The sequence below is a fragment of the Zootermopsis nevadensis genome, unplaced genomic scaffold (genome assembly GCF_977971745.1).
Source record: "Zootermopsis nevadensis isolate Lab colony 2312 unplaced genomic scaffold, Znev_1.0 Znev_ptg000012l, whole genome shotgun sequence".
Lineage (NCBI taxonomy): Eukaryota > Metazoa > Arthropoda > Insecta > Blattodea > Termopsidae > Zootermopsis > Zootermopsis nevadensis.
In genome coordinates, this window is record NW_028259144.1 from 6536704 (window position 1) to 6770242 (window position 233539).

Here is a 233539-nt window from a genome sequence, read left to right on the forward strand (position 1 = left end):
TGTTCCTATATACATTACATTTTTCATTGTATAACTTCAGGTTTTGGGGATGAGCGTCAAATGTTGAAAATAATCCTGTTGGCAAACACTGAATTTGCCATCTGCAGGGTGAATTTATAATGGGAAATCATTTTGGCGACCGTATAATAGGGCACAAAGTAGGTGGATTGCCCAGTATTTTTCATTGCTGCTACAACACAAAACCATTAAAATTGAAGATAAAATATCTAACATCTCAATATGCTTGAGTATATTTTCAGGGAGCCATTTAAAGAAAACAGATTACACTTTATATGAAGGCAAATATGGTAATTTAATAAATAACTCAGTTCATATTTTCAAAGAAAGAGTTTTATTCTCTTATTCGAATGTGAACAAGGCATTCAATGTCTTGCACAGCTTACTTACTTACTAAGTCTGTACAGGGATGTACAATGTTAAAAGGGTTTTGGGTAGAGTCGTTTCTATAAATTATAATGCCTCTCAAAACTGTCAAAGAAAACATAATCAAGACAGCAGGTATTAACAATTAAAAATCTGAGCTCATTACCTCACGTTTAATCACAACAATTAAAACTCTACATCAGAAAGAAGAATAAAAGACTAGGAGAACATTACTTTTGTTACTTACTAAGTTTTTGATATGAGTTGTCGAGATTTCTTTATTTTCTTTAAAATTAATTGATATTATATTATTTCACTGGTAAGTATTCTTATCAGAACCTTGTAGTACGAGACCCTTATTCGTATTTGTAGTAGGAGACGATCGATGACTGGCGATGCAACTGCCGTAGTTACCAAAGCCTCTTGTAGGACTCTCAACAACAGACTGACCCACGTTATTTGAAGCAATCGCTCTGCCTTCTTTCCTACTGCAGTTCTCCTTGGGGTTTGCGGATGAGAGTGAACTAGAGCTGACCCCGGAGTCACTAGACTTTTCGCTAAGACAGCAACCACTTCGTCCAACGCCCATCACATTGCCACTCTCACAACCGAGTCCTAGATCACTGCTGCCACCTACCACATATTTCACCACGGTCAATTTGGCGTTTGTCTCGCAAGGATCCTCTGAAATTATCACTGTCCCACTATCAGCTCCAGCACTAGGAGACGGCGATGATGCAACTTGGGGCAAAACGTCTGTCGCGGAGGCGTTCGTTGCGACGGCACTGAATGTATTGGACGGCGAACGTTTCTTACCAGGAGAATCGAGGACTTGTTGCTTACTGTTGCATCTCAGACTTCCAACAGGGGATGAAGTCAACGGACTTCCTGCCTTGCGACACGACTCCACAGTCACAAGCTTGCCTCGCGCTACTACGTACGAATCCGTTTTGAACTCGGCACCAAAACTGCCAGTGCAAGTCCTTATTGGGGAAGAAGAGGAAATGGAAGTAGAAACTGAGGAAGCGCTAATTAAACTTCTCCCACCACCCTTGATACCTGTAAAATCACCTGAAGGTAAATGAGTGATGGAAGACGCTGACGTACCGGAAGAAGTGACAGGTATATTGGGAAGGAAGCTCTGTTGTTGAGGAAGAGGGGATTTGAGAACCATACCTTGTTTACTTGAGTCCACATCAGACAATACGCCCTGCAGCTTGCTGCTGCCCCCTCTGTACTGCAACTCGCTACCCTCCGCAGTTCCCACCCCTACACCACCACCATTTCCACTTGAACACTGATGAAGCAGAGGATGTTGCAGTGGTGTGATTAAACCAGAATCTAAATTATTAGGAATTTCTCTGTTACTACGCGTCCTCAAGGTGCAACCTCCTTGTGGCCTCAGCAAACTCACACATCCTTCTTTCACCTGATCCCTACCGTCTTTACCGCACTTGGAAGAAGAGCTCCGACAGGACTTGTGGTGATGGTGGTGCTGGAGGGTGGAGCCCGTAGGAACAGGCTTCTTGTGATGATGGTGGTGGTGATGTGAATGTAGACGCTCCTTCGTGTCAGCGGTGGCTGAATCGTAGCAACCGGAGTCACGAGGGAACTGGAGCCGTTGAAAGGAAGACTTGGAAACATCCAGTGGATGCTGTTTCTGCTGCAAGGCTGAACACTCGGAGTGTTGGCTAACAGATCCAGCATCCTCATCTGCACTGCTAGATGCTGGTCCATCACCATCCGTGTCCTCTGGACTGTCTGGTGCTGTAAAGTCCACAACAGTAACAATGTAGTAGTAGAGGAAAACAACGAAATCTCATGCCTCAGGAGTGGTGACAGAGGATTTTGTTGCATTGGTGAAACACAGACTTAAAGTGTAGTAACAGGAGAAAAACTTGTTCCAGTGCCATCTTCGACCCACCACAATGTCTACACAAAACATCATGGAACTGAACACAGGATTCTCTGATAAGATGTCAACATTTAACTAGTGGAACAATGGTACAGTCTTATTCTCTTAAAATTTACAGAGAAGTTAAGAAGCTAAGAACTTTAAAACTTGTTAGAAATAAGTTTCAATTCATTTCACTCCCAACTGAATTTCAACAGGTCTTTTCTACCAACTGAAATAAACATGGGCAAGAGGTGAAAAGGGTGAGGTATGTACTAGTGGCATCCATTCCACGCTTCAACCAAATACTTTATACACAAAATCTGTGAAGCTGATTGACTCATAAGGGCACACGACAGCAGATGTGCAAAACCCCGGACAGTACTCCCTCTTACCTAAACATTTACATTATTGACAATTTACAGGAATGCATAAAACAAAATAATATAAAACGACCATCACAGAAAACTTTGGCCATTCAAAGCTGTCATTTCTTAAAAAAGTTTTCATAATGCTATTTGCAATCTCAGAGTTACGTACAGTCATAATCATGTAGCAGCTGAACAGCTGTAAGTATCTTGGCTCTATGTTCAGGATTGCTGATACCCAAGTAATCCAAATCCTCTCCTTCCAGATCCTCAAACAGCTCCAAGTCTTCATATCCATTGAGGACAAACACAGAGATGTGCTCCTGAAAGACATTTTTATATTACTAGAAAAATGTCACTGACCATCAATTAATTAAATGTTTAATACAAAACAAATGTCTCAATAAACAATAAGCAGACTGAAACATAGCTTGGAAAAAATTTGTAATCATTAATGGGAACATTTCGCATTATGTTTTTAACTTCACATTACTTTTGTTTAATACATGAAAATTAAATACTCATTCGAATTATATTTTTCTTGTTTATGTGCACACGACATACACATAAATATACACAAGTAAATGTTTTTACGCATAATCCGAAAACTTCGATATGCCACGTCACATATTATTGTTTAAAAAACTGCTACTGGGGCGCGTTTTGTAACCTCAGTAGCATACAACTGGAAACTGCAGATGTACAGACATGTAAACAAAAACAAATGAAAATTTACCGACCTCCAAGTTCATCCTCTGAAGCAATTCCTCCACAGAATGGGGCCTGCCTCTAGCACCAGAACCGCAGTGTCTCCCGCTATACTTCCCGCCCGAACGCTGGCGTACTCCGGTCACTCGTTGGCACATCTTATCACTCAGCAGTTCAACATTGATGAATTTAAAGTTTCCAATTCGGTTGTGCAGAACTCCTCTCCACAGCCCACTTGCATTCTTTGACACCACATCAATTATATCTCCTTTCTGAAACCATAACAAAACTTCATCATTTTCATTCCTATTCTATAAACACAAAGGAATATTCTAAATTATGCATAAATTTCAAAATTCACTCATTCGTTCTTGTGACAATTTTGAAGTCACTTATTTATGATTTATTTAATGATACCAGTAGCTCGAAGTATACGACAGCAAAGTTGATGATACATAACTGGCAACATTCCTTTCATGTATGTTCGTAAATCACATTTCACTGGTAGCCATAGCAAACCGGAAATGAATCACTGAATGCTTCATCTGGCATCTGCTGCCATCTGGCGAAAACACCATATATCCTTTACTTTGAAGCACTCTTTTTTAATATTTTAAAATTTCTGAAATCGGGGTGCACCTTACATTTGATGGCATCTAAGAATCGATATAGTGTCTTTTTTACTGGAAACCTGTTACTAAATCAAGGATGCATCTTACATCTAAAGCAGCCCATCCACGTACGAGTCTGGCTTGCGAGTCCGGCTTGGCTCGGGTTCCATCGGGCCAGACTCGTCTGTGGGTGGGGTGTCACGAGCCGAGTCTGCTATGCATGTGTGGTGAAATATATCCGAGCCCGGCTCATGAATCAAGCTCGCTGAGCCAGACTCGCAAGTCAGACTCGTACATGGATCACTCGCTTAATGATATCTTAAAATAGAGGACATTCAGTAATTCAGGCTCCTTTAAACATAAAAACTATGCGGATATACAGTTGGGTGTTCAAATCCCAAGCTCGTGTATATTAAAGGTTAATATTCCATACACATAAGCAAACATAACTTAGTTTTTAAAGTGGCTGACTATGAGAGGAATGACTGGGGTCTAATTCTTGGCAAGAGTCAGACTTCTCTCTTTGCTACATCAAACCTGGCATTGCGATTTGTCTGTCCTCCCACCCAAATGAGTATCGAGGGAGTCCCATATACTCCCATGACGTGGAACTATTCACAAGACACGACATACCAACTTCTTCCTTTCATTTCATTACAAACACACATCATCAGAACATACTGCAACAATGAAACAATATCTTCGATAAATCCACGTTAAAGCTCTACGCAACATCACACAGAACACGAGACGTGCGCATTCACTTAAATACGAGAAACTTTCATTGCTTTAATTTTTTATGCTGATGTACTTACTGCAAAGAATTTTTTCTCACCTTGAATTTAAGAGCATCCTTATCATATGGACTTGGCGTGTAGTCAACAATGGCCCGGGCTTTTCCAATAATTGGACCTACAATTGTAGTGGGAACAGGAACGGTAACAGGACTTGAGTCGCGGTCTTCTGCAGATAAGGAACTGTGGTTACTTCCAGCTGTAGGAACAAGAGCCTGAGTGCCTTAAAACAAAAAGGAAACATTAAATTGATACATGTTCTTGGAAATTTTCCATCGTCTACTGGTTAAAATTAAACATCTTCCGGAAGACAGCTCTACTTCTGTCACCAGGTAAAAGCATAAAACCTCATCTGTTGGGTCCACTGGATCCAGGAATTTAGATTAGCTTCATCTGACGGCCCTGATGATGAAAGCATAAACAGCTTAAAATAACTGAGTAAAGAGATTACAATAATAGGGATGTAAATGGTAGAAAAGTTGGCTGTTAGTCTTCGCCTACCATCCGTACTCTATGCATCACAATACGGAACATATGAATTCACTCTTTCAAGGTCAAATACAGCCAGTGTCTGCAAAACAGTGACGTAACACAGCAAACTTACCGACGGAGGAATCCACAGTCTGAATAACTCTGTCACAGACGAATTTGCCTTACAAAACCTAATGAAAACAGTATGGATACTCACTAGACCCAGAGCCACTAGGCAAACTCTCAACAGAGCTAGCCGAAGGCAATACTTCGCCTCTTCGTTCACTGCCGTCTGCCAGAGATGGAGCCGGTGCGGGTGGAGTAGGATTTGGTCCGGATGCACGCAACTGACATATCTTCTTCTGGACATCTTGCCTCAACCCACGCATACGACCCACTAGTGACACACCGGTTCTACAACCACCAGACTCGCCAGCCTGCAAGATCAACAACTCTTCAAAATAAAAGTGGTTTAACCACTACATCTGTAAGGTTTTTTGTCTGCCAGACTTCAGACAGCAAGATATCATACATATTTTGCAATTCCAATAAACAAAATCAAATTTGGTCCAAACATATCATCTTATTCACCTGTCCCCAAGTTCATGATTCCAAACGTAAAACTATCACTGACTTTCGTACTGGCAAGAATCCCATTTTATACATCACTATGGCTACATTAAAGGTAAAATTCCCTTGACGCTTATTAAGTTCAGCGTCGTGAAGAGACACTGGGGAAGGGAGGTATAGCTCCATTCAATCTTAATCTCAGCATCAGATGAGGTGAATGAATGGTCATCGTCATCTCTCATCTGCTTTACACCTGGGATACAATTTCCTTTTAGAATGTCTCTCACTCTTCGAGACTTACGCCGTGTGTTGTGTTGGGCTGTTTAATTGATTCAAAATCCTCCTGATCTTCATAGTCGGAACTCTGACTCGGTGACAGACCTTCCTCACTTGCACTACTCCGGCTCTGCAACACAAGAGGAACATGGCGGCTCTGAGCGCAACAGAAACAATTTCCAATATACTGTTATTTGTAACAGTAATGAAGACGTGGAAAGTTAAACTGCTAGAAACAACACAGAAATAGTTAATTTGTATAATTTTTACGTTCTGTAACCTACGTAAACCATTTAGGAATATCTAAAATTCACTGTTACAGAAAAACAGACTATCCCTATTATTATGAAGTCAAGAATTACGTCATCTTTTATCAGAACCTTGCAAATATTTACCGTGTATGCTACTAGTTTTCGGAACGGTCGTCCTTTGCCTCCGTGTGCTGACAGATACGCGGGTGATGAGATGCAGTGTCCTTCCAGTTGTTCTGATTTGCTTGTGTCAATTGACATGGTGGACAGACGCGATCCTAGAAGAAAAAGAGACAAAACAATGAATTCCACAGACAGGTTAAGAAGCACATGAACTGAAGTCTCAATTCACTTAGACATGAATTGAAAATTAAGTGGAAATGAGATCTTGATATTCCAATACACATATTAATGTAGCTATGAGGCACACAAAGTGACTATTTCTCCATGTTCATGACTAATTGTGGCCCTTCACAGAATTTTTTATATTTGTGTCACATTTAAAATTCAAATTATTTTATTTATATTTTTATTTGTTAATTGCACAAAGCGCTTGAAATTATCACATAATGGAGGATGGGTCCACATGTCTCTGGAATGATACGGATTTTAATGAAATTTGGTATTGACAATGTGAATATGGTCTGTTTGTAAGGGATTACCTGATAATTCTCCTGGGAACACTGTGGAAATCCAAAGAAACCCACAAAATAATGTCTGATTTACCAGTTATGATCTTAACATCATTCTTTCCAAACAAAGGACATGTTACCATGAGCTAACGTGCTCGGTATCACTTTTCACGCTAAAATCTAGCTAATTTTCACTTGACTGGACTTCAGAGACCAAGAAGAAAAACTGCTTTGAGGTCCAGCGTAAAGAAGAGAATTTTTCTAAGAAGACGCTCCAGTTTGAATTTTAAAAAAATTAAATAATTACATAGCGACCATCACAGTATTTGATATGTCTTAGCTCAGTAGTCCTGGGAGACCGACAATTGTGTAAAATCATTTTTAGTACGTGCGACATCAATGTCCAAGACCGTCTGCAGCCTACGTCAAAAATTTCACACAATTTCAGCTAGAGTTTCTTCACTGATGCTGATCATTGCCACTGAAATTTTTTGTTGCAGTTTTTAAGAAGTGTACGGATTATCTTTGTAAACTGTAGCGTATTCTCTCAAACACAGCGAAGTTTGCTATGTAGTTAGGTAACTGTGCAACTGAAACATCTTTTTAGAAAGATTCTGTGCGTTCAACCTTCTACATACACGACGTAGCTCAACTGTCAATTAATCTTATTCTCATTTAAAGATTTTTCTGAATTATGTTTTATTCCAACAGACCTATACTCTGGACATCCGAGCTTGCATAGTCTCCACTTTCCCTGTCACCTTGTGCATCTCTCATGTGTGGTCCGCTTCCGCCACCCAGCGGAATGATGGTTGCAGGGTATGGACCAGACTGGGGCACGAGGAGACCCCTGCGAGCAGAACCTCGAGGTGTAAGAGAGGACCCTCTTGTTATTCCAATTCCGTGGGCGTGGTGAAGCCAGGCTCCCGACCCGTTAATCGAAGGGTCTCGTGGGATGGAGATGTCGCCGGCTGTCCGAAGAGAAATCACTCCCTCACCCCGAGGCTCTGTCCTCAAGTCCAAAGTGAAGCAAACCCTAAGTTAAAACAGAAAGTAAAAAAGTGAGAATTCAGGTTCTCATGGCAACGGGCATGAAGTGGGCTGTCCTCTGGGTTGTTGCACTTTGTAGTCTTGTAGAGAGAGAAAGTACGGATTGTTTTGATTCGTCTAACTAGGCTTAGTGATGTGAAAACAAACACAATCCATAAGTGTATTACAGATACTCCATTTATAATGGATTATTGCATACACTTCGATCCAGAAACTTACTGAATAACATTTTGTATACATCCTTGAATCTCTATAATATTTCTTCATTTACCCTACATTAAGCAGTATGTGCTAGACATAATTATTTTCAATCTCATCTGAGGGTAAACTGAAAATTCTGCCCAACAGATGGTCCCATACCCCAGGCAGAATGGTCAAATACCATACCTGGATGCGTAAGACATAATGCAGATATAATCGCTGTTACGTGTTGGCTAAGATTAAGTATCCTGTGTGTATACATTTGTAAGTTTTAAATAAATGTTAGCATCTACATAACCAAAATAACATTCAAGAACTGACACATAAAACAAACCTGCCATTCTGAATGGAGCTTATTGGAACTGGGTGACCTGCGTTGGTGCCCATCAAGAAGTCTTCGGGATCACTTTCGTACGGGGGTTCATCATACCAATGGGGTCCAATGCCAGAACAGCGGGCATCGTCATCATACATGTACGTGTCATCTGCAGGCAATAAGTACACTGCTATTGGTTAATTTATTATCATTTATCTACTGCATACACAGACTGCATGATGTCCTAAGGTAGTATTTGTTTGGTTTTTAATGTTGGCAAAACATTTTGGATATCCATAGGTCGCTGGTTCATATCTGGCCCGGAGGACCAAAATGTTCCTTGAATGGGTGTATGTCCAAATACAGTGGACTATCGCTTTATTAACTTTAACTTCAAACTTCGTACAGAAATTTCAGCGACCTTTCTTGACGAAAACACAAAGCGGAAGGAAGCTAAGGTTAAACTTTTGCCAACATTAAGAACCGAATAATAAATTGGAAAGAATGTAGAGGTTACTATAATGTATTTTAAGGTACAGTACTATCCCAGGATTTTCCAGAAAGGACTCGAGATAAATCATGGGGAACCATCAGGGGAGTTGACTCTGGGCTGAGATTTGAACCTGGACTTCCATACGCACCTTCCGAAAGGTGGAATGATGCAACAATAAAATAAATAATCTTCCTGTCATAAATGTTACTTTAGTGTAACTTTGATCCTTATTTTTCATCTGAATATATATATCATCAACTTTGACCCATACGATAACGAAAGTAATAATCCTTACAGAGGTACGAAAATAATTGTGTAAATTTGTAGAAATGGAGTTCAGTACTCACCCCCAGACAAAGCTGTCCTTAGTCCTTCTCTTCCAATCTGTAACAACCCTTGTCGAATATCACGCAATATCTAGGAAGAGGTAAAATTTATTTATAATGAATGGCAGTACTACAGAAAGTCATGAAATTCAGAGTTTTTGTAATTGCAACACGATGAACTGAAAGCCCTCATTACTTTTAGCAGAACTACGCAGTAGCCCGTCTACATTAATCACAGGAAGTTACGCGAGAGGTTTTGAACCTTGGCATTTCTGTTCCATATCTTGGCAATAAAAAGATCTAGAGAAATAACCTCAAAAACTATTAAAACATAAAATATTATAGATATATCCAGTTCTCCTAAATTTTCTACATACAGAGTAAGGCATTGTCCTCATTTCCATATGTTAAATGCATCATTAGTTATTTTCAGTATTTTATCTCCTTTACAAATAGAAATTTGCACCACATAAGACGTCTAACTTATACTTCATAGTAATTATTTGCACACACAATATAAAATAGTGAATCACAGTCATTAGTTTTGTCCATGTTAATATTAATTTTACTATTGAACTGTTCATCTGTAGGTGAAATATAATTCATAACCAATAAAAACATTCTTACTCAGTTTTCGAGAATGAATGGCATCCATACCTAACCTCATTCCTGTCAATTAGATATTCTTCTTAAATCAAAGTTGGAACTATACATACCACCTACTTTAAAATTCAATAATTCTGCATTTTGCACACAGATTTTATGTATGGATTTTACATAATAATCAGAATAATAGCAAATTTTTACAAACTGATCTTTGTAATGAAGACCTATCGTGTTTTCTTTGAGAAAGGAACTGAACACTTAAACATTATTTAAATCATCTTCGCTTTCAAAGGGTTAATGAACTTTAGCTCTACCCTTTTCCTTCAAAGTTACAATATCACAATTAAAATGTATTATATTCCACTATTTAAATTTACGCCATTTTTGTATCTTTGTGATTAGACAATTCAGGATGCCTTTCCGATAGGACACACAGACGAAGACGTAAAGTAAACGTAATGACGCATCAAGGAGGTAAAAAAGAGATACAAGTCGAGAATAATTTCGACCAGAGCGAAGATCAAGGGAGGAATTCTGTTGGAAGAAAACGAGCAGAAATATATGTTGAGATTTTTTCTTTTCCTGTATCGTCTCAGTCTTCCGAGAGTATCGAAAATCTAATCGAAAGGAATGACAAATATCACGACATTGCGCTGCCGAAAACCCGTATCTTTTTAGACGATAATGGACGAGGGGAGACGAAATAAGGCAAAATAATACGTTCACGCTTTTTTTGCACTGCAGCGTCTGAGAATGTCAAAGTAGCAGAATTCCTTCCTCAAAGACCTAAAACAAGAATTACTACTAACTTGTGGCTGTTAATTTCCTGCTTCAGTTATGCACATCATTATCCATGGACCACAGACCTTGTTGAGAAGCTAACAGTAGGCCATCTGGTCAATAAATTACCAGTCTTGTCTAAAACCCGACTGTTAATAGCCGTGTTCCCACTGTGCCTAGGTTTTAAAAAAAAGTGCTTCCCTTCATGCTTTCCGACTAAAATGTTGCGTGCATTTCTTGTTTCTCCCATGAATGCTACACATGTCCCCTCTTAAATTTAATCGCCCTAATAATATATGGAGAGGACTACATATTATTCATTTGTATTTTTGTAAAGTATTACCGTTACATGTTTGATTCAGCAACAGACAACAGTTATCGCGTGCATGGGAAAACGTAAATATTTAAAAAGGCTACATGTTTCGACACCTAGAATGTCATCATGGGACCTTACTTCTTTCATTAGATGCAATTTACAAACTTTACGTGTCATTAAACAGAAATATTTTTACACACTTGTAGTACTGATATTAATACTGCGTGAAAGATAAGATTCTAAAATTAATTTAACGAAAGTACAAGTCTGAAATTATATTGTTTATAAAAACATTTCGTGGTGTTGCGTGATGCCTCACTGTCCCGTCAGTGCCAAGTGTAATAATTTATCGTCAATAGTCGCATTCTGTTCAGAAATTTCATTGTGGGAGGTGAATAATATTTACATAATACACTATTATTTTTTATACCATTCAAATACATTAACGCGCAATCGTCATTTGTTTCAATGTTTTCTTGGAATGCGTCACTTCACTTAGCAGCTATGGTCTTTTGATTTTTTTTTAAAAAAACCCTGCCCGTCTTCTAATGAATATTATTAACAAATTTTCCAGATCAGCTAAATAACTACTCCAGACGGCCTTGTTCCACTTAGTTGTGAACTAATCTTTTTCACATTTCCCGTTTGCAACTGACGTGACGGATTTTTTAAACAGGAGCTGCTAACATCAATGAGGTTTAATTTTCATTGTGGGGTGAAGCCCTCTGGTGACGTTCAGCGCCATGGCTGCTGTTTGTGGCCTCGGGGTGGAGGAATATGGTGGCATTCCCAAAGGAGCTATAAAAACCACTGGTGAGGTGACACTAAAACTTTTATTGTGAGACCCTAAGCGAAGAATGTTGCTATCTCCCTCTGTCTCCCTACACAATGTCCCCTCACGGTGAATCCCCCGAAAGCTGCAGAGTCACGAATACACGCTGAAGGTTGCATTTCACTCCACTGAAGTATCTTCTCGCGGAGAAAGTTAACCTGCTCTGCGATGGTGGTAATATATTTTATTTCCTGGTAAGATCTGCATACCAAGTACAAATTCTATCTACGTCAAATTATCTGACATAACCTCAAATTTAGCACGCACTGTTTACTTATATACAATATTCAAACACAATTTTTGAGCCTGTGTCTTACACATACCAAATTTCGCATGTGATTAGTTTGTTTTAAAATCAAAGCAAAAGGTGAATATCCATCATCACGGCGATTATGTAGTCATCAAGTACCAGATTACACGACAATGAAATCCAGAAGACAGAAGAGACCTGAACTTTTCACGTTTTAGTACTGGTATTTGAAAGTAAAAGATATAAAAGTCGCAAATAATGTATTTAGAAAATCTGATTATACGTTTAAATTCTTGAAACTAGGTATTTTTCAGTGCCTTGTGATAAGCAAGTAGCTACTAAACAGGGACCTTTAAAATAGCAATTTTAATTTCTAATTATTTTCTGAACACGTAAACAGCAGGTAGGAGTTTCTGCAGTATAACATAAAGTCTTTACTTTTTCTTCCATCAAGCATTTTCTGAACTTATAAGGTCATCCATAAATGATGTAACACTTGGAGTGATAAGAAACTCTTGGAAGGGGCGGAAGGGGTATTGAGGGGAGGAGAGACGCGTCACTCTGTCACGAACTTTCATTAATAGTACGCTTTCGTCTAAAATGACGTCACGTTGGCAAAACCGGATCAGGACCAGGATTTTATTATACCTCTCCCTCGTCTAATCTGGTAACTTTTACTTTTCTCGGTCTTCTATATCTGAATTGTGTTTTCATGTGGAGATTTTCCGAGCAAACTTGTTACAACGTTTTTTGATCTATAAGCGTACGTCTAAGGCTGATTTTTTCTTTTATTTTGACAATTCAACTGTTACCGCAACATGTTATTACATTTATCTGAATATAAAGCATGAATATCTTCCCACAAATAAATCAAACAAAAAAATTGCATCATAATCACGCAACTCAATACTGTCTGGTACTTTAATCGTAAATGTTTAACACCATTCCGAATCATGAAAGAACTTTACAAGCCCTGACGACGAATTGGGAGAATGGACCTACAGCTCCACGTATTCTTAACCTCGACAAAAGAAGGAGATGATTGGTCAATCATTTAGTCCCACGCTTCAACAGCTTTACAGCCACATAGAAGACAGCAAGTCCCATTTGCCACATTCAGCTTCCAGTAATGCTGACCACTGAAAACCATTTACAAACACACATGCGTTGAGATGGTTATTATCGTTTCGGTGGCATTTACTGCTTCCGTCTTCAGGGCATAAACTGTACTTCTACATGGTTTCTACTGAACCAATACGAACCAAAATAAAATTTCAGTAGTGTCGAATATGATACACAGAAGTTACTTTATACAAAAGATTCTTCAATACGCAGAAGGAAATTTCCCTACTGTAAGGTTGGTGTTCTGGAGAAGAAGACAAGGTATTCTGACTTCCCTAATAAACTCATTACTTGGTAGACAGTGTGATCACACGAACAATAAAAAGTAATTTATCCTTCATGGTGTTCGTTTCAAATACAAAAGTATGCAGTTACGCAGGGGTCTTGGAGGTCTGGTAGTAAAAGAACCTTACTCATAGGCTCAGCACTGCGTGGTTTATGATTATTTGCGTACGGGGAATTAAATGGGAGAAGATCCAGGAGAGAAGAACAGAGGGATGAAGAAAGATATGGTGTGAGAGGTCAACATCTTTGGGGTACGACTGACCCCACGCCCCATAAAACAGTTTATATGGTCTGTGTCTGGGGATGCCGGAGCGCTGAGGGATCAGAAAAAAAGAAGAGATAATCAAAACTACGATAGAAATAAACGGACATGGGGGCACAGAAACCTCAGAAAATTACTTCCTTATGTTAAACAGAAAGCAAATACCAAGCTGTATATTAAATTTCTTGCTACGTACAGACTTAGTGAACGCTAACATCACAAGGAGGGTGTCAGCTTTTAAGAATCTTATCTCACGTGGCCTAGAACTCCACAAAATTTAGGAGTCAACTTCTTTTGTCATGGGTTTTTAACCAGGGCTAATTAAAATTAAAGCTGTCCCACTGTACGTCATGTTCGCGCTTGGGGGGAGAGGTGGTATAGCTCCTACTCATTCTTAACCTCGACAGTATGTGGTGGTGAGTGGTCAGCGTCACGTCCTGGTAATAAGTAAATCAAAAATGCCACTAGAAATCTACTCAGTTCGATACAAGAACAGCTTTACCGTATAACATGCTATTTATTATTTAAATAATACTAGCGAATTCAGTCCGTACCTCAAAGAAAACACATTTCCATGACAACGTTCAACTGGTTAAAGCTGTTTAACGAAACAATCCCTGTTTGAAGTGAGAAGCACACGGAACCCATCAAAATGACGAGTTCCTATGTTAAAAGCAGGTTGGAAATATAGCTACTACTGGGCTTTAGAGGGCTAATGATTAGTTAGCACACTGCATTACCTACCTCTTCGTGTTCCTTGTGAAATCTCTCTCGTTTCTTTAGCACTTCCTGGACTTTAAGCTGAAACAAACAAACAAACAAAGCAATGATAGGTTAACATCATTTCAGCCCCCTTTAATTAGATTGCAGAAGATTACTACGGGCTGAGAGATCCATCACATGGCACGACCTATAAATTTTAGCTCTGGAAAGCAAACGCCCAGCTTTGCCAAACGTTACAAAGTTTCGCAGCAGCTGTACAGTACTGAGAATACAATCTAAAACAGCTCAAATCTTGTCTACATGTCAAAACACCCTGAAAAGATAACAAAAAATTAATTCCCTCAATAAACACAGCGATCTCTCTCAGTTCTCTGGTGGAGGAAGGTACGTAATGTTTATGTTTTTAAGCTGGTATTATGGATACTTAGTATAATGAGTACAGACATTACTCATGTCTTAGTTTGTTAAAACATAGGAGTCATTAATGCACTGTATAATAAGGTTATAGCCACGGTGGTCTAGCGGTTAGAACGCTGGCCTTGTAATCCTGGGGTCTCGGGTTCGATTCCCGGCGGTGCCCGAATTTATAACTTGTGTTGGGCAAGGCCGTGGTCTAGGCAACACGGAGTTTTCCTCCGGGGGCTTCCCCGGTTTCTCCGTGGCATCCCAACAATTACTCCATTCACACACAGAAGAAGGCAATGGCAAACCGCTTCTGGATCATCTGCCAAGAACGTATATGAACAGGTCCCAGTCCGAGAAAAGGATGGAAGGATCCTGTTCATATGGACCTGTCGTCAGACAGAACACTAAATAAATAAATAAATAATAAGGTTGCTCTTGGCTTTGGTTGTGTAACTGATTTTAAGGCTAGGTTTACGTTACGTAAAGGGTTTTCTGTTATCCTGAAATGGGAAAGTCGAGGCAAAATTCCCTTACTTGTGTTTGTACGGTCTAACTTGTATTATGGATAAAACACACACTTGTTATTTTTGGCATTCAGTTGTTCTGGTAATGTTACACCAAGAACCCCTTGAACAGGGGTTGCTAAGAGACGCATTGACGCCATGAATTTGTACCTTTATCAAGTCTGAAAAGGGTAAAAACATCTGTAACGGTAGAGAAAAAAGTCCTGGCTGAAAACATCAGTCTCAGGTTTCAGTTCTGCTTTACGTGAACGTTCTGTTTGTAATTTATGACTTCGTTTTATTGATAAATAATATTTTATTATATTCACGTGGTTCACTTATTGAGGTAAAATGCGTTTTGAATAAATAGTACAATTCTTATTTCCTAAAATTATGACATCATCCACACGCAAAGTTAGAATAACAGCTGTCATGGAGATCCTACGTACAAATCGCAAAAAACTACACATGCAGTATCAGATTTCAAACAAACGCAAATCCCAAGCAGAAAATCGAGTGTGTTCTTCGTTCAATCAGATTGAGTTACCATGGGGAGCCAACAGAATACTTGGAAAATAGGCGTACTTTCACCAAAGATACGGCAATCGAAAGTCAAAATAGATTTCGTCTTTCATTAGACAGATTAACAGTTTCTACGAAGACGCGGCTAGAAATTAAAGTCGTTTAACAAAAACAAATGGAAATCCCTTACGTAAAACCGAGTGTCCCCTTCAAGCAACTGGTTTTATTACACATCTGCAACACAGATTCAGACAAACAAAGAAGAATCTACTCAACTAAACAACTGCAAGACAAAATAAGACTGTTCATCTTTCATCAGTATAGAAAAAATAAGAATAAACAGATAACAAAGCAATTAAATATAAAACACGCGATGCAAAATATAAGTTTCCTGTTCAGTCACCCAGAATAACACGGCATCCATAAATATGAGATACAGTTTTATGTAAAATTATTACGATATTACATCTACGGTTTACGAATGTACCGAAGTATCACAGATACGTCACGTATCCCGTGCTTACGTTGGTCTGGGCCAATTTGACCATTGAGTGGAAAAAAAAGGATGTGTAGATGAAATCGCTACCCGCTGGAATGTTCAGGACGACATAAAACAGGATTAATAACGGAATTTTCCCTCTTCTATCACAGAACAGCGTCCCTTTTCAGTGTATTGAATACAAGCCCTTACTAGTCTCGACAACATCCGAGAACAACGGCTTTTGTCAAGGGACTGCTAGAAAGGGAAGCATGGAGCTGGTGGAAAAGAGAATAGTAAATCGACAACGCTATCAAATGCGAGCCAATAAGCTGAATATTTATGCGCATGCGCAGTAAACCATAGATTTTCACTCGTATAACAGCACATCATTTGATCATTTCTCAACTACAGCTACTAAAAAAGTGAATCTTTCATTGTATTACCCCAGACACTACCTGACACTGACCACTGAAATCAGACACAGTCGTAAGTCAAAAGACTGTGCAGGAACACGCTGTTATGTTATGACGTACTAAGACGACATTCCGGGACCCACAAAAAGTTCAGGGCAGGTCTGGATACGGTAATGACAGTTTTGCGAAAGCGTTGTGGTGATTCCCCCATAATTACATTTCATAAATGAAACAGTTAACAGAGTATCAGAGTTATTTTCAAGATGCTGAAATTCCCTGATCTGGTCAAGACGTTACCCATGCTGTACGGTAACACGAGGGACACTAACGCGTCTATAATTCCGCCAAAAGGCCCTGTCCTGAAACATTTCAATTCAGTCCACACTTTATCATTCAGCGAAGAAGTAAATATGGAACCCTTTCTCACCCTGTGGATGGTTTCTTCGAAGTTGTTACCCGTACCGCCATTCATTTGCATAAATCGAATATGGTCGTAGTCCCTCGGATCGACTACAGATGGCAGCATGCTCTCCGCCATACTATCTGGCGTTCCAACCTGCAACATAAAATTACCCAGACGAAAACCTTAATAACATGCAATTCGTGGTCGGTCAGCTCACAGAAAGTAAGAATAAATGACACAGTGTTCTGTTGCATTAAAGCGTCATGAAATTTACATGTATTATCAAGTCGCCCAGAAACAGGTGTCAAACAGGTGGCGCCGAAGTGCTGAATGAGAACTCAATTTACACTAACTCCTGACAAAAGCTTTTTGTCATCGATGCCACGTAGAAACGACCTAATATATCGATACATTTCGGTTGGGGCACATTAATCGATATGACTACCAGCATGTCTCCATGACTGCATAAGCTTAGTAAAATGTGTCTAAAATGGAAACATCTTTCCTCTGGTCCCTGAAACATAAAGCAAAAACCGATTTAAACAGTTTACAGACCTGTACACAGCATATTTCTAGAAAGCTATCTCATGTTTAAGAAATGTATTTTCGTCAAAAAGTATAAATTTATTACCAGTATTTGAGGAAAATACATAGCTTTAATGCGTACACGTTAAATAACGGCAAGAAATATCACTGAATATATTTCTTTCTGTTCCGTCTTACATTTATCTTCGTCAGACGCAGAAGTCTTACAGTGCAAAGTAACATTTTAAATGTAAAGTAAAGAAACTTCTTTAACCTAATTATAAAATGTAACAATAATATATCACACAGCTTTTCCTCCACTGACTAGACTATGCATATATCATGAAGAAACTTGAACGAACTTCGCCAGTTAGCTTGTTTAGTAGCGCCGCGCTTCGGGATATTGTAGAACTATCAATTAGAAGTTATTATAACACTGCTGACACCTGTATCGTCTTCCAATAAACCGAGGTATTTCTGCAGTTTATAAGCAACAAATTGTGTGAGACCACTTTCGACGCTACAAAGCGCTAATGGTTCAACACGAAATTAAAAATGGCATGCCATTCGATACTTTCGCTTTAAATAAAACAGGTTATTATGCGTTATTAGCACGAAATACTGAACACATAATGGAGAGCCATATCTGTTTATCCATCCATTGTCATGTTCAGCCATTTTACCGGATTTACAGTGGAATCAAAACCAACTTTCAGTTCTTCATTTTTTCAAGCTGAAGAAAGCAAATGAGAGTGCTCAGTCTTTTGTTTCATATTTTTGGATGGTGTTAGAACACTGTCGTGCGAATGTTTGACAGAGACGACCGTCAGCGGAAGTGACTAAAAAGTTCAAGGTCACACATTTCGCTCTCCAAAAACCTGCACGACTTTTGGTCCCTTAAGGACGGAGACTGATACGCAGGTTCACCAACTACAAACGCTAAAGTTTTAATTGCATTTCTACTGTTTCTTACTGCAGTACCACTAAAATAAGCAACCATAAATTCTTTTTTTTGTAGTTCATGAAAATATAACTTGTTTTAGAGATGAGAAAGAACTTTTTCCATTACGTTCCAGTCTTTTCAGCAAAAATTCCAAAAAAACAAACAAACACAGATTTTGGTTTAAAAGTGCATTCAAATATTTATCTTTAATCTTCAGGATGCGTGACTTTTGGAACGTATTGTACTTTTATACAAATCAAAGGAATCTGAAGTTTCCACGGCGGTGAGTCCGAAGATGGCTGTCTTCTGGGTTGTAGCACCCTGATGATGGCGGCGGCAAGGACCTCTGAAACGTTGGTAAACTTCTACCAGACTACATGGCGCTACAACCCAGAAAACAGCAATCTTCGAAAACAAAAGTGGGATGTAACACGATGATATTCGGAAGTTGAGACATTTCCAAAACAAGCTATTTCTAACCTTCCAATTATGGTGGATGCACTAACAGACGCCAGTATACTGCGTATAGGCTAGAAGGTTTAATAATACTCGAACTATTAAGGTAATGGGTTTGTTATCAGCGTTCAAACGTCTGTCAGTAAGCAATTAACAAAGTTAACTCAGCATTGTCTAACAAAACACTGTAATTATAGAGGAATACCGATGTTTTTGTGGTGACAAGTTCTAAGTTATCAACAAGAAGTCTTTACTCAATTTAAATGGGTAATCGTTTATTCTGTTTCGTAGGTTCGCCCGTAGAGGCAGCACTTAAAACTCTCGTTTTAAGTGCGCCAGTCGCTCAGTCAAGTTCTTTACGACTGTCTCTCGCCTAGATCTTGGATTTACCCAATGAGACATCTGCGTCTCCTCCCCCCAACGTTCATCTAATTTTCTGTTCGTGCTCTCTCTTCAGTAGTCAATGCTATTAGCAAGGAGTTTCAAAATCTGTACGCACATCATAGGGACAAAAACTAATTTTACCTCTTTAGAACGTTATATTTTAACAACAATTTTTTATTCCTTTGAAGAAAGACATTTTGTCAGATTCCACGAGTATGAGAAGATTGTCTTCTGGAAAGAAAAGAGACCTATGCGTAGATAAACCGAAAGATATGTTAATATGAGAATTGGTCTTTAAGAAATAGCGTGTTTACATGCGGGACGGATTCATCCGCCTCGGGACAGGGTCAGCCAGTTGGCTTTTGTGAGCACGGTAATGGACCGTATGATTTCATAAATATCAAACTGTTTTAACCAACTAAACGAATAATAGTTTCTCCAAATCTTCTCTGTACCATGGAGTTAATTCGTATAAAATTTCGTTTAAAATATACACGTCATTATATTCTAAAAATTTAAATAGACACAAATATCGATTTGATCAAAATTTAAGAAAATACGGAACACTAATTTGCGTTATGGCAAGTGTTCTGAATTCGGACACCATCGTCTTGTACGTGGTTAAAAATGCTTCGTAGGAACCTGCTGCACCCATCTTCAGTTAGGAGGCAAAAAGTTTACCGGAATGTCGGTTAGGATAATACTACATGGCGTCAAAATTCAGAAGACTACAACCCAACGTATCACAGCCGTAGAAACCTTAAATTGTACACAAACTGACTAAATAACGTGGCATCAGCTGATTAGTTTTTAAATCAGAGAATTTGGTCATACAACAAAGGAGGTACGTCACAGCGTAAAGAATGCACTTGTAAAATATGCGTAAACCTGAGTCGACGTCCCCAATGTTATTGGCATTAAGCAGGGTTGAGACACAACACGACGGGACGGCTTACAAGACGTTCCGACGGACCATAAGGAGCTAATTCCACAACTTAAGTCAGCAGACCGTAAGCAGTAGACGATCTCGTGTTTTACTTAGCTCCTGCTACTAAGATTTATCCAAGACAGCCCTCCCACACCTTTAACCCCACCAGTTCATTTGACTTTCTCAAAGCAAAAGCGGTATAAGTAAGATCTTCACTTTTTGCCTGCAAAAGTATTCACGGAATATTCCAAATATTAAAGCCGATTACTCTATTAAGATGGCGAAGACAAAGTGATACTGCATGCTACATGTATTATGGGCTGTACCTTCCAATGAACCATATATACGTAGTCAAATTTATGCCCTGGGAAATATGATAAGGAATTGCCCTTAAGAAAGTTGGATTTTCTGTTCGTATGACGAATGACAAAAACTTAGAACGCCATAGCCAGTTAAAAGTTTCGATTTACAGGGGCGTCCTGTTGACGGAACTTCATCCCTCGAACTATGAAAACCATCTAGAAGCATGTAACTTTACGCTGGTATAAAACAATGTTACGGTTACACATACCCCTTTAGTTAACACCAATATGTGCACCATTAAAAGGTGAAAATGGTAGAATAGACCAATTTCATTACGTTACTGGAACACCTTACTACTCCTTTAATTTCAGGAAGGCGTTCCTTTTCAGCAGAAAAATAAAAATGAACAATATCGCGGATAAAACTGTGATAATGTGTGGCACAGTAGTTACCTGCATAGTGGTAATTAAATCCAATGCGTTTTATTATGACCAAGGATTAAAATAACCCTAAAATTTTACTTTTGTGTACGAGTAAATAGTTTCTGCAGATATTAACAACATAGATGCAGGCTGTAGGCGTGGGGCTTAATGTTCCCGCTACCTTCATCAATTTATACGTTCTTACAGTACCACGCTGTATTCATTGTGTATAAGACACATATAAAATAAAAGGCATATTTACAGCGTCCTTAAGGATTTTATCTTAGTTAACTTACCACCAATTTATTTGCCAACTTCCTCGAAGGACAGCAAATCTTACGAAAATATGGGACTGACCAAAAGCACACGTAACATTTCTATTTATAGAGACTTTAACGAGATGATATAAAATGGATTTAAACCTTTCATGTTCCTTTCAAAATTAATACACTATAATGATCTCTCATATAAAATTTATTTAAACTGCTATAATTCTCACACAAAAAGGCGTCAATGTCATTTTCACTTCAGAAGTTCGCAGCAAGGTAGGACCTCGGAGCCGGTCTGGATTCGAGGGGAAAAAATAAACATCTGTCCCTGCTGGGAATCGAACACCGGTCGTCCAGCTCGAAGCCTAGTCATTATAATCACCGAGTTAGTCGTAGAGAATTTAAAAAATACGAACGTTCGGCACTACGAAAGACAGGAGCAGACACACAAGTAAAACCTTGCATGAGTAAATATGCATGATTTAATAAATTTCTTTTGCATTAAAAGAGAAAACTATTGTAAAGTATTTTTTATTTTATTTTAGACGTCTGATACATCTGACGTAAACCTCTGCATCACTAGGTCATGACGACATAGCTCCTTCTTCCAATCTAAAGTTGAAGAAGTACACTCAGAGAGACGCAAATTTTTAATTCACTTCCAGGGGTGAGAATTTGGTTGTTAATAGCTTAATTAACAAGGACCCTCGTTTAAAATATGCATAAAACTTATCAAGCTACACATTTTAAAAATCCTGTTACGCCCTGTCCTGTCCTTTCCTTTCTCGGTCTTCTTAGTCCATTTTCCATTATATGACCTTACACACTTCGTCTCGAGCATTGTTCTTCACCTGTCATGTCCACACTGGATCTCTTACACTCCCAACTTCCTTTCGCCATCCTTCTGACTTCATATTACTTACACGCGGCATCGCTCCACAACTTAATTAACCAAAGTCAGCTTTAATTGAAACCAGTCCTGAGATAACATCTGCACTACATTTACTACACTCAGTAATAAAAATATACGCCTCCTTAAATTTAACATATTTCATCTCCCGTTTATTACAGAACGAAACACTGTAATATTTGTTTGCGAATTAATTTATCTGCTAAAAACAGACTCTTGTAGACCGAATTACAGTAGTATAACATACGTAGGCGTTCCATTAAATTGGATGTCAAAATCTAAATGCACGTTCTTGGAAACTACAAAGAGGAATTAATTTCCTGTGGTATCATTACAAAATAAATCAGCTTGTTTAGTCGGTTTACGTCAACCACAGCAGAAGAACTGCTGTCTGTTCTGTTACATCTGCGTATGTTACCTTCAAAGAGAAATAGTTTGAGGTGAATTTTCAAGACGTTACTCAATTTTCCCTCATAACATTGGCAGTCCTGGTTCACAGTTACGAAGTCTACGTTGAACTTTCGTCCTGATTTTTTCGTGGTTTTCCTCAACCCGCATCAATAAGCACGACCAAAACGCTTTCTTTCCAAGTATTGTTCGCAAAGTATCTGATCTGTTATTTACTGTACATAAACATATTTATTCAAAAACGTTCAATTTCCTGCGATTTGGAACAAAGTCTTCCGAATCTTTGCTGCGTCGAACATCTGTAATGTGTTCACTATATTATGTCTTAAAACACCATCTTGTGTGATCGGGTGAAGCATATGTCATAAAACGGTAATCTATAACAAGGAAAGTAGCATAGAAACGGAGTGTCAACAACCTAACTCAGTTCAACTACAAAATTCCAACAAAGAATACTTTTAATATTAAAACTGGCATTGCAACTTCCATCCAACTCGTTTGTACTTGATTACATTTTCCCTAATCTTAAACACTTTAATTACAATATAATTTAATTTATCTAACAATCTGTACACTTCAATCAATTCATGTAATGACAAGCCGATCCCTACTGGGATTATATTAATCACAACAATTAAATAAAATTATAAAAATCCATTGTATATGCAACATAAATATCAATTATTAATTATGCACTAATATTTGTATTAAACAGTACAGAAGCCAGAATATGATATATTGTCCAAAAATGTCGCTGTAATTATTGGATAAACAGATATAATACCAATTTAATTGCTGTGTAGACGGTTGAACGTAATTATTTATAAATATGTTACGTTGTTACATGATTTGAAACTTAATTTACATAGATCACAAATGCTGTATGTAGCAGTACACATTTATTTAACGATGGTACACGGCGGTTTATTCAAACCATTTTTATGTTCGCGTTCTGAGTTAACTTTGTCCTTTCCCTGATATTTCAGTACAAATATTCAAACTTAGACCAAAGAAACTTATTACAGCCTTTAACTTTGGCTGTAATGTTATGAAACCATATTTATTTGCAGATGACAGCCTTCTGGGACACTGCACCGTGTAAAATCTAGCAGCTGACAGACGCTTCGGCGGTGCGTACTGCCTCCATCATCATGGCTATAATGAAGGTAGTACATACCTTTAAAAAGTTAGTCAAATTCTACGAGACTACAAGGTGCAATATTCCAGAATTCTTTCATCACACTGCCAGTTACTATCGTAACCGCAGCGTCTGTTTATTCAAAAACATCTTTTACAAAACTTTTTCACAGTCGCCTGGATCATTCACATCACCGACATAATCGAAAAATGAAAGTGTCCTACCGCCTGGAATTTCAAACTTCGACAACCCGTCCAACTGCTACGTCAGAATAGTCACGTCATAGCACGGGGCTTCAAATGATACCAGTGAAATGTTAAGGTTATGGACTCAAGTCTAAACCACTTGAAGTAAAACAAATGCGTCTGTACCTCCCTTCACTAATCGATACCCTTGGAGCAGAACAGAGCTGTAATTATTGAGCCATAATCTAACATATATAAAGGCAAAAACACCAGTGCATTTTATTTACACTTTAGAAGCAATATTATATTTGCGTATCCGATAAAAATATAATATTAAGATGGAGAATGAATTCGACTGGAGTATGAAACAGTTCATTGGCAGAATTTTGTGAAGACGATTAAGAATTATTCAGTTCGAATAAAAGCAATTAACTTCCATGGATAATGGTTGTTTGGTTAAGATTTCTGACCCATTCTGAGCACGGACACGTCAGGGTAGGAAAAGCACTACAATTTTATTACTTAAGACTTTATTTGTGAATCTTAGATAAATAAAATGAGACAGTAGAGACTGCATTCAACTGATTCAGAAGAAGTCCAATGCAAACAGGAGGTCCGTGAATACGATAATATGTTTGGATAACATAAAAGTAGGGAAATCGTTTTCCGAGTGAGAAAGTATAAACCCTTCTAGTGAGACTGTGCTGGTTTGGATTTCATTTAGTTTATATGTTAAGAGGTAAAACGTTCAGAATGGAGTTGAAACAGTGATCTATCTACCCATCGATGAAAATGTTAAGTTCATAATAAGACTTAAGCCTTCGCATATAACATTTCAAACTACCCGATCTGTTCATATTGGGCTACATAGAAAGATTGGCTGACATTTCATGATCTGTTTGTTTACAGTTAAAGTAAAATAAACACGTTATATATATATATCACAGAAATTATAGCAAAACTGATGCTTGCAATAATAACACTGCGTAATTCAAACGAGACGTATGGACAATATTTAGCCAGGTACGGATGTTTGGCTCTATTCAATATCGTTTTTTTTTAAAAAAATACATCGCGTGATACAGGGAAAATGAAAGACTTTTCTATTTTAGTGATTTTTAAAATCATGACTTAAATGTTAGAAGCAGCATAACTAATATGGGTTCTGACATAAACTTTACTTTACAATGAGAGGGAAAACGTAAGAGAGATGATGACAATTATAAAAGAAACTTAATAATTTGTAGTCTTTACCACGCCTACAAGCCCCAGCTGATTTGCACCTTCTTAAAAGACACGCGTAATTCAAAGAGCTAATGACAGCGACATTAAATAATACATAAAAGTATATAAATACTTCATTGGATAGGCTGAATGTCCTACAGAACCGGGCTAAATGCGATGACGGAGGAAAAGAACCCATGGACAAAGATGGAATCAAACTCCGGTCATCACTTACTGACTTAATGAACTATCACGTATCATAATGGACAAAGTCGAACAATTTTTTTTAATGAATATGCGAGTTCTCCTCCTTATAAAATAAAAGGTGTCGCGAGATAAATTTTGTTAGAACGTGTAGCCTACAAAATCATTCAAATACAAAAAGTTATTAGCAGCTTCCACAAGGCAGACTACACGAAGCCAGCGCCGACTAATATTCTGTTGAAATGAGAATATTTCAACAAAAAGAGCGCTGGGCACAGTGTTATATAAAGGCTTTGATTTCAAAACTTTTTTAATAAGGCTTGTTAATGAAGCTATTATATCTTCGTAATTAGACGACACGACTTCAGTTATCCACGAGACACTGTGCCTTCAAGGGCATAACTAGCAGATAAGGTCTTTAACAAAACACTCACTTCAATCACAACTCGTCTCTTACTTCCGTAAGATAGGCAAAATTACAAGTTTTACTTCTCGAGGAATCTGCAGTCCTAATTGGAACTCCAGGGGAGTTTAAGAAACATTCTTCAAGAAACCTTCCCTATAAGGCGTACATGAATCTTGGTAGTATCTTTTGCGAAATTAATGTCTAGAAACTGAATACAAACTTTGTTAACGAAGGAAATAATAAAACAAGGTTAACGAAACTGATTGTGATAAATGTGTACAAATACGTACGAAGCCCGAAGAGCTTATCATCAAACGCTACGCGTTTCTCTTCTTTTTATAAACACTTTAATTGGCTTTCATCTGGGCAATCAATTAAAGGAATAAAATTAAATTACTAAAACTTCATATTCGTCGTTGCAGCCCAATCTAAGCATTTTCCTGCACAAATTTCTGCCAGATTTTAAAAACATTTTACGAAATTTAGAATGAATCTTTGGGCGAGTGTTCAACCCTTCGCAAGGCCTCTGTCTACACCGAAGATCACTAAAATGGGTAGAAGTGAACATACATCACTGTCTGGAGTGGGATTCAATACCACAATCCCAGTGTTCGATCAGCAAAATCTTACGTGTCTGACCGAGCGGTCACTGTGAATACGAACGTGAATTATTGAAAAATTTCTCATAACAGTCTCGGAATATTAATCCACATCACTAATAATAAAATATGTACCCTACTATTACGTGTAACCACAGTAAAAAAACGTTACACTTCAGTGATGTTGGACACTGTATAGTGAAAAATGACAAATGTTAGTTCGAAGTACGCTGCGCCATAGCCCAAACGGCCAAACAGCGACTTCTCCCTGTGGATAAAATCCCGAGTAACTTCAAGTATGATTCAGAGTGAAGAAAGTGACACTGAAATATGTTTTTATCTCAGATTTTCGATTTTACCCTTGCTAATTATTCCCATTTTACGTCATAACGCACTTGATACATAGTCGTTAAATCAAGATCTAATAAATGAAGAAGGTCATATAACTGACGCCAAGAAAGTCGCTTATACAATAAAGGGTAATTTTATACACCTACAGCCAACCAAAAGCCCGCTAGAATGGAAGATAAAGGCCTTCCTTCTAGTAGAATACCACCCCAGAAAATGGCCTGCCTTCTTGTAAGGCACGCAGTTACTGTATGCAAATTAAAAGCCATTTTCCAACACCACACTTTCCTGACACTGCTAGCTCTAGTAATTTATAGTGAGCATATATAATACAAGATGAGTTGCCGCTTGCTATGTACTGTGTACCATGTGCAGCCCGTCGGGATAAGGGCGCATAAAACAGCATCCTCGATACAGAATGTATTCTCCTTCGTCCCCGAACGAAATTCAACGAAACAAGGTAAACACTTCGCTCACGAGCTAATGAATCGGAAAAGACGCGAAGTCGCCCACTCAATCAATGAATCCAGGGTAAATACAGGGCCAGTTCGCTTCACGCTTTGTTTTGGTGTGCATTTTGTAAAAGATTGCGCTGTGTTTTTTAAATAATTTTGTTATTACACTCTACCAGTTTGGCTGATTCAGGAATTAAATCGTTGATTTACAATATTTTGGTAATTATTCGATCGTCCAGTGAACGTAACCTTCAATTATAATATTACGCTTGTATAAAATGGCGACTCGGTTCACGAACTGTCTCTAGAAACGTGTTCGACTTTGTTTAGAAGCTTTCGGAGAGCGAGTTCACGTTCCGAAGACGAGACAAACTTCATTATAAAAGTTCGTATGAGTAAAATTTCGTAATGCAAACCCATGTAAACCACTGACTGTAATAGTTCTCTACTTTTTTTAAATTCTATGCCTTATTCAACACCTTCATTTCTGAACAAGACTGTACTCACTGTTAACAATGCTATTACAAAGTCTGTGTACACAATCAAACCCGCAATTGGCTCTTAGTCGGTTAATGCACAGTAGGCATTGCAGTTGGGCCGTATTTTCATACCAATCGCTTGAAATAAGACAGGCTTAAGAGACTTCAATGGGTTGTACAGCACAGCTTCAAATACAAAATTCAAAGGCACCGCACATTCCCCCACGTACGTGCGTAAATAAATACTGTATTAGGGAAATGTCTACTCGTTCATTTCCTGAGGTCACCTGGGTACAGATGTACTAGCCCCCAATTTAGACTCCGCCGCCATTATGAACTGCTGTCGAATTATACAGAAGCCTCAATGCAGACCGCAATGGAAAAAGAAATTCTGCGTATGGTCTAAGGAATCATCAACGGTCATTGTAAGTGATGACAGCTATGTGTAATAAACGGTGGTAGTCGTCGTTACAATATGGAATAGCAATGCTAAAGACCAGCCTTCAGATGTTTCCTCAAACTACAGCGACCTCTACTGATCACAGAGACGAAATAAAAACCTATTAGAACTCAGTACGGTTTCGAGTTTTCAAGGCGGTGAGTCCGAAGATGGCCGGCCGTCTTATATTAGAACTAGCGCCAATGTTTACTGGTTCTAGGGCAGTCCAGGATCGTTTGTATTCCACGTGCCCTGTGCAACATCGGAGCTGATAAATACGAAGGGTCTCTACAAAGAAAAGACGAAGCCGAAAGAATGAAGTAGGATAAGAGAAGTCTGTGAAGAAACGGAGCGTGGGAGGTTAGGACAAGTGTCCTCAAAAGCGATCGAACTTCAATTTCATTTCAAGACGAACCAAAGTCCTGACGCTGCTGCGTCATCACAAAAATAAAACCCTCGTAACTCACTCTCATTTTCATTGTGTGTCTTATCTTGCAATATCTAACATTCTTGCCGAAGTTCATGCATGACAGAGGATGACAAATACGTATTGACACCAAGAGATAACGAAATTAAATAAAACTTTCTCTTTTTAGATACGTAACGTCACAAAATGGATTTAAAAAATGTTTAAATGTTCATGGCGATGGTTACTTCAGAGATAAAGGCACACTGACATCTGACAGTAACAGAGGGAATTATCACTTACTCAGAAATTCGATTTATTGCAACCTATAGAAAAACGCAGTACGTCTGATATTTTTCTGAAGTTATTTTTCATTACTGTTCTGTAACGTAGAACGTATCGTGGACGGATGAAAGGGATGGGACAGGCATAAAAAATAAAGAAATTAATAAACGGAATAAATGACCGAAATGGTTGAAAGAAAGAAGGAAGATACAAAATATATCATTCCTCGGTGAATTTCAATAACAATTATGGTAATGGTAAAACGAAATTCGGCAGAAGCGCTATAATCATCCAGCTTCTAAACGGGACCATAAAAACTATGATACTCTATAAATGATCTCTCCCCCCCCCCCCCCCCCCCCCACCTGGACCTCTCATTAAACTTATCGACCAAGAGGTATTGTACTAGTCAATTTATTTAAAAATTTCTGCAGGTCTATCCGCTCTACAAAGATACTGTCTCAAAACTGGTATCGACCAACACATTTCTACATCCTATTCTTGAGACGTGGCCCCTCTAATCAGAAGTTAGCTCTGTCCTCCGAGAAACAGCATTTGGCCGACAGTCACACGCAACTTTCCAGAACAATATAATCGCATCTGAAGATGACAGTAGGAACAACCCCCGAAATGTCTAGCATATCAAACTAGGCCTACCACAGACATTCGGAAATGTGGAACACGATTATGATACGCGTTTCGTAGGTACAAATATCAACCGCAAAGAATTATAGTACGTGAAATCCAAACACCATGCTACTATTTATTATTTATTTTTTTAGTGTTCTGTCTGACGACAGGTCCATATGAACAGGATCCTTCCATCCTTTTCTCGGACTGGGACTTGTTCATATATGTTTTTTAGGCAGATGATCCAGAAGTGGTTTGCCATTGCCTTCTTCTGTGTGTGAATGGAGTAATTGTTGGGATGCCACGGAGAAACCAGGGAAGCCCCCGGAGGAAAACTCCGTGTTGCCTAGAAGACGGCCTTGCCCAACACAAGTTATAAATTCGGGCACCGCCGGGAATCGAACCCGAGACCCCCAGGATTACAAGGCCAGCGTTCTAACCGCTAGACCACCGTGGCTATGGACCATGCTACTAGCATGTATCAAATGCCTCGTATTATAAAAAAGGTTCAAAACTTACTGCTATTTGCAGAACACAAGATTCATACGACATATAAGACAGATGTTTCAACTTTAAAACCTCAAAACATGTCTACAATACAATATTAATTCTCCGAGGAAGTTCCAGAGATGATTAAAAATAATTAAATTATTATTCGCTTATAAACGAGAAACTTTGAAATTAAAATACTACGAAAACATGATTTTGGTAATACATCGGATAATTATAATTTATCAGTTTTACAAGAAACTTGCACTACATCGCTAATTGTATTTGTGGGAGGAAAAGTTGGCTAGAAATAAATCGATATGTTACTTTCTATTCTAGTGTCAGATTCAAGATTTAAAACAGAAATCCCTGCTGAACATATTCCTGAAGCGACCTGCTGTTAATGTCAGAAATTAAATAATGCAATTATTATTTACAGAACAGTTCCATTTTCTCCGACTCGACATTAAAAACACAAAAATATTGTATCGACAATTTGATTTTAAATATATCAAACAGAGTTAAAAGCCGATTGAAATTAAACAAATGTGAATTCTTTCGTATCTTCACCCTTACCCCCTCTGTCCTTCAATTTATCCTTTTAGTATCTTCCTCTCCAACCACCACTCCTCGTATTCTATTCCCGCCCATTTGAACACAGAAAAAAAAATAACAGCTGTGATTTCCTAACGAAGATTTCAGTTTCTTCCTAAGGCAATAAGACGATACGTTTCTATCCTGTGATGTCTGCACTGCGTCAACGTAAAGACCCGTTTCTGTAGCATCCCAGTCAGCAGTTCGCCAGGAAGCGTACGATTTTGACGCAAGAAAAATAAACAGTATTAATCTTGTCGTCCCTGGATATAATCCGTTCTTGCGTACAGAAACACAGTTCCCTAACTATGTGTAATTTACACCAACACACGGTAATTTATGGATTGGAGGGTGCAAAAGTAACGGTGGGAGGGGAATAAGGGGAAGTTTTAAAAAAAAGGAGAGTTGCGTATGTGGGGTGGGGGTAACTAATTTCAACTCCACATACATTCATCGCCTCTGGTAGTTGAGCAACTTCAAAACCACACTTATGCCACTTAAACGTAATGCATTTTCTGTAATTTTCCCGTTCCTTGATGGTCCTTTCCTAACCATCTTCACCCCCTCTTACTGCATCCTCCCACGATTTACCATACGTTTATATATTTTTTTACAGTTCTTTCTTACATATTACCGTTTTCAAAAATTGTAACTTTGCCATTTCATGACAAATCATAGCTTCGGCTCTCTAAATACAGACTGCTACAAAAATATATACACATACAAGGTTTAATATTCCTTAATATGTGTATATATTTTTTTGGGGGGGGCCTGTATATCGCAGCAATTTCAAGAGCATGCACAATAGTTTTTGCACTACACTGCTCATATGGGGGAATACAGTACAGTAGGTTACAAAAATAAATCAACATGTTAACCGATACATTCTTAATTATATTCACAGCAACAGACAAATCTTCATTCCAATCAATTCACCAATCAACTTCATGCTGTAGAGTTTCATGTGTAGATTACGACTCTCCAGAAATATAAATTTCGTTACTCAACTATTCATAACCATTTTAGTATTATCCCCCGATGATTCCATGTGCCTCTTTTCACAAGAATTTCAAACAAAATTCTGTATAAATTTTACTTTCTCCATTTTGTTTTTCACTTCACATATGATTAATATTATTAACTACAAACTGTGAGAAAAAATATTACGTATTTCGTAAAACAGACATACCGTTTATAACTGTGAGTTTTAAGCATAAATTATTACAACCGTTGTCATAGTAACGCTGTTAAGGGATTTCATGTCTTACCTTTAGCAAAGTCTCCTAATCGTGGCTAACAACTTCCACGACCTAATTTCCTTTTGTACATGTAATACTTTGTAGTTATTACTGTCACACGTTGAAGTTCGTTAGTTTATTTATTGGTAAAAATGGAAACCTACCGACACTGGTCCGATTACTAATTTAATTTAATTTTTAAATAAAAGGACAGTTGCCCGCAAGCCCTATTACTGTTTATTAATAAACTATTTTATTATATCATTACTTATTACCTGATAAGTAAAGAGATTATAAACCTAAGCTCTAAGTTCCTAAAATGCTCAGATCCCTCTACTTCATCACTCGGGTGAAATATCTGACGACAAATTATGAAGATTTTGTTTCGTTCAACACTACGTTGGACGGAATTCTACATTTGTTCAGAGTCGCGAGTGTTACTGTATTAAAATATTCTTGACTGACACTCGACAAACAGTGTAAATTATTGCAGCATGAATAATTTTAGAGGGAATGCGAAGTGGTTTGCATAACAGAACGCAAACCCACATCCAGCCGGGCACATAAATGTTAAACATTAATTCCCTCTTCGTGACAAAGTTCCTATACTAACTTTTAAAAAAGCTCAGATAACGTACGGAAACACATCATTATCGATTGTGGTCTCCTGTCTTGTGACGCACTGTGTTACTGTATGTGGTCACCGTTTCGGAGGAACATACCGACTCTATTTTCAGAGTTCATGTGAGTCGGGATTGAATATTGAAAATGGTGGCTGAGGAGTTACGAAAGTGTAGAATATTCCAAGGGCCCTAAAAGGGGCCGAGTTCGACCGAGCACAATGCGTTGAAAATCGTGCCGAGGGCAACTAGGAACAGTGAAGACAAAAACAAACATCTTTACCTTCCTGAAAACTTCAAATTCCAGATGGGCCAGAGAACTAAGTATACACAGTACGTTGTAAATTGCTACACCAATCACAACCGCTATGGCGTCTCTCCTGAAACAGTTATCCCATTTTGTACCCCAAACACTCATGGTAGTAAATTTTGTTTAAAGTGAGTAATCACCTTCCAATTTTGCAATATTCACGTATTTCCAATATCGAACCATACACCCCAGACATACACAGTAATATAATACGCATTGATCATAACACAAACCACCAATGACAATGCACCGAGGGGGGAGGGGCTAAACTGAAAGAGTGACAACCTTTTATGATTTTTAAACGAACGACCGGCCATTTTGTAATCATATTAATCAGATAGGCGGCGTGATACTGTTGGTGATGAATTATGAACTACTTGGCACATTTTAAATCACTACTTTAAAAGTTATCCCAAAGGGCATTAATTAAATAGGAAACAATGGCTGATACTGGACAGCTAATATATATATCGCTTTATAATCGATATTTCATCTCTGATTATTTAATTGTTTGGAACCAGCCAATTATACGCTGTCCTAACATACAGGAAGATACTTTACCAACTTACTCAATAGAAAATACTCTCTCCTGAGAGCCCATGGTCGATCAGTTTAACAATAAATTCCCTATATTTTACGGAATCCGAACTTTCATCACAGTGAGATTTGATATTTTCACAGTGGCGATAATGATGTACTTTAACCCTGAAGATAAAGCCAGTAATTTTCCCCGAGACACTGGCATTTATCGACGAGTCTACGTGGCGCCAAAACCCCAAAAGAAAATTTTCAACACCGTTTTCAAAAGACCTTGTCGCTGCTCAAAAACAAATGCAGACCCCAGCCTAACATCCGATTTCTTTCGGACTCATCACATTATCCTCACATCAACGTCTAGGTCTAGCAAGTGCTCTCTTTCATTAATGTTTTCTGAAGAAATTTTTATGTACAACTTCTCAACTATCACACACGTGTTTTCCTTACTGAAACATGCCTTAAATCTTAAACTGGAAAATCAAAACAATTACAAATTTTATTTTTACCTATCTGGAGCGCCTCAAAATAAATTTACTTTCTAAATCGAGAGTGAAGAAATGTAAAATTGTCACTGGCAGTTGTTAAGTACCACGCCATGAAGAAGTATAGTGGTGTAGAGGTATAGCTAAATTTTTTTATCATCACTGCGAAACTAGACGGAGGTGACCCGAGAAATCCATTTTTTTACTTTAACGTGCCAACTCAACAGCTACAGGAGTCAACTGAAGGATCAGCAGAAGAAGATAAAATCGACACAAAGAACATAAAACAAAATTAATACATACAATCGATCTTTACACTGTCGTATCGAGAAAATGTCGTCAAAGAAGACAACGTTTTTTGCCAAAAATGTCCAAAAAAAATCTGTGTCATTTGCAGAAATGACGCACCTAACAGAAGGCCTATGTCTTCATGCACTGTTCACCATGAAATTAGAAAATGCTCTAATTTGCCTTGTGGGCACACGAACATGATGCAATGGAAATTTATTTTGGCGTTGAAAAAATTAATAAGGAATAATAATAAATATACCGAAACTTTTCAAACATAGATTCGTTCCCTTTTAACAAAAATGACTTCGTGTACTTTTCAAAACAGCCAGGCCAATTTGCGTGTTTTTTAAAATCAATTATTCGTCCCAAACTGATGAGGGCTGTTCAGCACTGAATATGCTACATAATTCACGGTTTCACCTGCCCATCAGTTCCATTCAACAGCACGTCAGGGCATAAACAAACAACATTCTACTCATCAACAGAAGGAAAACATATTTGATAAATTAGCGAGACCAATTAAGTGTGTAGTATTGACTTGTGACAAGGAGGAATCACTTATTCAGGGGATCAACGGCTATACACTCCTACCACAACCGGACATGCTACAAACCAGAGCATACACGTCAGTGGTACTACCATTGGTTCACAGCGACACTCCGTTATCAATTCGCAAACAGCCCATAAGGATAATTCAGTCCTCTGAGTGGCATTTCAATCTAATCGGATACACGTATAACATGTTAAGTCTGAAATGCAGACGCGATTAAATACGAAATAAAATCCAGTACAGTGTACACAGTAAGTACAATGTGTCTACAAAAACTTCACTTTGCCAATCGCCAAGTTACGTTATGATAGGATAGGATAGGATAGGGTAGGGTAGGGTAGGGTAGGGTAGGGTAGGGTAGGGTAGGGTAGGTTAGGTTAGGTTAGGTTAGGTTGATGTTAGGTTAGGTTACCTTAACTGCTTGAGTTGTAAGATTATTGTGAGATGGAATTATCCTAACACAACGTAACCTAATGTACGGTAATGTAACTTAACGAAACCTAGCGGTTAGAACGCTGGCCTTGTAATCCTGGTGTCTCGGGTTCGATTCCCGGTGGTGCCCGAATTTATAACTTGTGTTGGGTAAGGCCGTGGTCTAGGCAACACGGAGTTTTCCTCCGGGGGCTTCCCCGGTTTCTCCGTGGCATCCCAACAATTACTCCATTCACACACAGAAGAAGGCAATGGCAAACCACTTCTGGATCATCTGCCAAGAACGTATATGAACAGGTCCCAGTCCGAGGAAAGGATGGAAGGATCCTGTTCATATGGACCTGTCGTCAGACAGAACACTAAATAAATAAATAAAAATAACTAGATATTATAGTAAATAACGCAATTACACATAAACACAGAGCTGCTACAACAATCACACAAGATTATAATAATTTCTGCAGAACAAAAGCAGATCAAATTGGTGTCGGAGACACCATTTATAAACATTAAAAGGCTTGAAGTGGTCGAGTCCATATATGAACAGACTGTACTGTAAGTAATGACACTGCTACCACATCAATGTTTCATCCGTCCGTTGTAAATGTTGTGCACCCGGGCGGCAGAAATGGAGTGAACTGCATCAAGATCACCATAGCGCTAAAACGCTCCAAGTTACATAGCTTATGAGTTTCTAATGCGAGCATTTAATCAAGCTAATCGTTCAGGACCAGTTTATAAAAATGATGCGAAGTTTAAATAGAGTCTTCAGCAAAGCGAAGCGTTCATCTTAACCGTGTTACCCCGGCTAACACAAACAAAACCGAAAAATAAAAAAAGTTTTGTTTCCTGTGGTTCAGTGGTGCTCCATGATAAACTGAACATAGCAGAACCGATTACGTAAAGTGTATCGTTAGCCAGCTACAGCCAGGCAGGCGTCGTTACGCTCGTCAGGAGCGTAAAGCTTCTGTTAGCTGGCTAACAATGCAAGACTCGGAGATGGTTAACGTTGCATTTTACCTCATCTGTTCTGCAGTGTTCCGTTGTATAATTGGGTACCATTAAACCACTTCTTATTCTTCGTTTTTCAACAAATCTCCACGTATTACCCTTCAGGTACCTAGTTCCAAGACTAGTATAAACCAACAAGCAGAAAGTGAACAGTTAACAACATTCAAATAACGAAGTCTGGTCCAACATTCAACTATCGATATCTCATAAATGTCAAATACGATACCAAATATCAGAGTTATGGGACTATTTATCATGAACTACAAACACGCTGACAAATCTACAGGCCTCACAAAAATAAAGAATATTTTACCGACTGGATATTACCTAATTAGTAGGTATGAACATTATATGTTAAAACATTTGGGGACAGACACTGATTTTCCAAATCAATGACGAGGTCGCAGCCTGCTTTGTAAAACAAATGCGCCTGCTATAAATCATCGGCAGGGACCACTGGGTAATCATTTCGCCCTTAAGATGGATACAATAAGGATCTCCGAAACACTTGAGATACACCCTATATCTACAATGTACAATAATTTAGAAGCATGTCAACGTGTTAGCCAATATAGTACCACTAGAATATAGCAACAGAAAAAGTACTTGCAAATCTATAAAAAGGCCTATAAAACATATAGTCTATAAATTTCTATTTAAATTTTCTATGAACGTATAAAACTACTTATAAACGTCTATAAACATATTTTTTAATATATACAACATAGTAAGGATTACATTTTAATTAATTTATTGTTTGACTTGTCAGTAGTGAATAACTATTCAGTTATGTCTGCCACAAAAACCCATAATCGACCCAAACAAACATGCACAGAACAATGTTCGTGTTGAGCTAAACTGTAAAACATGGCGAAGTATAAATAACGTTCGTGCAGTTCTGCCGTTGTACTAGAATAACTTCTCATTTAGCACTTCACAAGTGAATGTCTGGTGTCAGAACTTCAGAATCCACAACTGTCTCCAAGATATTTATTCTATTATACGCGCCAACATATCTCGAGCGTTGCTTTCCTTAACACTCGGTGTGTTCGGCCGCGTAAAGGTCCCTTTACGTGCAAGGCGAGTGAGTTATTCTGCTATTCTTTTCGGTTATCTCTTGTGTCCACTGCCTATTCCACCCATCACTGCGAAAAACGACATCAAGTCGGAGGGGGGATCCCCCCTTCATGCCGTGGCCGTTACAATCACGTCAATTTTTTTTTTTAAATTCGCGTGCTGGTTTATTGGGAGTGCAAAACGCTGCATCTGGGCATATAGGAATAAGATATATCTAATCCCACGACAGAAGTGCGGGGGGGAGGGGATATAGGCATACGACACGAAGCACAATGGTCAAGACCGATATGAAATAAGGCTTATACATCACATGGACTGTATGAATTATTGCGATCAGAACAATATAGCAGGTCGTTATTTATTGGATCTGTACAGTTTCAAACGAAAATATTCTGGTGTCTGAGCTAACGAATCGACAAAACGCTGCAAACTGATATTCTAGAAATATGACAAATTCAATTACACTATACGACAATGCTACAACACCAACACTGTGTTCATTTAAAGGTAATTTATCCACTGAATATAGTATGTAGACTCAAATGACATAATTTTCTGGGCAGTGACCCCCGCGTAAACCCGTAGATGGCCGTTTATGAAGAACATACCGTCTCTATCTTCAGAGATGACAGTGGCACATTATCATATTCACGTCAAAAGTGTGTTCTGAAATTGCTGCGTTCTGATAACAGTTTCATCCTTGGATACATATATGAATACAATTAGTTTACATACTTCGGATTCATATCACAAAGCCATAGTCGTGGTCACATGTTCCAGGTGATGAACTCAAGTTTAATTGGACGAGGGTACTACAACTCTTCAGTTATTGCATCGAATCTACTTCCTATACCCTCATGATTCACGTGAAAAGTTGTGAAATTGGTTCAATAGTGGCATAAGTGTGTATTCAGTCATATAAACTATTCATAACACATAAATATGGCAGTCAGGGGCCCTGAGACGAAAACCAACTTCAGCACTGGATGGAGGTTTAATCAGATACAGCTTTAACTAAGCTAGTTTACTTCCTCTACGAATTTAATAATTAAATTTCGAATTATAATATTTATGTCAAATTAAGGCAAATTTAAGCTCCTAAGAGAAATAGCTACAGGCTTGGAGTAGCTACATAACAGTTAGGAGCAAAAGCGACATAGGTCAGATACTTGACTGAGTTATTTCTTGAACGTTTATTACTGAGAATTGTAAGTAGAAACGAAAATAATGTTGTACACTGATTTACGATGTTCATTGCTTTTCTGTGAAATAAAGCACAACACTAAAACTCGTAAATCGATGGCTCATTATTTTAAAATTAGTGTTACGTTCCTGAGTGAGCATTTTCCAAGAATAAACTGTAATTTATTTCCTTTTACTTAAAATTAAACAAGCTTATAATAACACTGAAATGGTACATACAAATATATAAATATGGTACTGGAACTGTAAATAAACATTACACTTAAATTTATAAGTATTAATTCTGAAATTAACTTAAATGAATCAAATTTATACTAAAACAAGTATGAACAAAATATAACTAAGTCCAGTACAGGTTACACGAAGACCCAGTTCGACTGTAGCAAACTTAAACACTCACGGTACTGAAACGGGCAGACTGGAATCGAAACTTGCATACGAATTAATCACACAGAATCATACGTAATGATGACCACGGGTCAAGTCTTTAGCCCCGCTTGGAGTTACCTGGAGCGGAAAACCTGTTAATACCACATGGGCCATGTACCGCTACAAATTTCGCTGGAATCTGAATTCCAGGAGGTTACATGGAACCACCCAAGGTGAAGTAACCTGCAGCATATAACGTATCTCCAAAGCGCATTATTGTCCTCAATTGCAGTGAAATGCACTCCCCCCCCCCGGGATGCCAGTGTTTAATTGATTCAATTCACACAGTGGTTACAAAATCACATCATGAACTAAGCTTCCCGGAAAGAAACGCTACAATAATATATAATATAAATATATAAATAGCAGTCGTATAATGTACAATCTCGGCTTTATGGGGTTAACCGCGTCTATTGTTAAAGATTTTTCAACGTTTCGGCGAATATTTATGTTGCCATCTACAGGAAGAATGTCTGTGGGAATGTGTAGGTCCCTAAAATATTCTGGCAGGGGGAGTTGAGTGACGTCACTGGGTAAGAAGAGTTGCGTGTTACCAAAAGATAACAGACCGCGTGGTTCGGGAAAGGCGATGAAAATGTTAATCATCTACGATTCAACTGACGCGTCTGTAATGCCAGGAACACTGAGGTTATGACTTCGGCTAGTATGGACGGAGATTCATGTGTAGAGTCTGAATATCGCGGGACACCACTTTACACACACAAAAGATAATGAGAAGACTGTACGGTACGTTCTTGCCCGTCCACTGAGCAGTCCTGTCCTCAGAAACTGGTGCTGAGAAATTTATATCTCGTAATTACACAAGATGGAATCCGAGAATTGTCGAGAACACGCAAACGGGCATAAACGAACCGGTTCATTAACCAAGTGGTATCTTGGGCAACGACACTTCTCATTACAATTCATCACCAACTCATCTGCTGCGATAAATCAAACAATAATGACTCTCTAAAAAAAATGGTAACACGTCATTTCTACTTTACTGGGGCACAGAGGTGAAAATACAAAAATTACAACCAAAACATAATTCCTACCTCACTGTCTGTATCTCATATTATCCATAACTCAGCAAAACAATCATTTCAGCGTTAAGTTGAGGTGTTTATTGTTTGATCACAGATCTACAGCTTTTGGACGAAAACCATTAAACCTGATCTTTTTTTCAAGTTTCTTCGGCTGTAAACCCGAAAATAATCTTCGTCAAACTTCATCTATTTACTTTCAGGCAAGTGGTCGACATTAAACGAGTAGATAAATCTAACCCAGTAGCATTTCCTACACAGCGACACACAAGTAGGTCATTTGTTTTCACGACTTAAATCGTTCGAAGTCTCGTAAAAGTTGAAAATAAGACCAAAGTTGTGTTGACATTTGTAGTCAAAATTTCTCCGCACAAACCAAATCCATTCGCCAATTTATGGCAGACCAGTTGTAAAATACTCTAAATAAGAAAATGAAAGAGGCCACTTAAGATTCCGCTTAATGCTTGTCTTAACACATCGAAAACACTACAGCTTAGCATCACAACTCTAAATTAAATTAACTATTCTTCATAAAGATGACATTTTAATGTCTTCTGACTCACACATGTCTAAAAGAATACTCATTCAACCAGTGAAAATAAGTGATATTCCGGACAGCTCCGTGACTGGTACAGGCTGAAGAACTAAGTTCGATTCAAAGCAGAGGTATAATTATTATCCTCGTCACCGCGTCCTTACAGGCTCTGTGGGTGTCCTAGCTTCCTATCCAGCGCAAATAATGTACGACTCTGTTAATGAACATTACTTACCCTGCCTGTCTGCGGTCCCCTGGCGTTTGACCGCGTGTGTCTGGGGGAGCTTCCCAAGTGCTTCTCCTTGCGATGTCCCGTCTTCAGGCCTCTTAGGAAACGCGAGAAACTGGTTTTCTTCTTGTTCGTCTGCTGACCTCCACTTTGCTCTGAAACATTGAAAAACCCTGTCATAGTTTGTTTAAAATGTGGGTTATTTAACAAAGTTTAATGAAATTTGAGGTATCAATGCCTTAATGTCTCAAAACATTTGTAGTATCGCGTTCAAATGTGTATGGTGGCCAATGGCTTCCACTATAAGCACTTAATGTGACGGGATGCAGTTTCAAGAGGATTGAAATACGTACATAACCTAAACTTTCTGATTATCGCTGATTAAAAGTGAAACTAATAATAAATACGTATATATGAACACAAAAAAAAAGAACCCACAAAAGAAATAACTAGAACATTAGGAAATAATGGCTCAACAACGAATCCCTCTTTATCAGCATAAACTAAAGAGTAGAACATTTCAGATAGGTCCAATGAAAATATTACATCTATATTATCGATACAAGTCGAGAGGTTGATCCTTAATATTGGAAACGATAATAACCTTGGTCAGGATATCCGTTTCCTTGCATATCCTTCCCAGTTCATTACACATTCAATCTACCATTTGACGTATACAGTCTAAGACGCTCATAACGTCGTTAAATAAATCATAAATGACAACCCCAAGAATCAAACCCAGTAACTCTTTGGTATGAAGTACGAGGTAATAACCGCACTGAGATTTTCAGTACCTCAAATAAGACTATTCAAAATAGTTCGTCTAAATTTCGGCTAAAAAATATACAGATAAGCCAGTCTTTTCGGATAAAAATAAAAAGCAATTCACATATCTTTGTGAACAACCTCCTACTCTACAGGGAATAAAAACGTCTGAGAAAATCCTTTGTGTTCTGCAGGAAAGACACAGACACCAAGGTACGTACCGCATTCACCAGTATGAAGTAGCACTATAGACCCTTGCATAATTTGCCTGCCACAAAGTTCTCTGTGGGAGGCGTACATTACGTCCTTATTATACTGGAGTATACAAACAAAGGTTTTCACTTAATCGCCAATGCAGCAAGTAATACCATTTGCACAGAACCAGGGGTATTATGTCACCCTCTGCCGCGTCTACATCACGTCTAAATGTTCACTTACATATAGTACCTTCATTTTACACCTGACTGACAAGATACTTACAATATTTTACTCTGTTGCACCAACTCAAGACAAAACCTACATGGAATATTAAAAAAACACACACAACATTCATATGCATAGATTAATCCAGTGTATTTAACGACGCTGTTATCTGAAGGTCTGAAACTTAAGTGACCTTGAAATAAAGAATGGAGCCTAAATGAAGGAAATTAAACAATATGGAAGGAAGAGGTAGCTGACCTGCTTAAAGCAGTTAATAAAACCACTAAATATATTAAAGCAACCGGACACCGAGTACAAATTCTAATCTCGAGCAGGGCATATGTCTACCTTCAAAGTACTGATTTCTTTTCGGCCAGAAAATAAATACAACATTCGCATGTAAGCACAAAATTGGCAATAAAATGACAATTCAATCACATTCCGAGTAAGCGAGTTTAGAGGAAGAAGAGTGAAAGAAAAATAATTCTAGCCCTCAAGGGTATCGGAATTTTTTCAACTGGTAAGCTTCAGAAGTTAGAAAATCTTGAAAAGAAGTCTCATGGTTCGGCGGTAAAAGAAAAGCCAGTCCAAATCAGCTTACGACTCAGTGGCTGATAAAATCTCTACTTACATCGTATTATTCGAATTTCAAAGACGTCTACAAAGGGGGAATGTAGAAATTTCCAATTGGGCGACTGAAAATTATGATAAGAGAAATCTGTATGTGAAACGGTTCTACAGAGAGATCACTTTGTAGTTAAAATTAATTTCGTTTCTCTTGTGGACGTATAAAAGACGTGCGTCAGACATACAAATGGTCGCATCTTCCGTCCAAAACTTTTGATTACCAGTCTGAAATAATCCTACACACGATAAAGAAACAAGTTCCTTTCTACATCTAACAGATCCTCAGGGCAGAATTTGTCACTATTACTGCTGCGATGTGGAGAGTGTCTGTAAAACTGCGGTCGCTAAAGAGCCTTTAGTCTATCCCCCAGAAATGTTAGTGAATACAAAACAGAGGTGGAATGATACTGGCAGGAAAATATCAAATAAATAGGAGAAAAACATGTCCCGGCAAAACTTTGTCCACCACAGTAAGGATTCAATAACAAAATTGATTAACTCCGATGTACGATCAAGGACAATGCCTTCCTTAGTCATCAACATGTAAAACTGGGTTTATAACGATGGTCCCACTGGAAGTAACAGTCCATCAGACCTCTGAACCGATGGTAAACTTCTACCAGACTACACGGCGCTGCAACCTAGAAGACAACCATCTAGATCTGCATCACTATCTTAACTGTTCATGTTGAATGGAGTTAACATGAGGAGCTTATACAGACGTGGAGGGGGGAGGCCTTGGCAGGACAAATATGTTGCTAAGTACTTTCTTAATGAGAAACTAGACAATAGGTCCATTGTCAAGACAGCACTGCGCGTCCCCACTTTATGGATGGAGGAGGTCGTCTCCATATATGAAGGGCAGTTATGAATATATTGAATAAGCAGTTGCGGACAGCCAAAAAGGGGCATTACTTCAGGTCGGGGGTTTAAAAGGAACGCTAACAGCTTATCAACGTCAAACACAGCATGCTATGGAATGTAACAGAGGGTATCGGACACGGAATGAATGATTCTTTGAACATGAGATTTTGAACTAAGGAAATAGGATGGAAGTGTATGGCAGTTGGTCTTTGTGAGAAATCTTCACACCCTTCATTTTCTGCGGAGATGAACCAAGTACATGCTCTGCTGACTGTGTAACATTTACCCAACCGGTCACATTCTGCCGTTACCGACTATAATCCTTCAAAATGTACTATCCCATTACCCAATCCTATTCCAGCTTCGATTCAAAATGTGAAAAAGAATCAGTGTTCCATGACATACACATACTGAACACTCGAGAACCTCATTATACGTAAAATTTGTGAAAACGTTGCAGATTGTATCCAACTTCTTACTTTGAAACAACGCAGAAGTCTGCATTTACCGAGATCTTTGCTCGTTCATGGGAATAACTAGAAACCACCACACAAAAAATATGTAAAAGCAAGCACAGTTTTTCACAGAAAATCTAATTTAATTTGATGTGGAGAATAAATTTTAGAAGTAAAAAGAATCTGTTTCTGCTTCACGTCCTGAAGCAAAACAAGTTAGGACATTTACTCACAGCGTAAACCTCGAGTGTCCACAAAGATCTGACCTTTGAAAAACGGCGCCCGTGAAGTTTGAATCCCAAAGTTGCTACCTGTTTAGTTACGGATTCCGTCATCGGGGATTCCCAAACCAGTTACTGTCGCTCGCAGGAACACATGACACAACACGTTCATGTTCTAAAACCATAATAAGGAGTATAGAAAGAGACCACTTGGAAGATAAAGACGTCGATGGAATAATAACATCTAATACTCATCAATAATATAGGGAGGGGAATATTATAAATAAATTTTGTACGTGTAATTTAGGTCATACATGGTAAATATACTGTGTAATATTTCGTACCAAGAAGCAGGCTGCAATGCCAATGTTAAAACATAAAAATTCCCGAATCCTTTGGGAATACGATATGAACATTTAATACTGTAAGCCTATATATATGTATGTTCATAACAAATGAATATCGTATATCGTGCGATATTTTGGATGTGAACATTTTTATTTACAGACATGCAATCACACCGAGCTCCAAGCAGTATTGCACATATACTGCCTCCTTCACAAACACCAAACACGCAACACACAGGTTCAATACGATCAACGGCTCGACGTTTATTAGAGTTTACAGCTTCCACGTGACACCATTTGAAATAACGATTAATATTTTACAAAATAAAACAACTAAACAGACATTTATTATCGATACATAAAAATGGCCATATTGTATAACAGATAAGTGTCTACTGTTTATGTTAGTTGATGATCATCAGAATGATCACGATTAATAATAACGCTACTAACATTATATCATATTACTGTATGATACATTGGACGTTTCGGAGGTACACTGTTCCCATCTTCAAGAGATTGGTAATAACATCTATATCAGTAAAATGGCAACCAGTCACCTGGAGACAGAGTGCATGTGTGTACACGAACATTTTCACCACCTTGGTGTGCAATTACTAACAGGACAACACAACACAGTTAGAAGAAATATATCCATGACCTAAGCGGGATTCGAACCCATGATCTCACTCGGCCGAGACACTTGATACGGAACAGAGAAAATCGATAAAAAGCACCTCAGCTGAGTCGATAAATCATCCAATATTCGATCAGGTTAATTATCCACAGCCACTTCGCCTCAAAGAGCCATTAGTTTTCGGACATGGAACCATTGGGCCTGACAGGAGTCACGGAACACCACAGCTGAACGTCCTGAGAGACATCGATTTTGCTTGCCGTCTGCAATGAACCGAACTCAAACATCAGTCATGAAGTAACAGAGTTAAAACGGAAACGAGCGTGCTACTTGTTGCGCGGGTTGCGTGACCAACAGGAGAAACCAACCTGGGAATTTCAAATGGATAAAAACAACACTTTGCAGAGATTTGGGCTTCGGAGATCAGCAGCGTCGATCGCTGGGAGATATCCAACGTTTCGTCAAGATTTTACGTTGCCATCTTCAAGGTCAATATGTATCGGATGGAAGCCTTATACAGAACAGGTGATTGTCTTCTCTGGGACTCATCGCCCTGATGATGAAGGCAGTAAGGACCTCCGAAACGTTCTTAAATTTCTACCAGACTACATGGCGCTACAACTCAGAAGACAGAGATCTTTGAACTCACCGCCAGGAGAACCTCAAATCCTACTTAATATTTTCTGATTATAATTATTAAAAATTAAATTTCCGATGGCACAATTCTCCGTCTTTTTGCAATATTTAATACACTAAAACTCTACAAATAAACCACATTTTTCTGAAATAAAATAAATTACCACTAATCATTTAGGTCAGACGCCTTCTAGACAGTTCATAATCAACACCCACAAAAATATTAAACCACCGAAAGTAACTAACTGATCATTTCTCATTTTTCTCGAACGTTCCAAAGTGTCGACAGATATTCTATATACACTACACACAAGAAGGCAGTAAAGAATATACAAATGTCGGTCGGAAGTCATAACAATTTAGCTCAATTTGTCAGAAGTGGTAACGAGTGACAGGTTGGCTTTGTTTCAAGCTATGCGTCACTACAGATGCAATCTGGACGACAGATGGCCCTCTGAACTGCGAAGTAAAACGCACAAGGGGTGCATAACTCAGGTCGATAGGCCAGGAGTAACTAAGTTGTTTATTTAAAGGTAGCAACGGAAAAGTTATTACAGACATAAATGTTGTGTCCAGTGCTTTGAGCTCTTTATACCTCGTATTTCAGGTGAAGCACCACACTCGAAGGGCAAAGGGTAAAACAAATGAGCTCCATTTATAAATGCCCCTTTAAATATCACATATGAATTACGAGTTAGCGCTCGCTGGTCATCTTCAGAACATCCGTGTCTCCGTTTAATAGCGATACATAAAACACTAGACTCAACTGATTTTGACTAAAATTGATACTAACCTACAGTAATAAGTGCCAAATACAGGAATATAGTAGTTGAACAGCCTACAGCAGCCGTCAATAAAATGCTTGCTTCATGGACGTTCCCCTTACCACGCGGTTCCAGCCACGCTACGCTGCGAGATTTGAGCTGTCTTCACTCGCCTGGGCGTCTTGCAACGTTGTACGATTTTGCTATGATCATGAATCATGCAATTCGATGACGGCTACTATGAATACGAAGTATCAGCAATAAACATTGACCAATGTACTCAACTGACAATCATCATTGAATCATAACCAATTTTGCTGGAAGACGAAAGATCCAAAAACAAATTGGTTTTTACACGCCTAATTATCTTATTATAATTCAGGGGTGGGTAAATTAAGGCCGTGAAAGAAGTCAGTCCGGTCCGTGACGTTGTGTGGTAACTATTTGCACCATCTACTGATAATAAGTAATGGTGTCTTTTGTATGAGTCTCAACATAAAGAAAAATTATTTAGTTTAATAACAAAAACTAGTCGATCTTTGTGACGGAGAAGTGTGGTGTTTTCTTTGCAGTACGGACTAATTCTTTAATATTATTTAGACGAACTTCTACTTCGAAGGGTTACATAACATTTCACTAATAAATGTAAAATCTAGCTTTCGGTCGAAATGATTCATTCAACTTACTCAATATACTACCATATTTAGATGTGCTTTAGGTTCAACGGTCACAAACACGACATCTGAACTTGAAAATACCTTTTTTGTATACGCATAGTTACACCACAAACGTACAGCATTTATAGTCAGACTGGAAGTAATGGGATCAATAATGAACAATGTTAGCAATGGTTTTATACGCTGGTTGGTATTTGTTTTCTGTGGCGATTTCCACAAATATTAGTCAACTTCATTAAATCTGCATACAGCAATTCATCCCACAACCAACACATCACCGTACATTTATGCCAATGGGCCGTACACTCTGGTGGAATAAAATTGCACAAGCCACAATTTACTCATATATTTTCATACAAAGTTTGTTCCAGCAACATTAAACAAAACACTTGTTTACATTTACACTAGAAATGTTCTTTACATCTGATACAACACCATTATGTCTCTACAGTATTTGAGATAAAGAATGTTCTTATCTACGGTGGTTGTTGAAACTGGCCTATCTACACAAAAATTCTCCTCAAAACTCTCCAACTTCAAATTTAAATCGAATTATACTTTCCCGAGTCAATTCATACGTACGGTGAAAAATGATCACACGCTACGTCACTCCAACTGTACATGAGCTAACCTTTCTCTTCGTTAACCACGGTTTAGCATTCACATGGAGGGGCCATGAAAAAAATACTAAAATTCTCACCTCAGATAGCTGATCAATGTCCGATATTTAAACACTGGTCATCCAGAATATATACAATACATCTCAAAGGAAAATCTTACAAACGCAAATGATATTCCAGTAAGTTTAGCCTACCGGAATCTAGTGTCTGAAAGGGCTGCCGATAAACACACACGATAGTTTGTTTTAAATCATCCCTTCTGGCAAAAGGAAACAGGTATTGGGGGGGGTGTAACCACTCGCTTCAGAACAAGCCCTTCGCTCAACATCCTTGGCTACTCAACGGCTTCAGGATTTTTATTATTATTTTGCTGAATCTTTGTTATCATGAAGACAGCCGTAAGAAATGATAGAATAGCCTGCCACCTGCTGAATTTAAATTAAATTAAATTAAATGCCTCTCTTGACCTTAAAGAACTGAAATGTGTAATGATAAGCGATGTGATGATAGATTTGTCCAAGAAATTGTATTCTTACAAAGTCTGTTCGCTGTCACGTGTTTTTGTATAAACTCTGTGAGACGATTGGCGGCATATATGAAACTCGAAGTACAACTTGTTGAAATGAATTATTTCCTACCAACATGATAACTTAAGAACAATATAGGGGTTCACATATTTCATCCCCCGTTACAGAGGAAAGCGGTTGTAATGTCTTTATTAAGAGGCAATGGCGTGACATAAACGCGCTTTTCGTGAAAACTGTGATAATTATTTGGAGTGCATGGAGCGACAAGTCTGTGTTTGCTTTCTGCAACACAATCACTTTTGGGTGGGGACCACTGCAGTGAATAACAGCAGCCATGATAGATGGAAGTTCGTCACGACATCGTGTCTGACGACCTCTAATATACTCGTCAATTCCAAGCTTCAATTAGCACTTAGAATGAGCGCCAAATTAGTGCAATTTACTTGAAATGGTCAAATCGGTCATGCATACGGGAGACAGGAGATATTTTCAATTCTAAAGGGTTTTGACGACGGTAGATTACACTTAAAATTATTCATTGTCTGGACATTTACCATTGTCTATTCTTTAAAATACACGACGTTTCGGAGGTTGGTTCTGTATCCGTCTTCAGGTGAGAGGTATCTACTTTGTTGGGTCCCGTAGATAGAGCTAGTCTCTGTCACTGTTCACCACAGCGCCTCAATTGCATTTCTTGCTATCAGAGTCGTAACCGTCAGAACTTAATTTCAGGTTTCCGTATCCCACGAACAGCACATTCGTCCATTCAAGTGAGACGGAGATTGGGCACTATATAACGAGGACATTATAGTGTGAAACTTCATGATTTAACAGATTCATCAATGTTCTTAGTACAGTGAAACTAGTAAGTTAAGGTAGGATTTACAAGAAATCGAGGATTGAGTATAATCATGCAGGCCTACGGCACAGAGCTTTAAATTTCTATTACTGAAGAAAATTTAAAAAAATAATACTTTTTAGGATATATAATATATATATAATTTGTTCCCAATATAATATTTTGTTTGCGTCACGGTTCCCCATCGAAGTTACATGCATACGATCGAATACAGGCACAATACAATTGTGCGTCTACCTTTCATTATAAAATAAAGTAGTCTAAAATATTGCTGAACCAATGTTTGAGGAAATATACAAAGCTCGAAGTGAGTTTCGTTGGAAGTAGCGGACCGGTACTAAAATTAAATTCAAATTAGCAAAAAAAATCACTCTTAGTACTTTGGTTGATTCGTGAAAACGACGGGTAGAATATTAATTATTCAGCGTTTGATTAAGGTCACAGAACTCGCTGCTCAAAACACAGATCCCGTAATGAAAGAGCTGTATGTGTTTATTTATAACTATAACCTAACAAATTATTTGATTTTGCCATGGTAGCCTTTTTTTTAAAAAAAAGTCCCAGTGCGGTAGGAAAAACAAGAGTCAAAGGTAAATTCTAGTAAACTACACATACATAAACCCCCCCCCCCTCAGAAGTTGTTTCTCACACGCTCTTTGCATTAAACACATCGGAAAGCATATTAAATAAACGTTGTACGTCTTAATAATACACACATTTTATGAAACAATATTTTATTCGGAAAGCATTTTTGAAGGAAATCATATATATAACGTAAAGTATTCATTATGCACCACACCATAAAAACGTGACGGGGCTGCAGTCTTGATCATGAACAGTCAGCCTCACGCGCAGTCCGTCTTACCTAGGGAGAAGAACACCCAATACTGACCGGGTAGGAATAAATTTGAGCCCCAGAGTCGGTCTGCATGCGGTTACTGAGATAAATCCCACTGCCCCCGCAGGGAATCGAAACCAGACCGTCCATTCCGGAGTACAGTGACTGTTATGGATGAACTACACGTATCCTGAGATTTGCATAGAATCAGAGTTATTTAATTGAATAAGCCTAAAACGTTTAATGCAAACCTACAACAGTTTAGGATATTAAAATGTTAATATTTCTTTATCCACCTTATATGCATTTGTGTCGTTGGTTACTTCACGGCATTTATGCAACTACTGAGGTTATTTATAAAGTAAGATTAATTATTATTATTTAGTGTTCTGTCTGACGACAGGTCCATATGAACAGGATCCTTCCATCCTTTTCTCGGACTGGGACCTGTTCATATACGTTCTTGGCAGATGATCCAGAAGTGGTTTGCCATTGCCTTCTTCTGTGTGTGAATGGAGTAATTGTTGGGATGCCACGGAGAAACCGGGGAAGCCCCCGGAGGAAAACTCCGTGTTGCCTAGACCACGGCCTTGCCCAACACAAGTTATAAATTCGGGCACCGCCGGGAATCGAACCCGAGACACCAGGATTACAAGGCCAGCGTTCTAATTTAATATACGGTTTATTTTACGACACCTTCAACAGCTAGCGAACATCGTAGAAAATGGGATGAATTAAAAAGCGACATAAAATGAAGCGGTTGTGGTTTGATTTAAGATTATCGAAAATTGTATGGAAGGACAGAGGAAAAACATGAAAAATATGTAAGGATAACCGGCCTTTAGGCCTAGATTTAAACCCGACATCTACCAAATACGACGCAAAGGTGCGACGTTCAATGTATGACGTCACATGACAGCACACAACAAAGCTTGAAAGATCCCTCGACTTATTGAGCTTACAACTGTCAGAGTTGTCGAATATTTCCACTGCTTTAGGAATTCATGCTTCGGGACATTTAATTTTTGTTGTTGATGGAACATTGTAACTATATGATGTCTGGGAACACAGGACCACACAAGGAGTGCTATTGGCAAACGGCCTCTAATTACAATCTAATTAAATATCGTAGCATTCGCTTGCGGCATTATTGACAAGCGTTCTTTCTGGCAACCGCCCACAAAACCTAGAAATCAGTACAAAACGAACTGCTAAACGCAGCTGTGTATATGTCATCAGTGATAGCAACTGGCAGAAACACAGAACAACTATGTTCTGTAACAGCAGTAATTAAAATAAATTATAAATATACTCTATTTACTTAAACGAAACATACAAGTACTTTACACATGCTATAAAAATTAAATTTTTTTTTTACAGAAATACGTTCTGTAAGCAAATATGGGAACACAAATATTCATCTTGCATTAATTTCCTTTTCAACACGTGCTTGATTTTGTTCTGAAGATTTCGGATGAGTGATTTGAAGTTCGGATGACGAGCCAAGCGCAAGGTATGCGATTCAATATAAAAGTTCGTATGGGCGAAAAATTTCGTAACGTAAAGCGAGGACAGACTATAATTCATCGGATCACTGGTTTCCGAGGAGCGTTCAGCTGCGCTGTACCCAAATTACAAATTGATTAGGCCAGTCCGGATTCCTTCACACAAAATACAGTTTACGGCTGGCCAACGTTTTCTGCTCTCCTATGCGCAGTTCATTAACAAGAACTTCGGGGAGGGGATATGGGGGGGGGGGGACCCCCGAGCTGTACTTGCCTACGAACCTCTGCTAGCTAACTCGATAGTTACTAGAATTTATGTGCAATATATGCCCCCCTCCCACAGTTCCACAATACGCTATGCTCCCTCGGAATATACAGTGAAATGGATTCACATCCAAAGTGCTGAATCAAGTTGATTGTAAAAATAACAAAGTCGGGTACAATGAGTGACTTGCATGTTGGAAAGGAACTATCCTCATTATCCAACACACAGAAAAGAAACATGAAAATTTAGAAGTCAGTTGATTCAACATGAACACAATCTATAACTTCAGAAACGTTTAATAGACTTAATTCTAATTACTTAACAACTCCATGGAGCAAAGTCCTTGTTACGAATCCATGTGAAATGATGAATACACACGAGATCAAACACAGGCGATATTGTTTTTACGCTCAGATGAAGCGTCCATAAACGTTGAAGCAATTTCGAGCACTCCTTGTAAGATAATAAAATTTGCTTACTAGGATCGTACAATTTTGTGTTTTCATACGTTAGAATCCGCCAAACACACGAGGACCAAAGTCGACCATAAGAGTTAAGTTAAAATGGAAGAAATATTTTAGAGAAGATCGTAAGGATTTTCTACGTTACTGCAAAATATGGCAAGCGCTTGTGGGACACTCTGTATAATTAAATTAACTGCGGTCCAGTAACGAAGGGCGAAATAGGAACAAAGAAAAGGAATTGAAGGAGAGGAAAAGACAGCGGATGAATGAAAAGAGAGCGAAAGAAGGGAGAGAGAAATAATAAAAGAAATATAATTAAATAGTGGTGAAATAATGACGGAAGTAAAAAGTAGGTAAATGAGAAAGGACGAAGGAAATATAAAAAAAGAAAAGAGAATGATATAAAAACAAGACACGAAGGAAAGAGAGGGAATGAGAAAGAGGGAAAGAGAAAGATAAACATTTGCTAAACCGCAGAGCGTTGTGCCCAGTTTTATAGTTCAGCAACTGTACACAGTCGCACGTGTCGCAAACCATGTCTTTAAAATTTATAAAACCGTAATTGTACCAGAGTTTGTACTGAAAAGGGAGAAACAGCGAGAAGGAATTTAAGAAAATGTCGTTTCTGCGTTTGCATTATTTGCCTGCGGCCAGTTGTGCACGTGATCTAGAGCCAAAATTTTACGTCAGGGCCATAAAAGTAAAATTAAACCAAATTAACGTACAATTAAGTTACAATCATATAAAAATACAGTATAATGCTGCGGGAAAACTTCTGTCTCACTATGGAAGTTTTATTGATATTAACTTTCAAAGTAACGAAACAAAAGGCATTTGTACCATTGAAACCCAGACTACATTAGACCACGTACAAATCGGACTACCATATCATCTCAGAACCGAACCCCAGACTCTTTTCTCCAGGTCAGATCCTAAAATTTTCTCAGTCAGCTGTGTAATTAATTTCCGCTGCCATACATAGACATAAACATTTAAAGAAAATATGGTTTCATATATTTCTCCCAGAAAAAAGTGAAGCCGTTTCCTTCAACATTTTTATTTTCATTCATTTACTTACTTACTGTCTACAAATCTTCATTTTTCATTGTTCAGTCATTTATTTCAATTCGTAATTTTTATCGGTCTTTCGAAGTGTTTCGAACAGGCGTCTTACGTCTTACGCACGGGCATAATTATTAACATTTATTTTAAGCTGTAAAGCATGTGCGTCCCTCAAACATCTATCAATCTGTCGGTAAATTATTCAGCGTCGTTTAATCAATCAGCCAACCAGCCAACCGGAAAATCAATCAGCTGTTTAGTGTTTCTGTCATTGGGTCTTTGAGTCACTAATAATACGGACAAGCAACTCTGGTACAATATCTGAGGTAAGTAGAAGAAAAATGAACAGTTTCTCTGTGACTGAAGTTCGTATACACAGAAAAGAGGAAATTAAAGACTTAACTCGGTCCGTGAGGTGAATTTACCACTCACAGCTGCTTCACTTCACATCACGTTCAAATTCCACTTGTTTTCTAAGAGAAGTTCTGGGAACAACATACAATGTCTCCTTTTCAGTAAACACTTCCTGCTATTCACAGATGGCCGCGGATATTACAGAGAAATTACATTACTTAGAGATGTATCACCGTGTTAAATTTCCGGTTACATAGATTTTCAGTATATAAAACTTTCCAGACGCAAAACTCAAAAGTTCAAACCGTGTACGGTCAGCAGAAAACATAAAATTTTCTCTACGTTCAAGGCGAAATGAGATGGGGTAAACCTGGAGGAACAAGTTATTAAATCGTTTTAGAGTTCCTGTTCTCTTTGACCTGGCAGAAGTTTTTTAGTGCCCTATGAAACAACATGAAAAGTTTCTAACACCGGATAGCAATATTTAATTTTAAACTCGGCGATTCCCATTCAAAGTTATTTGTACGTGCAAGCAGAAGGCACATACTGGATGGGAATATTTCTGTTCAACATTCAAAATAAAAATATGTAAAAATTTCAGGCTAACCAGAAGTAAGGAATTAACATTCATGTACTTACCATTAGGCGGAAATTCATAGAAGTAAGCGGACCTTGGACTAAGACAGCTGAAACAGAATAAAAAAAACTGTCAACATTTTATTAGACTTAAAATAATGATATTGTGAGTCTGTTCTATGGAACCAATTTCATTTTTGTCTTCCATTTCCATGAATCCCGTTTACATCTTACGTTTTACCGATAATTATAGGCCTCTACATCTTAAAAATTACGCAATTAATAACACAGACAATTAGTTTCTTTTGAAGTTCCTAAACGTAATTTCTTCCGCAAAGTAAGAACACAAATAACGTAGTCGTTAAATGGTAAACCCTACTATTTCGTATTTCGTATGCCCATAGTTCGATTATTTACTTAGATGTTCAATTTAAAATAGGCCACGACCAGTGTATTCAAATTCATCATTCATAAACGTCCGCCCATTAAACACCACATGGCTTATGTTGAGGAAACGTCGTTAAATAAACAAACAAAAATTGCCTCGTAAACTCTTCACCCTGATGATGAAGGCACTACGCACCTCCGAAACGTCTGTCAACTTCTAGAATACTACACGGTGCAGTATCCCAGAAGACTATCTTCATACTCGCCGTCATAAGAACCTGAAACCTCAGTAGTTGAGTAGACGTCGCAAAATAACGCAAGACAACATAAACTGGGCGTTACTTATTCGTGGCATAATAGAAGCGTACATTAGATTATACAGCGCGCTAAATTCTAGACCCACACCAATATGTAATCCCCTCGCCCACAAGTTATGCAAGAAGCAATACAAACACTGCACAACTACACTAATCTACGGATGCAGCACGGTTATTATCATCATTATCATCGTCACCATCCATCCGTATTAGTACAGCAAATAGTAACAAGCTCTGTGCGTTATATCAAATCATCAATTACGTAATCAGCAGTTTGACACGTTAATGCGCCTGGCAACTCCGTTTCCAGCCCAACATGGAAAACCACGATATACTAAGGCTTGACCACTTTGTACGGTCCATCGAACCAATAATTGTGACAATATAATCTGACCAGAGCCGTTCATTTCGAGAGGCGATATTTCTGGGACCACGAACAGTACGACTTCAATTGCCTCTGAAAATTACTTGCCTAAATATGAACTATTGTAGCCCACGAAATCTTTGGCGTTGTCTATTAACTTGTTTTAAAAAATCGACGTTATAAAACAAATGAATGTCATGAAAATTTCGCTTAAAAGATTTCGACGAAATTATAACCTCGGAGTCACATTACTTGCATCCGTAAATTGAAGTATAGTATGATTGTTAAAACCACATTCGGCATTGATAAAAGAGCATCATTCAGTCTAAAAGGTTTGTAGGTTAACAGAACTCCATAAAGTACACAGGTTCTGACAAGACAACTGTTTTCCTAGATACAAACCAACATGGCGTGCGCGCGAAATAATTGTAACCTATTACATGGCGGAAACTGGTACAAAATTGCAGCTAAAAATGGGTGTGTGCAATTTTTAGACTATAAATCTGGAATTAAAAATTTTATTTTTCAAATAAATGGAATTTAGCCCTGAAAATAAGCTGGATATTTAATATACCGTGCTACTAGAAGAACGTTCCATCTTATTGGAGTGTGCATCAAAGACAAAACGAAATTTTGGTGCTTAATCTAATTCCACTAAGCCCTGACTTAGGTTCCTTTCACCGTAATATTCAACCCAAGTCCCTTGTCTTGAAGGAAATTACGAAAAGTGTATTTGCTTCTCTTCTTTAAGAGACTTGAACATGTTAAGAAAACCCATAATAGTTGATTGACCAACCACGCCTAAAAAAACTCAATTTAGAAAACCAGAGAGACACTAATGAAATTTTATCAAAGCCCGAAAAACTTGTGTTCAGTATTTTTCCTGTTCGCGAAGTATCGTGCTAACGATCAACCAGCAAATTAGATCAACTGAACCAGCACGTCGTAAAAATACACAGGTTTTAAGATACAGAGTGATCACTGAAAATCTTATAGTCAGAATGTAATGTTACTGCAGGGTCTGACATTGTAAAATTCGTCTTTCGCTTTAGAATCGTTGGTAGCTGAAGAACGTTTCGTCCTACGCCTTCAAAATTCCTGTTATATACTGCTTGAATCAAACGGAAAGGCTCAGCACCAATGACTGTCAAGTGGAGGAAACCAAACCAAACTATACCAAAGAGTGTCGCGGGTTTTGCAATAGAACACGTGTACGCAGTGTAGCCAAATCGTAAACATGCAATTCTGACGCATGTGATATCTGACCAGTGACAACTATACGCATAATAGCATCAGCTTCAAGTGGAAGATATCACAACATCGCAACATTCAGCTTTCCTTCTGCGCAATAAACCATCACGCATACGTCGTCGTGTCAGAATCGCGATATAGAAGTCTTCTTGATTGACGGTAAGTCATTTTTATTCTATAACCTTCTAGTAACTTCGACAGTAGTCACAGAGTCGTAAACCAAGGCACAACAGAACAGTAATCGTTGATCACGCTCGGAACACCCTGGACCATGTCAGATTTGGAATGTCTTCCACGTACAAGCGAAACAGCTTTGCGGTACACGGAACAAGCATAAAGAAGCAATCCGGATAAATTGTTCCGGGTCATCTGTGATGATAAGTACAATAATGATGAAATGAGGGTTATAAGCGAAATTGGTTTGATGGTTTCACTGATGAACTGGATCTGCAGCCGAATTAGGACCGAATCCAAATAACCCGTACTTCGCAAAGGGCAAGGATATGAATGGTTACCTAGTGTCTAAATATGAACCCACTGCTCACCATTTTAATGCTAACAGAAAGTTTATCCATGTCGGACCTCCAACAGTTATAGTTTGATATTACCTTAACTTGACTCAGTTACTTTGTAAACATATATTTCAGCACTACTACCAACATAAATCACGAAGAACTGCGCCTTCACTTTTCTATAACATTTCCTATTATAACTTCTCAGAGGAAAATTCCACTGACCAGAGTCCTTCTTGAGATGCTAATAGTAGCCTGAGCATGAATTATTGATTTGGTCAACATGAAATTTTCTCCAGCCTCCTGATATTTATCCTTCTTTGATCCATATACGTATTCTCCTACTAGCCCTATTATAAAATATTCTAAATCGATGCTATTTTCTCAACGTGAGAGATCAACTTTCATACCTGAACAAAATGGTAAAATTATAGTTTTGTATTTTTGTTACGTGTTTAGATATCAGACGGCGAGGAAAAAATTCTGAACCAGATAACAGTGACCTTGAGAATTTTAAAGACCTGTATCTGTCAAACTATTGGGCCGATCTTGTTGGGACTTCCATATGAACTTGACCTATACGTGGTCTCATTTTGACATGAGTATGGTCAACCAGGTATTTACCGTTTGGCAGAAATAAGCGTGAAAAGATATGACCTTGAGAATTTTAAATACCTGTATCTGACAAACTACTGGGCCGATGTTCACTTGACTTCGATATGACCTTGACCTATACGTGGCATAATGTTGACATGAGTACGGTCAAACAGGTATTTACGGTTTATCAGAAATAAGCGTGAACAATATGACCTTGAGAATTTTAAATAACTGTATCTGGGAAACTTGGTACTATTTTTACGATAAATGCGTTCCTTACGTGAGATACCAGCGTTTAATTTATCGACAGTAATATTCTCAGAATCGTTGCTATGTGTTTTTAAAAACAAACACTAAAAAACCGCACGCACATTGTAACAATTCTGGCGTGTTCCCTAGAACATCACCTTTGATCTTTTCCAATATCGCCCTTGATCTCAGAGTTACCCGGAGGCCAATGACCTTTGCGATGGCGCAGTGTATGACGTCAGTTCGTCTGTGGATTGATATCACTGGTGATTTCTCTCGTAGTTGAGTAGCCAGCTGGTGCTTCTCCCGCCCAGTCAGTCCCGCTCGCAAGAACGTAAGTAAAGAGCCCGTTATTGATGTATGATTTTAACCAAAATTGACATTTATTGACAAATTTGAGTATAAATTCTCGATAAAAATGTCACTAAAATCCGTTTTGAACAGTTCAGCTGGTTCGGTGAGACAGAAGCTATGACCTTGAGCCGTTCTCCATTGAAGTTAAGGCTGAAAAGCGGAAGTCCATTGCTCACATCACACCGAAATTGCTAAACATGCAGGAAGATGAATAAAGTACACGATATGGTCACGTTTAAACGTACATTTTTTTTGAAAATTTAAATTGCAAAAGCGTCTAAAACAAATGACCCACAATTCTTTACTTACAAAAATCCGACTGAAACACTCGCAACATGGAATAGGTGTTCTTCGACGTATTTATTCACCATCAAAATAAATCCCTTATAGAAACCTAACGTAGCCTTCGATACCACGTAACCGCTCTATGCGCTATGCAATGGCTACTGAACAATTACACAAAACACAATGAATTCTGCTTACCTTTGGTAGTTGACCTGCGGAGAAATTATCATCTTGTGCTGCTGTTGTCTTTGAAGCATCTGTTTGCCATAGACGCCGTAACCAAAGCCGTAGATTTCGTCTTCCTCTTTGTCACTGAGACAGCTGGACGGTGAATATTTACCAGGGACGTATATAGGCTGCGAGTGCGAAGTGGTAAGCCCGTGATGACCCTAGGGTCAAGAACAAGGTCCGTTCATGATGTGAAGGTAGAGTTTCAGGAATTTAAATTTCCTAAATCCACAACAGCAACCTGATATTTTTCGACAGAGAATAATAATAATAATTCAGAATTCATCTGTACTGACCACAGCCGGGCTAAAAGTCCGAGTTTCAAATCAGACCGAAGCATAGATTTTTCGTCTATATATCATATTCATAAAGTCTCGAATTCGAACTACCTCATAACGAATTAACCCTTATATTTACATTCTGTGACGAGGTTTAGAACGCGTCGGCCTTCAATTCCACCCACCTATATACCTTCCTAACATGGATCTCTCATCACAGAGACATGTGGATAATACGAACGCGCAAACCAGCAATGAAGTCCTCTCTAAATACGATCCTGGAGTCCACTCACCTGTGGTGTGTGCTGTCCGACAATGCCCCCTGCAGGGCCCGTGGTGTTGGGGGAATACGCCTCTGAGGGTGGAGTACCCGGAGTAGTGCCGACGAGAACTCTGATCCGTGGAGATAACTCATCCCATTCTCGACGTCGGAGATCCTCCAGGTGTTCCAAGACATCTCCGTAGTGAGTGTTGAACAAGTCCGCGTATCTCGAAGCAAGGCCCTCCAAGTACCCGCGTTCGCCCGACTGAAAAGAAACAACAGTAAAAATAATATATTGTTATTAGATTTAGTTAATTAAGTTACTCTATGGAGTAGACCCCTTCTTGAAATGCCAACAGTCACACCACGAGCTGGTATAATCATTTCCGCCTCTTATGGAACCCTAAGGTTCATCACGGTGTTAACAACAGTCTACCAACGGTTACTATCCTCCACCACATTATTCTAATCCACACAACTGAAACCTATTTCCCTAAGGTCGATTATAATACTATCCTTCCATCTACGCCGAGATCATCGAAGTGGTCTTATTCAGGCTTTCCAACCTAATCAAATACTACCAGTTTGATCAAATAGAGAAGCATGTGATGGGCGGGGCATGTAGCGCGCAATGGTTTGCGGGAAGTACATCTTCGGAAAAAGAATTTCGCCTGAAAACTGACGGGAAGAGACTACTTAGAAGTAACGTGTTGTGGGAGGATAATATTAAAAACGGTATACACTGGACTGAATTGGTCCAGAATAGGGCCCAGTCACGGACTTTCGTGAAACGGAAATGAACTTACGGGCTCCATAAAGAGCTCGAAATTTGACAGCTAAGTGACTATTAGATTCTCAAGAAGGGCTTGGTAAATATTCATAACAGAAGGAACAAAACATTGCCGACAGTCTTTCTCACTAAAGCCTAGTTTAGGGTAAACGGGACAACATTATGCAACACATTACTTTCATGAATTGCGTGCAGATATTTCTCAATTTGTAATCAATTTACATTGTGTAGTCCATATCTCAGGAAGGAAACGCATCTCGTGTCCATAAAACAGAAGAGGGCTCTTCATAAAATAGAGCAGGCCGTCATGTTACTTTGCAAATGCGTCCAGTTCATTACCATTAACACACATTTAACACGGGTAACTAGCAGATGGCCGACCAACTCACCCCTTACAGCGTACGGATCAACTGCTCCATGACAAGGCACTTCGTTTATACCAAGACGACAAGCGGACGTTTTAAAACCAAAACAACACAGTAAACTTACCATATAAACCTTTACATATGTCTATTCTCTCTCTTCGGATTTAATATTCACTTACAATACATTTTACCATTTTAAAATAATGTCCTGTTATCCACATGAGGACGTTTATTGGACAAATCGGGTAAGATTTTAAGTTCTAAGGGAGGAGATTATGAAGATGGCTGTCTTCCGGGATACTGCGCCGTAGAGTATGGTAGATATTTATCGACGTTTCAGGGAATAAACACCTCTTGAATAGCGGCGAATTACGTAAAAAATGCTTCTCGTTTCTAAGACGACGTATTTCTTACTGCAACACCAAATCCAAACATCTGTTCTGTGCCATTGCTAACATAGCAAAATCCTTGGGATAACATTTATAAAAAAGCAATAATTTCTGCAATTCAAAGTTAAAACTTTAAAATCGTTAGTACGCTCACAGGCCTAACATGACTGACAACAGATGTTCTCCTCGAAATTACATGGACATTGAAAAGGAAAGACAACGCGAAACACAAAAAGAAATAAAATTCCTGAAAGAAAAAAGTTTATGATCGAATTTTGCTGGCTGATAACTACTTTCTTCCTTCCAGTTGTACGAATTCGGTCGCTTCAACGCCCCTAATGCCTCAGGGAACCCCTAGCGGTAATAGAGCCAACTACAGTAACAATACAGGTAACAATTGAACGACGAATCCTCGGAGATTGACGAAAGAATAAGAGAGAAATGGGATAACGATGATAAAACGACCTGAAGCACAGAAATAAAATTGTGTTATGGAGGAAGAAGGGAAACCCGATGTTAGACATCAAGAAAGAAACGTGGAGAAACATCTCTGGAACAAGAGAAAACATATCCAACATGAAGAGAAGATATAAAGACACTGGTTCGGCTGCTATGATAACTGGGCCATGCTGTGTGCGTTAAAACCACGCAGTTACGCAGGGCGGAGGACCAGATGGGAATTCTTTAACGCCGTGTCCTGTCCACACAAAAGTTTTATTTCAGATTCGTGGAAAAGTATCAGTACAAATTCTATTCCCTTGCATTCTCTTATAGTGACATACCACATGCATTAAGTAAATAAAATATATTCTGGTAGATGTACAAAGAAGCCATTCCAAACAACACCAACAATATTCCTGCCTCCATTTGCATGTCCTTGGGGAAATACGTAAATATTTACACGTTTAGAACATCCCCTGTCTTTTAAGAGTGTTAGGCCCAGGACTGAGAAATTTAGTACAATTTTTATACACGTATCGAAGTTTAAAAAATTGTCGAATTCAAAAAATAATAGATATCTACGAAGCTTTGAAATGAGAAATATATATAAAACTGGTAGTAACTGATTTTATTTGTACCGTTATTTAGAAGGTGGCTGTTCGGGCGTCGTGGTGGTGTGATAGCTTTCCCCGGGAAGTCTAGGGTTCAAGTTTCTATCCGGAGGCTGGTTATGCAATGAATCGGTCATACACACACAACTTACTTTCGAAAAAACTTAACAAAAATGCCAGCATATATAAGGCGGCCCAAGTGCCGTGAAGGCTTGGACTGATGTTCCGATGGGAGACAATGCAATTTGCCTTTGTGATTGCTTAGGAAACAATAGCTTAGTTCTAGCAAATAGTATATACTTCAATTCTCTCAAAGAGTTGACTCATATGGTTTTGAAAATGACTGATTCAACTACTCATATCCAGTAACAGCCTATATGAAACTCATTCTACAATATTTATTAAAAAACTAGTGTTTGTTTTGTCATATACAGTAAATATTAGTGGACATTCAGCTGGTATGATGTGTATTTTTACGTGAGGGATGCACGATCAAAACAAATAAAACACAGAAAGCGGATCAGTATAGTGGGGACATTATTTGGTTTGGAAAGCTTCTAAGAATCATTTTCGCTCACAGATTAAAATTACAAGTTCCGTAGTTTTCATTTATGTTAAAACTTTTGTCTTTATCTTTAAATTAAGAGACGCGATTTAACGGTTACCGTAACTTTTTAGAATCCACAGTTTCAATGGGAACGACATTTAATGTGTACAACTTTTAAAACGAATAGAAATCTTTTATTTTTATTTAAATACGTTTGATATAAAAAGAACTGTAGATGTAAGTGGTAAATTAACGACCTCACGTATCCTATTAACTACTGATGTTACACTCACTGGTAATATTCGACATTCGGATCACGGAGCATTCTTTGGTACAGCGAGGGTGGTTGTTTTTACATTTCTATCCGTTTCACTAATGACGCCTGGCGTATTCACTGCTCTGGTATTCTCTAATTTTATGGATCGATTTACATTCAATGTGAGTGTAAGCCTATTGCGTTGCTTCGCTTTCAGTGCAATTATTGCAGCAAGAGCACAATCCTCTGCGACATTAATTATTCCTCGAGATATATTTACTGTATTTAGCACTGGAGTAATTATTCTCTCCCATAGCTAAGTAACAAACACTGGAAGAATAAGTCTCATATGCAGCATGTATATTGTATGCCGCGTGGCCACCAAGATCGGTGAACTTCATTTGTTACAAAATAAAAAATAAATAAATAAACGGTGTTCATTACGTATGTAAGCCTGTACTTATTATAAAATCATATAACGACGAAATTTGAAAATAACAGAGCGTAACAGTAAATTGACAAAACTAGGCACATAAATGAAGCATCGTCTGTTCTTATTTTATTTAAAACCGTTTTACCAACCGCATACGTTATATAAGGTGGAACGGAAATACGTAAATTATAAATTTGGAAAGATACGAAATGAAGCGTATAAAACCTACCGAACGTCTAAGGAAAACCACGAATAATCGGAATATACAGATTTAGAGAACTTCCAGATGTGGAACAAATACATAAAATAATACACTGTGACATTTGGTGGACTCTTAATACGGTTATGCCTTTAAATAATACGTGACATATGCCACTATATAATTACATTGTTATTAATTTAGACAAAACTTGTAGAAAAATACGCAGACCGGCCTATACATGTCTTACAGTACGTACAAGGTATACGCTGTAGTAGTGAACTTGGATCAGTCGCGCTGAACAAAACATTCAGAAAGCAAAAGGCAAAATCTTGTATTGTTCTAAGTTGAACTGAATACAGCTGAATGTGAACTCAACATACATATTAACGTTCGCTCTGTTCTAATTAATTTTAACGCCAGAGGAAATAAAAACAGCATTCTGTTTCCAACCGTACACCAGAAACCCACCCATCAAGGAATTTGCGATTCAAATAAGGTATTTCTTTCACGGAAGGTTGAAGTGTAGGGTGTATATAAATACCCAAACCGAAAGCTGAGGCCAGGTCAATATTTGGTACGAAAAAAGTCTAAATGAATGAAAATGTTAAGGTAGTCAATGAAGAGAATTCAGTAGATCACCGACATGATCAAATAAATACAGAACTTGGGTGAAGAGAATAAATAACTAAACAGTTTAAAGGATTTGAGGTTCTCAAGGCGGAGACTACGAAGCTGACTGTCTTCTGGGCTGTAACTCCATGTAGTGCGGTAGAAGTCTACCGACGTTTCAGAGATACTTGCTACGTATATCATCGAGGTGATAAATGCAGCAAGACCCTGTAGAACGTTCGTAAACTGCTACCAGAATACACGGCGTTACAACCCATAAGACAGCCATCTTCGAGAAGTAACTGGTAATTAGACTTTTAAATTAACTTTAGGAACCACAAAGTAGCCCAAAAGATCAAGTTAATATATTTCAATCTTTTTAAGTGAATTACGAAGTCTGGGAGAGATAACAGGATCATTATTTATACATTCATGGATGAATTTTGGTTATTAAAATCAATAAAGGACGGAATCATGCGACTTACTTACAGTACGAATTTAATGGCTAAAAATGAAAAAATTGCTAACTCCATAAGGATCATAAAACTTGCATATTTATTCACAGATTTACATTTCTGTTACGAAGACATTCCTTCCTACAAAATGACAGCCATTAATTTCGAAAACTGAACAGCTTATCACGAACAGGGAAGTACGCGCACGATGCACGTAATATAAAATTCATTACAAATTAAACAATGTGCCATACTAATTGTGTACACGAGAGTGTGGGTTATAACACAACACCAGGGCTACAAAGTTCTTGAGTCTAAAGAAGAGTTGACGATCGTGTCACTGAAATAACACTTCATATAAAACAAATGATTGTTACATAGAATATTAATAAATCAATATCATACTCAGATAATATACAACAAGCCTATATACACAACATTGTGAGTTTACCGATATTATTATATTAATTTTAAAAGTCTGAAGTAAAATACGACACAAAATCGTGTACTTTGATCTTCCGAATCTGACTTTATAATACTACTATGTACGTATTACATAAAATAAGAGGTTATTAGAAAAAAAATTAAATATCCCACGAGTCAGCCAACTTCACACCGACACAAAGATGTTTGTACAATATTTCTATACCATGATTAGCTTTCAAATGTCTAGCTATTGACAGAAGTAAAGTATATTCACAATACTTCTACATAATAGAGAAGAATATAAATTTACGTACATATATCTACACTCCTGCGACGAACCAAAAAATGATGCCGAACATAAAGTAATACAGCATCTCTACACTCTTTTTTATTTTGTAAGAATTCTTCATTTCTAACAATAGCCAAGTCGTGGCGTTTCACGAAGTGGGAAGGAAAATCGAAAAAATAGAGAGAAGAACGGATGTGAGAGAAAAGAAGTAAAAGGAGACGAAATCCTCAAGGAAATCCAGACGGATTATAAGAAATGCTTGAATGCCCTTGCGATCCCCTCTCTGGCTCAGAATGATAATTATTTGTAGCTGGGAGAACACTATTAGGAGAAAATAAATCCACTGTGCATTTCGACTGCGGTTCAATCCAACGTCTTCATCGACTACAGAAAATGAGGTTGTATCCTGGATACGTCTTAATGACATTCCCCATTCCAGACAAGTGTACACAAATTCTTCAGCACTTTAAACCATGGCGGGAACCATATGTACCAACCGTTTTAACACTTCGCACACAAAACATATTTATACATTTCGTACGATTCTCAGAACAAACAACGATAATTTTCCTACAGAGCGTCAACTAATTTGACTTTGTAACAGAAAAGCGTTGTTTTCTTTGAGGTACGAACCGAATTATTAACAGACGTCTTCTTGGGAAGTAAATTGAAATATTCCCCATATTTTATGGAAACTTAATGTTCATAACTGTGTTCACAACACATTTCACCAGCGAGTTGAAACTACGGAATAAAATAACCAGTTAATCATTTAATTTCAGTCCAATAACATACGATAACGTTTCTGGCGTAATCATTTTCCAACCCGTTTAAAATCAACATAACTGGAAGGAAACGATTATTGCAGATTATCGCCCTGATGATGGGAACAGCAGGTACCTCCGAAACGTCAGCAAACTACCATGCTACGCTGCGGAACAACCCAGAAAACGGTCATTTATTTACTCGTCGCCGTGAGAACCTGATAGCTCAGTTGGAAAAATTGTTTCGTACGTCTTAATTGTTAGTGTTTTGGCAGCACTAACATAAATAAGAAGTAATCGTAAGTGTAACAAGACTGTACATTCATCCATTAGGGGGGAAAAATAACGAAACTGTTCAACCTCCCTCTTACTCATATAGAAATCATAACTTTTGAGCAGAATAATGTTTGTTTTTGGTTCAAAGTCGCGCAGTTAGCGAAATAAGGTAACGCCTGGGCTGTTCCGTGAATACTCGTAACTTTTTTGGCATCTAACTTAGTTCTTATGACGGCTGTACAGAGAGAGTAATTTACACCACGCGTCGTCGCAGCCTCAGAAGTAAGGAAAAGTAGAAACCAACCAAAATAATTTGGCAAACTCAGCCAAGCAAAATTTTCCGGAAGAGTTATTTTCAATTTATATACGAAATAAAATGAAATAACAAAACTAATGACGCTCTTTTATCTACGTTTACGTCGTGCGTGTCTCTGCAGATGTAATACTAGTAACGGTGGGGACAATTATAGATAACATAAAAAACTATTCACTCATTATTAATACTAAAAGAACGTAAATCCCCACATCGGGTTCCCATGGATACGAAAACAAATGAAGATATCGAAACATAAGTACAAATATTTAACTAACTCTGATACTAAGAGAAACAAAAATCTGATAAAATCGCTAATAACATATTCAGACACTGGAAAGTATCCTAAGACAGTACCAAATATGTCAGATTTTTACAGCCCATCTTAAAGTGTCCTCCCATTTCCTTCTTGATCTTCCAAGTAAACTTTTTCCACGCGGTTAACACGCCATAATTCAGCATGCATTCGATATTATAAATATCCCTTGCCATGAAAACAGCAAGTTCTCGCGTTTTGGATAGAAGAAAGAGTCAGCAGTTATGGATACATGCAAACAAACAGCCGACAAAGTAAGAGTCCTTCGGCTAGAAGTTCGCCAAAAGTTAACAACCGTTCACCGTAAAATATCTGAGTTAAGAAAATTTTACAAATATTTTAATTCAATGTTAACAGGCCTATAACTGACAATGGGCAACCGACCACCTGAAAAGGATGGAGGGTGATAAGATTCAGAAATCTGTCTTAAACTAAAAACCATGATACAGAAGATACACTGCCACAATTTCATTGCGGTTTTAAAGACACGCTTTCCTTCAACACATTACACAGGTCTAATGAACTAGTCAAAATATTCTCAGTTTATATAACGACACTCTTTCAACTGCGTGGATTACACAGGATACGAAGCACTAACACAAAATGAAGAGGTACTAACTGTAAAGCAGGTGGTACATATAGTTACCACTGGGCTTTAAAGGGTTAAAACTTTCAATAACCGCTTGTTTATTATTATTTAACCTATGTAGGTGATGTGACGTTATATAAACCAACCAAAAGAGTCACCTCGGAAATAAGACAAAAATAATGTCTTCAAAACACTTTCATTTGAGCTACTTATATCACAGTAGAGTTTTATTCTTTTTCATATATCCAGTTTGTTTTGGAGCAAGAAACAAATATGACCAAAAAATGAAGATATTTTCCTTGGAAACAGCAGCAGACAAATGACGTCGTTTACCAGATTACACTGGCAAAGGGAACATGGAAACAAAACCATACTGACAGCATCATCATTTAACACACACTCGTATCTCGCCCGCACTTTTGCCACTTAAAATCCTGAAACTCTGCGAAAGAATATAAGAAAAACAGGCGCACTTAAAAATATGCGCCTCATTATTTAACAATTCTCTCTCAACTGCATAGAGTCGAATGGAAATACGAACTCAATGTGAAACATCTTGAAGATGCCAAACTACTAAAGACCTGAAGATGGCTGTCTTCTGGGTTGTTGCGCTGTGTAGTCTGGTCGATGTTAACCAACATTTCAGAGGTCATACTGCCTCCATCATCAGAGTATGAAGATTTCTGTCTTCTGGGTTGTTGCACTGTGAAGTCTGGTCGATATTTACCAACGTTTCAGAGGTCATACTGCCTCCGTCATCAGAGTATGAAGATTTCTGTCTTCTGGGTTGTTGCGCTGTGTAGTCTGGTCGATATTTACCAACGTTTCAGAGGTCATACTGCCTCCGTCATCAGAGTATGAAGATTTCTGTCTTCTGGGTTGTTGCGCTGTGTAGTCTGGTAGACGTTTACCGACATTTCAGAGGTCCTTGTTGATGATGGAGGCTGCAAGGACCTCTGAAACGTCGGTAAACTTCTACCGGACTACACAGCGCAACAACCCAGAAGACAGCCAGCCATCTTCAGACACACCGCCGTGAAAACCTCAAATCCTACATCCTACTACTGTAATTAAGCAAAATTAATGGCACTGAACATGTGGAATGCTGTTGTAAAATTTCTATTTCCCATCGCATGCAACTTCAATACCCGACCAAGTCATTTACTGACGTACGTGTAATAATGATGCCTCATTCGATCTCTACAGCTGACGGTCAGGGCGACAATTTAATCAGAGTGTAAGTAGAAAGTGGGAAACGACACAAAATGGCGATTTCACTAGCCAACTATTACAATAGCACGAATGCCAGACGTGACCAGTATTTGAATTCCAAACGGACTCAGTTTGTTAGTCAGTTAGTTGGCGCTGCATTTACAATGTTATTTGAACGATTACTATGGGTTAACATTGTTTGACCTTCGTCAGAACTCCATTATTTGACGAAATAAATTATCATTTGACTGTAAAGCGACTTAGACAGACCCATGATTCAGTGTTTATACATTGTACTGGACTAACTTGCATGTGTGCTGTTAATTTTTATATTGTTTGTGAACTTGGTACAGATGCATATAGAAAATTAATCAAATATGGGTAAACAAGTTGTTACAAGCATAAAAATAGCCAAATAAACATACACTATTACATCAGAAAATCAACAAAAAATTTAGTCTATCAATAGACTTTACTAGAAGTATAACAGTTCATAATGGGAACTCATGTATGACACTGCGCCATTAGCCTTGTCGTACGGGGCGTCCTGAACAACTTAACGTGATCAATGGATAGATAAAGTGTTTCGATAATCGTCTTCACTGCTGTCTTCAAGTAAATAGTTGTCATACTGAACATTTTATGAATTATTAGTGTCAACGGTAAGGATCGAACTCCGGACATTTCAAATACGATGCTATTACGCTAATCACTAACGCTAATAGCCCCTGGGTTGAATCACCTGAAGACGGGAGCAGCAACTCCCGAAACGTCGCGTATATCAAATATACCTTAGACAATGGAAAATATGTGTTGCCAAAATAAATATTAGTTCATCCTGCCAATTACAAGAAAGCAGCTATCGAATTATTTATATGGTGTTATTTATCGTTCAGAGCAATTTGTATGTCTGGCACGACGTGAATAAGGAAGGCGAGGAACGGTATCACGAGCTTGCGGGCTGATTGATGAAGGTAAGACGACGGGCGAATTTCCGGCTTCAGAAACCTGACCGCCGCCCTTATCGCCCGACCCAAGACAAGCACAGCGACACAGACAAACAGATTTCCCTTCGGAAAATTGAACTTCCGCCAAACTCCCCGAGCCATAAAGAAGTCAGTGCTATTAGAATCATGTGTCCTCAATCGGATTATTGGAAGACAGATCAGATCCCCAGCATTCAAAATATCAAGACAGCAACAGCATACGATATAACATGGCCCCCTCTTACAAAGTGGAAATTGCGTTCGCAGTTCTTGGCAAGACGTATGAAATCACTGAGTCATCTGTCAGTCATAGCAAATCTTTTAAATCATTCAATTCTTTAACGACTCTGGGGAACGTTAACCAGAAGAATAGATTATATTTCTTCCGGCCTCTTGAGCCTAGACAAGCTCCGCGGCCCATCCAGTCTCCTAACCAATGGGCCTAGCGGCTTCCTTTCCTAGAAATGTTTCCACGTCTTTTATGGAACCCGAAGGTTCATTACCACATTCACGAGATCCCAAGCCAGACAAATCCAATCCTGTCAAAACCACAGAAACGAAGTTGATTGTACCATAATAAGTAGATAAACCTCAAATTCCTCACACAATCTGTAACACGAAACTCGCGATAATTAAAGACAGGCATATGAAAAGTCCAGACCATGACAATCAACCGCATGAACAACGGAGCGATTAAATCGAATACGACGACCAACCGACTCGGTGCAACATTTGTCAGGGCGTGAATGCGGTTATATTCGGTGCTAAATTTTCCGGCTGATCAAAAAATCAGAATTTGAGTCCGTATTTTGTATGTAACTGTCAGCGCTGGGACAACCCAAGAACGTGTGGCGAGGAACAAATCCCGGACCATGGTACTATACTCGTTCAAAGTGGGAATAAAAACAGTACTTTGTTAACAGGACAATACTTCTACTAACTAATTAACTAATTAACCAAAGCCCTCCACTGGTCTCTGCCGTAGGCCAGCAAAATCCAATCGCCACAATAAAACCACCATAAGATCTAATCAGTAAAGTCTCGCAGCTCAGTTTATCCTAGCACTACTGGCATTTGGGTGTGGGAAGGATTCCCCAAGGATTCCCCAAGCTGCAAAAACGAAGACAGAGCTGTGGCTAACCGGAAAATTCGTTGGTTTACTGCACACCGAGTCCACTGCACATAAGAGTCAGAATATCATTTTACGAGGGACACTATTCACTGTTTGTTGTTTTATACCTTGTCGCTGTAAAGCATAAATAAAAAATAAATCAAAGCAAACAAAAACTTCAATATCATAAATACTGATCTATTCTATACACACAGCCTTCCTCTGTAGTCTAGCTCTGTATATCGCTTTGCTGTCATGGTTACCACTAATAACTCTGTATACGCCTTTAATAGAAACACTAATTGCTACGGAAGTACATGGATCTACAAATTGAAACCTAACATATATTAACACGCTTTGACATGCAAATACGTTGTTATGGGTTGTTTTAAATATATTCTATAGGGTGTTTGGTGAATCCGACACTCATGTGTAAAGATAAATTGAAAATGTGTCAAGTAATTGACAAAGGACATCATATAACTGACTACCTTTAAATGTTCACAGATACAAAGTGCAAAGGTGTAAAAAGTAGGAAGTGATTAAGTATAATGCGGTTTGCAGTTCGTTCACTTTAAGCTCACATTAGTTAAGTACACTCAACGACAAAAGGTTTGACTGCTCGTAGGCGTATCTTTCGTAATAATAACACAATTAAATTCTTTATAACAATTATAATATTAATATAAATTCGTTAAATTAATTTTAATTTGAACCTTATCTGAGATGACAAAAATATTACTCCAATGCAAAATGTGTGTTATTGGTTCAGCAAAAGTTATTATAAAAATTTCGGTGATTTATTTGGGCTGTCAAAACCGATTATTTCGTTAAGACTCGACGTATTAAAGATTCCGTACAGGAAAAAACAAACTTTTATGTTCGCATGCTTTGATGGAGGTTTGGTTGCGCTCACAGAGACTTAAAAGTTATCTGTGATGACACTAGATGGTAAAATACTCTATTTTACAATTTTTTGCTAATATCAGGAAGCTTATTTGAAGTAGTTCTAACATGGGTGACCTAAATAATCAAATTACATATGAGTGGTATTCTCATGGTTGCTCTAAGTTGAAATACGAAAAATAAGTATAGTAGGAGAAGACGTGGCAAAGGCACGAGAGGGGAAAAGGAAGGAAGGATAGAGATAGATAAGAGCTGAAGATTCTAAAGAAATTATTTCCCGTTAAATTTCAACGGGAGTGTTCCAATTTCATTATAATGGTTAATGTGACGTCAACCAGACGCACCGACGTGTGATTCATTACGTCTGTCACCTTTTCTCAATGATCTCCTTATAACTCGAAGCACAATGGACGATTACCATGAATCATTGTCCCAGATGACAAACGAACATCTAAACAATGAAGACTTCTTATTTCGGAACTCAACCACGAAACACCTTATACACACGTATCATAACTACGTATGTGATGATGTGTTTGCAGGAATGGTTAGCGAGTTGACGGTGGTCAGATGAGTAATTATTGTCGCCTCACAGTGTGAAGGGAAATTCCTGTCCACAAAGCGTCATAACCCGAGAAAACTGCAATAATTTTCACCGATAAGATAATCTCACAACGTTACACATGTCATCCTTCTTTCGTGATGCATTCAGTCAAGGAAACAGTGATGTTAAACATGTGACAGCATTGTCACTACTCAAAAGATAACGAAAAACAGCTGAAGTAAGGTTGAAACTGTTAATGCCTGACATGTATTTCAGTACTACCAACATCACTTCTGAGAAAAAACAAAATAATCCTTTTTATGTTATATTCATATGAAGCTGTCGACATCGTCAGTTTTCTCCTGTGTCTTTCATAAATTTCCCAGCACCATTCCTTTCTGTCTGGAATATTCCATATTCCTTTTCCAGGACAAGAGTCATACGTATTTCTGTGCACTGCCAACTCTGCTGAGTAATGTTCACGAACATACAGAATTCTCAAGGGAAATCACAGCTATCCGAACACAAGTCCCTCGGATTATTATCCACTGTTCTATAATATGAATATCATAGGCCATTAAAAACGGAACCTGAGTTTAATTGAAGACAAATTTTCAAGTTATACGTCTGGTTTATCCTTAACTTATGACCAATCACAGTTTAAAACTGGTTCCCGTGAAGTTATATTCCTTTAAATATAAAAATTTGAAATTTCCAAGACGGTTAAATTCTAAACAACTTTAGATCACATAATTGCACTGAACGTCTTTAATATTTCCAATACTGAAAATCTTCAGAGCTATTTTATCAGTGGTCCTATTTACACAAGGTTTCAGAATAATGAAGAAACCAGTTCCCATGCTAACAAATATCGTAGCTTAATAATGAAACTGAGGTCATTATGATAAAATATCCAGCTTCAACTCCTTTTATATTTCCATTTAAATGACCAACAAAACACTTTTCAAAACTTTAAAAAACACACCGATAAAATACAAAACACCTCGTCATTTTCAGTCGACAAGATCATATACTTGACGAGAATCGAACTCCGGTCATCCGGACAGTATCCAGTTACTTCACAGTTGCATGCATTAACACATACGTTTTCTGTCCTGTTCAACCTCTTACGTGACAACGAAAGCAGAATCTAGTTTTCGAAACGTTATTTTATAATTCAGACAACGGTCAAACTCCGAAAAAAATTACACATTATATCGCACTATCGTAAGCAATATTCAAAAATTAGATTCCATCTATGACACAGAAGCGTAGCCACGGCTTGAAACTACAAAACAAATGTTGATGTTAACGACAATTTCTAGACGTAACTTATCAAGTCGGTTGAGAAATGGATCAAGCGTCTCATTGAGATTACGAGGGCAACGTATTTCTTAAGATACAACCACCAACACTTGAGAAGGTAGAACGGGGCGAAGCGACAGACGGAAGCCACTGCTTTTCAACACAGATAACGAACTCAAGAAAGAGATAATGTTAGAAATAACAAGATGGTCCATTGAAAAGAAAGTTGAGATGAATCCCGGTGTACGTATAATACACGCTGTGATCAGACTAAGGAAGGAATTAATTGGAACGTAGATTCTGCGCGTCCGATCTTGAGGTGAATAACAGAGATGAAGGAATAATTACTGGAAGAGAAGAATGATCCGGCTTAAGGAAAGAAGGTCCAAAATATGGGGTATGTAAAATAATGTCGATTCTTGAACATTACGGAAAAGAAAAATTACCAAAATCCAATGAGCATATCTGTAGACAGTCTCAAAAGTCTATTTTGTATCATCTAAGGAAACATTTTTAAAATAATTACACACCACGACGTTTCATGTAAATTTATCTTGCATTATATATTCTCATACAAACCGATCTGCCTTTTGACTTCTCAGGTATGACAACGCGAAAAAAAAATGCAAAAAAAAAAACTTATTTCGTTGAAGACAGACCCCGAAGCCAGGAGGGACAAAGTAATGAACAATCCAGCTGACAACTTTGACATTTCAAGCATCTCCTGTAAAAACCATCGCTACATAAAAATCTACGGAGACCAGTAGAGAAGCGTCCTTGTCTTGTGTGAGCTCCTGAGGCAAATTATGGACAGCCAAAGGTTCTGCTGAATTCTTTCCCCATGGCACAGTCCTTTGAAATTTCTTCCATTCTGTTTTATGAAGTCAACCGGCAAATCTGCAATACCGGACGTAGGTGGACCAACCACGAGGCTGGGAAGACAAGGGAAAAGGGAAGAAGTGGGAAAGAAAAGTTAAAGAAAATAAGGGTTATACGTGCAGTGACTTTGAAGTGACCAATTCAGCCTGCTCCAGAACGGCTTGCCCTTACCCTCTGCTAAAAAGACCGAGAAGATAAACGTTGCTTGTAGAATCACCAAACTACCAGCTAACGCGCGCGTTCAGAAAACCCCGGGAAAGAAATCAGAAAGGAAATGAGAAACCGAGGGCAAAATTGGTCAGACTTCTGTAGGTAAGAAGATTGAGCAATGTTGGGTAAACTACGGGAAAAGTAAATAAGAACTTTGGAGGGGGGGGGGGAAGCGAGAGAGCGGAACACACAAGTCGAGGAAGAACGCAGCCACTTCGTTTAAGTTTACAAACAAAAAATGGAATTTATGACGCAACGGTGGGGGGGGGGGGACGAGGAATTCGTGTATTTTCCAAATCTACTCCTTGCGACATCAACTTTCATCACCGTACTTCAGCAGATAAATAAATTTCTAAGTTCCCTTTGTCTTAATTTATTAAATATTTCTATTACAGACACATGATAGACGGAAGGGGCATGTGGAACTAATAGGAGAGCCAAGAAATGCATACAGAATTTTGGTCGGGAAACAATAGTCACTTGGAAGACCTCGAAGCAGACACGTGGATATTAAAATGGACTCATCTGGCTCAGGACAGGGTACAGAGATAGATTATTGTGAACACGGTAATGTATGAAGATCACTGTCTTCTGGGTCGTTACACCGTGTAGTCTGGTAAACGTTTATCGACGTTTCAGACGTACGTGCTTCCTCCATAATGAGGGAAACAAATAAAATCGAATCATGAACAGACGGGTACTGTATCCACGCCAGAAACCTGTGCAGTTGATATAAGTTTGTAAAATAATTATGAATGATAAAAATTTATCCACGTGGAGTAAGTTTCGATCCGTTGTGGCTCCTTCCAGGCACCGAAAACTCCGCTGCGAAATGGAGTAACATCAGACATACATAAAAAGGAAGAAAAAACATTCATACGAGACTTTGAAAAATAGTCTGTTCACTCGAACCGATAGAGGCAGCACTTACGAGAAAATAACCTATCATAATAGACAATAGAATGACGAAATACGAACCCATACATCAGTCGTTCCAACAAGAGGATCATTTATATCACCATAAATAAATAAAAAATGAGGGACGAATATCACACTAGAAAACAGTCCACACGAAGTCAGCGCCACTGCGTCTCATTTTGCATAGATAAACAATATATCAGTCACTTTATATTCCTACAGCTGTGATGAATAAAGTCTCACTCAAAGCTACCCACACGATCCGAGAGAGAAATCCGAAAACAGAATTATTTATCATTACATCACAACATCTGAGACTGTGGTAACTATGTTTACCACCCACTTCAACGTTAATAACTCCTAGCGTGTGCGAGTGTTTCATTTAACTCCCAGTACAACAGTTTTTCCTATGCACAACAGAACTGAGTTTTATAACAGATGCCGTGTGATTCATTGGATGTATGAAACAAATGTTTAAATATAAGATCCGAACGATATTTCAGTGCTGAATTTGTATCTACGTATATATGTAATAAGGAAGTTGAAAGTGTTAGAAATCTGACTGATCATTAGCAGTTAATAGATTTTGGACCATATTTGCTACTATTTATTAATACATCCCAGCACTATCCTGGAGGGACTGGATAAAACCACAAGCAACCTCAATCGGGATAATCACGTGTCCTGGCCCAAATTCTAACCGAGCACCTCGGCAGAAATATCAATTATGAGCCAAATTTCGCGATTCGGTGGAGATGACGCCCTAAACTAACGTGAAATTCTACGTCTTGTCGGTCTTAGCTTTGTAGGAAACGACAAGTAGCCATTAATTCGCATTACGTACAGAACTGTAATTTCCAAACAGAATATTAAAAAACACATAAAGCTATTATATTGATAAATTGGCCATGTCACTAACAGATTGTGAATCATGGACAATTTTTCCAATACCTTTCTCCGGCACTGTCATTTATATAATACGCACGCATTTAATACGCACTTACATTTTAAACAAATATTAAGTATAACAATCAATTATATAAGCTATGACTAAATCTTTGATACACCAAAAATGAGAGACAATTAAGCGGGATAATACTGAGAAACGCTAAATTTAATGACGTCGGGGGTCAGAGATTAATTTACGACTATAAAGGTTCCCAGGCAATGCTTGCTTATCGTCACATAGGATACAGACAATAAATTAGTCTGGTTCTTATTTCTTGACGACTAACCAACCACCCCAGTCATATTCCGCGTCACTGTTTTACAAATTTCATAATTTATTTACACGATGATTGAAGCTAGTCTCTTGTGTGTTGTTTAATATTATTCAAATGCAAGAGTTTTGATTGCATTTACAGAGTAGGTCAAACTCGAAAGCAATTCAAAACACGTTTTCCACAATATAGCTAAATCAGAATATGCAAAACTTTTATTAGACAACAGACATGAACACGGTTATACTAATGATGTAATGGAAGTACTGAATTTAACTCAAAAAGGACTTACAATGACCATGAGCGTAAGCCTCAACTAACTGGTTAACACTGCAAGTTATGAGGAATGAAATAGACATAAGTACTTCAAGATAAGGGCTATTACCAGAGAATTACTTAGTTACAGTAACAATGCAGCTCAAGTTGAAAATTCCCTTCATGAACGAAGATTTCCCAGATTTACATGTAACTTCTGAAGCCTAAATACAATTCAACGTTACAAAAACACGAATAAAGCAAATGCTGTGCATTTACAATGAAAGCATAATAACAGATTATTACTAACGTATCTTTAGGGAAGGTTTGTTTATCGTCTCAGTGACAGACTGCAGTGTACAGCTGGGAGTTCCCGTGACCTGGACATTACTCGTCAGTGCAAAACTGTTCCATGAACTGTGGTGGTGGTGGTGGTGGTGGTGGTGGTGGTGGTGGGGGGGGGGGGTGTTTGTCGTGTTCGATCATTTACACAGCTGTCTCACTCAATTTATTCCGCTGCCAATTTATCACAACGTGACAACGTGAGTGGGCGAATTAAAAAGAGAAAGTGTGCAAGAGAACTAATTGAGAAATCGAGCAAGTGTGAATGAAGTGTAACAAAACGGAACTAAAAAAATTACGAGAAGTTGCAATAAGCGTTTGAGCAGCTGAGATATTGAGATGGCAAGAACGCTGGCCTTGTAATCCTGGGGTCCCGGGTTCGATTCCCGGCGGTGCCCGAATTTATAACTTGTGTTGGGCAAGGCCGTGGTCTAGGCAACACGGAGTTTTCCTCCGTGGCATCCCAACAATTACTCCATTCACACACAGAAGAAGGCAATGGCAAACCACTTCTGGATCATCTGCCAAGAACGTATATGAACAGGTCCCAGTCCGAGAAAAGGATGGAAGGAACCTGTTCATATGGACCTGTCGTCAGACAGTGGGGAAGAAGAAGAAGAAGAAGAAACCCTGACAAAAGAAACTGAGCGGTTAAGAAACCCAGATGCTGAGCATTATTTGTAATCGCCCTACAAATGGCACGAGTCTGTCCATGTCTGTCTGTACCAATGGGGTTTTAAGACTGTGGTACCATTGGACTGGAGAGATATTCGAAAAAAAAAAACTGTTGAGAAAAAATGATGCAAGAATTACCTGAGGTACAACAATGGTCTCATCACACTGGTGCAATAATGACCTACATGATCTGCAATGAAGGACGCATTTGGAATGTCAGTGTAGGCCCAGTCCAAGAAAAACACTTTTCCAGTGTTGTTCATATAAATTCTGGCTACAAAACTTACTCGAAATACAAATTCAATTATAAATCTCGGTACACGAGGGTTTGTTAACTTCTGTTTATCTCAGATGGTTAATATTTTGTAAGAAACCAGTAGGCTCCTACTGTGGAGACTTCGCTATTGCGTGCTGTACAAACAAATCCTCATTACACTTTTCAACACAAATCCTTGACATCCCTCGTACCAGCTTCTATCTCATTTACTACAAAATTATTTGATAATGAGACTCCTTATCACGTTTGTTCTGTTAAACGAACTAACTTCCCGTTTAATTTAAGCCACACGCAGAACATAACCACGTTCTTCAGAACACCGCGAAGTTCTGCACCCGTTTCTACTTCTGAAATGAACAAATGAATCAGAATGAAGCGTTGCGACGTAGTGAAGACTGCCAACAAATTGTATCCTGTAAATTGAACACAGTTAAGTTGATGGCAGCTTTATTTCCTTGCTTGAAGTCCAACTCTTTCTTCACGTCTCGCCTGTCAACGACGGAAACTGAGCCTGACGCACCAGCCTCTGCTAACGGCACTCCTGGTACCAAGACATGTCACTTACTGGAAAGGAGATGAACGGTGTCTCCCCTAGACGGAAACGCCATTCGTTTCAAAGGCGACACAGTCATTTACATTAATTTAAAAGACCGCTCTTCCATTATTCCTTCTGCTAGACTCCCTCATATATAATTGCAGAATTTATAGTTATAAAAGACGTCTTCTTAAATTCTGGACCATACATTCTTGTTTCTCGCCTCGCTATTATCACCCTTAACAAATCCGAAATCTTCCTAATTCATTCACTGTTTACTGAAACAAGAATGGATTCGTTCTGCTGCTGCTTCAAAGTTAGTGTGAAATTTCCGTTTTGTTTGGGTTGAATATACAGTGTAATGAATTTAAACACGAAGCACTTATCCACGTTTAAAATTCTCAATCTAGTGATCTTAACACGCCTCACCTAAACGTAACGTAAAAGTTCTTCAAGATCTTCAAACTATATATAACAATGCAAATAAGACTGTTGCATCACATTTTAGACGGCTCTGCAGACTAGTCTATTGATTAAGTTAGTGTTCAGTGGGTGGTACTGAAGTGAAGTCAGTGTTATTAGCAAAGGAGATGGTATTCCTCCTTTTGTATTTGAAAGTAGGGCAGGTCAGGGTGGGTTAGCAAACTGGTGCCCGGCCTGGAGGGATATGAAACTGTGAATCCTAACTTCAGCTAACAATATTATGTAGATAGAAACTTAGGTTTGCCCACAGCAAATACAAGCTTGTACAACTCCTCGTACAAACTTATTTCCTTGTCGACTGTTCAGCTAGAATTACAATAACAGTTTTCAAATTTTCGCAGTACGAGTTCCATACGGAATTAGTAACATCATACAATGTCTCAAATACTGACATCACGTTTCAGACAGAAAGGCTGCATCTCCAAAATCTGCAAATTCTCACAATGTCCTACATACTGCACAAAATCTTCTGCGTATCATACAAATAGAAAATACAATAAAATCTGCATACACAAGAATCCAAAACGGTCTGAAAATAATTTACTTCTAGATTTCCGTCAAAGTGGGTACCTCCAGATACAAACACGTCAGTGTATAAAATGAGATGATTCCTTTTGTATCTTAATCCCTTATTGCCTTCTATTTGCAGTTTTTGTACTTTCGCCTTTTTCTCCCACCCTCTTTACTCATTCCTTTCATTTTCTCATTCCATCGTCATTCCTCTTCCCTTCAACCCTTCTGTCCCATTATATCATCCCCTCCTTTTCATCTCAGTCTTCTCAGGGCCATTTTTACTACTTCGCGCGTTTTAGTTCACACGCCATGCCAAATTGTCTGAAACCAATTATTAAATATACCATATTTCTTTCTCAGAACGAACTCCACAAACTTGTATTATGCTTACACAGATTTATAACCATATTTCGTAAATTAAATATACACAATCGTGTGAATTTCGGTGAAAATATTGGCTCACTGTAACGAATTTTCGTAAAAAAATCGATAAGAATTGCAGCACGTTCTGTGAAGTTTATTCTGTGACTTATTTAATTTGTTTTACCTTATGAACGTGCAAAGGCTGTATACATTCAACCCAGTAAAGTCCGTTAATGCATACCACACATTGAGACACCTCTATATTTCCATACCAAGCGCTTGGAAGATGAACAATACAAGAGAATTTAATAGTTGTTCGGGACTACAAAACATACTGACAGAACTTCGTTAGACAAATCAAGAAAGTGAGTTCAAAGATCTCACAAGAGGCAGAAACTGCGTCCATTTTATATATTTGTCACGCCAAAACACAATATAAATAAAATTAACACTCTTTCGCAATTTGCGTGATGTGTTTAATTACTCAAACATTTAAATGTACGTTTCAAACCTTCTTATAAGTTATCTCCTTTCATACTCGAGCATTACAAAATTACCTAACCTCTGACACGCAAACGTCTAACCCATCTCGAGCCACTGTGTCGTGATTACACACATGGATGACCTATCTTTATTATCCAAACTTAGCAGGGATACCAACAACATAATTGGTTCGTCATGTGCGCTGACCTCCAAAGTTGTTCAGGTCTAATTACTTCCTACATCGACGTCACAGAACGTACAATGGTCAGGTCGCCATTTTAGTCACAGAATTATTTAACTTTATCAAAATGGTACAGTATCGTAGCATCTTCTTCGCTACAATTCACCCTAAATTACGGACCTATCCTAGGGTCAGACGAGAGAGGTTCCACGCATTGTTATTAATCATTAATAAGTCTTAATTAGACAGGCTGATTTTCTTCGGACATCACATTTCCCTTGGGACGACAAGGTTTAAGGTTCGGATTTATTAATTCAACATTTAAGTTCAAGATACATTTTTCGTTCCTCTATTTTCTTCTCAAAAACACACAAATTTGAAATTCACTGAAACAAATTTCCATTTTATTTAACAGAGGTCATTAAGTAATTAAATAATCGATCAATAACAGAGCAGTAGATTGTCATCTTTGATGTGTGTGAGAGGGCAAACGTTCTGAGACCTGGACTTTATGCGAAACGCACTAGGCTGAATGTCTACCTGAGACGCTCATGAGTGGCTGAAGCTAGTAGCAAGTCTGGATGGCAGAACTTTAATTACCTGAACGGATGATAGAACAGAGGCTCAAGATACGAGAGGTAAGCTCATTAAAGAGCAGGAGCCCAGGAGATATTGGTTTTGTATCGCTTTAGTAACCTCTACTACCAACCCAGCACACAACAGCCTGTTTACTGTACACTCCAGGCACTGAGAAACTAGACTGATGAAGACGGAGAAATTTCGTTCCGGTAATTCAAACGGGCAGAAGTTTCCTGTCGGTATGTTGCTGTCGGATTTTTTTAAAAAGACTAACGTTCGTAGCTTGAAACTGTACACCCCAATTACAGGCTCAACACATCGACTATAGGAATATCCTGATTGGGTCCCAGAAGAGGTTGTCGAAGCATGTAGACTCTTAAGTTACCACAGCGTTGACATCCAATAGAGTCCCGTGAGGAAACTGGTGGAAAGAAGGCGATTAAAATACAGATTTTACTTATAATTTAATAGCATTTTTTTATCGGAAGCGACATTAAATATGATCTCAGTCTTCTTGGGGACAAGCCACACATTTTCAATAACCCAACAAATTTAATCGGTTCTCTTTCATGCGTGCGCATGTAAATCAACTTGTGAAGTTCAAATATGGCTGTCTTGTGGGACATAGCGCTGTGTAGTCTGGTAGAAGCTTGCCAAAGTTTCAGAGGGCGATCGCCCTGATGATTGAGGTAGCAATGACCACTGAAACGTCGGTAAACTTTTACCAGATTACACGGCGCTAGAACTCAGACAGCCATCTTAGGACTCAGCCGTGAAAAAATCAAATCCTACTTTGTTTAAGTTCGTTCAAAAAATGTCAACATAATGTACTTAAAACCGAATAATGTTGTAGCCATTTTGTGAATCTGACGAATTTTGGACAGATGGCACATAGAAATTGCGTCATCCTGCACTTTTACTGAGAGGGTAACATAAATGTAAAAATGCCTATTTTATAAATTCAAAATTTTTTTTTTCTGTGCAAGGAATCAACCGAAATGAATAAATCCTCCTCAAAACTTGTAAGTTTCAGGACTGTATTACCCAAGAAATGTGTGTATATACGTGTAATGCTTCCCTACCATAAAACTGGCAATCAAGAAACATTCTTCAAACGCTTTGATAATACCCGTTGTGCCATTTATCAGAAAGATATAAGACCGACCATTTCTAGCGTTCCTTGGCCACTTTTAGAAACGACAGGCCCCATTTTCTTTCGAGTGCAGAATTAGGGTCGGGATCAGTGGTTAAACCTGTGATATGTTCACAACCAAAACCACGTGATTCCTGCTTTCCACGCCTCTGTGTGTCTCTTGAGAATCGAATAAGCTGTAATTTACGAGAATGTTAGTAGGGAGAGAGTGACCCTCAAAATGGTGCCTGAGGAAAGGGGGTAAAGAAAACTAGGCACGAGTCACCAAGGAAACTGTCGACCTGAGCTAAATAAATTACTGCGGTGTTAGCGCGAGGTGCAGTGCGATTCCGCCCCATATCCACCCTCCCCAACCCTCACATCAAATTCGGGTCTCTACGATGAGCCCTGCTACTACAAGCTTCTGTTTCTCGTGTCAATTAACATTTCCGTCATAAGCAACGGATTCCCGTTATCATAATGCAATGAATCCGGGTTCACTTACAGATTTCATTGATGTAAAAAATATCTCGTGTTTAAAATACAGCTAATAGTCGACTCTAGATCCCCCTGTTTTGGGATTATACCCACAATGCACTACGCCGCATATACCAGGCTGTGACCACACTGAAAACGCATTCAATGACTACCACGCAATGAAGTTAAGCAGTCTTAGAATTTCTACGACGACAGATATGTATCGATAAATACAAAATAACTATATAAACTCTACCACTCGTGATAACGCACATTATATGAAAAACTGCGATGGGATTTGAAGTCGGTATAACAAGTCACAAGGGCGAAACCGCATTCCCTGAGCTGCCAGTACGAGAAATGTCCAATGTTAGTAACAACGTCAAAATATGTAAATACACATGTTCCCTTATGCACACACAACGTTCCCTCACAAAAGAAAAGTTAATAACGTTATTATATTTAACTGATTCTCTCTAGCGACACAATGCAAAGGAGACAAAACATTCCACGAACATCTCTCAAAAAACATCCCTTGAGAAATCATGTCTTCACTTCGGCAGAAGAGGTCTGTAAACCAAGGGCAAAGAATAAAAAAATACATCTTAAAATCCCTATGGATTTTCCACCATAATCCCGCAGAAAACCAGTACCCCGTTAACATTCCCCAAGTGACAGCGTCATCCATGTGTTCTTAGTGTTTCAGTGGCCCCCAACTCTTAAATTTTAACAAACCGACTTACTATAGTAGCCGTCATCAAACTGAATGCTTCAAGGTCACATAAGAATCGTACAATCGCAACACGAACCAGCAGACCCCCTGAGAGTGAAGACAGTTCAGAACTCGCAGCGTAGTGAAGCTAGCAACGCTGTGCCAGTGACTTAGAGCCGCGCGATGAAGGGGTTAAGTCCTTCCGTGGCCTTGAAACACGCAATTTCATGATGGTTCTTATTGGTGTATTCTATCGACCTGAGTACAAAGGCAAATGCTGATAGGACATCGCGATCGGTTGCTCCCTGCTTCGCATTCGGGAGGTACTGGGTTCAAATCTCTTCACGGAGATAACCATTACATTGTGATGTTAGGCACAAAGCTGACAACGCCTTGTACCTTCGCCAATTCTTAGTATTTTACAGTCATCCTGAGTGAATGTATCATTATCCGTGGTCTTCTTTGTCACTTTCGCACTATTTTTTTTGAGCCTCTCTTCTCCTATTGTACACGATAACAACCCCTGGTACTCCCTCAGGAGATGTACCAGCCACCAAACAACCCCTTTCTGCCCCCCCCCCCCCAACACTTCGTCGATCCAACCTTATACATATACAATACCGAACAGAAGAGAGTTGAAACCCAATTTTCAAACACAAGACTGGAATAGACGGTCTTGTCATCTCCTTTTATCCGCATGTGACAACAGTCCTTCCTCTAAGCCGCCAAAGTTTGTATCCAGCATGTCTGTTCTCGCAACTGATACATGAAGTTCTCACTTACTGACACCTTCCGTGATACACTCGAGATATATCGTTCGGAGAATTTGTTCCTTATGTTGTAGGCTGATTTGGTGTTTTCAGAAGATCAGCGAAAAAAAGTGTACCGATATCTTTCTGCTTTTCAAAAACAGAAATGTGTTCATAGAAGAATGTTTATTCAAACAAAAATCTACGTGGATACACACAGACATTCTTCAGTACCTATAATAACCCAGATATTATATTATTTTAAATAGGTCTACATGTATGCATAAATCATGTTCATATTCTCCGTACTTCGCTACGTTTTTCGTTTTCCTTTATTTCTAATTTCACGCGAGCAGTAGTAAATGTGTTCATGAACCTAATTCTATGTCAGTTTTGAATAACTTTCGTATGTGTTATTAACTTCGTACAATTTGTTTTATAAACAGGCCTAAGTACCTTAAAGTACGTTCTTCACGCGAGTGTTTTAAAAAATCAACATAGACAATTAAATCTCATATTGTTATATCATGCAGAAACATATATTTTTAACAAACTATTACTTGTCTGGTACTTCGTGTATATTACACGAATCTCTTGCATACATACTTGCATACACACGCACGCACAAACGAGCTCGCGCACACACACCAAATACAAGACAAAAAAATAACATGACATTTTAACTTCTTAAATGACATACAGAAGATAGCACACTGTAAGAAACAAGCGCTGTTTCATGATCATCACCATCTAATAAATTCAACTAGAGACGAAAGAATGTGGAATATTATTCATCTCTGTTGAAACACGTGCTAAGACGTTCTTTAAACACTATACAGATGGCTTTATGCACGTGTTTATCTAGTGATGAAATAAAGATGGGCATATATCGCTTAACGCATTAGAGCTTCTATAATCTCTTTATTTATTAATTATTATAAACACGAATAAAACATTCACTGTAATTATAACACAGAATTTCCACAATTATTATATTCTTACCACTGAAAAAGGAACTGACCATTTCCTTTTATAATTTTTGAGCCCCGCTTAAGATTTGAAATTAATAAACTGTCCATTCTTAATAATAAACGCAATTTTTCGATAGACTCTTCACCATAAAGTTGGTTTCAACGCTGAGAGAAATCGACCTCTTAAGTGACTGTAACGTGAATACCCGCCTTTGCTGCTGTAAATGAGGTTAACTGTTAGCAATAACAAAGGAGGATCCCAGAATAAGGCTTCATACTAGCAACAAAGTCTTTACAATTCTCTTTATAATCGCTTCTTTTATCCTCGTGTCTAACAGGATAGAAAATGTTCCTCTTACAAGTTCATACAGTGAACTGCATCTGAAGGGACGTCTTCTGTGTAGGACTTGGTCCATTTCATTAAGTTCTTTGGCCCCATTGTTTCAAACCCACCCCCGGCCCCACTGCACCACTTTCCTTCCATTCAAATTCTACTTTACCCCATCTTAAACAACCCAACCAGGAAAATCAAGTTGTTCCTCTATTATACATAAATGAATTGTGGTAGTTCACGAATTAGGCAATTTACGGCACAATCCCACTTAAAATATTAATTTAAATATTATCGTAGCTCACGTACGTTGACAGCATAAAGGCCTACACTCATAGACATGAGTGAATATTATATACAGAGTGTCCCATAAGTCTCTCGCAACAGGCCAACTCCTTTAACTGGCAAAACATAGAAAAAACTGTGTTTACGGACTTTTTTATTTATGGCGATCTATTACGGAACTACACTTTTTACATTACGAGTAGTAAAATTTACTGCGATGTCAAAACTTATTCCTCTTTATATGTTCCGTATTTTAACATATAACAGAGTTCTCCTACAGCCTAGGACTTTCAGGACACTCCGTATACAAGTCATGATGAGTCATTCACAAACGTTTCTAATTCAATGTTTGCGGTTTCCCAGAATGCAAAAAAGAAACCAATTCCAATCCTAGCCATGTCGTTATGTTATCTCGCCAAAGAAGTACCCGAGTTGGTGATGTAGTTTAAACCGGAGGGTCGGGGCTAGAAGAAACGCTCCGGAGAGAAAGATTACAATTTTCGTAGGACCCTACATCTCTTGCGCAGGAGGATGTCAAAACAGCGGGGAAAACATAACATTTGACAATCAGGTACAGAAACATTTATCACGTAAATTTTCAGGTTCTCATGGTGGCGAATATAAACACACACACACACACACATTCTGGGATATTGCGTCGTGGAGTCTCGTACAAACTGACCAACGTTCCAGAGGTACTTACTCCCTTCATTATCATCATTCATCGCCCTGATGATGGAGGCAGTAAGCTATAAACCGTAACAAGAAATCAAGACTGCCAAATCATTATAACTAACTCCTTGATAGCAGAACCCGCAGGTCCAACATCAAAGCCAGCCACCGGAAACTATCCTGAGCCAACTCCATATCCACTTCCCTAAGATCCATCTTAATATTACAATCCGATCTCCTCTTGGTCTACACAGTGGTCGTTGCCTAAACCATTACCCCATACGTGCTACATGTCCAGTCCATCGGGGTATCCTAGATTTCGCTAACCTCACAATGCTAGGTAACATGCACATTCACGCAGATCCTAGTTTTTTTTCTCAAAATTCTCCACTTATTTAAACCAAATCACGTAGTTGTTTATTAAAATTATGAAAATAAAAATAAAAGACCATTGTCACAGTGTGAGAGACGAATAAATATCCTATGAACATTAAGGCAGTAATACAATACGGAATATACACAACAGTTTTTGTGTCGAGAAAAATATATACGTCACTTATCCCCCTTTTGCACCGAAATCTTCAGAAGCTGCCAATTCTTCATTTTCTGGAAGCGTAAGTAAATGTGATAAGAACACTAGAACAACCTGGAAACACTAATCCTTTGCAGTCAGCCACAGTTTCGTTTCGCAACACAGAAGCGTTCTATCCAATTAGTCCTTGTGTTTAAATACGTGTCTCAACTCTTGACAAACACAATGCATTTACATGACTTGAAAATCGTAGCAAAAAGGAAAGATAGCACAAACTTCTCATTATACTTATCCAGTTAAGTTTCTTCATCCTTACACAATTGTAACAACCCCTTTCTTGCTCATAATAATGATAAGTCGGAATTATAATGGGCCTTGGCAGACTTGTCTTGTATTCCCATTCACTCTGACTTTTCCATTACGATTCTTATCACTAAGCTGGGGTTACATCTGGTGGCAGAGATATAAACGACAGCGGGGGAGGGGGGTAAGATAACCGTGAACTCGTGAGAGGGGAATGAGTTGAATTACTATATGTACAGTACCTAATTATGATTATTCCCCTTTTATTTTAAAGCCAACAATACGAAACAATTGTGCCAAGATGTTTTATCTCTTGACAGCAAAGAAAAAAGTTGTGCAATTCAAAGTTCCTATCCCGTAAGGTACGCTGTAAATAAAAATTATACAGATGCAAGTTTTCGCAACGCGTAACAAAATCTTTATTTTTATTTTGTTTCACCTCAAAGACATTACTTTCATCACGTAAAATTCGTTTTCACTGTTCCATCTTGCATGTTATCTCACAGTTCTCAACAAATTCGCCAATCACTGTCCAAGTCTCTGCTACATCCATCAGAATCAAGTACAATCTCAATCTAACGTGGGATAAATAACCTCGTTTGATATTTATCATTATAAAGCCGCTTAACGTCTTTCGTACTCCATCTTTCCAGGACAACTCAGTCAGTACAGTGACAATTTTACTCAGATCTGTCGGGTCCACACCGATTCTGGGGCCCACCCAGCGTCTTATTAAATGGGTACAGGAGACCCTTTCTCGGAGAAGATGCGACCAGGGGCTTGACTTGACCACACACCTCCATCTACTGCTGAGGTCAAGAAAGAATGGAGCTAACCTCCACTCGCCCTTCGTATTCACTGTTTGGTGCTTAATAAGTAACAGGGATACCTTTACTTAATATTACAATCTCTACAGTTGATGCAGTTTAATTAAATGACGTAAGATCCTACTACAATGCAAGTTCCATCATCTTCATATGTTGAATGTTCCCAAAGTTCCATGGGCAGTATTTGGGACGAATATAAGGTAAGATCATAGTACTAAGATCCATGGAACTCAAAGTAATTATAGTTAGAAGGACAATATTTGCTCTGTTGTTGGTATATCCAAAAAATTACGTTCCTCGCACTGAAGTCCACTGAAAAAAGAAAATGACGCAGTAAGGCTAATGTACCAACTCCTAGACCAGGTTCACAAAGACCCACGCCAGTACTGTACGTAGTGTTTAGCACACTTTGCCTCTCAGCTCTTTCATCTGTATAATAACATTTATCTCACTATCTTTAATGCAAGAGTAGAGTATGTGTTTGAAGCTCTGGTATTTTAACTACGCAGTTATTACACGCTATGTCGTCACTAGAACTCCCAACCCCTCACCCCTCCCCAGCTTCCATCACAATAGACACACCTCAAGCATAATTTAGTGGGAATTTTTAATTGCAAATTTTGTTTGGACTTCGCGTTAAATTTTATATATTTTACTACTACACGAGCCAAATTTTAATGCAGGACACTTTACTATATCTAATTTTATTACAATTTACGCACATCATTAATTAAACAAAAAAAAAACATGCCACGTTCTTTTACGTAAACCTATTATCAGAGTCGTTAAGGTTTGTGTTGTTGAAACTCTGGAAACACGAGCCTGAGTCATATGTAGTGCATGAACGTTCATGTTAACCGCGTCACACAGGCTAACACTATGGAGAACGAAAAATTAAGTCTTTTATCTTGGTTAGTGGCTCCGTGTTACTCCGTGTACTAGAACACAGTAGAAAGGAGCTTTGGAGCGAGGGTGAGAATATTCAAGGTATATAACCCTTCCCTGAGAAACAGAGAAGCAGATAGAGCCAGAAATAAAGGGATAACATAGACAAAGGTTAAAGAGAAATAAACACAAACATAGAGGCAGAAATAAAGAAGTTATAAATTGTAAAGAAGGAAGTAAAATGATAGAGTAAAAAGGTAGTAAGACATGGACAAAGGAAAAAAGGACATGAGAAAGAAATGCATGGATAAATGAGGAATAAGAGAAAATGAAGAGAGAAACTAGGCAGCGATATGTCAAGCGTCATCTAAAGAATTACTCAGATTCTCTGTAAATTCTGCTATAGAGTAATCTACAAAGCGCTTAAACAAGGAACAAAAGTAATTTCCAGAAACTTCAACAGACTAAAAATAAATCTTACACTACCTTACAACTCGTTAAAATCGCCAGTTAGTTCGAGTAAACCCCTCGCCCAAACTGCATATCATATTTTCTTTTGTAAGGCGACTCAAAGTCAACAAATGATTCTCGCAGCTTAGACAACTTGCAGTAAACCTGTCAACGAAAAACGTACTTTGTAATCTTCATAAGGACTTACAGGATGCATCTCCACTTCCGAAGATGTAATAACTGAGCTTTAAGGCTCCCTGGGTTAAGGATAGGCGCCCATAACATTTATTCTCCAGCTGCCGTTGAATATAAATACAATTTTAACATCAAAATTTAATCTAAAATAATTTCTTATACGTTCCCAGTGAAAACATTAATCAGAGAACATTTACAATATTATCTTATAACACAATTTATGGCCTCCATTTGCAAACTGTAAGTTAAATGCGGCTATAAAGAATACAGCAAGGTGTTTTAGACCATATACTATTATTTTTAAAAATATTAGCTGACTCCAAAGCGCATTTATACACCAGTATCTCCACAGAACGGTTGGAAACATGAACTTATTACACTTTGTAAAAACAAAATGATTCAGGTCAAACACATTTAAGATCGAAGATTTCTGTGTTCTGGGTTGTTGCGCTGTGTAGTCTGGTCGATGTTAACCAACATTTCAGAGGTCATACTGCCTCCGTCATCAGGGCGATGAGTATGAAGATTTCCGTCTTCTGGGTTGTTGCGCTGTGTAGTCTGGTCGATATTTACCAACGTTTCAGAGGTCATACTGCCTCCGTCATCAGGGCGATGAGTATGAAGATTTCTGTCTTCTGGGTTGTTGCGCTGTGTAGTCTGGTCGATATTTACCAACGTTTCAGAGGTCATACTGCCTCCGTCATCAGGGCGAAAAGTATGAAGATTTCTGTCTTCTGGGTTGTTGCGCTGTGTAGTCTGGTCGATGTTTACCAACGTTTCTGAGGTCATACTGCCTCCGTCATCAGGGCGATGAATATGCCAATAGGGTGTGAGGTGCTAACGTTGGTTAACATCAACCAGACTACACAGCGCAACAACCCAGAAGACAGAAATCTTCATACTCATCGCCCTGATGATGGAGGCAGTATGACCTCTGAAACGTTGGTAAACATCTACCAGACTACACAGCGCAACAACCCAGAAGACAGAAATCTTCATACTCATCGCTCTGATGATGGAGGCAGTATGACCTCTGAAACGTTGGTTAACATCGACCAGACTACACAGCGCAACAACCCAGAAGACAGAAATCTTCATACTCGCCGCTGTGAAAACCTCAAATCTTACATATTTAAGATCGTCTTCCTCAACTGCACAATGTTCCATATAAAACTCAACCCTTATTATCACATAAGAACTGCTTCACGTCTAAAACTAAAAACCAATGGTTACATCGGATTCCTGCAGTCGCACCCCGTAGCCGCCGCTTGAAATCGGTAAAGCCGTAATTTCATCGGTTATTGCTTTTTCTCGATGAGCTTCCTCTGTCCCTAAATGTCGCTGTTTTATTCGGAACTACCTTGTCAGGACACGCTTTGCTAAATGGTTCACGAACAGAAGCGAACGATTTCGATGTGAAATTATGTTCGGGAATGAACACGCGTTCTGCTAGTGAATTCGTCACGTTCGCACCTGCGAAGTTTCGGAGTAACCAAATATTCTGTAAAGGCCATTTGTTCATCCGAAACGTTGGTAACCATCAAACATTCTTGATGTAGTCTTATGTCCAAAGCCGACATCTTCACAGCATTAAAGAACACGAAATATCAAATCCAATATTTGATAAATCATTATACACAAATGTTACTAATTTACTGGAAATATTATGATGAACAGTACTTGAAAAATCCAAGCTCTGTGTAAGATAATCAGAGGAAGTATTTATTTAAATTCATTATATACGCATGTACCATAATTTACAAAATTATTTTGAAATGGACACAATCCGTTTTCAGGAAACTAACCCATCCATCAACCAATAAAAAAAACATGCATCTATTCTTAAGAGTTTATCATAAATTATATCGCCAATTGTTAGAGTGAGGATCTCCCCATTCAATGCGCGCATAACTTAACTTCACGGTACGCGGAACGTTTTGATAAATGTAATATCTACCGCAAAATAAGGCATTGTTAGTAGTAATACGCAGTCTGTAATACAGTAAAAACTGCTATGAAAATCCAATACAGTTTTACATTACAATGTTTTGTAATTAGTAATTTTAAAAAAATTGTCAGTCAAGACCTACTATGTCCTGCATTTCAAAAACATTAACGGCTGAAATGTACGAAGTAATTAGGGCTTATTATGGCTGAATGCATGAGAAGACTTTTCCAGAAGCTACTACTCACTCAGGTAATCAAGATAACCGCATATTTTATGGAACCAGACAATCTTTATCCATCTATTTCTCGCCGAATATTAGTTATATCAAATCAATGAGAATGGGATGGCAAGGCATGCAGCAGGCATGTGAGATATGAGAAATGCGTACAATACTTAGTCGGAAAACCTGACGGAAACATACCATTGGTATAATCAAAACTTAGATGGGCCGATAATATTAAAATTGCTATTTGAGAAAAGCAAGGACTAGATTCACACTGTCCAGGGCAGAATCCAGTAGCGGGATGCTGTCAAAACTCCGGATTCTATAAAGAGGATAGGCATTCTTTTCCTGCTTCTCAAGAAAGTATTTGCTCTCTGAAGTAAGTTAGGCCCCATCCGCGCTACGTGGATCTGGCCCACAGTTAACGGAGATAATTAGCTTTTAAATGAGCGTGTTCATCGCTTAATTATCTCACGTCCACAAACCACAAACGTAATGAGGAACACATGGGCACGACGGGGTTCGTGTAATCAGAACGACTGAATATAATCAACCCAGACGACTGGCTCAGCTAGCTGGAATAATATCACGCCATTTTTTTCAATCATTATTCATGCGAATCCAGTGACACCCCAACCTCCAATGAGCTTGATTATGCGAGTCTGTGAAACGACGTCTAATGCATGCTAAAGAGGGCATCAGCGAGTTTGGGAGGGGCCGGGGGGGGGGGTGGAAACTGACAGACAACGGTGTAGAAACAACCAAAAAAGTTCCTCAGAGCGCAGTGATACACAGCAAAACGCCTGTTATGTTTGACGCTTATCACACTAGTGTTGATGTTATTAATACTTATTTATGTAACGAGTTATCTACTGCTGAGGTTATACAAGACTGTAAAACACTTCACAAGTTACGACATGCACCCAGAAACGATACTTAGTTCATTCGGACGGAGTCACCAGATGGACATATCCTCTCCGACGAACGATATCTTCAGCCCTGAAGATGGAGACAAAATGTTTCTCCGAAACGTTGGTATCTACTGACTAGTCAACACGGTGCCAAAACCCAGAAGAGCAAAACCAGTTTCTCTTTATGTTTTCCAGTAATATTAGCATACGCCTATAACCATTTCTTTTCACTCTACATAATTAAAACCGATCTTCCCATAAAAAGTGGCAATTTGGTGATAGAGAGACACGACGTAACAGAATACGTAGGCTGTGCAAAACACCAGGGAATGTAAGTCAACAGACGCCCGACACTACAAACACGCAGTGACTTTCGATCTGTGACAAACATTACTCTCGCGCACGTGTAGCACTTTTGCTTCCAAACAGGAGCATGACAGGAATCCTGTCAATGAGGGACATCAAACAACAGGCTGTATTTTGGGGTAGGAAAGTCTAACCCCTACAGAAGAATTTCTATTAAAGGCAGATCAATAAAATAAAGAATTCCAGCGTCAATCAAAACTTGCACTGTGACAAGTCGGCGATGTGGTCATCCCATTGGCCCCTCGTTACAACCAGCAACAAGCCTGAACGGCGTCGCAGGAAAGCAACATGACATAAGAAGGTCTGTTCCGACACGTTACGAGAGGGGAGACGTATAACAAACTACAAAAATGTGACATTTCAGGTACATCGCCCTGACGATGGAGGCAGTAAACTCCTCCGAAACATCGGTCAATATCTACCAGACTACACTGCGCAATATTCCATCAGATCCGTCTTCATACTCGTCGCTTCAAAACCTGAAACCACATAAACTTCATAATGCCAACCAAAGAGACTGGTTATAAATACGTTGGTTTTCTTCAGTTACTCTGGGAATATACCGTTAAATTATCTTAATATGTACAGTCCACGACCGCTTCCATCAAAATGTCTAATTTAAAACTCGTCATTCACAGATTAACAATGCTATCATTCGACGATTTTAACCTATTCAGTTGAAAACATCGTTAAATAAATCAGGTATCAATCATCAACAAACAAGTTAACATGGGGAAATATTCTGTACAAGGGTATGTATATATATATATATATGTACACATACCTTTAAGTTATGCATGCAACAAAACATTCGGCTAGGTCAGGTTAGGTCACGTCAGGTCATGTTCACACATACATTTACAGTACGTAAGTCCACTTGAGGGGTTCATATATTTTACAAGATAAGCGATTTATTTTACCCACCGAAGATGCAATACGTAAACAGCAGTTTTTCAATTGAGTTATAATTTTAGTAAAATTGCTAAATAAATCTGGTTTACTCACCAGTAAGCAGTTCAGATTAATGCAAACCGACAGCGTACTCACCTGCAAAACGGAATGCACACCATGTAATTTACGCTGGTACAACAAAGGAAAAATTCTTTATATAACCTACCTACAAAATAAACAAGTGTCGATCAGTAGTTTCATTGGTTCGTGATTATTTGCTGGTAATGGATTTGGGGTTTTACGGGACATTATTTATGAATTTGTATGTTGCTACAACCGTTTCCACGGCAATGCTGTCAGGGCCTTGCATGATAATATTTAACTACTACTGTGTTTACTATTTAAAATTTTAGATTTAAGATTTGAGGTTCTCACGATAGTCAGTAACAAGATGACTGAGTTATCGCCATCTACTTTAGATTTCCAGGTCACTTTCAGCGGGATTTTTACAATCAGTGTACAATAAAATGCGTAGTTTGTGTAGCACGATTAAAAACGTAATAATGAGTCTACATATATACTGTGTGGTAGTCCATGCAAAGAACACACACAATTATATAACGTGCGTAGGCTAAGTAATGACGAATCGAGTAAGGGCTTCCTTGGTTTGATTAAGATACATCAGCTACTTGGCTTAACTTCAGACAGGTAAGTATCATTGTATATAACTACAGAAGCATAGGAGTTAGCACTGAGACTAACATATAGGGAATTGTTAATGAACACGTACAGTACCTGAAACAGAAAGGAGCTCATATATAATCTAATAAAGAGTTTCGCAATGGAGGTAACATTTGTGTCTCAGTAGCTGGAAGGCGTGTATTCAAAGCACAATTCCATGTTTTAGAATTCAGCGTAACACAAGACCGCAGGAGCACTCGGAATTTCAAAGATTGATGTACGTGTTAAATATTTAATGAAGAATGATTGCAGTGTAGAAGTTTTTCATAACGACTTCGTGATCTCGTTGAAATCGGCACTATGAATGTTATAACACTAAAGAGGACGTACGTTATGGAAATGATGCCCGTATTTATTCGCAGAATATTCAGCACTCCATAATAAAACGAGTATCATCCATCAACATGGTGGAAATGATGTCCACAGTTTAACTTCATTAATAAATGCTGTATGGCTGAGTACAGCTAAACGTATGGTCTATTGGTTACTTCGAAACAAAAAAACAAAAATTCTTGTTAAGAAATTATGTAGTCTGTAAATAATTCTGCTGCTGTACTGCTTTTATGAAAATAAATGGGAAACAGAGATATAAAAACAGACAAAAAAGGAAGGAAAAAAGGAAAAAAGTTAAGAAAGAAAAGGAAAAATAACCAATAAACCCGATCATCATCATTATCCCCTTCCTACTCCTAGAGGTCTCTGCCGTCATGCAGATAAAAAGTTACGACTTATGGATCTTGGGGTTTACTTCGAGTGAGCAAAAAAAATTCAGAAATAAGTTACTTAAGTCTGTCTCTCTTGAATGATTAAGCAACCAACTCCATGGAGCATACTCCCTCGTGAGAAGCTAATAACACATAGAATATCAAAAAACGCATTTCCATTAAAACCAAATAATCATTACCATCCTCACACCAGACTCTATCCTCAACCAGATAAATTAAGTTCACGCCCTCACACATTAACTCTTTAAGACTGATTTAATATTATCCTCCCATCTGTATTTAGGTCTCCCAAGTTGTGTTTTCCCTTCAGACGTTTCGGCTATAATTCCTTACTCATTTCCCATTCTTCTATGCATGCTACACGCACTGCAGTCGCATGACCATTGATTTTGTAGCTCTAATAATGTTTCGTAAAGACTACAAATTAAGACACTACATAATGCTAAAGCAAACAATTTATGTTAATAAATTATACAAAAGTCTTTAACACGACCTATTAATTAATTAATAACCTTACTTAAAATCAATACATAGCCACGACTTATAAATAAACGTGATCGACAAAAAGACATTTACAATGGAACCAAGATTAGTGTGTGTTAGTAAAGAAGGTTTGTCTTTCATGAATATTTCCTGTACACTCATGTACATAAGTAACGTATGTTCTCCAACTATATTCGCTCCCTACAGGTAATTTACAGTAATTTGCGATACTCTTTCCTCAACCAACATGGGGATCAGCCCCTAAAGCTTCCATCCCGTACACTTCTCATGAGAAATAAGAAAGTAAAAGTGTCCGTCCACTATGCCTAATCTCAGAAATGTTCACATCACTTCTATTACGAAAGAAAACAACCCATTTTCCAAAGAGTGGAAAAGTATCCAACGATCTTTATGTGTATAATGGTCGAAACCTCCGTGAATAAAATGTGATATCTACTAAAGATTAATAGATTATATAAGAAACCAAAACTAAATAGTCGCAGCAGAATCCTCTGAAGAGACGGCCGCTCGCTTTAACCCTAAAAATTCGCTATTCATTGCTCACCTCAAAGAAAACACGAGTCCGTATTACGAACATCAGTTTGAGATGCTTTCGGGAACAGCTGTTTACTTTTAGAATAATACGAAACTCATAAATACGTTGTGAAGAAAAAAATTTAGAATTATCGATTGTTCAAGTAGGTGGTATTAATAGTTACCACTAGGGTTTAAAGTGTTAAAAAAAACAGGCCGTGTTTCTACCACAATCTCGTTATTAAATAGAAGGGACACTTTACAGATCACAATTGCTAATATGTTAAGAAAGGCTCTGAAACACTTTATATTATAATTTCAAACAAAAATGGTGATAAAATATATATCCGAACAAGTGACTGAACGTTTAGTTACACTGATCAGTTCTTATTAGGTTATAAGTCGTGAGTTTGGCTTCTCAAATGTCTGATTCTTATTCGGGCTTGTATCAACTTTATCTGTAACAGACAATTTTCCATTTCGGTATTTATCACTGGATTAGGCATACTAAAATACTTCCTTTAGTAGTGACGGTAGGAAAATAAAACCATTCTTATTCGAGACTTTCTTTTCGTGGTGCTAGGAAGAAAAGAGGAAACTGTAGGGATGAGACAAAAGAAATCCATTGCTGTCATTATAAATGGAAATTGGGGTACGAAAGGAATACGTAATAACAAGGGGAGGAACCACCACTCGACAGCCAGTCAGGTAGGGAGGGGGTGAACAGAGAGGAACGCTCTACGTCCCAGGGCCTGATTTAGGTTGCGTGAAGCCAAGGTCTATGGTAAGATTTTCAAATTCCAATTTGTCTCTTTCGGCCATTTAAAAATAAAGAATGGAAACTGAGGGTGTCTATTTCACATATCATGTCAGATGTGATATATGGCAAGAATATCGACTTTTATAAAAATAAAATAAAAAACCAATGGAGTTCCATTTCTTGAATTAGTGTCCAGATTGATATTAATTCGTAACTAGAATTCTTTGATATGTGTATGATACTAGCCACCAAATCTAAATCCTATAAAAATATTTATTCGAATTAAGGATATTATTGTGATGACGATGAAATGAGCATAGCAGGAATGGAACAGAAATAAAATGCGTTCCTTTTGCTCTAAAAACCGTAAAGGAAGAAACCGCATGGGAGACGTAGACAAGTATAATATTAAAATGTATGTTATTGTGTGTTAGAACATTCAATATAAGGACAAAGTACTTAAACATCAAGCAACTACTTGAAGTCAGCAAGGTACTTTTGTTTGGGAATGCGATTTATAGTCTGATGGGTACAAATTAAATCAGAATCTTCATTTCTCGCGATACTGTTCATCGGGCTCTGACGCCATGTCGACTAGAATGTTCACAACATTTCTGAGAAACGTACATACAGTCTCCATCTCCAGAGATGCCTGTATTATATTACGAAACGTTGACCCTATACAGCAGTGGTATTAAACCTGGGGTACGCGAAGACATCTTAGGGGGTACGTGAAATTTAAAAAAAAAATTATGATAAACACTGAATAATCAGTAATGTAATTCATTTAATTTATTTTAGGTGTAGATTATATAGTATGTATAACTTGAATTATACACCAACATCTTTGGGGGTACAAAGTTGAAGAGAAATTATATCTGAGGGTATGCGAACAAAAAAGGTTGGATACCACTGCTATACAGCGCTCAGCATAACTAGAAGCACGAATGACGTCAGTCAGACCGCAGTACGCATGCGCGGTACTATTCCGCCTTCTCTACCGCGCGGTTCCTTTAATTGTTCCCATTTTTCAAGCGACAGTGAGCCCAACCTTCTTCATGGCGTCAAAAACCAGAACATCGTCATTCTCACCGTTGCGAGAACTTAAAATCTCACTTTCATGCAAAGGTGGGCAGATAAACGTATGCATAAAACCGGATATCGAAGCTCAGATCCAAGCTAATCTCATTATGCAATATCCCCGTTAGAAACTAAAAGCCACTGGTTTGTTTACTTGTATAACAAATTAATACTTAAACAATGTGACAGATGGCATGAAATGCAGGAAAATTACATTTCAAATGCATCGTTCCGTATACTACAATTAATGTCAATATGTGACCACCAGCAACTCGAAAATGGCTGTCACTAGATTTCGCCGACAGATGATACCACCGTACTACGTAAATTATTCCAGACTGTGACAATTTAAATACGTTGTATGTGACTTCTACACTTCAGAATTTCCCTTTCAACTTCAGAGCTAATGCACTACTCATCATCTAAATACGTCAAACTTGAAACATGTCCGTACAATGTTAAACTAAGCACCACCTTTACACTCAGTAGCGTTGCAAAACCTGAGAAATTCTAATCCCAGAAACTGTAACCACTCACACGTGTCCAAAGCTGAATTTGAATGAGTTCTAGGGGCATTATGAAGACGATGGGGCGTGGAGAAAACTGCATAATGATGAGCTTAAAAATCTGTACTCCTCCCCCAGTATTTTCAGGGTGATTAAGTCGAGAAGAATGAGATGGGCTGGGCATGTAGCGCGCATGGATGGGACAAGAGGTGTGCACCGGGTACTGGTTGGGAAACCTGAAGGAAAGAGACCGCTGGGAGACCTAGACGTAGATGGGAGGATAATGTCAGGCGGGATCTATGGGAGATAGGAGTCGAAGAAGACTGGATTTTGTTGGCCCAGGACAGAGTCCGGTGGAGGGCTTTGGTTAATTCGGTGATGAACCTTCGGGTTCGGTAAGCCATCTAGTTAGTTAGTTAGTCTAAGGGCATTATTAAAGAAACACGTAGGTTTATTCATGAGGACTAAAGTGTCTGGGTTCATACTTTGACTGTCTTTTTTTTCTTAAAGGAAATCTCAAGATATCACCTTTAACTCTTTAATACGTTGTCATTTGGGGTTATGATCCTTCAATACACTTTTTGAAAACGTGTGTATATATATATATATATATATATATATATATATATATACATATATATATATAGAAAACAATGGGTAAGTCTTTAAAAAGATAACAAATTAATTTAAACATCTTTACAAAAGTTGTAATGTATGTTAAAGAAAAACAGTTGTATCATCAGATCACAGATAAAACTAGGAAACAATTATAATTATGCTTGGGTTTTTAGGGGGACAGATTTTAGATGTAATAACAGCAAATTTTTAAGTATGATTTGATGTTTTCACGGCGGTGAATACAAAGATGCCTGTCTTGTGGGTTGTAGCGCCGTGTAGTCTGGTACACGGCGCTACAAACCAGAAGACAGGCGTCAACAACATTACTTATTTACACCGCCAAATGGGGCCTAGAAGGGAAATATTTTACGAAGGCACGTTAAATTAAATATCAACTTCTTTTATTGGCTTTATTTTCTTATTTTTATACAGAATATTTGTTTGCTCAGATGTTACGAGGTGAGCAAAACTAAATCAATGCGAACAATTCTTGCAGCTTAAAATGAATACGTACATAAGCTTTCTTTCAACTCATCTGTAACATCTGGTCGGGTATGCAATGAACACTATACAAAACGTTCTAAACTAGAGTCCTGAGTTTCTGCACCAGCTGTAGTAGACTATGTATTTATCTACATTTGCAAAGATAGCAGATAGCCATTGCTCTGCAGTACTACCACCTTTCCCCCCCCTTAATATCCCCCCCCCCACACACACACAACCCCGACCTCCCCTTACAGGTTAAAAGCTATTAACATTAAGGAACTTGGAACTTGTAGGGTGTTATAAGCGTAAACTAAGTTCATCTGGTCGGTCGTTGTATTTTATGGTAATACACAGCTCCACTTTAACCTGCTTTACATAACATAATAGGTACGTCACTAGTGCTCCATGATCACAATGAGTCTAGAGGTTCCACGCTAGTCGAGAATTCGTGTTTGGAGGAATTAATTGAAACACGGGCTAGGATGTTAGGTGTGATCAAAACTACATTATTCTCGCAAATTCGCATTCACAGATCACTTTCAAGTATTTAAATTTAAAAAAAATTAATCATCTAATATACCTAATGCGGCCAGAAGGTTCAACGTTGTTAAACAGAAAATCCAGCCACTGGAAACAGGATTACGCCATTAGACCCACCGTATCACGAGTCAGTATAATCCAGTCCACGGCATCGCATCTCATAATTCTAAAATCCATTTTAATATTATCCTCCCATGTACGCCTTTTCCCCCCTTCAGATTCTTCCAGGTAAAATGACTCATATATTTTTCACTAGTCACAAACCAATTAAAAGTTGCGCCGAGCGTCTCTGTTCGTATAACAAGCAAAAATTAGCACACTGTTTAACATGTGTTTCAAAATAGTAATTAAAACCAGAGATAAATTACCTTCATGTTAAGGAGGAAGTTTCTCGCAACTTCAAAGCATTTCATTCGAGCAATATTGATACTGAAAAAAATGTGTAACGGGAAAAAATCATCATCACTGGAAACTGATACGGTGCACAAAGCAGGGAAATCATCCAACTAGCATCAAAAAATGTAATAAACTTCTGCAACATAATAATCAAGCTACGCGAGATAGAAAACGTAACAAACTATGCGAATTTTAACGACACTGCTTACAATTTTAACTGAACTGAATGTTCAGGCCATTGAAGACACAGCCTAAGCAAACAGAAGTTCATAATTGTTTCAAAACCTGATCACTGACAATACTAAGTGATAATTTCAGCCGAAATAGGGAAAGTATTGCTGCACTAAGATATGGAGGATCAAGAAGGACTAATAAGACCTTTGAGCACCTTGTCTTCCAAGCAATCACATCACTTCAGATTCTCCGCCTAAAATGCTGTAAACATTTCATCTCTCCCATGCGATCTACATGCTCAGCCTATTTGATTTCCCCCTTTCAGCACTAACGCCACGCAATGGAATTCTTATTGAGAAGAAAAGTCATTCAATACATTCTTCGCGTTTTATGTTAACCGAAGGCATAATACAGGGTTCGACGGGGAACATCACAAGCCAGAAGAATAAAGGCGAACGGTATGGATGCATACAGGAATATATACAGTCCATCTCCGAAACGTCGTGGATTTTATTGATTTTATTTATTGAACGATGGATAATATCCGGAAATTGTTTACTTCAACAATGAGAAACGTGTGTAAAACATTTTAGTCTGAAATTCTGAAGGGTCTAGAAAACTTGAGAGGCAAATCAGTAGGGAGTATAATATTAAAATGGAAATTAAAAGAATAAGATATGAATTAGATTCAACTGGCTCAGGATAGGAGGCAAATACGGTTTCTCGTGAACACGGTAATGAACCTTCGGGTTTCATAAAAAGCAGGGAATTTGTTAGGGACTGCTCGGTGGATTTAATTTGTTTGTTTCTTAAAAAACATCTACTTCTATAATCCTTTATCTGCAGCGAGTCTCAGATTTTGTTGACAGAACTGAGGAAATGAGGAGACCCATATTTCCAGGAGTCGCTGAGTTGGAATTAAAAGCATAATTTCCATCTAAAAACACACTTACGCTTAAATGAATAGGATAAGTAGGTGCATCCAAGCAACCAGCCAACTTCATGACATTGTAGAAGGAACTCTGCATTATTATTCCCTCGTCGTTTGTTAAATTCTTCTTCTTCCACTACGGAGAGCATTTGTCTCTGTCCCTGTCCACAAAAATTCAAACTAAAGCCACCCTGCGATGGTTTGTACTTGGAAATAGGGGGACAGGAAACAAGAAATGTGATAGGTGAGTGGATATTGAGGAATGTGGTGAGAGAAGGGTGGGCAGAGACAAAGGCAAAACAAGACGATATTGAAGATTTATGCTAAAATGAATTGACGATTCAAAAGTAATTAATGTCTCATTTTAATGACGTTTCGTTCAAGTAGACTGAGCTCATACAGAAGGAAATATTGTATATCCAGAGGATACAAGTGGTAGGTTCTTCCTGATGAGACCGCCTAGACGGTGGCGAATTTAATTACCAGTTGACTGTTAGCTTCTGATGGAAAGATTAAAAAGTAACACCCACATACAAGAACAGATGATGGTTTTCTGGGTCGCTGAGTCGTAGGGAAACAACGGCTGATTATTCTGAGAATAATACTAATTCCATAAATAAAACATTGGCAAAATGAAGAGTTATTGAATGTTCAAGCAAGCGGTACGTGTAATTAGTACTGAGCTTGAAAGGATTAATGCTAACATGTCATTTTACGCGTTACGAAATACAGGGATATCTATACACGCGCGTTGCAACCCCTGAAGTTCCGTCTATATATATATATACCCATCAGAACGATCTACATCCAGTGAAGTGCGCAGACATTTCACGAGAAGGGGGCACTCGATCGAAGTCTTTGGCGGGGTTGAAAGTTACTGCCTGCACTGCCTCGCTGCTTACTTCGGATGAGATCGGCGATTTGGAATCGGAAAAGGGATTCAAAACCGGCGGTCTCCCTTGATCAGTTAGCCTTTCGGTATGAAAGAACAGTCCGCGTACACTGTACCCTGGATGGGAAACGCGTGAGGGTAAAACCGGTCTAAGGCTCTGTCGCTCCATAATACACGGATACATAATCTACAGGATGGGTGGGAAGTAAGTTGGCATTGAGAAATGGTTATAACCTCTATATTTCCAATGCAAAGCGATTATTAATGCCTACTTACTTCCCACCCACCCTGTAAATCAGGGTGGTCCAACTTTTTCCTCGCTCGGGCCGGAATAGTTATTCTGTTAGACCCAAGGACCAAGAAACCACTACTGTCACTATTTTTGCATTTTCATTATATTTAATAATACTTATTCAGAAATGAGAAATTACCATTGCATATGTTGAAATATAAATTTTATTTAAATGCGCACAAACAACTACACCAGTAAAGTGTATTTCTACCTCAGCGTAGTTTACAGTTCCCAGTCCAATCATCCTTTGACCTTTCTCCTGAAGGCCTCTTAGAATTTTCAATGGTACCGTTAGCGACATTATTTCCGGGCATAAGATTTCTTTATTAATGGAATGTGTAACGTAGAATGGATTAAGGAATGTCACACTCCATATTATCCCTTAATAAGTGAAGCAGCGCTTTAAACTTAAAGACCTACTGAATTATCAACGTATGCTACTGCCTGAAATGTCTTTCTCTTTGCACATGTAAAAGCTTACATGTGACTTCGCAAAGCCATTACACATGCTCTGCTATTCTCTTACTGTCGTATTAGCTCCCATAAAAGAAGCCATTAATGATATGAGGAATGCGTTTCCTTCTGACAGTGTTCAATATACACAGGATACACACTCGGAAGCTTAAAAGTGTAACATCTGGGATTTCTAAACTGTCTAGATAATAGGCTTCGGAATTGTTTCAGGTCTCACTACGCCTAAATGGTACACTGGAAACAGAGAAACAACGAACCTGAGCTACGTCACAGTAAGAGGCAAAGTTAATACAAATTTGTTTCCCCATTTAATAACGACTCAGTCGGCGACAAAAGATAATTAACCAGCAACAGATATTGGCGAGGACATTTCAAAACGAGTTGAATTTAATCAGGAATATGTGAGAAACAACATACGAGATGTGAGGTTCTCAAGGCAGTGAAGATGTCGATGCAAAAATACATTAGTCAGAAAGAATTCCACGGAGAAGGACCATTCATAAGAATCTGATAGTAGCTCACAGTACCCGACGATTCAATAACGCGTTCATAACAGCCGGCTACAGTCGAATCACACAATCATCAAAAGCTATTTCTCAGAGAACATTTTTAATATCATTCTCGCATATGCGACTAGATCTGCCAAGACTTATCTTCCCTTCAGATTTACGATTAAAATTAGGTGTACGTATTTATCTTCTCTCCAATTCGTACTGCATGCCGAGATCAATATCAATTTCATCAATCTGATATTTGGCGACGAGTAAAAATTACGAAGCTCGTAATTCCCATTTTCCCAACCCCTTGTTACGTTATCGTTCTCATTCCCATATATTCTCCTCAGTATCCTGTTCAATATTATTAAACTGAATGAAATTCGAGCTGGTTTTATAGCCCCTGGGAACCCAGCTACACGCAACACTCTTAGCTCTACACTAGCGGTCAGTTCAAACAAACTGATGGCGTGTTCTGAGGAGAGAGGAAAGGAAAATGAGGTTATCGGCAGATTTCCTTTCGCACTCATTCTCGGGGGAGGAGGTGGGAGGAGTGGAAGAATGACAAGGCTTGCTATTCGTCCCCTACTCTCAGCAAACCCCAGAAAAGTAAAGGAAATCGTGGACGTAAGATGATGACACCACAGAAAGAAACTTAAAACAAAATGCGACTAAAACAGACGCAAAGGACGAAAATACAATAGAAAAAATGAAGAAATGTTTATGAAACAAACTCAGAAAGAAATGTGAGATCGTAGAAGTGTACTCCCTCGAGTACACTAACTAACTAATTAACTAGATGGCTTGCCGAACCCGAAGGTTCATCACCGAATTAACCAAAGCCCTCCACCGTCCCTGTCCTGGGCCAACAAAATCCAGTCTCCTTCAAATCCTATCTCCCATAGATCCCGCCTGAGATTATCCTCCCATCTACGTCTAGGTCTCCCCAGCGGTCTCTTCCCCTCAGGCTTCCCAACCAATACCTCGAGTACACTAAAACTTCGAATATGAACCTACGTCACTCACGGGCAATAACGTCATCAGGACAATGACAAAATGAATACAATGGTATCAAAAGCAACAATGGTCAATGTTGTAACAATGCGATGAAATGTAATCCAAGGTCACTGTTATAAATGTGATTAAAGACGCAGCAGACGGACGAGATGGTTCGGTAGCAGTTCCTCGCTAACACCGAAGCATTAATAACGCTCAAAAATGTGGAAGAAGTCAAAATAGGGAAGGAAAAATACGGATGAATAAAGACATTGCATAAAATTACGGGACAACATCGAAAAATATTTGGCCTACGCCATTCAATATACTTCCCCGCAATGCAGAGTATCGAATAATGACATCATCAGACATGACAATGAAGACGAAACTTATACGAGGTAAAGACCGACAAATTACGCGGACATAACGTAACAGTGCGGAGGGGATAAATCCGCCCTGATGATGGAGGCAACAAAGACCTCTGAAACGTTGGTAAAATTCCACAAGACACGGTGCTACAACCCAGAAGATAGCCATCTTCGGATTCACCGCCGTGAAAACCTCAAACTCTACAAGGACCACAAACAGCTGTGAAGGGTGAACACTTCCAAAATTCCCTACGTCTTCAGATTTTGTACCGGACTTGTCTGCTGCTGGGGGAAAAAACGTTATCTGCAAGAAGATACTAGCGTCTTGAAACCAATAGGAAGTTGGGGACGGACGTATTTGAGATAAGAAAGTACATGATAAGTCTGAACCCAGCATGGTCCTACGGTTACACAGTAAGGGGGGAAAACTGCAGGCAATGGAGGGCGAATGTGGAAAATAACCAGAAAACTCGTAAGAAAGATAAGGGAAAATGGAGGAACGGCCGAAGGAAAAAGAATATATAGGGATGAGTAAAACAGAACAAAAAAAAACCCAATGGAACACGGCACCACATTGAAATGTGTGTTGTGTTGAAGGGGACACGGATGTTCTGTTCAGGAAGGGGGGATGCGGAGTGGAATTATTCTGGACATATCTTCAACACCACTGGGAATTGCATTATGGCAGATATATCTAGCGAGAGTGAGAGAAGCAACACTAAAGACAAACGTCCACTGCATATCATTACGCAGTGACCACGTCAGAGAACAATTCTCGTGCTGACAGTTGGTACTGCGCAGTGCGAACACTTGAGAGCTGGCCAAATAAATTAGAGATCTGTATTGCTAGCCTCAAGCCCGGGAAGGGACCACACTAAGTCCCTCAAGCTACATAAATGAAGACGCTATCACGTTCAGCAGTGACTCCAGGGCTACAGATTCTTCAAAAAAATACTAGCGTGTTGTCTGACAAAATACACACCAAATGGAACGAATAATTCTAACGATCAGAGGATGTTAATAAGGGTGAGGCCGATGACAAACGGAAGTAAGTACGTGTCACTGCCCCGATCACAGGACAGTAAGCTCTTCTGAAACGTCGGTCAATATCTACAAAACTACACCACGCAACATCCTATAACAATCACATTAATATTGGAAACAATGTGAACAGTGACGGGCACCAGAAGAGAGAAAGTGTGGTTTACCAGACAGAGAAAATCTCCAGTTGTAGCGGCGTAGGTGGAATCTACACACTCAAACGCGTAGTTCACATATTTCCTGTGGTTTCAGACCCGCTGGCCGCTCTGCGATACTGGACATGAGTCACACGCCCTTCGCCGCTCTCCTTCTCTGTGTGCGACGACTGACAAGAAGCAATTACTGGCAATCAGTGCAAGACGGCACGGAGGAGTACAAGAGGGTGTCGAGCGGATTTTGGTGGCTGCGAAGGGATGAATAAGAAGGGTGAGAATCATGAGAGAGGGATGCTAGACTTACACAGTTGCAATTTCCAAGTCTGCTTCTAAGAAGCAAAACTGCAATAAAAGACCATTCATTAAGCAGTAATGGTTTTATGCAAGAAAGATTCAAGAGAGAATTGTGACAATAGTTTAAAAGCTATTGGTTCGATTGGATGGAATCACAGAACAAGCGATGATCATCTAGGAATAAATCACTTCGACCCTTGACCAGCAAATCGACTAAATTAATCACGATAATCACCATGATCAAACATTCAAGGAGGTGGGCCGCTTACTGGACAATTATGATAAATCTAGAGACTGAAGAGACTTCATTGTTTAAATATCGTTCGTCCTATATTACATCGACATGGTAAATTCATGTCTTTTCATAGCAGAATACCCGAGTTAAATCACCTTACTTAATACTCGGGTAGGGACAGAGACTTTTCTATTCGCCAGCGCGTCTGAACAGACTCAGAAACCCTCTTAGCCGATGGTACTGAGGGCAGAAGCGGCCCCTTACGACAGCAGAAGTTTCGCCTAAGTATCCATAACACCAGACACTGGAGCGTATGATGAGACACATACAACCTGATCACCAAATTACTTTAAGATCCACTATGAATACCATCCACTCATCGACGCCAAGGTACTCTTTACTTCGAGATTTTCTTCAGCCACCTGTTACTTCTTAGGTATTACGTCTGATATTAACAATATTTAGCAACAACTGAAGGTCTGCTGAAAACATAAATGAAACCTGTTCGATGTCAGTCTACTTGTACCACTCTTACAGGTTATAAAACATGTTACAGACGCTCTACGCATAGCGAGTGTTTGCATGAGAGTTAACAAGATTTCGTAAGCAGCAACAACACCCCCCCTCCCTCAGTTGTCTATCATCCAGCCACCCCTACTGTACACTAGAGCTTTAGTTCATTTCTCAAGCTTTACCTACCCCCTGTCTCAGAGTTCGTGTGTCGTCTTTGATTAAACGATCCCCTCACCAACCACGGCTACAACGGTGGCAAGAATTACGTGACAAAACTCACCCCTGCGCGAAGTACAAGGTTCGATTCCCTGGTTTTAAACTTCCTTTCGCAGCAGTCACAAAACTGCGTGCTTCAAGGTCACCGAAGGACTTCTCTCCCTCCTTACCGCGCGGCTCCAAATCACCAATACATCGTTGCTAGCTTTCCGGAGCTGCAGTCCTAAATTGTTTTCACTGCTTTGGGCTACGCTGTTCGTGTTGCAACGTTGCATGATTTTACTATGACCTTGAAGCACGAAATTAGATGACTGCTACTGTTACAACCGCTGTTAGTTGATTCGGATTAGGGACTACTAACAGGGCAGCCAAAACACAACAAAACCGGTACCTCGCAGTACGAATAGAGCGGGGATTTTCGGGAACAGGGTACTGAAAAAAATAATTTGTAACTCAGAAAGAACAAATAACGGAAGACGGGATAATATTTTATAGGAATACCGTGGAGTTTAATAAGTTTTAATTACTCGTCACCATGGGCCATTATCTGAAGAAACCCGGCATGGGTAGGATGTGTAGCATGAATGGTGCGGATGAGAAACATGAAACGGGTATACTGTCTTGAAGGAAAGCGAAAATAGATCTTAAACAACGTAAATGAGTATAATCAGGACAGAATAACGTGGTAAGCGTTCACCTAAAACCCGGCATAAACTGTTGTCTTCTTATGTTTTTAAGTGATAACCCACCACTTCAAAGTAAAACAGCGTCAGATTAAATGACAGGATATGCAAAACGAACCAAGCAAGTTTATGAGAAACCGATAGTGGCCTATTTCAATTATTCCCCTGTAATGGCTGAGGAACGCGCCACATGCACATCCAGTAGCAAGGGACCACCGTAAAAATAGGTAGATGGCGTTAAGACGCTCATACATTCATGAATGCTGCAACGGGGTTGGTTGACTGATGGACTTGGGAAAGAAAAAGTTAAAGCTGCTTCTTCACAACCGTATTCTTCTTACTTCTCCCTTCTTCTACTCCCTTTCTTTTGGAAACCCTCCCGCAAAGCACACCCGGCCGATCACTGGAGTGACTTCGTCACATCCTGAGACGTGTCCGTCCGAACACATTTCCTTCCACTTCATGAGCGACAAATTGCTTCTCCTCTGCAACCGACGCGAATCTGAGAGCAGGTAGGTCTTCTTCGGGACACGAGACCTACAGTGCTCTTCAGTGCAAATGGCTACTGAGCCGAAATCTGTTCTTTGCGGTCAGCTGACAATCAGAAGGACCGAGGCCCGTTACGCAGAAGCGAGATAAAAACAATAGCAGTCCAACACAAGACAGAACACCACAATCTGAACCCTCGCGGCCATAAAGTCCCAAGTATCAATTTGACTAATCTAAAAAATGGATCTATATAAAATCCTACCTCCTTCGAATTGGTAAATTTTCTACAGTTCAAAAAGTTAGTGTTTGAAAACAGGACGCTTAGGAGAATATTTGTAATGGCAAAGTTTTAATTGTACTTCAAAGTCGTGTTGCAGAGACTAGGAATGCTTGTTGCCGGCGTGTGCAGGCAGCTACACTACCGACAATGCATCAAATAGTTCGAACACGTGGCTCGCGAAACCGTCTTCATTTACGAACGTATACGTGACCGAGAACGACATATCTGAACATGTAAATTGACCGCAGTGAATAGCAATGGGCGATGCACTCGTAAGATGAAACCTAAGCTATTTCATTAAGGCTTCACTTCTGGTTTTTAAATAAAAATTTTGAATTCATTTCTCACCCATCTTCATGTTATTTGCTTCATAACTTAAATATTATCGAATCAAATTGAAACAAACATCCATACCCCTTGTGAGATTTAAACCCGGAATTCGACACATGTTGAAATATTCCAGAAAGGTCTTCCGACATGTACAGACCTACACTCCGCTTCTCGAAATGAAGAAATTTAAAGCTGTGATGTTCTTACTATTAATGTCTTTCGTCAGTGTTCTTGTCCAGTTGACAATGAGGCCATATTTCCACAAAATTTGGTTGTTTATTGTGTAAAATAATCGTGAGGTGAAAGTTGGTGTCACCAAGACAAAATTAAAAGTAAAACGTTTGAATATTTTATTGTGAAAATACATCACTACAATGTCCTAACACTTAAAACGCTAATGATTCAGTCAATAATGTAAGAATAGGTTAATGTTTCATGCCGAAACAAACACAGAACCGGTAGCTAGACAAATTGACAAATCTGTAGACATTTTTACGAAGACAAGTGCATACAGAATTAAATAAATACACGAATAGAAAAAGAGTAGAACAGATAAATACATATAGAGAGAAACACACCGGTGGTAGAGGGACTGATACATCGAGAGAGAGAGACAAACAAGGCAGACAGACAGACAAATAAGACCGGGAAATAGAGAAATATCTTCAGACTTCTCAACGAAAAGGTTTCAGTGAATGAGAGCTTCATACTACAAGATAAGTAAACATAAAACAAAGTGATTTTCACTGCAGCGAGGCGAACCAACGAGTTCAATACGTAATGACCGTAAAATTGACTATACCTGAAGTATAAGTAACTAGTTTAAGAACTCTGATATTGAAGCACAGTATAGACGTAACCCATTGTGATATATGGATGAAGGTTGGGTAAATCCTTTCCCTGAGCGTACACACCTCTGGGTTCTCACACAGGCGGGCAGCAAAGTGTAGGATCAATTTATATGTTACGAACTGTGCAAGAAGGATCTACGTCCGTATAATATACGGCTGGAGACATGTTCCGTACCGCGCGCCATCCGTCTCTGTCCAAACTGTCAACTCGGCGAGCCTCTGGGGCGTGCGACGTACTTTATTTCTCAATTTCCGAAGCCTTCTGTTTGATTCACTTCGATTCCGATTCTCTGAAACCCATTTCATAACAATATGGAGCTATAATTGACAACAAAGCAACTAATAAAACCAGCGGGGGGAAAATCTTTAAAAAAAAAACCCGCCAGAAATAAAGTCTGCCTCTATCCTACACTGCGTCGCGTTCGGAAAATATACAGCGAAAAAATAACATTAACGTAAAATATTTACAAAAATAACATAAATAAGAACAAGTGAAAAGCGCAAAATACAGTCTTAATGTATGGAGTGAACTGCCCTCGAACTTCTGTTCAGCAGTCCCACCCGCACGACGACTGATAGACACTCTCACCCTTAAAACGGCATTCGTTCTTTCGTACTACAGCAAGTTCTCTTTCGTCATTTCTTTATCTCGTTCTTGTTTCCTTCATCCCATGCCTTATTCCACATCTTCATTTCCAAACCCGACAATGTTTTTATGAAGTCCGTACACAAACCAGCAATTGGCTCTTAGTCGGTTAATGCACAGAATACATTACAGTTACACTATATTTCCATACCAAGGGCTTGAAAGAAGAACAGCACAAGAGACTTTAACAAGAAATTCGATGGCACTGAACACTCACAGCTGTCGTGTAGAGGTTTTATACTGTGCTACCTCGTGTTAAAATGACGCCATTCCTTGGTTAAAAGTAATAAAACCTGGTTGTCCACAAACCAGTTACTTTACTTAAAAGTATAACATATTTACTTCCTATGCTATTTACAGGGATATTACTGCAATAAATTATGCTACTCTTTAACACAACTTTTACGAAAGATACACCAACGCATGGCAAAGATTACTTATTCAGAAGCGTCGTGACTTGTTTTCGAAAATAAAATACGAGGTTATCACATCAAGAGGGATGAGGTAAGACGATAAAGTACGAATGAAAATGACGAGAAATGTGGGCAAAAGTTGAAGGAAGAATAACACGTGGCGTTTTGTCCCGGGTTCAAACTGCTGAGGACATGAAACAGCGGCGCGCTCTGGTGAACACAGTTACGAACCATCGGAATCCATTAAAAGCAGGAAATTTACTGACTACCTGAGATTTCTGGTTCTCCCGACGGCGAATATGAAGATGATCTATCGCTAGAACGTGGCGCCGTATGGTCCTGTACAAACTGACCGACGTCTCAGACGTACAGTAGCGATGCCGCGATAATGACGGCAGTAAAAACCCCTGAAACGTCGGTCAATTTTTACCAGACTACACGGCGCAACATCCCCGAGGAAATTTATCTTCTTGGCTAGCTGTCCGACCTAATAAAAACTCCGTTCCATGTAGTTAACTACGATATCTCGACATATGCAGAGGGACAATGCGATTTGAACATCTGAATGCCATGCACTGGGCTAAGAAAACATCTCTTTTTCTGCAGGGACAGGATATATGAGTACTTATGTCACTCTTAAGCATACATTTTTATTCATCGTTACGAAAGGGATCAGACGTTAAAAAGGAGTAGAGTACGCAAGAGAATAGGAAGATAAAATAAAAACTTAAAAGAGAGATGGAATTTTAGCGAAAGTTTCGAAATAAAAAAAAAACAGAAAAAGCAGAGTCCAATGTTTTTAATACGTCGTATGATTACTGCAGATATGAATGAAGAAAATGTTTGGATTGAAAGAGAACCACATGAAAGGAAGTTTAAAAGCAATACACTGAACACAAAATGTATAGAAAAGGAAGGAACGAGAAAAATATCTAAAACGTATCCTGAAAGGTTAGAGAACAGATCATATGGAAGGGGGGAAGATAAATATAAAAGATATAGCAAGTTTTTAGAGTCTACAAGGATGTGGCTCCAAGGTTTTTATACTGCAGTGAATTTCAAATTAACTTTGAAGGAGAGTCGAAAAAAAAACTTCTCTTGATGAAAGTGCGTAAAACCATTTGGAACACGAGAATTAATAAGGAAAATTTAAATTGAAATAATAATTACCAAGTTTCAACTTTCGGCAGTAATTGGTCACCACATCAAAAGATTTTTTTGGGAACATTGGTTCACACATTAAATGAGCACCAAGCCTAGTTCACACTGGTTAAAATACAAAGCCACAGTCGTTAATAAATCACATTTTTGTCGTTAATTCCGAGATTGATTTTCAGACCTACAACAGGAATTTCTGGCATGATTTGTCTCGTGAGTTTACTAAAAAAAAATTCTGCACCTAAGAATTCATTAAACAACTCGTTTTAAGGGATGCATAGTGTTGCGTATCGATCGTTAACAGCCTGTCACAAATTGTTGATAATGGTCTCAATGTTTATTAAGATCTTAATAAACATCGAGACTGAATGTCAACCTAACAGTAAACAACATTAAACTGAGACTCATTACATTAAGCACAAGTATTTAGCGGGGATAGACAATGAACGCTTTGTACTTATGTGGAATAATGCAGATACTCGTACGTTGCAATTCCAAAGTGTCTATTATCCCCTGTGCGGCGTTCCATTCGGATGCTCATCTGAAAACATGAATTGCCCCATCTGCATCTACACCACTCCACATCAAAACAAAACGAAGGTTATATATAGCACGAAACGAAGAACGTCAAAGAAGGAATTAGTGAGGATAACAATAAATAAGAGTCCTGTGGGACTCCTTGCTTCCCGCAGGGCAAAATGAATACGTGGCTCAATAATAAAACAAAAAAAATCCCTCTATATAACTTTAAGTCGGATGCCGAAAGGGCATCAACGAATGAATAGCCAATTTGCATTGGAAATTAGAACTTAATAACTTATGAAAGCGCAAATGAGATAAAATTAGGGACTTTATTTTTTTCCCTCTCAACCAGAATAGAAGCGGTGAGAGGAAGGCTACAAGATATAAAGGGATATTATAAAAGAATTCTTTACCGCATCAGTTAAAAAAATATATAAGCCAGATTAACGAATAACCGACATATTTAAACTGGGATCAGATAAACCTGAGCTCCGGACACGCTCGGTTTAAGTATAGTAAAGCTTTTCTGTATTAGCGGGAGACGCCATACGTTCCTGAGAATATCGTAAATTGTAAAATTTAAGATCTCTTATAAATGTATGTATGCAGAAGAATGTTAATTCATATGTAATAAAGACACTTACAAGCATGCATTAGTTCTGGTAAAACATTGTTATGGTCATAAAACAATTTTATGTTCGGACAGAATTATATTTTTGTACTTTACGCTGACAGTGAATTTTGAACGTGACACTTACACACCGGACATACAGCACAGCATTCATTAACATGTGTATGATTATACTCCACATGATGTTAGTAGACCCAAACAATCCGCAGAGAGTAATCTGGGTGCTTTTTAAACAGGATGCGTTTTATCATAACGATTAACATCACTGTACGTATCAACTGCACATACCGATATTTTGCAATCTTGTAATATAATAATAGAAAACTCACTAGTACATACAATTTATTATCAACATGAATGATTACGCGCATATAGTGTTATTTTCATATTCATGCAAAATATGTCAATGTCCAAAACATTTTTAAATTCAACCACCTGAAATGTCTGCAATTTCTATTCATCATTTTTATTACAAAACTTTAAAGTGGCCTATAAATCATATCACCATTACCTCAGTATTTTTCGGACAGATACAGGTTTCGTACATTTAAACACACCTCGATAATATCCTTCCACACCCTGATCATAACGCCCAACTCCACTGTATTCTAATTTACACACTATTCTATTAGGAATTCCAAAAGGAAAGACCACAAGCAGCGAGAACCTCTGAAACGTCGGTAAATTTCTACCAGACTACACGACGCAAAAACCCAGTAAAGACCTACTGTGAGAATCTGAAGCCTCACCGACAACCAAAAACCAAGTTTCTCACCCAAACAAAATAACAGGTAAAATTATTGTTTTGTGTCAATATTTCCGCTTTTACACAATTTAAGTTTAAGTACGACATAAATTTAAATCGACAAAATGGTACATATACTGTTGCCTGCTTTCTTCCTTACCGACGCAGATGGGAAATGGAGGGGACATTTTTGCAAATATCTGATATCCAATATTGACAGCATGAGTCACTTATGAAGACCTCAAAATTTCGCACTCTCCCCTCTTTGCTTCCCCATTACACATCACATCAATTCTCCTGTTCCTCCACAGTTCTTCTTTATTCATCTGGACTCCCCGCCAGCTTCAACGTGTCTCCTCTTTCCTTTACTGGGCGAAAAATCAAACATATTCGCCCAGCTCTATACCCCGGCTTATAAACAGAATGGTCAAGTCGTTAGTTCTGTTTCTCGCCACACAAAAACTCGCCTTGGCGAAGTTATATTTGCCTGATTACGAAGTTGTATCAACTGTGTGTATTTAAAAAGCTCTGAAAGGAAAATAAGTTAAAAATAAGAATGTAACTTATGGTGATCTGTTTAAGCTATGCCGACGTTTCTAAAACTCTATTACTTTTCATCTTCATCTTCAAGGACCACCATATAGTGCGAGAAGTCGCAAAAAGCCTCAAAATATTTACGTTTTCTATTTAACCGCTTCGATGCCACTAACGAGTATTCTCATTCAGTGACAGACATAGAAACACTGGTCGCGTCTCAGCAATCATGGCGTGTAACAGCAACGAATCCTGGTGTAGAAGTCAGTATTTTAAAAATATCTACATCATTATTAAAACTAAAACATTTATTTTATATTCCTACAAATTTACACGCTTTGAGGTGCAATATTAGACTGAGCGAAGCATTCACCACTGTTGATTAATAATGTCAGAAAACAAATTAATTTTCCGTTATTAATTATAATTATGTATTAACCACTATTATCACAGATGAACCTGTATCGGCGAATTTGGACATCCCTGTTCAAGCCGCCATTTCTGTATAACAGCATCGGCATCATCCTACACTGATTTAATGGGCGTATTCGTCTTTCTTAATAAGCCCCCACAAAAGAGAATAACTTTGGATTTATTTCTCTGACGTGACGGGCACAAATACATGTAGGAACTTTATCAAGTTACAAAGCCGTAGTATGATGCCATTTGTGGCTTCCAAAATGGATATGGACAGTCAAAAGGAAAGTGAAAGTTGGAGGGATGAGCTGATACATGGGGTGGGAACGAGGGATGATGCTGTCATCACCATTTGTCGTCAGAAACGTAGCATGCGGCGACGCTTGGCATCTATTCTAACGAGCGTCCATGTTATAGTGCCGAGCCCTTCCGCTCTCTCGCAGAACGCGGGAGGGAAGGTTAGCTAATTGTGAAATACGTCCCACATGGCTGCTAGCAGCGGCGTAGACTATGCCGTTCGGGATCACAATGAACACCGTCGACAGAATCCACGAACTGCAACCAAATACAAATCGCAGACCTTATTTTTCTGTATATAAGTGAACACGTTTGCTGGGGCAGACGGGCTTAACCATCACCCACCCAGCGGTGGATCTCTCCGGTCAATAAACATATCGAATTCTAAGTAACCTGACATAACAGCACCGCGTTATTTGAAATCATCACCAAATTGCATGACTCAAGGTAACAGCAAAATAGCAAAACGTTGCAACACATTACGCGTTCCTGTCTCCGGAACAGAAATCAAACATCATTATCTACAGAATACAATCTTTAGACTACCTACAAGTTCGTATACCAAATGAAGCTTGCTTTATACGTCTAACTGAGAAATTGGTATGTTTTGAATTTTTTTAAGGTTTAAAAACTGCACTTGATTTTACATTCATAAACGCGAAGAATCGATATCAAATACAGGACACCAATACGCCTAGAGGGGAGAGGCTTTAAAAAAAGCACAAAACAGAAACAAAATTAGACTCTAACACGGGGATATGAACAATTTTGTTCTCATAAATCATACCGTTTCAGATTATTTAAACTGAAAAGTATCGTGTAACATAAATCACGATATGTAGGATGTGGAAGAGATAAAGAGGGGGAAAAAGAATAGAGGCTGAATTCACTAGCTATACTTGTGAATAACAAACAAACTAATCAACAAAATAACAATATATTGAATCTGAACGCAGGCAAGACACTGGGCGACACATTCAAAACGAGTTGACAAATTACAAGAATGCCGCATGACACTTTAAAGCCGATGGTCGTCTAAGTCAGTGGTATCAACCTGGGGTACGCGTACCCCCGGGGGTACGCGAAGACAACTTAGGGCGTACGTGAAATTTAAATTTTTTTTTATGATAAACACTGAATAATCAGTAATGTAATTTATTTAATTTATTTTAGATGTAGATTATATACTATGTATAACTTGAATTATACATCAATAACTTTGGGGGCACAAAGTTGAAGAGAAATTATATCTGGGGGTACGCGAACAAAAAAGGTTGAATACCACTGGTCTAAGTAATAGTTAAGAATTCAATCCGTACCGCAAAGAAAACTCCGTAAATTTCCATTACGACCACAGAGAAGTCAAACATGACTGGCGTCATTCACAATGACCATAGTTCAATATCCAGACAACGGGTTATAAATCGTGAAATACTCTCTCAAAGCGTTACAGGTTCATTAATGGCTGTCACTTTCAGTTCATGTAAATAATAATTATGAGTTTAATCAGACACTGCAGTAAGCTGGCATTTGTAATAACTGCAATGGTAATTTCAGAAAGACAAAAATCATAAGATACATCTTTGAAGAAAGCTGTGTCCCACCCGGGATTTGAACCTGGTACACCCCAAATAAGTCAGACGAGTTACTCCTCCGAAATGCTTCCATTTTCAAATTTAGCGTCGCGTTTTCAATAAAGAACCACGTCGGTGATAACCTGGGGTCACAGAGAACAGTTTGGATGGAGCAGGAACACTTCAACGGAGACACGTAACTCGCGAGACGTCTGGGTCACGTGATACGTCATGCCACGTGACGGCCCGGAAGGGGAAATGCACCTTCAGACCCTTCGGATATTCCGTACCTGACGCAGTTCAACACCTTTCTTCCTGCGTAAAACGGCGGAGAAAGAAAGGAGAAAACATAAAAAGAAATCAAGAAACGGAATGAATATGGAATTTCAGCATTATAGAAATAAATGGAAAATAACGGAGAATACACGCTTCAGAAAGGAAGAGAGAGGGCAAAAACACAACGAAAGTATTAGAAAAGAAGAAACCAAAAGGGAACACCGAAAACATATGAAGACTCCAAACCAACCAAGCTATTGTCTCGTTGCTGAGGTCTTGCAATGCGAGGCATGAAAGGGGTTGAATTCTCGCCGATGATACAGATACGAGAAGCGACACACTTCGACCGACGGGAAAGACCTGATGGGGAACGTCGACATGGCACGCAACTCACACCTGAATGCACCAAGTTCGCTCTTTTTTCACAGCCGAGCGTTTCTATCAACAGCCTCCTCCAATACCAGGCAATACATCAAACATAAGTAACGTATATTGCGCCACTAGAAACAGATCCATAAAATCAGACTAATATTATGTAGAACAAGGACATATATCACGTTTAAATTTACATGTTTTAAATTAATACACATTTACTTTTTCTTCTGACAGGCTGCTGGTAAATTTATACATCGGTTAATACTTATCGAACGATAAAGTAAATTTTGTAAAAATGTCAAGATATGGAACAGTTCAGTCAAAATTAAAATGAAAGTTCAGAGAAAGAAACTAAATATTCATTCGGTAAACGAAGAAACATACGAGTATAAATAAAACAATTAATGACACACCAAAACAGGCTAAAGATAGCTGCTGTCTTCTGGAATGTGTCTCAGATGGTAGAAGTTTACCGAAGTTTCAGCGGTGCTTACTACCACCATCATGAGGACGATGGTTGTAGAAAACGTCGGTAAACCTCTTATCAGACTTAACAGCGCAGCAACCCAGAAGACAGCCATCTTCATCTCTAAATTTGTCTGGAAAATCAAAAAGAAATTTTAGCATCGTAATAGGGCTGTACGTATTGCGACGGGCCGATCCCTCGTCCAAGGAGTCCAACCGAATGTCTACAGATCAAGCCAACGAAAAGTTGGGACCCGCAGTGCTCAGGCACTTGAAGAAAGGGTCGTTCCCAGTATCCACAGTAATAGGGCTATAACCACACGCGCAACAAATAAGGACAGAATTTAAAAATGATAAATATTGCACTGGCTTCAACACCACAAAACTAGCATTTCATCGCGTTCCAAACCACTGAAATCAGCAACCAATTAAAGACACTTGAGGGAAACAATGATATCCAGATGACATTGAACAACTGATGCACGTACAACCAATCAAGTACATACGTTCGCTGCTCATGAATCTGGACAAATAAAAATATCCGCCAGTGATAAAATGTCCCTATACAATAAAAGGGGAATAATGCTCAACAAATCCTTCCTAAATAGAAACGACGTACCGGTTAAGGGTGTTGGCTGAAGGGATGGGATGTGCATGACGGGGGATGGTACACCCATCCCTTCACTGTTTGTATTGGCTGTAAAGCCTTTATCCGATGGATGATCTACACAGTAGCATGTACTATGATTTGTTTATTGTTCACTAATTGTTACTACAGCCCACCCCGCCTTCTTGTTTACCAGAGTCAACACAACGCATTACTCCATGTATGTATGGACATCCAACAGCCTCATTCAGCCAGACGTACACATTAACCAGTTCACGTGTGGTGATTCTGTCCTCAACACACAGGTCGATCTGATTACTGGCATACGGGAAACTTTCGTGTGCACTAAGTGCCATGGCCTATTTGAAAAAATTGTGCCTTTCGCTTTGACTTCCCTAAACGGGCCTGCAACACGTTACGAAATCTTCAGATCCCTGGACTTTTATCTGGAAAACAACAGAGTACAGATCAAACCAACAACTCCATGAAGCACAATACTTGAGAAGCTAACAGTCGCTCATACAGTCAAAAAATTGTCCGCCTTTTATGGAATATGAAGGTTGGTTACCGTGTACATTAGATCACTCTAAGATAGGTCTATACCCCGTGTCAGATAAACTTGTTCCACAGCACATAATTCTATTTCTTTAATACATAATTTAATATTATCCTATAATCACTGAAATGTTTACGATAATGAAGAAATATTTATTTTTACGCCTATCCCTACAAACAAACAGATTGTCCCAAAAAAAGAAGTAAATACGCAAGGTTGATATTCGTGTTATTATGTGTATGTATCTTTTTGGGATACCTGTAGTTAACAAGTAATTATTTTATTATGAAAGGGCCAAAACGTGGAAATATAATAAATTATTTGCAACATTATGTAATAATAATTTAGAAATTTAACATCTTTTAAAACAACTCTTCAGAAGTAAATGCAGATAAGATACCAAAAAAATAATATTGCATTTATTCGTCAAACAAAATTGTTGCAATGGATTAAAGCGTGTGTCGTCACAAAACTGTCATCCCCTGGAGAAATATATTCATAATACAATCACACATGGATATGAGACACTGCCCAAACTACTAGATAGTCGATGTTAAATTTCGAAACCGGATACAGACGGATAGATATTTGCTGTTTTATAACTCTTCAGAACAACATTTAGAACCAAATCTTTGTATCTCAAGGACACTGATTTTAAACAACATTAAATTAAAATACTTCGAATTTCCATACAAACTACACGCGTTATCCAAAATCAATAACTCTTAAACAACCAAAACTATCATTACTGTGCCTTATTACGGTTCTACATACACTGATCACATGACGTGTGCCATCTGGCAGCTGACGAAAAACACGGGCAGAGGAAAAAATAGACAGGTCATGATATTAACATGAAATAGTATCTAATCACGTCATTATCATCATCAATAAGTCAGGTACAAGCCTTTTGCGCGATCAAAGCATTGATAAAATGCCATGCTGGGAGCAGGATTTGTTGGGCGGTTACAAAAACGGGGAGGGGGGATTTATTTTCCATTTACTCAACATCACCACTTCATATTTACCCGTTAGGCTGGGTTATCAGCGACAGCTTCATCTTTTTGGCAACTGTGTTGCTCGAAATAAATCGTAATACAGTGATTGAACACAGCGACCAACAGGCTAGAAAATTTATATTCAGGTCACAAGATCAAATACCCTCACAGCGACCAGCTATCCTACGCTGTGTCGTGATTTTACTCAGTCCATACATGGACAGTATCTTAAATTACCACAGCTTCCTGTCATATCCTTTCCAGTTGTTATTCGAAACTGTACAGTAGTCTGAGTTACTGACAAAGTCGTTAAATAACAAAAAATAAATAAAAATTAATAATACAACAAACATGAGTTACGTAAAGTACAGTCTACACTAAGGTGAGGTTGGGTTGGGTTGGGTTAGGTTAGGTTAGGTTAGATAAATAACTACATAAAGCATAGAATTTGATGGAATGTTCGTCTGAATTAGAGACCAAATTTTGTACAATCTTGTTTACTAAGTTTGTTATCTTTAATGATAGTTTGCAACTATGAGTTTTGCTATTCTTTCACATCGCAACAGGTCATAACATCTTGCAACACGTTCGAGCAATATGACGGCATAAAACTGTAAAAAAGAAGCAATAAAACCAGGAGGTGCAAAAAGCCATTCCGAACAACACATAAACTTCAAAAGAGGCAGATCTGAAGCAATATATACCAGATTACAGGTGCAAGAAACCATAAAACGCTAGTGGGACACGATTAACATTTCTGTAAAATAAACCAACCTTTGAACAATCATAATTTATAGAAACCAAATGTTTAAAACTTCTAGGGAGTAAAATTTAAAAGCTGGAAATGATAAACACAGAACTCTGCTTTCATTAACATTTAAAACTATACTGACAGTATGACGCAGGAAACCAACACAAAATATTTACGACACGAAACAACGTAAAACAAGTCAAGAGAAGAAAATGTGTCCCTATTACGGAAATCAATTCGTTAATATTATTTATTGTTAAAACAGACGGTATATATAGTTAGCACTACGTCATAAAGGGTTAAATCGGCATGTACTTGAGTCGACAGATGCAGTCATTTAAATTATTTACCTACATGTATATTTTTAATCAGTGAAATATAAATAATTATCTCCACAAGGTTTGGCACCGACATATACTCTCCACAGAAGAATTTTTTGTTTTGTTTAAAGGGTCCAGAACTATTTTAAAATTAAAATTAAACCCATTCTGTGTGTTCGTAAAGTTACCCATTTCGCGAGTAGAAAGGGACATTCAGACAGGACACGTGTTTTAGTGGCAGGTCGGGGTCGCCGGTCGCATTTGCAACCAACATTACACAGGTCGTGACGCGCTTTGCATATGTTCTGCTGCAATGTGCGCTGTATGCCAAAGGCCGTGGATCTGTTATATACACACCCGGCTCTGTATTTCAGAGCTTAATAAAGCACGGATACATAGGAATTAGAGACTAAAAAAAATTTCAACAAACACAGATGAGTTGCTTTAAAACTGATTTAATTCATTCAACAACGAGCCTTAGCCAGCGGAAGAACAGATTTGGGGAGATAACGTAATAACTTATCCATACTCATTTCTTTCTATTCCAACTTGCATCTTTCTGCTATGATGCTATGAGATTTTTAAGTAAGTACGAAGCACAGGCTTTAGATTTACGAGGGAGGACAAGGACGAGGTATGGACCATTTTGGTTCAAATCCAGAATGCAAGCAACTCCATTCTCTTCCTGCTCGTATGGGGAGGATAGGGGGCGAATCTCCACCTCCAAAACTTCTCTTTTGGTCTACAAGTCCACTCTTATTTCGTGACCAACAGAGATTATCTCCGAAGTAAATAATCACGTAATTACTGACTTCGGAGGTTAGTAAGTATTTGGGACCAATTGGATTCAACTCATAATGGGGCCAATTCCATACAAATCGGTATTTTAACACTCAGTGGATAAAAATGTGCTTCTAGAAGTCGAAAAGAGCAAGTTAGTTGCCTGGAGGTCCCAGCGTTTTTCATCATGCATACACGAAACTATTCCTTCCAATACAATCCGCTCATCTCACAGTCATGATCAATTAGATTTTATTTCTATACGATACAGTGTCCGTAATTGATACAGAGTCATTAAACAAACGAACATAAACAAACGCACTGTAGGACCACCATGTTAGATATTGCCCATGTATAGAACCAAGGACTTTAAATGGTAGGCTAATATGGTAACCTAGCATTCAAAAAATCAGACACCTGGGTGTAAGATCGTAGTTCGATTCTAGGCGGTTATCTTCCTCGACACCACTTCCACGCAGTTCAGAGACTCACTCATCTCCCTATCCAACGAAACCTGATGACCTTAACTTGCAGATAAAAAAGTCCGGTACGCAAAGGTGACTAATCACATCCAATTTGTTCCAAGGTTTGTAATATGTAAATCTTTTCCTCATCTCCCCATATACACCTTTTCTCCATCGGTACTAATATTAAAATAACCACCTTTTACTTTATGAAGTTATCTGCGTCACTTTCAATCCAGAAGACAGGAAAAACTATATCAACAAAATAAAAAATTACAAACTTCAATATTTGTACGCATGACAGAACAATCAGACCCGAAAACAAAATTTAGAAGAAATTGTAATTGACGCCAGGCGCTTTTAGAAGTGACCATCCACTCTGAATCACCCCCCAACATTTGAACACAGTCTTATTTTTGTTTCAATCCACAACCCTTCAGCCCCTAACAATTCCACCACCCCCTCACACTCTGTAACTAAGCTCCAGTCTCGATCCGTGTTCACTACGCGTAATTTTATAAAATGGTACATGGAATGGACGGCGAAGGGAGAAGGGGAAGAATACGGATAGACAGCGTAGATTTTCGCATGGGTTCATTAATTTTATTCCAGAACTACAATTAAAAAAATTCAACCCTGATTTCAGAATCGCGACGATTACAAGTTTATCAGCAGCGCATTGTTTGAGACGTTGACAGAAATTTAATTATACATCGCGGAATGTATAAGCTAGCACCGGACTCATGTCGTTTTAATTCCCATAGAAGTAGTTTTATAAAATATCTTTCATTTGAAACAATAGTTTTAAAAACCCTGTCAATATTAGGAAGATAAATAACATATTGTCAAAAATCATAACTGCCTCTAGAAACAAAACCATACGGAGATAAACTATCACATACACTTTCATATTTGTTACTTTTAATCCGGTTACAAAAATATATTCACAGGCCTACACATATATCGTATTTACATCTAATATATGAAGATTAAATGTAGAAGAAAAAATCAAACTTGCTATCGTTGAAATAAATATGTACAACTCAAGTTGCTAAATAATCACACTAAAAACTACCCACTTTTCCCTTTACCCACATAAATTTTTTTCCCAATATTCTCTCTGCATTTAAATCCTGTACATTTCATCGGGTTTACTTTTTGGAACAATTTCTCTTCATTTATTTCATCCCATTGAACATAAAAAACTGACAAAACCCAGAAATCATTGGACTTGTTACTGAAAAAGTGACAAGGGCTTAATCCATTTGTCTGTTTTTATATATTGTTTTCTACTCGTTATATTTTAAAATCCCATGTTCGTTCAGCTTTAAAAATCCTCCGTGATACATGTACCGCCCATCAATCAGAAGAAACGTTCTGCTTTCGCAACACTTTCTACGAGAATGAAAAATTAAGCAAACGCTTCGTTACTGCACTACCAACGTCTCTCATAAATAACGATCAATTAAGTGACGCAACAAAGCGACGCGCATGCTTTAAACAAGCACACTCACTTTAAGAATCTCTATACAGCTTTCGGTTGATAGCAGCGTCGAATATTATATTATATTTTCAAGGTTAGTATGAGATGGGGGTCACTTCACAAAGCCGAGTTATACACTGAACTCAAGCCGTGAAAACCTATGGAAAATAATCTCCATGCACGTCCTGTATGACTTCAAGAATTCATATTCAACTAGGACATAGTTTCACCTGATAACGGAACGTTTTTTTAACTATTATAACATAAATGTCACGAATATGCATCAGTTTTAATTATACACATTCATCAGAAACCTTTACAAAAATAAATAAACTTTTCACTTATAAAAATGATACAGAAAGAAATTAAGAATAGTTTAGAGTCAGAATTAGGCCCGGATCGTGGAATTGAAAAGAATTTATATTTGTCAAAGCGCAACCTTCTTCACAGCTGCAATTCACCGAACAAATTTGTCTTGTTGTCCTGAACGTAGGCTTACTACTTGCAAAGTGTTGGGTTGCAAAATATGGGCAAGTTTCTTACCTAACCGTTTCATACTAAACTTGTATGCAACTGTTTTCAGAATACAAAGTTCACGTGTCAAGTTACAATGATCCATCACTTTGTAATCGACCGTTTCCACACGGTTAATCAGAGCTTTCCGTGTCTGGACTGGAACAGCAAGAGGTTTATCACGAAGAAAAACGAGGGACGAGTTATTGAATAAAATAACATAAAAGTTACACTTTAAACACAAAACAAATATTACTAACAGATCCGAGGCTTTATGTAAATTTAAAAATCCTTCATCCGTTAGTAGGCCAATATCCTTGTAAAAGTGAAAAGGGGCAATGTAATATAATATTCATTAACGAAGTGGAACTATAAATGGTTCTAATGGTTTACCTTGTAACTCGAAAACCGTTAGAATAATATTGTTAAGAAATTATTCTGAAGATCCTTGTTCGTCCGCTCCACTTTTTTTTGCAAAACATCATCCAAATTTTCCAATCTCGAAATGAAATTCCACGGACTGTGACAGAGGTAACGCGCTAGAATTATTGTATCATCCATCAATTTCATAATAAGCATACACAGACCGTTCGCAAACACAGTCGCACGCAACTGTTAATTCGCATCTCCGGGCTGCACATAACTTTCCCGATTCTAGACCAGTACATGCCTAAATTTTAAAGACGTCCTGAAAATGTTGTCCATGTACACGCAATCAAGTTATTAAACGTAACTGATTCTCTTATAAATATTTTTTGTTCTTATACGCTACTCTTCGTAACTTATAAAAACCATCCTATAAAAATTCTTCGAATTACAGATGACAGAGACTGAGAATAAAGTTAAACTCGAATGCGGGAAGTCATTAATAATAAAGTGGCCAGAAAATGGTGTTATAAAAAGTTATGGAACTTTTCAACCCTGAAATCGTTCATTCTCTTTTGGTTTACAGCCCTTAGTGGGCGTTTGCCAAAGGATGTGGGTACAGTACTATAATTCATAAGGAAATGGCATACTGTATAACTCGAACTGCCTTCATTACATACGCGGAAAACACGTAACCATATCTTTCAAATTCTAGCAACTGCAGCTGAGGGGATGGCGGACACCCAAAAACCGCCCCCAAACGCCTCAACACTGCCAAGAGAGTAAGAACCATCACGTAAGAGTGGAGAATAACGTACAGTGATGTTTCTTCTATCCCATGAGCATTGAAAGTTGCCAAATTCGTCAGTTCCCCTGCTCTGTATGACACCAAATAACTTCTCTTTCACAAATTTAGATCCGCGCCCATTTAACGAGCTGTGCGTGCTTATATATACATGCATCCTTATTTAAAAGTGTCGAAATTTCGCGTAAAATGCTGTATGAGAAAGAATTTGGAAGTATGCGGTCCAGAACTATTTTAAGGTACGTCGATATAACAGAATTTATCTCAAGCGAAGGAAAAAAAACACTATCAGGTTAAGGGTCTTAGGGTCGAGATTCAAATCCAAGACGTCACCAATATCAAACATGAGTGTTAATCATTCCACCTCGACGGTCAGTACTGTTTTCAAATACCCTCACTCATTCTATGTCCTTACCTGACAAAGAAAGTGACCGAGTTTCACACTCACGTAAAGTACCAGGTACCACGACCGACAACGGATCGAGCTTTTCGTGACAACTTGTAAATAACCTGAGAATTTACGTTTTCACCGCCGTGAAAACCTCAAATCCTACGTCTTTAATAGGTTCAATGCATTGAAAATGTGACACATTCCAGGAACGAATCATCAGACTTATCTTCCCGCATGACTTAAGCAGGTTTTGATGCTAATAACCGCACAATACACCCTGAGCATGTCAGATTCACTCACAGACACGAGTGATATGGGGAAGGGGACTGGATTATAGAAGACTATACACTAAAGTAACCACAATTTAAGGGCCGTCTTTGGGCAAATAGTCTTTATGTACAGTGCGTGGAAGAGACAAGAGGGAAAACTGTGACCACCCGAACTCACCCACGAGGCACGCGGCCCCATCCCTTCACTACGGTTCGCTAATTAACTTTCAATGACCCTCTCAACCCGAACCCCCCCTCCCGCTACAGGCAACTTCCCCGCGCCCCCCTGAACACGAGTAACCACTCACTAAGACCAGAACGGAAAATGGGAAATGCTGGCACAACTGTTCTGTCTAATCCTCATACTGAAGCACATTTTGCTGGAGGCAGAGGGATTCGATGGGCTTTTAACGTACAACGTACAAGGACAATGCTCTGTTCACTGGCTATAACTACAGACCTATAACATAAACGTGAGATGATTATATCTTCAGTATATGTTTCCTTCTGTTTGTGAATGATGTAGAGGGTTTTCCATGATATAACCGGTAAATAGACTCTGTATTCTTCATTTTAAGTTATATTCGAACGCAGGAATGGCCGAACGGAAAATATTCTTCACGGAGGTGGTAAAACAGACTCCCATTAACAGGCGTAAACTGGAAGAAGTGATAAGGTTGTTAATCGAAAAACATTATAGATAGGAGTTATAATAATAGCTTCGAGAATGAATAAACCGATAAATACACAGCAACAGAATGTAGCGTAGAGTGATAAATCATCACTGTAATTCACCAATAAACAATGATTTTAAAATCACAAATACATCGTTCACCACCATTAGTTTTCTATTCTCGCTAATTTTATTTCTGGTGAAATACAGATTTATATAAATTTAAAAGAAGGCGACAAATAAAGGGGTAAAACAGAGAGACAGAAAGAAAAAACTATACGCCTATAATCGAAGGCAATTCGCAACCCATTACCCTGTCAGCAAATTAGGGCACTTACTATACTTACTTTGGTGACTCGTTCTTCAAATGCCTGAGCACTGCGGGTCCCAACTTTTCGTTGGCTTTGATATATAGACATTTTGGTAGGCCTCCTTGGACGAGGGATCGATTCGTCACAGGACAGCACAACATACAAAAACGCGGACAAACATCCATGGTCTGAGTGGGATTCGAACCCACGGTCCCAGCGACCAAGCGGCACAAGGCCGTCGCGGCCACTGTGACCCCAATTAGGACACAGAAAGTAAAAACAGGACGGAACAGACTCAAGAACAGGTCAGAGACCAACAGGTTTCCAACAGAACCTCTGGTTCAAAAGTCGTTTGGGGAGGGCGGAAGTAGACACAAGAACTTATAGTACGGAAAAGTTTACTTACCGAAGCCAGAAAAATTAACAAAACGTGACAGGAGAAAGTGTGCTTCAGTGCTTTAAACATTACGCCCAACTATCTTATAGTATCCTGCAAGTTTCGATTCGTCAGGGTCACGATATGGACTTGTAACGGGCTCTTATCAAAACGTCAATGAAACTTCGTGTTCCATAAAACACGTGGAATCTATTCACAAGCTGACAGTCGTATTACGTTCTGAACAAGGGATTTTAACCATGACGTTAATTATTTGGTAACTTACACCTTAGAAATCGAAATTGTAATCAAAATTACCTCCTACATCGGTAAACTACCACACTAAGAACCCTCAAGGCAGTCATCTTCATACTCTTCGCCGTGACTAAAAACCCGTACAGAAGGTCAGACATAGACTTTAAACCAGAACCTCCCGAATACGAAGCGACACGGTGACGTCCAGCCTAAAGAGAATTAACAGCTAAAAATTAAATGTAAAGCCGTAGGTAACGGCGCATGCGCCGAGACAGAAAGCCTCATGACGAGACGCGACTGTCAGGTAAACACGGCGGCAGACCTGCAGGAGACGCCCACTGGAAGACTTGGCCGGTGACAGTGTACCCACCCTCACCAAACACGCGTGACAGGCCAACAAACATTATTGTTATTAGTGCAGCCACAGACACTTGACAAGGGAAACAGCAGTAACTAGCAATGCGCAACACTGCCCTTTCCCGGCGATTGTCTGCTAGTGTAAGGCGACTGGGGTACAGATAAATCCGTTAAAGCCCACTGGGAGGTATATATACCACCTTTAATAACCAATAATTAAGATTACGATGAGACACCTGAGTCAAAACACATATTATCGGCGTAATCGTGTTTTAATTGTACAAGGTCATCATCATTCTCCACAGAGAAGTAATTGGAGCAAATTTTAACTCAAATAAGATATTTTGAGTCACTGTACACTGTGGCCAGATGATCCTGTACATTCGAAATACGCAGCTCTAGAACTGCTAATGAATCGAACAACTTGTTGTGAGCATCGGAATACAAACATACGTTTTTATACATGCATTTGAACCTACTAGACATGTGAGACCATCTAACACCCGATAAAGGACAGAAACACAATCTTCCACACTTTGGCTTCTTATTCTTAACCTCAAATCCCAAATGAAAGATGGCATATATAAGTCAACATATTTCTTACACAGAAAGCGAGGACATTTATTTTATAAATAAAAAATCTTGCAAGTAAAACGTAAGAATATCTTAAAGCGTTACATTCTTCTGTAAGTGCATCTTGTAAAATGTATATCTCTTTGCACAAGACTGCGAAGACCGCCAGGGGTGACCAAACTGTGATTACTGAAGGTATGTGATCAGGTACAGCAGGTGCGTCAAAGTTGCAGTAACAGTTTCGTTTTAAATGTAACATTCTGTATTACCATCCTACCTCTCATAGGTCTTATAAAGATAGTGTTCGTACGAAGATAAAATTGGCTATAAAATACAGGCATAAACAATATAATGCGCGTACTGTTATAGCGGTGTATTAATAACTGATCCCACACATAAAATGTCATCCTGACGCCTCGTCAGGGGTTACAAAGAGTACACGTTTCATGCAGTAACAAACACAGGACCTTAGAAATGTCTCAGCAATTCACAATTCCCCAGCGTTTACAATGGTAAAACGCGAAAGCGCGTGTTTATAGACTCTGTGCATGACATAAAAAAGTTTGTTTTAAATTGAATAAAAAGTCTTTGCAGGCAATATTTTGTAATTTACAGGCGCGTTCGCGAAACTGCAGATCGCCTATTAAAACAGCCTTTTCGTTCCGTCAGTCTGTATGCGCCCGTTCATTAAATTTGATAATGGGAAATTTTACTAAAATTTGTCAACACATTCCAATTGTCGTTGAAATCAGACAATGATAAAGAGAACATTACATACTATTCCGAACGTGGAAAGACTGGGTGGGGAATCCCAAGTCAGTTACGAAACCACGTGGGAGAATCCTCGGTAATAACATCATTACTCAGCCATAACACGCCCATGGTCACTGGTCACAGAAAATTCTTCCGTCATTGGTGCCAGGGACAGAAGTGTAAAGGTCAAAATTACGTGAAACGTGCTACAAGTATGTGAGTACGTTTCCTGACTCAAAAACGATTCGAAAACGCTACTGAAACGCATTGAAATACTGCCAACGTTCACGACTGCAGTATTTTTTTAGTTCTAATGTTGTGTTTCTTGTTAACTACATCTATACATCCCCTAGTCTGTACAAATAATTTAATTTATCAGGACCTAAATTCATGAGGTGCTGTTTACAAAACGTTCACAATATTTCAGTCACATACTTTAAAACTTCAGCCGCGTTTCATTCAATTGAAGACTGACGTTTGTTCTTGGAAAACTTCGTGTAACTATATGAATTATTTCGTCGATCAGAGTGTCTGTGTTAAAGCGCTGAATGTGACCTACATTTTTTAAAGATGTGGCCGTACACTTCGAAAATATGCATTTAACTAACAAAGCACGCGCAACTCCAGGCTCTTTTAACTGCCCGTAACGAAGAAATAGTGGCACCTGGCTGTCTAGCAGCCTTCCCGCCTCTGGAGCAACATCCACTCTCTTCCCTAACCCAAATCGTAAATTCCACTTTAAACAAACCCCCCACACACACACCCCCAACCCAACCCTTTTTGCCCTATCCGTTACCCAACGTACATTCTGCTTTAAAGTAGCTGTGGTACTAGAAACTGGTAACTACATCGGGAAGTTCTGTGCATAAAGGATATGCAGTACATACATGTTCTCACCCTCATTGAAGTACAGTCCTTCTTTAATAGCTGATAGTCGTTCAACTAGGCCAAAAATTCTCGCAGATCATTACCATGTTCACAACAGATCACCACTGATTCTTACCCCAGTCCAGATGAAACCATTTCACAAATTTCAATCCTCATTTTAATATTATCTTCAAAGAATGGTCTCCTCCCTTCAAGTTAACAAGATACATTTCTATGGATCTATATGTCAGCTTCTTCTACACGTATACTCCAGTCTCGTGTGTAAGACGGCTACCAACGAATGGGGTGGCTAATTTCAGCAGCAGTAACAGCGAGAGCTCCTCGTACAAGTTTACACCAAGATTAAACTAGTATGAAATTTAGGATTTGGGGTATTCACGGTAAGTGTCTGCCTTCTTGGTTGTAGAGCCGCGTAGTCTGGTAGAAGTTTACCAACGTTTCAGAGGTCTATCATCAGGGCGATGAGTAATCGCCCTGATGACTGAGTCAGCAAAGACCTCCGAAACGGTGGTAGTAAACTTTAATCAGACAACGCGGCGCTACAACCCAGAAGACACCCATCTTCACAGACAACATAAAATAGAATCAGTTAGATATTATGTCTTCAATCAGTAGACAAATTACACCATTGGCCGCTGAGTATCCTCTAACAGAGGACCACAGCAAAGAACCGCAGACAGAGAGAATACGAACCAAGGGTTCTCCGTGCCGCTTAATACGAGCAAAGTGATTGTGGCTGTAACAAGTACTGGAGCATAGTTTAAACAAAATATGGATATATTATTTATTAAAACGAGAAAGAGGCCTTCTCAAACCCACTGAGATGAAGTTGAGCGAGGGAAGTAATTACAACAGATGCAAGGAAGAATTAAAATAGGTTTCCATTTGGACTGAACCAAAGCAAACGGAAACATTTTCAGTTTATGACAAGGACACAAAAAACTGCCTTTACAAAAGCGTTGGGACACTTCGGAAGATAAATCTGCAAACCATTTCGGTTTTATGTTGTGACGATGGCAATGTCTACTTTTTAACAAGTTTTAGGTTATTTTAAGATAATCCGCACCACATAATATTATTCCTTAAAGGTTTTCACGTACGAAAATCATGGATATCGCCACTACTTCGTATTCGGGGGGCATCCGCATTGAAACCATGGCTACCTCCTCTATTAATACGAAAATAAACAGAAGAATGTGGTCTACAGTCCGTTCTATGTGCCACCCTTGCAGGAAGGTGCTACTAGGAAAGTCACAACTGAACCAATACCTCTTGAGTCTCATCAAACACAACTCTCATTTAATGCCAAATTCCATCGCCGACAAACATAGACAACTTTAAACTTAGCTCCAGATCCTGCAAGGACTTTTACGTAAGGAACACAGGATAAACTACAGAGAAAACCTTTCGGAAACTCAGAGAGACCGACCCAAGTGTCTAACTGAATCCCTATATCAAAAACTTTTCCCTTTACACGATCACTATACCTTTAGTCACAGGGCAAATTCGAATTTAACAGACCCACACATCACGGTTTCCGTACGGCATTTAAAAGTGAAATGTTTTGTGACTTCCCTGGGTGTAGAAACCGCATATGGACCTGCGGCTGTACCGTGTTTAAACCTAACAATATTAAGACAGAATTTGCACGGGGAGAAATTTGACGTTTCTTTAAGGCACTAACCTTAAATTTAGAGTTTCAGTATGAAACAGTCAAATTTACAGGGACGTATTTTTCCAAACATTCGTGGCATCTCCAACATATTTAAAATTAGAAAAATTCCATACTTCAGATAGGCTACTAATTTTTCTCTCTCTTTGGGAATATAATTTGTGGATCATAAAAAATTTCAGTGGAAACAGGAATAATAAACAATATTTCACGCCAGAATTAACACAAAATACTGACAAACTGGACACAATTTATTCCTAATTATCTTCTTTGACTGCAGATTGGTTTTCACAAACATAAAACCGTCTGTGATCTAAAAGGTCACGTATATCCACGTATTTAAAAGTATTTATAATAAAAACTCACAAAACATAACGGAATATGGAGTGGAGTGTTGAACAGAATTAAAACAGAACGCCAACTACAAAACCGTTATGTATTCAACCAACAAGAACCCATTATTTTATTGAGCGTTTTGATTGGGTACACAAATGCACGTGATGCCCTTTCTGTACTGAAATTCAATACGGAAATTTAACACCAATTGAAGGGAGGTCTATGGCGAGGACCATAATTCACGTTCATCAAAAGTTTCGGAAATAAATATTAACTATCATTAGCAGATATATGGTAAACCTCCGGCCTGGTGGATTCCCCATATAACCATGGTAACTAACGTAGAATGGGGATTCTCCGCGAAATCATGCGCAGAAAACCATTTAGTTCTTCACCAAGTGCCGCTCATTGTTTTCCGATCTGTACCAAAGTTGGAATGTGTCGAGAAATTTTATTAAAAGTCCATAATTTCAAGTTTTGAAAAATATAGACATCCCTTCTCAAGATTCTGCATGCGGGCGGGCAGACAGACATGACGAAGATACTATAAGAATTTTTGCAACTTTAAGTTACGATCGGGGCCTAGAAAATCGATTTAATAGATTATTCAACGGTTTCCTTTATGATCGTCAATTCTATTAACAGATCACTTCCTGTGAGACTCAGTCGGTGCTCAAATACAACCTGATTCACAAGATTTTTCCACTTCTGCTGGTTCGAACTGCAGTGTTAATTCTGAATCATAGGTTATATGCACTGATCCACCCACAACCGTAAGCGACTCCATTATGAAACGGGATATTTACGACCTTTAATTTCTCTCTTTATGCATATTCCCTTGTTTCTTCTTTTATCTCATCTTGCTGTGCTGTCAATTCTAATTTATAGCTGGTGTTCCATTTTACCAATTATTAAATCGAACGACTTTCACTACTACATCCGTAATTACTATACAAATCGGCCTATGAACATAATGGGACACTGGGTTTGCTCTGAGCACATGGAATATGGAACAATTGGGTAAAGAGCCAATGAAATTGCTAACTACCAGGGATAGGACATTTCCTGAGCAGTGTCCAAAGACTCGTCTGGCGTTATGAATCACGAAGTTATCACTGCTACAATTAAAACTAACCACCTGACAATATATCTTCATCATCATGACCATCTGTCCGTCATTATCATTTTAAATTAATCATTACAAGGATTTCCTCTTTTATCATCATAATCTTTGTATTATTTACAATCACCATCATCATCAACGACTTCGTTATGACCATCACATCGTTCTCCCTCATATTCTTATTCTCCTCCATCATCTTCAACATTATTGATAACTACACGGATTAAGACCGTTCTTCTAACAAATGTTATATCCATTTTGATTTGTTCCTTAGCCCTAAACAAATCCCTGAACTAAAGCAACAGTATCTTATACAAGACTTGAAGCTTTCACGGCGACTGAACTCAATAAAATCTTCTCTGCCGTGGCCCGAGAAGATTTTATTGAACATTATTTGACGTTCAGTTAAGTTTTAGTGCCCCCAGCATTTAAAGGCTTACGAGCTGAAGTTCCACCGTCAGTTCTTCAAGAGAACAAGAATATAATTTTTTTTACGTAAATGATTTTAACCTAAATAACTTCATCAAGATTCCAACATGAATGTAATGATGGCTCGTGTTTCTTGTCACCCGCCCCTACTTTAACTCTTTTTAAACGCCATGCAGTATAGACAACCTTGCCTTGATGTGGTGTGTGGCTAGGTAGTAGAAACGAGAGTCTGCAGGCGTTCAACATCTCACAGATCCAATACAGCAAGAACATCGAACTGGCTGAACTAATTCTAACAGGCTTTAAATATTCAGTCAAACATCCCAAAAATGAGTGTTCAATGCCAGTCACGTATTACAACTGATGATTGTTCAAAATAAATATATATTAAAATACACCTTTATAATCATTCATAATATTTATAACAAGAAATTTCAACCATCAATAACAAACATGGCACACGGGCAAAAATATACTACAAAAATCACTTTACGCACTGCTAAAGTTCTTTACCAAACAAGCCATGATGTTTTAATATCAAACCAGTGCATGATTTGTTATTTGTGAGGTATATGAATTATGCAAGGAGTTCTGTGAAGATCTTCGAACACTTACTTTCCGCTAAATATCATAATTAATAATTAGTGGTGTACCTATGAAGTTTAAAATTCTAATAACAGAACCTATGTATTATATAGGCATAAAAATATTTCATTCGTATCTCAAAAATTATTATAAAAGGTACATTTTTAATTAAAAAGTCACATTCCACCTATTCGTAATTTCAAATTTTAATATAACCATATAACCGTATAAACCATATAACCGTATAACCCACAACCCTTCATTCAGCTCAACTATAGTAAAATTAAGCCAGTTCATATGACAAATAAAGCGTTCGTAAAATTCAAAATACGAGCTTAAGTGCGACGCCTATGCTTACAATAAAGCTTAAGTGATAAACATTCAACTTTCTTTATAAAAACCGACTGATTTATGTTATCTGAACTCATGACTAGAACTACAAGAATTTATTCACCCTGCACCACGCAATCTTCAAATGAATTTACCTCAAATGTGACAGGAACACTTTCATTAGCTATTATATATAACTCCAAGAAACAGAGTCCTTCTTGAGAAGCTGACAGTCGGTCAGCTAGTCAAAAAATCCCATTTTATGGAACCCGAAGGCTCATTATCTTGTTCACAAGAGTCCGCCACTGAGCGCAATATACAAACGGTATGTCTTCGACGTGAGAAATGAGATAAGACGAAATATCTTCAGTAGTGTTGAAGTGGGAACATGTTATATCTCACATACAATGCAATACGATGGGCAGGAAGTGGAAATGTGGACGAGATTCTGAAAACAGGACAAGGGAATCCTTTAGAAAATTGGACCTTTTATCTCCTGCAAAGGAGGAAACTACGAGACATCTTAGTATGGAAGATGAATAGCACAGATAACAGACGGAGCACGAAGACATACCCTGACGCCATTTTCCTACTTCATACACACGTTTCGCAAAAAATATCTATAAACATTATAATATAGCATAATGACCTTTTCAGTCACTTGTTCACCACTGTCAAATGCGTGGTCACTATGAGCACTAGAATCGCTAATTCACTATACGCCAATGCTGGCGTATGTAATGGTTTAGTTTGTTGAAGTGTCTTTATTCCAATCACTGAATGTAAAAATCTTCTTGGGTCATCCTGTATTTCTTAAGGCAAAAAATGTGTTTGGAGAGATGAAACTATGTAAAGTCAGAAAGATCGCATGATTACCTTCATAATTTTTATTCTCTACCAAACAGACAAATCAATAATTACGAGATGGTCGAGGCATGTAGCATGCATAATCGAGGTGACAAATACAATTTTCTTTTTAAAGAAATAAAGTTATAATAGCTACAATATTAAATACAGATCTAAAGACTAGTATCCCAACAAAATTATGAAAATACGTTCGTAAGAAAGACACAGAAATTGTTGTTAGTTTAAAAACACGCTGATATTATTCACAGCCAAGTACGAAGTATAGCACTCGAAACAGAAACCGCGTATGTTAATACAGTTTTTTTTCCCTCATTCTCTATTCATCCCATTCAGTAAGCCACACTTTCATTTCCCATCTCAAAGTATTAGCGAAGTCGTATAGTTAAGAACTGAAAACTAAGTTAGGAATTTTTTTACAGCATGTAGAACGTCTCTTGCATAAATTCAACAGACTACATGTTGCAGATGTAATGCCCGAAACAAAAAACCTAAATTGTACTTACGATACGGAATGAAAGCATGAGGTTAGGAACATTAAATAACAACAACAACAAAAAAAGAAGGAGAAGAAGCAGAAATGGGTCCAATGCGCGCTAACATGTTAAATAAAGAAATGTGGTAAAAGTTCGCACCGAAAACTCTTATTTTTCATGATATTAAACAAAAGTGTGAATGAAACGTACCCAAGAAAAAGCGATTAAAACTACGTAAAACGGAGAAAGGAAAATTACAATAAGGATTTAAAGGAGAAAGGGTGAGAATTGACAGCGAGAAGGGTGAAGCTTGGAAAAGAAGAAAATAAACACTCATAAGGGGGACGAAAGACAATGAAAGGAAGCAGAAGAAACGAGAAACGAGACAACAGAGACAAAGTATGAAGGTTATTCAGAAGTAAAAGGAGGGGGGGGGGGAAGTTATGTAGAGAAAGGATATGTAAAAGGAATGAGTAAGATAATAGGAGAAAGAATAGGGAGAAAGGGAATTACGAAAAGGCAAAAGACATTTAAGAAAAGTAAGAAGGGAAAAGAGGAAGAATAAGAAGTTATAGGAGGCGAAGGGTTCGTTAAATGAATAGGAAAGACGAGAAATTGAAGAAAATGATGATGAAGATGAAGGAAAACCAGAAGATATGTTGACAGTTCCTACTGAGATTCAGTACCCAGGTGGCAGAGCTGAAGACATCCCCATAACAACGCCACTGCACAGCTCAAACCCTTTTCAACGAAAACAATATTCAGTTAAGTGTTATGTCAGCACCTCGAGGCAGCAATAAAACGGAATTTTGAAAATAACTTACGCCTTTCATGAACATTCCACTAAAACTGAAGACAGAAATAATATCATTACAGGTCTGTAGCCCTGACGGCTGCAGCGAAATGAAGATTTTGCAGGCGTCTCTGAATGAGTCCACACACACACACATTTAGGAAAGTAAAATACCATTATTCCTTATACTGGTCTTCATTTGTTCTCACAAACATAAACACAATTTCTAAGTTTACACATCGTAAACTACAAGAAAATCTTGTGTGTAATACAGGAAACACATCTGAAGAAACGCATCCTACTACATATGACGATTTATTTCACGACGCTTATCAGCTGTTTACGTTACGTAAAAAAATTAGGATTATTGTATGAATGACTGATCGGCATAAGTAGGGCTAACAGGTCGTGGCGGATTTTAATTTAATAGCTTGGCCTTAGACGATATATGACGCACGTTTTAAAATAAATAATTCAATTCTATCGGAAGTCGAGCTTACCCATTGAGAAGAGAAATTGATTTCACCACGCCTTCCGTAATAGACTCATGATCCCAGCAATAAACTAGGCCGTGTCAATATCCTGGGTTCGACCGGATTGTTGCCATGGAGACGAATAAATATTAGCGAGATAATAAAATCCCACATCACACATAACTGGAGTAAATGCAAATCCCGATACGTCACGTAAATCATATTACATAATTAATTAATTAACCAACTAACTCATGCAATGGTGCGTGCTCAAGAAATTCCCGAATGATCACTCACTGTCGTGTTCACCAAAGCCAAACATTTTGGCCCGCCCCGAGACTCGTAAACACAATCAACATCAAAATACATTAATTTACGACTCTATCGTCTGCCCTTCTGACTTCTTAGCAACATTTTTATTTGTGCTATAACGTGACCAAAATGCACGGAATATGCCCAGCGCATCCCATATACCGTACAGTAATACCAACAGTGAGAAAGTTCAAACAACAAAACTGGGAATATGGCTGTCTTCTGGGTTCTTGGGTCGTGTAGTATGGTGGGAGTTTGTCGACGTTTCAGAGGTTCTTGAAAACCTCAAATCTCGTTTAAAAACTGCGCGTAATGTAATTGTGGGACGTAAAATTTCCATAACACCAACATCACATGTTATTAACTAACATTTGTCGGTCCAAGCTTTCCAACCTAAGATAATGAATATATGACGTCAGTAGTACATAAAACATTTTCCATGCAGTAATAATGCATTAGTAAGTCCGTAAACAATGCTTTTCCTGTAATGATAAATAATTTTAAATCCGAATACAACGTTTTCAGTACATTGATAAAATAACTTTTAAATAAAAAACAACGTCGTTCTTGTAATTATAAACACATGATTTTAAGTCCGAAAATAACACTTTCCCTGTAAAATACACACATCTTTCTAAGTTAAATTTCGTAACTACATAGCTAAAAGGACAGCTAGTACGTTATATGCCTAGATATTTAGATGAAGTTATATACTTAATTAGCTACATGCCTAATCAGACAGAGAGTTATGTAGCTAGACAAGTAGTAACATAGTCAGACGGATAGTTAACCAGGTAATACATCTAATCAGTTATGCAGTTAGCTAAGACAGTCAACTAATTAAACTGATAGTTCGTGAACGTAACCAGGGTTGACTAGTGAACGAAGAGGCTTACGTCTCAAACCTCTGAAGAAGATTTGCTGCTTCTACGGCGGTAATCTCATTATTTTATATTTATCTTTCTTTTGTTTCATGTGACAGATTTACGTCTAGGTGCCGTGCTGAAAGCTGATTCGTTGGTCGCTAAGGTTTCAAAGGAAACTTCCCTTTAAGCCGCTAGATCTATCTTTCGCCCTTCGTCTCCATTCGCAACACAATTTTCTTCTTATTTTTTTCGTCCTTTCACATCCGTTCTACCTTACATCCATTTAATTTCATTTTCCACGCCTACAACTTCCTTCATCCATGATTTCATCTTGCTTTACCAGCCGTCTCTTCAGTTCAGACCATACGTAAGCAGCAGAAACAGGTAAATAACATAAAACCTATACAGAAACGAGAGTTTTCATGAAGATACATTCAAGACGTCTTCTAAACATAAGCTCTGAGATCTTCCACACCTGATTTGCATGTTTAAAAAAACATTGTTGCAAAGTTTATTATCACGACAAACACCATATATATATATATATATATATAATATAATTTTCGACTGTACACAGATCTTAAAAAATACTTTGTAAGGGTGTGAACTGGATCCACGTATCTCAGCGCAGCCTGGATTTCTATACAGCTGCATTGACTCACTAATGTCACATTCCACCACGTTTCTATTATTAATTTGCTATATTCAGGATCATGTTTTACTGTACTGTTCATGAAAACTGCTTCATTTTGTTCCTATTAACGCATAACAGAACGAGTACATCAAAACTTTATAAAATACAGAACACACAGAAACCGATAACGACATTCCTATAACTTAAATATAACATGTAAACATATTTTTAAACACTCTTTACATGACCGACGTTTCGGACGAGTATAATCCTCCATCGTATTGGTCTGTTAATGTAGGTATTAAGCTCCTCTGAAACGTCGTACATTGTCTTCCAAGCTTCTCTTTGCGATATCCGGAAACACATTCATTTGAAACAAAGTGGTTTGTACAAAGAGGCATTAAACCAGGTTAACTCTACGAAAAGCTCTTCCGTGTTTTTTTCCCGTCTCGGTCTGCACAAAGAAAAGATAAACTTTCATCCGATTTCCCTCCCTCGGATTTCTACTGGACACTGTCATCGGTGCAGTGGAACCAGACCACAGGATATACCAAAAACACTGATCCATATGTCACTTGACTTCCCCTCTCTCCCTGCTCGTAAACGTTTTATCATAACCCCGTCTTGTTGCTACCATTCTTACAGCGGTGACAGAAAGTAATAGCATTATTCCTCAACAAATTTTGCAACACCCTCGAAAGGGTTACGTAGATTTCAGGTCGATTTCAGCCTCAATATTACATCCACGCGTAAAATAAGCAAAGCCTGTAAGGCATTCAAATTTAATCAGTACAAGACTGTTAATGGATTTATAGAAACTAAAGAAATTTAGTAGCCTCTACAACGTGTAAATAAAATTTAAAGATTAATTTACTGTCTCAAAGAAAACACAACACCTCTCCATTACGAAAATAAACTGGTCGAAACCGTTAAACCGACAGCCATCTCCTCTTCATCAGTGACCTAATATTAGATCAGGGGTTTTATGGCCACCGGAAGTGGCTTATCTTTCGCGAAAATTTCACTGAATTTAGTCCCTGCTAAAGCCGTACATCATACAGCAGGGTGATGTTTGCAACTATTCGTTTGAAAAACGCCTATAAATCAATACCAAACTCGTCAGAAAACCTGAAGCTATTTAAAACACAGAACGGAGGATACTAATATAGAAATCTCATAGAAATAGAGGGTAGGAGTGTAGATCTCATTTGTCTGGCTCAAGATACACTCAGCACTCAGCTCTTGTATACTCTGCAACAAAAAATGTTGAAAGTATGATGACCAGTCGAGTAACCATCAACTTCTGAAGGACTCTGCCCTATCATTCATAATCTTCTTCAAATGGCATTTGACGCTAAAGTCTGTAACTAAAAACGCCGTTGTTAAATAACAGTAAACCACCAAAAACTTACGAATATCCAGACCTAAAATGCTTTTGTTACACTGTGCGAAAAATGACAAGTAGGCCTAGTTTTCTGTCCTGGAAAAACAGTGACAAAACGCAACACAAGGCAGCGTCAATCCGGATAGTTGGACCGGAACACAACTGAACTCGGGTAAACAATTTCATTTGTTTATCATCGCTTTCAACACTGGACTCACCTACAACATTGCGTAGAATCAAAAAAAACTCGTATAATATTGCCAGTTAGCAAACAAGTTTCGTCCTTGTTTGCAAACAGTCCCCAAACATTCTGAATTTCTCGTTTTCCGATGGAAAAAAATTCGTATTATAAAATTCAGCAAAAGATTCGAAACACAAAACCAATCCATTATCAAAACCACATATTTTTAAGCGCACCGTACAATTTCACAGTATTAGTATGTAAATTTGTATTAATTTCGTATGAAGATGGAAAAAAACTTGTTTCATCGACAAGATGGCCTTTTTCTGGTTTGTTGCGCCGTGTAGTCTGGTAGAAGTTCATTAACGTTTCGGAGGCGCTTCCTGCATCCATCATCAGGGCGATGAGTCTAATCTACCAAATTACACGGCGCAAACCAGAAGACAACCATCTTCAGATTCACCATCGCGAAAATTCTATATGCACCATCTTTATTTTCGTGTACCTCTCTTGTCCTCCACTTCAGACGCTGCAGGCCACATGCCAGAACCACATCAAACGTCGTAATAAGTAGGCTATATCGTGCTTTCCCTTCTAAGAGACGAGGAAAAAAATAAATCTAGCAGAAGAGGCACACAGGCCATTTATTTCTAAGCAAATCTTTACTCTATTAACTTGGTTTTCATAAGGGTAAGAATACGGGGGAACCTCGCCTGCCTGAGGCAATAAAAAGAAATACGTTGTCCAAGTGGGCGGAATGGAAACGTTATGGCAAAGCGAAGTTCATAATAGCGCACATACCATCGCCTATGACGCGATCAGTAAACCTGAAGTGATACGAACAATCAGTGTACGGAAGCGACGCAAATCGAAGTCATGGATCAAAGCGAGTTTCAATCAGAAGAGGAAAAACGTAGGTCTGCTTTACAAACGAAGGGCGAAACACTTTTCAAGTGTGGTTCACACTGAAATTTTTACAATCAAGTTCAGTGGAGACTGTATTTATTAAAATTGTGAATTATCATCGTAATTATTTAATATCTAATTGTGGTTTTTCATGGTACTTCTATTTAACCAATAGTAGCACTTTCCTTATTACGTGTGATGATCCTAGTACTACTGGTTTTTGTACAAAATACACTGAATGTTTTCCTGGTAATTTTTCAGATATTTATTTGTCCTTTACTTACAATTCCTGTGGCTCAGATGATTACCATTCCACATTCCACATTCGCTGAATTTCTATACTTAAATTTATGTATTTTAATTTATTTTCAGTCTCCTTCCTACCCGACAGTATTGCTCCATCTGCCAGTAAGATTTTATCTATCTCATGTCTTATTATGTGTTCAATAAGCTAGTAAAAATGAAACAAATGCATCGCAAAATTCTTCTTTCTGAAAGAATCAACTGAAAATCGAGTTATGCCAATAAAAACACAATACTTCCCATTCACTGACAATGAAATATTGGGTTAAGTGTATTAGCGCACAGACGTCTTCGCTCGTTTATTTTTCTCCGTCTTTCCGGTAACACCAAAGAACTATATCCATTATCCGAGTTACATCCGAACACAGGGCGTTCCGAAAGTTCGATCTACAACATCAATTATGTAATTGCCTGCCAGTATAACTCCATAGAGCTAACAGACTTTCAGCTGATCAAAACATGCGGGTATAATGATGACTGTCAACCAAATTGCTGCGCAGTGAAATCTGGTAGACGTTCATCGACGTTTCACAGGTGCTTTCCCTGATGATGGAGGCAGCAAGTACCTCTGAAACGTCGGTAAACTTCTACCAGAGTAAAAGCCGCAACAGCCAAGAATACAGCCATCTTAAAAGCGTTTCATGTCCTAACTTTTCACCTTTAAATGCTGTTTCAACATTGATAATATATTCATTTACGTTTATAACTTCTTAACTTCGTTTTATACATTTTCAGCGACATGAAAATTGATTTCTTCAAATACATTTCAAAGCAACTCGTTTGCTAGATATGTGTAACTAACTTCACAACTTATTTATTTGCCTCTAAATATACAATCCTTTTCCACTTCGAGCAAAGTTAGCACAAAACCAGTCACTGAAGGCAAATGTATGTTCAACATCAAAAGCGTCTTGTGTGTGAAACATTCGCAATCATCAATTTATCAATATATGAAGATTACCGTCTTCACCATGATGACAGAGGCAGTAAGCACGTCCGAAACATTAGTCAATTTCTACAAGACTACACGGCGCAAGATCCCAAATGATTTCTTCACACACGCCGAAGTTAAATCCTGAAATGTCACCATCTTCCAAACAGTCATGTGGGAACAGTTAAAATATTGAAACGCGTTTAATACATGGCAGTCATGACAATAAAATAAAATATAGCGTAACGAAAATGGACGTCGTCATTCATTTCAATTCGTGACATACAAAGCTGAGGAAAAAATCGAAAACGGTTAGGTTTGACGGTGCACATTAAGACGCAGAAACGGACGGGGAATCCCCCTCCGAACGCAAATGACTTATGGGAATAAAAATAGCTAAGCTTGTAGAGGCAGACGGAAGAGGAGGGCAGAGAAAGAGATTAAATTTGACTCAGAAGTGATGAAGGGGAGATGCCACTAACTATTTTACCTAAGCTTCAAAATTCATTTCATATTCCGTTCACACAAGATTCCGGAAGAAATGCGAAGCAGAGGCATCCAAATATAGGGTCTGGTTCGTAGCTCCTGTACAGAAATGATTACACCCTTACGATGTGCCCCCCCCGCCGTCTTGACACTAAGAACATGAACCAAGCAAATCTACAGAATTCCAAAGGCTTTGTAGGCGAAGGAATGGCTTACAGGGAAATATAGCACCTTAACAAACAATATATCTCCATTATTTTGAATCGTTACGTATGTAACACATTTAAACTCAGATAAAATTCATTCATAGTTTTGTACACTACAATCAGACAACAATATTACTAGCGGCTAAGACTGAATTTTTCGAAAGTGTTAGGCAAATCCCGCAAACGCGGGAAGGTGGTTGTTGAAATGTTGGCAACAGTCATCCTACTTCGTATTCCACGATGAACAATCAAAAGTTGCAAAACGTCACACGTAAACAACAAATAATATTTGGTGATTATTACAAATTATAAAACTAAGAAAATTTCTCCAGCCTCTACCCACTTCCTATTTCTTAGGTCTCAATATTATCCCCAGAATCGTGTTCTTAAACACCGACGACAAATTATATAAATAAATAAACACGCAATAAAACAAAATTAAATTAAATTTGAAAAAATATGGCTTCTGAGCGGAACTCACGGTTCATTATGCGAAGGATGGGACAGAAAATGATGCAAAATGGAAGAAACATGTTCCGTGACGTGTTTAGGAGACGCAATCAAGGACCACCGCAGTTTGGGTACAACTACAGAAGCGAATAATTATACGGAGCCCAACAGACCTGCTCAATATTCCGTGCATACACGCCCTGCGGCTAAGAAGCTCAAGAAACAGACAGCAGCAAGGAAGAGGGACAAGTCCCGGAGGAATGTGACGACAGCGAGAAGAAACAGAGCAGGAAAGAGAATGTAGTCGGAGATCATGCTCAGAGAGAGAGAGTCGTTGGTGATGGAACATGCATTATGCAGCAAAGCGAGCAGAAGAAACGGACTGCTATAATAAACATGTCAGCTGCAACGATATGAAAACTAACGTGGCACACTCTGATCTATACTTGTGTCCTTCTAACGTTCAACTACGTACATTTTTATTCATCATCCTTTAGTTACACAAGGTATCACCGGTAGTGTACAGAATTCATACATGAGCATCGTAACAAACAAGCCCACTAGTTTATTTGTTACCGAGTTTCGCTTCCTGACAACACAAACTCCAAGAAAGGGTCGCCTTACTTAAAATAAACGACAATGACCTGGTTACGCGTGGTCTTAAGACGGTCAGTCATTAAAAGATGGATACATGAACACACGGTACAGGCTATTAGCAAATAAAGAAGTATACAAACACACACTTTTAGGCATGTTTTAAATCACTCACCACCCGAGTGTCTAGAACTCTTTCGTCGACGTACCGAGTTCATATCTTGGCTCGAAGATCAGTTAACCTTACATGGGATTTTACGTGATATTAATCAGTCACTCCAAAAAATTCTGGGCTGATGCCTTGAATTAGGCCATGAGCGCTTCTTTCCATATCCTTTCCAATTATATATTCATTATTAATCCTAACATTTGACGTCATGTCGTTTGGGCCACTACAAATAATATAATTTATCATAATGAAGTCCTCCCTTCCTGGCATTCATAACCAGATATTAGTGTTATCAAATGAAGGAGAAGAAAATTAGCAGAGTAAATATCGTTAACAGATCTGCAAAGAAACACAATTCTGTAAAAATTTAGCAAGGAACCTGCGTGTGTATTGGAGTATAATATTAAAATGAATGTTAACAAAATATAATATTAGGGCGAGGCTTAGGATACGGCCAAGTTTCGAGCACACGTAAACTCCTGAATAAACCGTCGAGTTCCATGAAACACGCGAAATTTCTTGGCCGACCAAATGGGCAATTGTTAGCTTATCTTTGCTTTTGTCGTAGCATTTGCATCCCCTAGAACGAAATATTACCTCTGAAACGTCGCTAAACTTCTACCTCACTACACGACGCCAACAACCCAAAAGGCAGCCATCTTCAGTTTAATCGTATTTAAACTCGTATTATTCCACGCTTTGGTGGGAGAGAATTTTGCAGTCTTCGTCATGTTTTCATAGGACAGATCAACACTGTTAAGTGCTTGTACCTAACTTAACTACACAGGGTTTTCCTTCAACAATTCATTGTTACTCAGCTGATCAACAAGTTTCCTGTTGATCTGGGGCCCAAATCCATCATCGTCTTCACGTATGCCTGCCAAAAGGCTCTACCCTGAAACAGTTCAAGCCAGCCAACACCCCAGATCCATATTTCTCTTAAACATTACCTCTACTCCGAGACCAGCCAAATGCTAGGTTAGAGACGAAGACCCTAAGACCAAGATTATGATAAACTACTGCTAGGTCTGGGCCATCGCACACCTCGTGAGGCGATGATAGATGAGTATAGAGCAATGGTGAAATGATACGAGAGTTCAATTACAGCTTTCCACCGGTAACAACATCTACACGACGCACTCCGCTTAAATAGGTAAAGTACTTAAGACACAGTCCAATACGTCGCAAAGTCTTCAACAAAATATGTATACATTTAGCAGCCACATCTATTAGTTTAGAACAATTAAAGAGAACCTGAAGATGGCTAAGTAAGGTTGAAACATGCAGATTATCTTAATTAACATTAAAACTAATAGAAAATTATGTAGACGGACTGTCAACGACAAACGATAAGGGTCTACATGACACATTTCAATATTAATTTCACACCTATAGACAGTAGTTTCATCCGAAACGTTTTCCAAGCCTTCTGCGTGCATTTCACAGCTCTTCACATTTCACCTGTTTATTTATTTATTTACCCTAATTTACCTAATGATGAGAATGTGTACGATGAATTTGTTTTCCTGGCTGTATTTTGGTAAATTCTTACTTCAACTCCATTAGGACCACATATCAGTCTTTATTCTTAAAAATCATCATGCACATATAATTATCTAAGTTTTAAAAAGGGCTGTAAGAAGATAATACAATATTCATTTCAAAAAATTTGATGAAATCTAGAAACAAACTGCTGGGGGAAAAAAACACGCAGCTTCCCAGATGTTCGTGCAATAAAGCCAAGCCATTCGCTTCCAACGAAGGCGACTGGTCTGTATTTCAATCGGAGCCTGGCAAGCAATATTGCCCAATTTTCTAGGCTGACGGTACCGCAGATAATGCCACAATCACATCCGACTCCCAGCCCCATCCTTTATAACCCCAGGCTTTTCGACTTTTACCTCCAATCTCGAGACCCCCCCCCCCCCCATCACCCCACAGATACAATTCCCTCTCTCACACCTACCAACCATCAAAACTACTCCCTACCGCTGCAACAGCAGAAATTGAAGGTTTGGAAGGGAAGAAGTAGAGATATAAAGAGGGGAAGAGAAGGAAAAGCAAATTGGAACATCACTTACTCGTCACCTTAACTTCACAGCGAACCTGTCGGCTACCAAACGAACTAACGATCCCATGCTCCCGTCTATCCCCGGTTTACCCGATATACACCCGCTGTCTTACTATAAAATTGTATTACATTTCGGTCTGCAGACTTCATTCTCTTCCAAAATAAACTATCTCTACATTCAGAGCTGAAAATTGAAGTTTATATGACGAATAAGATGAAGGTAGAAGAAATACGAATAATAAAAATTGATATTTTAAAAACATATTTACTGGACTTAGAAATATTCCCTTTGATCCTTGACAAACTCTTTATCATCTTATTTTTTTTTCAAATATCAACAGCGTCTAAAATACGTTTCTTTGACATTCACTTGAATACACAGTTCCCACACAACATATACCTTCTAATGCCTTTCAAACTTGACAGAACACAGAAACACGACATAATGTAGCGATCTATATACCAGTTAGCTTATGTCAGCCGGACTTTGTTAGCCAACCAATTGAGACTTACTCTAGCGGTGAGGATGACAACGCAAAGCATTCTGGTTCAAAAGCTAGACGACTCCTAAGACATAGACATGAAAGGATAATATTAATATGAATCTTATTAAAATAGTCTGGGGGTATAGGTTCATTTATATGAATCACGATACAGTCTTGTTAGGATGGTAACAGACTTTCAGGTTCCATAAAAGATAATAAATGTCTCGACCAGTTGAGTGACTATGGAATTCACAAGAAGGAATGTACCATGGAGTACTTTGTAAAGAGTTTAAATAGCAACAATTCCTTTCTGGCCAGACCCGCCTTTAAACTGACAACAGCACACAAGAACTCGTAAGTGAACGAGGACTATCTTAACTCCCACTGACACATTGAGGCTACTACAATGCCTCCTTTTCCAGTCTTCCTACTCTCGGATCGTGAACGGGTGATCTCGGTAGGTCGATGGAAACTCCACAGAATGGATAACTCAAACTACTCTTTTCCTACAGCCGGCCTTCGAGGGTAGTGAACGTCCTAACTCACTCACTGCACATGCCATACGGCATACGTTAGTAGAGCCATAGCGCATGGATAGCAAGTCCAAATCCTTGGACAGCTCGTCCGGACTGGTCACTACAGACACGTAGACAAACATGTCCTTTGAAATGGCCGCCTACGAAAAAAAAAATCGTGTCCGATGACTTGATGTCAATACTTCGGGATCCTATTCCTGGGTCCACTACGTCAGAAATGCTATATGAACACAGGTCCGATTCTCAACGGTAACGGAGCTACGAATATTTGAAATTCAAGGCGATCTCAGGGCCTTTTATGAGTCTTGCAGCAACGAAATTCGATCACATAGCTCTTATGCTGTTCACACACATTTTTCAGGTAATCCGAGTGTCATCAACTACCGTCTTCAAGTAGAACACTTTCTCGATGTGGCCTCTCCATCATCGCGAGGTAAGGCATAAGTGAAATTGTTTCTTCCTCTCATTTACCGCCTTCTCTCGTATTCCTTTCCCATTTTACTTCTGTTCCATCGTCATTTGTACCCTCCCCATTTCTCCTTCCTTACATCCATTTCGTAGATTTATCGCCTTTCTCCGGCATTTTAGCCACCCCTTCCACAATAGAATAAATATTCAAACATCTTAAGCAAACATATGTAATTAAAATTTAATATTGTATTTAGGCTCTACTCTGCCATATAAATCTAAAACATGTTAAAACATGGCTTAGAATATGCAGTTTCAGCAAAACAACGAAACATAGCAGCAGTCTCTACTTATTACGTAAACTTCAGCGTTCTCTACGACGTACGCGCCCATCCAAATGTCTCATCTGTGATCGCACGCTACGGCACTACAGTCAGAAACGTCAAATTGGCTTTTATACCGAATATCCCATAAATCCCAGGTAGTGAAGATATTATTACTATGGTCACAAAATCAATGAGGTTACAATGGGCGAGGCATGTAGTACGCAATAGAACGATCAGAAATGAAAACAGATTTTTGGCAGAAAAACTTGAACACCAATTCAAAGATACAGCCTAAGAAGGAAGGGTAAAATTAAAATATATATTTTTTAAATATGTGAAATTGATTAATCTGGCTAAGAACAGGGACCTGTAGCGAGATTTTGTGAAAACAGTAACGAGACTTTGGTATTCACAAGAGCCGAGGCATTTAGTGACTGCACGTCTATTAGATCATCAAGGGCTCTGTTCCGTTAAGTTCTGTTAATTAGTAACGCGTTCTCAGAGTCCTTTATAAATCTGCAGAAACTAGGAGAAGAGTCAATCATTTCTGTTCTCCTAACACTATAGCTACATTTATACGTGGAGGAAGTTCGGCTCTCTGTCACCTTGACGTGACGTATGGCGCCGTCAGACGACGCAATACGCACAGTTAATTTCATGGCGTCTAACTTACACAGAAAAGCTAGAACCACTGTCTTGTACTGAAAATCACGCAGCACAGAACTTCAGTCACTTGTTACAAGTACAAAAGAGTCCCATTACAAGTTCATTACGTTCCAACTGATTTAAAATGAGGAACAAATCTTGCCCTGTTTCCTGATGAAAATGCTTTGTCGTCACGAAAAACCTGGTATAGTTTCAAAAACAGAAACTTTGGTTCTGTTTTCAAACAGCCGAGACCCAACATAAAGGTTCGAAAACTGATACGATTAATTTAAGCCCCCTTCAAAATTGAGAAATAACCGCAATTTGAATATGTATGTCTGTCCGTCAGCTATAATAAACTGTTGGTATAAATACAGACCCTACCAGTTCACTTAAACAGTCTATGAAACTCTTATTTTAATATCAAACTTGGTCACATATTCCGAAAAAATAATATAAATTGAACAGTGTGGTTAAGATATCTCATTCAATTATGTTTATCTTTTATTTAATTTACAGTCTATCTGCAGTTTCTGTTTATTCAATACACCGCGCTCAATTTTATGTATTTGTAATGACACGATATTGTACTTTTCACAATTCCCTGCTAACAACATGCATCTGGTAACCGCTAGGATATTCTGAAGTAAAGAACAAGGGTAGTACCAAAGAAAAACCTTGATGTACTTTATGGGGAAAAATAGGTTGTGTAACGTTGAACTTTCGTTGAAGTCACATTTATGCACGATCCAGTGTACAGAAGTCCGTATTCATCTTCAAGCGACAACTGGTATTAGATTCATGATTCCTTTAACATAAGACGCGCTATTAATCAGGATTGGCTGTCCGATTTGTCACATGGAAATCCCCTGATGTGGGATTAAACTGCGAACAAGTACCGGTAAGTCATTCTATTATTAGAGGTGCTTAACGTCCCACTTTATCCAGCAAGTAGCTGTGATGAAGCGTCCATCTCTTTAGAATGAGAAACTGCTTGCTTCCTTGTTAAACTTGAGTGATGATAAATTACAGACGCGAGAATATCCCAGTCTGTAGGAAAACTTCGGTAACTTGATTGTACTTAATCACCTTCAACACTCTACAATTCAAATTTATACGTAAAATAAATTAGTTTCAAACTGACGTTAAATTGAAAATTTCTTGAAACAAATATTTCCGACAGTGATATTTTATTTCAAGAAATACATGTAAGTTTCAACTAAGAAATACAGAGTACAAATTATATGCTAAACTGTGAGCCCTTAGATGCCTTGTGATAAATTCTTAAATTGTATTCGCAACAAATAATTCGTACATCTGCCTTCTAAATCTCAAAGTTGTGCATCATAGTGTATACATCTGGGGTGTAACAATGGGCAGAGAGTAGAAGAGGTTTGATTTGTTTTTGATGGTGGAAAACGGAATTAGATTCTTTTGGAAATAATGATAGTTTAATGTAATCGTTAAGTTAAAACAGAAAATAATCACCACATTCGATAACATTTCGACGTTGGTATTCTGGGTTAAAACTCGACTTGTATATACATACCAGCGTTTCGGAGAACCACGCTCCTTCCATCTTCAGGAGTTGGTATCTACCTACAAGTCCACATGGCGTTAGAAAACAAAACACCAACATCAAAATTTCCAACGGTGACAGAATCTAAAATCTCACAATCATGAAAACGGAAACTATAATTCCCTATTCTGAGGAAGATGATAAAAAGCATAGAACATTCTGGTTGGAAAGTCTGAAGATAAGAGACTCATGCGTTGGAAAGATAATATTAAAACGGATTCAGAACAACATAAATGTGAGGGTGTGGATTTGATTCAGCTCAGACTAAGCACCGGTGTCGGGCTATTGTGAACAGGGTAACGTACTTTGAGTTCCGTAAAAGGCGGGGAATTTATCGATTACCTTAGCCTTCTATTTGCATCTAAAGGTCTCTATTCCATTGAGAAGGTTAGCAACCGATAACAAACGCTGATGTCTTCAGACCCGTATCTGGACTCCAACGAGGGGCTGGTGTTCCTCAAGCAATAACTCTTTTCTATCGGCCTCCTCCGAAAACCATTCCCACCCAGTTCTTAAATCTGATAGTTTGCCAAATACCAGCAATCCGAAAATGCCATCTCTTTATCCACCCATGTCTCAACCTTTCTTTTTAACATACAAAGAAGAAAAGGCCTGGACATATCTGCTTTGACATACTGAGAAGTCAGCTACGCCACAGGGGAGAAGACATAAAAGAGGAATTGAGTAAAAGGAGAAAAGGAATAAGGACAGACTACTGAAAGCACAGGCGCACAGCCGAAACAAGAGACACTCGGACTGCGGCAGCGACCTTGTATATTGCAGCACACATTTTAAGACCTATAAGAAAGATAAGTCACAGAGCAACAGATTCATCAGTAAGTTACTTTGAGATTCGAGGTTCTAGCAGCGGTAAAGATAAATATGCTGGTCTTCTGGGGTAGCAAAGCCGTATGGACTTGCAGGTAAGTACCAAGGTTTCAGATGAATAAATATTCTACTTTCGTCAAGCATAATATTTCTTCGAAACGTTTTCTCTCTTCCTACAAGTCCACAAGACGTTACTACCCAGGATACTAACATCGACAATACGTAATTTTACTTTGCAGAAACTAAGGTAAGGGCCGAAACGGATAAGCAACCACACGAAATTCTTAGCTTTCATTTCATTTTGCACAACAGACTACCCATTTTAAAAATCTTGAATACTTTCTTCTTTTATCATACTTTTGTATAGTTAACGGTCTTCAAATTACAACCCTAAGGAATTCAAATGAGACCAGCGTCATAGAATGCTGGGTGGCAGATTCAAAAGTTTCCACACTCGTTCTTTGAAAATTCTGAATTCCCCACTGAACCCGAAAATTCATCAACGCGTTCACTACAGCATGCCACTGACCACATTCAGAAACAGCTGAGTATAGTCAACAACTTCACAACTCATATAATATACATTTATATTGCCATCTAAACCCAAATCTAACAAGTTGTATGTTCCTACATTACCTTGAGACGTTCCAACCAAAATTTAATATGCGCTTCGCGTTTAACCATGCGGCCTACGTGTCTCGCTTATCTTATTCTTAATATATTCATATATTAGGCGGAAGAATACAAATAACGAAGGCCCACATTGCATTAGTCCACTCTTAATCCTCGAAATGCGTAAACCAATAACTATATAAGGTCTTGTATATCATACTTAAGCGACTTTAAAGGTAAATATTTTCTCACCCATAAAATAACATTACGACTACGTGAATGTTCGATTAATATGACGTTTAAGTGTTGTGAAACTTTGAGAGACAGATGAAAAAAAATCAATGGATGGAAAGCACGCAGGTTCTGAGACCTTTAAAAAAATTCCTAGAGGAAAGGCAATCCGAGATTCGATACGCACGAGGGACGAGCGAGTATCGAAGTAACACAAATTAAACTTGACATCAAACGACCATTGAAGCAAGAGCAATAACAAATATTTGGCAGATTCGGTTAAAGAAAATTACTGAGTCACATGTGAACATGTTTGCGTCACTAGACGTAATTTATTATATAATTTTTCATAAATTATCGCAAAGTTTCCCGCGGCTCGCAAGTCACTAAGAAAGAGAGAATGTTTCTCCAGGTTTGCACGAGTGTTTAGAGCCCCGTTCTACGCTACCAGCACTACAACACTGACAAAGACGTTGCCGCATGAGCACGGCGTTTGGAAATGCATGGCGCAACGAACAACAATCACATATAATACCTATATTATTGCTTAGTAATGATGCTTTTCCAAATTACGCTTTAAACATCGACACATCTGAGTCAAATATTGCAATATAAGTTTATTCTTTCTTTCTCTGGTTTTTCATATTCTTTCCCAATTTTTCAATGTTTCTTCTTTCTCCGTCTCTCTTTCTCAACTTCCTTTCTTTCTAGTTCCATGAAATTAGCTGCTTTTCTTATTTTATGTATTTCAAAATGTTTATCGTGGTTCTCCTCAGCCCCTCTACGCAAATGCACAGATAGAATAATTAAGCCACAACCGCTTGTTTCAATATTTTTTACAGTTTCTCATTCACGAATAATCCTATCATTAGACGCTATTTGGACCAGGCAACTGAAAGTATCAAATGTGTTAAAAATAGATAAAATTATATTAAGCTGTTTGGCCAGTGCATGCTGTTTCGTTACCAACAACACGGTGCTGTATGGCGGGATTACAGGGTCTACTGGCGCTAGTTGGCTGGATCCAATACTGAACATTCCTGGGCTATGTGCTGTTCTATTAAACTTTATGACCAATATGGAGAGCGATATGGCGTGTTTCGTCACATGGTACCGACAATCGATATCGAAAATTCCACTGGGTAACTTACACATTAAAAGTTCATAACAACACATACCTACACTTCTTTCACAGTATTCTCAGTCAAAATATTTCAAAATACTCATGATATGTACACGTTCTAATTTTTTGTTAGCAGCGTCTTCCACTAGCATAATTATCTCCACTACCACTAGCAAAGCCACCTATCGGCTGACGCTTTGAATTAACATAATCTCATCCAGCATTACAAAATTGTTTATTTATCTGATAGAAAAGTGCCTCAGTAATTACAATCATGGTGCAGTAACTACTACAAACTGATACACTGCAACACTTCGTATACGCTGTGACTAGGTCGTTCTAGAAACTAGACCAAAGAATGGTGAAGGAGCGAGAAGAAGTAGAATCAGTCAGCAGATAAGAACGGACGCAGAAGCAACAAATGGGATGATAAAGAAATAAAAACAACGTCCTGAAGACGAAATGCTGGTTACGAATGTAAAATATGTCCAAGTAGATAAAATAAAGAAAAAGGAGATACATTCTTACACGTCACAACTGAGAATATATTAGCAAAGTAAATTATAATAATAGGAGAGAGTGCATTCAATATAGAGGCAGAGATAAATGTAGAACTGTTTCAGTAACATTAATTGTAGAGACAGAATAAACCACTCTTGAGACTCAGGGGTAGCATCTGCCCCTACATTCTGTAGGGTTTATTATCCGTAAGTGATCTTGTGCCTTCATCTATACCAACTAAAATTCTGTATGCATTTCACATTACTCCCTGACCTACAACGAACGAGCAGTGCCCTTCCACGTTCCAAAGGATACATCCAGGACCAAGTCCTGTGTACGGTGGACGCAACGTAACCCCAAGCCTGAATGACAGTAACAAGAAACACGCGAGCAGGCGGGAGAGAAAGGCCGCGAAGCGATTGAACATAACGAAGACATAACCCAATCCTTTCTTGAATACTATCAGATGTGAAATTACTACGTTTAGGCTGTAGAAGCTCGTCTAAATAATATTTAATAATTCAAACCGTACCGCAAAGAAAACAACACTTTACCATTTCAAATAACAACTGGTTAACGCTGTTAAAAGAAATAATCCCTGCTTACGAAACACATGTCTCGTGCCATAATAATTATTATTTCGATAAAACAGCTGCATTAATTTTCCATTGTGTTCTAAACTGTGCATATAATATGGCGTCAACTATACGCTTTCATGGACTTCGCTCAGAAACTGAAGGAAACGATGAATTATTTTATAAGGCTAAGACTTACAGATACAAAGGAATAATAAGGACTCGAAAACATAAAACTTAGTCTTCTCTTGTCATAACCATTAAGTCTGATCTAAAACGTGGCATGCAAGCACCTAAACTAACTCTTCATAACATTTAATCCTCGCTTCTAAAGTACGCTCCCCATCACAAACGTTTAACGATCAATTAAAATGTATTTAAAACGCAGACATCTGGATTAAGTAACATCTGAGGCTTCTGAGGAATACAGCATCGTAAAGTCCTCGTTACTGTCAGCATGATATGGGAGGAGAATAACAGAAATTTAGGTAAAGTTTCAGTTTAATTCTCACTGTAGTTATAATTGCAGAGTTGAAAGGTGGGGAACAGGGAGGGATGAAGCAATGAAGTTCTTATCATTTCACCCTTCACAATCTTCTCCCAAAACCCACCCCAACTCGGTATCAAGTGGGATCCGAGAAGTCGCAGTAATAACTTTTAATAACCTTCCTTCTAACAGAAATAAATTTCCGCCCTAAACATATCCATACAAGTCCGTAATAAAGTATAAGACTCTCGGTTGCTGGGTCAATTACATAAAAGACGGAAATACAGTTCATTCAAGATTAATATCCTTTAAGAGATCCGAAATTAATTACTCTGAACTGTTGTAGGAAGTATCAATAACTTTATAAACAAAACTTCAAATGTTAATAATTTGTCTGCTGAGTGCTCGGCTCCGAGATGAATTGTCAGACTTCTGACAGAATTAATTCTTGGGTAAAGTCTGAAGAAGACTAACATTTACTTTCATATTCAAACATATTTACGGCCTGGTTAAGTTTCAATTTCTCATGGCGACGAGTATGAAGTTGGCTGTCTTCCGCGATGTAATACCGTGCAGCCTGGTTCATACTGACTGACGTTTCTGAGGAACTTACTGTCTCAGTCATCAAAATTAATCGTTGTAAACCATCAAAAGAGGTTTGTCCGTTGTATGTTTCATCACTACTCTTACAAACTTTACAGAACGTAACACACTAACTGTGTGGGTTTATCATCTCCTACGTCGTTCTTCATGCAGACTTCACATTATGTACACGTGCTTTTAAATGTCCTTAACTGATGTGTTGGGTAGCCTATCCTCACTAACATCTGTTATAAAACGTCTCTAGAATCATACAGCAATGGACTAGAAGCATAAACCAAACACCTTACTCTGTTCTAGACTCTGTGAGTGGGGGATGTGAAGCTACTGCTTTAAAAGATCATAAGAACAAAGCTTTACGTACTATCCTTAAACACCCAGTCGTACTCATTCAAAGTTCTCTACCTTGTGATTCGTTCTCGGTTTAATATACGGTTATTCACTTTACAAATGCAATTTTTCGTGTGCTTTCATTATGAGTTTTCTAAACAGGGGTCCGGGGGGGGGGGGGGGCACAAAGAATAGCCACCACGCTTAACAAGCGACCAACGTCAGAGAACCAGTAACGTAGTTTATCACCAAAAAGCAGCGCAGTGATAAAGCAGTTTAATTATAACTTTTCAAGCTCCACAATAGACGCTTTCTAAACAAACTTCAATACACGCGCGTCCCTATTCACAGTTCACTGGATTAGTACTGAGAGATCGTATGAGTTCTGGTCCAGTGGTCAACTCAGCTGAAAGTGTTCAGCAGAAATAAAAGACGATCGTGAGGGACTGAGGAAGAAAGCGTGAAGATTCTGTTAACAAATCTAAATTATTCTCCGAAAATGGGATGATACTGTGTTATTTTTCACCCTTTGTGACGTCGATTTTGATGTAATTTTTCTTTCATTCTTATTTTCTTCATTCACTTTTAGTGTTATTCTTTATTTTCTTCCTTGCTTTTATTTTAATTCACTTCTTCTATCTTACATTTCGCTTTTATATTCTGGCCACAAACATTTTTACTGTAACGAAATGCGAAACGCTTGAAGCCTCTTAGCAACATTTAACATCAGCATAAAAAATAACTTTTAAGAAGCATAACAGTTTAAAGACTCAAAGCAGAAGACCCGTACCTCAGAATCCTGGTCGGACGAAGTAGTTACAAAGTTTTATCGCGGTGTTCAACCTTTGTAGGCAAACGCCAAAATAGCAAATTCGTAATATTCAAAGACAGCCCTCATTCAAATCCATGTCTACTCAACATTACTTACAAAATTCCCATCTCTTTCGACTCAATCCAACCTATGCAGTAGAAAAACCCATCGTCATTGACGTTAATAACGAACAAATCAAAGCCAAAATAATATATATTCTCTTATAAGCCTGAGCCCAATTTCGAATCTTTGATAAGAGTGAAAAAACTGTGACAAATTTTGTCTTACTTATTTATCCCAGAAACAAACTTAAATTTTGGGGAAATTTTTGTGACTAGTCAGTTTTCAACTCAGCCTGCCAATTCAAATAATAACGAGCATGAGTGATATTAGTCGAAGAAAAATGGTGCCAAACACAGGGCTCAGTACCTGTATGATATACGAGACATAAGAACACGTAATTTTCACTCACATGCAGGTCAAAAAACTCCTTTCTCTACACTGCAAAATACCCCTTCCATATCACACCTAAGACGTAAAGACTCAGACATTTACGGTACACATGTATAACACCTTCTTTATTTTTCTTCCAACGAAGTTCTGTTCACAAAGTGTTTTCTTGTGACACACTACTCATAAGACATGACACAAGGCTAACGTAAATAAGCACGTACACTTTTCTGTATTCCTACACCGTATTTCAGGATTATCAGTAGTTGTTTACTGTTATCTGCACTACATGATTCTCACAACTTATTTAGCTGAAGCCGGAGAGAGGAAAACAAAGTTCTTCTCTCTCTCTAAAAAAACAAAAAACTTGCTTGAGCTGTAGCATTAGTGTGGTACAAATTAGTCGCGAATTACGTTATGTAGAGGCTCAGTGTTCGAAGCTGAGAGGCTGCATACAGGATTACACTTTAATAAACATCTCCCCTCAGAAACATTACACTAATAACGGCAGTCAAACATATTTAGAAGTCAGTACCTACAAGCTTATTTTACATGTTCATCATTACTTTCATAAAGTACATAAATTGGACATCTATCCCTCCCTAATTATCTTCTGTTAGATTATTTTACAAGATTAGATCATATTTAATACTGGGGATTGGATTATAATTTGCTGAGATAAATTAATTTTGCTTGAAAAATTACATCTCATTATTTGCTTATAATAACTTTCGACACAATTTTCTTTTTTAAAATGCGAGAAAAAGTCATTTCTGACACTTTGCTTAGCGATATCTCTGCTGGGATTTTCTTTACAAAACGATTTACTGTTTGAGACTTCAGGTTCTCTTGGCGACAAATGTGGACATGGCTGTCTCCTTGGTTGTCGTGCCATGAATTCTGGCAGAAATTCACCGACGTCTCAGAGGTTCTTGATGCTTCTATCATTTGGGTGATGACTAGGGCAGCAGGCACTTCTGAAACGTCGGTAAACTTCAATCAAAACACAGAGTGCAATAATCCAGAGGACACACGTCTTGGAGTTCCTAACTGCACTTAATGAAAAGAATAATATACTGGGACGTTGTGAGCTAATTTATTTCGATAAATTATAAACAGGTCCACAGTACTGATACGCCCCAGTACGTAAATGGCTTTATAATAAAGAGATAATTATTTTTTTTCAGTTACAGGTGTCTACATCAAGATCGGCAGCAAGAGGTTATATATTAATAACCAAAGTAATTACAACACAAATTTCTTTCAATTGTTCTCAATTTCATAAAAAAACGTATATGATTATAACGCAAAAGTCAATGTTACTTTATTTTGGGGTTACAGCTCTGTTGTATTATATGAAGTTGTAAAAATGAAGTAAACCAATAAATATACATAAACCGACAAAGAGTTTCGAGTAAAATTTATCTCAGGAATTAATTAGAATTTTTTTTTATAAAGCTATCTAAAATAAATAATTGTCCAAGGGAATTAAAATTTACCGACCCCTGGTCTACGCGTACTTCTTTGAATATGTGAGATCGACAAGTATTTTTGCCTGAATTAAGAAATAACTACTACAAGCCTATAAAACAGCAAATGATTTCTATCAAAATAAATCTGTACCTCCAAGCATTCATACTAAACCCAACTACCATCAAATTAGAAGGTCTCGATCGCAGATTGTAAAATCTATTTCTTACGTGTCGCAGTGCCTCGTTACTGACACGCAGTATCTCAACCAGGTAGTCCACTTACCTGAAACAGAAGAGAACAAGTTACATACAGTATTCAATACGACCATCACTAAATCAAACAACGCAGTGTACACTAGGAATGAACTGAAACTTATTTTAACGATACTAATTCCAACGCAGCTATGTTAAGCATCGATTAAAACCAAGTTGATCGTGAACGAAAAACTTAAAGTGTAACAATACATCTTGGGATTCGTTAGGAGGAACTAACAAAAATCACGAAATAACAGACCTATTTGTTGTTGCTTAACCCTTTCAAAACGATGGTAACTACGTACAAGACAACGTAACATCACAGCACAGACAATCACAATCTAAATCTTCATCTTCATCAGAATGTCAGACGTCAAATCTCTGAATTATGGAACATTATAGTTACGAAATTTGCTACGCTTCTATTAATTTTATACAGATGAGTAAAAATTCTATAGGCCAGAGGTTCCCAAAGTGTGGGGCGCCCCCCTCCCCTGGGGGGGCCGCGAGTGGTTTTCTGGGGGGCGTGTTGTTTGTATGAAAAACTTTTTAAACGAAATATGGAGAAACATTTTTAACATCCTTAGCTTGGTTGAGGCAGTTCAGCAGTGGCAGCCATCAAAACAATGCATCGTTCTACGTTGAACCTGTAAAACGACCTTAGAGCGGTCATTTCAAAACTCCAACCTCGGTATGATAAGTTATGTTCACAGAAGCAACCACATCCATCCCATTAATCTAAGTACGAAGCGTATATTTTATTACAGTTTTTAATATAAATGCATTAAATAATATATACTAAATTATAAAAAAATGTATACTCATAGCTAAATTTTATGTTAAATCTGTTTGCTTGCACTTGTTGTGGAAGGGGGCGTGAAATTTATGAAATGTTTTAAGGGGGCGCAAGGTATAAAAGTTTGGGAACCTCTGCTATAGGCCAGTGGTACGTACACATTAAAACTGGAATATTACATCAAACTACAGTGTAGTAAACGTCAAATAAACTTTACCTACATCTTTCAATTTTCAAATAGAAAAAAAAAGTATATCATTTCAATCTGAGCAGTTCCTGTAGGGGATCACAAAAAAATCCCTCGGTATAGGGGAGCAGATGTGGGGAGAGATGAGGGTTATGTAATTGAAAGCTACCCAGCTCTTACACAAACATGATCCCAAGCACCTGCTTCGTCTAACGCGAAGGCATTTCTAAGCTATTCGCAAAGCAATTAGCCTTAAGCGGGGATGTACACGCAGTACTGCATCCTTCTGGATCTATACAAGGATTTGAACCGCTCGGCTTTTCAAAACACAAATGTGAACACACTGACGTTACACACTCGAGTCGGAAGAAATTCTCTTCAACTCAAACAAGTTTCTGTAACCACGAAAGATTTGAACACCTTAAAGCTCAGTGTACCACCTGCTTTAACATCTAGTAATTATAAATTCTGCCCACACAGCGCGTTTGTGTTTTCATAAGACTCAATAAACATCGATTACTTCCCCAAACAAATTTTACCAATTAGCTTTTGCAGCTTTGAAGCGTTATGTTTTATTTGCGGTACGAACAGAATTCTTAAATATTATTCAAATGCAAGATTCTTCCAGATTTAAATTTATAAAAATGGCGCCTTGCTGTGGAGGCCACTATATATTATTTAATTTGCCAAATTATAATTTCAACATTTATTAAAAACACAAAGTAAATTCCATGGTTTCTGACTTATCAGTACTTACCACCCCAAAATCTTCATTCTCATTCTAACCTTATCAGACGGACGAGCGGGAAATGCCTGGGAACCTTCTAAAATAAGATTATATTTCTCTTTGTCCCCCTCTCCAGAACTGAAACGTCTCTCACTTCCCTACACAATTTTCTCATTGCCCTTGATTTTATACTATCCTTCCTAACTCTTTTTTGTGATTCAAAGACTTTTGTTCCATTCTTTAATTGCACAGAAATAAATGGGTTTTTTTGGGGGGGTTTTCAGAATCTCACGGAAGAACTATGTACAGTCCAAATGCATAGCCAGCCCATTGCATTGCCAAACCGATAATTAACAGAATAGTAAAATAAAAGTGGTCTTCATCTTTTCCAATTGAAATAACGTAGTATGAAGCAGGGATATATGTCACAGTTATTCTAAGTTGAAAAAGGGAGGAAAGAGATACGGGACAAAGAGCAGAATAAGAAACGCAAGAAAAGGATAAACGAAGAAATGGCGTGTGGGATAAAGACACGAAAAGATATCTTCAACTGAATTATATCAACTGTTGAAACGACTGTCGGTTTAGTGATCCTCCAACAGAGGTTTAATTTCTGTTGTTACGATTCGCGTGTGTGCTTCCGAGTGTTTGTCAGTCAAGCTGCGTCCTAGTTCTTGCCTTAACGTTCTTCATTAAACTGAACAGTTGCTTACAGAGATACTGCACCATACAGCGTCATTAGCACGCTATAGCCCGAAGTTCAGTTCAGCTTTTAGCTCAAGGAAAGCAAAATACATTAAGACGAGTTTGTTACTGTAGTCCACGAAAATTAACCATGTTTGTTATCAGAATCACACGAAACCCAAGCGATAAATCTGAAGTGCTTTCATTCATAAAAAAATAAAGTAAAGATTCAGTGTCGTCTTCGATCATAAAGAAGTTTTACTTAGCAGGTGTATTCGCTATTAAACAGCCACGTAAAACTTCTAAAATATATACGAAGCTCAAATATTTTGACGTTTAACAAGTATCTAGGTACAGAGATTTGATTCTACCATAAACCTTGACACTTCTGTTCGATATTTATCAAAACATCTGGTAACCACGGCATAGAATCGCTTCATCACTTAGCGGGACACAAATACAGGGCAAAATAAAACTCGTGTATTATACAAATAATACAAAACATACTTCGACATGATAAATTAAACGTTTGCAAATGGATTTATACTTAAACACATTAAGTTCTGAGAAATAAATGTAATCTAAAATTCCTCTCATTCATACGAATGCCTACAAACTGAAAGTCATCTAATTGCATGCCTAAGTATAGGAGTGTATCAGAACAAAAATAGTAGTTATGCATCAATATAATCTGCTTAAATTAAATTCTTTATAACACAAGCGAAGAACTATTCGTGGAAGAGATGATGAAAACACGATAATGTATATTATTCTATAGAATAGTCTCACAATTACATTAGAGATTATAGTTTAATGTTCTAATATATCAAATCAATATAGCATATTCATAACACCAAATTAAACATCGCCGTCTATAAATAGAAACTTTTTTATTTGGTCGGATAAGAATGGAAACTTCATAGGCTACATTCATTACTGCTGTTTCTCTGGACTTTTTCCATCGTTAAACAGTCTAAGAACGAAGTCACTACGTTTCGGGAGATGACTCTACTCCCATCTTCCGGTAAAAATGCCTATTGTGTTTGGACCGAAAGAAATGGCTATTCCCAACCTGTACACCCATTTCATTGGAACAAACAGAACAGACATTTTCACCTGAAACGCAAGATTTTGTTTTTAAAAATATCTAACGACGGATGAAGTCAGAGAAACAGCAACAGTGAATGTAATGCACCATCGGTAGAATCATTTACAGTAATATTTCATCAGGTACTTGACTGGAATAGAATAGTGATGGCTCCTGGAGAATTAGGATGAATCATGAACTAGATTGTATCATACAGGGAGCAGATATCGTGAGGCTAATCAAAAGCAAAAGGTTAGCCTGGCTTGGCCATGTTGCAAGAATGGAAGGAAAGAGGGTAACTAGAAGAGTGATGGAATGGAGACCACGGAAACAATGGATAGACGACGTGGAGGAGGATGTGAGGACGATGGGAGTAAGGGGATGGAGAAGAATTGTGAATGATAGGACAGAATGGAAAAAATTCATCGAACAAGCTAAGACCCACACAGGGTTATAACGCTATAAGAAGAAGACTTGACTGGAATACTGACACAGCATCAATTGAATTCTGCAAGTACTTGACATAATTCCTTGGTCTGATACAGACTGTGACCAACACCAATAATTAAATCATCCATCCTTCAATCTAATAGGCCAAGCCACAAACGCTGTCAGCTTCTTCAGGTATAATGTCAGTCCTGTTTTTGGCAAAAACGATATTTCACTGCTACTAAAATTCTACAACCACTAAATCTGCACAGTTTGGCGTAAGTGTCTTGTGATGCTGTATCACTGTGATCTATTAAAGACAGAAAAAATCGTATTATAACACAGGCTTTGTTAATGTCTTCAGTATTTAGCAGTACCCATCGCTGTGAAAAATTCAGTACAACGAAAAAATCAAATCAAGAATGATAAAGAATGTTATTAATAAAAACACTTTGAGATATGAATACGAATTTCAACAACAAAAATTATACATAAAAAACACCATAAGAACGATGAGTATTCATTGTCCTGATGGAGGCAGAAAGGACCTCTAAAACGTCGGTAAACTTCTACCAGACTACACGGCGCAACAACCCAGAAGACAGCCATCTTCATATAAGCAGCTGTTATAACTTGAATTATCACAAACTCAGTCCAACTCTCAGCCATTTATTTTACCAATTTACACCGCCTGACTCACTTAACTGACTGCAGTCACAAAATGCCACACAGTTAAAGCAGGCAACTTCCTCTACTATGCGTGCAGGAATCTATTACAAGCACGAATTACAGTTAATGGCTTCTATAAATGCAAATATCTGCCTTACTACACACCGTTGTTAAATCACTTTAATACACTCCATACAGAAACGTATCTGTATGGGGGTGCACATACAGACTGAACAAAGAGTAATAACATTATCATTTTCATTCTCAAATCTATTATCTACCTAAGATTATGATTGCAGGCAGTAAAAGCAAGCTAAGTGCTTAAATGAGGCTGTATGTTTAGATAATTACACATGGCAGGTCTTATTACAAAGAGGATCTTGAAATTTACTGTCTCTAGGCAAGTGATCTTACACACAGATGTATCCCACCCTTATAATATTAAAGACAATTCACGTTTCGTCATGCTTTAGAACAAACTTCTTCATCGACTGGAAAATGTAAAATATTTAAAACTTAATCTTCTTTATTGTTCTTCCGTGGTTTTGATTTGGTATTGTAAAACTCGTTTCAAGATTCATAACTTTTATTAGTTATAGGCTATATTTTCATGTAGGAACATGTGTATTAATTTTATACAGAAACCCTAGATTTTTGGCATTTTTTCCAAAAATGTTGTCAATTAAGTAATAATATTTATATGGTCAGCTGTATTAATAGTAGGTTGCGTGTTTATTTTTCTGTACTGCACTGTAATTTGTCTTACGTCATTCATTAGCAGCTGTGCCACCTCCTCTCATTATAAAAACCTTTCACGTCCAGCAATGAGACCCACATGGGAGTCGTGTCACGTGAGTACATGAGTAGTATTTGGCCGGATGACCACGAAAGCAATTCCCATTCTTTTGTGGAAAACCAGTTGCTATCTGAATGTGTGTACACATAGGACACCTATACTGTAAGTTGTTCAGCAGTTCTGAGTAGGAAAGGGTCTATATTCAGAAGCCCTCTCTCTCTCTCGATAAGTGATGCCACAATGTTTATCCAGAGGTTATCTGGTTGTGGCTCAAGATTAGGAGAAAAAATAATGATCAAATTAGGAGATACTGTATTCACCCCCCTTTTAAGCTGAAAACAGACATCAAGGGAGTAGTTATATCCTTTCGAAGAAACTAGGTTAGGTTAGGTAAGGTAAGGAGATCTCAAATCTAAAAGTTTGTAACGATGGCACGTTTTTAAAATAAAAAGTTTTCTGGATGTTTTCCATCGTCTAATAAAATCATAAAATTGCACGACGTTTCGGAGATGAGGCTAATCTCTCTCACTACATTCTACTCAGAGTTTATGGTACGTGTGTAAACAGAATTTTAAGAGACGTTGCGAATTACGCATCTGGTCACGTGTTCTGAGAACAGAACGTGACGTCATGTACAAAAATGGCCCTGATTGGTCAGATGCTCCTCATTGCGATTTGTACTATAGTGATGCGATATTCGCAGACGGGTTCAACACGCCAAGTTTTGAAGCCTAAACTAGTTTAGATGTCTCAAGTACCTTTGCGCCCGACTGTACACTAATATGACAGACAGGTCTAATTCACTACAACTTACACGCGGAGTTCGCAAATTTGAAAGCACAGACAAAGACTGAATGAGACGCATGAAGGAAGAACAAGGGGCGATGAAAAATGAGAGACAGAACGGGTTAACAGCATGATAAAGGAAAGGAGTAAAAGTTTGTGTATGCAAAGGATGATAAAAGGAAGAGAAGATATTAGAAAGAATATAAGAGTAGTGGTGGGAGAACATGATGGCGGCGGCAAAGGGTGTAGCACAAGAAGAGGGTTAAGTTCTTAATGAAACCCTTTGTTATCCCTGTCTTACAGCAGGCCGGGAGCTAGCGGGATGCTGCGAAGAGATTTATCTCTCCGAGATGTAGCTCTGATACCCAGCTACAGCCCGTTCAGGAGCAACATTCCTTGAGTTAGTAAACAGAGGTAACATTATATGAGGGGTAATGAAAGGAAACATGGGATTAATTTCTCTTTATACCAGTACAGCACTCTTAAAGGGATCGAGGCAGTTAAACTGCTCGTGTCTGTGGTCTGCCTAGTTTTAGGAGTAAGTTTCTTCACTCGCAAAATACGTTCTCATTCCTTTGGGGCAAAATCACACAGACACACACACAGAATTAATGTGAATGCAGCGGAATTATTTGCTTATTTAAATAAAATACTTAAAATAGTAAAGAGCTTCAAAATTTGCACGATTCAACAACTACTATCAGTGTGCATGTAAATGGACAAGATTACTTCCTTAGGTTAATTTAACGCATCATGAACCACAACAAGTTCATAAAATTTACACACGGAAGGCGTCTGGCGTTGTTGACTTCTGACCCCTAGTGTCAGCTGTGTGAATCAATCTCCACACATTTGTCGAGCAGTTGCTACTCTATAATGAATTAGTTCAGTACGAGGTCTAACAAAACTGGTCTAACAAAACTATCAAAGGAAAAGAACTTCATACATGTACTTCAACTTCACCCCCAGAGGAGTGTATGGTCTGAGAATACGCAAACTATTCTCGGAAGTCAGACGGCACAAAGCGGTTCTATTATGGAAGTTAGCTCAGTATAAACACATAACGGCCATCTTGTATTATCTCAAGCTGCTAGAGACCCTTCCACAAAGGCCCATTAGCTTCAGACCACATCAGAGTGGAATTATATAATTTGTTATTATAACAGCAGCTAGTGTGAAATCTTGTACAACTTGCAAACTATGGCACCAATATTTTGCACAACCAGAAACTATACAAACTTTCTCATACCCGTTACATGTAAGACACCAAATATCGCAAAGTAAGACATTACACTATTTAGTGACAAACATTGGGGATGTTTTTTTCATCAAAAGTTCTCGATGAAGATATTAAATAAATCGTTCCCGTTAAATTTTAACGGGCCTTTGACACAAATATGGCCACTTGCAGAATCGTTAAACACGCAATAATAAAAAATAAATAGCATAAATTTTATAAAAGATAAAACTTCATAACTAGCATGGATAGCAGGGAGTATTTTATACTTCTTTCTGAAAGGACACTAATGTATTCAGTCGAACAAATTCTTTATAAATCATCAATTGTGTCATACAAACACAAGCACGGGTCAACAAAGGATTGCCCTTGCAGGCTACAATATTTTTTTTAAACCTTCATTTATAATGGAATGGCCAACGGACTGAGCATAGGTTCACAAGTTCGACATCTCGAGAACTTTCTGGTAGATAAACAATTTTATTTGCTGGTATTCTCTGCATGCTGGCGTTGATCTGTGTCCGGGGAGATAAAAATTCAATGAACTAGCCGGAGTATACGAAGCGCCGGTCCTGGAGCAGTCGTCGCGTCACAGCAGACTGCTTCCCCCCCTTCCCCGTCTTTAAATAACGGAATTCAGGACGTATATGTCGTCTGCAGTTATTCACGCTACCTCAGCCATAAAACAAACATCAACATCAGCATTTTTGTGAGAAAAATGTTAAAACACGAAGGAGTCATACAACATTATCATGAAACACTGACGGTGGTTCAAATTTAAACATTTATTGTACGTTATAACACAGAACAGAGTAAGAATTGATAGCTATATCGGACAGGAATTAATAATCGCAAGAAGAAAAAACAGTAACCGGTGTACAGAGCAATTTTTCTACTTTTGATACCTTTTATTGTATTTATGGTTCTTTCCACAAGATTCCGCGCGATGTATAAAGGGATTCTTTCCTCCAGTTTGTTACATATGGTCCGGAAACGAAATGCGAAAGGAAGAGAGCTTGGAATGTTGACCATGGAAATCTTTTCTCAAAGAAAAATTCGTTTGTCCTCACTCCTCTGACGTTTCAGAATTTTGAGCTATCCTCCAGCCGCGGCGTTACTTGATAGCACGAAAGAGACAGGAAGTGATAAAAGTTTAAAGACGATGAACCGTGCTGTCACATGACTGATACGAACACACGAGGATTCCGACGTCCCCACGTGTCTGACATCCTCCGTCCTGTACCGATCTATAATTCAAATTGCTCTGAAATTAAATCCCCTTTGGAACCGTTTGCTCGTACTGACACCTGAATGTCTGTAGGTTTTCGGAGATCCGTCTAGATACGAAAACGTTTCACTGTAGGTCAAAGCTGAATTCTGTCCCTACACCACGTTATGAAGGCAAATCTGAACGCATTTATAATTTCGGAACCAGGTGGACAGAATTTAACGGATGATTACGCCATCTTCATTTTATACCATTAACTTACGAATACTACCTTCGTCTCGTTGGACTCTACACTCATCCGTATTTTATTTTTAAAAACTTCCGTCTTCCAGAAGAAGTCCATACTAGCGTATTCCGTTCACAAATTAAACATGAATACCAGCGTATAACCTAATAAAAGTCAATTTTGAAGTAGTTCATCATGTCATCGTGTTGTCACTAAATAAAATGAAACAAATATGGACTAGACAACACAACGACTCGCCTAAGGGAAACAATGCATGGTAATTAACTGGATTGAATTAACCCGGCGTAAATTTCAAAGGTTGCATGCTGTAATACCTGTAAATCCTTTGAGGCACAATAACAAGAAATATTATATAATATTTTAATATTTTCCGCCAAATCACAATTTTAATAAGATAATAAAATATAAAATATTTAAAATATCATTTCACGTTCCGCATCGAATGATCGATTTACAAATAATACTTCTAGATGTCTTCCGCTAGACACGTCATGTCTCTATCAACTCATCACCGACTAATATTGAACATCAGATGAACCACGCCATATAAAAAACAATACCTTCGTTCTAATATATAAGAGTAATCTGATAAGAACATTTCAATAAACTGCATAACATTGTAAATGATTGTAATTCGAGTTTTAAATTTACCAATCTAATTTATACCTGAGGACGGTTAAATATAACCGAAACATGTCGTAAGAGACGTTCCAATTTGTAAATCGATCATTCGATGCGGAACGTGAAATTATATTTTAAATATTTTATATTTTATTATCTTATTAAAAATTGTGATTTGACGGAAAATATTAAAATATTAACCTAATTCACAATATGACGCAAATATACTACCTTAAGAAATATTATATATGATCAACTAATACTCTGCAAGAGTACGTTAGAATAGCAAACACATTAACTCTGTGGCTTCTAGCCATTTCGTTATATACGTACGCTCTTGTAGCTTGCTATCCGTTCATTTAACCACTCCAACATTCATTTTGATGGACATACAACTTAAGATTTTAGGTTCTCACGGTGGCGACTGTCTTATACGAAGTTGCTCAGTAGTAGATGACCGACGTTTCAGAGGCCATTACTGCCTCCATCATCTGGGCGATCACAACATACCAGACTAGAGTCAATTTTTGAGACGTCACTTGCTAAGAATCAATTTCGATACCCCTACGCTCGATTATCGCCTTTTGCTGGATATACGACTAGCAGTTTCAAACTTTCATTACCTTTTATTTATGACTTCCTAACGTTGTCTTTGGTCTCCCTTCCTCTAGCTACATGTATGAAATTCTGAACCGACTTAAAGGGAACACTATGACAACACTGAAATATATTTTAAAAAAACACATACACACATTGAAACGCAGCCTTGACCTCAACTCATCAGCAGACCCATAAAGCAGCCGTCTAAAATTACAAACAGAACCGTAATTTCACAATTGTCAATTTCTTTAAAGAAACCGAAAATTAAACAGCCACGATCCTACTACTGGTTAAAATTTTAGATAAATAAGCATATATGTTCATGTGCTGCCACCAAAGCAGATAAAGAAATCACAGTATGAAGCTACGTAATAAATCCTTCACAACTGTGATTGAATTTAATTGGTAATGACACTGACACATGGAAATTAAATCATCGAACATCAGTTTTCCAGCCCGAAGCCATTGTACGTAGCTTCAGTACCTAGGATACATTTTAAATATGGCCACTTATTTCAACACTTCTCCATTCATCATTAACAATCATAAAACAACAATTCGATCAAAAATAACAATAACCAACTCCATGTATCAGAGTTCTTGAACCTAACACTAGCTAGTCAAAACTTACTTAACGTTTATGGAACACGATACTTCGTGACCGTGTTAAAGTGGCCTACTTAATTTCAATATCCTCCCATCTAAACCTGGGTATTACAAGTGGTCTCTTTCCTTCTGGTTTTCAGATGAAAATTTTGTAAGCATTTAGCACCTCTCTTAGCCCTCCCAATATCACGCGCCTTTTAGCTGATCATTCCAATAATAAATAACCTATTAAAATTACAAATTATGAAGCTCCTCACTGCACGAATTTATCCAGTCTTCCGTCACTTCCATCCTCTTTGGATTAATATCCTCCTCAGCACCTGTTATCAAACATCCAGTATCTATATACTTGACTTAAGAGACAACATTTTTACACCGATGTAATACAAGACATGAAATTATACTTTTATATATTTGGAAAGCCAGCTGTAAAACAAATTCATCATCTGAAGTGTAGCAACGATAATAAAATTTGTATTATCGTACAGAAACAACTGAACTTCGCAAGTTTCAAATCATTTAAGTTACCTTTACACTATGATTTTATAACACAAAACACTGTTGACAAAAAGGGGTGTGTGTATGTATTTATGTGTTATGTTTTGAAATTCTTGCAGTTCAGAAAATTATATTAAAACAACAACTACTCTTGACCTCAAATGCTTTAAAAATAGGGAGAAACTGTATACATTATGGACTGCACGCAGAGGCCAGGCCCCGAAGTCCACTTCGTAACTGTTCCCGCTTCACTTGTCTCTATCCGATATTCTAATCACTTACTCGGGTAAACCGACGGTACTCCGCAACGTCACCTGCGACATCGCCACTGCCTCCCCCGCCCTCGCCAAAGTCCAGGATTCTAAAACCTGCTGCCTCACAACCACTTCCCTCACATCTCGACTTCCAACACAAGTCTAAGAGAAAATTCCCTCAGGAACCAAAACTAACCCATTTCAGTGCATCTCTTGCCCCTCACGTCCAGAACATCCCTCCTCGCTCTTCAGGCAAACAGCTAGAAGCCACAGGCTTAGTTTAACACCGGGGATCATCCCCCCCCCCCCCAACCAAGACTAAAATATCTCCATCACACTCTGGTCCTGCTAGCACACACGCTGGATCTCAATGCCTTCGCACAGGCATTTCTGTGACTCCGTCACAGGACTACCTACTTCAAACACATTACAAATTCCATTAGACGTGTCCCAGAGACACGGAACAGTACCAAACGCCGACACTCCGGTTTCATATTCGGGATATCTCAGGTTCAAACCCAGAGTCTTTCGTAACTTTCCCCACTCCCTTCTGGCAAATGCCTGTATATTAAATTAAATTAACGATCGCTTCATTCGACATATTTTAAATTCATTATTCATCAGCACAGTTACTGACAGCGTCGTTAAATAAATAACGAATACGTACCAAAAAATGTAAACGTGTATTCTTTGACGTACACTGACATTCCAAATGTGTTATTAAGGGCAATGAACGAGGTTCTATGTCATTGTTACGTCTTGGGTCGTTCTTGCACTCGTGTTAACCCATGAGATTGTTTATTTATTATTTATTTAGTGTTCTGTCTGACGACAGGTCCATATGAACAGGATCCTTCCATCCTTTCCTCGGACTGGGACCTGTTCATATACGTTCTTGGCAGATGATTCAGAAGTGGTTTGCCATTGCCTTCTTCTGTGTGTGAATGGAGTAATTGTTGGGATGCCACGGAGAAACCGGGGAAGCCCTAGGAGGAAAACTCCGTGTTGCCTAGACCACGGCCTTGCCCAACACAAGTTATAAATTCGGGCACCGCCGGGAATCGAACCCGAGACCCCAGGATTACAAGGCCAGCGTTATAACCGCTAAACCACCGTGGCTGAAGAGATTGTTTACCACAATGGAAACCCTTTAGGCCGCATTGTTGCACAACGGGTCCAAACATCACGCGGAACAATCATCATAAAAGCCAGCCACTGGCACGGTCAAGTGACTTACATTCAATTCAATTCAATTCAATTCACACTTTTAATGCCGTGATATTAAGTTTGCTTGGTTCGTGTTATATCCCCTTTAATCAATGTTTTATTACTTAGACTCCTGCGCAGGAGCAATATGGATTGGTGGTGAATGAGAACTTGCTGAACTCAATATTTTAACCCACGAAAGCTCCAGAAAACTCTATAAACAGAACACTTCTTTACTCTTACTCTTTGCCAAACACCTTTAGAGCGACCGAATCAAGGACAATAAGACGGGAAGCGGATGTACAAAACAGTCTAAAAAAATCAGAATAAGACAACTCGATTGGAATACGAAAATAATATTAAAATCTGCCCGCCAGCCACTCCATTATCCAAACAGTAGGCCTTAGCCAGTATTAATCTAATTCTCCACTAATTTATTCATTCCGCCAACGCCGTTATGCATGCGGTCGATCGAACAGTTTACTCCTATTCCACTGGCCAGTCCCTCATTGTTCAACTCTTGGAGTCTCCGTTCTTAAGTCACACTACATTCGGTGGACCCACGCGAGAACTGGGCTTGGACCTGCGTCCCTCCGCATCTGCGTCTAGCGCATAATGACTACGAAATTAAATTAAATTAGACTCAGCAGCGGGATGATGAAGATGATGATAGCGCAGTTGTACTGATCCCACTCTGTTCTACCTTCTTAGAAACTAAAATGGCTGCTGTACTTGGTGCAGGGCGGTTCCCTATTGTTTCTTTTAAATGCCGAGACGAGAACCTGACAGTAAAAAAGACAATGAATTCCAAATTAAAATATAATTCAAAAAGTAAGTCTCTATAAACTTTAAAAAATGCGGTATAAGTTATAAGGCGCACTAACGAAAACAGTTTCCGCTGCATTACAACTTTATATCCACTGTTTATGGTTTGTTTATAGTTTAATTCTGCGATTAAAAGTGTAAAAAAAATAAGTAACAATGAGGACGAATTCGTATTATTAGTACTCGCTTCTTTCAAATTGAAACTGCGTGTCAGACCGTCTCAGCACTCGAAGATTGCACTGGTAGAAACTACGAAGATGTCTGTTCAAATTAATTTGAAACAACAAGAAGTTTAACTTGTCGCGATCGCTCACATGAGTGTCAGTATGTTTATCTAAACGTCGATAAATTTCTACCAGGCTACACAGCGCAACACCCCGGAAGACACCTTCAACGCCTACATTCATGTCTTAATAACAGAGTAGGTTTATGTAACTTAATGATCAGGTATTATTGAAGGTACACGATTTGAATCTCAGTCGGTTTACCAACAATCAAAATTAAGTTTTGTTTCTAGTCTCAGCAAAGTTAATGTGCCTCTTTTTCGACACGAACACCCACACAAAATTCAATTTCATCTTCCAATATCATTAAAGGATTCAAATACAAATTCTGAGTTGAAACAACGTCGTTAAACAACCTCAAAGACACGACAACACTTCAATACTTTGGCTTGCTATTTTCAAGAACCCTTTATTCAATATTTCATTAACGTCCACCAATGGATAGATGAATATTAGTTTAATTAAACAGATTCAAATAATCTCCTGAACTCTTCAGGGTCGACCTTTATTGAATTCAAACAAAGTCTACACTTTCAGTTTTAAAGCTTCTGATTAGCAGAAAAAAGCACCTCAAATAATAACCTTCGTTGGAGCCATTAATCTAATCAGTAACTATGAAAATGACACCGATATCACGAGACTAGTCTAATGACGTTATAAGGGCGTTCTATGGCTAATTTATTAACGGGTGAAGTAAACATAATGAACAAAAGAAGAACCTAAAATGTAACACCAGAACTAACCAGGACTACGAGGTGCGATCGGAAAGTTTCTAGACTGCGCCTATAAAAACCCGTACACTTATCTCAGGTATTAAATTCATCCATCACCCTCGAAGTAGTTCCCCTGGGAGTGAACACAACGATCCCAGCGCCGCTGCCAAGCCTGGAAGCATCCCTGGAAATCTTTCTTTGTCAGCCTGTCAAGCACCATCTGCGATTCTGCCTGAATCTCTTCTATCGTCTCAAATCTCCTTCCCTTTAGCTGAATTTTCATCTTTGGGAAGAGGAAGAAGTCACAAGCAGCTAAATCCGGCGAATAAGGAGGGTGCGGGATGACGGCCATGGTGTTTGAGGCCAAAAACTGCCGAACTTTGAGGGCGGTGTGCGCTGGCTCGTTGTCATGATGCGTCGCATGTGGAGTTCTTAGTTTAGAATCAGCTGACAGCCTATCCCAACAATGTCGCACAAGTCGTTGATGGTACGACGTCGATCTTCGTGAATGGCCTGCCGAATCTTCGTAACATTTTCGGGCGTTGTGCTCGAAGATGGTCGTCCAGAACGCTCGTCATCATCGACAGAGGTTCGGCCATTTTTAAAACGTGAATGCCACACAAAATTTTGTGCACGACCCATTGCGGACTCCCCAAATGCTTGCTTTAGCATTTCACAGGTTTCCGTAGCCGTTTTGGCGAGTCTTTGGCAAAATTTGATGCACACGCCATTCCGAAATCGCAGGAGGGTCGGTGTAATGCACTACCAAAACGCCCGTAACTAAGAAACAAATGCTAATTCGATGATGCCGGCTGGCACACTGATTCGCTATGAATGTAGGCCGCACCCCCTCGCGGCAGAAGCTCGTGCTACATCCGGTTCGCCCTCTATTGACACAGTCGTGAAACTTTCCGATCGCACCTCGTATCTCTTAAATTTCGAAAGAGTGTTTCAGACTTTCATTCTAACTGTATGAAAACAAATACTAAGTAAGAAATGCGGAATGTAAATTGTACCTTTACATTTTTACATGTAATAGACTTTCAGTTGTGACAGTAACAATCGTGAAGAACTAACTAAACACGCTGAAAATACTAAGGGTCAATTGTAAGCCAGACCTTTGTGGTAGAGGGCCAGTAACACAAACCATAAGGGCAATAAATCCTTAAAATGTTACCATGGCAACAGTTATAACAATTTAAGCATACTCGCAGTCATAAACAATATCCCATAAGTTTAAAATTTCTTTAAAAGCGCTAATATGGGAACGGTTAAAATAATTCACGCGTAACAATCACATACTGTCACAAAGTTATCTATTAATATAATAACAACATATATAACTTGGCAAGAGTTTCCAGTCTAACAGTAGTTCAATAATCTAGATAATTATAAAACAGTGTAACCCATTAAACGTAAACACTGTTTTCAGAACCATTTCAATCCCTGAAATTGAATCGTAAACTGTGGACTGCAGGGAGCCCGTTCACGTCGGTGTTTTTAACTGGTATCTGGAAGTGTCAGGCGACAAAAACAGGATTTTTACACATTAAAATAATCACCGACTATGTGGAAACCAATCTGTATTCTGACGGTTAAAATTACAGCGAAAGTACAAAATAACTGTAATATTCATGAATATCGTAACCACTCTGACATCTTTTAATTATCGATTTCATAACAATCGTTTGTTCAAGTACTCGTGTATACTATCTGCAGGTATCGCTAAATAAGCCACAGACCTTGTAAAGACCACAATTAACTAGTAACGTAGCAACGTCGTACTAAGTACATAACATAACGTCAACAGAAATCAGGAGTATTGTCGTGCAGTACCATATAAATTTTGTTAGCACGAAAACAAAGCAACGTCATACATAATCACAGGAAAGCTACTTGAATTAATTCCACGCAAACAAAATCACTAATCCGTATTACTCCGTAATACAGTCGTTAATTGAAAAAGATGGAACACAAATCTGCAAGTACTTTTCTACAAAATGAAAGATGTTAACGTAGTGTGTAAATTTCCCACATGAAACAAACACAGATATGAAAATTTACCAACTTTTATATACGTAAAATTATCAAAAATGACTTATGTCGTAAAGGAATTCTGACTGGACCACAGACCTGCTTTTACAAACCACAAATTTCGGCCAGCCCTGGCGATAATATATTTATAAATATAGAGACATTTGTCATCAATTCAAAAATCCATTCGCATTTCTGACGTGAATAGGTATACTTAATTGTTTATAACAATTCTACTATACTTTAATACAAAGATAAACAGCTGTTTACATACTACAAATATTTCATTTTAAACTTTGTCATAACGAAATAAATACAAAACTAATTCAGGCTCGTAGAACAGGCTACGTGTTATACAAAGCAAAGATTGCCCGAAAATAAAATTAAAACTATAACCACCAGCGAATGTCTTCTGTACAAAGTTTGATTTATATCATATCAGTAGGATTTGAGGTTTTCACAGCGGTGAGTCTGAAGATGGCTCATCGCCCTCGTTATGGAGGTAGCAAGGACCTCTGAAACGTCGGTAAACATCTACCAGACTACGGCGCAACAACCCAGAAGACAGTCATCTTTAAATCATGTCATTAGTATACAATATGTGGAGCAATAACATGACATTTGTAATCTTAAAAAATCGCGTAACAACAAACAACATTGAGAAATTATAAAAAACAGGGTATCTCATGATCACCCACAATTAGCACAGGCATCACGTGGTTAATAAATGAAGTTCTCAGTAATAACGACAGATGTCAAAACATTATATTACCAATAGCTGCTGATCTGAAGCAACTTTCAGAAGTACTTCACCAAAAACGTAGAAATAAAAGAAACATGGGACAAAGAAGGGAAAGAGATAAAGGTAAGAAATTGAGAAAGAGCAAGGAATAAGGAAATTAATAGATTAAGACAAAACAGAAATCAATCCTCGTTTAACCTCAAAGCGTCTTTTCCACCAGTTAAAATGAACTCACAAAATATTTCTAGAAGTGCAGAATCTTGGATTTCTACTGGACAAAAACAAACCAACATTAAATTCCCTACCATTCTACGTTTCGATAATCCAACAACACACTTTTAAATAAAGATGGTGAAGTTAGGGAAGACTGCAAAATTATAAAGTCCGTCCGTAACTCATGCGTTTCTCGTCTAACTCCGTGACGTATCACAGAATCCCCCCCCCCCCCCTAAACGATAAAAATCTGGCAAGTTATTAAAACTTTTTAACTGCAGTCACCTTACATCCCATATAATAAGGTCCACAATAAAACGATGGGTTCCCTTACTCTGTATTACAGTATAACCAACCGCTGTGGCAATGTTGGTTACACTGATGACATAGCCAGAAAATAGCCACATACACACATCTATAAAAAAACAAACAGAAGTAATTCGAGCCCTTCCAACCCCCAAACTCAACCCCCCCCCCAAAAAAAAAAAATATATGAGCGGTCGTTAAAAACGCAAAATGAAACCCATTCCACGTTGCACACTCTTGTGTAAAAACTGTTGAATTATGATTATATATAAATTCCCTGTTGCACGCTAACAATAAAACACTGAAGAGACTGGGGTGGTTGAAGGTTCTTCGCAATATGGGCAACGGCTCCATGAGATATTTAAGAGAGAAAACTAGTGCGTTCTGCACTTATCAGCTACACTACATTCACTAATCCACTAAATGTCAATGCCGATGTCTGTAATGGTTTAGTTCATTAATATGTCTTTAACGAATTCGTTGAACGTGTTTATATTTTTGGACAGCCTGTATTTACGGAATCGCGTTCTTTAACAAACAACTCTGCATTTTGACTACAGACTGTAGGCCTGTTTATGGGACTCGTAAGATTCTAAAGAGTAAACAAAGATTGTTTTTCTCGAACATAATTAAACAACTAATCTTTGTACTGGTAAGGCGTTATTTTTCTTTGCGGTAGAAAGTGAACTCTTAAATATTATTTAGACGATATTCTGTTCCCAAAGGTTAATAAAATCGTTAATTTGTATGTTCTGACTGGAGCTATCAGGTAGAGCCTCCACAAAACGACATACAAAACGCGTAACAGCGATTAGAGGGTTCCCTCGCTCACCTCACCCCATTTAGTGACGTCGGTTGCGATAATCAATGTTAACATGTTTGATCTACCACAGTTATTTCGGTTTTCACAGCGCATATGCGCCCACTTCCACTATTCACCAATCAGAACAATGCTTGACTGTGGCAATATAAGAATTATAATACTCAGATCGTGTACGATCCCACATAGCGAATACCGCGTTTATTTCTACAGATAAAATAATCTATACTAGCACAATTCCCATTGAAAATTTATCAGAAATATCTTCATTTGTTGTACAAACCACAGTGTTGCTGTTTACATATTGAACATAGTTCAATTGAACATTTAGCGTTAAATACCAACACAAAAGGAACACAAAGAGAGACAGTGACAGCACGTGCGTAGGTTTACGGTTTACAGGCCGATAATATTAACTTGGAAATTCTCATCTTTCCATATAAATAGCTGGAAGAGTGCAGGACATCTCACTGGAGAGATATTGAGTTCTCGCGGCGCTAACCCCCTGAAGATAGGAGCAGAATGTTCCTCAGAAACGTTGGTATCTACGTATAAGTCCAAACGGCCGTCACCGACATTCTCTACAGTTTCCCAGTCTCATTTCCGTCTTGATGACTTTTGACATCTGCTCTGCAACCAGCAGAGTTATTTTAGGAAACGACTTCTTTTAAACGTGGTTCTACATAAAGATGTGTAGTCAGTCAATTTTAAATTTCAACCAACCTGTACCCAAAATAACGCATCGCCTCCACCTTCAACCTGAAGATGGGGACGACATGTACCTCACACAATGTTAAGAATGACTACAGGATATCAGAGCACTCCGATACTATAAAGCAGTGGTATTCAACCTGGGGTACGCGAAGACATCTTAGGGGGTACGTGAAATTTAAATATATATATATATATATATTATTTTATGATAAACACTGAATAATCAGCAATGTAATTTATTTAATTTATTTTAGGTGTAGATTATATACTATGTAAAACTTGAATTATACACCAACAAGTTTTTAGGTACAAAGTTGAAGAGAAATTATATCTGGGGGTACGCGAACAAAAAAGGTTGAATACCACTGCTATAAAGGAACATTCACTCCATAGAACGCTCCCTTTCAAATCACTGCCTGTTCATCACTTACATTCATTCTAAACTTTATTCGAAAGACATTCTGTTCAAATTTGTCTTCTTACGGGCTACCCTCTGGTTTACCATGAACTACCCAGCCTCTCAAGACGAATATCGTGATATTACCTCAAAATAGATCACTTCCTCCCTTCCCGAAACCTTACTCACCATTCATAACCACCACCTCATATCAATGTCAATACTTGAAACAGCATCGTTACATATTCTTGAAATCAACAAACAGATAACCTCCAACAACACACAGTGTCTTAAAACAGAGACGCAATGTCCACGGTTTCTTATGCCAATTAGGTTAGATATTTAGCGTTGAATAAGAAATGTAATAATTATTACAAATGATGAGCTGACGGATTTGGACCTATAGAAGTGTATGGATTGACTGGGTAGCGCAGAGCGATAAGTGTGGATAGGCAACTGGATTCCTATCCCGAATATGAATCAGGAGCTACAACCACTTCACCGCAATACTCTGTCCACGTCTCCCTAATAAATCACTGTCGTATGTGTCTTCTACCCAAAGCATAAACATTATACAAATTAGAACCAACGTGATATTTCACACTGTCCATGCAACTGACGTCATAAGAGTGGAATGACGTAAGCTATAACAAAGACAATTTGTAAAATGTTAACTGTGATTCATTCCTTCTTTTCAGTTTCAAATTTAGTGTGCTTATAAACCTCCTACAAACATTTAAACAACATTAATCATGTAATTTTGATGTTGAAACAAACATGCAGATGAGCAGATAAAATTATGTACACATCCCTACGTGATTTACGATTAAGCGACTAAGTAAAAATTGATTAATACATTCACAAATTTACTTTGTTTAGATTAAGTAGCATTTCATTTGGCTATAATAATAAATCTGATGACGAGGAAAAGGTAGTAGCTTCTAATGCATCACGATAACATCTACATCTGACAATACTGTAGTTTTTCTTTGAAGAAAATATCGCTCAACAGCTGGGCTTTGTGTTGACCAAGGATTCTCATAGACGCCTAAACAAATATAAATTTCCCTATCACAGTAACAGTGCAATATGAACCCCCTGATAGCTGGTATCACGCGTTCGCACTACACTCAGGGTAAAATCCATTTATCCCTTGCCGTGTCATCCTTAGCATGTGACGAAATCAGATTTGGCTAATCGCCCATTCAAAGAATAATACCAAATGCCTCAAAATATAATTTTGTAGGTACTGAGACTAATCCGCAAAATTTGTAGAATTAAGAAACACACATAGTAATTGAGAAGATAAAAAAATTAAAGAATCGAAGGGCGCTTTGTCCAAAGTCTTTTGCGTGTCCTATTCTATGATATTGAGACGCTGGCATGGAAGAAAATCAAGCCATGACTCACTCCAGCACGTCTCTTTCGAGTGAGGAAACGATGTCCCAGAAAAGCATTCTTAACTTATATTGCGCCATCAGCTTTACTGGAGCCACTAGTAGCTGTCACCCCCTGGCAGCAGTGTGCGCCATCAAGCCGGCACGGATGGCGCTTCTTACTTGTTTCTCGCTCAGGAGTAACAAAATTCCCACCAGTGGCGGATAAATGCTTCATAAGCGACCACGCGGTCACTAATAATACGCTTATATAGCAAAAGTCGTTGAAAAGAAAGTACTGAAATAATGAAATATTTTTTTATATCACACGTCTAAAATATCCACTCAGTTCACAATCACCTACCCTTTCCATCTGCCATTCCCTCGTACTGTGACGTTGCTCAGGTTCCCACATATTAAGCGCCCAGTACTGACAGAAGTTGCTTCCGTTACTATGGCGATACAAGTTTCAAGTGAAGTCCTTTAACTCATTTTTACGTCGGTAAAATCATGACCGGATATACGCCACTGAAGTAAACGGGGAGACAGAGCTTCTCATAACAGAGTCATTTCAAGACGTGGTTCAACGCGCCAGTCAGCCACCGACCTAGAACCACACGTACGCGGAGTTACTAGGACACCCTCCAATCGGCACAGACCCAGGATCCATCCCACTGGGAGCTCTAGTGTCAACACAGACATCGACTGATCCATAAGCGACTGAGGACACTTAACTGGAATTCGATATTGCACACAGCTTTGGGGGAGAAGTCTAATAACAGACCTTACAAGAAAATGCAAGATTAACTTTGGGATTTGAGATTCTCACGGCGGTGAAAATGTCAACTGTGGTCTTCTGGGTTGTGACGCTGTGTAGTGTTGAAAAATCTTTGCCGACGTTTCAGACGAACGCATCGCCTACATACTCATAACTTAAGAAAAAATTAGGTCAATTTTTATATCAAATAAATTACAAATTTTCTTTCAAACATACTGCAATCTGTTTACGATCCCTCTCGGTCGAAATGTTTCGTTGGTCATTTGGTTAATAAACCATTTTTGGGGCCTGTAGGTTCATAAACCTGTTCATAAAGTTCACCATCTGACTGTCTCAAGCCGGGTGAACCCAGTGCAGCAGCACTAGCTGAATGACAATCACATCTACATTAGAATTCGACATGTCCATCAGCGAAATCAGATTAGGAATGAGGTCCCGTGACAGGTAAGTAGTTCAATAAATCAAAGGTCAGATAGGTTTTGCAATTCTCTTTATTTTAATTTCCGGTAAATCTGCGATTTGCTAGTCATTCGGTCTGCACTGACCAGTATCTCCTCGAAGTCACTACGTGGAATAACAATGAACGTTGATGCCATCCCATAAATGTGAAGCCTTCATTTTTTAATATAAAGATTTATGGGGGGGGGGGGGCACTAGCAAAAAGCATGCACTGAACTGCGGGACTATTTTCCTTTCGGAAAACAGGTCCAGTCTGGATTATATTTTCCAAATGCACCTACGTTACATTGCGTAGTATTTCAGAACACTGCGATCACACTTAACACCTTTCGATTTCCTTACGCCTTCGTTGTGATACGATTTCAAACATTTTATTGTGATGTAGATGTCATCATAACAACGTCATGTTTTGTGATGGATACCAGGCACTCTGCGTTGAATCCGTTTCAACCTCAAAGATTTCAATTTACTGGATAAACACAGGATAAACTTCGTTCAAATCAAAATCACGTGTGGACACAAGCAAATCTCAGGCGAGGTTTTCAAGGAGGTGAAGACGTCAATGTTGGTCTTACGGATTGTAAACCGTGTGGACTCGTAGATACCAAAGTTTCTACACACTTGCCTACCTGACCGTCTACAACATTGTATTTATGTATCTCTCGCGTTAAGTGCAATGGTGCTACGAATACTTCATTCTTATAACTGGGGCCTTCGCCTCTTCGTCATTCCCACGTTGTCTGAATGTATTTCAGGTAAAGCCGTAAGACATGAACTGCGTGAGACACTTGGGGGACATGAAGACCAAACATGCGTAAAGCAAACAGTTAGCACAAGAATTCAATTAGCCTATTCTGGGCAGACCAACCCGCTTACTACCTGCGGCTCTGACGTAAGGCTGAAGCACTTCTCTGGACCAAAGTTTCTGGCTGGGAAATACCCAGCCTTGAGGAACTTCATAATGTCATTCGTTAACCTGGAACGTTCCACGAATACCGGTGAGGTAATGGATTTCCAACACTTCAATGAGACTCATTAAAGGAGCAATGCACTTAACACTGGCAGGAAGTGTGACCTCTTCACGAATCTGCAATCCGCTACCCCAAAATCTACGTAACTGTGAATGCTAATTCCTGTGCGTTTAAATCAACGGTGGTATTTCCCCTTTGCTTCAACGTTAACGATACTAACAGGGATATGGGATTCCCCAGATTTGACATTAAATGTTCGCATCGTCGCCATGTTCATAATTGTTACGGTACCGCCATACAAATCGTCACAACCCTACCCTCTGAAAAATGAACCAATGACAGAAAAGAAGAGACGGAGAGGGGAAGTGAGAGACGATAAAAAAAATCGTCTCTGAAGGTTCCCAGGTAGTACCCGCTCGTCCTACTGTTTAAGGTAGGTTGAAGATGACGTGTTCGGAAGTAGAGAAGATAAAGCAATAAGAAGTATACAGCGAGGTCAGAAGCTGACTCATCTAAAAGGCATTTAAAAATTCAGTTCTCACCTCAAAGAAAGCACAACGCGTCTACATTAACATAAATAGGTTTGTTTAGTGAAATAATCGCTGTCTATTCCACAAATGCACTGTGAAGGAGAACGCAAAGAGTTACTGTTAAAGCGGGTGTTACATATATTTACCACTGTATCCCGTGTTGTTAGTTTACATTCAATAAGGATACATTTCCTTTTCAACAGTTTCATACCATGTCACGATCTTGGGTCATATAAAACTTCAGAACTCTAATAATATTTGGTGAGACACACAAATTACAAATCTCGTCATTACATTTTTTTGTCCAGCCTGCTGTATCCTCCTTGGCATCCCGCTCTCAACTATCCTACAATTCAGTAGGCAATGGCCCATGATTGACGCAAACTCATGAAAAGGGATGAATATAAACAGACCCTGCAGGTACAATGAGGGAGCAGAATTGTTTACTTTCTCAAACCAAGACGTTCTGCAATTGCAGCTTGAGCCTCTGGAAGACTGCCTCTATAAATGTGTAAACAATTGCCTACCCCAACAGAAGAAACGAACGAACGAGCCCGAAAGCCACGTTCAGGATCTAGTTAAATGATCCGTATAATCCGCGTTCACTACAAGCCCTATGTCGGGGATCGGTTGGCTACATGTTACTGCCGTACAAAGAACAAATGATGGTTGAACCGCGAGACGCTGCAGATCTACCATGCGAAAATACACTAGAGAATATGTAACGGAACGAAATAATAAAGGAAAAGGGAGGAAAGGAAAAGAAACAAAGAAAAGTATTAGCATTTAAATAATTTTAACAAATAACAACATGGCGACTGCGAGAAATATTTGCCATTTTATTAGAAGTCACCAACGCTGCAACCAGTCGTGTGAAACTTTGCATAGAGGGATATTATAATCGTAATTTAACGTAATTTGTAACACTTCTTGTGTGTTAAAAATCACAAATATGGCGACGGCGCGTAACTTTTATGTGCATTAAATAAAAGTCGAATCTGCACTTTATAACCAGCCTCAAATAATTCAGAGAGCTAATGACAGAACCAAATAAAATCAATTTTTTAGTTTCGTACGGTCTCCCGTAGCGAAAAATCAGCTATGTTCGTGTTTGAATTAAGTAAGACAGTTGACATTACATGAGATGAGTTAGGAAGCAAACTTATATCACAAGCACGTAAATGTTTCTTCCGATAAATGTACTGATAGACCTGGTTCTTGCACCCAGGACTCCAATTCAAGACCTACCATGTTTTCTCACAAATTTCCAGTCAAATTACATCTTACACACTGTAGAGGTCTAAGACCGTAATACAGAAAATGTACATGCTTTATGGAGGCGCTTCTACTATATCTGAAGTTGCAAAATTACGGGTCAATTTAGGGAATCCTCTCACAATTAGACATATATTCAGATAAGTTTACTGAAACTTTCGTTAATACGTTTCGCGAAGTATGATGAGGGTGTTTACCCCTGCAGCCTTGTACAGGGGTCTGGCTGAAACACACCCCACACCATTACAATTCTCCTTGCTGTCGCCAGCGATTACTTCACGCCTGGATCATCGAACGAGAAACGCGGGAAGTACCAACTGACACATTCATAGATTTCCCCAGAGAAGAGGGAAAATAGTGTTTGGCGGGTTGAGGAGGGGGAGAATGAAGGAAGGTGGAAAGTTTCGATGATAAAGAAGGCTTTTCTCAGCAGGAAAAGGTAAATATTGAAACTGGAACTGTTATTGCTCCCGGGTATTTTGGGGCTCCGGAAAGCAGGTATAAAACGGACCGCAAAAGTGTAGTCAAACGAACCGGAGGCAACGGATGAATGCTACGGGTTATGTAATGAGAAATTCAGCGCAACATATCTTGATGTCAATCCCTGTGGTAAATTTAGTGTTCAGGACACTGATGAATATTTATTCTTCGGTGCAAACTGGTATATTCCGTTATTTATTTATCGAATTATTCTCATTTTTTTACTTATATCCATTTTCATTTGATCTTAACAACCTAATAATCTTACACGTACTTACATTTTAATTTACTTGTCAATTTACTTTCATTAATGAATTTCATCGATTTTACGTAATTACCTTTTATTTTTATCTACACAGTTATTTCACTATTCATTTACTTCCCTTGTAACTTCAAGCGCATACGTATTTAATTTTATGTATTTAAAATTGTATTTTCCTTACATATATTTCCCTTCCCTTAATGTACTTCACTTCTCTGACTATTTTATTTGGGAATTATTTATTTACATACTCACTCCTGTTTGTTTATGTACCTTTATTCTATTTAACTGCACTCGCATTGTTTAACGCTGTGTACACTTAACTGTTAGGTAACTACGTAAAAAATAAAATAAAATTCGAGTAATTATTAGGTTATTTGACGACACTGTTTAAACTTCTGAGCACATAACAAAAAGAAAGTTATTATTGTGACAAAGTACTAATTGTTTGGAGTATTCAGACGTTTCCGAGGAACATATTGCCTCCATCTTCAAAGATATCCTAAAATGGGGACCGTCTACAGAGTGTCACAACCCAGAATACCACCACGTGAAAAATCTTTTGGTTTACTTAAACATGTAAAATAGCGTAAAAATTGTGATTCGGCGGCAAATTATGTGATAAATCAATTAGCCTAAATACATCCATATTATCTGCGTTATTCTGTACTCCTATATAACTCCCCTTTTGCAATAAGTACTATTTCACCTACCAGTACCATGATCCCACGAACCATCAAGACACGGGTACTCACCTGAAACAGAAAGAAATCATCATAAGCATTATCTTCATCTTCTCGATTGAGAGATCTTGCTAGAAGATGGACGTGAAGTAAATGAACAAGCATATACAAATACGACAAAAAAGATCTATTACAGAGCTCCATAACAGTAACAGAGCATCTGAAATGCAGCGTTTCTCAGCTCAAATAAAACACAGACGCGCTAATCACAACTGTGTGACAGGTTAAGGGGTTAACGGACACTTGGGATATCGGGGCATAAGTAACAAAAGCAGAGTCAAACGAGCTTTATAGTCCTATGCACTGAAAACTGTATCTAAGCGAATCACGGCTTCTCAATCAAGTTCAGCATTAAAATAACCGCAATTTATTCTAACTTGTTAATACCAAAAAAATTCAGTACAAGTCCAGAACAGTACTGAATTTTCCCGTTAAATAAGTCAAACAAACAACCGATATTACCTTTTTCGAGGGAATCCCTTACTATATTTCGCCTTCCCTAAAAGGATGAAAGATTTAGTCGCTGGTCTAAAGCAATAGAATATTTATTATGATTTACTTAAAATACTGGATACTGGGATACTGGGACGACCCGTTCTTCAAGTTCCTGAGCACTGCGGGTCCCAACTTTTCGCTGGCTTGATCTATAGACATTTTGGTAGGACTCCTTGGACGAGACTTAAAATACTGGAAAGGATAATTGAGATCACGGACATTAAATTCTAAATTTAAATTCCTTTCTTCATAAAATATGTAGCGTCAGATGGGAACACTTCTTTTATAATTCAATCTTGTTTTTCTGAAGCCTTTAAACCATAAAACCCGGAAGAACAAGACCTCAAGTCATCACACACAGCTCCGTAACTTCACTCAAGAACAGGTAAGAGAAACATTTTAAAAATTTGACAGGAGACCTGCAGTACGAGCACACACACACAGAAGCATAAAACAAACCAAAAATTCATACCTTCACTGCAGCGCCACCAACCATAAAACGACTCTCCCCTCTTACAGCCAATAAGAGTCCTAAGAGTGCGTATAGGCAGCGGTAACCTGGGCTACGGAGGGTTTATAAAGCTTAAATACGGTGCATATATTTTCATATTTTGTTGTATCATAAAACGTGACACGAAAGTCCATTAAGGACCTATACGGCAAGAGCAGTAGCGTCTACGTATATGGAATATAAAAAGGTGCGGGGGTTGGGGGTGGGAGAAGAACGGTCCCTTGTGAGCGCCATATGATCTAAAAGGAGCTACCACCACGTAGGTTATGCTTTATGAAGAGAGCGCCTTGGTGCATAGGCAACTTATCGTGACGATAGGTGGAGCGGGTTTGCCTACAACTGTATACGTAAAAGACGCCAGACTCCCAAGCAAATTGTGTTATATGTAAAGCCTTTATTTTAACATGTGTTTTTTGGGTGGAAACGGGAAAAAACAAAGAATATTACAACTAGAAAATATTTGCGTATGTAGACTCAAGATGGGGAGAGATGTCTTCCTCTCCCCTATACCATGAAACCAAATGCTTACGATCACATGTAAGTCTTCTTTCGTGACAGCTGTTACCACCGGAAAGAGGCATGCGACAGCGAACACCACATTTAATTTTCCCATGCTCGATGGACGTAATTACAGGTATTCCAGCAAAACGATAGCAATTCAATTCATCCACTATCTCAGATCTCGTGTTGACGCAGAGAAATTCAGTAGAAAATGTAATGCTCATGTTCTTACTAACCAGCAGTTGATATTTCGCTTCAGGCAAACATGAACTTCCCTAGATACACCATGTCATATCTCCCTCCCTTATTGACTTATCCTAACATCTGTGCACATGGAACGAAACTTCATGGCAAAGTGGTAACGACACGTTGAAACTTCAAAGAGATCTAGAAAATCTTAGTATACAATTCAGACTTCCTCCACGTGTCAACATTACTCAGGTTCCATACGTGAGAACACTTTTCGAAAACTAGACTGATGGAATGAGCGGATAACGCAGCCCAATACTGGGAACCAAAATGAGGATCTACTAGGGATTTTAGTTGTATATTCAACCTTGGCTTCAGTTACTCCGATTAAATGAAGTCCGATGACAGCATGAAAATGACATCATTCTGAGATATTGCGTCGTGTAGCCTCGGAGGAGCTAACCATTTCCGAACTGCGTGGCTGTCTCCATCCATCAGTATGAATAACGATAGCACGATTCATAAATAATGAAACCGAAAGACTGCGGAAAGAAACAGTCTCTGCCCATTTCCATGGCATTAACCTGGACAGACTGCAAAGTACAAGATAATCTTCAATCAGAATAAGTCTCCTGGCCGAAATTTTAAGCCGGGGACCTCCACAATACGAAGCAGGAATCCTAACCAGTTGAAAGCGACGCTCGACGTTCTCGCCGTCACCAACATCAACTCGTTAAGAAATCCTATGCGTCCTTAAGATATCGGTAATCCATACCTCTAGCTGAAAGTCCATTAGAGATTTATTTACATTTAAAGAATTCAAATTCAAACATGAGACTGGTTGTGTGTTTTACTTTTCTAACCTAAACTGTACCTTAAAGAAAACTTCTGTATTTACCATTTATTGTCTACACTAGTCATCAGCTTTGTTTATACATTTAGTTTACTACCCATAATTATGCTGCAATTTCCATTTCATACTTTCAGTAGTGAAATATGTATCTCCAACATACGATCATCATTGACGTATAAACCGTGCGTGTTATTTTTCTTTCCATAAAAAGTATGGGGCCCTTAGCGAAAGGATCACTCTGTGTACGTACGTCTATATAAGAAGGTAAACTAAAGAAAAACCAGGCGGGGACACAAACACGATCCTATAATCTGTATTATTTGTATTCCCATATATGTTTTAATAACTTGTGCGTGAATGCAAATCTCGTTCAAATCCCAGTAAATAGCTAACGTTTCCTTCTGCATTCACTCAACCCTCACATTTTTTTTTTACAATAAATTTCATCTTTCGCACAGTCTTGCCACCATCTTCTCTCTTTTTGTCTCTGACCCTTCTGCTCGCCTTCCTCACTATTTCAAAGTTGGCAGGAAAAGCAACTACCCAGGGCTTCAACCTGCATATTAAAGCCCATTCATCAAACAGGTTGATAGAGAAAGAAGCTCTGTTACTTTAACACGCCACTGCGCGATTCTGACTTGAGACGAAAAGAACAAGGAACGTAAGCTCAGTCCGGACGTATCTAGAAACGTCTTATACGAACTTCTTTCAAAATGTTTATGTCGCTTACCGAACTAGGTCCACTGCTGCGTCCCTTAAGAGAAAACCAACACCCAACAACTAAATAACATGAAACAGTAATTTTATAACACGCCGTAAGACGGCCAATTCCTATAAAATATTTTAACATTTTATCTGAGAAAAAAGAGTCAAATCGGCCCAGGCTACGGGAGTAACACATCAATGGATACCAACGAGTAAACTCGACCGTGGCGTACACCTCGGTCTGTTTAGCAACGCGCCTCCGGTCACTAAAATACGAGTAATGAGAAATAAATGTACTGTACGACACAATACAAGTATATTAGAATATTATTAAAATATCTTAACACCGCGGTGAGGTTGTTCGGGGGTGTAATAATATCTTATTTAGGCATGATCCTATTTCTAGACCAGAATTCGCCACTGCTAATCGCTTATCACCACTTAGAATGGGTGGAACCCCATATCCATGTCCAGATATGCCTTCATACCAAGTTCCTTAGTCAAACTTTGTCTTTATTATCATCTTCATGATCACCACCACCATTATCATCGCGTATCTGTTGAGAAAGCACGTCAAAATAAAAAATAAATAAACGATGTTTCAGAGCGTAGTTAAATAATATATTCAAGGATAACTTGCATTTATGAATTAAAACAAACATGTACTAACAATACGACAATCAGGGCAGATTGTAAATAGAACGAGGTTCAATCGACATGGAACAAAATTACGTCGAACTTGGGTGGGGTCCGAGTATCATAACTTCTGGCAGAGTAAAATATTAAAATTTCGGCCCGTGCAGCCCTTAACATATAAACCCCCAACCTCTAAGTGCTCCTTGTCCAAGACGTCAAGATAAATGATGTGCACAATAGTCACCCAGTCTTCGTACACGCCAACCTAGCACAAACTAGGACAGACTCAAGACCATGGTTAGAGGACTTATTTAAACGTCTGTAATAAGAAAGATTCACAGGTAAGAACACCCTTAAATCGCTCGTTACTCGGTTATCTGAAACGAGTGGGATGACAGTAGAACTGATGAGTTATTGGTTTTCGGGATAGATGGATGCCTAATTATCGAGCTGTCAGCACAAAACTGCCACCGGCTTCTAACCTGCAGCAGCAACCAAATGTCGTACTGCGCGCACGCACGTAAGCATACACACACACATGTATTTCACCATAATCGCCGCTGGTAATTTATACGTAACAGGAGACAACCCAAATTTGACACAAAAATTCGAATATTTAGAATCAAAAGCTAACATACGTATCTTCCGGCCGTATTACCTGATTCCACAAGTACACAGAAATTTACAGTACTATAATGTCCGCAATCTTTAGCAATTAGTACCTTCGGAATTAATTGATGGATTCTCATGTATATTCATGCATGTAGGAATCAAACCACCTTTGAAATTTTATAATTCTCTAAAATAAATAATGCCAATATAGCGTCCGTTCGTATTAAAGCAGACAATGTGGCATGTGACGTAGGGTCCAGAAATTGTATGTGGTAAGGAAAGTTCGAATAATATCAAACTTTTGACAAAGCATTTTCTTGTGGGGTGTAAAAAAACTCAGCTATCCGCCTGTAGCTGGACGTATGGTAATGCACCATACTTAAACGCATAAAAACGTCTATCGGATCAACCCCTCAAAGGCCAATGGTAATTATATTTACCGCCTGCATTAATAATCAGAAGCTGTGCATTTTGTATTCTTTACATTCGTGGGTTTGTATGATGATCAGTGTAAACAGCGATTATTTCTTCAAACAGCGTCAAAAATGATCTCTGTAATGGAAAATATGTTCTCTTTGAGGTACAAACTGAATTCTTAGATGTTATGCAGACGACCTTCGGCTTCCGAATGTTAACCTCACAGTGTTTCCACAAACAGAATCCCAACTCAATGGGAGTTAAAACTCATACCAATGCACCCCCCACCCCCAGCGGGTAACAATAAACTCCCAATTGGATGTTTTAGTATTTTCTAACTCATATATTCGAACGGGTAGACAGAGAAAAGGATGTTCTGCCAACAAAAGTTAAAACCCTTGACTGCGGTAACTATGTGGTTTCTGACACAGTAGTAATTCTCTTCGAGAACTTTTGCCGCCTGGGGTTGGTCTCGCTTACTGATTTACTGGCTACTACATTGCAAAGTGTACGGATGTTTGCCTTCGTATCTCTGGTAACAGCGCACAAATACATACCACTGAAATTATTTCTACCAATTTCCCACAACGAAATCGCCCCTGTCGTATGACCTGTGCTAATGAAGCGTTGTCCCCAAACTTATGGCTTCCTTATACAGGGTGATTCAAAGCTCAAAAGCTCAAAACTGATATCGAAGTACAAATGTCGTATATCGGAAACGGTGTCGAATCCAAAAATAAAAATGTGACATTTTCCACTCCAAATCATCTCCCTTAAAAACCTCATTAAACATTGTACCAGAGCTTAGAATCACCCTGTAAACAAAATACAAAAAAATATCTTAATCATCACCACCTCAGAATTATTACGCTGAACACAAAAAATGCCTTTTGCTTAACTAAACAGCACGCCATATGCACGTACGCGGAAATCGAGATATAACTCCAAACATTCTTAATCTCAGGCACTAGACAGAGCTGGGTAGTCAGCTTTAAGCCCTGGCCACTTTACTCCCGAGGGAAGAACCCAGTTGCCAATGTATAAGAGGTTGGATGGGCTGTGACAAAGAAATATATCCTGTAACGAATCGAAGCAAGGTCATCTGGTCTGTAGCCCAGTCACTACACCCACTTAACTATTCTGCGTTATGTCCAACCCCCCCCCCCCCCCCCCCCATTGTATACATCATCTTACTTTGGTCTTGCTCTGTATACTCAACGCCCGAGAAATGTTCTTACGAATGAATGTTTCCATTTAACAAAATGGTTCACCGACTCGCCCCAGAACTACGCAGATGAAAAAGCGACAGAAATATTTTGGACCGATTGGACACTCCTGGTGTTCATAATGGTATACTTCTCATCACAAAAATACAGTTGCCTGTGGAAAGAGGTCGATAAATCGATAAAAGTTCACATAACTTTCGTATATCGACATACAACTTCAAACGGCCATTATTGGAATGTCTGTGGTCGTAGGATATATGTGGAAAACAATGAAATTGGAAATGCGTGTCTTTTGTACGTAAGAAACCACGGATGCAAGAACTAAAACATTTCCTGAGGATACGAGAAGTAAAGAAAGATGTAGATACGTCGCGATCTGCCATGTTACTTCGACGTTGGCTAGCAGCAAGATATAAATTTAACCTCTCAATTCTTACGAAGAAGCCGAATAAAATACGCGGAGCTGCAGCTAGCTGATAAGCGGTAACGCTCCAGACCACGGGTTCTGAACCCACGTCCCGCTGATGTATTTAATGTGGCTCAAGTGTACCAATCTGAAGAAGATGGACTGTCTTCTGGGTTGTAGCGCCGTGTAATGTGGTAGTTCTGAAGTTTCAGCGATGCTCACAGATTATCGCCCAGAAAGTATCTCTGAAACGTCCGCAAACGTCTAGCAGACTACACGGTACAACCCAAAAGACTCGCTACCTAAGAACTTAAAATCTCAGTCATCACCTACATTAAGTATTAAATTTTAAGAGATTAACAAAAATAAATCACAAAATACAAATCTACCACGATTGAAGCATTGCCTACAAGAAAGTTTCAATGCAGTAGATAAATCTCATCGTAACAACAAAAATTGAAATTAATAGTGAAAGATTTTTTAAAAAATGTATTCACGTATGCAATGTATTCTGCTTGCCTGTTACAGGCTACAGTTGTTGGTAAATCAATTATTATTGCTGTTATTATTATAATAAACAATCAGAAGTTTACTTAAATACCTTGGCCACTGAAGAAAAATAGTTCTCCTTTGGCTGAAAGGCAATACATTCATTCCAAACGATTGTCCTTTCAGCCTGACGCAGCAAGTGTGCGACAAAGAATTTCCGACGAAGAACGGAAGAGAGAAGGGAACAAACAGTTTAAAAACAATGCACGGAGAAGAAACTAATTGAATATTGACGTGAGACCAGAAGATGAAAAAAGTTTCCGCGATTTTTTCTGCTTTACAGAAACTTGACGGTCGAATTCTGAGACCTATTTAGTTGACACTGCAATGGATGGTGGGGAAATATCTTCGAACCTTGGAATGCCTCCTTTCTTTTCAATTTGCGTATCTTCGTCTGCCCCCCCCCCCCCCCAACCCTACTTCCTCTTTCCCTTCAGAAACAAATAAGATATCCTGATGGGTGTTTTGGTTGAGGGAGGGCTGAAAGAAGGAATAGTAATTTTTCAAGATATTGGAAATTTCTTCTTTTTCACTTACCGTGAAGTATGTAAGCATTCCTCGTGGTTTCTGCCTGCTCGCTTATTACGATGGAGCAATATGGCAGCGGTGATACGCGCCGTTTGCTTCGCTTTCTCAGTGCAGTAAGAAAATTTCTTTACAATGTGTTTAGATGCTACAGACTGTACCATTTAAAAAGCAACCCAATAACAACTACGTTCTCAGTTCCAAAAATTAAATCACCCAAGGCGACCCCCCATAACACTCTTTTAAACATCAAACTAGTTGCTAGGCCGCTGCTCACTCCGGTAGCGCATTAGCCGTGCATCTTCCTGGAAAACCGGTCTTCGGGCCTTTATCTGAACCCGGGACATTCCAAATGCGTCAACGTTTAGTAATGGGTCAGACGGTAATGTATGCTGTCAATACAAGGTGTTGATTACAATCAACAGACTTGATCGAAGCACGGACTGACAAACGGGAACCTACAATCAGACGCCATTGTGCAGGTGTGCCCTACTACAAACAAGGTAACCGTGTTTCAAATTTGCCAATAAATGATCTGTCATTAACCGTCCGCAATCGAAATGAGAACAAAGGCATGCCATCACACGACGACAAAAAGAACCGATATCAAGGCAAATCAGTGAGCATGAAGTGGAAGATGGATGCGTGAGCAAAAAGCATTAAACAGAAATTAAAACATGAAAGAGAACAATTTCGCCAGATACCGGTGTTGGTAGAGACTTTGTCTGTGTTTGTTGACGGGGGGGGGGGGGGGGGGGCGTTTGTTGGATGAAAACCTAGTCCAGATGACATTTTTCTTACAAAATTTAGTCAGAACAAAGTTTATATCGAACGGAAAGCTGCGACAAATTCATTTTATCCTCCTGTTCTCCAATCAAATACATAAAGCTTTAATATAAGCCTACAAAAGTAAATACGACAGATGTTACGAGTATAGTAGTTCTGGATTCCAAGCGCGATTAAATACAAAGACTCGTCTCCAGAGCTCTCTCATCCATCATCAGGCATCTCTTTCGAATTTAACTAACTAGATGGCTTACCGAACCCGAAGGTTCATCACCGAATTAACCAAAGCCCTCCACCGGACAGTGTCGTGGGCCAACAAAATCCAGTCTCTTTCAACTACGAGTATAAACGTTATTCGCGTATTTCTTGGCTTTCCTGCTCAGGAAGTAGTTCTACCGATTTCAGAAATAAAAACTCCGCAACAGAAAAAAGCCGAGGCTAGAATCCGAATGAAACGACAAAGATGTAATAGCAGAACAAGAGAAAGAAGAACGCAAGATGATGGAAAAGAAAAGTGTCAGGCTGGAAACAGAGAATTAGAAGATTGTTAATTAGTAAAACGCGATCTGTTAGAGACAGCTGTTGAAGCAACAGCTGTAGATTTTTAAGCTGGAGGGAACTGCAAATGGCAAAATCATTTACTGACTGGAACAGCTTCAGTGACGTATCATAATCTCTGGGCTTTATTAATTAATTAATTAATCAGTCTTTATTTTTCGTTCTGGTCGATTTTACAGAACACAACTTTTTTCCGGATATCACCAAGACAGGAAAAAATTTGGGACACCCACACATAAATAAAAAAGTAATATTAAAATACAGAACTTTGAGAAATTGAAATAAATAGTGGACTACATTCATCTGCATCGGGATATAAACTTCTTTGTACAATGACATACATAAATACGATATAGCACGAATAAAAGGGTTATCTAATTTGCAAAGCTATTTCAACGTATTTAAAGCGAATTCTAATGTTTAGCCCAAGTCAGTGTTTCTTAATAATGACAATATTTATCTTGATTCAATGGTCATTGTAAATTTACGAGTATCGTGTTTTTTAACCAAATATGTAAACATCGTACCACTGGTGACGTGCCATAAAACCGGAAAATTGTTTAGTGATGCAAATAAAAGCCAGCAAGTAATTGGTATAATACGCAGTTGGTTCTTGCAATATTCGTCATATTATGTCGCTTTTAAACGCAAGAACTGAGCTTTCGTAAACAGAATCAATACCGATAAAGTCCATTCATTTTATTTACAAATGCAGAGGTAACCATAAATTTAATAACTTACGTCAATTACCACTGGAAAGCTTAGACGATGGCGACCACAAGCTTGGCCTGTCCAAAAATATGAAAAAAAAATCATTTAGTGATACCTTAAAAGTGGCAATGACGTAGAATTAGACACACAAAAGAAGGAACAAATTGAAGGGGTGGGGGGTACCACAGCTGAACCCACTCAGCAGAACACGCATTTTACTGACTGACAAAAGGAACGTTTTATATCAAAAGTCACGAGGACAATAACTAAACTAAGTGTCGTTCAGAGGGGAGTTTGGATTAACTTACATTGCGATAGAACACGCAAATCAATCAGGATGATTCCCCACTTGTCAGTACAAAGTGGTTGTCGGTACGGCAGTTGCTAGGGCTACCGCCATCTATCCAGTTGCTGGGGATGCTGACGCAACCAGCTCAAAGAAACGCCGCTAAAACTGGGTATACGACCAAAAACATCCAGATGGGAAATCCCAGTCGATATATAACCAAACTACTGTACGAGGTGCGATCGGAAAGTTTCAAGACTGTTTCAATAGAGGGCGAACCGGATGTAGTACGAGCTTCTGCCGCTAGGGGGTGCGGCCTACATTCATAGTGAATCAGTGTGCCAGCCGGCATCATCGAATTAGCATTTGTTTCTTAGTTACGGGCGTTTTGGTAGTGCATTACACCGACCCTCCTGCGATTTCGGAATGGCGTGTGCATCAAATTTTGCCAAGGACTCGCCAAAACGGCTAAGGAAACCTATGAAATGCTAAAGCAAGCATTTGGGGAGTCCGCAATGGGTCGTGCACAAACTTTTGTGTGGCATTCACGTTTTAAAAATGGCCGAACCTCTGTCGATGATGACGAGCGTTCTGGACGACCATCTTCGAGCACAACGCCCGAAAATGTTACAAAGATCGACGTCGTACCATCAACGACTTGTGCGACATTGTTGGGATAGGCTATGGAACCTGTCAGCTGATTCTAAAGGAAGAACTCCACATGCGACGCATCATGACAACGCGCCAGCTCACACCGCCCTCAAAGTTCGGCAGTTTTTGGCCTCAAACACCATGGCCGTCATCCCGCACCCTCCTTATTCGCCGTGTGACTTCTTCCTCTTCCCAAAGATGAAAATTCAGCTAAAGGGAAGGAGATTTGAGACGATAGAAGAGATTCAGACAGAATCGCAGATGGTGCTTGACAGGCTGACAAAGAAAGATTTCCAGGGATGCTTCCAGGCTTGGCAGCGGCGCTGGGATCGTTGTGTTCACTCCCAGGGGAACTACTTCGAGGGTGATGGATGAATTTAATACCTGAGATAAGTGTACGGGTTTTTATACGCGCAGTCTGGAAACCTTTCGATCGCACCTCGTACGCGAGAGTGAAGTAAGTCCCTGTGAAGTTTGAGGTCTGAGAAGTCACGTGCTGCACTACTAGCACTACGTCGTGCTTGTTCTAATTTGATGTATAACTTTATAACACCGTTCGTAAAAAATCAAGACGACCTCATGCTAGTGTATTTAACACTCGACCCGTGACGTTCGACATTTCGTATTAATAATCAAATAATACAAAGAAATAATATTAAGAATCAAATTATCAGATATAGGCCTATTTGTTTGCGTTTAAGATTGGTTTTTCATACAAATTTCTCTGCTAATAATTCAATACGCGTTTCCAATAACCTGCTGTATTTAGAAGTCATTCCAAGCCAATTTAAAATTTTATTGTAAAATATTTCGTATCAATATCCACATGTATTAAAATGTTATAATTACACAAAGAACTATAAGCATTATCCCATAGGCCTGAAAATCCCTTGACAGCGATATCATTTAGGTTATAATTACACTATTTACGTTTAACACACATATTTAAGATCAGTTTTAAATCTCAAAAAATCACCAACTTTATGCCCTTATGCACTATGGACAATTCTTATGAAAGACACACACACACGTAAAAGATTTTCAATAAAATTGTGCCTGCGATCCATTAGCCAGCGGAACAGTTTAATTTTTGCCCGTATTGTCAAAAACTTGGCTTACAACTCTGTTCAACTTTCGTGCAACAAAAGATATGACATCCCGAGGACTGAAGTGCTTTTATAAAATATGCACACTGGCGTTTCATATATAATGAAAAGCAACTTCTTGTCTTACGACGACATTATGGCCTCATCTTACTCCAGTGAATACGCTTCTTTAGAGCGTAGTCTGTCGAGTGCGGTTTCAACCTTTCTCTTTGTAGCAACGCCCATTCCACACGGTCCCGGCTACAGAAAGAGTAACAGCAAAGTATCCCCAAGATTGAGATCTAGAAGACGTAAATAAATTCATGATCTCTATTCATACAATACAAACACAGCTACTCCAATCCTTCAAGACACGCTTATTCTCAGATGGAAGAAAACTGCTACTAAAAAGTTAAAATCGATTCACACTTGGTGAAATTTAGGGTCGTAAAAGAAAATTTTGGCACACGGAGACCAGGCTATCCCGACTGAGGGTTTTCATTGTTTTCCTCAGTCCCACCAATACCTTAAATTAGGCCACGACCGAGTCTTTCAATCCTTTAGATAAACTATAATCCTATCCTTGGCCATCATTCATTGTCCCCGTAATGTAAAGTGTCCAACGTAACTCAGGACCCACCTACTGAGACGGGTATGTTCTGTGTTGTGACCAACTCGTTTTCCGGTAGCTGTGGCATGCTGCCGTTGGCAGCTCCAGATTTCGCTGTCCATTCAGACTGAGAACAGCAGTTGGGTTTTATGATGTGTCATTAGTGGACCGGCAATTTGGCTCGTAAAACATCAAAACTGAATTCAGCTCAAAAGCAACGAGGAAAACAAAACACACTTTACAGCAGTGGTCCCAAAACCTCTTTTTGTCTGAAGTTCTGTTGATGCTAATTAAAAGTTTGTAATCCCAACCTATAAAAATGACTTAACTCTGTGAAACAAAGTGGTAACTTACATATAACAACCAATGAAACAGTATAAAAAAATTTAATTTTAGCCAAAGAGCTTATTTGTATACGTTTCGTTTGATTCTCAACAGTGACAGAAAAATCCCTCTTGAGGGTAGTTCATACAGGTTTAGCACGAAGACAAACTTTTGGAGCTAGTTACCAGTGCGTTGCTACTCGACTCCTGTAAACAAGCACTGGAACGTCTACTGGTTTCCAATCCAACAAAATATAAACAGAGCTAGCAACTCGCACCAGGGACTCGTCTTTGAACTAAACTAGTGCGAACAACGCTTCTACTTTCCAAGGCGAGCGAGCGAGCGAGCGAGTGAGTGACGCATTTCGTATCTTATATACAGACACAAACAGCTCTTACGCGTGCTTGTCTATACAGAGTTCCTGAATGGTTTATTGTACTCTTTTTTCACCACTAAAATGTGTATAACAACACTGAAGGTGGAAGCAACAGGGATGTTTTGGCAATGCGTAGACGGAAAATTAATTGCAGTTTTGGGATCACATACATTTTCAGTTTCTGTAAGTTTATACGAACACTTCATCACAACATTAACACCAGCTGTGAGACATAAGGTTCTGACGGCACAAAGTTGTCGAAGGTGGTCTTCTGGGTTAAAACGCCCTTTGGACTTGCAGATACCAACGTGAAAATTAATGTTTTCTATCACATCTATAGTATTCTGCAAATACCTCTTCTCTTGCGATCGATATAGTAACTTGATTCACCCCACCCAACTATTATCTTCCTTCCCTGTCCCTTCCCTCGGGCTGACCAAGGAGTATCACGAAGTAAGAGCATTATTCCCATTATTGCAGTGTATATGTAATTGTGAACAGATAAAACAGATGAAATGTAGAAAGACAAATGTTTTTTTGTTTGTATCACACCTTGCACTCTACTTCCCAACCCAGTCGTACGTAGCCGGGACCAAACAGCGCGTTTCGCCTACGTCACTAGCTTCCGGATAGACGGAAAACAAACGCATTACTGTACAGTGTAAACCAAATACATTACCGATAGAGGATCTGAGACAGCGAGCTACAAATTAATGCCGTTGGGGAACAATGTTTGCTGAATGACCAGTACAGTGGATTCCGGTTAATTGGGACACACCGGGACTAGAACACTTTGGTCCAATTAAGCGGCTGCTCCAATTATGCGAAGTTCCACGTAAAGAGTTAAAAAGGTTTGTTCTTTAAGACGTGTCCCAAATAAAGGCGTGCCCCGATTAACCGATGGCTCAGTTAACCGGAATCTACTGTATATGGTTCCTCATCTGCTACCCCTCCCTCTGACTCCTTCAAGGGAGTGGAGCAGTGTAAGGACCAGACAAAAAACATTGAAAATTAACTGTACACAAGAAATATCAGTAACCTAGCACAACGTATTTAGAACTGGAGTACATCTGACTAACGGAACTTCATGTTCTGTTCCAATGTCGGGCTATTTTCCTCCCCGCCCACACTTCCTGTGATCAAGGACAGAGCGCTACTCCTCAGTAACATACAGCCGTCAGCTGTACACTCCGCCATTGCAAGTGGTGACAATTTGAAGCAGCGGTTGAAGGCGACTTATCGACTGTAACACGACCCTCGGTGGCGTACAAAGAAAAACCACGTGCTTTAACAGAGGTGCCATTTATGGGTGGAAATTCCGTACATTAACAATTGCGTCCAACCAACACAAAGCAATGCAAGGGTGTTGTCACAGAAAAAGACAATCGACTAGGCGTGTGGGTGACGTAATATTCTAAGAAAATTTATAACAATTCTAGTATTAATTCAAAACGCACTTGACCAAAGTGAATCACATGAACACAAAATTAATCCTCTTTGTCAACAAAACTAAATATCAAAACACAAACATAACGTTTACTGTGTACTCCACTACAAGACTTGAACTGAAATCACAGATAAATGTTTTCAGCATGGAGTGGCCAATACTTCTGTCGTGATCTTACGAGCCGCTCGTAACGGTCGCACCACACTAATCTTCCCAACATGTACTGCAGCAAAAAGACCAGTTTTGGTAATATTGAGGTGTGAGATATAATAGCCACCGAAGAATTCAGCAGCCTCCTTGGCGATTTGAGATTCAAACTGTGGCCAGATTATCCTACGGGGTTAGCAATCCCTAAAGTAAATGGGACAGAAGCACTGACGTCATTATCAGAACAAGTCACTTTAAGCTGTTTTATCGCTTGAACAATTTTATCGATCCTATACCTGACAACCACAGCACCCTCGAAGCAAACGCACATCTAGATATTATCCCACCGTCGGCCATGATCGGAAGCAAAACGTAACTGGCGGAAACCCGAAACAAATTTCCAAAGACTTCGTCCACTGTACATTACTCTTATCTTAGAATTATATTCGACACAAAGTCCACTTACGTTCTAAAACAACACCATGACCTATCAGACAATACATGGCAACTATAAATCAGCATACATATTAACTATATTAGCAAAGGTTTCGAAAATCGTATATAAAACCCATACATTGTATATAAGTCTCTCTATTCTGTAAGAATCAATCGCTTATAGGAAACGTATTCCACAGATTCCAAGGGGATTGAATCGGGCTGGCTGAATGGTTTGAATTGAAAACTGATCTGGGGTGTATACATTCATGACCTGCAAGACACACTGAAACATCTGGTACCCTGTGATGGAAGTATTATCTCCAGAACCATGAAAGTAAGGCCATCAGACAAAGCGGCCTGGTAGCCAGCAGAACTGAAGTGTTATTGAACGAGTCGGAAAAGTCTTCAGACGTATGAGATCTAAACCCGGAAGGGAGAAGGCGTCACTGGATTCGAAATGTGCAGAACTACTTGCAATACTAAACATTTCGTATGACATAAAACTATAATGGGTCCTTATTTTAAACTTTGAAAGGTTTAAACAAAAGCAGAGATGTGCGGGACAATGATCTACTCTACGCAAAGGTCAGTATCCAAACGGACTATTTATGCAATACACAGCTACCTCACTGATATAAATATTTATTGCAGATGCAAATTAGTATCTTGCAGGGTTAAATACGTTACGTACAAAAACCGCATTACACAGTGAGAAATTAATTTTACTTAGATATATTTAAATATTCATTATGCTGAAAACGTGTGAAACATTTTAATGACAATTAGGGGCCCCTACCATAAACTCATTATATTCACAATGAGACGCTTTTGAGAAATCTGATAAACTTACATTTTAGTTTCATGTAATTTAATGTAAAATGGGCTTGGAATACGTGTACAAAAATTAAATTCATCTACCAACTTTTAATGCGTATCGCCAATACCATATTTCTATGCAGACCAATTGAGTAGTTTCTAACACAGACCGTATTAGGTTTATACTTTTAGTACAAACACGCATACTAGAAACAAAGCTTTAATCAGTGCGGGCTTAGATCAATGTCCCCCTTCAGTAAACTTGAAGTTATCATGAGAAAACATTGACAAGTAGACAGGAGGAAGCCAAGAAAGGAATAAGAGCCATGTTTGTTTAGCGAACACTGATCTAAAACCTTCCTGCTGCCACCATCTTCGTACTTGTCAGCACTACAATTGCGGTTCAGACAAGATATATAATCGTTTGTAATTTCAAACCTACCAAACACGCGACACATATCCTATTAAGCGTAAACTGTGACAGTTCATCTTACATATGAAATATTTAAGATTATTTAAGATTATTTAAGATGCTTTAATACCTGTTTAAAATAGAACCCTGTCTTTATCAGAAAATTTCTCTGGTATCGAAAACAAATTAAAATGTCTGATGTTGAGTTTCATCCAAATGTACATCAGGCAAGAACTCCATAGTTGTGACGTGAATCACGAACACAAAAAACACACGAATATGCCTATAATACGCATATTCCTTCGCACTGTGCTGAAGAAGTTCATGTGTGGTAGTTGAGGTTGAGTTTTTATTGGAACATTCTGACAAATCTAAACTTCATTCATACTATCTGATATGAATCTACCTTTTTTATTACGCGCCGTCAGAGTATCATAATTTGTTAGCATATGCACGTCATACAGCCATGGGACGCGGCTCACGATTTGAAAAACACAGCAATTTACTATATCTCACGGCCCATTTATTCTCCTTTCTTTCCTCGGAACGACCTATCCGCAAAGTATTTCATTCATTCTTTTCTTCCTCAGTGCCCCCTGCATTTTTCACTGATGGCTATCATCTGCCTCGGCTGCGTCTTTAATTCGTGTTCCCATCAACCTTTTCATGTACCCGATTTCACTTCTTTAGGTCCAGTTTCCTCTCTGCTTTTCTACTCTTTTTAACTTGCCTTCAGCATTCACCCCAAGAACGACACAACACGCAAACAGACCTAAACTTCAGAAATAAACAGCTTTATACTTCAGGGAGATAAATCATTACATCATACAATGTACCAGAACAGAAAGTTTTTTCGACGTCTAAGACTCAGCGTTCAGGAGGAATGGAGAACATTCTACACCCCAGCAAACATATAAATTAATTTACCGTTCAGACGAAACATTAAAGCATCGGTAATCATTTGCAACATAATTACGTATTAACACAGCACTGAACTATTTCAGCATCCGCTGTGTTCAAGCACAAAACATCTCAACTCCATCGATCAGAAAAATCCTTCTTGAAATGCTAGGTCATTCAGCTCGTCAAGAAATGTCTCGTGTTTAAAATAACCCACTATTCATAAGAGCACACCACTTGTCCTTAGGCTGAGCCAGATAAGTAACAAGAATGTTTTGAGAAACAGAACATCCCACATCTCATCTCTCATAGGAACACCCAAGACTGACATTTTTCCTGAAAACCGCGTGGTCCTGAGTCGACAGTCATGACGTAAAATTCAACACATCTGAGATTCCCATGACATCAAAGATTTCGATGTTCAGCTTCTGGACTGTGACGCCGTATGGACTTGTGCGAGTTTTCCCACGAATATGGAGACAGGATGTTCCTTCAACACGCTGGTATACACCTTGAAGATAGATGCAATGTGTTCCTCCGAAATGTTGGCACGTACCCACCTACAAATCCATATGGCGTTACAACCCAGAAGACCACACATCGACAATAAATTAATTCTTCGTAAAAAGAAGACTCCATATAGGGCCCAATACGTGATTCCTCAAGACTCATACAGGAAAATTAAACAGAGGTTCATGTTTTGAGTCCCAATGAAAACAGAACTTTGTATGACGTTCCTCTCTGAACACAACAAACATCAGCAACCTTACTTGTGATGGAGTTTAAAGGGAACCATCAGAGACCTTGACAATGTTCCCCATGATGCACCACCATCATCATCATCCCCCGCTCTCCAATATGGCATACAGCCAGTAAATAACAGAATCTCATGCATACAGATGACATGAAGCAGCGACTGATGGACCAACGAATAAAACCACACGTCACTTCTGGGGATCAGGCTGGCATCAAAAGGGCCACACACAAACTAATTGGGTGTTTCTTTTCCAGCTGCAACGTCCTGTGCTGGATGCCTCTATAAATTACAATTTCCATCTAGAACATTCAAAAAAATTTCACCACTATAACTTTCAGCGTCCATTAATTGTGATGATTTTAATGTTAATTTACACAATATAGTTGGTGAATTTATTTTCTTAACTTGATTGCAAACCTAATTTTTTGTCGAATTTTTCGGCGTATCCATTTAAAACCACGTAATAAAGTTACCAACTCAATTTTTCCATATGACGATGTCCCCACTCTTCTTCCTGCTACGGGCAAAAAGAAATTACTTTCTTAAGACAAATATTGATATACAGTAATGAAGACATCTCTTCTTCCCTTTACTTACTTTCTTCCCCATGTTCCACAATCTTTCCCTCTCGTCACAAAAAAAAAAAAAATAATCAAGGAGTTGCCATTAAATCGATATGGTTCCATTATACTTCAATACGTCTTATTTTCATTTTACAAAACTCAACACCTTCTCCATTTGTCTCTATAATTCATAACTAAGAAGTTAAATTGCAACCTTTGATTTTTGACGTTTTGAACATGAACTAAGGGTCATGGAACTTTATCTTATGAAGGAAGTATTATAGAAAAATTCCACAATCCTCTTCTCCCGAACGTCATAGGGTTATCGTTAACTAGCGTTAACCACACGAATACAGCAAAACAACGAAGTGTAAACCAACATTCACTGACACGCTCACACAATTCAGTGACCGATTTAAATTCTAAAAATGACAAAATTCAACGAAGTTCCTGAAAAGTCACCAAACACATTCACGTAGCGTCACGATATACACATGTAGTCAGGAGATACCAGGTTCGAATCTCAGCCAGGATACCCACTATATAACCAACTATTTTTATGGTTTCATTTAGTCTTTCCAGACAAATTTCGGGCTATAAGACGACGAGAAAATCTGTTACAATTCTTGGATTTTCAATAAATTACCATTACCACTGGATTGCGACGCTGACACACAATAACCGATTTCACAGCCGTCAAAAACATCGTATCTTTGATCATTATTATTTTCCATGTCCGATTCATATCCAAATACGTTCTTATTAACCTGCACAACATCAATAATTCGTCATCCTTTCATGTGAAGCTTTGCATATAGCTCTTGTGCGAATTCAAGCATACAAACTTCCAATAGAATATTTTGATCACGAAATATTTCAAACGGCAGCCAATTCGATTCTCACCACATAACCTAACACAAATACATATCTTATCAACGGAATGCGGTAGGTACATAGGATAAAAAAACGTTCTTCATAGCAATCTAAAGTTACCATTGCTCGCACACAAAAGTTCGACATCTTTGTGGACTAGGGGAAGCTGTCTGTCAGCTTTGCAATTTACCTTATATCTTCAGCACACACACACACACACACACACACACAAAATTGTACAATATAGAATACGGAAAAAAATGGGGAGAAATGCAGGAGGCGAACTGAGAACACGTAGCGGGTTTCGGAATGAGAGTAAAAAAAGAAACGTAAAGCAAATGGAGGATGAATGGTAGGGAAGGCAGAATACATGGGACTCGATACTATTTTCAATGGGTTTCTTTCTTAAAACCTGATCACGTATTTGCAGTCATGGTTCGAAAAACTCTACCATAGGAAGGTACATTAAGCGGAAATCCAAGGCGTCTGAAGCTCTGGGCTGACTCCGCGCATAGGTTTGTATGAGTCAGTTTCATAATTAAGGTAATGAGACACACCTTAATGTCGCTTTCATCCAGGGATAGTGGTTTTGAATACTAGCACATGTACATGAAAGAATATACCCCCGTTTACATATATAAGCAGGTTTTAGCACACAGTAGCAAGTCTGAATACGAATGATGGAAAGTTCATCATACTCATGAGGGATTTATACATGAAATGTCCAGACTAGGTTCGTGCAAAGACAGATATTTAGTCCGCATACTAACATAGCAATAACCTTTCTTTCAGCAAATTCTAGAGAGACAATGATGACGTAAAGAAGATGGCTGGATTTACTGGTGTGGGGAAAATACACATATTCCACTTGCATGATTATAAAGTTAGATGGATTTAAAACAATAAGGTATACTAGCTGACAATCAATGGTTGGATTTGGGGTTTTGACGGCGGTAAGTACGAACATGGTTGTCTTCTGGGTTACAGCGTCGTGTAGGAGTTTACCAATGTTTCGAAAGTCCCTGCTGCCTCCATCATCAGGGTAATGAGTAAGCCGCACGCGTGGAATAAATGGTTTTTCATGTAATAACACAGACCTAAACTATATTCACATTCTTGCATTAAACTACCCCCCCCCCCCGTTAGCGTCAAATGAAAAGGGAAAATGATCATAAATAAACTGCGTGTGAGGATTTAAAAACATGAAATGTCGGCCTGTTTCAAGACACAGCCGTCTGAAAATACTGACAACTAAAATCCTGTCGGATTGGATGTTAAGACGACCGGGATTCCAACCGGGTGCCTCCCGAATAGGAAAGCATTACCGCTAGACCGACCCACCTGGTTTTAAAACAAATTCATTTGGAGGTTTAAATGAGTGTGATAACAACGATGGCAGAGAAGCTACACGGCGCCATATCCCACACGGCTGTCTTTCAGAAATTCTCCGAGTTCAAACGTCGAAGCCTATTATCGTTTCTGCAAAATTCTGCTACAGAGTCCATTCCTCAAATATATCAAATTCTGACTTCACACACTACTTCGGTAATGTACATTTTAACATAGTTCTCCCATTTACAGTTACGTATCCAAAGTCATAAATATCAACAATAATAAGCCTCAGGTTCAAGGTCTTACCCCGGCTCACGAACAGACACCCTGTAACACGGCGTGACAAAAAGATCAAGCTGTTTTGTTACAAAGAAAACTGATTATGGCGTAACTCCCACCCGCCTAATACAAATGTATTTTAATACCTTGTTGCTCCAAAGTTAGGTGTCACATTGAAGGCAGTTCCTATTCAATACAATCATTTACCCATTCCATGGTGCATTGTGGTACAAATCCAGTACCATCCTACAGTAGCATTTCTTAACATCCCCAAGACGAGGAAGAAAACACCAACACATACAAATACGTCTATTGATGTCGTGTTATAAGTCCGCTTATTTGTCTACTGACCTGGCGGAAAAATGCTTCTTTTTATACAAGGGGATTTCAACTTCTATGCCATTCTTGGTAGTTTCCCCAGCAGGTAAACCATAAAGTGCAGTCTAACATCCAAGGATCAGGCCTTCGTCTGATGAAGATCAGTGACGTATACAGCGTGATTCAAAATTAACGTTCACAAATGCACAAACGTTGTTAATTTATACTCTAAAGTTGAATGAAATACCTGACAGCGGTAGAAATGTACTCAGCGAAATAGCTCAATAAATTTTGGAGGTTGGAACAGTTCCCGACGCATACAAAAATGTAGTAGGTATAACAGAACCCAACCACCTGGTATACGAATCAATGCCGTCCATCAACATGTTATTTTCTTCCATCCAGGCTACGTCTCTCTCAACACAGTATCTACGAGCACAGAAACACGAACAATACTGAAGAAGATGTATTATAATTTATATGAGATATCTGTGAAAATAATTAACGAATTCTACTTTTCATGTTGACTACTTGTACCATGAATTGATTATCTACTGGAAAAGCAAAAACATTTAAATCAGGGGTTTCCAAACCTTGGATAACGAGGATTTGATAGGTCGCATTACAAAAGTCAAAACACAGACATTTTTAATAACTTACTAAAGTAAATTTTGCTGACGAATTTTAAGTTTATTTTGTACTTGTAAATGTATCTCTATTCACACAGCAATTAATAAAATATAATACCAGTATACTGACAAACTATGGGCTGTCAGACAGAATAATTCTGAAATGCTGGGTCGCTGGCTCGCGAACAAAAAATCTTTGGAAATCGCTTACTTAAAAAAACCTCTCGTCTGCTTATATTTACATATCGCTCTTTCTACGGGTCATAATCGCCGATGCAATTGACGTTGTAGGCTCTTAAAAGTACTGTGTGGGCGTATCATTAATCTATTCGCTTACATACAAATCAAATATAATAAAAATAAATAATAAGCACGGCGCTCACTGTTTCGACATTCAACTCCACTGCGCCATAAAAAGAGCAACGAAAGCTAGTGATACCGAAATAAGAAAAAATTGTAGAAATATATCAATGCCAGAATGATAGATGGTTGGATTTATAAGTCTAGTACCTTTCAAACTGTTTTATTGCCCCCACACACAAATCGTGTTTCGTTCTCTCTTTGTCTCACTTTTCTTTCAGAAACCTGACATAACGTGTGTATCAGACCTTCCATTCGTGACTTACATGCAACCACAGGTTAGTTTCAGTCACCCAGTAAACTCGTAACTCTGTACAATTTCACAGTCTGCCTCCGACGGTCCTCGCCACCAAGCCCTAGAAATTGTGCAGTAATAGGCCATCCTTACAGCTACAGTTATGGTCATTTCACAGAAGCCATTTAAATAGAGCAATGGGAGGAAAAATACAGGTAATCTGTGGGTCACAGGTAGCAACGGATACTGTACTTTCTAAAACAACTGTCCTTCAAATAATGCAAACACTAAGTAATATATGGTCCAGCGATAGTTAATGCCGAACACTGACGACATTAACAAAATTAAGAGAACAACACAGATTGAGGTGTCTGAGAGTTGGGTACTGAGAAAAATATTTTAACTTAATAAGGATGAAGTGACGAAATTATGGAGAAAATTAAATAATTTGCACATTTCATCAAATATTAGGATTATCAAACCGGGGAAGAGATACGCTGGGAATGTAACACGCACGAGGGCAATAATAAACACGTACAAAAGTTTTGTTTTTTTCCTCCCAGAAAACCTAGGCATTGATGGGAGGATAATATTAAAACGGATCTTTGGGAAATATATTTGGACGATGTAATTTGGATTAATCTGGCTCGGGACAGGGGCCGGTTGCAGGCTCATATGAACACTACAATGAACCATCGTGTTCCATAAAAGACGGTAATATCTTGACTAGCTAAGTACCATTTAGCCTCTTAAGGACTATGATATCCATTTAAGAACTTGTAATTATTTTTTTTCAACTCACCAATTCTGACGTTTAAAAATAAACAGCGTTGTAGAACTACTGAACACCCCCCACCCCAAAAGACCCCTTAATAACCGCTAAACCCTCTGTAACAGACCCCATTCTGTGAAATTAGGTTTCTGAAAGCCATGGTGAGATGCAGTCTTGCTATTTGCATTTATTACTCGTGTTATATCCTTTCACTAAGCTATCAACCCTTTAGTCTAGGATTTTACAAAACATAACATAAAACCAACAGCACACTGGGTGTTCCAATTTAATGGACCTAAATAAAATAATTAAACTACCATGCTGGAGCAGTTTCAGCCGATTAATACTCTTGAATACAAACACAGTCTTGAAACTGTAACCGGGCAGTCAGGCTACAAGATGGCATTTCCTCCTTCTACCCGACAAAACACATCCAATGAACTCCAATCTTTAATTAATCGTGAATTAAATGAACATGCTTTGACTGAAACATCTTAATGATGACAAGACCTGATCCAAGTATCCCAAGAGAGAAATGAGAATTTGATGAATTTCAGGAGTCACGACATTCTTGACTGCATAATATATTAAAATCTGCCTTGCCATGGATCGTAACTTACGACCGATGTATCACACAGCAATCATTTAAGCTGTAACCTTAAATTTTCTAGGGTATAAAAGTCACAAACATTTCAAAGACTGGGATCAATGTCACGCCCGTCATTAGGAGCAGTGATTTAAAATCTTGCATTAGGGGTACCGACTAGACCTGCAATGATAACTGCTCCATCACTACACGACAGACTGACCAATCAATCATACGAACGGGAGTGTCACAATGGAGCAGAAGCACGGTGTTAAACACGAAAGAAATCATGTCAGCATCCACTACCCAAACACAGAAATCTCATGCCATTATACAACCATTTAATCATCTGCATAACATGTCCAAAAAAGGGGATAAATATAAGAGTAAAATATGTGTGTAATGTCTCATGCTCACCCCCAAAAGATCTTCACACTTGATCCGATTTTGGACATCAGATATCAATTACAGTTGGTGCGAAGGTGTAAAATGTGGCAAGAATAACCGGTAGTCAATTTCAAAGCAGTCACTACCATTCCAATAACCAAGATATGTCCACTGAAGGTTTAACCTATTAAACCACCGACTTAACTAAACATAAGGAAATTTCCTTCTGCTGCGCTAAATTTATTAAAATGTGTACACAGCAACAACTTAAAATAAAAAAGGTCACAGGTCTGATAACACTAATAATATAAAAAGTAAAGTAAAGTTTGTCCCACTATACGGCATGTAGGCGTTTGGGGTGAGTGGAGGTATAGCTCCTCTCTTCCTTGACCTCGGCACTAGATGGGGGTGAGTGGTCAGCATCACGCCCCGGCCGACTTTACCCCCGGGAAAGGACCCCGGTCCCCATTGTAGAGGAGGCTGGGTGGGCCCCAGAGCCGGTCTGGACGCAGAGGCTAGAGGAAAAATCCTCTGCCCTCGTCAGGGATCGAACCCCGGTCGTCCAGCCCGTAGCTAACACTAATAATATAGCAAATTTAATTATAAGCAAAGGATTTGTCTTTGTTTCGATGGGTTCCACCGTTCATCCCCCAGGTGAGATGAGTAAATATGGAACAGCGGTGGAAAAGTAGTGACAAGGGAAAACCGAAGGAATCGGGGGGGGGGGGGGACTGTCCCAGTGCCCGTTTGTCAATCACAAGCCTCAGGTGAAATCAGGGTGATGAGCGAGGCAGCAAGGACCTCCGAAATGTCGGTAAACTTCTGCCAGAATACACGACGTTACAACCCAGAAGACATTCATCGTCGGATTCACCGCTGTGAAAACCTCAAATGATACAACTGTTATCTCACCTACCGCTTTCTTCTTTGGATCAAGAACAGCGCAACAGCCCCTGTACAGTGCTACTGGACATTCTTCAAATATTTACAGCACACCTCTCAGAAACGACATTAGCTATGTGTTATGGGCTGCCACGAGAGCTGTTCCAGTCCTCCAGGCTCATGCAGACAATTCTGACACAACTTGTTGAAAAATTACGACGATCCTCAGGTAAAATAAAGTAGCAATTTGAAACTTCCGAGCCAATCACGTCACTCCGCTTCAGACGATTACTGAAGAACGCTAAGCGGACAACACGAAACACTTCACATTGTATTTTACATAGCATAGAGGTCGATAAACAGACTGACAGTGTGTGCCCGTATGACTGACCACTCTCATTCTACTCCAAATGCGAACATTCTCGAGCAGTTCGTATGTTAACTGTTGAAGGGATTATCCGCTGTTCGTTTCCATTTTACATCTACAATGTGCAAATTTAAAACTTCCCAAAACATTTGTTAAAGCAAATCTACTGGCGGACAGAGTTATATCTACATTAGCATATTCATGTCATTTCTGAAAGAACGCCCACAACACTGTAGTTAAAGACGAACACAACTACACAAAATAACAGTGTAAGTATTTAAATGTTATGGTTAAAACAGACAAATGTTTTTTATATAATTAACTAGGAAACCCTCTCTAACGTACAGTGTACAATTAAATACGACATACGGTTACACAAAAACATACTGTAAGATTTAAATATTATGCTTAAAACAGCCAAACGTATCTTAATTACCAAATGGGAAAACATGTCTTATTTTGCGTGAGGTCAATATGTTTACAACCGAATTATAAATAACACTATAACCAAACATTGGTTAAACTAAACTAACATGTGGACAGAATAATACCCACATTACCACACCCCTATTATTTCGCAGAGAATTGCAAAACGACAAAAAGATTGTGTGGGGAAAGGTAACACCCAATTTCAAAAACATGCTGCACAAATTCAAACGTCAGTGGCCGATGTGTAACAAGAATTTCTCTGCTCGGTGAGAGAGATACGACCAAGCCATTACCGAAAGCTCATCTCACGCTAAATCTAACACAAATCGAGCATACGTATAATTTAGATCGCACGAGCTCAATGCACAGTCAACACAGCTGAACACACACTCATAAGTACAAAGGACTATGCACTAAACCCATTACAACTTCAAAGTTACTCGGATGATCAAATTCTCTGCTGTTATGTAACTCAAGTGTTCGTCACCGTGTTCAAAAAACCCACCACTTAACTCTATCCTCAGCCATTCCAATCCTGGCTACATCTTAACACGTTATTTATCTAATATTCGTTACAACATTAATTTCCCATCTACGCACATGTTTCTACAAACCGTGTCTTTGTTTCGGGACTTCCGACTTAAATTGTGCATGAATTTCTCACGTCCCTGTACATTCTACATGTCCCGTATAGTCATAATTCTTGATTTTATGAACCTAAATCCAGCAGTAGTCAACTAGGTTCCCTGAAGCAGGATGCAAAGCGGAGAAGCTATTTATCATTGGCCATTCTACTCCCAATACGACAAAACAAGAGAAAGGCTTACACCCTGCAGGAGAAATTCTATCCGGCGATCTCTATGTTTACAATGGTCTCTGTCCCTCTGAAGAAGGGACAATCCGCCACGCGAACTCTTTGTCACCCTTCTGTCCGTCCACACCAAATCCCACCTCAACCACCCAAATACAGTATCAGAACCAAACACGAAACAGTGACACAAGACAAATTTCTTGGAAAGACTGGGTCGATTTAGGGACGGATATTACGTAACCGCCCACAGACCAAGCACGTTTTATGATACTCGGTTCTTCGGACACGCAAGAATGCTTCGTCTTTCTACTTCCTCTCTTTCGTATTCTCAGTTCATTCATCCACGATTTCAACAGTTCAGGCTATAAATCGTAGAATAATAGGACGATTAGTAAATAATAAACTTTAAAATCAGGTGTAAATGGGAGAATAATGTAAATATATGACCGCTACTCGCCCTATGAATAATTGTAAATATAAAACTTAGTATGAAAAACATACGTCTAGTAAGACAGTAGCGTTAAACGTCATAGCCCCACGTGGAAATAATTAGTGCACCGCTAAAACGCGGACAAAGACACGCACGTGTCCCCAAAAAAGATGTATTCATAAAATAGTTAATATTTCGCACAAAATGTGTGTGTACACCTCAGAGCCCTCGACGGAGGCAGCAAACACCTCTGAGACGTCGCACTACACCCACGAGACTCACGGCGTAATATTCTAGAAGGCTGGCATCTTCAAATTCGCCGCTGTGAGAACCTGAAATCGCACAGGATAACCGGTCTCTGATCCGAGGATTAAACCCGTAACCTCAAGAATATGAGGAAGAAGTAACCAGTCGACCGCGACGTTCGGTTCTAGTTCATGACGTTGAAGGTAACTGTTCTCTTCTGACGTACTTGCCACAGCTCCGCAGTCGAAGAAAAATTGAATTCTTGGTGAGGCAGAATCGAAAATAGGAAGACACACTTTTTCATGCAAAAAAACAGTTAACTAATTACGAGGAAAGGAGTCCCAGTCGTTCAGCTTATAAACAAATTCCCCGAATTTTATGAAACCCGCTAATTAACAAGGCACCACAAGTGGCTGATAGATATCCCACTTGATATGAGAAATAATTTGACACACACAGTAAATTTTGCAACAGCGATTGATAATATTTTTGTGGACAGTTCAGGACTAAGATCACCGACTACATCTCCCATAATAAACGGTATATACGACAATAATTCCCAGGTTTCTATGATTAATAATATTACTACATCAGGCCATCATTTTCCCACACTGCCTTAAAATCTCAGTACTAAAACCACTGTGACAAAACCAGTATGATAATCTATAGGCCAATTTCACTATTAACTACTTTCTCGAAAGTACTTGAGAATTTTAAGTACAACAACTGCATACTGACATGTTAATTCCAGGAAAGGTAAATCCACTAGCGTTGCAGCATTCAAACTAACAGAGAATGTGTTAAATCTACTAATAAAAAAATGCATGTCGTAGGAATATTCTGTGGCTCAGCAAAAGCTTTCGACTGTATAAATCATAAAATTTTGTTAACTAAATCCCATTTTTATGGCATTCAAGCAACGTCCACAAAATGGTTCAGATTCTATTTAACAGACAGAAAAAATTCTAATACGCCACAAACATGGCCGACTCTCACTTCTCCATTAATTTTAGGAATTTCTCGTGTTCCGTCCCATTTTTGTTTACACAGAATTTAGTACAATAGTCGGTCATATCATACATTTTTAAAAAGGGGTAATGTCAATTATCCGGTCAGACGATACAATAAATTTCTTTTCCAAAGATTCTGCGACTATTTTGGCACAGATGACCTGTTTGCTGTTTGAATTTCTTCAACGAATGACAGTAATCGAGAAAGTTTACGATTACCCATTACGTCACGAATTATATCTGAAAATGGAATTCGTCCATTATATTCATTGGTTTACGAGACAATGAAGCATGTTAATAAAACATTGCATGGTCCAGGAGGAGCATAAATGTTCCCAGCGTGGAGGGTTGATAAATGGCGTTGAATCACGTAATATCCTTCAATCCCCACATTACTGATACTTTTCAAAAGATTGCATTCTTCTCTCGCATGTACATCACCAGAACGATACTGGCCTCTCTTCACAACGACGTCAGAATACGTGCCACGTGGCAAGAAATTACGTATAATTAAAGATGCACACGTGTCGCGTCATTATTATTTACCCTTCACTGCTGCCTACAGTGGCTTTGTCGTAAAGGTTTTTAAGTCTATTCAAAAGGCCGGTTCGTTCCTCAAATTAGGTATCAGACTCCAAAAGACGGTACGGAAAATGCGGGCAATGTGTACGACAGCGGTCGCTTCAGTTCGGACAGAAAAAGAGATCGTCGTTAGGTAAATATCGAAAATTATTAGTTCAGTCATGACAGCAAGACTTGCATCGGATAAAAACATCGTCTGAATCTGTTTAGTGTCACCAGCCATCAAGAGGTCTTAAAAATGCTTAAACTCCGATAAAATTTCACATCGACGCGATACTAAGAAAATGGATGTCTTCAACATCAACACAACGTTAGTGCACATTGATGGTATTAACAAAAACAAGGGAAATAGTTAGATACATTAAAATTTGTATTGACAGATTATATATAAAACATACAGCGATAAGACATTCATTAAACTGAATTATTTGTTCCGCTCGTACATCCATAGCCAACTGAAAATATAATAAATAAATCAATGTTCGTGTACTAAGCCCAAAACTTGCACTTGACAACATTTTTATTATATGTATTTATTTTTATTATTCTACTATTATCAAGCAGTCTCTATATTATAAATTATTGTTTTTAATAATAAATATATTAACACAATGGGTCCGCTACCCTTCACTACCTCCAATACAGTCGCTTTTATAGTAGCGATCTGTTACTTCGCAGAAACTGTCACGGATCAAAGCCCTGGTCGTAAAATGTACATAACCTGCATGTACTATATATGACCTTATAGGTAACTTATACATAAAGTCAGAGCTCAGTATATCAATCAAGTAAAGTCTTGCAGCAAACACACCTGAATAAACTACTAAAACAAAATAAAACCTTTTTTTGTGATTGTGTACAAAACGTCAAAGTGTTACCCAATGCACGCTAGAGGAAGCATTCAACCGGTCACTGTGTAAATATTCACGAAATGTTTCAGCGGCTTTCTCCGTTGCAGTGAATCAAATTCCTTATGCGACTAATGGAAACAAAGAAAGAAACAGAACGTAAAAATAAAATAGAAGGTTGAAAACACAAGCAGAGGTGAAGGAAGAAAGAAAGAAAAAGGGATAAACCTATTGGAAAGACAATGTGTACTTCCAATATGAGGCTGGAACTTTCTAACCTGAAAACACAGTACAGAAATCTCCAACAGTCTAAATCAATAGAGAGACAAAGGAAGACGAATAAGACAGAACAAAAAGTGTCAGCAGGAATTGGGAATACTGTAAATGAATTTCCAATCAAGTACTTACGAACAGATAGTAACAAATTTGCTGAGTAGATGGAAACGCAATTAAGCAATGCCAGAATCGTACGAAGCAAACATGGATGGACGGTCGGGCGGACAGGAAGACTGTCTTACTCTAGATTTTTATACGAGACTTCTAAAAAGGGAAAGCAAACTTTTCTTTGAAGAAAACAACTGTTCCAGAGAAAAATCATACAATGTGTACATCAACAAGATTTCAGAAATTCATTACTGCAAAAACGTCTGTCAACTATCCGTACAAAACTGCATTATTAATCGATTATAATACACGCTGTTTGAAACGTATGATCAAGTAGAAATCAATGCGAGGCCTTGGCATTAATAATAAATTAATGTCGCGGGCCGGACTAATTACTTTTCAGGGGCCGCAGTTTCCACATCCTACCTTTCTTCGCCATTTTGGTACGTAATCAATATTTGTGTCCATTTATTGAAGATACAAGTCTGTTACAAATCCACTATCAATACCAACAATTTTCCTTTTTTTTTCCCCAGTTCTTCCAGGCTATTGGTAACAACAGTCTCTTAAAATACTTCCACATTTAAATCCCATACTCACTTTCCCAAATAGTTTTCTTGTACAAAGGAACTTCAGAAGCAGAAAGAATGTCGTTAAATAACCTAAGATTCATTAAATTATTATCAGTTACTACTACAATCATGTCAGCACCTTTCAATCTTACTCAGCCACAACTCACTACTCAGTACGACAATTTATACAGACACACAGTAATTTCGTATCTGAAACGGTTTGATTACAAGGTCTAAGAGAATTCGTGTAATGCCGGCAAAAATGTTTCAGTTGATACACAAACCCGTACCATCGACTGTAATCAGTTTCGATTTAAAACCGGATGAAGCAAATGCAGGAAAGTACGTTGCCCTGTAGATTCATGTTAAATGTATCAGAACCAGAAAGTAAATTACATGTGGAGCTGTATCATTCTCTGGCATGATGTAAGTACAGGAAACGCTGACTAGTATCTACAAAAACCATCAAAGCACTCCATGATATAATTGTAATCCCCCAGCCAATTAAACTGAGTTAGACTTACTTATCATCCATTCGACTTTCGACATCTTCCTCTGACCAGTATTCAAGATGTACAAAGTACCTAAAGTAAGCGATACAATTCACCTTTCTTTGGACATATTATCGAAAAGTTAATCAACAACACCGAAACGTCGGAAATATCAAACATGTGACGCTGTTCTTCAGACTACGTACATTGAAAATGTCGGGAAATACCTCGCGAAATACAGGCTTTTATGACCAGAAGTAGTTCAAAGGAAAAGCGTGACTTTGACAGTATACAGCCTACAACGGCATATAGGATAAAGCTTTGCGTAGTAAAGCCCGAATTCCACTTACTTTTTAAATATAAATGTTCAAGCAGTAACCATTATATATATTTTAGCTACAGTGATCAAAGTATTTCTTCAAAAATTGATGGCGGCTCAGCTCGTAAAAAAGAAAAAATTGTCGCCGTGTATGGAAACTGAAGGACCTTTACAATTCTCGAAAAAGCCCGGTAGTGTCCTCTAGTCTGAAGCAGTTTAATCCACTCTACACCCTCCCTAACTTTGAATCTTTAAGGCCCATTTCAATATCCTCCTCTCAATCTCACCATAATAGCACAGTAATTAAAAAATCCCTGTGACCACACTCCCTAGCTGGCACACATGACGTGATCATCACGTGGCTGTATGGCCTTGACCCATTTAAGACTTCCAACACCTGTAACCGAAAGTTAGTTCACCACAGGAAATACGGCACCATCTTCCACAGAGACCCCAAGACATTACAAAAACATTCGTTGTATGTTTGTCAATACCGCCGATGCCTGGTCACACTGTAGGTTCAAGGTCATACGGTAGCATGCTGCGAGTGTGGCTCAGTTGTCTGTTGTGCCGAGTGTGCAAGGCGTAACGATGAACGCTCCACTGAAAGCATGCACAAAAACATGTAACACGCTGCAGCGCGTTCTCTGTAGTCTGAAGAAGCAAAAAGTGGCTTTATCACGCCGTAGATGGTTGCCTAGTTCGGACAGAACTCTCTGCAACACGAAGTATAGATAGGTACATGAGAAACGCAACCATCTTTACGCCACACTCACTCGGCAACAAATGGACAGCTGAACCACACTCGCAGCATGCCAATGTTTGACCTTGAGCTATAACATGACCATACCTCAGTAGTGCCGCTGATCACAATAAAAATAATCCAATATTGCGGATATTTTTAAATCTCCCTTTTATTTGTCCAAAGCTTCTGATAAAATATTCTAGTTGACGTATTTAAAAGTTCACTTTCTGACCTACGATTCTGATCCACTGAGGGGCTCTTCAACTGATTCGTACTGGCGACCAGGAGTACAAATCTGAAATGAACGTGCTACATTGACCACTATGAGCACATTAGCCACCGTAATTCTGTGCTAAGAACTACGAGGATGAAAAACCAAAGTGTCAATTTTTAGTACAAATACGGTGTAAACTAAATAATTTCATAAGTAAACTCTGATATAAATAAAATGATATTTATTACAGTCGTCCCTATTAATAAGTATACTTAGTATCACATTTAAACCAAAACGGCGCTCAAATGTATTAATCACTGTAAATCTACACTGCATGTTTCAAATTTTGATGACTAACGTACAAGCAAAATTACAAGTTAACAAACACAAGTCTCCCACAACAAATACTACCACCACTGTTAAAACATACGCCTGAAACGTGTTATTTCCACAACTCTTTCGTGTTAAATTAATATAAAAATCCAAATTTTATGTACACAACTCGAGAGAGATGGTATCACACGCCACCGAACTTAACCCAAAATAAGTTAATCTCAGTGTAATTCAGACCAATGTACATTACTTCTTGTTTCGCGCCCCAACACGATTATCGCTTGCATGTGAACACAGCTTTACAAATATTAGTGACTTTAGTGCGTGTTGGCAAGTTGCATGCAATGCTACTATACGTAAAGTACATCAGATCCCAGTGACTTCATCAACTCCTCTCGGAAGCTATTTGGAAGGGTAAGTACCATAATAAATCAATAATAAGAAGCATGAATGAATGTAATGTTATTCTGATTTATGCCTGTAAATTTGGTAATATTTACCAGTCTCCTTCCGTTACTAATCACAGACGAATAAGGAAGAATATTAAAATTAATATGGGTCTGCGGTGGCCGCGCGGTCTGAGGCGTGGGCCTTGTGCCGCTTGGTCGCTGGGACCGTGGGTTCGAATCCCACTCAAGCCATTGCTGTTTGTCCGCGTTTTTCTGTGTTGTGCTGTCCTGTGTACAGGTAGAGGCCTTGCGACGGGCCGATCCCTCGTCCAAAGAGTCCTAACAAAATGTCTACAGATCAAGCCAACGAAAAGCTGGGACCCACAGTGCTCAGGCACTTGAAGAACGGGTCGTTATCAGTATTCCAGTATTAAAATTAATGAACCGTCTGTGGTATTAATCATAAGATAAAATTAAGAACAGCCATTCATTCAACAAGCTAATAAGAATAGAAAGTTAAGTTTTGGATCCTTCACCGACCTTCATAAGTTAACTGATAAACTCCTTTGAAAGAAAAGCCGAAGATTCAGCACCAAAAATATCAAAGCCGACCATTGGACGTGACCCTGAGCGTTTATTACACCCCTCAACCTCACAAACTCCGTCACCAAGATCATTCTCTGTATTACAAACATCCACCTTAGTTTTCCAGCTGGACTCCTAAAATAAATATTCGCCAACAAAATTATACATAATCTTGTGTATCTCACACCCATGCAACACGTTCAGCCCATCGTTATATCCTAGTTTTCACCCCCATCCGAATACTAAACCCACATGACCAATTAATAATAATTAGACCTTCCCGATATGTAATATAATCTTCAATTTCAAACCTTCTACCACTTCTGTTCACACATTGTAAAGTATTTTAAACTTCGTTTTCAAACATTTTTATTTGTCATTTCCTCAAACAAGAAAAACAACAAAATATTGGCAAATAATTATCTGATGTCTGATGCTGATTTATTGCGCATACAAATCCACTACTTGCAGCTAAGTGACGCAGGATTAAAATAGAGTGTATGTCGGAGGACATCCAGTGATAACATCGTTCCATCGGTTTTCAAGAAACAGGACTAATTAGTACAAAACCTCTCTACAATGCTTCGTTTCCTTTCTCGTACCAAACTAAAATAGTAATTAATCCATCACATGTCATGCTCAGATAGAAGTAATTTAATATTTTTGCAGGAAATATAATTTCAGTGTCCAACAGTCTCGGAGTTTAATTAATCTGTAACCACAAAATGAAGTTGGAAATCGTTTTAGTTCATGCCGCAAATGTATTAGATTCCCTCGTCCAAATTCAAAAGACATACAACACGATAGTAAAATACGTCTCAAATTATAATTACCTCGATTGAAATTCAAATAGCCAAATAAATACTCCCAAAAGAACTCATTAATAACACAAGTCTCTCTCTTAAATTCCATTTGCTCTACTCAGTATTTTCATTACGAGAGAGAAAAGAATATTTCTCTTTTAGCACGAAACGAGCCAAGACTGGCTGGTGCTATGAGCACAATGTGTACCGACAATAATTCAATAATAAACATTACAGAAGTTCTCTGTGAAGTCCGCCAAGTTGTAACACGTAATAGCGAACTCTTCTATGAACTACCAAAAGTTTTAACGAAGTTCGCCATTATCTACAATGAAAAAAACTGTCACTTTTAATCAATATTCGAAACTATTTTAACATCTTCCGTATTATCTGTAACAAAAATATCGTAAGTACAGTTTAATCTACAGAGTATCTTAAAATTAAGAAATTTGTATCACGTTTTAGGACTTCGCTGAATAATGTATATGATAAGAACGTCTTGAAATTATTGTCTTTATGTGGGCGTTATGGCTAGACCAACAAATAAGTAGAAGATTAATTTAAGAACGATCATCCAGAATTAGTGTAACTACACTCAGTGTGAATTTCAAATAAACTGCCTCGCTGGCCGAACAGTAATCAGTTAGTTAGAGCATCGCTGAAGAAGTTCGCGAAATTGTCACGTACGGTGGCCCGAAAAAGTCACTGAAGCGTACAAACTCGTAAATTCGGAACTTCCAAGTACCGAAAAGTAACATCCATGAAAATCTGAAGTTCCACACCCGCTACTATAAATGAATAGGTCATTTTCAGACCTACATGAGGTCACAAAACTAACTTTCAAGATATTCAAAAGTAACACGCGAGCACACTATTTATTTACAAAACAAAATTAAAATATTCTCCAAAAACAAAGTGGAAGCAGTCCAGAAAAAGAAAAGTTTCACGTGGATTATGAATTTCATTGGCCTTTCTGTCTTAATGACACAGTGAATGGGGAAAGTCATTTCCAGTTGCCAAGAGATCATTAATGCCGCCATCTGATGAACTTAGGCAAACCAGATGTTTCATGCAAGATGGATTCCCGTAATGGATAGATGAAGCACTTCGGGAGCAATGGGTTTGGCATGACGGGGGTAGAGAGGCGTCGAGATTACCTGATTTAAATCCACTTGACTTTAATTTCCGGGGATATGGCAAGTAGCAGGTTTGCATTGTAAGAATAATTCAGCTCATCTCTGGGACCCAACCAAAGTCTGCAAATCTATCAACGCAGAAATACTAAGACCAATTAAAAAGAACACGTTTCGTGTGCAACATAGGTGAAAAATATATGAAAACGTTGAGTAAAATAAAAGAAAAAACAGAATAAACCAGGCCTATTTTGAATTTGGTGTCAGACCTATCGGACATCCGTTTTAACAGCGAAGTGTAGTTATCGTAATTTTGTTCCCATTCTTGCAACAAACGAGTATCAGAAGAAAATTTATAGAAGTGACAAGCTTTCAGAAATTGTCGATGTGCCCAAGTGCTTCCATATCTGTTCAAAATTCTCACGAGGGGCTTAAACATGATAAGAAATGTTCAAGTTTAGCCCATAAACACACAGATACAGATTTCAACAAAATTATGGGTACACAGAAGTCCTCAGCGAAGTAGAGATAAAATTAATAAGATACCAGAGTAGGCTCTTACCACCTTCTTCAACAACCACCAAATCCGCGTTTTTGCCCACAGAATGTACATGTGGGTTTCTTAAGACTTTAATGAAAACAACGATCACTTCCTTAAATACCATTAACCACCTGATCTCTGCAATGGTGTAGTGTTGTTTTCTTTGAGGTACGGACTAAATTCTTAAATATTATTTAGACGAGCTTCAAATACTCCACTTCCTTCCTTAGTCCACTTAATATCATGTCTCTTGAACGTCTTACCTTCTCTTTGATCTACCTTTGCCATAAGGACGAACAGGCACTACTTGGGAACCTTCGTATACGTAAATCGATCTGATTCCCCCTTATGAATGCAGACTGTTTAATTATTCACAACTTTCTCTTCTCCCTCTCATTCACTGGGCTTAAAAGGGCTAAAAAAGTCATGGAGGCTGTCTTCTGCAGTTTATACTGTGACACTTTCAATTATTACAGGTTACGAAATAATGAATTTGAATCCTTTAGTATTTTTTCCCATTTAATTGAAGACTAATTAATATCCGATGTTCTAACATGAAAATATTGCAAATAATCATAAACCGTTCTATCATCGTTTCATTACAGGTTTACATTCAGTTAATCAATTTATCAACTTCTCTGGTCTGTTCCCACATAGAGAATGATCCATCCCTCAGAACATTCTGACGATTTCTGCAAACTCTACCAACGTTATTAATACCTTAAGCAAAAGCCCGACGTTTTCAACGACCACAGAGAAAAGAATGAGAACAAGTAAGCCGTCTGGATTAAATGGTAAATCGCTGGGATATTTCTAAAGCCTCCCCAACAGACCCACGGGCACCAAAACAGGCTCGCAGACATGTTCCTTTCTGTCCAACTGCGCACCGAGAATTGTTGGCCGACGCACAGCATCCGATGAAGGAATATCCACGGATTAGAGTATCAAGTTCCTCAACACACTTCCATTCATTACGCCAACCCGATGGATCAGAGTCCTCATTCAAAAGCTGATAGTCACTCAGCTGGCAAATAATGTCCAGCATTTTACGGAACCCTAACTTCTTTACCGTGATCACACCTGTCCCTACCCTCAAGCCTGATTAATCCAATCAATGCCCTCAAATCCTATTTCCACAAGATACTTTTTAATATTAGCCTCCCTTCTATGCCTAGGTTCTGCAAAATTGTCTCTTCTCTCCCCGTTTACCGACTAAAATGCATTCCTTATACATGCCCTTCCATCTCAAACAATGCCATAAATATACAGGATATGACTGAAATTGCACTGTGTACCAAATTTAGTCATGTTTTACGCCTTTTACAGAAACAAACGTGGTTCTAGAGCAAAGTAAACTGTGCATCTCTCTACCTCTCTAGCCATTTTTTCAGTGACAAACACCATTAAAGAAACATGCTTGCAAATGTATCCACTGGAAGCCTCTGTCTCAACCAGACATGTGAACATCTGACCAGAGAACAAAGCTTTATTGCATACATTTCAGTGACATTGTTTAGTTTCGTATTTATTTTCCATCTATACTTTAACAAAGGACGTTTCTTTAACAGCGTCGTTTCGGCACAATCACACCATCATCAGAGTGTCACCAGGCTATATCAGGCAAGATTATCATCATTCCCAGTACAGCCACAAACACAATTTCATGCGCTACACCACAATAGCAGTACATAGGCACCAAATTCAATCCGGTTTAGAAGAATTCAATACGGGTCATACAATACGTGTAAGTTAAACTGTATATTATTAGTTATTTATTTTAATACAACAAATTCTTAAATTATACCATTCAATACTTGGTTAAAATTATATTTCATATTCGTCTGTATCTAATATCGTATTGTTTTTACGTGATGCTGGTGATATTTACTGCTATCGGGCAATGATTTGTGCACACATCTCTTGCTTGACAAGCTCTGATATAAAAAGTATAATTAGTCATATTCCATACACTGATTTCTTTTGCTATTATTACATTTAAAATAATACAGTAAATAAAATTACTCGATTAAAGTTGTTATTAAAACCTGTCAATGACATTTCAATATTATAACATTTTTTTCTCTACCCTTTCATAAAAAACCGGTAAAATTCGACTTGCTTACAGCGAAAAACCACCAGGCAAGTAAATAAAATTTGTCAAATGAATAACTGAGCATAAACTAACGAGCATACGAGGTGCGATCAGAAAGTTTCAAGACTGCGCGTATAAAAACCCGTACACTTATCTCAGGTATTAAATTCATCCATCACCCTCGAAGTAGTTCCCCTGGGAGTGAACACAACGATCCCAGCGCCGCTGCCAAGCCTGGAAGCATCCCTGGAAATCTTTCTTTGTCAGCCTGTCAAGCACCATCTGCGATTCTGCCTGAATCTCTTCTATCGTCTCAAATCTCCTTCCCTTTAGCTGAATTTTCATCTTTGGGAAGAGGAAGAAGTCACACGGCGAATAAGGAGGGTGCGGGATGACGGCCATGGTGTTTGAGGCCAAAAACTGCCGAACTTTGAGGGCGGTGGGCGCTGGTGCGTTGTCATGATGCGTCGCATGTGGAATTCTTCCTTTAGAATCAGCTGACAGGTCCCATAGCCTATCCCAATAATGTTGCACAAGTCGTTGATGGTACGACGTCGATCTTCGTGAATGGCCTGCCGAATCTTCGTAACATTTTCGGGCGTTGTGCTCGAAGATGGTCGTCCAGAACGCTCGTCATCATCGACAGAGGTTCGGCCATTTTTAAAACGTGAATGCCACACAAAAGTTTGTGCACGACCCATTGCGGACTCCCCAAATGCTTTCTTTAGCATTTCATAGGTTTCCGTAGCCGTTTTGGCGAGTCTTTGGCAAAATTTGATGCACACGCCATTCCGAAATCGCAGGAGGGTCGGTGTAATGCACTACCAAAACGCCCGTAACTAAGAAACAAATGCTAATTCGATGATGCCGGCTGGCACACTGATTCACTATGAATGTAGGCCGCACCCCCTAGCGGCAGAAGCTCGTACTACATCCGGTTCGCCCGCTATTGACACAGTCTTCAAACTTTCCGATCGCACCTCGTAACTAACATACTTACAATTAATGTGGTTTCAGATATACAAAATATAATTTTCTATCAACTAATGGACATGACAACTTATAATTTAACAAATAATTTCTTATACAAAAATTAAATATCAAATACAACATTAACTAACTATATTAGCCAACACAATTGACGCAGTGTAGGTATACACATATTACGACACATTAACTAGAGTTGCTTAGCGTTTATCAAAAATACTGATTTAGTATGACACTCGAAAGTCGATAACTTTTGTTACCTGCACTTGCAATTATGAAAATCTTCACTGATATAGCTTAAGGTTAGTGCACGACTTAAAAACAAACTTTTCTGCAGCGTAAAGTGCATTACAATGTAAACAACTCCATCGTTAAACAACAACTTTGGTTCCCAAACATGAATGAAAGCACATTAGATATTAGTGTCAGAGATGAATGACTACTCAACAGTAAAAATAGTGCGTTAATACAAAAGAGCAACACAAGAAGAGAGAGAGATAAGGCAGGCGTTTGTCAAGTGTCACTTCTAAACGAATGGATGATACAAACGCACTAGCAACAAAACTGAAAGCAAGTTTAATGCTTGAGTGATTATAAAACCGTGAATTGGTGACGAATGAGCCTAAATTAGTCACAGTCCAATCCCGGACAGGAGAAACCAGAACAGCTGTTCCGTATCAGAACTCGATGTAGGAAAAATTAGTTGTTACGCGGTACGACATTGCTTGGTTAGCATATACGTGTTTGTCCCACATCACTGTTCACACAAGGATCGCTCTTGGGTGAGAGAGAACTGGTACAGAACCATAGTTATTACATAAAATATGCCAAAATATTCAAACATACGCATATAAATTCAATTAGGCTCTTAAGGACAGTTGCACTCTAATTATAATATACAAAGAACCGACAATTCTTGCTTTTAAACCGCGATTAAAGTTTCAATAAGTTTAAGAAATGCATTTCGAAACTCTCAAAGTAAATACGATTATGAGATCTGAGGTAAAGATGTCGCTGTTGGTCTTCTGTTAACGCCGTGTGGACTTGTGGGTATACAACTGTATTTTTACCATCACCATGTTAAATTTGTAAATTTAGATACGTAGATACGTAGATACTAAGCATCACGCCATGCAGACGTAGGGGGGAGGAGGCATAGCTCCATGCATTCGTAATCTTGGTACTAAATTGAGGATAGTGGCTAGTTTTAAGCCCCGGCCGTTTTACACCCGAAGGAAGTAACCCCTTCACCGACAGGTCGGAAGATTGAGTGGGCTCCAGACTTGGTTGTGGCGAAAAGAAAATTCTTGTCCGGCCGTTCACTATAGTGACTGAACTAAGATGACGAAGTCAATTTTGTTGCTTAAACAAACAGGGTACATGATTTCCAAACTTATAAGTAATAAATTTATGAATTTGTTACTTCTTTGAAGGAAATGATATTCTGTATTCACAAACTCACTACAGTTTACTTTTAAAAAATCGTAAATCTACGCAAATATTAACTTGCTACATGGGGCGGAATCCTTTTTGAGGAGCCAACAGTCGGTACACGAAATCATTAAATTGTCCACCTTTCACAGAATCCTAGGTTCATCACTGATCACTATCCTCATCTACAATTACACTATCAAATCCTAAATTTTGAAGACCCATTTTAATATTTTCCTCCCATCTACCATTTCGTCTCATAAGTGGTCTCTCATCTTCAAGATTTCCGGTTTAACAATGTTTGTACATTTTCCGGTACTCCTTACAGGTCCCCAACTTTTCAGTTGGCTTGATCTATGGGCATTCGGTACGACTCCATGGACGAGGGATCGGCCCGTCGCAAGGCTTCTACCTGTACACAGGGCAGCACAACACAGAAAAACATCCATGGCTTGGGTGGGATTCGAACCTACGGTCCCTGCGACCAAACGGCACAAGGCCCACGCCTCAGACCGGGCGGCCACCGTGGACCCCAGGATTTCTGACTAAAAAGTTAAATATGCATAACAAGTTCCACCCACCTCATTAGCCTACTTAAGTACTGTGGTAAAAAGTAAGGTTATACTAGTTACGAAAGACATGGAATTGGTTACTAATGCAAGAAAAATCTGTCTGTAAAAACACTGGAGAGAAATTAAATTCAGTTAACACCATCAGATGAAGTCACTGGCCATAATTTACAATTGCAGTCCAACACGAAGCTACATTTCAATCTTAGGCTACTATTTCAGCACTGGCATTTAGTCTAACATTTACTAAATACAACATAATTTGGTATCAAATACATCAGGACTCTTTGGTATTATTGCCGTCCTGCAGTGAGAGCCAAGAGATTTATAGTAGCACGAGGCACACAACTTCGCAATCAAAAGTCTTTCCTGAACAGATTACAGTTAAATTATTCAAGCAATCCCCTGTTGGCACGCAACCTGGACTGTTTAATTTAACAATCATTTGTCAACTACACAATTTTCAGCACTGATTATCACTTTAAACCCAGGTTCTACCAGCTTTATCAGTCAGTAACTCAGCATTTTGTATTTATGGGTTTAGTATGATTCCCAGTGTTAATTGGGATCAGCCATTTTCTTAAACAGCATTAACCAGTTGTTCCTTGTAATGGAGACATGTGGTGTTTCTTTCTTTACAAGAGTTTTGGTTTCAAAGACAGTAAAATTTTACTTCACTTTCAATCTATTCCTATCAGAAGGACGAGCAGGTATTGCCTGGGAACCTTCTATTAACATGCTCTCCTCCTCCTCCCCCCCCCCACCCACCAAACTTTTCTTCCTTTCCTATCTCTTTATGTTCTTTTTGGCTTAAAATGGTTAACAGGACATCAAATTATTGGGTACTTGTGGGTTATCGGGACACATCGCTTTAAAAATAGGTTAGGTTAGGTTAGTTGTCATTTATTGAAATAAAATATAATAACTTTCAAGTATATGTCATTTATCCACACACATTAACCTAACCTAACCTATTTTTAAAGCGATGTGTCCCGATAACCCACAAGTACCCAAATTAATTTCTTATATAATCTATGAATATAAAACAGTGCATTTAAACACTTTTTAAAATATTTTCAAAACTTGTAAGAATTTACAGAAATGTATATTAAACTCTGGTTGAAAACTGGAGGGGAAGAGATCATAGAGACCTATATTATGTGCAGAAGGAAGGAAGGATAACATTAAAACAGATATTACAAAAATATGTTGTGAAATGTATTCAGTCTGTGGTAGCAGCTGATGAATATCGACACCAACTAGCCTTGAAGATTCATAATGGAGGAAATTGGTTTACCAGTTTAAAAATTTCCAACTTCTCAAGTAGCATGAAAAGTTGATTATAGAGTGTATTCGATTAGGTCAACATCACTGATTCATTCTATGGTACAGAATCATTCTGTCCAGCTTTGGGTGGCGAAGAACCACATTGTGGGTAAAAATTATATTCGTTTACTAAACAAACGAAACATTACTTTTTAAAAAAAGAACTGTAACGCAGCTCATACTACTGGGAATATGAATAGTAAAATATAAAGGCAGATGAATGTTACACATGAGAGGTTGAGGAAAGTCGTAATCTATGGTCTATTACAATTCACTATCCTGTCTTGCTTCTGTCTTCACAGAAACAATTTTTAATTCCAAAATTACTTACTTGTTTAAAGTATGAATCACGTGATTAAAACATGTAGAATTGTACGCAGACATTACTTGTAATTCGGCCTCTTTTTCTTACACGCAATTTTAAATAACGGCATACGTCTACTGTTAAAACAAAAGTTGTTTATGAAGTGTTAATTGTTACACGGACTCACCGAGGTTGAATACGGCTGGCAGCTGAGTCGAATACCGTCCTGGGTGAGCTTGTCTTTCAGCAACAGTTTCAGCTGCAGCCGCGGAATCTTGACAAGTTCTGCCTTGCCTTCCTCATATTCGTCAAAGTACTTGCCCAACTCTTGCGCACTATCAGCGGAAGAAGGAGCCGGACTGCTGCCAGTTCCACAACGTTGACCACCTTGTTGCTGCTCCTTGTCTGAAGAACCTTGGTGTCCGGACGAAGTTCTAGACGAGCGAGCACTTGAACTATCACACTGACAGTCTTCGTGGACAGCTGCAGTCTCTTCTAAAGTAAAATACACAGAAGCTGCGCCTTCTTCCCTCAACGTACGAACCGATTGGAGTAGTCTATTTCGATGTGAAGGGTTAAACACACCGATAGCATCCAAGTCAGGGTCGCCTACCTGCTTACATATTTCCAAATCATCATAACCATTGTCAATGAAAGATTCTGCGTACTGGCCCAAATGTAAGGATCTCAACCACTCCACGACGATATTGCTTGACATGTTTACACCCGCATAGCAATGAAAGAAGTTTCTTCATTGACACAGCAACACTGTTACCACACCACGCTGTCTTCTGAGCACGATAACAACGCATCACACCGCGAGCGAAACTAAGACCATACACACACCAGCCGTCATATTGACATTCTCTTTGAACTTGTATGGAGCGCCGCAAGATAGCAGCACAAGTAGGGAAGCGCAGAACACTTGAGCGGCGGAAACCGTACCTTCGCGCATATAGGCCACGTATTACGGCGCCGATATCAATCATTTATCTTCCTAAACTTAGCCAAAACAAATTCACATTTTAAAATTGGAATAGGATGATTTGTACATTGGAATTTTCATGATTTGAACATGAATTAACCTCCCTCCCGACATTAGCGCATAGCTATAGACCAACAAATCCAAAAGTAATTCATTTTTAATTTCACCCAATAACTCTTTTTCAGTAGTTTTGGTGATACAAAGTAGCCGCTGTCTAAGTGTAATGCGTAGTAATTTGATTTCGAAAGAACTATCTGACGATACCAGTGCTGCAGAATACAAAAGTTTTCTGAATATCAATTTAAATACCATTCTACTCATTCTTGTACTGGCGTGCTTGAACATTATTCCTTTTGCTAATTATGTTATGGAAAAGTATGCAACTTTATTTCCTTCGCTAGTCTACTTTTCATTTATATATTTTAATTGTTTCTTTAGTAAGTATTGCGATGTATTATCAATATCGATCTTTTCTTGTTTTCGAGTATTTATCTGAAGTTTTATATTATGTTCGTGCTTACAACTCTATCCAAACATAGTCTTTAATTTCTGTTCTATAAGATGTTACCGAAAAAGAACGTTAACATTTTATTAGTTCCAAAATGAAGTATAATTCCATGAAACGTCAAAACGATAACAGATACATGATAATAATAAACTTTCAAAAACACATGCAATGAAATTCACATAGTATTTGTATATCGTATCTCTAAAATGGCCTACCATTTTAAATTCCAGTATACACACCTTCAACAAGCAATTTAAAATTATAATCATTTCGAATAATTTAAACTTAATTAATCTAGACCATCCCAAACGCCCAGTATATGCGTTATCCTCGCTAGTTTATAGAAGGTTTGTCTGTCTGTCTGTCTCTCTCTCTCTCAAAACGAAATTGGTTCACATAGCTCACGAATTGCAGCATAAATCAAGTCGGTCTGGCCTGTGTACTCTCGTATAAATTTTAGTTTAGCTTTGCTAATTACGCACACTGTGTTTACATTAGTCTAGCGAATGCATCTGCTCTTGGAAAAGGGGGGGGGGGGAATCTGGTAGACGAAGAGAAAGTTGAAGGAGGATATGCGTTATCACCGATGTGGAAACAAGTCAAACTGGCCTTAGAGTCTGCAGGATGAAACAGATGCACAGGAACTACAAATGCAACACAGAGTCAACTGATTTGGTGACCCAGTTTTCAGACACATTGTACATTTCTGGGTACTTGCAGGATTTAAGGTAGACATTTCGTAATATCGTAATAATAGGAACTTTCTTAATCAGAAGGATATGGCGAATACTCTGTATTAAGGCGATAGATAGCGTTCAGGACACATTCCACCTCGTGTGACGCAATGGCTGTTGGTATTACTAAAAACACAAGGTGTTTGTGTACAGTGTACACTGTTTGGTCACGAGCAATTGTGTGTTTCTATGTCAATGGGGATCCATTTGACAGCTTGTAATAGCAAATGACCAACAGTAGGCATTCTGTAATATCACTTAATGCTTTTTTAATTTTAAGATTGCGTTACGAACAAAATAACATGAGGATATGTTAACTACATTATTTTCCTCTAAGCACTGTAACTATCAAAGTTATGTGATATGAAATTTCAAACTTGTTCCTTTAAGCAGTTTAGATTCCTGAAATTATGTAAAGTATCATTAATTTTTTCAACATCACATTCTTTAAACATTGGCAAGTCCCCTGAAACTTTTTCCACCATGTATACCACTGGGAGATGAGGTGTGTGATTTACAGATGAATCTTTTAAACATAAATTCCCTTGATGTGTAGTTCAAATAAGAAATGTAGATCCTGTACTTTTCAAATACATTCCACGCGGCTTTTATACGCTTATAGAATTGTAAATATGAATCTTTTTGCAAAGCTGAAACAAACACGAAATGATTTTCCCTTATATTTCACTAAAAATACCATCACATCGAAAATAATTTAAAATAAACATTGCACAAACTAACAGTACCCACATTTTTTGTTTTGTAAGTACCATTACGTCTACAAATAACTATTTCTGAGAACATCGATAAAATCGATTTTAGATCTACGTTGCTTCAGCCCGGTACTGACCAAAATTAAATCTTCCTAATAACCTTTTAATTGAAATACATTCAGTATTTTCAGAGCTGTAAGAAGTGAACTCCTCTTAATGCAAAAAGTTAAGCTCCTTGTACATAAGAAGGTAGAGAAACTCAGCTTAATCAGAGTAGCCTAAGATAAATTACTTCAAAATATTTTATCTTACGATATCTAATCATTATATATTTTTGTATAAATTAATGAAGGAGGTGTTTGCAAATTTCCTGTTATCTCTGAATTACAGAAAAATGCATATTCCTGGAGGAACACACAACGCCTTTGGTAGAAAGATGGAATACAATTCCACTACCGCATTGTGACAACAGAACTCATTCCGCTAGTATTCTGATAATAAATTATTGATACAACTCCGTATCAGACGACACTGGCATATCCACTCGCTGATTACATTACACCGATAAAGTTTGTTCCACATCTGTCACTGAGTGGCTTTCTGCAGATATACGAAGTGACGGAAGGAATATACGTAACTATAATTTTAGCCTTTTTTATACTTGTATGAAATCTGCCCTTTCACACCAGGAGAAGAAAGAACTCAGATAGAGGTGTTTGGGAGCAGGGTATTGAAGCCAAAAGATTGGACTGACATACTCTGCGTTACTTAAATATAAACAGATAAGAAGCGACAGGAGGCTATAAAGACTGCATTATGAGGAACTTCGTAAGTTGTACTTTGC

At 38.5% G+C, this 233539-nt stretch overlaps 1 protein-coding gene across 2 annotated transcripts; it reads right to left on the bottom strand.

Moving 5' to 3' along the window:
* Window positions 1-333: 333 nt before the first annotated feature.
* On the bottom strand, window positions 334-230617 carry LOC110826786 (uncharacterized). 2 transcript variants are annotated; one of them, XM_087347784.1, is made up of 17 exons: window positions 229943-230617; window positions 59266-59499; window positions 58665-58855; window positions 54214-54260; window positions 40671-40819; window positions 17273-17401; window positions 14543-14599; window positions 9367-9436; window positions 8545-8695; window positions 7721-7995; window positions 6472-6605; window positions 6102-6206; window positions 5448-5667; window positions 4801-4982; window positions 3387-3626; window positions 2819-2969; window positions 334-2151 (listed from the first exon to the last, which is right to left on the bottom strand). In XM_087347784.1, the coding sequence occupies exons 1-17, from the start codon at window positions 230471-230473 to the stop codon at window positions 698-700; spliced, it is 4320 nt and encodes a 1439-aa protein (XP_087203910.1). In that variant the 5' UTR covers window positions 230474-230617; the 3' UTR covers window positions 334-697. The 2 variants fall into 2 exon arrangements, with proteins under 2 accessions (XP_087203910.1, XP_021913465.2); XM_022057773.2 differs by having other exon boundaries at window positions 7673-7995.
* Window positions 230618-233539: the final 2922 nt, after the last annotated feature.

Bases quoted from the DNA above. Each gene is read 5' to 3' on its own strand.
- LOC110826786 (XM_022057773.2), bottom strand. From the start codon at position 230,473: ATGTCAAGCAATATCGTCGTGGAGTGGTTGAGATCCTTACATTTGGGC. The intron at 58,856-59,265 runs GTGAGTGGACTC...TCTTGACCCTAG, and splicing joins TCGGACAGCACACACCACAG to GGTCATCACGGGCTTACCAC. The intron at 14,600-17,272 runs GTGAGAAAGGGT...TGTTTGTTTCAG, and splicing joins TCGAAGAAACCATCCACAGG to CTTAAAGTCCAGGAAGTGCT.